Source organism: Lissotriton vulgaris, chromosome 2_1, assembly GCF_964263255.1.
Source record: "Lissotriton vulgaris chromosome 2_1, aLisVul1.2, whole genome shotgun sequence".
NCBI lineage: Eukaryota > Metazoa > Chordata > Amphibia > Caudata > Salamandridae > Lissotriton > Lissotriton vulgaris.
The window spans coordinates 760,818,984-761,107,341 of NC_141687.1; positions in this window are offsets into that span (position 1 = coordinate 760,818,984).

The following is a 288,358-nucleotide window of genomic DNA, read 5'->3' on the forward strand; positions in this document are numbered from 1 at the left end:
TCTCTTCAGAGGCTTTGGCAGTTATGATGGAGCGCTTGAGGCACCACACCCCTACTTGCTTAGATGCACGCCCTAGATGGGGCTTATGGGTCTTGTAGTGCCTCACGTCGCGCTAATGTTCAGTTGGTAACTTTTCAAGCCCACAGATGGGCCTCGCTGTGTGGAATGCGTGCAGAATCTATACGCTGCTGTCCCATGTTCTCGGCCCGTAGTCAAGACCGCATGGCCCCCGGTTCTTTCAGGGTGGTGCTCCTTCCGCGGCATGGGCCGCCGCGTAAATATTCCAGCTCTGAGGTACCCAACATACAAAGGAGCACCCGGACCTCAGCTGCACACAAGGAGCCTTGAATGGTAAGCACGCCTCCAGCACAACAATATCCTTTGACTGTTCAAACTACACTGGATGCCTGATGCGTTTCGAAGTGTCCCCACTTCTCTTCAGAGGCTTTGGCAGTTATGAAGGAGCGCTTGAGGCACCACACACCTTCTCGCTTAGATGCACGCCCTAGATGGGACTTATGGGACTTGTAGTGCCTCACGTCGCGCTAATGTTCAGTTGGTAACTTTTCAAGCCCACAGATGGGCCTCGCTGTGTGAATTGCGTGCAGAATCCATACTCTGCTGTCCCATGTTCTCGGCCCGTAGTCAAGACCGCATGGCCCCCGGTTCTTTCAGGGTGGTGCTCTTTCCACGGCGTGGGCCGCCGCGTAAATATTCCAGCTCCGAGGTACCCAACGTACAAAGGAGCCCCCGGACCTCAGCTGCACACAAGGAGCCTTGAACGGTAAGCACGCCTCCAGCACAACAATATCCTTTGACTGTTCAAACTGCCCTGGATGCCTGACGCGTTTCGAAGTGTCCCCACTTCTCTTCAGAGGCTTTGGCAGTTATGAAGGAGCGCTTGAGGCACCACACCCCTTCTTGCTTAGATGCACGCCCTAGATGGGACTTATGGGACTTGTAGTGCCTCACGTTGCGCTAATGTTCAGTTGGTAACTTTTCAAGCCCACAGATGGGCCTCACTGTGTGGAATGCGTGCAGAATCCATACGCTGCTGTCCCATGTTCTCGGCCCGTAGTCAAGACCGCATGACCCCCGGTTCTTTCAGGGTGGTGCTCCTTCCGCGGCATGGGCCGCCCCGTAAATATTCCAGCTCCGAGGTACCCAACGTACAAAGCAGCCCCCGGACCTCAGCTGCACACAAGGAGCCTTGAATGGTAAGCACGCCTCCAGCACAACAATATCCTTTGACTGTTCAAACTGCCCTGGATGCCTACGCGTTTCGAAGTGTCCCCACTTCTCTTCAGAGGCTTTGGCAGTTATGAAGGAGCGCTTGAGGCACCACACCCCTTCTTGCTTAGATGCACGCCCTAGATGGGACTTATGGGACTTGTAGTGCCTCACGTCGCGCTAATGTTTAGTTGGTAACTTTTCAAGCCCACAGATAACTGCCAAAGCCTCTGAAGAGAAGTGGGGATACTTTGAAACGTGTCAGGCATCCAGGGCAGTTTGAACAGTTAAAGGATATCGTTGTGCTGGAGCCCGATACGTTGTTAGAACTGGGCACACCCTGGCAATTAACACAATTCAAATCAACACATTTCTTGGGTGCACCCCAGGTCACAGCTATATCTGGGATCTATAACACTTTTTTTCATCAGCACCGTGGGCTAAAGCCACACGGGAAAAACCAATGTCATAATGGAGTATTTGTTAGGGAATGAAACAAACTATCAGGGGCCTGTCTCTATTGTCCAAACCCCATTGCACCGAGGCCCATAAGGCACACAAAGTGTTGGGGTTATGTAAAAGTAGATGTTCAGTCATTCCTCATCCAGAGCTCCTGCATGCTTGTTTGTAGTTCTCTATCAGTGTATTCTGTATTATATCCATAATTCTCCGTTACCTTTACTGTTTATGTGCCCTCGTTCTAATACATTGGGTAAAGCCAGAATATGATTTATGTTTCAACTGTTTCGGTTTTACATTTTACGAATGTGCTGAGCACAGCCAGATGAACACTGACTGAGAAGGCTGTAAGCGCCTTGTGCAGAAAGAACCCCCCTGCCGTGAGCGGTAGGGTGTTTAAATATCGATTACAAAAACATAGTTGACAAAAATATAGTTGTATAAATATCGTTTACATAAATATCGACTCCCTATACCTAAACAGGTAAGTACATAAATATCTACTCAAAAATATCGATGTAATAAATATAGATGTTAAAAATATCGACTTTTTACATTATTTAAAATTACATTAAATAATTATAAAATATTAGTACTATTAACAAAATACATTACATTACTTTTATATTTTAACTATTTATAGCAAATTAACTAAACTTTTACATTATAAACTTAATAAATGTGTACATATACATATATTTAACACATAAAATTAAATAACAACAATAATACATACATTTATTTAATATATAAAAAATATTACTACTTAAAACATTTGATAGCGAAGGGGTAAAAATTACTATTCCCTCTCCATAGGGTGCAACAGTAGGGAAAGCGTTAGATAGTGTAGGGGTAAAAAATACTATTCCCACTCCAGAGGGTGCAACAGTAGGGAAAGCGTTGGATAGCGTAGGGGTAAAAATTACTATTCCCACTCCAGAGGGTGCAACAGTAAGGAAAGCGTTGGATAGCGTAGGGGTAAAAATTACTATTCCCACTCCAGAGGGTGCAACAGTAGGGAAAGCGTTGGATAGCGTAGAGGTAAAAATTACTATTCCCACTCCAAAGGGTGCAACAGTAGGGAAAGCGCTGGATAGCGTAGGGGTAAAAATCACTATTTCCACTCCAGAGGGTGCAACAGTAGGGAAAGCGTTGGATAGCGTAGGGGTAAAAATTACTATTCCCACTCCAGAGGGTGCAACAGTAGGGAAAGCTTTGGATAGCGTAAGAGTAAAAATTACTATTCCCACTCCAGAGGGTGCAACAGTAGGGAAAGCGTTGGATAGCGTAAGAGTAAAAATGACTATTCCCACTCCAAAGGGTGCAACAGTAGGGAAAGCCCTGGATAGCGTAGGGATAAAAATTACTATTCCCACTCCAGAGGGTGCAACAGTAGGGAAAGCGTTGGATAGCATAGGGGTAAAAATGACTATTCCCACTCCAGCGGTGCAACAGTGGGGAAAACGTTGGATAGCGTAGGGGTAAAAATTACTATTCCCACTCCAGCGGGTGCAACAGTAGGGAGAGCGCTGGATAGCGTAGAGGTAAAAATTACTATTCCCACTCCAGAGGGTGCAACAGTAGTGAAAGCGTTGGATAGCGTAGTGTTAAAAATTACTATTTCCACTCCAGTGAGTACAACAGTAGGGAAAGCGCAGGAACTCAAAAAAAATAATGAACCATCTGTCAAATTTAGTATTAAATGTAATGTAGATTATAAACTTATTTAATATATACATTAGAATAAATTATTATTAACAAACACCTACACACCTAAAACTAATTACTCAATTACATTTAATATTTACTAATTAATTATTGATTAGTATTGTATTTTCAAAATATTTACATAATTAATTAATTGACAGCTTTCACACCATATACACTTATAAACACCACAACACAAACTAAAATGTATTTACTCGCGTAAAAAATAATTTATTTAATTATAATTAATTAATCATTAATTATTAAATTATACAATTAAAATGTAATTACTTCACTATATTTTCACTTAAAAATTCCAGTACACACACCTAAAATTAATTAAACAATTAACATAATTAATTAACATAATTAATTATCAATTAACTAATTGAAATTAATTAACTAATAATTATTAAACTATTTATATTAAATTAACACATTAATTATTCAATTATTGTATTATATTTAAATTACTTTCCACCCTATTCCCCTATAAACCCACAACCAGCTACGGAACTATTAACACTAAATTCAACATAAAACAAATTATTAACTAATAAAATGCTGCAAAATATACTAATGTCACAAACAATACTCATTAAAAACACTAAATTACTTATAATTATTAAAAAAACGATATTTTTGTAAACTATGTTTTTGTTAACGATATTTATTACAACTATATTACTGTTATCGATATTACTTACCTGTCTGTCGATATTCTGGTCAAACTATATTTTTGACATCGATATTTCTTCTTGTAGATATTTCTGCGGCGATATTAAGGTAAGTCGATATTTTCCCGTCGATATTCCCGCTCTACACCGCCGTGAGCCATCAACAAAGCCAGGTACTAAGTGCACGCGAAGACCTCCTGCAGAGACATTGGGCGCTGTTGTGGCTGGTCTATTTGAACTGTGCCTAGGCTAAAAGCATCCTTTGCCTCAAGACTCTGCCACAGTGCCTTTCAGCAGCTGCTTCCAACCTTTGCATCAGCAGCTCATCTTGACAGGCCTCCTTACACACAGTGCTCTCCCAACACTTCAGATTAGACACTCACCTGGATCGACGATCTGCTCTTTCTCCTTTCGTCGCCCATCACAGGTACCTGTAAAGGAAAAGGAAGACCAATTACTATATACTAAAGTTACTTTTCAAAACAAAGCTTAACAGTGCATAGTTGCTTTCTCTACTTGACATTTGGCTCATTTGATAACTAGACATTGGCACAAAGGAATGAGAGGGCATTTTTGACACTTCACTGGCGCATCTTCTTCTGTGAGAAACAAGGCACCGTGCTTTTCCCTCACCAGAGAAATAAGATCACAAGATTAATACAATGTATTAACTGGTGCAGATTAGAACCGTGTATGTTGAACTAGTGTCCTGGAGTGTGTTGTTCTATATCTTATAATGCCTTTTGCTTCCTGAAACCCTAGATGTGTAACCCCCATGTTACTTGAGCAGTTGTTCCCAGGAGCTTCCGACTTCTACTCATCCTCCGGTGCCTTCCTTTCGAACTCCAGTCCAACTCAGCCTGGTGCATGCATAGACCAGTACTTACGTTCACTTCACTATGGGAAAGGTTGGGGGCAGAAGACAAAACAAACAAAACGCTAAGCCAGAAGGGCAACCAATAAGTCATACACAATCCTTGTGTTTTACGCAGGTCGACAACTCGGCAGGGGATCCACACACCAACCCACAACAACCCTCCTGCATGTAATGATAAAACCACTAGCTTGTGCATTAACCTTAACTTGCAGGTATGGTCAAGAAGTGGGATTGCTTCGATATCATCTCTGCAAAGCCTTGCATCTCTCCAGGTAAGAGACTGCGACCAGTATTGACACAAATAAGTAAAACAACACCGCTGAGCAGTGCAACTAGTAGCAGGATGTTCTCATGCAGCACACTCTCCCGTACTAACATAGCACCGTCACTCCGTGCAAAGGATATCGGCAAGCACATATGAAACAAACTTGCACACACACACACACACTGCATCGTAAAGAGGTGCAAATGATATTGGGTAGGCCAGTTGATAATATGAATGCGGACCCTGTAGCACAATCCTTTCCACACCTCTCAGTTACACACTTCCCCACAAGTTACAGTAAAAAAAGTCCCACTCCTTCCTATACCAGTTTAATGCCGGAGTCACACATAGGGGCCCAAGGGGGAAGGATGTAGTAACTGTCAGAGTAACCAAGCAACAGTCAACACATGCGGGATAGGCCACCACTCAAGAAGTTCACACCCTTTATGATGAGTAGAAACAGGCTAAGGGCTGTCCCAGTTCAATCAAGAGGTCCCTCAATTCGTCTTCTGGCATCAGCCCAGTCCTGCGAAGCACAGGGGGTCACGCAGTCTCTCAACCCACATCCGATCGCTCTCTGAAGTGTTTCCCAGTCACTTACTCTCACCACCCAGGCCCGATCCAGGTGAAACCACCTGGTAACACAAAGTCCGCAGGCAAGGTGAGGAGAGGGCAGTTGATTCGCCAGACTGAAGGCAAGATGTAGCACACAGTGAATGGGAGGTGCAGCTGTCTCCTACCCTATGGAAAGTGATATACAACTTCTGGTGCATGTTGATCAGAGTCACAAGAGACAATCCGGTCAACCATCAGAAATATCCCATATGAAGAAATTGTCCACATGAGACGTAATTGTAGTGAAGAGGACTGCTTCAGCAGTAATATCCAACAAGTCAAAAACAGTTTCTGGCAAGAGGATACAACAAGGGGTCCTAGACTCAACCGAGAGTAGAGTACGGACACTCACCAGAGAGTCGACATTGATAGAGGGCAGAAGGACCAGAAACAGGAGGGAGACTATGGATATCAGATTTGTCACACAATATACCTCGCCCAGTGATGCAATTTTGAAATTACTGAAGTTGGACAAGTCACACCGCTACTAAAGAAACCTACAGCCGACCCCTCTGATCTAAATAATTACCGTCCCATTACCAATATTCCGACTCTTGCCAAATTGCTGGAAAAATGCGCACAAACTCAATTGACTAGACACATTAATCAGTTTGATCTACTCAACCCCCATCAATCAGGCTTCAGAGCGGACCACAGTACAGAAACTGCTATGATTCACATAATTGACGACGCCCTCCAAATCTTGGATCAAAACGATACCTGCCTCCTTATCCTTCTGGATCTCTCTTCTGCATTCGACACCGTCAAACATGAGAACTTACTCGAGCTCTTAAACACAAGAATGGGTATATCTGGAACTGTGTTCAAGTGGTTTATGTCCTTTTTACACAACAGAACGCAGAAATTCAAGATTAACAACTTGATGTCTTCTCCAATACCGGTATCGCTAGAAGTCCCACAAGGATCCTCCCTATCCCCAACTTTGTTTAACCTAGTTATGGAACCTCTCACCACCTTGCTACAGGCATCCAATATTCAATTCCACATGTACGCCGATGACACCCAACTTTATCTCAAAGTACAATCACCCAAAGACATTATGCTCTTGAACTCAACGATCAGAAGCACCCAATCATGGTTCAAGTCAAGTCAAGTCCAAAAGATTTTTATAGCGCGCTACATACCCGGAGGGTCTCAAGGCGCTTCAAGAAGGGTGGGGAGCTATTTGTCGAATATCCAAGTTTTAAGTTGCTTTCTGAATGCTAGATGGTTCTGCGTGAGACGAAGGTGAGTGGGGAGTGAGTTCCAGGTTTTAGCTGCGAGGTAGGAAAAGGATCTACCTCCCATGGTGGTTTTATTGATGCGAGGAACGGTAGCAAGGGCTTGGTTGGAGGATCGTAGCTGACGGGAGGGGGTGTAGAAGGAAAGACGTGTGTTGAGGCATTCGGGTCCAATTTCATAAAGCGCTTTGTGTGCGTGGGTTAGGAGTCGGAAAGTAATCCTCTTATTGACGGGGAGCCAGTGGAGGTTTTTCAGGTGACTAGAGATGTGGTCTTTACGCGGGATGTCTAGTATGAGTCTGGCTGATGCGTTCTGGATGCGTTGGAGTTTATTCTGGAGTTTTGCGGTGATACCGGCGTATAGGGTGTTTCCGTAGTCCAGGCGGCTTGTAACCAGTGCATGGGTGACCGTTTTTCTGGTTTCGGTGGGGATCCAGCGAAATGTTTTTTTGAGCATGCGAAGAATGTTGAAGCAAGATGATGAAACAGCGTTTACTTGTCTGTTCATAGAGAGTGAGGAGTCCAAGATGACGCCCAGGTTCCGTGCGTGGTCCGTCGGGATGGGAGCTTTTCCAAGAGCCTCTGGCCACCAAGAGTCGTCCCAGGCGGAGGGGGAGGTACCTAAGATAAGGACTTCTGTTTTGTCTGAGATCAGTTTCAGACGGCTATGATTCATCCACTCGGCTACTTCTTTCATTCCTTCATGTAGGTTAGTTTTGGCGGTATTAGGGTCTTTGGTGAGTGATAGGATCAATTGAGTGTCATCAGCGTAGGAGATGATGTTGAGGTTGTGTTGGCGAACGATGGCCGCGAGGGGGCTCATGTATACGTTGAAGAGGGTGGGGCTGAGTGAGGACCCTTGGGGTACGCCGCAGATTACTTCAGTGGCCTCTGAGTTGAATGGTGGGAGGCGGACTCTCTGGGTTCTTCCGGTGAGGAACGAGGTGATCCATTCCACTGCTTTTCCTTGGATTCCGATGTTTCTGAGGCGCTGTAGAAGGGTGCTATGGCAGACTGTGTCGAAGGCTGCGGAGAGGTCGAGTAGGATGAGGGCGACTGTGTCTCCATTGTCCAGGAGAGTTCGAATGTCGTCTGTTGCTGCGATGAGGGCGGTCTCCGTGCTGTGTTTGGCTCGGAAGCCGGACTGTGAGGAGTCGAGGGATTTGTTTGTTTCGAGGAAGGCGGCGAGCTGGTTGTTGACAGCTTTCGCGATGACTTTGGCTGGGAATGGAAGGAGCGAGATAGGGCGGTAGTTTTTGAGTTCGGTGGGGTCCGCTGTGGGTTTTTTCAGAAGGGCGCTGAGTTCTGCGTGTTTCCAGCTTTCCGGGAAGGTGGCGGAGTTGAGGGAGCAGTTGATGACATCTCGAAGGTGTGGTGCTATGGTGGAGTCTGCTTTGTTGAAGATGTGGTGGGGGCAGGGGTCTGTGGGGGATCCTGAGTGGATGGAGTTCATCAGGCGGATGGTGTCCTCAGTGGAGATTGGGTTCCATTCGTTAAGGATATTCAAGGGGGGTGAAGGTTCTGCAGCAGGTTGGGTGGGATGGTCTCCGGGTCGGTTGTCGAAGCTGTTGTGGATGTCTGCGATTTTGTTGTGGAAGAACGAGGCTAGGGAGTCGCAAAGGGCTTGAGAGGGGGTGATGTCGTTGGAGTTGGCTGAGGGGTTGGTAAATTCTTTGACGATGTTGAATAATTCCTTGCTGTTGTGGGCGTTGTTGTCTAGTCGGTCTTTGAATGCGGCTTTCTTGGCGGATCGGATTAGTTGGTGGTGTATGCGGGTGGCGTTCTTGAAGGCGTCCCTGGTGTTGGTGTTTGGGTCTTTTTTCCAGGCCTTCTCAAGGGAGCGACAGAGTTTCTTGGATTTCTTAAGATCATCGTTGAACCAGGATGCGTTTTTGCTGCTTGGTTTGATATGACGTTTTTTCAGCGGTGCTAGGATGTCGGCGCTGTTGGATAGCCATTGGGTGAGGTTAATGGCTGCTTGGTCGGGGTTTGAGGAGTGGGCAGGGGGGTTATGGAGAAGCGATGCGGAGATCTGATCGATGGTGATTTTGTTCCAGTATCTTCGCATAGTAGGTTGAGGATGGTTGTGAGTAGTGGTCTTTTTGTAGATAAAGTGTACGCAGCTGTGGTCCGTCCAATGGAGAGTAGTGGTGTGACTGAAGGAGACATGTTTGCTGGAGGTGAAGATAGGGTCGAGTGTGTGACCAGCGATGTGGGTGGGCGTAGTGACAAGTTGTTTGAGTCCGAGGTTGGCGAGATTGTCCAGAAGGGAGGTGGCGTTGCTGTCATTGCTCTTTTCTAGGTGGAAGTTGAGGTCTCCTAGCAGAATGTATTCCTCGGAAGGGAGGGCGTGTGGGGTGATAAAGTCAGTGATAACGTCGCTGAAATGTGTACGGGGTCCTGGAGGTCGGTAGAGGAGTGTACCTCTGAGTGTGGTTTTGGGGCCGCTAATCATCTCAAACTCAATGCTCTTAAAACAGAGTTCCTCTTGATCTCACCCCCTGCGAAGATCACTACCACTCAAATCTGGCTTAAACACCTAACCGCACTCAATGTTCACCCCACTATCGTAGACTCAGCAAAATCTCTAGGCATAACACTTGACACCAACCTCAACATGCAGGAACACATCAACAAAGCAACTAAGGGGACGAACTACCAGATCAATACCCTAAGAAAACTCAAACCCTTCCTTCCAGCCAAAGATTTCCAAACTGCGGTACAAGCTCTAGTCATCCCCCGAATAGATTACGGCAGCATCGCCCTCTGCGATCTCCCCCTAACTACCACGGCACCCATAAGAGCTTCTCTAAACGCCGCAGCGAGACTCATCACCGGATCAAAAAAGCACTCACACATTTCCCCTGACCTGAGAGCCCTGAACTGGCTGCCTTTTGAAGCCAGAATACATCTGAAAATCGCCTGCATCACGCACAAGGCTGTCCACCTGAGATCACCCGGATATCTCGCCCAGAAGCTGACGATTTCCGGAGGCTCTAGAAACACCAGAGGTACAAACAATCTCCTGCTAAAGCCCCAAAGATTCCGCAAGGAAAAAACGTATAAACGCTCCTTCTCAGGAATGGCACCCAGGATCTGGAACTCACTCCCCCCTGAAATCAGGCTCATCGCCTCTACCATACTTTTTAAGAAAGAAGTAAAAGCTATCCTCATGGCTAAATACACTTGAATTATTACTGAGGTTGATATTACAGACGTTGTACCATTCAGTTCTACTGATCTTTTCTGCATTTTTGTATGACTCGTGTTACTGACCTGTCTGAGTGTTTACGCTATCAGTTATTTGTATTTGTTTCATTATTGATGTATTTGGTTGACTATGTTCCCACATGTACCTTCCCCACCCCATTTGTTATTTACTCACACGCTCTTCCTTTGTCTGTAAAGCGCTCTGATATCTGTAAAGATCTTGTTCGCGCTATATAAAACTTTCAAAATAAATAAATAAATCAATAAAATAAAATAAAAACTGGCATCTACTGGAGGAAATCCCCAGCTTCAGGAATGCAATCAGAAAAAAAACCATTGGTTACGTATAGAAGAGGGAACACACTGAGGAATGAACCCTGTCCAAGGTATGTAGCCACTGGAAATGCGACGGCGACGACATGGTTACCATCAACACCAAAGGGTTTCTACATGTGAAGTTCTTGTAATATCTGCAATTTGGGTGTGAATAAGATTAAGAACTTTAACTACAATGGATAAGCTAACTTTGGTATCACCAAATTCATCAATTGTAATACTACCTTTGTGTTATAGTATTACAATTGATGAATTTGCCCATGTGGGTTGTTCTTTGTGAGTAGCACCAAAAGGAGCTTGACACTACGCATCCAGGAACACAGGAGGGCCATTCTAAAGGGGGATTTGAGATACCCTATGACAGAACATTATGCTGAAAAACAACAAGGTGGGGGCACCTTCTGGTTCCATGCCGTCGAGCATGTTGAGATGGGAGCCAGGGGAGGTGACAGAGAACTGCATTTGAGGCAATGCGAATCTAAGTGGATTTGCAAACTCAGAAGTACCAATCATGGTTTCAACACTGATCATGAAATGCACTGCTTTTTAGGGAGTGGTTAACATATGTGTTCGGTTTAAGTATTGTCTCACAGCTGTGTGGAATGGGACCATCTAGGTCATACTTAAGTATTAGTGTTTTTGTTTATGTCGGCATGGCAATATGGCCCTGCCAATATGAGGATCTTTGTTCTGATTGTTGTATGTTTGTTCCACTTATCAAGCGTTTTCGCATTTCTTGTATTATGGGACGATCCAACTGGTACTGATACATGTTTTCTGAACAGGGTTTGCTTATAATCTACTGCTATCCCTTTGTACACTAGTACTATATTAGGTTATGTGGACTTTATTACATTGTGATTGACTTCTAAATGCTGCCCCGCTCATATCAGCACCACACAACACTATATGTGTGTACTTCTGCATCTTTGAGATACATATGAATAAGAGGAGGAGCCTTTAATCCTGTTCCCTCCTCCTCCCCTCCAAACCACCCCCCACTTTTTTCACCATTGATGTGTTTTGATTTATGCACATCTTTTTTGGGATGTAGCTCGGGACTGATGTGTATTTGATCATGCAGGATTCTTAGATCAACCTGATTAAGTTTGGGGTTGCCGTTTAAATCAACTTCATCTGTTGGGCCTTATTGGCGGTAAATGTAAGAGTGATAGGCGTTTCTTACAGTGTTTCAGATTTGGGTTAACTGTCGGAATTGTTGTCATCATCGGAATATTTAGGGCAGAGTGACGTCATGTGTCACGGGTCTCGATCGTATTTTGTAGGCTGCATTAACTCCTGGACTATTTGATGCATACGTTAGCATATGCTGTTACATATTTTCATCCAGTAGAGGGATTTGCCCGCGTCTTATTCCGGATATTATATGTCCTCCCTTGTAACCTGCTATAGCTTTGCTTTTAAAGTACATTACCATTATTGTGTAGCTGGGCCCGGGTATTCTCAATACACTTAATGTTACCATCTGGACTGCCACTATATTTCGCAAAATAGTGACGGAATAACTACAGTACATATGAGCTACCGATGTACTATTGCATCTCGCTTGATCTCATTTGTATCCATCGTATGGCAATGTTACCGATCTCAAGCTTAATTTGTGAGTTGTGTAGGTACCAGGACAATATGGCACCTATTTTAACGTTGACCGTTATATATCTACCACGGAATATGGATATTTGCCCCCTTCTCACTCCAGGTAGTATTTGTCCTCCTGTGTGACCTGTCACAGTTTTCGAATTACTTTATCACCATAGTAAAGTTAGGACCGGTAGTTCACGAGCATTTGTTGTTATGACTGCGACCGCCACTACATTTTGTGAATCAGTCACAGATTTACTATTATTCATATGGGTTATTGTGGTATTACCCGATCCCGCTTTGATTGGGTTCACCACATAGTAGATAACTTTTATATTGCTTGGTTTCCAGGCAGACAAGACCACTAAGAAATGGCGGCCATTCCATTTTTACCTCCCTGATACATTAATGGCAATATGCTCACATCCGGGATTCTTCATTGCCGATTGGGTGACACTAATCAGTTAAGGGGAGGAGCCCCGTGCATTTGTACTGGTGGTGGGACGGCTATGGCTGTACATGGAAAGGGGGAACCACACATACGGTGTCCATGTAAGGGGACTGCGGTTTTGAATAATCATGGTATCTTAGATTATTGTTATGAGTGTTGTGCCTGACAATTGATTAGTGGCTCTAAGGTAACCAGCTTTGGGTGGTCCTTCCACATGCTGATCGCTGTCTGGGAAGGGTAGCCGCCGTCATAAGCATCTATTAATGAAATAGGAATGTTGGCCTGGGAATCGCAAAATGTATGGAACGGGCTTATGATCCTTTGAAAACGAAGTTGATATATTGCTTTATTGTCTTGACTTATGCGAACTGACAGGTCCGAATGGCAAATAAGGGGAACAGGCAGCTGCTTTGAGAATGTTCACTAATATGTATTGTGGAGGGTGTATTTTTAGTATTATGAGCTCGTAGATTATTTGCCAGATTTCATATGAACGTGGGCTTCTTCTTCTGTCTCTTATTTGTAGATTTCGCTGAGCAGGACTTATCACACCTGCTATTTTTGCGATTTGGTGCCAGTGCACTACACGGGATCACTAGAAACAAACACCTTTACAAGGAACCAACGGCTTAAGAGGTACGATATCTTAATGTATTGCATTTTAACATTTGGGACAGTAACAGGAGTACAGGGGGGGCAGGACTTATGCTGCTTAGAAGGACATACCTGCCGATTTCTGACTCTGGGGTATGAACACCTGCCAATATGGCAGTTTAGCAAAAGAATTTCGGTATCTATATTTTTTGAATGTATTCAGACAAGGATACCGCATGGACAGTAAGCACAGGCGTAAAGCAGTAGGAGTTGGTATCTATGAACTACTAACACATCTTGTAATATTTAATTTCCTTATCGCAGTAAGTGAATGTTTTAGCTTGTTATGATTGTGTACTCCTGGCACATCTTGCTGCATCTAATAAGTTACGTGATCGATCCTCCCGACAGTTGCCGCATGATGTCAATTGAGGCTCTCTGTACTATACGTTTTCCTTCTCTTCTTTTTCTTTCTTGCATTTCCGGATGTGAATTAATTCTGCCCTTATAGGCTCCTTGACGAGGTGGGATATGCACCCGCCTTGCCCTGTTTTAAAAAAGTCCTCAAATTCTATTCTTCGGGCATATATATGGACGTACACTGATTTTGGAAGAATCTACCATTTTTACATGTACTACATATTTCAAAAACTGGCCATTGCGAGAGGGTACATTCCTGTTGTCAATTTTTAGGTAATAAATGCTGTGTTGTTTCCCTTACTTCCTTCTGCCTACCACTGTCTGTACCGGTTATTGGGTAACCTAATCAATCCCCCTGCACTTACTGGATATTTAACATACCACACTTTATCTGTGTTGAAGCTAGGGGTTAATTATGCTATTTTGATACTAATATGTGCAGATGATGCGTCTTGCATCATGGATGATATCTTGTCCTGCTATTATGTTATTTTTGAATACTATGGGCCAGATGTAGGTAATCTCGATTTACCTACTCTTAAATACCGAATCATACAGATGAACCTGGTCCTATCCCTTGAGAGTCTTTAATCAATTTTGCAAAAGGTCTGGGACCCTCCTTTTTGGACATCTTTGCTTCAAAGGACAATGTAGTAGTCCTGTTCCAGCAGAAATGAACTGGGGGAACAAACGTTCTGCTGATAGGTTGGACCCCAACTCAACTTCTTTATACTTTTCCTCCCTTTCACCTGACCATGAAGACATTGTCAAAGATCCAGCATGAGAAAGTGAATGTGATCTTAATTGGGCCCTATTTGGCCATGTTTACCATGGTTCCAAAACATGATTAAACTTGCAATCTCTCCCCCAGTTCCTTTTACCCTCATGTCAATCTTCCCTACTCCTCTGAATCTGGTTCTGTCAATCTGGAGGTTGAAATGTTGACCTTAATGATTAAGCGTCTTCCTCCTCAATTCGTTCAGATGTTCCAAAATACCTTGAAAGCCTACTCTAAGCATTGGGTCGCATTTTACAAATTGTGTTCTGTGCATGACCTTTCAGCACCCTCTGACCTTATTCTACGGTTTTACAATTCTTGGTGAAAGGGTTCCAACGTAATCAATCTCTTTCTAACTTAAATTACAGTGGTTAACGATTGAAGCTTTTAGAGATTTCTATGAATCGCTCAGAGAAATTGACTCCCTAGTCAATAGAGTCCCACTGAATAAGGTAGATGGCTTACACCGTTGGGTGTGCTCTTTTATGCATTGGAAACTTTTCTAAATATGAGTTTGTGTTTTCTTTCTTTGTTTTAGAACTATGTGGTCCTGATGAGAACCCTAGAACCTGTTGGGTTTGAAACGTGTCGACCTTTTTGTGTGTGGTTTGGTCAAACAAACCTATGTTTGTTTAAGTTGTCCACTGGTGCACTGTAAATAGTTAGTGTATTTTGCAGACTGTGATATTCTTGATTAAGTTGTGCGCCGTTGTGAGATTGAGGTGTAACGGTATGGTTGTTTGACCCTTTGGTGTTATAATTTTGCCTTCCTGGTGTGTGGCCACTTAAAAAGTGTGGGGTGGCTAAGATTAGTCCCTAATAATAAATTAACAACAAAGGAGTGACTATGAGAAAAAGTGCTATCAAACTTAGATAGTGAGGTGTGATGTTATTTCGCTCTGTACTGCAAATGTGATCAATACTCACATACGTGCATGTACAAAGCGAAATCTCTCTATCTCCCTATGAATGCCCAACAGGTCTTCCTCTAAGGATGAAACCTAATGTGTATCGTGATCACCCAGTGTTAGAAAGGGGAAAAAAACCTTGCTTTTTAGAAGGACCCTCACTCACCACTAGTTGGTGACATGCTTCATCATTGGGTCCCCGCCGGGGTGACCGAATGTCCCCCCAGCGTGCTACAACGCCTGATTACAGCGGAGCAGGATGTGGTGAGTGTAACAGTGCCCAAATTAGGAGGTGACTATAAGTGAATGTGTAAGTGTATTAAAAAATGCAAAAGTTGTGCCTTTACAAAAATCTTTAATAATGGCCAACCTGCATTAGATAAAAACAAAGTGGACGGACTACCCAAGGTTCTGAGTTAAGGAACCGGAGTCCTAGTAAGAATCAAAAGTTGGTCAACATGTTTCTGCTGCTCATGTTGCAATTTACTCAGCATTCGTCAGGACCTACACAAAAGTCCTCCGGTGGTTTGCCGCGCTAAGGCGTACCCTCCCGAGAGGCTCAAAATGTGAAAAATATATATATAATAGAATACCGGATAGTTTCCGTAGTTACCCACTACAATCAGTAGGGATACTCCAAAAACCTGTAGGGAGAAGAGAGACAAACAAAAACACACATGAGGGAACTTTAATAAATAAGTTCTTTGGTCAAATGCGTTAGTTAATATTGGTCTTTGACATTTCAGGTTGTGGCGAAATGCATACTTCACATCCGACCAACTGCAAGGTGCTCGCCCTGATTATAGAGTAGTTTACACCTGTATCAGCCTGATTTACCCGGCCTTCAAGGAGGACCGGCATCACGTAATTGCTCAGCTATTTAATTCATTGTAAGGTTTAGCAAGCAATGTACTAATCGATTCATGGTTGTCTATCGGTAAGTTTATGCAGTATTTATAGATTTTCGTCATGCGTGTGCGGTTAGGATCAAAACCTGGAACAACCAGGAAACTCTCCTCTTAGTACGGGAGAAATGCGATGCAATAGCAACAGTCGTAAATGCTAATAAACTCACTTCACTAGAGGCATGGTCACGCCCCTTCGGTAAAGACAGCGCAGGACTCCTTCACGCGGTGTCTATCTGTCGGCAGAGGAAAGCAAAAGTAGTCAGCACGCGAAAGGTGGTCAAGAACCTGTGCTCAAGGAGGAAGCGAATGAGCAGGAAAGACTTACTTCGGCACCCACGACTCCCCACTGTATACCTGCTCTCTCGGCTCCTGTCTTCCGGGAATACCGGAATGAGGGAGGGATCGGTTTATGTATTGTGGTAGCGTGATTGGCCAGGCATGCTCACATGGGTGGGGTGACGTCACATGGTCTCCGCCGCGCCCACTGCCTTAAAGCTGTATAGGCGAGAAAAATGATTGCAATGTGAGGGTTCGAATCCCGATGCGATATCAACACAAAAAGGGTTGATCGAAGGGATTTATATCAGAATACGTGTAATAACCCCGCTGAAGGAGTAAATAACATTTAATCAAATTTGAACCCTGTTTGGATACGGTCTTTACAAATATAGGGCCACCTGCAATTGCTCACGCATATGACGTGAGACATACATATGAATAGGATATGGACCAGCAATTCGGTCGGAAAAAAGGGGGCAGATGTAACTGGCCCATAGTCCGATGGTGATAAACCTAATATGGCAACAAGTTCTTAAATCAGTGATTGGACAGGCAATCCAAAAGATATGAAAATGAGTATAAAACCCGGGTGGGTACTCAAGTGTAGGGTCAATAGCAACCAATCTTGTAATGGCTATATATCTGTACCCGGGAAAGTACTCAAAAGTAGAGGGCTGGGTGGGGGGCATAGCATCAGGTCAATAGGTGGCAGAAAAAATGCTATGAAACTAGATGTATCTATCTTCTTAACACACTGCCCCATGGTATATCATCATTGAGGCCGGTTTTGTTGGTGCCAAGACGGTACACCCAGCGTTGTTTCTTCTCGAACAGTGAGGACTCTGAACAACTTTCCAGGTGCTCCAAAACTGTCCATTCCAGATCATTAGGTGTGTGATTTAGTTGTAAGAAGTGGGATGCCAATTTTGTTGTTGATTTCTTACAACGTATATTACTACGATGTTCGCATATCCTGATTTTGATGCGTCTAGATGTCATCCCCACGTACTGTAGACTACATCTGCAAGTTATCAGGTACACAACATTGGAGGTATTGCAATTTGTGTGTACTAAATCACAAAGTGAGGGGCCCCCCGGGGGTAGGATGTGAGGCAGATCTGCGGGGGAGAGGACAGTAAGTAGCTTAAAGAAGAAGGTAGATCTGCCCCGTGTTTGATCAGGTATAGGCTCAGTAAGAGTCCAGAATCTTCAAAAGTCACCCATTTTAGCGCTCACCAATTACTCAAGACCGCATACAATTTAAGCAGAAGCACTTTTATAGAAAATATATCATTTTTATTCTTGATTGATTCATATATTTTTATACATAACATAATTGTACAAACTCATTTTTTTGAAAAATTATAAGATAAAAACATCTATAAATATACACAACCCGTCATCCTTCCAACATTCAAACTTCAACAAATTCATACATCGCAACCAATCATACTCATACAAGGCTCATTCAAACATTCTGCTCAGATGGACTTTGAGGTAAATTGCTCTGAGAACATCCTGAATATTCCTCTCAGCCATAGGCCGGGGATAGATCGTACAATGTTCAGGGGAGATGGTTTCAACGCCGACGCGCGTTTCGGTGCCAGGCCCCAAAGATAGGCCGCAATTTGTGTGGCCCTTTATCCGCACTCTTTATGATAATGTCCTTGTTCTTTTTTAAGGATTGGATGGCCTTGAGTTCATCTGCGGTTAAGTTCTTGAAAGGGGTGGGTTCTTGCAACTGTTCCACTTCCTTGAACACAGCCTGTTCAAAGGCCAGAATTTCTGGTGTGACTGTGTGTGTGGGAGGTGTGAAAGTCGATTTAAGTTTGAAATCAGTGTCGCTTTCAATCCCTTCTGCTTGATCTTTCTCTGTGGATTCAAAGAAGTTCTTCAAACGAAGTTTCCTGAAAAATTGGCTCAACTCACAATGGAGTTTGAAGCGATCAAGCCGGGGGGTAGGAATAAAACCTAATCCTTTTTCCAAAACATCTGTTTCTGTTTGCGAAAGGCTGTGGGAGGATAAATTGACAACTAGGGTTTCGCGTTGCTGGGACCCGGTCTTTGGTCCCCTGTTGTCGTATTGGTGAAATCCCCTGTTCCTTCTGGCATGTCCCAGTGTACTTGGTTGGTTCCTCTCTGCCTCCCCCGGTTGCCCCGCCTGCCTCTGTCCTGAAAAGGATGCGGGTATCCTTGGGGGTTGAAATGTGAGTATGGCATAAAGTGTGGGTTCCAGCCCATCATAGGAGGGAATGGTGCCTGAAAAAGGTTAGGATGATATGGACCCATCCCTTGTTGGTGGAATGGTGCTTTCCAACCTGGAGGGTGAAACTCATTTGGAAATTGTTGTTGACCTCGCCCTCTCCCTTTGCCTCTGCCCCTTCCTCTAGACCTTCTCCCGGTGCTCTCAGTGCTAGAGCCACTGGTGTTGGAATCTGCTGAAGTGTCAGAATTATATCCTGCACTCGTAGAAGGGGTGAAATCAGGAGTAGAGTAGGGATAGACTTTGGCGTAAGACCATCTCTTTCGGTCTTTCTGTAGCTTCTGTGATTTGGATTGGGCCAGATTCTCTTTGAACTCATTCTGCTCTTTGTTGAGCTCGTCGAGTCTCTTCTTGTACCCCGTGATGGTGGTTTTAAAATGGGTTTCTGTGGTCTGTATTTCCACCATGAGGGCTTCAGAAAGGCGTAGTGCAGTTTTTATAATTAGGATGCCCCAGTCCTGCGTGCAGTGCCACGCAATCTGCGCCCACTCCTTGCGAAAAACTGCATCCTCAAGAAATATTCTCGGAGCATTCGTTACTAGCAACCCCTTCGGTGCTGCGTTGTTATTCAAGTATTCCTTGATCTTGGTTCCATGTAATATGGCCCTAATCCTGCTACGGTTAAGTTCACCTAACTTTTCCCAGTCCCCAGTCTGCGAGATGGCATGCGCCAGTAGTGGGTCCGAAAAGAGGGAATCATCCCCTAGTATTGCATCTGCTTCCTCCCTAGTGAAGGAAAGACCCTGATCATCCATGTTATGATGAAAAATCTATACCACTGCAGCAAAATAATTTTTGCAAAGAAAGCTAATTAATACTCTCACAGCTGCACGCTGCTCAGTAACAGTAAATACCAACAAGAGAGAGAGGGCATGAGTAGGCACTCCTATACCCCAATCAATTATAAATTAACAACAAAGGAGTGACTATGAGAAAAAGTGCTATCAAACTTAGATAGTGAGGTGTGATGTTATTTCGCTCTGTACTGCAAATGTGATCAATACTCACACACGTGCATGTACAAAGCGAAATCTCTCTATCTCCCTGTGAATGCCCAACAGGTCTTCCTCTAAGGATGAAACCTAATGGGTATCGTGATCACCCAGTGTTAGAAAGGGGAAAAAACCTTGCTTTTTAGAAGGACCCTCACTCACCACTAGTTGGTGACATGCTTCATCATTGGGTCCCCGCTGGGGTGACCGAATGTCCCCCCCAGCGTGCTACAACGCCTGATTACAGCGGAGCAGGATGTTTTTTTTTTTTTTTAAATATATTTATTAAATTTTTCAAGAAATTTTCCACATATTGCAACGTATGTTTACAGCACATTCCAATTTCTCAGGTGGTTATATATACATTTCATTGCTTATACAGTTTTCATATCACAAGCAAATGTAATGAAAAAAACTTGCCCCCCAACCCAAAACAGCCCTCAAAACAGATCACACTTTCTTATACTATTCTAGGTTTATCCTACTGGTTTTCCACCTCGTGATAGGTTGCCATATTATTTTACCTAATGCCTTGGCCCTTCTGCCTTTCCTGTCGTATATTGCCTTTTCTAGATTATAAATAGTGAGAAGGCTGGCAATCCAATCTGAGAATAGTGGGGGAGCCTTATTCAGCCAATTCCTTGCTATGCAGATACGGAACACTGCGATTGAAACAAAAATAAACTCTACTGGCATAGCTTCAATCAATCAATCAGTGACACTTATAAAGCGCGCTACATACCCGTAGGGTCTCAAGGCGCTGGGGGGCTCGAACAGCCAGGTCTTCAGCTTCTTCCTGAAGGAGAGGTGGTCTTGGGTCAGGCGCAGGTCGGTCGGGAGGGAGTTCCAGGTCTTGGCGGCCAGGTAGGAGAAGGACCTTCCTCCTGTAGTCGCTCTTCGGATGCGGGGGACGGCGGCGAGGGCGTGGTTGGCTGATCGGAGGTGGCGTTTGGGAGCGTAGAAGTTGACTCTGCTGTTGAGGTAGCTCGGGCCTTGGTCGTGTAGGGCCTTGTGTGCGTGGGTGAGGAGGCGGAAGGTGATTCTTTTGTTGACGGGGAGCCAGTGAAGGTCTCTCAGATGTCCGGAGATGTGGCTGGTTCGTGGGATGTCGAGGATGAGTCTGGCTGAGGCGTTCTGGATCCGCTGGAGTCTCTTCTGGAGCTTGGCGGTGGTACCGGCGTAGAGGGCGTTGCCGTAGTTCAGTCGGCTGGTGACGAGGGCCTGGGTGACGGTCTTCCTGGTCTCGGTGGGGATCCACCAGAAGATCTTCCGTAGCATGCGTAGGATGTTGAAGCACGCCGAGGAGACGTTGTTGACTTGCCTGGTCATGGAGAGGGAGGAGTCCAGGATGAAGCCCAGGTTTCGTGCATGGTCTGTCGGTTTGGGTGCGGTGCCCAGGGCGGGAGGCCACCAGGAGTCGTCCCAGGCGGAGGGTGAGGAGCCCAGGATGAGGACCTCCGTCTTGTCCGAGTTCAGTTTCAGGCGGCTGGTTGTCATCCACTCGGCTACCTCTTTCATCCCTTCGTGTAGGTTGGCTCTGGCGGCGGTGGGGTCGTTGGTCAGGGAAAGGATCAGCTGGGTGTCGTCGGCGTAGGAGATTATGCTGAGGTTGTGTTTGCGTACGATGGCCGCGAGGGGGCTCATGTAGACGTTGAAGAGGGTGGGGCTCAGAGATGATCCTTGGGGGACGCCGCAGATGACTTCGGAGGCCTCTGACTTGTACGGTGGAAGGCGGACTCTCTGTGTTCTTCCGTCGAGGAAGGAGATGATCCATTCCAGCGCCTTGTCCTGGATGCCGATGTTGCTGAGACGCCGTACTAGGGTGCGGTGGCAGACCGTGTCGAATGCCGCGGAGAGGTCTAGGAGGATGAGGGCCGCTGTTTCTCCCTTGTCCATCAGGGCTCGGATGTCATCGGTGGCGGCGATGAGGGCGGTCTCGGTGCTGTGGTTGGCTCGGAAGCCGGACTGTGAGGGGTCGAGGGATCCGTTTGTCTCGAGGAAGGCGGCCATCTGCTTGTTGACGGTCTTCTCGATGACTTTGGCTGGAAACGGGAGGAGCGAGATGGGGTGGTAGTTCTTGAGTTCGGTGGGGTCCGCTGTGGGTTTCTTGAGTAGAGCGCTGAGTTCGGCGTGCTTCCAGCTCTCAGGGAAGGTGGCGCTGTCGAAGGATGTGTTGATGATGTCTCGCAGGTGGGGTGCGATGACAGCGTCAGCCTTGTTGAAGACGTGGTGAGGGCAGGGGTCGGTCGGTGATCCGGAGTGGATGGAGTTCATCGTGTGGATGGTGTCTTCGGTGCTGATCGGGGTCCAGGCGTGGAGGGTGGTGGTGGGGGGCGGTTGTTCGGTCATGGTGTGCGTTGGTTGGTTGTTGAAGCTGCTGTGTATGTCCGCGATCTTGTTGTGGAAGTATGAAGCGAGGGAGTTGCAGAGGTCTTGCGATGGGGTGATGTCGTTGTTTCCTGCGCTGGGGTTGGAAAGCTCTTTCACGATGTTGAAGAGTTCCTTGCAGTTGTGTGCGTTGTTGTCCAACCGGTCCTTGAATGCTGTTTTCTTGGCGGCGCGGATCAGCTGGTGGTGTTTCCGGGTGGCAAGTTTGAAGGAGGTCCTGTTGTCCGGTGTCGGTTCCCTTCTCCAGACTTTCTCGAGGGCTCGGCAGTTCTTCTTGGAGCTTTTGAGTTCGTCGGTGAACCATGGGGCCTTCTTGCTGCCGGGTCTGCTAGGCGGGGTCCTCAGTGGGGCGAGTTCGTCCGCGCAGTTGCTGATCCACTTCGTGAGGTTGTCGGCGGCCTGACTGGGGTTCGCTGAGCTGGCAGGAGGGTGCTGGCTCAGGGAGGTGGCGAGCTGGTCTGCTGTGATCTTGTTCCAGCTTCTGCGGGCAGCCTGTTGCTGGTGGTGGTGGGTTGTCGTTCTCTTGAAGGTGAAGTGGACGCAGCTGTGGTCCGTCCATTGAAGCTCAGTGGCGTGGCTGAAGTCGATGTCTGTGCTGGAAGAGAAGACTGCGTCGAGTGTGTGTCCGGCGAGGTGGGTGGGGGTGGACACCAGTTGCTTGAGTCCCAGGTTGGCGAGGTTGTCGAGCAGGGTGCTGGTGTTGCGGTCGTTGTTGTTCTCCAGATGGAAGTTGAGGTCTCCCAGGAGGATGTAGTCAGCGGAGGGGAGGGCATGCGGGCTGACGAAGTCGGCGATGTCCTCGCTGAATTGTGTGCGTGGTCCAGGGGGTCGGTAGATCAGGGTGCCTCTGAGGGTGGTGTTCGGGTTGGTGTGGATCTGGAAATGCAGGTGTTCGGCGCTGGTCAGGGTGTTGTCGGTGCTGGTCGTGAGACGGATGGTGCTCCTGTGGACGATGGCGATGCCTCCTCCCATCTGGTTGGCGTTTCGGTCCCTCCGGACGATCTTGTAGCCCTCTGGGATAGCGATGGCGATGTCGGGAGCTGAAGAGGCGTTCATCCAGGTCTCCGTGAGGAAGGCAACGTCAGGGGCTGTGGTGTCGAGGAGGTTCCAGAGTTCGATGGCGTGTCTGTGGACGGAGCGGGTGTTGAGCAGGATGCACTTGAGGTGGGTGCTGCTGGTGTTTGACTTGGCGGGTGTTGGTGCGAGGCAGGTCCGGATGCAGGAGAACTTGCAGGCGTGGCAGCTGAAGGGTCCGTGGGTGCGACGTGGTGTGGCTTGGTGGCACTCTGGGCGTCGGCCGGTGTTGAGAGCGTTGAGGGTGGCGGCAGAGTACGTCCTGCGGGTAGGTCGGGGTCTTCGAGGACCAGGGGTCCTGGCGCTGGTCGCGATCCGGTCGCGGACGGGCGCAGACGGGCTTACCTTTGGCGCGCCTTCGGCGCACAATCGGCGCGCCCGCTGCGCGTGACCGCTGCGCGTTCGCACGGTCGCCATTTAAGGCGAAGTGCGCGGGTGGGCGGAGCAGCTGGGAGGCGGGAGCGGGGAGGGTTACAGAAGAGAAAAAAGGGGCGGGGACAAGCGGCGGTGGCGGGAAGGGAGGGCGGAGGGCGGCGAGGTAGGCGGACAACAAGGAAGGAAGCCAAAAACACGGGCCAAAAGAAAATAAGCAGTACAGGCACAAATAATTAGCAAAACAAGGGAAAAACGAAGTTAGGCAAAAACAGGCACAAATACGTGACAAAACAAGGCAAAAACAATCTCCGCCGCGGAGGCAGCCGGCAACCGGCAAACGAGGCAGCAGCGAGTCAGAGGGCAGGCAAGGGGCACACGCAGCAGCTGGTGGCCGTGCGGCGCGGGGGTGTCTATCGTATTTACCACCCCTAAAATAATTAATTCATCTGCAAGTTTAATCTTGATCCTAAGTGTTTTATCAAAAAATTCTTCAATGGCCATTTTCAAAGTAAATAGTTGTGGGCACTGTGAAAACATATGTACAATGTCTGCCCCACTCGCGTTGCATCGTGGGCATGTTATTCCTGTCGTCCCACCCCACTTGGCGATTCTAGCCGGTGTATGATAAAGTGAGAACACTGTTTTGAAGTGCTGTGATTGGAGGGTTGCCGAACATAGCACTGTTCTACCCAAATCCAATGACTCCTGAAAAGTTTCTGAGCCTGACCCCAATTTTTCCATCCATTTTTGTGAAAATTTTGCCCTTTCATCTGATTTGTTTTCTTTCAATTCTGCATAAAGATGTCTTATCGTACATTTACTAGTTGTTTCTATATAATCCATAATTTTACATTGTCCCAACCCTGCTGGACCACCTTGTTTTTGTGTTAGAAAGCTCCTCACTTGGAGATATTTATAAAAACTATTATGCTCTAATCCAAATTTTGTTTTGAGCTCCCCAAACTGCAGGATATTACCCTGCCTATCCAGTAAGTTCCCTATTTGCACTATGCCTTTATTATACCAATCATACATAGTGGCATCCTTAAAGATCTCCCTCAGCAGTGAGCTGTTTGTATATAATCTTGTATAATTATTAAATCTACCTAGCCCAAGTTTTTTAGCCACTCCTTTCCACACCCTATATGCTGCTTTCAGAGTCTTAAATCTCGTGTGTTTATAATACGTGAAATCAGTTGTATTTAGAAACCCATTCTCAACTTCCTCCCCTAATAATAAGGCATAAACATTGGGTAATCCTGCCTCGGTGTCCGTTAGATGTTCCAAACCTCCCCCACCTATTAACACCCTACTATATTGTAATACAGCAGCCCAATAGTAGAGCCTGAAATCCGGTGCACCCCAACCCCCTTTTTCTCTATCTACCGTTAAGTGTCTATAGGCTCTTCTTGTTTTCCCTTTAACCCAAATGAATTTATTCAAAATTGATTCTAACTTGCTGAACCAAACATTTTCAAAAAATAAGGGTATGGATCTAAATAAATACAAAACTTTGGGAATGTTACCATTTTGATGACATTAATTCGGCCCATTAAGGTCAGGTGTAAATTATTCATTCTTTCTGTGTTTGTTTTAATTTTTTCCAACAGCGGGCTCATATTGATTTCTACTAGTCTATCTAAGTCGGCTGTAATCTTCACCCCTAAATATGTAACTTCAGGTGCTATTCTCATATCGTGATAGTTTACCCAGTTATTTTGTATTATTTGTGTTTTTCCTTTATTTAATGAATATCCTGAAAATGTGCCAAAAAGTGCAGCCTCCTGTTCGATTTCTATAATAGCTGACCCTGGATCTGGTGTAACCACTGCCACGTCATCTGCGTATGCAAGTGTCTTATATGCGTGGCCGTGTAATCCAATCGGGAGAATATTTGGGTTTCCTTCTAATCTTCGCAGAAAGGAATCTAGATATAGGGCGAATAGCAGTGGTGAAGCCGGGCAACCCTGTCTTGTACCACGCTTTATACGTATGTCCTCTGTATACCCTCTGTTAATCCTCACCTTAGCTGTTGGAGCTATATATAGCGCCTTTATGGCCTCTATATAACCTGTTCCTATCCCGAACCACTCCAAGGCTTTCCACAGATAACACCAGGAGACCCTGTCAAAGGCCTTCTCTGCATCCAAGAAGATGGCCGAGGCAGGGTCTCCTGCGGCTCCCGTAACATCCAATATGGTAACCATCCTCCTTGTGTGTTCCGTAGTCCCTTTACCCGGTATGAAGCCATGTTGTGTTGTATATACCAACCCCTCAATTACCCTGCTAAGCCTTTGTGAAAGAGCCTTGGAGTATATTTTTGCATCCGCGTTCATGAGCGTAATTGGCCTATAAGAGCCAGGATCCAAATGGGGTTTATTCTTTTTCAAAATAACTACAATACTTGCACCGGCCCATGATTGTGGTGTATTTTCCCCTGTCTGTGCATGCCTTAAAATTTCTAACATATCAATCCCCAACGTGTCCCAAAAAGTCCTATAAAATTCCGCCGGTATCTGGTCAGGTCCCGCGGCCTTACCCGAGGGAAGTTTTAATACTGCATTATGTATTTCACCCAGTGTTAGTGGTGACTCCAGGGCCTCTTTATCCTCCGGAGTCAATTCCTTGTGAGGGATACCAGCCAAGTAATCCTCTATTTCCTCTTCCTTACTTCTCACATCCTGGTCATAAAGTTCTGAATAAAACTCTCTAAACACCTCCCTCACATCTTCCACCTTAGTTACCACCTTCCCCCCTTTATTCTTGATTTCTTTGATTTCCCCGGCTGCCAGGTCTTGTCTAGTACGCACTGCTAGCATATGTCCAACCCTCTCGTTGAATTCATAACACTTTTCCTTTTTTGCTAAATAATTAGCTGCTGCTTTATTAGCCAATCTTTCCCCAGTCTCTGCCTTTTTCAATTCTATTTCTAATAAAATCTGCTCAAGAGGTTCTTGATTCATAACCAACTGAATAAGCTGTTGTTCTAAGTTCCTTAAATCCTGTAGCCTACTAGTTAATTCCATTTTCTACTTTTTGCTCCTGTGTAGAGTGTAAGCCAGTGTTTCCCCCCTTATCCCTGCTTTGAATGCATCCCAAACCATGCCTGTAGTTGCCGTGCCTCTGTTTACCTCCCAGAACTGTGTAATCCAAGCCTTCATTCTGCTGACGTAGTCTTCTTCTTTGAGCAGCCACCTTTTGAATGTCCAATTATATTCTTTGTGACTAGTACTATGATTCTGGGAGATGGTCAACACCAGTGGATTGTGGTCTGAGGAAACCCGAGGTAGCATTTCTATTTTCACTTCTGGTACTAAGGGACTAGAGACTAAGAAATAGTCCAGTCTGGCTATACTTTTATGGGGGGCAGAATAGAAAGTGCTACCTGTCCCCGTAGGATTATATGCCGACCAAACATCTACTAACGCATTATTATTCATTAAATTAACGATGGCCCTTCTTGTTCTCTTCTTTCGATCTCCCTTCATCCCCCCTCCCCTCATACCCAGCCCTGTTAACCCATTGATATTGAAATCTCCGCACAAGATTATTGGCTCTGACCATAATGACAGTTTGGTATCTAGAAAATCGAATAAATCAGGTTCATCTTCGTTAGAGCCATATTCAGAAACAATTGTGTAACGGCCTCCGGCTATCTCTCCTTCTATCACCACCCATCTACCATCAACGTCTTCCTTCTTTCTCTTTACTACCATCAATCCTTTTTTTGCCAGTATGGCCACTCCTTTTGTTTTAACATCTTGCTGCGTGTGTGCTAGAACTTCGAACCCTAACTGATCCATAAGATACCTATCCTTTCCTCTCACATGTGTTTCCTGAAGACATATAAGATCTAGTTTTAATAATCTGCACATGGCCGCTACTTTCTGCCTTTTCCCACCGTCATTCAAACCACAGATGTTAATCGTAGCAAGTCTTATTGCCATCTGCTTTTATAAAAGAGCCCACAAACAAATTCCTCTAGATTTTTTACTGCCACCTTTTTGTGTCTACATAACTTCTTACTTTGTGCTGAACATACCCTTATCTCTTTACCACCACCTTCCTGCCCCCCCCTCCCACAACCCCCCCTTGATCCCCCTCCCCTTGCTAACCCCCCCCCCTGTTACAGGCAAATAGGTCAATTTTGACTCTCTGCTGTAGTGTCGCTTCCTTCTCCCGCCCGAGTTACCCATATTACCATATTCAATATCCAATATACAGTATACTTAGTATTTTCCATATGCATCTTATGCTGGTTCTGATTCCCTACCCTTCCTGTCTTTCTGAGACTCTGTAATCTCTGCAAGATATTCACCTGCCTTTACTTCCGAGAAGAACATTCTGATGCGTCCCCTTGTAACAACTTTTAGCTTAGATGGGTACATCAAATATGCTTCAGAGCCCTGGCGTTGGAAAGGAGTGATAAGCTGTCTAAGTTTCCACCTCCTTTCCACGGTCGTGTGGCAAAAATCAGGCCTCGTAAAAAATGTAATCCCTTCAACTGACTTTTTTCTGTCTGGTCTCGCGGTCTCCATAATTTCCTGCCTAGCCAAAAAATTCCCAAAAAAGACAAGCATTGCCCTGGGTAGACCATTTTGATTACTGCCTCTTCCTCCTGAATGTGTGAGTGTATTAAAAAATGCAAACGTTGTGCCTTTACAAAAATCTTTAATAATGGCCAACCTGCATTAGATAAAAACAAAGTGGACGGACTACCCAAGGTTCTGGTGTATGGCTGTTGTGAGGGTTGTGTGTAATTGGTGGTGGAGTATGTTCGAAGGAATGAGTGAAAGTATGTATTGAGTGCATGTTGGAGTCTCTTTTTTGTTAATCATTATGAAGTCCGCCTTGTTGTAAATATAAATTTTGTATATATAGATAGAATGTGTTGGATAAGCAATCTAAAAGCTTCTTGCCAAATAAAATGATTAATGGCACTTTCAAGAGTGTGGACCTATATGTTTAGTTTCTTGGGTCTAGATATTAAATAACCTTAGGAGTAGGACTCAGTATTGGCATTTGTTTTGTTCTGTTGTTATAGTGACTCAGCCTTACTGAGTAGAGTCAAGGCCCTTTGGCGTTTCCCAATTTCTAGAAGTTACATTTATAACCTATCATTGGCAAATCCACCTTTACTACAAGGAAAGATTTGTCATTGTGAATCCGATAATAGTAAACAACACAAGGATGCTCCACTGCAAGCCGCCACCGCAGCTTAAAGTAATCTGAGCCATTTCCTCATGTTAACTTATGGGGAAAGAAAACCTCATAGGTAGTGAAAACACACATGGAGGTTCTTTATTACCTGTGCAGGGAACACTCGTGTAACCCTCGCACAAGTTACTTACCCTCGGTAACGATGTATCTGTAAGAAACAGTAGTTAGTATTAGATTCCTTACCTTAGAATATCCCCAGGCGTCAGTCTGGATCCAAAAATTTTTGCGTAGCAGTACCCCTGCGCGTCGGTAGGCGTTGTCTGCGGTTCCGCGTCCATCGTCAGCGTCGCTGGCGCCGGGATGACGTCGCTGGAGTACTTAGACACCGCCCTCGCGCGCTAACGTCAGTTCTTATACACAGATTTTCCGTGCCAGAAACGCAGAGCCATGATAAAAACCAACACAGGTGCCATGAATCTAGGGCCCTGAAAAGGGATGATTTTAACGCTAGACATCGGTTCGCAGAACAGGGAGGATGGGTGGGGCGGTAAGGAATCTAATACTAACTAGTGTTTCTTAAAAATATATAATTACCGAAGGAAAGTAACTTGTTCATCTGAAAGAAACAGGTTAGTATTAGATTCCTTCCCTTAGAATAGATACCCCAGCAATACCAACCCCGGTGGTGGGTCTGCGAACCAATAATCACACCAGAAAGTCCTGGAGAACGGAAAGGCCGAAAAAGCCATCTCTCCGGACTTGGCTGTCCAGGCAGTAGTGTCTTGCAAACGTGTGCAGCGAGGCCCACGTAGCTGCCTGACAGATGTCCTGCAAGGGGACTCCCTGACCCAGGGCAGTAGTAGCCACCGTGGCCCGAGTGGAATGGGCACGCAGCCCGACAGGATGCACGTTTTTAGCGAGTGAATAAAAAGCCTTGATGCACAAAACGACCCATCGAGAAATGGTCCGTTTGTGCACCGCCCGTCCCTTCTTAGAGCCCAGGTAACCAACAAAGAGTTGGTCATCCACCCAGAACTGGCGTGTGCGATCCGGATAGTATGAGAGCAGACGTTTTAGGTCCAGATGGTGGAGCCTCTCTTCCTCTTTTGAGGGATGCGGAGGCGGAAAGAAGATGGGCAAGGTGATGGACTGCCCGATGTGGAAGACTGTGACTACCTTGGGCAGGAAAGAGGGTCGCGACCGCAACACAACTTTGTCCGGATGGACAGAAAGGAAAGGAGGTTGTTAAGAAAGAGCCTGGAGCTCACTCACTCTCCTGGCAGAGGTGATGGCAACCAGGAATGCAGTCTTAAGAGTGAGGAGACGAAGAGGACAGTTATAAATTAGCTCGAAGGGAGCGCACATCAGATAAGTCAGAACAAGATTCAAGTTCCACTGAGGCATCACGAAATGAACAGGGGGGAACATATGAGTGATGCCCTTCAAGAACCTATTTACAACTGGGAATTTGAAAAGAGAGGGCTGATCAGGGAGCCTTAAGAAGACGGAAATGGCAGAGAGGTAGCCCTTAAGAGTGCCCAGAGCAGAGCCCTGCTGGGCAAGAGAAAGAAGAAAGAGGAGAACCTCAGAGAGGGGGGCAGAGAGAGGATCCACAGCCTTTGCTGTGCACCATGCCACAAATTTGTTCCACCTGCAGGCGTATACCAATTTTGTGGAGGGACGCCTGGCTGCCAGAATCACCTTGCAGACTTCAGGAGGCAAATCAAATGGCCTCAACTGTCACCGCTTAATCTCCACGCATGGAGGTGGAGGCTGGACAGGTTCGGGTGGAGGACTGTCCCCTGCTGCTGCCACAGAAGGTCCTCCTGAAGAGGCAGATGAATTGGGAGATAGACTGACATGCTGAGTAGTTCGGGATACCAGTATCTTCGTGCCCAGTCCGGAGCCACAAGGATGACTTTGGCCAGGTCGCGCCTGATCTTCTTCAGCACTCTGGGATGAAGTGGTATAGGCGGAAAGGCGTATAACAGACTGCAGCTCCACTCACACTAAAAAGCGTCTCCGAGAGAGTGCCGCCTTGGAAATTCCAACGTGCAGAACTGATGACATTGCGCGTTCTCTTCAGTGGTGAATAGATCTAACCAAGGCTCTCCCCACTGCTGAAAGAGACCTTGCACCACGTCCGAGTTCAGACGCCATTCGTGATCCATCATGCACCGATGGCTGAGTTTGTCCGCTCTGGCGTTCAGGGAACCTGCCAGGTGTTGAACCACCAGGGTCACACCCTGATGTTCCAGTCATTGCCAGAGGCGCAGAGCCTCCTGGCACAGGGTCTACGACCCCACCCCGCTCTGTTTGTTGGAGTACCACATGGCGGTGGGGTTGTCCGTGAACACCTGCACTACACTCCCCCGGACAGAGGGGAGGAATGCTTTCAGTGCAAGCCGGATCGCCCGCAGCTCCAGAAGGTTGATGTGGAGCTGGGACTCTGCCGGAGACCAGAGGCCTCTGATCTCCGCCTCTCCCATGTGGCCCCCCCGGCCCAGGAGGGACGCGTCCATCACAACTAGGTGCTCCGGTTGGGGTAGGGAGAGGGATCTACCGCTGACCCAATCGCGGTCCATGAGAACTGTCTTGCAGTGCTCTCCGAGATCAAGACATGGCCGGACAAGTTGCCCTGATGCTGGGCCCACTGAAACTTCAGGTCCAACTGCAGAGCCCGCATCCGCCACCTGGCATGATGCACCAGAAGGATGCAGGAGGCCATCAGTTCCAGAAACCGCAGCGTCAACCTGACCGAGACTCGGGATAAAGGCTGAAAGATCGGAATCAGAGCCTGAATATCCCGAACCCGCTGTTCGGGAGGATAAACCCGAAACTGCGCTGAGTCTAGAACTGCTCCGATGAAGAGGAGCTTCTGAGAGGGACACAGGTGTGACTTCGGCACATTGATGGAGAACCCCAGCAGGTGAAGGAGGTCGGCCATAGTCTGGAGGTGGCTGATGACTGTCTGGGGTGAGCCCGCCTTCAACAACCAGTCGTCGAGATAGGGGAAGACTGACACCCCTAATCTGCGCAGATGAGCTGCGACCACCGCCATCACTTTCGTGAACACCCGGGGGATGCTGGTAAGGCCGAAGGGGAGCACGGTAAACTGAAAGTGCTCGTGGCCTACCGTGAACCGCAGGTAGCGCCGGTGGCCTGGCAGGACGAGGATGTAAAAATAAGCGTCCTGCAAGTCCAACGCTGCCATCCAGTCTCCCGGGTCTAGGGCAGCTAAGACCTGAGCCAGAGTCAGCATCTTGAACTTCTCCTTCTAGAGGAAGCCGTTCATGTTCCGCAGGTCCAAAACAGGGCGTAGGCCCCCTTTGCCCTTCTTGGGAAACAGAAAGTAGTGGGAGTAACAACCACATCCTACTTCTGGTCAGGAACGTGCTCGATGGCCCCCTTGGCCAAGAGGGCCGTAACTTCCTCCTGCAGAAGTTGAAAGTGATCCCCAGACACGCGGTGGTATTGCAGTGGCATGGCTGGAGGGGTTGCCTCGAAGGGGAGGGAGTAGCCCCTTTGACGATTTGCCCCTGTGACGATTTGCAGCACCCACCTGTCCGATGTGATGTTGCACCAGTGGAGGAGGTGATGGCAAACCCTACCGCCCACTGGCGTTAAATGGGCCTGAAAGCTCAGACTAGGAAGGCTTTGAGGCGGATGCTGCGGGGGTGGATGTGGACTGGCCTCGCCGTTGTCCCCTGGCACCGCCACAGCTGTTACCACGTCCGCCGCCACGCTGGATGTTAGACTGCAGCCCGTGGCTGTCAGGACGTGTGGGGGTGTCCCTTCCTTGGCCACGAAAGGAGCAAAAGGCAGCAGTTTGCTAGCACGGGCCGACAGGCCCAAGGACTTGGCCGTAGCCCTGCAGTCCTTAAAGCGCTCAAGCGCACTGTGTGCCTTGGGGCCAAAGAGGCGACGGCAATCAAACGGCATGTCAATAAGGGTGTTCTGGACATCAGCCGAAAAATTGGAGGACCTCAGCCATTTGCAATCGCCCTATCTAGCGAGTCCGTGGTATCCAGCCCACATCAAATGGAATACCGTGCCGCATCTCGCCCCTCCGCAAGGGCTTGGGCAAGTTTAACCCGGGCCTCCTCCTGGCATTGTGGGAGCACGTCCGCGACCGTGTCCCACAAAGAGTGGGTATAACGGCCCAAAAGGCAAGCGGTGTTGACTGACCGCAACCCCAAACTAAGTGAGAAGAATATCTTTTTTCCGTACTGTTCATACCTTTTGGATTCCTGATCAGGGGGAGCTGTCGGGAATGCGGTCTGGGATTTAGAGGCCTGGATAACCAGGCTCTCGGGGTGGGGTGGGTGGACAAGAAACTAGGGTCACCCGGGGCGGGCGATGGCGTCTGGCCACGTTCCTATCCACAGGGGGACCTGTAGTGGGCCTGGACCAAGTGCCCAACTGAACGTCAGTTAAGGCCTCATTGAACGGCAGTAGAGGCTCCGAAGAGCTTGCCTGTGGTTTGAGGACCTCAGTGTGGAGGTTAGTCTTCACAGCCACGACAGGGAGCTCAAGAGCCAAGGCCTTGGCTGCCCTCGTCAACACCACACTGTAGGCAGCCCCCTCCTCCGTAGCCACGGTAGGAGGGGAGACAAATCCAGTGTTGGGCGTAGTGTCCAAACCACTGGCCTCCCCTAGTTCATCTGCCCAGTCCTGAAAAGACTGGCACTCCCGTGCCGGAGGGCCCTCAGACCCCTCCCAATCCGCCTCGCCCTCCATCTTCTGATACGCAGGTTCAAATGATGGGGCTGGATCATAGAAGAATTGCTCTTCTCTCGAGGTCGAAAGCGGCGCCATTCCGACGTCGGAACCGGATCGAGGGGGGGTCGGGGACAACGTCGTCCAGGGGCGGCGTCGGGGGCTGCATCGGGGGCGACACCCTAGGGGTCGACGCCAGCGGAGGGGTCGTTAGGTCGACCAGCAGCGAACCAGATCCGACAAATCCAGTGGGGCCCTGCAGCGTCGGGACCGAAGTCGCCGACGTCGCCGGGGCCGAAGCACCCGACGTCGCCAGGGCCGAAGCACCCGTCGCCGAGGCTTAAGCCACCGGCCCTCTAGGGCCCCCAGACGGAACCCGGGGCCCGAAGGCACCTACGAACGGCCCATCGTAGGAGAGCGATTCCTCATGGCCACAAGGAATGCGGAGATCTCCTCCGGCGGGTATGGAGCTGGCCGCGGCACCTGCAGCTCCGGCAGAGCCACATGGGCGGTGTCGCCCGAACAGCCGGCCGCGTCACGCGAGCGTCGGGGGGAGTCAGAAGAGCGGTGTTGCTTCTTCGACTTCTTGTGCCTCTTACCTGAGGACTTGGAGCCCGACGAGTGGTGTCGACTCGCCGAGCTGTGATGACTCCGGCCCAGCGACCAGTCACTCGACCTCCTCCTGGACCAGGACCTCGAGCGGCACGAGGCCGACTGCCGGAGCTCGAGGCGCTTACGGGACCGCTCCCGCCGAGCTTTCTACGTCAAGGTCCTGCAGTCGGGGCACGACTTGTCATCGTAGTCGGCCCCTAAGCAATACAGGCACCGGCGATGGGGGTCGGTAACCGACATCAGTCGGGCGCAGTCGGTGCAGGGCTTGAACCCGGCATCCCAACTGGCACCAATGGAGTCGTTCGACTCGAAAAACAGATCAAAAGGATCGAAAAAGTTTTGTCAAAAAATTACTAAAGGGTACCACTTTTTCTTGATCTGCGCTTGCTCGCGCGAAAAAAAGAAGAACTGACATCAGCGCGCTAGGGCGGCGTCTAAGTACTCCGGCGAGGTCATCCCGGCGCCGACGACGGATGCGGAGCCGCTGAATCTAATACTAACCTGTTTCTTTCAGATCTGCCTTTCACCTACCACTTGCTTCACCCCTCCCCCACCCTCCTCAGGGCTCACCCTAAGGGTGCTCTAGTGCCAGTGAAAGCCACCCTCAGCATTGGCCAATGATTTAGAAAGGCCAACTTGAAAATAAGTGCAAATGCGCACAACAAGGCCTGCAATGTCAGGCTTGAGACATGTTTGAGAACACCATGAAGCTACTTCCTGCTGTAAGCTAAAACTGTAGTTCACAAGTTATTCAGCATTTCCCCCATGCAGACCCATGGGAAGAGCAGGGCTCATAGGTAGGAAAAACCCACATGGGGATTATTCACTACCTGGAAGGGAACAGACATGTGAATCTGCCCTGCTTTTCCCCTACAACTTGCCCTACTCCGCAGGGCTTACCCTATGGTTAGCCTAGTGGTAGTGAACTCTGCATTGACTAATGGTTTAGAAATTCCAACCTCAGCATAAGTGCAACTGCGCACACACAGTTCTGCAAAGGAAAGCTTGAGACATTTTTGAAAGGCTATTCTTGTGGGTGGCACAATCAGTACTGTGGCCCACTAGTAGCCTGTGCAGTATCTACCTTGGTTATGTGGTATACTTCTTTAGAGGGTGCCAGCACCTAAACCATGTGTAGGCAGGGCGCCCACACTTTCACACTGCCTTTCAATGGAAAAGTCCTATGGCCATGAAAAGAGAATCAGCAAAAACCAGGTGGAACAAAAATGAAAGGTTTTAGGGAAATCCCCTAATAAGGGCCATGTCCAACAGGAATTCTGTGGCTTAGACATTAAATCCAGTTTTTACTTCAGAAAAGATTAAAATGGCAATGTAGATTTCTCCTAAAGTCTAGAAGAAGGCTTAAATTGCTGACGGCAAGATGCTGGTTTGAATGATTTCCATTTTGATGATCTTGTGGACATAGCAGTCTCCTTGTTGAATGAAGAGTGCTTCCATTCTTTGAAAAGGAGATGGAATTTCTCCTCTAACTCTCCCCCAAATAACCTGAACAAAATCTTCAACGTCATATATCTCTGAGCAGCCTCAGTATTCCAGTCTTTTAAATATAAGTTACGTGTAGCTGCAATTGAAGGCCCACTGGCTAAAGCAGAAGCTTTAACCACACCAAATGAGATGTGAGGTAAAATTCTATTTGCTGCTCCATTGAATCCAGTTGCTGGAAGCAGACTGATCCCCTTGAATTGCCTGAAAAAGAAAAGTATAATCCGAATTTGAAAGACTGGGTCATAGATGTACCATAAAGCCCAGCTCGTAAGGCAATATGGGAATCCATTTTCTTAACAGTGGAGTCCTTTAGTATGTTCTGCTCTGGATGATCTGCCTACCAGGCTGGCAAACACTGAATCCCCTTGAACATTCCAAGGGATAAAGTTCTCTATATCCTCAAGAGGATATAGCTTTATCTTAAATCTGGGAGATTCAGGCTGGTTCTTTCCACTTATTTTTGATCACCTCCAAAACATGCCACCGATAAACCAGAAGAAATAGGTCTTTTGAACTGCTGTAACACTGTATCTTGTGACAAAGAAGGTCTCTCAGCTGGAGGAAAACCCATATTTTCACAGAGCTGAGACAGCAAGTCCTGCAACTTCTCCTCAGAAATATATATGCTTTTTTGATCTGCAAGGAAGGAGAGAGCCTCGCTGTCAAAGAGACAATCCGAAGCAGACAGTAAATTGCCACCCAGATTAGACGAGCAGGTAAAATATTGACTAGTAGGTGCGCTTCATGAAATCAGCTGAAAACGGAAGCATGCGTGGAACCTTAAGCTCTTCTACACATGCGCGAGAAATGAACACTGTCCTCCCACATCACTGCATCCAAGCACAGGAAGAATCCCAGACAAACTGGGGAGAGGAGAAGGAATCCCGGACTGATGCTGCTGCCCAGTGTGGCAACTTGAATCTGATAATGTTTCAGTCCCTCATTGCAGGAGAGGAAAGCTCTGCGAGCCCAGCAGGGGAGCCATCCTCCAAACTTACCTCTTGGTCATGCATAGGCCTGGGCAAAACTTGTGGAGTTTTTCTTTGTGGATATTCTACGTAGTGTCAAAAAACTCTGCGAGATTACATCGAACTCCGCAAGAGGGTGGAAGTGCTCACCTTACTGTTCATACTAGTTTTTTTGGTGAAGAGAGAGAGTTCTCCCAGTCAATTTAAGGTCCAGAGGGGGGAGACAGAGACACGCAAATCATAAGAAATACCTCTAGAAGGACCTATATTGCTTTTACAAGAAGAAAATCCTAACAATATTCACAAAAATGGGGGATGCCAAAGAGAAAAATTAGGACATCAAAATATTATCAAAACATATTTTTATTTATTTTTTCAGATATTTTGGTTTGAAAAAAATCTTTATACATCTCTACATTTCATTTTGACATGTAACATCCTAAGCAAAAGTTCATCAACATTCATAATTCAATTTGTACAGTAAGGTAAAGTGCAAGTTAAGACAATGGAAAAGAAGAAAGTGCCCCTAACAATCTAATATAATCCTAACATACATGCATACATTCTTACACACCAATCATACCATTACAGTGATTAAAAAAATCTAACAACATAGATACTCAGACTAGGTACAATGAAACAATAAAACCCAAAGGTGTACTTGGTGGTTTACAATAGGAACCTAGAAGTAGAACCATTACTTCTAGGTTCCTATTGTAAACCACCAAGTACACCTTTGGGTTTTATTGTTTCATTGTACCTAGTCTGAGTATCTATGTTGTTAGATTTTTTTTCCATTGTCTTAACTTGCACTTTACCTTACTGTACAAATTGTATTATGAATGAAATGTAGAGATGTATAAAGATTTTTTTCAAACCAAAATATCTGAAAAAATAAATAAAAATATGTTTTGATAATATTTTGATGTCCTAACTTTTCTCTTTGGCATCCCCCATTTTTGTGAATATTGTTAGGATTTACTTCTTGTAAAAGCAATATAGGTCCTTCTAGAGGTATTTCTTATGATTTGCATACTAGTTTTTTTTACATGCCAGTAGTGCGAGGGGCCCTTTCGGCTATAAAATCTGCCTGAATGACACCACTTAGTTTGCATGGACGCAGCCATTTTGTTTCATTTGCGTTGTGTACTCAGCATGACGGTAGGACTGATTTTTTAACCCATTCATCCTCCCCTCAACAACCTTTTTTTAATCATTGTGTATCTGCATATTTTACATTTTTGTATTTTTTTAACCTTTTCAGTGACTATTTGCATTTTTTTTGTTTGCCCTTGACTTCCTTTACTTATTTCTTCCTGCTTCTGTAAGTTCAGTTTCTTATTTTCTTTCCTACCCAGTGCCATGTCGGAGCACCAGGGAGCAAGCGACGGCACCAGAGCTGCTTCAACAAGCCACACACCATGTGGTCGCTGCCAAGGAGTGCAGCACGCCTCATTTTGTCTGAGGTAGTGGTGGCCACACTTGTTTTCTATGTGTAGAACCACCTCCACTCCATGTTGGCAGCAAGCAGCAGGCCTGGCAGGGGGTACTGCTGTGGGGCACAGTGCACTGGTGTGTACGCTGACACAGTGGGGTGCAGCTCACTGCACAGCAGCTGACGCACAGCTGGACAGATATAATTGACCACGAACAGCACCTGTTAGGTGTGGAGGTTGCAGGGCTCAGTGAGTAATAATGTATTGTTTGTTTTCTAAAATGCTTATATTTTTTGTTTCAAATAGCATGCTGCTCACACTCAGAGGTAGGTTAAGTTAACAACGTTATAAATATTATGTGATCCAGCTTGAGCTAGCCAGGTGCTCACAGCTACCTAATAATATTCGTCGGTGCTCGCTTGGGTTGATTATTTAACCCCTTCGATGCTGATGACGAGCTCAGCTCGTCATCAGCCACGGTGGTCGTGTGCTGATGACGAGCTGAGCTCGTCATGTAACATTGGTGCTTACATTTTTCAGCACAGGGAAAAATAACCACAGCAGCCAAGGTGTTAATGAAGTCATGCAGACTCCTCTGTTCTGTCAATAAGATAGTGGTAGTAAGTAATATCAGTGAGTTAGCGTTCTCTGAGTCTTTCCTTCTGTAACCCAAACAGTCCCAATCTTCCAGTGATGAATATGCATCTATGAATTGAAAAGGGAGACTGAGTTGGTCCATCAAAGGGGGTTTAGAAGCAAATATTATTCATTGCAATGCATTAGAAGTTGAGGAAATTAGGGATAGGTCTTAGATTTAGGAGGTTACGAAAAGGTCAACTTAATTCTACTAGTAATATAAGCGATCTGAATTAGAAAAGTAAAATGCCACTGCATTTGCCTGTCAAAATATCTTTGGGGAGATTAACTGTACCACTAATCTATTTTTTACCTTCTTTATTTCTTATATCAGCACCCAAGGGCAAGAGAGCATCTTCCAAGGCGGGTGAAGGAGGGGCTGCCACTAACAGTGCCCCCACCAGTGCCGCTGCAGATCGAACCACTAGAGCCACTGCTGTGGATGATGGTTCTCTTGGCCCCCAGTAAGGCCTGTTATTATTTATTTCCCCAACTCCCACCTCTCCCCACCATTAGAATCATTTTAATTTTGCCTTGTTTACTTTTTTATACTGTCTACTTTTATTTCTAATCCTGTATCTAATGTTTGTTAAATTCTTGTAATCCCTGCATTATCCTATTTTCTATATTTCATGTTTCTGTAGCTGACTTCCTCCTGTCTATACTAGTCTGTAGCTTTATTTCGCTTTGTTAGGAAGCTTTCCCTCTCCCCATATATATCTTGTGGTACTGTAAGACTGAGAGAACACATTTTTGTTCTCTATTGTGAAGATTGCACGCCCAAGTAAGCTAGTATATAATTCAACACCCATGTTTGTTAAGAAGAGTTTCTTTTTCTTGTTCAATATGCTGTTCGCACATGCCGTCACGCAGTAAAAGCTGGATTGTTGGGAGAAGATTTATGTTGTACTGAATTTTTTTAAACATTTGTGGATATTGCAGTGGGTAAGTTAGCTAATAGTGCTCAGTAAGGCTCTCTCGCTCTGGAAGGAGAGCTAATCAAAGTAAAAGTTGGGTTGGCTCATTTATATAAGAGTATCTAGTACAATGTGAAAAATAAAAGCATAGTAACTGTATAGCTACAAGAAGAGCTAAAAAATAGCATATTCACCTTAGATCTCCAATAGATGTAATCTCCCTTTATGAAATGCAGGCAAATAAGATGAAAAAAAGGGAGAGAGGACTATACGTTTTCAAAAGGCTATTTCGTTATAACATACCTGTTGCCCGTTTTACATGAGATAGCTTATAAAGTAGTATTATTAATTATATTAGATGGAATCGGATACATAGAGGAATACAGCGGAAATAGTAGGTGGTATAATCCACTTGTAATACTATATGTTTAGGTGGTTTAAAGAACGAATACATTGTTTTAAATTTGGGATTATTCTGAAACTGTTTTTGGCTTTTTTTTAAAGGTGGCTATTTTGTGATTCTATGTACGTTGTGGAATAGATGTGCCACCTTGTAAGTTTTTATTAACTGAACAATTCTTTTGCTTGTTAATTATCAAACAGTAAAAACCATGATCATGGTGGTCCCCACCCAATGCTGTGCTATAATTAATTTGTACACCAGCAGTTTCCATGGCAGTGCAGCATGGCAGGGATGTATCCCATAGTGCATTTGCCAACCAAGACCATATGTCCTTCATTTACCAATTATTTCACCCCTGTATTGTGCGTCAAGGACTCAGTCATCATAGCTCTGCCCATGCTCTTCTATCAAAAATATCACCTTGGGAAGTTTGTTGCCATTGGTTGACAATGTTGGAAAAGCCAGGCAGTCTTGCCAAAAACATTTTGTAATTGATGGGCAGAGCTATGATGCCTGCCATTCTGCACTGCTATGGAAACTGCAGGAATACAAATGAATTATAGCACAATATTGGGTGGCGGCCACCATGAACATGGCCACTCTCTTGTTTTAACTGTTTGATCACGATCAAGAAAAAGAAGAATTGTATATATATATATATATATATATATATTCCATGACTTGATGAACGTATTTATGATTATGCCTATTCAAATGTTTCCCTTCTGCCATTCATCAACTACAACAAGTAAGCAAAAGCTTAGCACAGATCAGTGACACCCCACTAGCAAAATCAGTACCCACACCAATCCCTCAAATGTACACTGCAGTTGAGTACATTTCCTTACTGCCAAGTGAAGGTATTTGTTAAAAATACTTTGGGGTGGAAAAAAAGGCCAAGGAGTAAAGCAGGACTAAGTGCTTGATTTAGAGTTTGGCCAGTGGGATACTCTGTGAAAAACGTGCAAAATAAAAGCGTTCCTTTTCCTTTCCTTGTACTGCAGTGCATCATTTTTCACACTGTCTACTTGTGACAGACAGGATATCCACATTTTACATCTGAAGTATGATTTATTATTATTATTCATCTGCCTCTTCGGAGTCATGGTAGAATTGAAAGGGAGTCGGAGAAGAGCACGGCCACTGGAATTAAAGTGAGATAATAATATATTATCCATAACAGCTGACAGGACTGTAGAGCGGAGCATGCCTCTATTAATTTAGCACAAGAAGAATACTTGTACTGCAAAGTGCACAATGTTTTACTCATTGAGAGTTCATTTATTTTTCGTTATAGTTTATTTACACACAAAGTGTAAGTTTAGTTTGATTTTTTTTACTAGGAAATCCTTTAAAAGAAAAACAAAATAGTTTTAATCTGGTGGTATAGTATTCTGGTTTAATTCCTTGGAGCCAGTCAGTAAGGCATGTGTGGGGACAACTTGGCCCTGTGACTAATCACATCAAACATTCTAATGACCCTACGGGACCAACATTGTACTACCACTGTGCCATTTGCCACTATATAAACAAGTGTTTGCACATAACATTATTTGCAATTTCTCTTTTTATATAGTTACTCCTGCTGGTCCACCATCTCGGCAGGATATTGCAGCCCGGCTGCGGCATCAGCAGATGGAGGCAATCCAGGCTGAAATTCGCTGACTGGTGGCTCTGGAGGAGGAGGCGTCATCTGCCATCACAGTTCCTCCAGCCAGCCAGCAACTACTCTATCCCGGCCATAAAGCTGGCAACTCCGCCTGCAACTGGGAGCCTCGTACTGATCAACCAATGATATCCCTCAACACCGAGATCGCTTTCAACACAACGTGGTCTGTGAGCTGATCTAGCTTTGCCAGGAGGTGGCAAACCTTACCTCCAAAGCTGATGCCCCATAATGTGGGAGAGACTTTTGTTGTAGGTGGAGAGGGTGAGAATTGGGGAGGAAAATTTGAACTTTTGGACATTATTTCTTTTGGACATTGGTTAGGGCAGGGGGATGTGTGTGGGGAGAGGGGTGGGCCTGTTGTAGGTGAAGAGGGTGTCTTTTATACTTTCATTGTTAAAAAAAAACGACAGGGAAAATATTATTTTACTTTATGCCTCAATTCTTTTACGGGTATTTTACTTTGTACCGCCACCTATTAGCGCAGCCTGTTTTTTAAATCTGCTTTAAAAAGTGTATACAAGTTAGTTATACCCTTGTCTTACTACGCTCTGTACATATACTGACCACTAGGGAGGACTGCCAGTGCCTATATTGCCTGCGGTTTAGAAGCAACCATTATTCATTGCAATGTATTAGAAGTTTAGGAAATTAGGGATAGGTCTTAGATTTAGGAAGTTACGAAAAGGTCAACTTAATTCTACTAGTAATATAGGCGTTATGAATTAGAAAAGTAAAAATGCCATTGCATTTGCCTGTCAAAATATCTTTGGGGAGATTAACTGTACCACTAATCTATTTTTTACCTTCTTTATTTCTTATATCAGCACCCAAGGGCAAGAGGGCATCTTCTAAGGAGGGCGAAGGAGGGGCTGCCACTAACAGTGCCCCCACCAGTGGCGCTGCGGATTGAACCACTAGAGCCACAGCTGTGTGCCACTACATGAATGACCATTCACAATCACTCAAAAATATATATTCACTAATTGGTGCAATAGTTACCGGTTCCAATCCAAGCATGGTGGCACACAACTGTATCTGTCTTTGATGCAAGCAAACACATATTGGACAGTCTTGTAAATTAAATGATCGGCGGCAGTCTTGCTAGGGGATGAAAAACAGGATAGGCGTGGGAGGGAGGCAGGCATTGTCTCCAATGTACTTGAAGGGAATGAGGAGGCTTCTTTACTGCACACTTGGCCAACTCCAATCTGGCCATACATATGTCTAAAATGTTTTAGAAAAGCAGTTTGATGATAAATAATAATTGAGAGGTTCTAAGATGACCTACTCTCAGTCAAAGAAGTGGTGTTTGTCCTAAAACTCAGGTGGTTCACCCAGAAGTTGGTCAGCTATCACACTTCAGTCTCACCAATCATCCTCCTCCTATGGTATTTCAGGAACTGCGAAATTATGTGATATGAAGTGTTCAGTCATTTTGATCAAGGTCAATCCCTCCACATTTTGAGGTGAGAGACTGGTCCTTCTTGCTGTGACAACTGTGCCAACTGCGCTGAACACGCTCGGCAGACACACTGACTACAGGGCAAGCCGGATACTTAATTGCCAGCTGGCTGAGCGCTGGCCATTGATGCTCCATACCAATATACCAATGGGTTATGATCCACGTAGACCTCTTAGGTCATCCAGATAGTCTTAGAACATGTTCTGAATGGTCATTAGTGCTGCCACTTGCTCGACCTCTTTTGCCTTCGCTTCTGCACTGGACTAAACATCTGTCACTAGTCCCTTGAAACCAATTTGATGCAGAGGTTGGGAACGATTCTTTTATTCCCGCTGACCTTTCTGGAAGTTGAAGGCAGCACTCCAGAACATCTTCCTTAGTAGAAGTGGGACTCCAACTGTTCTTCCAGGGATCTTGCTTGCTCAACAATCCACGTCTTGTATTGTGAAACATCCCTTTCTGAAAAAGGAATGAAAGTTGCCAGTATTTTTTGTACATGGATCAAGTATTGTGGCACAGTTGTACTCTTTGGATGACACAATGTCTCTTTGCAGCCTCGGATTACCAGCCAAGCGAAGGATTAAGCCCTAAACCAACTCATGAGCATCTTCTTTTTGTTCACACCTACGAGTGCAAACCTTTCAAGCACCTTTTTTAACTGGCTGTAGCAGATGGAACAATTGGATAGCTTGGCCCATCGTACTGTCCTCTTTGCTGACTTCCCATGTGAAAAACTCAAAAGGAAGTAGCATCTCTGTCAGGTATTTGACTAGGCCCTATTTCTTAGACTTGGCTCTGTTGAGGTTTTTTCCCCGTTTTTAATGCTTATGAATTCCTGTTTTTAACTTGTGTGCTGCATTTCGTTTTTGCTGGTTTTAGTACTCTAGGCACTTTACCAAGTGCTCCCTGTGTAAATTAGGATTGTGGTTGGTTATCCATGATTGGCATATTTAATTTACTGGTAAGACCCTAGTAAAGTGTGGTGCATGTGCCCAGAGCCTGTAAATCAAATGCTACTAGTGGGCGTGCAGTACTGATTGTGCCATCCACGAGTAGGCCAGCAACCATGTCTCATGCCTGCCACTACAGTGTCTGTGTGTGCAGTTTTAAATTCACTGTAGCATTATCCTGATTGAGGGTAACGTCCCCAAACGCACACAATAAAGAAGATTGTAAAACTGTTGTGATTTGATTTGCACGAATAAAGTTTTATTCAAAGTTCTTTTTTGATTATATTTTCATGTTTCCAAACTTTTCTTTGTAATGTTGCAGTCACATCCAAACAATTATATGCACTTTCATTTTCGAATTGCAGTTTTAAATTGCCATGCCAAAATGGCAAGTGCACCCACTTGCCAGGCCCAAACCTTCCCTTTAACTACAATAGGCCAAAGGTAGCCCCAATAGGCAGGTGCATTGTAGTTAAAAGGTAGGACAGATACTGGTGTGTTTTACATATTGTGATAGTGGATACGGCTCCTTTAGTTTTTCACATTTGCAAGAACTATCTCTTTTTTAGGTTATTATTGGAGCTGCCTTGTAACCTCTTACAGGTGTATCTTACACTTTGGAAGAGATAGATATTTGGAGTTTGGGATCCCTGAACTCACAATTTTAAAATATATCTTTTAGTGAAGTTAGGGGCACATGCATCAAGGTAGGATTTTGCGAGTCCTTAATTGCGATTATTAGGACTTGCAATTAAGGACTCGCAAAAGCCTATGCATGTAGGAATCGCTATAAAAATAGCAATTCCTAAACAATCCTTAATTGCGACTCACAATTTTCAAATTTCCAAGATTCAAATATAAAACCAGGGGTGGGAAAACCTTTACCGTGTTGGCAGCAAGGGCATGGGACAATTTACCCGTCAACCTCAGACTAATTGAAAAAGAGAGTCCCTTCAGGAAACTCCTTAAGACATGGGTGTACCAACAACCAGACACCTCTGTACTGGCAGCCATCTAGACCTAGTTTTCACCATGTATCACTTTTCACCTTCCACTACTAGCATGCTCAGCGCCAAGATGCTCCTTCCGGAGCGAAAGTTTGCGCTTTATAAGTACCCATAAATATCAAATATCAAAATTTGCGAGTCGCAATTAAGGAATGGCTCCCCATTGATTGCTATGGGCCTAAAGGTCCATAGGAATGAATGGCCAAAGCCAACCTCCACAGAGGAATGAAGGACGTAGCCGACTGGATGAAGGACAGCAGACTGAAGCTGAATTCAGACAAGACGGAGGTCCTCATTCTTGGACCCACCCTATCAGCCTGGGACGACTCTTGGTGGCCCACATCGCTAGACACAGCCCCGGAACCCACAGACCACGCACGCAACCTGGGGGTCATCCTCGACTCCACCCTCTCCATGACCAGTCAAGTCAACGCCGTCTCTGCATCATGCTTCAACACCCTCTGTATGCTCTGCAGGATCTTCAAGTGGATCCCTCCTGACACGAGAAAAAACGTCACCCAGGCCCTCGTCACCAGCAGACTCGACTACGGGAACGCTCTCTACTCAGGAACAACAACCAAGCTCCTGAGATGACAACAACGACTCCAGAACGCCTCGGCACGCCTGATCCTCGACGTCACCCGACGCAGCCACATAACACCCCACCTGAGAGCCCTGCACTGGCTCCCTGTCAACATGAGGATCACCTTCCAACTTCTCATCCACGCACACAAAGCACTACACAAGGCCAGACCTACATACCCCAACAACCGACTCAGCTTCCACATCCCCACCCGAAGCCTCCGCTCAGCCAACCTCGCCCTCGCCACAGTTCCTTGCATACAAAAAACCACTGCAGGCGGCAGATCCTTCTCCCACCTCGCCGCCAAGACCTGGAACGCTCTCTCTACCAGCCTACGACAGACTCAGGACCTGCTGGCCTTCAGAAGACTTCTCAAGACCTGGCTCTTCGATCAGTAGCGCCCCCCCTCCCCCCAGCGCCTTGAGACCCTCACGGCTATGTAGCGTGCTTTAGAAATGCATTGATTGATTGAAGATTGCATATGCAATTTGCGAGTACCAATAGGTACTCGCAAACTGCGCATGCAATTTCAAGGGTGGAAAAGTGCCAAAGGACACCCAGTTGCACCCCTGAAATGTGTGTGCACAACATGAAACTTTAAAAAATGCACTTTAGTGCATTCTTCAAAGTTTAAGCAAATTACCGACCAGTTTAATTGCTCTGTAATTTGGGGGCCCAAACAGCAAAATCCCTATTTAAAAGTGGTTCTTGCATTGCATTTAAGGAATCGCAAATTGAGATTCCTTACATGCAATTGCGATTTCTTACAATGCGAGTGCCTTACACCTTGTGGCATTGCAAAAGCCCTATTTGCGGGCGCCAATGGCAGATTTTTGCGAATCGCACAGTTTGCGCCCGCAAAAAAGGTTGCTGTATGTGCCTGCAAGTTTTTTAATTGCATGCTTGAAAATGCCACTTTTAGAAAGTTCGGGCTAGATGGCATGAGGCAAGACTGATTTGCATATGGCTGGGTCCAAACTGGGGTGGCATGGTGAGCAAATGAATGATGGATTTAACCCACATCTATTGACTGGGGATAAATGTTTGATTTGCTCCTCATTCTGTCCATCATCTGTGTCCTTTGCTTTCTGGCACTAAGTGCGCCGGGTATGCCTGGACGTGGGACTCGGGCTCACTATGCCACTGGATTCAAGCTAGCCTGGCTGATGAGGAGAGATGCCCCGAAACCGGTCCCAAGATGCTTGTTTCCGGTCCAGGGAGGATCTGGCTTGGCAGTTCGGGCTGGACTGTTCCCACATGTTACAGGGTCAAGACTGATTTGCATATGGCTGAGTCCAAACTGGGGTGGCATGGTGAGCAACAGAACAATGGATTTAACCCAGATCTATTGACTGGGGGTAAAAGTTTGATTTGCTCTGCATTCCGTTCATTATCTGCATGTCTTTTACTTTTAGAAAGTGGACATTTTCTTGCCTTACCATTATGTACCTCTGCCTACCTGTGGAATCCATGTTGGGGTGTTTGTGCATTCACTCTAGACACACACCAAAAGGGAGCTAAGATGTGCCCTGCATATCCTGATGGCATTTCACCAGGCTGTTGGGTCTTCCTGAGTTAGAGTGGTGGGAGGAATTGCCACTTACACCTGAATATGGTTGTGCCGGCCCCCACACAAAGCTATCTCCACCCCATGTTCTGTGTCTGGAGCCAGGCCAGGGAAAGGTAAGATCTTGTGCACTACAAAGATTTTCCTTTTGAAGTTTGCTTACTTCAGAGGCAGAAGCTGGTATAAGTACTGGAGCTGTGACACCATAACTTCAGAACACTTCTGGATCAAGAGGATATTGTGCCAAGCAGAAGAGTTGGAGAAGCTGTAGGAGTGGAACTGCCACACTGTGTGTTGCTGTGTTGGGCTGGCATGCTGCTTCTGTCTTTGAGAGTGAAAGGACTGGACTTTGTTTTCATCATCCTGCTTGTCAAGGTTCTCCAAAGGCTTGTTTGTGCTTGCCTCCTGTTAAGAAGTCTGAAGGCCATCAAAGACTTCAACTGCAGCCCCCAAACTCCTCTGCTGGGAGTTCTGACCTGCCTATTGGTACCAATCCAAGTTCTGGGCCCTGTGAATTCCCTTCTGCTGCATGAAGAGAACATAATCCACGCACCAACCTTCAGCACCTGTTTTCTCCATGCGGTCTTGCGGTTGAACGCCAGGGTGCGGCCGAAGAATCGATGCAGCACCTGCCGTGCGACCAGAATATTGCAGCAGCCAGAGTTCTGAACACCGTCTCCCACGTCCACGGCACCTGCGCTGACTACGAAGCTTGCCCTGCTGTGCGGCTGAAGTTTTGACTAATAACCTCCATTGCAGCGTGGAAATCGGCCCAGGTGACTGGATTTTGCACGCATCGCACCTGTTTGACAAGTCTTCATCGATGCTGCCCAGTCTTAAGGAACCAAGGCCACATGTCTGAAATCCAACGCATCACCTGCCTTCACAGAAGGGAATCAATGCATCACCTTCCCCTGACAGCATAGAATTGACACATCACCTCCCTTGAGAGAAAGAAAGCTGCACATCACGTTGTTTTTGGTGCCTCATGTCCCCTGTGCCTGTTTTTTTGTCTTTCAATTTTGACACATCCCAGATACTTTGCACTAAAATGTGACACATCCAAAGTTTTCAATGAACTGAACTGTTTGAACCTTCTAAAAGTGATATGTTTGCTAGTGTATGTTGGATTTGTTTTAATTTTGGTCAGGTTTTATTCAGATAAAGATTGATTATTATTAGGGCTCCCGGTTTTATGGTATTTATTTTTTTGCCATTTCCGTCTGTATTTATCCATATTTATTTTTTGGGTATTTTTTCTGTATTTATCCACATTTATTTTTGCCACAAGCAAAAGACGACGCTACAGCTAGTATTTTTCCACATTTATTTAAATTGACAAGGCACACCTGCGCCCGTTTGTTATTGGTCAACACAATACATTCATCTGAAAATGTTGCCATTTTTTTTTTTTTAAGTTTCATTTAGCGCGAACTAGACCCGAACTGAATCAGGTATCAGAGCGCTTTACATAGCACCAGTTACGTTACATGAGGACACACATTCATTTTTTTTGTTATGCACGGGGAGATTAAGTGATTTGCCCAGAATCACAGGATGTTTTGTTTATCGTCGTTACTGAGACTCGAACCCAGGTGTCCAGGGTCTAGGCTGTAAACCTTGGAGGGTCCTAGGAGGGTCGCCAACTGGCAACAAGGGACATTCTGGGCAGTGACTGTAAAAACTCAGGACAAAGGGTCAAAATTCAGGACCAAAGTTACATTTTATGTACACATCTGAGGAGTTTGCACAGTTCTAAAATAGTTGGATGGCAGAAGGACTGGTCAAAACAGGCTTCTGTTCTTTGTTATCTATCACATATAGGAGTATTATTAAACCTGCACATTTAGTCGGACTTAGCTAAAGATGAAAAAAAACGAACAACCAGATGCACCCAGGCATCAGGGACCAGAGCCAGAATTCAGCACTCCTACCAGGAATGATGGTAGCTTTAGTATTTCTGGCACACTGAGCTACGTAACCCATGTTTCTGTATACCAAAAAGTGTGTATTGGTATGAAGCAGACTACTCCCCATAATGCATTAGATTGATAAATAAACGCTCAAGACTAGAGTAACAGATTCTTGGTAAAACAGAACAAATGCTACATATAGACTATTTAGGGGGAGTAAGCGCTATATAAATACAAATACAATACAATTACAATATCTGCTGTTTCCTGTCTGCTCGCTGTCCCTGTTTGTTACCGAACTCTCCTCTGGGCTACTAAGTAGAGTATTATTTACTTTCCTCTCGGTCCTTGAAAGCTTCCGAGTCAAGGCCCTGTACAGTTAGAAGAACAATGAACCAGTTATTGAAGTTTTCCAAGACCCGAAAGTGTTCTACTCACTCCTAATATGATTGAGTGCCCAATTCAAGGGCTCGGACTAGCCTATGCAGATTCACCATGGTGACGGGGCATGGTTGCTCGATGCAAAAGACACTTCTGTGCAACCCACTGTCCTCCCCACCACTCATCTCCCGGCCCACAGGGGCCGAGGCCCTTGTCACTCACCCGCGATATGACCATGGAGAGAGGGCCATGCAACGCTCACCGCTCCCATGCAGCAATATGACCACGAGCCGACCCGGGAGTCCAGGTTGAGCTTTCCACGAAGCAAGGTGGAAGAGCTCTGCACCCTCCAACGGGATATTTAACATCTGCGAGAAGCAGAGGTGGGACCAGCCCCCCCCCAAAGAAAAGCAGATACTCGGCAGCCGAGATACTGACGTCCTTTGCAACCTTTTGGTACTTTCAGAGTGAAGTCAGCAACCCATCCGCGCTCTGCATCGAGACGGTAATCTCCCGTGGCAGGCATTTTATCAATACCCATGGCGCATGTGAAAACTGTCGCCTAATGTGCCCAAAGCCCCCGTGGGCGTCCTCATAACCCCCTAAACCGTTGGGCAGGGCACCCACCTTAGTACGGCCAACCCTGCATGCCTCTGCCACAGAGGCATGGCCAACTGTCTGTACCCAGGTCAGGAGGAGGCCACCCCCCATACGGGAAAACACCAGGGTTGCGACCACCTCCGTGACCAGGCTGTTGTCGATCGGAGGGGTGGAGGTGATCAAGTCCCGCACAGGGTTGGGGGGGGGTTGGGACGGGGGGACTGGTGCCAAACTCACTGCCAATTGCTGAAGCGGCTTCAAACCCCATTTAAACAGATAATGAGTGGTTCAACGGTTAAGGCGGCCGACTTTGGAAAACAACGGAAACAGCGAGCGCACCTTTAAGGATTGGCTCAACCCGTCAGGGGGCACCCATTGACCCCAAGACCAGTGAAGACTCGGCCCCTCATCTCATTATGCAAAGGTGTAGGTTGGGAAGAGGAGGGCATCATTTTGTCTTGCTCCACTGTTCAAAAATAACTAACTGGGTGGGGAGAAGGGGGGGGGGGGGGACAAAGAAACATGTATCAAGGCCCCGCTTCCGACCCTCAAAGCGGCTGCACTTTTTTTTTACCTAGTGATACGCTTTAGAATTAGTGAGCGCAGGGAATCGCACCATAATTGTAAGCGATCGCTGAAAGACAGGGCATTATTCCGAGAGAGAGGAGGAGAGCTCACAGGGAGAGGGTGAGAGAAGGGGAAAGTAGAGAGGCAGAGAAAGAAGTAAGTGCACAGATGAGGGAAAGGAGACGAGAGCGAGGAGGTGAGGCGAGGGTAGAGTGAGAAAGATGAAGGCAGGTAGAAGGGAGAGAAGGAAAAGCGGGTGCCAGGAAGACAGGATGTGCGCAGAGAGGACAGTAATAGGTGAGGGCTGATGGACTACAGGGTGCTAAGGCAGGGGTTACGGTGCACAGCCAAGCAGATCACAAGAGAAACGAAAATAAACACGGGGATGCGAACAGCAGGTGCTGCTACTTCATACGTGGGGTGGGGGAGGGAGGGCAGGAGCTCGAGGCTGCAGAGGGACAGAGAGTGGCAGGAGTGGCTTTTTAGGCAGATCAATCTGTGCCCTGAGGCCACATAGAGGACACAGATGCTTCAAAACAACCAGGATTGGCTCAGGGGCACTTCAAGACCCTGAACCACAGTACGTCACTGGAAGGAATTCCCAGCATGCAGCAACATTTACTCGTATTTTGCAGTTTTTACATATAAATACAGACAAAGGAAAAATACTTTTCCGTCTGTATTTATATGTAAAAATCCGTAAAAACGGAAAACCGGGAGCCCTAATTATTATTCTAAACTGATGTGGAATCTGTTTGTAGTGTTTTCACTGTGTTACTGTGTGTTTATGTACAAACGCTTTTAAACATTGCTTCCGAGATAAGACTGACTGCTCGTGCCATGCTGCCAAGGGGGCAAGCAGGGGTTATCTTGGGTGTGTAACTCCCTTACCTTGACTTGAATAAGAGTCCCTACTTGGATAGGGTGTAAGCCACTGCCAGCTAGAGACCCCTATTTCTAACATTGTCCATCTCAATGATGATGCTTTTCCAAGTTGCATCCACTCTTTGCATTACATACTCATTGATCACTTTGTACTGCACCAACAGACGATGGAACATATAATAGGTCGAGTTCCAACATGTTGGCAGCTCCTGTATGAGGGCTTTAACTGGTACTCTATTAGCAGGCTGAATGATCCTCAACTACTACTGGGTTTTAAAAGAATGGCTAAAATGAATGCAGATTATTCTTCAGGTGGTCAATAAGTTGCTGAGTATGTCTTCCTTTTGAGAAAGTCCTGTACAATGATGTTGATTCAATGCTCCAAGCACATGACCCTGAAATATATACTATATGTCATGGCCTTACGTATATTACTGCCATTGTCCCTGGTAACAAATCCAGTTCTGGCATCTTGCAGAAATTCAAACACCTTGCTGCTAAAGTCTTCCAAGATGTTTGTAGGTGTATTGGATTTCTCCATGGTGAACATGTCTACTGTTTCATGCCACCAAACACCCTTAAAAGTCTCGGTTTCTTCAGCACCGAGACCTGACAATAGCTGTTGCCTTACCTTCCCCCCAAAGAGATCCAGTGTGCAGTGATACGGAATCAGTGGCTTGACAACTGGTCCACATGTCTGTTGTCAGGTGGATAGTGTGAACAGCATTCTGCTGCAAAGCTTGTCCAATTCCAGCACATAGCCATGGAGCGCTGGAACAGCAACTCTGGCAAAACAGGTCCAGCTGGGGCTAATCATGAAGAAGTCCCAAATAGGGAAGGTTATCCTTTTTAGTGGGCCCCTGCCAATGGCTGAAAAACTGAAGGTAGGTGGGTGTTGCGATGACTGCCTCGCTACATTGTGTACTTCTACTGAGGTAGTGGCGGATGCAGGTCTCACCGGCAAACATTACAAATATGGTAGCTGGTGCTGGGATGAGTGTCACATTCCTCGAAGTAGGTTGAATAGGAGGGAAAATGTCTGTCTCCTGTTGGCCAGCTTTCATGACAGTGACTGGATTGTCATCTTCATAACTTCCATAATTGGAAGACTTTCAGGTACTTTCCTTTTCCCTTGCCTCTACTGGCAAGTTTCAGGCTCAGCTGGGGTCCAATCCATGTCCAGATCCTCAGAAGGGGGGCTTGGAGATGATGGTAGCGTACCAATCCTTTTAGTTGCTGGAGATGTGGAATCCAATAGTTCTAAAAAAGGAGGTTCTTGCTCAGCAGGAAGCTCAACCTCTTGTTCTGCTCCTACTATAGCCAGATCTATTCCACTTTGCTCAGCTACCTGCATTGAATAGGCACTACATTGCGAAAGAGACACATCCAAATCAATGCCACTGCTTGTCAATGCTGCCATGATTGCAGTTGCTCCCTCATGACAGACATGGGCTTGGGCTGAGATTTGGGTGGTGCTGTTGAATTGGGAGTGCTGTTCCCAGCTTGCTCCCCGGAGGTCAATGCGGCAAGTCTCCAGAAAAGGTTTCTGGACGGCACCCCAATTGTGGAATGCTGCTTCTTCACATGGGCCCCTTTCTTTGCAGCTCCTTTCTCTGGAAGAGATTGGAGAACTCGTCACATGTTATGTGGTCACGTCACTTTGTACAGGCCTAATTTATGGCTGCACTCTGTGTGATATTTTTGTGCACCTGAAGCAAACAAGCAAGAATAACATTTAGTGAAACGAGGCATTGTTGCATTTTGAATTAGTACAAATACAATATAATTCAGTGTGGTTACTTAAGTTAATATCCTAATTAACAATAATAGAGTGTATCCATTCCAAAGTCAAACCACACCACCATAACATAATGTTTAGTTTCCGTACAACGGGACAATCTTGGTAGAGTGTGCGACAGAGCAGGCATACTACTAGCGTGGCTAGACCGGTGTGAGCGTGCCCATTGTCTGGGCAAGGAGCTAACAACTGAAGCAGGATTGACACTTTCAGACACAAAATTGATTGCAGATGAATTTGCTAAATATTACACTCGGATATATAAATCTCACACTGTATGCCCGATAGATGGGTCAAGGGCCCTATTAACAGACATTCGGCTACTGACGCTATCGGAGTCAGACTGTGAATTCCTTGACAGCAAACTCATGAATGATGAAATAGCAAGGCCATCAGGGACCTGCAATCCAGGAAAGCCATGGGTCCCAATGGTCTCTATAAATTAAAGCCTGAAAAAATAGCCCCATACCTCAAAGCTATGTACGATAAAAGCCGAGAGGCTGGCCTGCTCCACCAGGGTTAGTGGGTTGCCACAGTGGTAGTCATACACAAGGAAGGTAAGCCTAGGAACCACTGCTCATCATCAATGGTTCAAATCTGTTCACATGGGCAAAAGAATCCCAAGCTGACTGTCGAGGTACCGGACCCTGCATACCGTAAGGCCTGTTCCAAAAGGATGGGGGTGTGCAGGGATAAAATAGTCCAAAGATCTGGCCTGCATACTGCTGTGGTTTGAATTATGCAGACACGTCAACAAAAATCTTGGAAACCCAGGCGTCCTAACATTTATCACCACACATTCACCCCCAAAGTTCCTCACAGAGGGCTCCACCCATTCCACACTCCAGGCCATAAGAATTTAATCAAATATGGGTCTAGATGGGATGGCATTACTCGTGCACCATTGTGCATTTGGTTAAAAAGACTATTGAAATCCTCCCTAAACCTTTCTGACAGTTTCGGTACTGTTAAAATAATAGTATAAGGGGTACTCTCTGCCGGCAAATGTAAATGATCAGAGGGGATTTTATCTCGATGGGAAGTTAATATGAGCTGTTGCTGGGGATGAGATCTCCTCACACCAGATATATTCTGAACAAGTTGAGAGTTGTAAAGGTGCTGGTAATTGCACTATGGCATCAGTCTCACACCTACATAGTACATTGGGGGGGTCCAGATCTTTTGAAGGAGTCAGAAATAGCAATCTTTGCTGTTGTGAAGAGAGCTGACTAGGGCCTACACTAGCCATTGGAAATGGGTGAATTGGGGTTTTGTCCATATTATCTTCCTGTAGTATACGTGCCCCTGATTACTAGATAAACTAAACCCCTCTTTAAGGGAAGAGATTCATTGCAGCCTGTCTTCACTCTTCCCCAAGTGTGACATAACAAGATTTAAGGCATTTAGTATCAGAAGTTCCAAATGCTGGTGAGCCTAATCCATAGCACAAGAACCCCCCCATCTCCCTCATGAAGGGACTCCACCGCCTGAAAAAATACAATACGTTCTTATAAGCCCTTCTTTTGAGTAGTGCATCGTGTTTAAGGTCTTGCCCCTTTCTCAACCCTTTTACATCCACCCCCATCCCCAGAATCAGTTATTGCTTCTTTGCTGTTGTTCAGAGCTGTGACTGGATCAACAGTGTCCAATGTTTTAGCAGAATTTTCTATTATCTTGATGGATGGAAGGGTAGTTACTAGTGCGTTCTCTTGTCTACGATCCTCCTGCACAGAAGATACTTTCTTATCCACAACCACTAGAGGAGGGGGAAGATAATGACAATCTCCTTTCTGCCAGTTCAAATTCTTTGTTTAAACCCCCACCGCCCGCTGCAGGAAACCATTAAGTGTGATGCCCATTGCGTCTAGGACCGTAGTGGTTTTTCGTCTCCCTATTCCAAAATAATGCCAATGAGTGGGTTGGCAGATCATCCCCTGAGCCAGAATGCATGCACCCACTTGTACATACCATAGTTACAGTCATAGAATGCCAAAAGCACCATAAGATCAAATTAGACCACAGCACCTTCCTGGGGGGTACTCTATACAAAGTAGCCAAGACGGGGGCCTACTCAAGCCTCTTCCGGACGGGCGCAGGCTGGCCCGCTCTTAGCCCGGGCATGCCCCACACTGTGGAACGCCTCTTGTTTTATGGAGCTTTGGTGCCTCACGGGCTAAAGGAAGCGTTGTGGTCCTCCCTCCAAGCAGAGAATGCTGGGTAATGCAGTCCCCTCAGCCGGCAACATGTAGGAAAATCAGAGACTAGAGTGAGACGTTTCCTGTTGTTTTATGGCACTTCGGCACAGTGGCGGCTCCTCCACTAAGGCTGAGGTGGGTTGCACCACTGCTTTTTACAGTGTAAAAAAAGGAAAAATAAAATTATAATAACTCAGTTATTATCATTTTAGTTTTCCCCATTGCGGTGTCTTTGTGGGGCGGGGCTGCTCTCAGAGCAAGGTGAGGAGTAGTTTGCACTCCCTAGGTGGGCATGAGTGGTTGTCCAGCCCTCTTGGGCCGCCCAAAACAGTCATGCGCACATGCCATATTCTCCATGCAGTCTGCATTACAGCCTGCAAGGAGAACATGCCCACTCCTGCAGGCCCTGGCTGAACGCCGTCTAATCACAGAGCTGCATTGCAGCGTTGCGATTGGCTGCATGGAGCCCAGGAGTCCTGGTGCTTCCGGCCTCCCTTAAGAAGCCAGGAAGAGGACGTTGGAGAGGCCGTGCTGTAAGTGGTTATTTTTTTTACCACTCACCGTAACCTCCAAACCTCCCTCGCTCCTCCCCCTACCTTGCCCCTGTGCTGCTTCCAGGTACCAGCCGCCACTGCTTCAGCGCCTCAAGGAAGAGTTGTGACCATCCCTCTGGGCCAAGAATGCAGTCCCATCGGCCAGCAACAGTCACAAAAAACAGAGGCTGGAGAGAGAGCCGTTATGGAGCTAATGCATCAGTATTATATCCAAGAACATCATATGTATTGGGGCAACTATGTCATCATGCCCTGACTGACTCCCACAGGGACAACATCATGCCTTAAAGTAGTTAACTAAATGTTTAGGCAAGTACGTGTGTTTACGAGGGCCCATATTTCATCTCATGTTCAATGAAGCAGTGAAGGTACACATTTACCAGGGCATCTGGCCACCTGCTAATATAGGCCTTGGGGATACCAAACTAAGGGTCCGTTTATAAGGCCGTTCACCAACAAGAAAAGTTAGCCGAAGTACCAGGGCCATAGGTTCTAATATTTTTGCACCGGTAACTTAAGGGCCGACATGAGCTGCCATTTCCCAGATGCAGCTGGGAAATAAATACTCATGCACATCCCCCTTGCTGCTTCTGAAGTCTCCATCCACAGCAGTATAAAGACAGAAGAATATCAGTTACAGAAATGGAAAAGATCGAAGTCAAGCAGGCGACGAAAAACAAGTGGTAGAGGCAAAAAAGGCAAGTAACGAAGGGGACAAAAAAGACTGCCAGTGAGTGAGCGAGACGAGACCTGATACACGAATAGAAGTGCAATAAAACATTAATAGGCGAAATATGGAGAGTAAGAGGACCGTCGACAATATAATGAGGACGGAGGCTAAAACGGTACAGTGGAAACAGTGCAAAGGGGATAGGGATTTATTACATGTGTATGAAAGAGGAAACAAAGAATCTTGAAAAGGAAGGCTGTACGAGTGAAAGGGAACAAGAAGTCAAATGGCTGGGTTAAGAATTTAAATATTTTAAAACTGAAGCTAGTAAATTGAGGAAGATGAAAAATGAACGAAAAGAAGGGCCGAAATTAAGAAACTAACTCAAGTGATTGACTCAAAGCGATTGAAGGAAAACAAAAGGCATCAATGAGTGAAATACTAAATAATTATGAATGATTGAATGGCGAGAAAACAGAACCAATAACAGAAACAATTTAACGAATAACTGAAGATTCAGCCAGCAGACTGCTGTGTTCAAAAGAGTGCAAGAGGCCCCCACTGGGTCTTTGCATGATGCCCGAGAAGTCTGCAGAGTTCCCGAAGATATAAACAAGAAGACCTCAGGGGATAGCACAGTAATTTAGAAATCAAACAGTGTTACATTCACACTTGAACGATCTACAATATTGTTAGATAACAACTAAGCATTTACACTGGACTAAATAAGTCTCGCATTTGCGCGAGCTTGAGGTATTCGATTTGTAAATTATACATTTTATTTATGTCTTTTGAAAACCTGCAAGTGGTGCGTTAATAACGTGCGCAGGTTTTCTAAACACATAAATAAAAGGCATATGCCAATACCTCTAACTCTCGTAAATGCGAGACCTTTGTGGCACTTGCACTTTAGCTGCAAACATCTTAAGCTAAAGCGCAGATGCCACGATTGCTTAACAAGTAAAGAAATAGAATTAAAAATAAATATTTCTTTACTTTTGAAGCAATCGCATATGCTTTAGCTTAACCCCTTCACTACTAGGTCTCCCCCGCCCTCCCCGTGCTAAGCCTTTTCTTGGCTATTTGGCGTAATTGCGCTTAGGCCCCTGTAACTTTTTGACCACATCCATATCCACGCCAAATTTGGGTCCTTTTTTTTCAACATCATGGGGATTCTAAAGGTACACAGGGTTTGTGGAGTCCCCTGGAGGGGACCCATAAATTAGCCAAAATACAGCTAAATTTAGTTGTTTTTTTAAAAAAATGGGAAAAAGGGATACAGGTGAAAGTGTCTGTTTTTTTCCCTGCAAATGGTATCAAAAAAGGGGTTGTGGTGCTGAAATCACCATCTTCCCTGCTTTCAGTGACAAGCAGACTTCTGCCAGAAAACAAAACATTTTTACACAGTTTTTGCATTTTTCTGGGACATATTGGTAGAAATGGGTATGAAAGCAATAATGGATCCTGGAACGCTAAACATTTTAGAAAAAACAGCCATTTGTGTCAACGTTTTCACCTGTAACTTCTTCCAACTATGACCGCTGTTTAAAAGCAGTATATTGTTACATTTGCTGGACCATTCTGGTTGTGGGGATATATAGGACTTGTAGGCTCATCAAGAACTCAACGAACCCAGAGCCAATAACTGAGCAGCGTCTTCCAATGTTGTTTATTATGTACCAGGTATATGGCAAGTATTTTGGAAAAATGTATACATGGACAAATCGGTATGAAAGACACCTATGTATTTCTGAAATTGGAACAAAATATAGAGTTTGGAAACAGTAGATATTTGCACATTTCCGAAATTGGGAGTACCCATACTAGCATGAGAATTATAGGTCATTTTTCAAAATGACTTCTTTTTTACACATTGTCTTTCATTTGGAAGGCAGAAATGCATCGAAAGACAATAGGTAATCACAGTTGCTCTACAATTCTGTATTACCCTAAGTCTCCCAATAAAAATGGTACCTCACTTGTGTGGGTGGGCCTAGTGCCCGCAACAGGAAACGGCCCAAAACGCAACGTGGACACACCACATTTTCACAATGAAAATTGACCATTTTTTGAAAAATGTCTAGCTGTAGTCTTTGAACCCTAGCTCTGCCAACACCTAGGGAAACCTAGCAAACCTATACATTTTTGAAAACTGAACACCCAAGGAAGAGCAGGATGGGGTGACTTGACTGGCTCTCACCAGGTTCTGTTACCCAGAATCCCTTGCAAACCTAAAAATGTGTCCAAAAAAACACATTTTCCTCACATTTCTGTGGCGGAAAGTTCTGGAATCTGTGTAGATCTACAAAATTCCAAGCTCCCGTATTCCCCAAAGTCTCCAGAGAAAAATAGTACCTCACTTGTGTGGGTGGGCCTAGTGCCCGCAACAGGAAACGGCCCAAAACGCAAGGTGGACACACCACATTTTCACAGTGAAAAATTACCCTTTTTTTTGCAAAGTGCCTTGCTGTAGTTTTTTAACCTTAGCTCTGCCCAAACCTAGCAAACCTATACATTTTTTAACACTAAACACCCAGGGAAATCTAGGATGGGGGGACTTGACTGGCTCTCACCAGGTTCTGTTACCCAGAATCCCTTGGGAACCGGAAAAATTGTCCAAAAAACACATTTCCTCACATTTCTGTGATGGAAAGTTCTGGAATCTGTGGGGTCCACTAACTTCTACCCACCCCGCGTTCCCCAAACTCTTCCGAGAAAAATGGTACCTCACTTATGTGGGTAGGCCTAGTGCTCGCGACAGGAAACGGCCCAAAACTCAAGGTGGACACACCACATTTTCACAGTGAAAAATGACCCTTTTTTTGCAAAGTGCCTAGCTGTAGTTTTTGAACCCAAGTTCTGCCGGCACCTAGGGAAACCTAGCAAACCTATACATTGTTGAAAACTAGACACCCGGGGGATGCCAGGGAGGTATGGCTTGCATGGGTCCCCCAACGTTTTCTTACCCAGAATCCCTGCAAACCTCAAATTTAGCTGAAAAAATAACTTTTTCCACACATTTTTGTATGGGAAATTAGTAGCATCAGTGGGCTGACACAAATTACCTACCACTCAGCGTTCCCCCGGGTCTCCTAATAAAATTGTGCCTCACTTGTGTGGGAGGCCGAAGTACCCGCGACAGGCAAGGGCCCAAAACAAATTGAAGCAACATCAAAATTGCCTATCACAAAACAACCTGGTTTTGCAAGAGGGGTCACCTGGGTTTTTTGCCCAGTGCTCAGCAAAAATGTGAGGAAAATGTGGGGTTTTATACAAAGTTTAAGGTGTGCAAGGGATTCTGGGTAACAGAACCTGGTGAGAGGCACACAAGTCACCTCATCCAGGATTCCCCTGTGTGTCTAGTTTTAAAAAATGTACAGGTTTGCTAGGTTTCCCTATGTGCCGGCTGCACTAGGGCCCAAAATCTACAGGTAGGCACATGCTCAAGAAAATTCAGTGCCTAGTGGGCTTTCTGCTGCCCTTGGGAGGGGGGAAATCGAGGGCTATTGCACTGATATGCCCCAAGGGGGCAGAAAGACAGTGGCTATTCTTTTTTTTGGAGGGGGGCATTGGCATGCACATTCTGGAAGCCCCCATCCCTACCAATAGAAAAGCCAGCAGCTACTGCCCCCATCTGCCCCCAAGGGAGGAAGAATGACTGGAATTTTGTGTGGGGAGGAGAGGGAGCATTGGCATGACCATATTGGGCAGCCCCCACCCCTAATTATAATGTATAAAAAAATCCCTGGTATCCAGAAGGCTATCTGCCCCGGGGGGGGGGGGGGGGGGGGATAGAAAGACTGTGTGTTTACGGCCAGGGGGTTGGGGCATTGGCATACCCATATTGGGGATCCCCCACCCCTAAATACAATGTAAAGAAAAATCCCTGTTATTTAGTGGGCTTTCTGACCCCAGGGTCAGATTGGGGGCTACTTTTGCCCAAAATATTATGGGGGGAGCAAAGGCCCTTGCCCGAGGGGTTGCTTCCCCTCCCTGGTGCCTAGTGGGTGGATCCCTGCTTGGGCATCGCCCTCCTGTGGCAATCCCTAAGCAGGTATCCACTGGGGAGGGGTACCATTGGAAAGGGGAGATTCTCCCCTTTCCAACGATACCTCTCCTGACTTTCTACGTGCTCAGGGGGCTGCCATAGCCCCCTGAGCACGTAGATAGTGAAACTGAAATATTGCAATTATGTCCGCATGCTTTGCGCGCGATCGGCATTGCAATGAAAATGTAAATTCGCCCTGGGTGGTTGGGGAAGCTCATCTCCTACCTCCCGAGGCCAATTAAAAAAAAAGGGAACTCCCTCTGCTGTCTGCAGCGGAGGGATTTAGTGCCCCTGTTCTCATGATGTAATGGTTCCGTCATGAGCACTGGAGCACCGGTATCCGTGCCTAATCTTCAAACATCTTAAGTTAAAGCACAAATGCCGCAATTGTTTTAAAATTTAATAGACATTTTTTTTCTGTTTCTTTACTTTTGAAGCAATCTCAGCACCCGTGTTTTAGCTTAAGATGTTCAAAGTCTAAGCGTGGGTTCTGCCATACGAAAAAGTAAATAAATTTTTTAAAAGGTAATCGGCTGCATTTGGTGATCACAAGAACAAATGGAGATGCGCAGCCGCCACTACTAGTGCTGAGCCGTGGCGCGCCACTTAAATAAATAAATTAAAAACTGTTGAGGGAGACCGTTAAGAAAAAAGTGCTTGGAGGATGTAAATAAAGCTACAGTGTAACAACACATGTAACAGGGGGTGCCCTCATGGGAGGTACCAACAGAAGGGAGGGAAGTACTAATGAGGGACTAATAAGCCTGCTAACAAGTCAAAGGCAAAGGTTTGGAAAGGTACAGTGACAGAAGCCAATTAAAAGGATGGCCAGAGCTTTCAATCCATACCTGAGTACAGCATGTTTTGAAGAGACATTGCAAGCGCTGAATAGGTGAGACCTATGAATATGGCATGATCGCAAATTCAGTGCTAAAGAGAAACTGGCCTGGAACATTAAGGTTGCATCGAGGACAAGTGGCGGATCAAAAGTCTGGGAGGAGTTGACCCTACTTGAGGAGAAAGTGGCATCACTGATGAACAGAGTTGGTTGCCGGAGTTGAGGACAGGGACAGTGCTGACCTAGAGAATCTGCAAAATGTATATGGTGAGTTAAAACATATTTAAGGCTTCCAGTTTTCTGTTTTTATTGATTTTACAGATAAACACAGACCGAAAACTATTTATTTCCTGTCTGTATTTATTTTTAAAATCTGAAAAATATAGAAAATTGTGCTTCTCGTGAGTGACTAGCCTTGTAGTCCTTCATGAACTCTAGACCAGCTGCTAAGCAGATAGACACAATGGGGAAAAAGCTAAAGTTAAAGCCAGGTTTTAAGTGCCTTTCTAATAAGCAGCAAGTTGGAGAAAGATAAAGGATTCTGGAAGTGTATTATATAATTGAACCGTTGCAATCATAAAGGCTCAGCCCCCTGTCTTGTTTTTCTTATTTTGGCAACATAGGCCAGACCAGCTGATGAGGAGCATAGGTTGATACAGAGGGCTTTGAACCTAATTGTTTGGCTCAAAGGTAACCTTCTGGTTCTTTTCAGGGCTAATTTAGCTGCCACTGCTTAGACTATGTAGCTGATTAAGTAGGTACTTTGGGGCTCCCAGCAACAAAGCATTACATGCTTAGGATGATACTTCAGACTAGCAGGGCTCTAGATGATGGCTGCAGTAGCTGAAGAATCTTATGTAGTATTCCAATTAAAGAGAAACAAGACACAACAGTTTTATTTGCCTGAGATTTTAGGCTCAATTTTTTGTCAAAGATATGCAACAGATTTCTGACAGCCTCAGACGGAACGGGAGTCTTGTCTGACCAAACTGGCCAGAGATTAGAGGGACTTAGTTGCTGAGCTACAAAGAAATTGAGTCTTGTTGCCATTAATCTTCAAGGAGCTCAATTTGAGACAGCTAATATCATTCATACACTCACGGAAGGCGTCAACTGGCGTCCTATGATTTCCTTATATTGATAGGATAAGTTGAGCGTCATCAGCATAATGCCTAGGTTGATGTTGTGTGACTTAGGTGAAATCAAACAGCTTAAATATATGTTAAAGAGAATTGGGCTAATGTGAAGACCCTTGTGGGACGTCATCTTGAACAATCCTAAACTCAGAGAGAAAAGGTGGTAATGACTCAGCGTAGTATCTATCGGACAAGTAAAAATGAAGCCACTTCGCTACCGTGCCCCTGCCCTCAATCAAGGTTAATCTACATAAGAGCATATAGTTGTTTTACGGTATCGAACGTGGCAGACAGACCTTATAAGATTAGTACCCTTGATTAATAGTTGTCAACTCTAATTCTAAGGTCAACAACAGTGGACTGCAAAGCTGTTTCAGCCCCATGACAAAGCTGTTTCATCCCATGGCTTGGGCGAAAACCGAATAGTTCTTCTTGTAAAATTTGGTTGATTTCTAAAAACTGAGCTAATGTTTTGCTAACAAAATGTTCCAGAATCTTTACAGGATATGTAGAAGAGAAATTGGTCAGTAGTCACTTAAGATTGTAGGGTTCAGCATTGACATTTTTAATAAAGGTGACACAATTACCCTTTCCCAAATTGCTGAAACTTTGCCAGTAAGCAAAGATTGGCAACAAATTTGCAAGAGCAGTGGGTAAAGTTCCCCCGCCTGTTCCTTCCAAGCCCTGTGAGGTAAAGGATCCAGGGGTGAGCCGGAGGAAATAGACAATGCAATATTTCTAAATCATTCTCTGTTGTATGCTTGAAGTGAACTAGTATACTTATATCCTCCTTAGCACTGATTCCAGACAAAACCTTTTCAAAAGAGACGTGTCAATGCCTTGAATAATATTCTTTTTCTCCTCTAAAAACCCGGCCAGATTGTCACATAAACCTGTGTCACGGGTATAGGATGTTTCACACTTTCTTTGCTCTGTTGGGTGCAGCCAATTTAGCGGTAGAAAAAAGTTCTGCTTCTGCTTTAGCAATTTCAATCTTATACCAGAGTTTTTTAAAGATTGTTATGTCCTCTGCATTGTAGGACTTGCGCCATTTTCTATCAGCCTTTTTTGCAGCTCTTTTTTTGAGCCTTAAGCAAAGCGTTATATCAAGAGGCTGAAGGTCTCAATTGGGTTTTCAGTACTTTAATAGGAATAAATTGGTTAAAAGTACTTGTGATACTATTTTCCAACTCCAGATAATTTTCGTACACCGGTCTCTTCAAGTCAATAGAAGGGCAAGTTTAAAACAATGGTCACCCCAAGACTTTTACAAAGTTTGTTCCACGTCCTACCGAGACATCTACTCTCTGGATTGATCTTTTGCGGGACTGATTCTACACCTGGAAGGGAGGAAGTCCGATATACAATCAGCATCATGATTCAAGACGTGTGCATGTGTAAAGTTATAGCGTAACACTTAGACAACAAATGTACCTACAATTTGTGCATTATCATGAATGTTGTAACTAGGCCAACGCACAGGTTTGTACTAACCAGATTAAGAGTTGGCATTGCTCATGTATTAGTGGCCTTCCCTCATCCTAAAAAAAACCCTGTGGGCCCATGCCCATGTGATGGACATTCCAAACAAAGCACAATGCACTTTATGCTTTTTTGTCCCCTATTTCAGAATGTTAGGATCTCCTTTTTAAAACCATTATTTCTTAAGTATGGAGTTTTAAATGTGGAGGGTGCTATGTGTTTGTTATATAACTTGGACCACCCCGACGTATGTTTTTATACTGCCAGTTTTATATGTAAATCGATGGCTTTTAGGAAAGGTATGAGTTTTTAATCATGTTTGTATTTTTAATTCTGTTGCCTGCGTGCTATGCTTTTGTGGTCATTTTTATCATGTACCGAATAAAGCTTCATGAACTGAACTGAACTGTGTATTATCATGTATTATCATGTCCTCATGAAACAAATGATGCACATATATGTAGATGTTAGTCATCTATACACCTTAGCATAATAGGGCAGATGTGTATGTGTCTTTGTGAAATATTACATACCACATGGTCACATGTGAAGAACACATTTCTGTCTACACACAAAAACAGGGTATAGGCACTAAACTGTCACATAATGCAGGCCAGCAAGCTAACATGGTGTTGCATGGATTAAGGATGGTGCACCAAAAAGAAGTCTGAAGCAAATAAGGTAATTTGGAAAAAGTTCCTTTATTATTAGAAATCGTTAAAAGGCCTCAGCCAACGCGTTGCGTCCCTATGGGGACTTCGTCAGGGCTGAAAGGACAAAGATAAAAAAAACACTTAGGCAAACAAATATATATATATACATACAAAATATATACAGAAATATGACCAAATATTAACAAAAAATATATAGAAAAAATACAAACAAAATACACTAAAAAGTGTATAAATAGGCACAGCAAGACTGTACATCTTGAGAAAACCAAGACAACAACAAAGAAAACAAATCACTAAAACATATTGGTGTGTTGACCTGGAGGACGATAATACAACAACAGCAGAGACAATGTAGTCTAAGCAGATTCTTGGGGAATTCGCAACATACCATTGTAAGTATACCAGTAGTAGAAAGTATGTGGTCTAAGCAACATTTTGAGAGGTTTGCACCACACAAATGTGTAAGCATTATGTCAGAAGGGATGAAAAGGAAATAGAAATAGAAAAATATATGATAAGAAGAAAAAGGTAAGGGAAGAGAAGAGAAGAAAAAAGAAAAAAGAAATAACTAAGCGGAAATATTGAAGAAAGATAAGACAGACGGGAGAGTCTCAACCCAAAAAAAAAAAGAAGAAATAACATCAAAAACAAGGGGCGAGTGGCCATCGGTTGGTATGGAGTCCTGATAACATGGTGTGTAGTGTGAAAGAGAGTATGAAATAATGCTTGATATTTACTAATATGGGCTTAATATCGGTTTTTCAGCTAGCTCTGGTGCCCTGGGTGCAACCTACACCCACAGCACCAACCATACACCATAGTGCAAGGGTACCTTCATGATAGGCATGTTTGTGTGTGAGCAGACGTGTCAAACCATTTCAACTGCCTCATGTATCACATACACAGAGGTATATTTTATAATATTTACTATATCAGTCTGCTTAATCTCACTCAAGATACAAAAACAGGAACACCTACATAGGTGTCACACGTTACCAATGGTGCAAGCTTGTCTGTGTTGATATTAACAAACATACAGGTTGGCGGCCCTAGAATTATGATGGTAGGCTATTTTCACATATGAAAATGGAGGAATCCTGGCCTCTCTATCGCAAAACAATCAATCAATCAATCAATCAGAGTACTTGTAGAGCGCGCTACTTGCCCATGACAGTCTCAAGGCGCTGAGGGGAGGGGGGTGCTGCTACTGCTCAAAGAGGCAGGTCTTGAGGAGTCTTCTGAAGGCGAGTAGGTCTTGGGTCTGCCGTATGTGGGTAGGGAGGGTGTTCCAGGTGATGGCGGCGAGGTAGGAGAAGGATCCGGAGGTCGTTAGTTGGAATTGAGGGAGAGCGGCGAGGGCGAGGCGAGCTGGCGGGTGGAGGTGTAGAAGCTGAGTCTGCTGTTCAGGTAGGCTGGTTCGGCATTGCGGAGTGCTATGCGTGCGCGGGTGAGGAGCTTGAAGGTGATCCTCTTGTCGCCGGGCAGCCAGTGTAGGTCTCTCAGGTGGGGGGTGATGTGGCTGCGGCGGGGGACGTTGACGATTAGTCGGGCAGAGGCGTTTTGGATTCGTTGTGGTCGTCGTAGGTGTGCGTTGTCATAGTCCAGTCTGCTGCTGACGAGGGCCTGTGTCACCGTTCTTCTTGTTTCGGTCGGGATTCACTTGTAGCTCCTGCGGAGCATGCAGACGGTGTTGTAGCAGGAGGAGGAGACGGCGTTGACTTGCTTAGACATGGAGAGGTAGGAGTCGAGGATGAATCCTAGGTTGCGTGGAAGTCGGTGGGTGTTGGTGCTGTTCCCAGTGTGTTCGGCCACCAGGAGTCGTCCCAGGCTGAGGGGGTGGGTCCAAGGATGGAGTACCTCTGTCTTGTCCGAGTTCAGCTTCAGACGGCTGTTCCTCATCCAGTCGGTGACGGCCTTCATTCCCTCGTGGAGGTTGATTTTGACGGTGTGTGGGTCCTTGGTGAGGGAGAGGATGAGCTGCGTGTTGTTGGCGTAGGAGATGATGTTAAGGTCTTGATGGCAGGCCACTTGTGCGAGGGGGGCCATGTAGATGTTGAACAGTGTCTGGCTGAGGGATGAGCCCTGGGGGACGCCACAGATGATGTCGGTGGCTTTGGATCGGAAGGGTGGGAGGCGGACGCTCTGGGTTCTGCCGGAGATGAAGGACGGGGTCCAGTCAAGGGCCTTCTCTTGGGTTCCGGCTTCTAGGAGGCGTGTCTTTAGAGTGCGATGGCAGACCTCGTCGAAGGCGGCCGACAGATCCAGGAGGATGAGGGCTGATGTTTCGCCGTTGTCTAGTTGGCGCCTGATGTCATCTGTGGCTGCGATGAGGGCTGTCTCGGTGCTGGATTTTGTCTGATTCCGGACTGGGAAGGGTCCAAGATGTTGTTGTCTTCCAGGTGGCGGGCCACTTGTCTGTTGACGATTTTCTCGATGACCTTGGCCGGGAACGGGAGCAGGGAGATGGGCCGGAAGTTCTTGAGGTCCTTTGGGTCCGCCTTGGGCTTCTTGAGGAGAGCGTTGATTCCGGCGTGCTTCCAGCTTTCCGGGAATGACGCTGTTTCAAAGGAGATGTTGATGACCTTCCGTAATTGGGGTACGATGGCTGCGTCTGCTTTGTTGAATACGTGGTGTGGGCACGGGTCTGACGGAGATCCTGAGTGGATGGAGTTCATGACCTTGCATGTCTCGCCGTCGTTGACGTTGGACATTGACGTTGGACCAGAAGGTCAGGCGGATGGCGCTGGTGGTGTTCACAGGGGAGGTGGAGTCTGGCGTAGTCGGGGCGGTCGTGGTGTTGAAGCTGTCGTGGATGTCAGTGATCTTGCAGTGGAAGAAGAATGTCTAGTGAGTCGCACAGTTCTTGTGAGGGCGGGATGTCGTTGGGGTTGGAGAGTTCCTTTATGATGCTGAAGAGCTGTTTGCTGTCATGTGCGTTGTTATCCAGGCGGTCTTTGAAGGAAATAAAGTCCTTGAAGGTCAATAAGTATGCATCATTATGTACAACTAGTCCATATGTTGTGTTCAATGTCCAATCTGTTCCTATCTTACAACTCATTTAGAACATGAAGGGTATGTGCTGTGCAGCAATGCATGAAACCATGAGGTTCCATATCTTTCTTAATTTAATTTATACATTGCATTGGTCATCACTCATCATAATGGTTTAGTATGTTGTGAAGAATGGCAAAGCTCTGACATTTTGAACATTCTGTAAGGATGTGTTTAATGTGTAGGAATGTGTGTGTCCTGTAATGGTCAAAACGTAGTCCATGATAATTATGTGAAATCTTTGTCCTTGATAGCTGAGTGCTACACAATATAATATAAATACAAAGGCAAATAACACAGAAATACTTAACTAATGTCTTGTTCGTTTCACACCTGTTGAACATGGTCACTGTATGGAGATAGAATCGGAAGGCAATGAATTGCCTTATAGACTGCTGAGATTATACAGGTGTGTGTAGTAATGTCAAGAGGCATGGAACACAACAGTGATGTGATTTAAATGCCTACGAGTTGATATGTAGACATGTGTTACTAAATGCTTAACATGTCTAAAATAGGAACTATGTAGTGATGTATAAACATAACTTACATGTGTTTCTCAACATGGTACGTTGTTGCACTAACACATACATATTGCCACATTAACATATTAGGATTATAAAGAATAGATCCTACAAATAGTGCTGACTTGGGACTATACTACAATCTGCCCATAGTGCTAAGTACCTTGTAACTTTCCAGTATGTATTGTATTGTATTGTATGTGGATTTGTAGAGCGCGATTGCTGCCCGGGGGCGTCCAAGCACTAGGTACCAACAGAGGAGATTGGCGGAAGCAGGAGGTCTAGCAGAGAATTACTGTGGGGAGTTGAAGAGGAATGTTTTAAGCTGTTTCCGGAATGAGGAGAGATTGGGGTTGGCTCTCAGATGAAGGGGTAGGGCATTCCACGTCCTGGAAGCATTATGGGTGAAGGTCCTACCGCCTGATCTGGCTTTTTTTATTCTGGGTGTTGTGGCCATAAAGGCCTGGTTTGAGCGGAGATTTCTGCTTGGTTGGTAGTGGGAGACTAGGTCACGGGTGACCAGAGGACCTGTGTCCCAGAAAGCCTGGTGGGCGATACACATGGCTTTGAAGTGGATTCTTTGGCGTACTGGCAACCAGTGTAGGCTGATCAAGCCAGCTCTTACTGATTGTCGACGAGGGAGCTGAAGCAGTGTGCGAGCTGCACAATTCTGCACTATTTGAAGTGTATAATCTAGAGCAGCAAGGTAGAGGGCGTTGTTAAAGTCCAGGCGGGACTGGATCAGACCCTGGATGGCTACCTGCCTAGCCTCCATGGGTAAAAGATGAAGAACTTTCTTTAACATCCTAAGAAGGCCAAAACAGGTAGCCGAGAGTTTGGTAGATTGGATGCCAAATGAAAGGGATCTGTCCAGCCACACCCCAAGGCTCTTGATGTTATCCTTAGGCGTTGGGGGGGGGGGGGGGTGCCCAGACAGGGTGGCCATAGGGCATTGAAGGAACTAGGATCAGCGGGGGCCCAGAAGCATCAGCTCTGTCTTGTCCCCGTTTAGTTTGAGTGATGAGGAGGACATCCAGTTCTTTACCTCCTCCAGACACTTTCTGAGCCCTCCTCTCATTGGCATGTTGGCCTCCTGCGCCAATGAGACCACCAGCTGGGTGTCGTCCACGTAGGAAATGATCTTAACTCCAAACGGACGAACAACCTCAGCCAGTGGCCTCATGTAAATGTTGAAAAGCGCAGGGCTTAATGAGGAGCCTTGTGGGACCCCGCATCTTAATGGTCTGCTAGTAGACACTGATTCGCCGTCGAATACCCGAAAGGATCTGTCCTTCAAGAAGGACTTGAACCATAGCCATGCCTTGTGTTTGATACCAATACTAGTCAGACGATTCAGCAGAATGTCGTAGCTGTCAAAGGCCACGCTGAGGTCAAGGAGGATCACTGCCACTGATCCTCCTTGGTCCAGGATGTTTCTGGATTCCTCGGTGACCATGAGAAGGGCAGTTTCAGTTCCATGCTTGGGTCTGAAGCCTGTCTGGGTGGGGTCTAGCAGTTGGTTGTTTTCTAGACAAGCGACCAGTTGGCCGTTGATGTATCTCTCCAGAGTAAGAAAACAGATTGTAGGTCACAATTCAACTATGAACAATACCAAATACAAACTCAGTAGAATGCTAATATGATCTACATATTTTGCAGAGGAACAGCCTACCTCTCCTCTACAATAGCCTGTCCATAATGATTAACTTGACTTACCTGCTAATTCATGGATGAAGACACAGTCAACCAACTCCTAGTCATTATGGATTGTTCTTCTTCGATCTTGGCAAGTGAAGAAGACATTGTTGGTTCTCCAAGTTAACCAAAATGCTTCACATACAGCTGCTCAACATAGCCCTTGAGAGGATCCTTAGAATCTGCAAGTCATCTTCCAGTGGAGAGTGGTTGGAGTACAGCAACGTATGATGGAAGAAGTCAAGTTGGGGATAGATACATTATCAGGCACCCTAGAAGGAGTTCTGTGTGATCTCAGCCCCAATAAGAGGTTGGCAGAGGAAGTACACAGCCATTCTTGGGTCTATGGGATTGATGTTTCCTTAGCTGACATAGCTGGAGTTATGATGCAGAAAAGCAATCAACAACTGCCCTCTACATCAGGCACTAGTGATGTTGTCACTAAGCACGGAACCATCAATTACTTCATCCAATCCTTGCATTATGAACTAAAGGTCTTAGGAAACAGTATGGAAGCTAAGAGAAATTATTTTACAGCAACAACAAGTGCCCTCAACAGCAACGTCTGTGCTCTATTGCAAAACCAGTAAACCCTTGCTAGGGAATCCCATGCAGCTTTCATGGCATTTTCTAATGTTCTTGCTAAAATGGGGCATACATCTTCAACCACTGATGCTTGTGCATCTGAGCCACCCAAAATTACTCCACAACCTCCAATTGTAATCCAACCACAACCACAGGAGGCTGCACAATCATCAGAGGATGAAGATGTGGGGCCCGATTCACAAAGGTAAACTGAGACAACAGTCTAACTTTACTACTCATAAATGCCTTTTGTGAATACCAAAAGATGTAAAGATAGACTTCGCCTCAGTTTACCTTTGTGAATCGTGCCTGTAGTTTTCCCTACTTTCAAATCCAAAATTGCAAGATGAACATTAGTGAGCACTTTGTGGCCAGTTAATCACTTAGTCATGGGCTTGTCATCATGCCATCTTCTTTTCATTCACCTGCAGTCCTCCGTTGGTGTGATGTAGTTTATTTTGTTTCTCTGTCTGGTCATGAAGCATCCTTGTTCTCTAATGCTAAAGTTCAGTAGGGCACTATTAAGTTATGTATATTGGATCATTTAAGTTTCCATTAGCTTTTTCTTGTTTGGCTTACCTCGCATTCATGGAGCTTTGTCACAAATAAGACATGTTTCTGAAGGGGCAACTGTGTCATGCCCAACAGCAGAAATCCAAATAAAATATATATAACAGGAAAATAGTTTTAGAATAGATTTTCTGTGTTCAACTGCACAGTTTCATCTTCCACAATGTCATGATTTTAAACCTTTACAGAATGGATCCTTATTAGACTACCATGGTACCAATGATGCAGCCATATAAAACGTCATGTAGACATGTCACATCAACATCTGATAGGATATAAGATCATACAGACTACAACTTAGATGTGTAGTCATCACTTGTTATGCTAGTAAAACAGTTTGTTCTGCCTTTTGAGTCACATTGTACACAATGAGCTTCATTATTGCTACACATTATCTGCTACAATGACGTTGATGCTTGGACTGAGAATAATATTGTACACACACCACTCCGTGTAGCTCTACAAGATATGTTAAACACTGCAAATACCTGTCAACTATAAATCTCAAGGAATTACGTTTTGGTCTGGGAGCGAGAAGAAAATATATAAAAAACAACATTTGTGTCAGAATTGCACAATGATTTTGTTACATATCACAAACCATGATCTACGGGACAACTTTATCTACATATTAATTGCCACAATGTATGAACAGAGCTTGTGTGTCAAATTATAACTAAATGGGGTCCCAGCAGCAAAAACAATATTAAGGATTTGTAAAGAAAGCACAGGTGCAATGATTATCAGAGCTGGCCAGGGGTGAAATTTGGAATCTTTTTCGTTGTTTCCATGCTGGCAGGAGGATGAGTAAATATACATAAACACTTAAAAACAATGTAGGAGAATGCGTCAACACTAATTCCGACTGTATTCTTTCCCTGGATTGGAGGGCACATATATAGCTGAATGTTATGGCTAGCTAAGTGACCTTCATTAGGACAGGCCTAAGGGAAGTCATGTTGGAAATGCACAATGACATGGTTGTCAAGCTGACATATATGTTTCACTGCTTTAGAGAAACATTCCCTTGAAGGTGGGTAATGTCAGGAAGCAAAGCATTATGTGTAGTGTAAATCAGAGAGCCATGGGGGTTAGTATCCATTGAATTTGATGTATGAGTGCTATACCGTGTTTACCTTTAAGTGAGCCTTGTAAAGTACTGCCTTTGCCTTAGTATGGGACTGCACAAGCTTCCACCCATGAAGGTAGGCATTATGTGGTTAGTGAGTGGTAGCTGTTCAGGGTCCTCAGGATACGTAGACAACATCCACAATGTGCTGTGATGTTGCAGAATAATGCGAGTCTTGACTACACATGATCCCTTCAACGGAGTAAGGGCGAATGCAGCACACCTACCAAGGCAAAAATGTATACAATGCATGGTGGTGGGCGGGAGCTGGTCAGTTTGAGCAAATATGTAAAGATAGGACGTACACATAAAACTTTGAAGTATGCTACCATGGTGCCTGTGTTACTGGTAGCCATACTCATCCCTTATTAATGCATGAAAATACATCCTTAGCAACCTGTTGATGTGGTCATGTGAAGTTATTTCCACGACAGAATATACACAAACAAAAACGTTTCGTAATGCACTCCACTTGTTTTGAAATTATACAAGTTTCACATAGACATTAAAATCTGATGCCTATGCCTGTGATGGATCCATCCACAAACTCATGTGCTATGAATTATCCTTAGTGAATTACTGGCATATACCTTCGGCAGTTGAATCTGACAAACTCGCAATTTCTGCCTCATCTGGAAATGGTTGGTGTCCATCTGAAATATATAATAGTAGAAATATGATAGATTTTTCCACACTCCATATTTAATAGAGGTTTGTAGATCAAACAAAACAGAAACAAATCAGATTCACAACATATTAGTATGTTCTACACATTTCAAAACTACATTAGTGATATGACTATTTTACATAAATAGGGAGGCCATTGTAGGACAAGGTGTACTCAATAATCCCCATCTCACATATCATTCATATTTCTGAGTCAATAGGGACGCCCTACTTGAACCCACACCACAGAAAGTCAAAGACGATAGAGAAATCTGCATAACAACTTTCAATACCTGTTCCAATCAAGTAAGCAAAATAATAAACAAACACTGGCGTACACTCAAATGTGGACACCTGAACTTCCCCAAACCTAAGTTCTCACACCGGAAAGGGAAAAGTGTGTGGGACTTAGTGGTACATACAAGACTGTGAACATTGACGGAGAGTGCAGTGTCAAACACTCTTCTTGCGCCACTTAAAGGTCACCACCCCAGTGGTCAATGTAGCGTATGCCATCTAACCAGAATGAGTAAGAACATTACCTTTAACAATGACACCAAGTGGGAACAAAGTAGATTTGCCACGTGCAATAGCAAGAATGTGATCTACATGATAACCTGCCCGTGTCGCCTACACTATATTGGGATGACCACACGCCCTTTAAAAGTACACATCTGCGAACACAGAAGCAATGTGAAATGCAAGAAAGCCACAACTAAAAAATCAACACACTACTTAGAAACCAACCACACCATATTAGACCTACGGTGGACAATAATGGAAGAAATGGACTCAGAAACCACTATGTTCGGAAAAGAACAGCGGCGGGCCTTCCGTCTTGGCACACAAGGGGCCTTAATGACGATATTCCATAGGGGCAAATTAAGTAGTCTATGTATATTTTTCCACCTAGCAATTACTAGCCATACCACCACTAGTATGCCTTATTTATGAACATTAATTGGCTCCCTATGAGACCTATCTTGTGTTACTTACATCAAAGTTTTTGCAAAAGGTTGCCCCTCAATTTTACCCACTTCTTTGATTAATATGCACTGATACATGTGAATATCAACGAACCAGGGAGATCTGCCACATCAGGCTGTTTTTTCCTGTACCAGCACAGGTAAAACTGCACAGCCACGTTTTTTTGCAACATTAGGAAGGTTTTCCTTTCATGATCAAGAAATGGCTCAGCATAGTACTCATTTTAATAGAGTACTGATTACGACCCTTTTCTTTGGTAATTAATGTTGCCTCATAATTTCAATTCTTATTTCAAACCTTTCTGGTCACACCTGACCCGAGTATATGCAACAGCGAACCCCAGTTTGTATCAATTAACCAACCAGGAAGTTGCGCCCTATTAAGGAGGCCATTTTGTGAACCCAGCTTTCTCTTTTCATGGGTGAAGGTTTACCTCGAGCCCGGAACTTAGTCACTCCAAGGTAGGCGCCATCTTGGAGGTTATCATTCTAGTGTTTAGATGCACATCCATGCTGATTGCAGAACAACCCGGTTATAAATACTGACGCTCCGCAAACACTCATTGTTCATCGGAGCCACGGGCAGGCAGTGTCTTGGGAGAGAGAGATGCTTTGACGAAGTAAGTACGGCATAGCCGATAACCCAGGGATCATATCCAGACATACTACTATTCTACTCTGTTTATGTATATATACATATATATATATCTAGCTCCAAGGACCCCTCGGTCAGGACAGCACACAGACAGGCGGTATGCAAAGCATTTATTGGTCAAAATGGGTAGGCAGTCTAAATATCGAGTTGTTAATGTCGAAGTACCATATTATCGAGTCCTAAAAGTCGATGGTTAGAAATATCGACAACCAAAATATCGTTGTAGAAAATATCGATTTATGTGTGTGTCAATATTATCGAAGACATGAATTTCGAAATCAGTAATATCGAAGCTTAAAATATCGATAGTCAAAAATATCGATATGTAAAAGTGATGTTTTAAAGTAAGTTAAGTAATGATATAGTAAAATGTTGTCTATATATAAGGTAATTTATATATATAATTCCAATAATTTTAGTTATAAGTGTAGGAGCGGGATGTAGAGTTTATAGGGGATAAGGGTGGGTAGTGTTTTAAAAAAGTATAGTGTAATTATGGAATATTAAATTTCGAATTTTAAGTAAAATTGTACATTTTCCAAATTTGATTTAAATATTTGTAAAAGGCGAAATTTTATATAAATTTATGGAGTATTGTTAAATTAATTGTAGTTTGATTTTGTGTATGTAGTAGACGTTTTTGAAAATATATATTGATATTTAAATATTTACGAAATAATTGTATAATAATTTTTGGAGCGGGATGTAGAGTTTATAGGGGATAAGGGTGGGTAGTGTTTTAAAAAAGTATAGTGTAATTATACAATTTAAAATTTCGAAATTTCCTTTACATTTCTAAATTTCGAATATTGAAATAAATTTGTGAACTTTTCGAAATTTTTTCGAAATTTTGGGAGTATATAAATAAATATTTAAATGTTCTTTTGTGTATGTACTAAAAAGTTTAGAAAATATTAAATATTTATTTAAATTTTATAAATATTTGTAAAATATTTTTTGGAGCGGGATGTAGAGTTTATAGGGGATAAGGGTGGGTAGTGTTTTAAAAAATATTTTTTAATTATAGAAATTAAAATTTCGCTTTTTAATTAAAATTTCTAAATTTAGAAATTTGAAATAAATATTTGAACAAGTCGAAATTATATCGAAATTTATGGAGTATAGTACAACAATTTTTTGTTTGATTTTGTGTATGTACTAAAAAGAATTGTAAATATAAACTTTTTATATATATTTAACATATATTTGTATAATTATTTTAGGAGTGGGATGTAGAGTTTCAAGGGGATAAGGGTGGGTAGTGTATAAAAAAAGTATACTGTAATCATACAATAATAAATTTCGTATTTTATTAAATTATTTCTACATTTCGAAATTTTAAATACATATTTGTTAAATGCGTAATTTTATACACAATTATGTGATGTTTTTTAATTTTGTGATTTTGTGTATGTAGTAAAAAGTATAATAAATATATATTTTCGTAGATATTTAATAAAGAAATGTATCATAATGTTAGGAGCGGGATGTCGAGTTTATAGTGAATAAGGGTGGGTAGTGTTTTCTAGGGAAATTTTTAGGGTTCAGGGTCAGTTTTTAGTTTGTGGGTAAAGGGGTATTTTAGGTTTCAGGGTCAGTTTTTAGTTTGTGGGTAAAGGGGTATTTTTAGGTTTCAGGGTCAGTTTTTAGTTTGTGGGTAAAGGGGTATTTTTATGTTTCAGGGTCAGTTTTTAGTTTGTGGGTAAAGGGGTTTTGTTAGTGTTCAGGGTTAGTTTTTAGTTTGTGGGTAAAGGGGTATTTTTAGGTTTCAGGGTCAGTTTTTAGTTCGTGGGTAAAGGGTTTTTTTTAGGGTTCAGGGTCAGTTTTTAGTTTGTGGGTAAAGGGGTTTTGTTAGTGTTCAGGGTCAGTTTTTAGTTTGTGGGTAAAGGGGTATTTTTAGGTTTCAGGGTCAGTTTTTAGTTTGTGGGTAAAGGGTTTTTTTTGAGTTCAGGGTCAGTTTTTAGTTTGTGGGTAAAGGGGTATTTTTAGGTTACAGGGTCAGTTTTTAGTTTGTGGGTAAAGGGGTATTTTTAGGTTTCAGGGTCAGTTTTTAGTTTGTGGGTAAAGGGGTATTTTTAGGTTTCAGGGTCAGTTTTTAGTTTGTGGGTAAAGGGGTTTTTTTTGGGTTCAGGGTCAGTTTTTAGTTTGTCGGTAAAGGGGTATTTTTAGGTTTCAGGGTCAGTTTTTAGTTTGTGGGTAAAGGGGTATTTTTAGGTTTCAGGGTCAGTTTTTAGTTTGTGGGTAAAGGGGTATTTTTAGGTTTCAGGGTCAGTTTTTAGTTTGTGGGTAAAGGGTTTTTTTGGGGGTTCAGGGTCAGTTTTTAGTTTGTCGGTAAAGGGGTATTTTTAGGTTTCAGGGTCAGTTTTTAGTTTGTGGGTAAAGGGGTATTTTTAGGTTTCAGGGTCAGTTTTTAGTTTGTGGGTAAAGGGGTATTTTTAGGTTTCAGGGTCAGTTTTTAGTTTGTGGGTAAAGGGGTATTTTCAGGTTTCAGGGTCAGTTGTTAGTTTTTGGGTAAAGGGGTATTATGGTGTTCTGGGTCAGTTTTTAGTTTTTGGGGTACAGGGGTACAGGGAAAAAATAAATTAAGATTAAATTTAAATTATTTAAATGAAATTAAAAAAAATTATATTACATTACTTTTTTTTAATTTATTTAATTTACGATAGTAATTTACATTGAATTAATGTCCAGCACTTACTCAAATTAATTGGTGATTGGAGTTAGAATAGTAAATTAAATAGGTTCTGTGTCCTGCACTTACCCTAATTAAATGGTGATTGCAGTTGTAATAGTAAATTATTACAGATTTTTGACAAGCTATTACCTAAAGTAAATGGTGGATGGAGTCGGAATATTATATTTATTAATTCTGTGTCCTTCAAATATTGATATTATATGTATATGGGTGTATGATTAATAACTGTTATAGGTTCAGTGTATAGTATGTACTCTAATTACATGTGGTATATAGAAATAGATAGAACATTACAGTTATAATACATTTGCAAAAATATATAAAAATGATTTTGTAATAGGTAATAGAAAATAATTACACAATTTTTGTTGACTATAATTTTTTTTATTGAACAATTGAAAAATACGATCACATATACATTTTATCAAGCTATGTTGAAGTAGTGTGGCTCACTGGTTAGAGGCGGCAGACCCGAGAGCAGAGGACGGCCCGGGACCAGGGTTCGATTCCCGGCGCGGCAGGTTTCTGGACCAGGGTCAGCGGACTCGATAATTCTCTCGCCTCGGTGCCCACTCTGATCAGCGATCACACTCGGCAACTCTGGGCATTAGCTTGCCTCATCTTCACTAACGGCCCCACCAGACCGCCGGGGATGCCTGGTCTCACCCTGGAGATACCCATTAAGGGACCATCTCTCAGGGAAGCCAGGAAGGGTTTCGCAGCGGTCGAAGCGCCTTGGGACCCTACGGGTAAGTAGTGCGCTATATAAATGCCAATACAATACATGTTTGGTATAAATATTAAAAAAAAGAAGGACAATGTTCTTTTAATAATCACATTTTTGAGTAGTTTTCATGAAAAGTACTTTTAATTTGTAGAGAAAAAGTGGTTAGTTAACATAATGCAATATATGATATTATACATACATAATATAAATATTATTTCTTAATAAAACATTAAACATCTGTAATGAAAAATATAAATCACAAATTTTCTGAAAATATAGTGATATACAGATGATGATATTAATATATGAACACTTTTAAATGTATAATATAATATAAATATCTTTATTGGAACATTTACATCATCATCAATGGTTTTTTTAACAATACAATATTGTTATGTATAATTATTATTATTAATAAATACGTTTTAATAATAATAATATTCACATATTCGTCATATTGTAAACAAGTAAATCAGGAAAACAAATACAATATTACACATTTAGTTATATAATAATTTTAATAAATATTACATTAAATATTTCTACATTTTTATACTTAATGTAATAAATATTAAAAGTATGTAAAATATAATTAATATACAGCAAAAAATATGTACATTTCACAATGTACTATGCAATATTTTGTACATTACACATAATTTCGAACCATTTTTATAACAATAATGGACATTTATAGTAGTACTTTTCACAGTTACATAAAATTCGGTTCTTTTATTTTGTAACCACTCTTTGTCTTTTTGCGTTATTTTGGGAAAGGGAAAGTCGCGGTTGGAAGCAGGTTCACGTTTGAGTACGTACGATTCTACTTTTATCTTTTTAAAGTATTGTAATTAAAAATTAAAGGTACTCCTTTGTTATTTTGGGGTTGGTAAATAAAGTATGATATAATGGAGTGGATTCAATACGTATTTTCGTTAACGAGTTTTTGGGCCATTTGAAATAGTTGGAGTTAATGAGTATGTGGTATCATTTAATTAAAATTAAAACAAATCGGAATGTTATGTTTATATATTATGGTATACTCGTTAGTGTTATGTCGGTGGGATTGTTTTGATTTTTTTTGTCTCGTATTTTGAAACAGCTATTTCCGTTTCCGATTACTCTTTTTTTTGGGAAAGGAAGTGTGCTTCAGTTGTTAGAACGGAGATGTATAACATTCTTCCTTCATATTTTGAGTTCTCTGAAATATTTATCACAGTTTTAGATAACTGTCGTCATTTTCAATGGCATTTAAATAGTCGTTTTATTTGGATGATGGATAGTTTTAGCACAGTTAATAGAAAAATATTTAATTATTTTTTGGATTAAGTGTTTGAGATTTACACATTGTATTGTCGGTAAAGGATTAATCTTTATGATGTTCTATTTAAAGGTAAGTTATTCATTTTTATTATTTTGTTTGGATGGAAACAGTATTTAAAAAAAGAAAATTTCATATAATGATATATTTATTTAGTCTTTTTATAATAGTGTAAAAAATTAATGTTGACTAAATAAATATAGATTTATTATATTAGAATATGTGTGTTATCATATTCAGGATATTGTTTGATGTTTATCCATTGATTTACTTATTGCAATTAGTTTAATGTTTTGGCTATCATTTTTAAATATTCCAGTCCTCTTGTTGCAGGATATAGTTGGACTTGCTGTTGAAGATATAGATACATTTGAGCAGTTTGTCTAGAGATTTTTGGTTTTAGTTGTATGACAGATTGCTCTATACGTAATTCCTGAAAGCTTTGCTCTTTTTGTATAGCTGTGAGTAGCTTGTGTAATGTGGGTGTTGTACGTCCAGTAGAAGAGAGGAAGGCATTGTGCCAACCTTCAACAGCATTGTTCATTTTTGCCTCTTGGTTCAGCGTTGGTAGATACACATTCCACCAGGGAATTAAAAATGTAGGCTGGCGTCTGTGGCCTGACCTTTGTAGTCTTCCTACCCAGTTGTCCTCAAAGTAATCTAAAAGTGGGGCGAGTCTTTGCTCATTTTGGGTGTAGAAAGGACTTTCAATTAATAGATTGTAATGTTCTGCCACATCAGTTACTGGTACATATGCCAGAGCAATGAGATGTTTGATTTGGTATGCAAAAGTTATATTTGTTGCATACTCAACACTAAGGGCATATTTTTGTAAATGTCTCCAGAGACATTGATTGAAATGAAAATAACATCCTTGAATGGATGTGTGTGGGTAACTTTTCAAAATAGAATTAATCATAGCTTGTTCAAAGTCTATGATGATTTTCATTGGGAAGTAGTCAGAAGTTTGTTCTTTTATTTTTTGCAAAATTTCTGAGTAAGTTGTGGCTTGTTTGTTCGGTAATAAACAGTATATGAAGGGGATACAGGTATTATGATATTGCCCATGAATTGTGTATAATTGGTAGAAAGGTTTTGGGCATATAGAAAAAGTTCCATCCATCATCCAAGTAGCACTTTCTGTTAATTTTTTCATATTGTTATTAGTTGCAAACATTATTATTCTTTTGTCCTTGCTATGATTATCATACAAAATAAATGGCTCGTCATTATGAGTGATTACAAGCTCAGGCGGAATTATGACTTCCTCAAAAGTTTTAGGAGTTGGTATATTGGGTCTACTTGCTTTCTTTGTCCTTGCTATTGTTCTTTTAATGGAAGCAATAGATGGTAGCTGACCTCTTGCTTCTCTGGGAACTTTAGGTAGTAATTCTTTCAGAATTACGTTGGTAGGTAGTTCTGATCTGCTACTTAATTCTTTGATATTCTCGAGAGTGGATCTCACTTCGATTTCCGAGATGTTTGGTGGGTGATTATGTTCAGTGGTATTAAGAACACTAGTTTCCCTTGTTGTAGCACGGCCATAGCATTTATTGGAGTAATATTTCGTACACTTCCAATTTACTTTTAGGTCTTTTTGTTTCTCCTGAGTATAAATGTAGCCCATATAGCATAACAAAAATTTGCCTTTCTGAGATGTAATAAATCTTGCATCATCAGTCATTCTTGAGTTCTGGTATCTAGAAAAGTTAATATATAAATATTAATAAAATGTGAAATGTATAAAAGATTTTAAATAAAGCAAGTACTCTTATAGTAATTTACTTACCAGCAGTAATGTTCTATGTATCGAAAGTAGGTGCTTGTTGAGTCCGATGTTGTTGTTCTATTGCCACGGGCTGTTGAAAAAAAATTACGTTTGTTATAGGAAAAGTTACAATTTGTTTTTTAATTACATTTTTGGTAGTTTATAACGTCTCTAAAAATACTTTAGTTTAATTGGATTTTAAAAGAGACATTTCCAAGATAATATTAACAGAAGCATACAAAGAGTCATTTTTTGTTCGAGTATATTCTATAGAGTTTATAAGGACTAGTTATGTTTTATTTCTGAACTTACCTAGAGAATTAGAGTAGTAGCAGAATGTTTGTTATTTGATGTGAAGTATCTGTTTTCTGTAGCTTTGAGGTCTGTTTAGAGAGAAAGTTTATGAAAATTACCAATGCGTTTATATGTCCCATAAACAATACACACTTGTTATAAAGCATTGTTACTTATTTGCTGAAAAGAACCTGGGATGACACATGTATTATGAGTTAAAGCAAAAGAAACATATTTAAGAACAGGATTAAATATTTTTTCACACAGCATTGTAACGTTTTTTCCCCAAAACATTCTGGTTTCACAATATGTATTAAGAGTTACAGCCGAAGAAACACATTAGAGAGTTAGAAATTAGGACACTAATTGTCAAATAACGTAAAGTAAATACTAAAAATATGTAGATACCTTTTTTAAATGTAAAGTGTCCAGTATCTTGAAGTTGAAGTATAACTTTATTTGTTTGTAGAGTCTGTTTAAAGGCAAAGTACATAAAGAAACAACAATTTAGGTTACAAATCTTGGTCTATAAGTAATAGTAAAAAAGATTAGCATTTATTAACAGAGCTATATTATTACTTACTTGTAGTTTCAGGACGAATTTTCTTGCACAGAAGAATATAGATGGTGCTCCCAAAATTGGCAGTATGTGGTCACGAACAATAATTCCTGCAAGTTGTATGGCTGTTTGTGACTGGTTTATATAGTATATGTGTAATTAAGTTTGTTATCTGATTGGTCAGATATGTAAAGACGAGTTACTATTGGTTAGTTTGAATTTTTTTTAACTTAAATATTTAAGATATATCTTCTTATATTGTTTATCTAGAGGAACTGAAATGATATATTTATGTAATAAAAAACTTTTGTAATTAATATAGAATATGTACAATGAGTACTAAGTCTAAAAAATGTATGTTTACAATGACTTTATATCCAAATATCGTTAGTGTGCAAATTTTTTTTTTTTACAGTTTATCTTACTTAATAATTTGAAAAAAAAAATAGTGAAGTCTTTTAAAATGTGTGTATTACTAAGAGAATAGATTTATTGGTGTTATATATTAAAAATTGAGTATTATTTAGCAATCGATATTTTTATATAGACGAAAATAGTGTTATCGATTTTTTAGTATTCGATATTATTGTAGTGTGCTATATGTAGTATTGAGTGTCGATATTATGGTAGTCGAAAATACTGTTAACGATATTTGTGTCGACGATATTTTTGTACATCGATATAGTTTGCTCGATATTTTTGTCGTTTTCATGTTAAGTATAGGGTGTCGATATTAGTGATATCGATGTTTGAGACTCGATGTTATAGTAGGTCGATTTTTGTGTAATCAAAATTCTGTCAGTGATTCGTCAAAATGCATCCCCAGAAAGAACGCCAACACAGTTCAGTGCCAGTTAAAACAGCCGACGCGTTTCGAAGCCTGTTTGCTTCTTTTTCAAAGGCTTAACTGCTACGTTAGACACACCTTCTTTATAAATACCACGCCCTTCTTCTGGGCTATGAATTATGGTTCTTGTGGTTTTGTCAAGTCTTAGAGACCCTGGATGGGTGCACTCTTCTTAGTTCTGTGCGGCAAGAATTTCAGCCCTCCGATGGGCCTCCATCTCAGGGGTGCATTTAACATCCAGTGCCACTCGTCCCACGAACAGGCAGGGTAGGATCCTGAGCCTTGTGGCACCCAGTGGTTGCGGGTTGGTGCACATCCTCGCGGCAAGGGCGGCCGCGTTTATATATCTAGCTCCAAGGACCCCTCGGTCAGGACAGCACACAGACGGGCGGTATGCAAAGCATTTATTGGTCAAAATGCATTCCCAGAAAGAACGCCAACACAGTTCAGTGCCAGTTAAAACAGCCGACGCGTTTCGAAGCCTGTTTGCTTCTTTTTCAAAGGCTTAACTGCTACGTTTGACACGCCTTCTTTATAAATACCACGCCCTTCTTCTGGGCTATGAATTATGGTTCTTGTGGTTTTGTCAAGTCTTAGAGAGCCTGGATGGGTGCACTCTTCTTAGTTCTGTGCGGCAAGAATTTCAGCCCTCCGATGGGCCTCCATCTCAGGGGTGCATTTAACATCCAGTGCCACTCGTCCCACGAACAGGCAGGGTAGGATCCTGAGCCTTGTGGCACCCAGTGGTTGCGGGTTGGTGCACATCCTCGCAGCAAGGGCGGCCACGTTTATGTATCTAGCTCCAAGGACCCCTCGGTCAGGACAGCACACAGACGGGCGGTATGCAAAGCATTTATTGGTCAAAATGCATCCCCAGAAAGAACGCCAACACAGTTCAGTGCCAGTTAAAACAGCAGACGCGTTTCGAAGCCTGTTTGCTTCTTTTTCAAAGGCTTAACTGCTACGTCAAAACCACAAGAACCATAATTCATAGCCCAGAAGAAGGGCGTGGTATTTATAAAGGTGTGTCAAACGTAGCAGTTAAGCCTTTGAAAAAGAAGCAAGCAGGCTTCGAAACGCGTCGGCTGTTTTAACTGGCACTGAACTGTGTTGGCGTTCTTTCTGGGGATGCATTTTGACCAATAAATGCTTTGCATACCGCCCATCTGTGTGCTGTCCTGACCGAGGGGTCCTTGGAGCTAGATACATAAATGCGGCCGCCCTTGCCGCGAGGATGTGCATCAACCCGCAACCACTGGGTGCCACAAGGCTCAGGATCCTACCCTGCCTGTTCGTGGGACGAGTGGCACTGGATGTTAAATGCACCCCTGAGATGGAGGCCCATCGGAGGGCTGAAATTCTTGCCGCACAGAACTAAGAAGAGTGCACCCATCCAGGGTCTCTAAGACTTGACAAAACCACAAGAACCATAATTCATAGCCCAGAAGAAGGGCGTGGTATTTATAAAGAAGGTGTGTCAAACGTAGCAGTTAAGCCTTTGAAAAAGAAGCAAACAGGCTTCAAAACGCGTCGGCTGTTTTAACTGGCACTGAACTGTGTTGGCGTTCTTTCTGGGGATGCATTTTGACCAATAAATGCTTTGCATACCGCCCGTCTGTGCTGTCCTGACCGAGGGGTCCTTGGAGCTAGATATATATATATATATCTGGAAACCCTCAAACCACTTCCTGAATTCTCCCAGCGGCAGTCAGGCGAGGAAAGAGACGCAGACCTCTGGAGTTTTACAAGTGGGCAGTATTTTATTGCAGTGACCCAAACACAACGCGTTTCAAGCTCGTAAGCCCTTGATCACGTGTCACAAGATTGCATACACCATGATAGCAATTTAAAGTGCAAAAAGCGCCCCTCCTACTATTTGCATCACAGACCACATGTGTATTAACATAGAAAAAATACTATGTATATATAGCTTTCTTCTTTTGTTACAATGTTACTGCTAACACCACGGAACATGATATCACTATTGACATATTAACCCCATTTGGACAGATACTCTATGTCTGGGTTTTCAATTGATAAAATATGTCACAGAACTTTATAAAAAAATAAATATAATTATAGTTCTTATGATTAAAATATTTTCTTACAAAAAGGCAAAACCAACCTTTTCTGTTGCCGTATTAGTAAGCAGTAATTCAGGGAGAAATAAATAACCGGTTAAATCCGTTTTATCAAATTACCCTGTGTCAAAGCCAAACTGTTATACATTGCAATCAATCTCTAAAACAGTTTCTTAAGTCTATACACATGAATAGTCTATAACCTTAGAGAGGGTTCCCAAAAGTGCCTATAAGTGCATCCCTTACCAAATAGTAAAGTGCTAGTGCAAAAAAATGGTGCAAACTTCTCAACATAATCAAATTTGGTTTAACGGGTCTAATATACCATTGGCCCCAAGAATACATGTTAATGAAGAAATGGGAAATGTCGGTATTCATAAAAAATCCCAAGAACCATTTGATTAAAAAACAATTAATTAAATTTCCTTGTTTCAAAGAGAGAAATTCTACATGAGGGAAAAATAGATATATACAAGCTATATACATATATTCTATTTACAAGGACCAATTCATATATTTACAAGACTGAGATACATGAACCAACGCGATAAGACCATGCTGTGATTAGCTTATTATTACAGAAAACTCCGCATGTCTTCCGTCGTGTTCAAACCGTTGGGCCATTTGCAATCTAGGTCCAAGATATACTTGGTCTCCAATTGCCGGAGTTGGCGTTCTCTGTTGCCCCCTCTTCTCTTTTTACTTACAGCGTCGATTACATAATAAGAAAGGCAATTGATGTTGTTAGCATGCACTTTCTTAAAATGTCTGGCAACAGGGTATGTTGCGTCGCTGTGTAAGATGGCCCTAATATGCTGTAAAATCCTGACGTGCACCTGCAGCTTCGTGCTACCCACGTAGCGTAGTCCACAGGTACACGTCAGGACATACACAGCATATTCAGTCTTGCAGGTGTAATTGCCTGTAATTGGGTTGGAAGTGGACTTAAAGGGCGTATGATAAGCAGTCATGTTGCATCCAAAGTTGCACGCTCTACATGTAGAACATTTGGTGAAACCTTTCCTAGTGGGCATCCAGGTAGTGACTTTCTTAATTTCAGGGGACACTCTATCCAATCTGCTGCCCATAGTGCTGCTTCGTCTAAAAGTGATGACAGGTTTGGCAGCTACCCTAGTTCGTAAGATGTTATCTGTCAAAACTACAGGCCAATGTTTATTTATAATAGACCTGATCTGACGCTCCTCTCGGTTGAACGTAGTGATCAACCTGGGAGTATCTGATGTTAGAGCTGGGCTGTCTGCGCTGGCAGTATTAGGGCATGGTTCTTCTGTGAAAAGGCTACTTCTAGGTCTAGTTTTGGCCTTTTCCTCTGCCTCCCTAATTATTTTGGTAGAGTATCCTCTGTCTTTCAATCTGATTAATAAATCAGATTTGCACTTATCAAATTGCTCCTCATTGCTACAAATCCTTTTTATCCTCAGGATTTCTCCATAAGGAATACTAGCAATGAGGTGCCTGGGATGCGAACTAGTGGCGTGCAAGGTGATGTTACCGGAAGTCGCCTTCCTGAACAATGTACTTTCAAGGGTGTTGTTGTGTACAAAGATCTTAACATCAAGAAATTCAATTTCTTTTCTCTCTATGTGGGAAGTAAATCTTAAATTTAAATCATTTTTGTTGATCTCATTCACAAACAATGTAGCTTCCTCTTCTGTACCCTCCCACAGAATGAACACATCATCTATGTACCGCAGATAAGATCTGATGTGGGTGTTGTATGCCTCTGAGAAGGTGGTCATAAGGACCCGCTCCTCCCACCAGCCAACATGCAAGCATGCGTATATATATACTAGCAGCCCATCCCGACGTTGTCCGGGTATGAATTGCTGCCATCCAGTAATATATTGTTTTGTAGGATTTCATTTTGATAGCATTTCTTACCGGTGACAGGCCTGTGAAACGCTCCGATTCACAGTGCACTGCTGATGCACTTAAGAGTGCGCGTTCAGTAGTGTGTAAACTCGAGTTTTCCCACTTTATTTTTCCTTGCAGTATTATATAGCGCAAACTCGACAACATGGCATGAGCACAATTTACATTACAGAAGAACACATTCATTTGTGGTAGGCACGGGGAGACAAAGCGATTTGCCTGGAATCCCAGGATGTTGAGCTGATGCCGAGATTCGAACGTAGCTCCCCAGCTCTAAAGTTCGCAATTCTAGAACTTGTGGCGGGAGGTGTGTCTAAAAGTGTATGTCGGTGCTGCCATCAATGAGAGAGACCTGTGCATTTTTCAAATGGGTGGTGAAAAAATATGAGTATGTTGCTGGAGATGTGGGCCGCCGTGCCACCAATGTACTTACCGGGGAGGGTAAACACCCATTATTCTGCAACTTTCTTTCCGCATACCATCACTCCGCATACTTTCATTACAAAAGTACCATGACTCCGCAATGCCATTATAACGCATGGCATTACATTTTATATGCTTTTACCACGCATACATTTACAACTAAATTGGTTGTAAATGCATGAATGGTAAAAAATTGTTTTTTTTAATGTTTGGATAAGATAAGTATTGGTATAGGGGTATATGTTTTGGGGTACTGAGGTGTATGTTTTGAGGTGTTTGGGTATTTTAAGGGTTCAGATATAGTTTTGGGTTTTGGGGTACAGGGGTATTTTTAGGGTTCAGGGCTAGGTTTGGGTTTTGTGGTAGAGGGGTATTTTTAGGGTTCAGGGGGAGGTTTGGGTTTTGGGGTACAGGGGTATTTTAAGGGTTCAGGGCTAGGTTTGGGTTTTGGGGTACAGGGGTATTTTTAGGGTTCAGGGCTAGGTTTGGGTTTTGGGGTACAGGGGTATTTTAGGGTTCAGGGGTAGGTTTGGGTTTTGGGGTACAGGGTTATTTTTAGGGTTCAGGGCTATGTTTGGGTTTTGGGGTACAGGGGTATTTTTAGAGTTCAGGGGTATGTTTGGGTTTTGGGGTACAGGGGTATTTTAAGGGTTCAGGGCTAGGTTTGGGTTTTGGGGTACAGGGGTATTTTACGGTACAGGGGTAGGTTTGGGTTTTGGGGTACAGTGGTATTTTTAGGGTTCAGGGCTGGGTTTGGGTTTTGGGGTATTTTTAGGGTTCAGGGGTAGGTTTGGGTTTTGAGGTACAGGGGTAATTATAGGGTTCAGGGCTAGGTTTGGGTTTTGGGTTACAGGGGTATTTTTAGGATTTAGGGATAGGTTTGGGTTTTGGGGTACAGGGTATATTTACAGGGTTAAGATGGGTTAGTGTTTAAGGGTGTTGGGGTATTTAAGGAGTAAGGGTAGGTTATGATTATGGGGTGCAGGGGTATTTTTATAGGGAGCCGGTCGGGATTAGCACACGATATGAGACATGGCATGAAGGGTAGAACGTTCCACACGCCCCCAGCGTTTGTCACGCCCCCAGCACACGCCCACAGCACAACACAGACACGCCCACAAGGGACTACTTTGCTGGCACGGTTCTTTTACCTTTTAAATGTATATGGTGGGTGTCTGCATAGCCTATGTCCTTCTGCTGCAACTGCCCTTTCCAACGCTGTATTGGGTGTTGTTATTGGTGCTGTGGTTCCTGAGATTAGCCGCCTCAAAGGTTTGGGTTCTCTCTTTATTATATTACTAGCAGCCCGCCCCAGCGTTGCCCGGGGCAGAAGGGGGCTGGGGGCAGCATTTCAGGCTTGCGTGCACTCCTGGCCCCTGCCAGCCCGACATTGTCTGTGTCCCGGGCAATGTTGTGGCGGGCGGGAGTGCACTTAAGCCTGAAATGCTGCCCCCAGACCCTGAGCCTTACTGCAGTTGTTCCGGGCCAACCTCCCGCACCGGCTCCCTCCCGTCCTGTGTCCCAGAGCCTTACCTGAGCCGCCGCTCTTCCCCCAGCTCCTCACTTCACCGCCGCTCCTCATCGTCATCACGTACGTTGCGCCCATGCTTCGTCGTGGCCGTCAGCATCGTGGCCGGCGCTACTTTCAGGGCACTACCTTTTTTTTTTTGTTATATTTTTAAATGTATGTTTTTTTTAATTTTCTATAGCCTATGTCCATCTGCACACCCTGAGGATTACAACAATGTATTGGGTGTGTTGATTGGCGCTGTGGTTCCCGAGTTTACCTTGCCAAAATGTTTGTGTTCTCTCTTTATAATAGTAGTATAGATAAGTATTAGTATGGATATAATTTTGTTTTAACGTTGACTGAATCCTTCCTCTATCCACAGTGTTTGACTACAAGTGCTCCTCCCCTCCCATGTTAAAGCTCATGGGGTCCTAGTTGGGTGACCTAAGTGTGTGTTCGCTGTCAGTTTTTATCATGTTTTTGTCACCTATATAGAGGACTACTGGCACACAGCACTTATTTATTATAAAAGGGCACAATCTCTGCAAACTGAAAGCGCATTTAGAGTGTGCGTTTCTTGGTATATGTATTGTATTGTCTTGTACATTTTGAACATAACTTCAAAAGGGCAGCACAATATACACGTAAGATTACGCTGAACTATCGTGCATGGTGTGAAAAATATGTCACCTTTTAAACCTTTCACAAGTGTGGTGAAGGGGTGTTTCGAGAATATCAGAGTATATACTACCATTATTAACTTTGTTCCTCTATCCTTCCAGATCGTTTTTAAAGAGAATACCAAGTAGGTATTGGATAAATGTATTTTTGACACAGATGCAAATTAGCCTTTGACTTTGACTAGGCTGACCACACCAGGTAACAGTCACAGTGGTAAAAGGGATCAACATGCTAGGTCCTGAACAGTAGCTTAAGGGTAGGCTTTGAAACATGTAGACCCCTGAGGAAATTGCCCATTATAGCACTTTTTCCTCCTTTTCCCCACTTTTATTGATACCAGCTCACTTTCCTTTGTGCCAGCAGTTTTTTCACCGGAAGTCTGCCTGGAGAGGGAGCGAGGGAGCAAGGAGGACCAGGGAACTACGATTCCCTCCCTGCACAGCAGCATGCTCAATGCCACCGTCACCGCACCATCATCATACGCGCCTGGAGGCGCTTAAGTTGCGGTAGGGGCTCCCACAGTGTGGGACACGCGTAGGCATGCCCGGGCCACGTGTGCGGGCACGTCTGCGCTCGTCTGAGACTGGACGAGGCTGGGCTAGGCCACCCCTCTTGGCCCTGTGATTCGAAGTAACAACGTACCAGTAAGACTTTCTAACACTTTATGAACTTGTATCACGGCATAACGGCAGAATAAGCGAACTGGGAAAAAGGAAATTGGCAGTAACAACCAAGGGGAAGCTTGCGGCTAAAACAGCACAGATTACAAATTATATGAGAAGTGCAATGGGTATCATCAATAATGAGATTGTTCAGGTTGAGGAGCGACTAGCTTCTACCAAAACGGCACTGATTTCGGCCCAAAAAGAGACAAAATCTGTCATGGTGGAGGATGGTGAAAGTAGAACATTAGTTACTTACCTGTAAACTGTGGTTCTCCAGTATTGGTGTCTTTCATAGATTCACATGCTTGAATATTCCCCGTCGTCGAAGTGGGAGTCCCACGGTACATAAAATAGTAGTAAAATATATATATATATATATATATATATATATATATATATATATATATATATATATATATATATATATATATATATATATATATATATATATATATATATATATACAAATAGAAAATTATATAAATATACATATACATAAGAAATGTAATACATATAAAATATATACGTAAAGTTAAAAAGTACCATAGAACTGAAAGTAGGCCCATAGAGGCCTTAAAGGGAGAATTCACTTTAGTAACATATCATAGTCATTATAATAGTCCACATTCCAGCCAATCAGGCAACAGCACCCTCTAGAACCTTCTCCTCAGAAGCTCAAGCCCTCAGATTTTCGTAGCACCAAAGTGACCAAGAGTGCATGAGGGGAAGAGAGCCTCTGAGGGGAGGAAGGGTGGTTCGCATGTGAATCTATGAAAGACACCAATACTGGAGGACCACAGTTTACAGGTAAGTAACTAATGTTCTTCTCCAATATTAGGGGTGTCTTTCATAGATTCACATGCTTGAATAAGAGTAGAAAGCAGTAACATAATATATGTCATAAACCAAATAAGTACAACCATAGCATGATTTAGATAGCATACATTTAGACATATGGTAAAACCTTTTATGACAGGAGGCGGGAAGCAACAGAGGCTCACCTTAGTTAAAAAGATTTCGTAACACAGCTTGGCCCACAGCAGCATCTGCAGCATCCGCTGATTCCAGACAGTAGTGTCTCGTAAACGTGTGTCTGCTCGACCACGTTGCAGCTCTGCAGATCTGGCGCAGAGGCACTCCAGCAAAGAGGGCGGTAGATGATGCCACAGCCCTTGTCGAGTGTGCTCGCACCTGAGCACAGAGAGGCTTTCCTGCCCAGCAATGGCAGAAGGAAATGGCAGAAGAGATCCATCTAGTAAGAGTTTGTTTAGTGACTGCCTGTCCTTTACAAACTCGGCCATAGGCTACAAAGAGCTGGTCTGACTTTTGAGAAGGAGTGGTGCGCTGGATGTAGAATTTCATGCAATGTTTTAAATCCAAGGAATGGAGAGAACGCTCAGCAGGAGACCGAGGTTTGGGGAAGAAAGATCAGAGAATGACGGGCTCATTCAGGTGGAAATCCGAAGGAACTTTGGGAATGAATTTCGGATTTGTCCGTAAAGTAACAATGACTTTAGAGAATTGAAGAAATGGAGGTTGTATTGTAAATGCTTGGATGTCACTTACTCGCCTTGATGACGTAAGCGCGAGTAGAAGAGCCACCTTCCACGTGAGGAATTTTAGGTCAGCTGAATGGATGGGCTCAAAAGAAGGCAGGAGGAGCTGAGATAAAACCAGATTCAGGCGCCAAGAAGGTGGCGGACGACGTATGGGCGGATACATTCGAAAGAGGCCTCTGAAGAACTGTCAAATGTTTCGAGAGGAATACAGAGAGGTGGTGCCATCATGTAGAAAGCGGGAAATCGCTGCCAGAAAGACTTTAAGAGTGGAATGAGAAAGTCCTGACTTGACTAGAGATAAGAAAAAAGGCAGGATTTGCTCCGGCTTGGCGTGCAGTGGATGAAGGGATTCCTTGTGGCACCAGTCACAAAAACACTTCCATTTCAATTGATAAGTTTTGATGGTGGAAGGAGCACATGCATGAGCCAGAACCTTCCTGCACTCCGGAGTGATATTCAGACCTGCGAACTCATTGTGTTCAGGTTCCAAGCATGCAGTTGGAGATAAGCCGGATCCGGATGGCAAATCCGCCCCTTGTGCATGGTGAGCAGTTGAGGCAGAGGGCGTAGAGGTATTGGATCACACTGAGACAACAGGAGGAGGTCCGAGAACCACGGGCGACGTGGCCTCCTGGGCACAATCAGAAGAACGTGGCAAGGTTGGAGCTTCATCCTGTGCAGCAGGCGCGGAACAAAAGGGAGCGGGGGAAAAGCGCAGACGAATTTGCTTGACCATTTGATCGAAAACGCATTCCCGCTCGATTGTCTGTGGGGATGCAGACTTGCAAAGCGCAGGCATTTGCGGTTGGTTAGAGTCGCAAACAGATCTATCTGTGGATGGCCCCACTGGCGAAAGATGTACTTCAGAGCGGGTTGGTGGAGTTCCCACTCGTGATTGTACGCCGGAGATCTGCTGAGACAGTCGGCAAGAGTGTTGGAGACGCCCGGCACGTGAACTGCAGTCAGGTGAACTTGGTGTTGAATCGCCCAATTCCAGATTTCTTGCGCCTGCTTGGAAAGCAGAAGAGACCTCGTACCTCCCTGTTTGTTTAGGTAGTGCATACTGGTGATGTTGTCTGTCCGCACCAGCAGCGAGTGGCCTTGTTATCAGCATCCGGAAAGATTTCACAGCAAGGAAGATGGCTAAGAGTTCTAGACGATTTATATGCCATCGGCATAGAGCTGCCGTCCACTTGCCCTTGACTGACATGTCGTCGAGGTGTGCCCCCAACCTTCCAAGGAAGCATCCGTTGTGAGGATTAGTGTAGGAGCTGTCTCCTGGAAGGGCCGCCCGGTGGTGATATTCGGAAGGTGAGCCCACCATTCCAAGGCTGTTTGAATGCGGGGGGTCAGGCAGAGTTTGCCGTTGAACGACCCTGAAATTTTTCTCCACTGTTTGTCCACCTCCTCCTGTATGACTCTCATGTGAAGTCTGCAGTGTGGGATCAGATGTATGCAAGAGGAGGCCATGCCCAGAAAAGATTTCAAGATCCGGACAGAAATAGACTTTTTTAATTTTAGAAAAGCGACCATCCTGAGTATGCGAAGTTGTCGCTTCTGGGACACAAACACCTGTGCCAGACGAGAATCCATCAAGGCTCCTAGAAAGATTCTCTGTTGTGATGGGCGAAGATGAGACTTTTCCTGATTCACAGAAAGGCCTAAGGTGTGAAAAAGTGAGAGACAGGTTTGAGTATGCTGTTGTGCTTTTTGACGTGTCTGAGCTTTTATTAGACAATCGTCTAGATAAGGGTAAAATTGAACGCCTTGCAGACGAAGGAAAGCTGCGACCGTAGCCATGATTTTCGTGAAGACTCTCGGCGCTGATCGAAGGCCGAAAGGCAACACCTTGAACTGGAAGTGCTTCGATCCGACAGTGAAGCGAAGATATTTCCTGTGTTTGTGATGTATTGGCACATGAAAATATGCATCTTGGAGGTCGATAGTGAAGAGGAACTCTCTGGGATTGAGGTATTGCAAAATTTCCAGTAGGGTCAACATTCTGAATGTTTCTGATTTGATGAATTTGTTGAGGGCTCGTAAGTCCAGAATGTGGCGCCATTCTCCCGATTTCTTCTTGATTAAAAAGAAGCGGGAATAAAAGCCCCTGCCTTGTTGTGCTCGAGGGACCACTTCAAAAGCCCCTTTTTGTATCATGATCTTGACTTGAGCCAACAGATCTTTTAAATGAGGTGGTGGGGGGACCTGAAGGAAATTTTGTAAACTCGAGAACTTGTCCTTTCGAGATGACATCCAGGACCCAACGATCCGAGGTGATATGAGACCAGTTGGAGTAGTGTTGAGAGATTCGACCTCCAATTTTCAGAGTCGGAGAACACTTGTTGGGGAAGTCACTGCTTTTTGGAGGTGTTTCACCCTCTGTAATTATTTTTTCTCCGATAAGGTCTTGAATCGGTCTGGCGATTTTGAGATTGGTAGCTCTACCTTTGCTTGTTGTTGCTATAGGAGCGGCACTGGGAGGAGCCACGAAAATTTGAAGAGCCGCCTCTGCCACGTGCACCTCGAAAAGGCCGTTTCCTGTACTGGAGGCTTCCTAAGGAACGAGCAGTGTCTGTGTCCTTTTTAATGGATTCAAGTGCGTCGTCAACATGCTTGCTAAAAAGTGAATCACCATCATATGGCAAGTCAAGAATTCTCGCTTGTACCTCGGGCTGAAAAGCTGTTGATTTGAGCCAGCCCTGGCGTCGCAAAACAGCTGCTCCAGCAAGTTGTCTGAACCCTGTTGAAGAGATGTCCACGGCGCAATCTATAATCTCTGCCGAGATTTTTTCTCCTTCCTGGACTATCCTCTGGGCCTCGGTTCGGACGGAATCTGGTAGCTGGTTAATCAAGGCTGCTATCTCAGACCACATTTGGCCGTCATATCTCCCAAGGATGGCCAGGAACTCCCTGCTGCTCTAAGCGTTGTGGCAGCCATGGTGGTACACTTCTTACCAATAGAGTCCAACCGGCGTCCCTCTTGGTCTGGAGGGGAGGTTAGAGGAGTGGCCGGATTCCTTGAACATTTATGGGCAGCCTGCATTACAACGGAGTCCGCCTTGGGGTGAGAAACAAGGCATAGTGGAGAGTCTGCAGGCGCCTTGTACTTTTTGTCCAGACGTGGTAACACAGCTGGGATGGAGTTTGGTCATGCCATGAGTTTAAGGCCTTCCTGCCATATAAAATCAATGATTGGGATGGTATGAGTTTGTTTAAGAGGCTGATCTTTGAAATCATAGAGGAAGCAGTCCGTTTGCTGCATCTCTAAGGTTAAATGGAAACGTTTGGCAGCACGCACCATCAAGTTATGAAATTTTCCAATGTCCACCGGCGGGGAAGGCAAAAGCGATGTCGGTGGCGTAGATGGCGTTTGGGCTCTTTAATCATCCCAATCCGCAAGGACGTCATCTACATTTTGATCAGTGTCTTGATTGACATCCGCGTCTTCATCAGTATCTGGCTGCGGATGGACCGGCGACTGCGGCATCTCTGCATGCATGGATGTTGGCGCCGCAGGTTGAGGAGATGGTGAAATAGGCGCAGATGGAGGGAACCTGGATTGTAATCGTCCAACATATTCTGCAGATTGGTCACCAAAGAAGACGGTATTTGAGTCATCCGTTCTTCATGTCGTGCCTGAAAGAGAGCTTCCTGGACAGGAAATAGAGCACATCCTTCCTCTTTATACTCCTCATCTTCTTCCTGGCACTTTATATTGAGTTCAGATGGACTGTTTGCAGGACGAAAAACGTCATTGACATAGGAGCCGTCATCAGAATCGTCTTCTGCAGACTCAAATAATTGCGTTGGCAGAGTTTCAGTCATAGGTCTCAAAGGAACTGGTCGTTTCACCACTGAAGCTGTAACCACCGTGAAAGTTGTGGCTGTAGCGAGTGAATGTTGCGTCGTCGACGGTCCCGTCGACGAGATATCAGTGGAAACCAATGTAGATGGCAATAGAGCGACGGTGATATCAGTGACATAGATTTGCGTGCCGTCGACGAAGATGAAGTCGTCGACACAGGAGGAATCGCCGGCGTAGACGGCACCGTCAACGAGGATCTTGCCATCAACGTAACAGTCGACGAGGGTGCAGCCGTCGACAATGTCTTTGGCGTCGACGATGTCTCTGTCGTCGACGAGGTCTTGGCCGTCGACGAGGTCTTGCCCGTCGATGAGGACTTGGCCGTCAATGAGGTCTTGGCCCTCGACTAGATCTTGGCTGTTGACGAGGTCTTTGCCGTCGACGAGGATGTGGTCGTCGGCGAAGAGGGGGCTGTTGATGAAGGACGCGTCAACGGGGTCTTCAACGATGAATGCTTCACCATAAGCGTCGATGAGGCAGGTTTAACGGCCGTCGGCGATATTTTAAGAATAGAAGAAATAGGCCTCACCTCTGGGAGGGTCGACGACGAGGTAGACGTCGTCGTCGTAGTCTTCGTAGACATTGAACATGTCGTCGTCGACGTTGGCACAGCGTCGACGGATCTCGTAATCGTCGACGGACGCGTCGACGGTCCCGTTGACGAGCTGGCGCTCGACTTGGATGACAAGGGCACAGCTTGGGATTGCGACGCCAGGGAACCAGGTCCCGTAGGCGTGGAAGCTTGCAAATCCCGTGGGGAGACAGATCTAGAAGCGTCGACAAGCTTCTTTCTCTTCAGAAAAGGAGATGGCATCTCAGTCTCTGAGCCACGCTTGTGAGAGGCTTTAGAATGGAAAGAAGACACGCTTTCCATGTCAGAAACAGGATCTTCAGAAGGCCACAGAAGGAGACGGGCCTCTCTATCCTTCAAAGTCTTTGAGGAGAAGGTCCTACAGAACTTGCAGTTCCTAACTTCATGGTCCGTATAAAGACAGTAAATACACTTACTGTGAGGATCTTCATGAAAAAGGCAAAGCTTTCCACAGGATGAACAATGTCTAAATAAAGATTTTTTAGGTGTAGACATTTTAAAAGACAAAATTAGCAAAAGAGTTGAAGAAACTGAGCAGAGCTCAGGGAGACTCCCTTCACACGACGTGCAGTAGAAAATCTGAGGGCTTGAGCTTCTGAGGAGAAGGTTCTAGAGGGTGCTGTTGCCTGATTGGCTGGAATGTGGACTATTATAATGACTATGATATGTTACTAAAGTGAATTCTCCCTTTAAGGCCTCTATGGGCCTTCTTTGAGTTCTATGGTACTTTTTAACTTTACGTATATATTTTATATGTATTACATTTCTTATGTATATGTATAATTATATAATTTTCTATTTGTATATATATATATATTTTACTACTATTTTATGTACCGTGGGACTCCCACTTCGACGACGGGGAATATCCAAGCATGTGAACCTATGAAAGACACCCCTAATACTGGAGAAGTACTAGTTCTGAGCTAGAAGTACAAGATCCATTTACAAGATACATTTCTCTGCCGCATTTTATCAGAGGACCTGCCGTCGCTCCACTTTCTGCCTGCTAACTTGCATCTCGCCGAGGGAGGACAGGTGCTGGTGTTCCGCTCTCCCCTCGCCGCTGCACGCCATCAACAGCCGCCGAGAAGGGGAGAGCGAGAGGTGGAAAAACTACCTTGCCCAGCAGCCCTTGGGAGAAACCGGAAGTCGGAGCCCTCAGCAGCGCGCCAGGCGGCGCATTCAAAACAGGCTCCACATCGGTGGAGCGGGGGATACATTTCTCTGCCGCATTTTATCAGAGGGCCTGCCGTCGCTCCACTTTCTGCCTGCTAACTTGCATCTCGCCGAGGGAGGACAGGTGCTGGTGTTCCGCTCTCCCCTCGCCGCTGCACGCCATCAACAGCCGCCGAGAAGGGGAGAGCGAGAGGTGGAAAAACTACCTTGCCCAGCAGCCCTTGGGAGAAACCGGAAGTCAGAGCCCTCAGCAGCGCGCCAGGCGGCGCATTCAAAACAGGCTCCACATCGGTGGAGCGGGGGATACATTTCTCTGCCGCATTTTATCAGAGGACCTGCCGTCGCTCCACTTTCTGCCTGCTAACTTGCATCTCGCCGAGGGAGGACAGGTGCTGGTGTTCCGCTCTCCCCTCGCCGCTGCACGCCATCAACAGCCGCCGAGAAGGGGAGAGCGAGAGGTGGAAAAACTACCTTGCCCAGCAGCCCTTGGGAGAAACCGGAAGTCGGAGCCCTCAGCAGCGCGCCAGGCGGCGCATTCAAAACAGGCTCCACATCCGCGTCGCGGGAGCGCGCGGGAGCGCCGGGCTAAGCCCGGGCAAAGGGCGGGCCCTCTGTGGCCCTCAGTGACCGAGGTAGGCTGGGCTGGGCCCGGCCCTTTTAATTTTTCTTTTTTTGTGTTCTCTATTTTTATATATCGCCTCATTGAACTTGTGTCCACTTGAATAGGTGTGTGAGTGATTCGAGTACTGCTATAGCTATACTGCACCTCGATCCTACTTGGCCTGTCAGGGGCTGACGTCACTCCAGACTTTTATCCTTTTTATATTTCTACATATCCCGTTTAAGTTCATCATTGTGGAAAATGTCTAAAACCCTACGCTCAGGAAGGGTAGTGGGAGAAAAACCTGGCCGAAAATTAACTTCCACCCGCACAAGAAACAAATCAGTGAATAACCCACCGTTGAAAGGTCAGTGCCAATTATCTGAACTTTGGGATCTATCTGGTCTAAAAAAATCCAAACTTGCTACGCCAGAAAAACCAGATATTAAAGCCCTGGAAGTATATTCACCAGCTCCCACAGACCCCCAACCACCCCAGGTACAGCAGGGGGCACCTCAATTATTGGTAGGGGGGTCTCCCTTACGGGACTCCACAGAGGGGAAGTTGACGACCATAGGCGATCCAGTACATATACCATCGAGCCCTCAGTCACCTATGAATGACAGGCCGGGGGGAGACTTGTCTGCACTATCTATTGACCTGGAACTATGGGGTCGCTACGTAAGCCCAGATAAAGTGGAATCTTTGGAGCAGTTTAAAGCTCCAGGGGGTGCCACCCCTTCTGGGTTACTGCTGTATAGTAGCACCCCTTCGTTAAATGGCCATGAAATATCTGACTTGTTAAACACCTCCAGGAGCCCCGATCTTAATCTCCTGGATAATTGTTGCACTGTGGAAGCACGAGAAAAGCCGATCTCTGAGTCCATGATCGCGCTGGAACAACTCCTAGCCTCAATCTTACTGCTTCTAGGGAAATTTGTAGGCAGCTCGGACTGTATTCTTGAATCAGTCACTCAAATTTTAAAGACATTGCTGCAGAAATCGCCGGATATGAGTAAGGCCTCTCCCCCCAAGTCTGAGCATTACTTGTCTGAGGGGAACACCAGAGCTACTAGAGGGGAACTGGATAGGAAGAATGAATTGCCTATTCTGGATCCTCACAAGGATATGCCCCTTACTGCAGCTCCCAACTGTATCAAAAATATAGTCCTGGAGATAGAGGAGGAGGATAAAGCTTTGTCTGGCCCTAAAACGGTTCAGGAGTTATTTCCTATCTTCGTGCCTGAGTGCGGAAAAGAATCCCTGGACGACAAACTAGAGGTAAAAGAAGAAAGGGGAAAAAATGGTAAACAAAAAATTAACAAAGCCAACAAGAGGAAACCAATTCGAAAATACAGAAAGAAGAAGCAGCGGAGGATTATTTTTCAAAAGATCACAGCGGCAAGGGAGAATGATGAAAGGAATATGGAACCCTCTTCTACTTCCTTAAAGGTGGACATGGACGTGAACGTAACTGCTTTAACCTCTGTAGAGGGGGAAAATGAACAATGTAGTCTGTTTACGCAGGAAGCTACACCGCAAATAGGGGGCTCTCTCCCATGCTCTCCTTCACGGAGCGCACTAGGAGTACCAATCTCTTATCCAGCTGGGGCTCTTAATCCTTTGGCCCCCCCCCTTTGCTGTAACACTTGAATCGGAAAATCATTGTCCCCCAGCTCGTTCTGTAAATATTTCTAAGGCTCCGGTGGACGTGCGTGTATTAGATTTTGTACCCTTATTTGATACTGACCTTTTGTTAAACAGAGCTTGGCTTCTCAAACGTTTTAGTGAGGTTGAAAGTCTCTATCACATTCAATCTAGAGACATAGAATTGGTGTCTCTGCTGGGTGGAAGTAGGGTATTGAGTATACGGGTGAAATTTTATTCGCCTATTATAACAAACTTGATACTTGAACAAGCCGAAAACTTTCAGCGTTTAGGTATTGACATTCTCCCTATCTCCTACCCAGGCAAGCCAAATCTTTTATGTAATCAGGGGTTTGGGGGTGGTGAGCAAAACGGGGTAACCTCTCCCCTGAGAGACCTGAAAATTTGGGTTTCCAGGGGAAAACGTTCTGTTTCGCATGTGAAGCCACTTCCACTAATTGAGAATTCCTCACTTATAGATGATAATAACCGGTGGAATTGGCTCCATAGTGCATTATCAACAAAAACGAAGGATAACCCCAAATTGTTTCACCATCTTTAACACCGCATTAAATATAATTTCCTGGAATGCGGCCGGATTCCACAGCAGCCCAGAGAAACTTGCTTTTTTATCTACTCTGGGGGCTGATATATTGTGCATTCAGGAAACATGGTGCATTGATATGTTAACTCCTTCAAAAGATTTTTACGTTTTGGAAGTTCCAGCTGCGCCCTCTAAGAAAGGGCATGCCAGGGTGGGGATCGCCTGTTTATTGTCAAATAAATTTCAATGGAGATTCTCCCATTACATTGACCCCAGTAGACTTTTCCACACAATAACACTAGAAAATGTGTTCCATGATGGTAAAAAATATTCCATGGTCATTTTTAATGTGTATATACCCCCTGAGGAGTGTTTTAATGATAATTTACAGCAGGTTCTCCAGTATATGGAACAGATAAAAAACTCCCCACCTTTCCCTGTAATTTTGCTTGTAGGTGATCTGAATTGCAAAATCTCAAATGCTAGTCTAAAACTCTTCAGGAATAAAGTTAAGGAAGAGGTACATTTTATCCCCCACGCTTTTTCCAGAGAACCTGTTGACAAATAAAAGAGGGAAGATTCTGTTAAAAGAACTAGCGATTGGGGATGGTATTATCTTAAATGGAAGATTTCCATCTGACGTCCCCGCCAATTATACTCACAAATCCCCCTTTGGGTCGTCAATTTTGGACTATGCTATTGCCGACTACGGCCTGTTTCCCCATATTCTGGACCTAAAGATTATACCTACGCCACTCAGCGATCACAGTATATTGTTTTTAACAGTGTCTTTAAATTCTTTGAATACGGCGTCTTGGTCGCTTAATGGCAATGAGGTTACCTTCCATGCCTCTTCTGGAAGGTGCTTCTGGAACTGTGCCGCCATTAATGGGGTGCAGGACCTATTGGCCGACACCCTTATGGTACTAAACGAGTGGAATGGCAGCGAATTAGTTTATTTTGAAGAATTTATGCGAAAGATTTTATTGTACGCAAAAAAAACTGTTCCCCCTAGGAAACGAGAGGTAGTCCCCATTACACTGCGTACTCTGAATAGGGAATTAAATAAACTAATTCGCGAACAGTATGTTGAAAGGGTCCTGGAACGTGGGAAAGAAATAGCCAGGTTAAAAAGAAAGAGAAGCAGACTCAAGCAAAAAATTAAAAAGGATAGGGAGGATGAAGTATGGATTAAACTGAGAGAATCTGCTGTACATGGAAACATTAAAGACTTTTGGGCAATAATTGGGAAAGGATGTGGTACTCGCCTTTCCCCCATTCCCATTTCTATCCCAGAAGAGGTATGGTCCTCTCATATCCGGGAGCTCTATGCAGGGAACGGGACCACAGGTATTGATAACTTCATGTATGCTGCCCCTGAAGACCTGGTCTTCTATCCCTCAAAGAAAGAAATCGAGACGGCTATAAAAAATATGCGACCCTCTGGGGCCATGGGACCGGATGAGCTTCCGATGATGGTCCTTAAACAAGATCCCTTAAGTTGGAGTAAAATCTTGTACCCCTTGTTTAAGGCGTGCCACCTCTCCAAATCTGTTCCTGCTTCCTGGAGAGGAAGTATTTTGGTACCTATCTTTAAAAAAGGTACAAGGGATAGCCCCAGTAATTACCGCCTGATTGCACTCCTCGACTCCATCGGAAAGGTCTTTGCGAAATGTCTCCTTAGTTCTCTTTCTGATTGGGTCGAGGATGGCAATATTCTGCCGTTTGAACAGACTGGTTTCCGAAGGGAGCATGGCATGCTAGACAACATGACTGCCCTTCAGGTGATCACAGATAAATATGTCCAGGTGAGAGGAGGAGTTGTATACGCCGCCTTCATTGATTTCTCCACAGCGTTCGATAAAGTAGATCGTGGAACGCTGTGGAGAAAACTGGCGACGCTCGGTGTCCCTACTCCCCTGTTGGACCTGGTGCGGGCTCTGCACACCGAGACCTGGTGCAGGGTCTTAATGGGGGGCGAAAGGGGACTTTCGGCCAAAATACCATCTCGGAATGGCCTGAAACAAGGCTGCTTACTAGCACCCCTTTTGTTCTCCTTATATACGGCTGACCTCCCTGCTGCCGTGTCTGCCAGTGAGGGGATTGCACCGATGATAGGAGGGACTCCAATATCCTGCCTGATGTATGCCGACGATGTTCTGATGCTTGACCTGACCCCTACTGGTCTTGCAAACCGGCTACAGGCTCTCCAGGCCTTTGCTGGGGAGCATTACATGAAGATCAATATTAATAAAAGTAAGGTGATGTGTATAGCCGGTAAGAAGAAGTGCCGCTCGACAAACTTCGGTTGGGCTATTGAAGGGCATAGATTGGAGGTCGTAACTTCCTATACCTTTTTGGGAAAAATATTTTCGGCCAATATGAGCGAGAAACTCCATATAGAGCACTGCTCCCGCAAAGCTCTTGCCCATGGCAATGGGTTAAAGTCCCTATACCAGGCAACGGGGAAAAGACATTTTTCTAGTCTTCTAGAAGTGTTCAGAGTAAAAATCCCCGCAACTATCTTGTATGGTATTGAAGTAATAGAGGTGAAAAACTGGGACTTTTGCCACAAGATTGAGGGGAAACTCTTAAGATCCCTCTCGACTCTTAACAATGCTTGCCCACTGGCCGCCTGCAGGCTGGACTTTGGACTCAGGAGTTCCTGGGTTCAGGGTCTATGCGCCCTAATAAGATGGGTGGCCAGTTTGGCTAGAGCGGGAGATGGCACCCTGCGAGTTCTCCTCAAAAACGAACTATTGGGCAATTTTAAGGAGTTCTCTAAACTCGTAAGCAATTTTAGAAGGGCTGTGAAGATACTTAAACTTGATGAAAGTGCTCTCTTCTCCTACTCCCCCACGCAGTTAAAACATGTCCTTAAGGAGGCCTCGTGGGAGTTTTGTTTCCTCTCCGACAAAAAATCAGTTGGGGATAAAAGGAACGTGGAGCCTTTCATCTCCTCCTATAGGTTGAAACAGCCACAACCCTATGCCCTATGGAATCTCCCATATGGGATACGTAGGTTCTGGTTTTTATTACGCTATGATTTAATCCCACTTAACCTATTGTTATCCAAATGGTATGGCACTTCTGCCTTGTGCAATTTATGTAAACTGAACAACCAGGACTGTATGCATGTATTATTGATCTGTCCTATGTTACGTAATTTGCGCAATCGATGGCTAAAAGTAATCTGTCTCCGCCTTAACATTGTCACTTTAAAAGATTTTCTCCATGCACTTTATTGCCCCCCTAACGAAATGTTCTGTTCTTATATTTTTTACTTTTTTAAAGGATTTTTAGCTATTTATTAATATTACTGGAGAAACTGTGTCTGTCCGGCCTTGTTGGATTGATTGTTAGTGGTATAGCTATTGCGGATCGAATCTTGTGCTTTTTAAACTCTTGTATTTCCTGTTTGTGTGGCTATGTCTTGCATATGCTTATGTGGCCCTCTTTGAGAGCCAAAACATAATAAATAAATTTGAATTTGATACAAGATCCTGGCGCAGAAAATGGTAGGATAAACTTCAGCCCGAAGGACAAAAGTTCCAATTCTTCTAACCTACCTAAGTCAGTTTTTGCAAGTAGGCCTGGATCTTGTGTATCAACAATTTTTCCCGAAGTATCTGTAGTATCCAACTCACCACCTGCTAAGAGGTGTAAGCAGCAAACAGCACCAGTGTCGCTAAAGAATAGCCTTGAAAAAAAAAAGGGGAAGACATGAAAACAGGATGAAAGAAAGTCTCTAATAACTCAGGATGATGCAGCACTACATATGCAAGGCATCAAGACACTTTTTAAAAAGCTACACGGGAAGATAGACACTATCGAGAGGCGAGTTATGTCTGAGATAAAAACTGCAAAAAGATATCTCCACAAAAATGGAACTGGTCTCAGCTTTGCGGTCATCAAATGTTAATAATATATGTCAGAGGCCCATGCTTAAGAGGAAGGATGAGGAATTACAATAAAACAAGCAAAGCCCCAGTAGTGAAGTACTAGAGACTAATAGATATCAACCCCCAGTATTGCATAGTAAGGAAATACCAGGATTGTCTAGATTACACCCAGTTACTAATAGTATAAATGGTAATTTACAAAATGGTAATCTAAAAAATTGTAAAAATTACACCCAATTGTTGGCTAGCCACCATCAACCGAAGACGCAAAAAGCGCCCGAGACTTTGTGAAAGTGTTATTGAAACATGGGACACACTGAAGAACGACGTCGCTGCGGGTGTTTCTATCGGGACGGAGGCTGTGGATGGGCGCCGGCCGCTTGATCGAAAACGGCCTACTGGTACACAGTGCCCACACCCTCCTCCCTTGGACTAATAGGACCTTCAGTCCACCACAAGTTCTAGATTTGACTCAGTATACGGTCTGAGTTAGTCACACTATTAAGGTGGGAAGATCTTCTTCATCACCAAGGAACTTTGGGAAACCATTACCCACGTTGGCCTTTAGCATACTTATAGTCTATGCTTACAAATTGTACCTTCGAATGAACCAATAGATAACAGGATTACAGTAGCCGGGAAGGTAATTTCTGGACCCCGGTTCCTCTCACACTTTTCCCCACAAGCGACGTCCCACTAACTAAAAGCCCTGAAGAAGTCCCAGTTTGGGACGAAACGCGTCGGCTGTATGTGTTTTACTGCTTATCGAAAATAAAGATCATAAGAAGAACTTCAACATCTTTGAGATATATCTCCTCATTGTGCTTTAATACCATATGCACTTATTGTTTCATGTTTTGTGGTGCACCTTTGCGGTTGTTTGTTTTGCATTGAAATTCCCTAGGGAAGAGGCACAGTGATGATGGGTGCCATTCAGTGTGTACACAACCCCCTTGTTTAATTTAGGGGTTAAAGAACTTTACGGGGGAATATCCAGTCAGGTGCTGACTCTAGGAAGGGTCCATCATTTATTCTGTCCTTTACACAGGAGCTGAGCCTGTCTGCAGCTGTCGGGAACCACTCCCTTAGCTGTTCCGGGATATTGCCATACCATATACTCTTAAGTGCATTATAATCCTCGCGGTTATATGCTAACTTTGGTTTGGCTTTATCAAAGCATGTCGAGTAAGGTGTCATACGATTTGGAATACTATCCCCTCGACAGTTCTGTCGACGGGGATAGCATTTCACCCTTCTAGAGGGACACGACATGTGTGTAGCCTTAACCACGGTTAAAGTTAACCAGAGCCTCAGCAGCACAAAATGGATGCTGCCACCACAGACACAAGTCTGACCTCCTGCTGCTGGGAGTCCTTCCAGCGAGGAAGGCTTGGACAAAGGGTTTCCTGCCTTGGGAGGTGCGAGCACCACCCCAGACAGGATTTTGTGTATTGGGTAGGACAGGGCTGAATAGATTGAGACATGCCCGGGGCACACAAGGTGTCCCCGTGCATAAGCCAGTCCAAACCGGTCCTGGGACTTTCCAGACCCAGGGCTGGCGAGAAGCTGGACAAAGGAAAGGGGGTGTAACCGCCCCCCTTCCTGGTCCCACCCAGAGGAGGGACCTAGCAGGTGATCCACCCCTCAGATTGGGAATAAGAGTGGGAGCAGTGCCAGAGCACCTCAGATCATCCTGAATCAACTTGACACGAAGAAGACGACTGGACTTCGACATTCTGCTGCTCAGAAGACTGAAGAGTATCTCCCTTGTGGCCTAGGAGTGGCCACCCTGTGAACACAGGTACCAACCAGCAACTCGACGTCTGCTTTGCCGCCGCCTCCCGCCGGAGCCCGAGCCCAGAGCCTGACAAGACTCAGACTCCCAGACTTCTCAAAGCCCGATCCACAGTCCCTGAAAGGGACCCGTGGAGGCACCGAGAGGCGTGGGACCGGACATCTTGGAAGACACCCGAAGAGCTGACTGCGCAGCATCAGAGGCACCTTCGACGTTGTGCTTTGGGGACTGAGAACCCCCACCACCGAGGAGCCCTTGCACCGAAGATCAGCCCCCCAGCATCTCCACGATCTGCGTGGGGCCCTTTTGCATTGTGCCACTCGACGCGCCATCCCGGCCACTAGCCACGTGGTCAGCGGCCATCTTGGCGCCAAAACCGAAGAACTACACTGCGGTTCTGGTTGCTCCAGACTTGCCCTTGCTCCTGTAAAAAGGAGCCCCCGCTCTGACCTTGCTGGTCCGAGTAACAAGCCTTTTTCGACTCCTGCGTGGCTTGCATTAGCCAAGGCCTGTTTGCTTCAATCAAGTCGCCGACACCGCCGACAGCGAGAAGCCTGCGTGGGACAGCTCGTGACCGACTCCTGGACGTCCTCGACCCCCGGTGTCCACGTGGCTGCAGAGAGAAGCTACACCTCAACGCCTGTTTGCACCCGACATCGCCTGGTTCCAGTCTGGTTCCACGGTAGTCACTGCCTAGTGACTTTGAACATTGTCCCCTCTGCTTTCAGCTCTTCACATCTTCAGATCCACCCTTGGATCCACCGGAACTCTTTACATCAAGCCGCCTGCAGCATCTTCAGCTCCAAGCACCATCGACCAGCGTGACGAAACCCGACACTACTTCGACCCTATGCACCCGCTTCCTGTGGGTGAGGTAACACAGCAACGCCGGTGTTCCCACACTGGTACACCCATCTAGGGCCTGTGTCTTTCAGCTTTCTAGGTCACTCGGAAGGTTCCTAACTAACTAACTTTCTAACTTTTACGCACCATAGACTTTGCATTGGTGAGTGCGTGCACTTTAAACACTGCACCCGAGTCCCGCGGGCCTTTCCCGACTTAGTCACTGCTAGTCCCGATCAGCTCCAGCGATTCCCAAGGCCCTAGGCCTGTTTCCCTATCGATTGGTATCTCTTATACCACTTTCTTAGTATATGGTTTAGGTGGTCCCTAGGGCTCATCCATATTGTGCAACTTTTGTGTATTTTAAACTGTGTTTTGTTTAACGCTTGTGCTTCTGTGCTCATAAAGAGTTCAGGGGATATTTGTAGTTAATAAATATATATATATTTTCAATATATATCTGTGTGGTGTCCTTTCATGTGGTATTCAAGGGGGTTGTGTATGGTAATACAGCTGGCTTCACATGCCTTTCAGAGTTTAGCCTAAGACTGCTTTGACCACATTACCACTAGGATAACTGGTCTATAAGGTTGACTTACAACCGATCATCATAAGGGTTGCTTGGCATGGTACAAAGTGATCACTAGAACTAGTGAGCATTATATACCAGGCCAACTTCTCACAGCCAGCGCTACATAAAACTCAATAAATAAATAAATAGTGTTTTTTCTCTCCTGTATAGATGACTACTGGCACACAGCACTTATGCATTATAAAATGGAACCGATCTCTGCAAACTGAAAGCGCATTTAGAGTGTGTGTTCCTTTGTCTATGTATTGTATTGTCTTGTACATCTTGAACCTAACTTCAAAAGGGCAGCACAATATACACGTAAAAATTACGATGAACTATCTTGCTTGGAGTGAAAAATATATCACCTTTTAAACCTTTCCCGAGTGTGGTGATGGGGTGTTTTGAGAATATCAGAGTATATACTACCATTATTATCTTTGTTCCTCTATCCTTCCAGATAGTTTTTAAAGGGAATACCAAGTGGGAATACCAAGTAGGTATTGGATGAATGTATTTGTGACAAAGATGCATATTAGCCTTTGACATTGACTAGGCTGACCAAACTAGGTAACAGTCAGAGTGGTAAAAAGGATCAACATCCTAAGTCCTGAAGAGAAGCTTAGGGTTAGGCTTCGAAACATGTAGACCCCTTAGGAAACTGCCCATTATAGCGCTTTTTCCTGCCTTTCCCCACTTTTATTAATACCAGCAATAGGGAGTATTAAAGTTTTGTTTTCTACGCAGCCGGGTATTTCTTAACTCATTTATCTTCTGACCCTTCCACTCTCACATCAAACACATTATTTCACTTCACCTGAAAGTGCTTTCACATATCCGTAGGTCGTAGCATGCCCGTTCCGCAGCGAGGCGGGAAGAACCCGATGATGTAGCATGCCATCAAGGGACCTTTTGGTGAGTGAGGGTTATATTTCAACACATATTGTTTCTCTCATGCTAGAATCCGAACAGTTCTCTTGAGATAAGTCACTGTTTGTAAGAATAGCACAGTTCTTTGGAATGGAGAGGGGACTCCCTTCATTTCTTCATTTTGTTCGTACACATTATCTGCTACATAGACGGTGACGCTTGAACTTAGATTAATAGTGTACACACACACCACTCTGTGTAGGTATACAAGATTTGTTCAACACTGCAGGTACCTGTCAACTTTAAATTTAAAAAGAGGAATTACGTTTTGGTCTGGGAGCGAGAAGCAAATACATACAAAACTACATTTGTTTCAGAATTGCAAAATGATTTTGTTACACATCACAAACCATGATCGAAGGGAATCCTTTATCTACATACTAATTGCCATCTTGTATGAACAGAGCTTGTATGTCAAATTATAACGAAATGGGGTCCCATCAGCAAAAACAATATACGGATTTGTAAAGTAAACACAGGTGCAATGATTATCAGAGCTGGCCAAGGGACACATTTGGAATCTTTTTCGTGGTCTCCATGCTAGCAGGAGGATGAGTAAATGTACATAAACAATCAAAAACACTGTAGGAGAAGGCGCCAATACTAATTCCGACACTGCATTCTTTCTGTATTCTTTCCCACATATACAGCTGAATGTTATCACTAGCTAAGTGACCTTCATAAGGACAGGCCTAAGGGAAGTCATGTTTGGAAATGGCAAGGACAGTGCTTACATTTGTCATATATGCCTTTTTAATTTTGTGTACAATGATGACATGGCTGTCAAGCTGACATATATGTTTTATTGCTTTAGAGAAACATTCCCTTGTAGGTGGGTAATGTCAGGGAGCAAAGGAGCATGTGTAGTGTAAATCAGAGAGCCATGTGGGTTAGTGACCATTGAACTTGATGTATGAGTGCTATACAGTGTTTACCTTTAAGTGAGCCTTGTATTGGGACTGCACATTCGTCCAACCAAGAAGGTATGCATTATGTGATTAGTGAGTGGTAGCTGTTCAGGGTCCTCACGATACGTCGACAACGTCCACAATGTGCTGTGATGTTGCAAAATAAATGCGAGTCTTGACTACACATGATCCCTTCAATAGAGTAAGGGCGAATGCAGAACACCTACCAAGCTGAAAATGTATACAATGCATGGTGGTGGGCAGGAGTTGGTCAGTTTGAGCAAATATGTGAAGATAGGACGTACACATGCAACTTTAAAGCATGCTACCATGGTGCCTGTGTTACTGGTAGCCAACTCATTCCTTATTATTGCATGAAAATACATCCTTAGCAGCCTGTTGATGTGGCCATGTGAAGTAATTTCCATGACAGAATATACACAAAGAAAAACTTTTTGCAATGCACTACACTTGTTTAAAAATTATACACGTTTCACATAGACATTAAATCTGATGTCTGTGTATGTGATTGATCCATCCACAAATTCATGAGCTATGAATCATCCTTTGTTAATTACTGGCATATACCTCCGGCAGTTGAATCTGACAAACTCGCAATTTTTGCCTCATCATGAAATGGTTGGTGTCCACCTGAAATATATAATAGTAGAAAGTTAATAGATTTTTCCACACCCAATATTTAATAGAGGTTTATAGATCATACAAAACAGGAACAAATATGATTCACAACATATCAGTATGTACTACATATTTCAAAACTACATTAGCAATATGATTATTTTACATAAATAGGGAGACCATTGTAGGATAAGCTGTACTCAATAATCCCCATCTCACTTATCAGTCATATTTCTGATGTGTGATTACTCTTCGTGCTATCCAAGAGAATCCTCACCCCAATACTTTCTGCATCCATGTTAAACATATGTGTCTGATCTTGTGGTAGTGACATGTATTACGTCATCAGTCAACAAGACTTAACCCCAATCTTTATCTATTGATGTCATGATAATACCAGATGGTTTTTGCATGGTGCATCTCATGCCTTCAAAGCCCTTTTGCTCACAGATTTGAAGTGATGCATTTTAATCTATGTTGTTCCCTGAACAGCTGGTGAACAACGCCAATCGAGATGTGATCATTAAAATTAAATATTGTCTATTAGACTGTCAAACTTCTTTTGACATAAAAACACACTCTATCTCAAGAAGCACGGGACCAGCATGGGCAGTACATGTGCTCCTAGTGTAGTAGGGCTATATGTCCACCACTTGGAGGCACACACTATTCTAAACCCAAATAACCCTTTCCAACGACACATCAGGGTATGGAAACGTTACATAGATGATGTTCTCCTCATCTGGAATGGCGAAGAGGAAACGGCCAACAGGTTCATAACTTGGTTAAATCAACAGAATCAATTCCTCAAATTCACTAACACCATCTCCAATAAATAACTTGTTTTTCAGGACCTCAAAATCTTCCCCAAAGATGGTAGCCTGATAACTACCACACATTTCAAAGAACAGCTAAGAACTGCCTCCTCCTTTACGACAGCTCCCATCCCTGACACTTGCGGGATAATCCCTAAGGTCAGTTTTTAAGGTTGAGGAGTTACTGTTCTGATCTAAAGGATTTCAAGACCCAAGCAGAAGAACTGTGGAAGAAATTGGTGAAAAGGAACTATCCAACCAAGGTGGTGGAGAGCGCCTTGAAACGCGCTAGAAATAACAATAGGGACGCCCTACTTGAACCCACACCACAGAAAGTCAAAGAAGATAGACCAATCTGCATAACAACTTTCAATACCTGTTCCAATCAAGTAACCAAAATAATGAACAGACACTGGCGTACATTCAAGTGTGGATGCGTGAACTTTTCCAAACCTATGTACTCACACAGGAAAGGGAAAAGTGTGTGGGACTTAGTGGTACATACAAGACCGCGAAAATTGATGGAGAGTGCAGTGTCAAAACACTCTTCTCCCGCCACTGAAAAGTCACTACCCCTGTGGTCAATGTAGCTCTGCCATCTAACCAGAATGAATAAAAACATTACCTTTAACAATGACATCAAGTGGGAACAAAGTAAAATGTAAATGTAGTATACTTGTAAAGCGCACAGCTGCCCATCACCGGGGTGTCCCGGCGCTGTATAACGCTGTGGAAGCCTTCCTGGCTCTCCCTGTGAGATGCCCCTTCCTGGGCACCCCCAAGGTGAAGCCAGGCATCCCAGTGTTGTCGGGGCTGTTGTGGAGATTAAGCAAGCTTTGGCCCAGAGTTGCAGCATGGGACCCATGATTAGAATAGGCGCTGAGGCGAAAATTATCGAGTCCGCAGACATTGAGCCCAAGACCCTGCCGCGTCGGGAATTGAACCCTGTGCAATAGCAAGAATGTGATCTGCATGATCACCTGACCGTGCGGTCTAGACTATACTGGGATGACCACACGCCCTGTGGAAGTATGCATCTGCGAACACAGGAGCAATGTGAAATGCAAAAAAGCCACAACTAAAATATCAACACACTACTTAGAAACCCACCACACCATATTAGACCTCCGGTGGAAAATAATGGAAGAAATGGACTCAAAAACCACTCTGTTAAAAAAAGAACAGCGGCAAGCCTTCCGTCTTTGCACACACACAAGGGGCCTTAATGACGATATTCCATGGGGGCAAATAAGTAGTCTATGTATATTTTTCCATATAGCAATTTAAGTCATACCACCACTAGTATGCATTATTTATGAACATTAATTGGTTCCCTATGAGACCTATCTTCAGTAATAAAACACTGATCTTGTGTTAATTACATCAGTGTTTTTGCAAACGTTCACCCCTCAATTTTGCCCTCTTATTTGAATAATATGCACTGATACATGTGAATAACAATCAACCAGGGAGATCTGCCACATCGGGCCGTTTTTTCCTGCAACAGCAGAGGTAAAACTGCACAGCCACGGTTTTTATAACATTAGGAAGGTTTTCCTTTCATGATTGATAAATGGCTCATCATAGTACTCATTTTTAATATAGTACTGATCAGGACCCTTTTCTTTGGTAATTAATGTCGCCTCACACCTGACCAGTCTATATGCAACAGCAAACCCTAGTTTTTGTCAACTAACCAGTCAGGAAGTTGTGCCATATTAAGGTGGCCATTTTGTGAACCCAGCAATCTCGTTTCATGGGCGAAGGTTTACCTCAAACTCGGAAGTTAGTCATTCCAAGGTAGGCGGCCATCTTGAAGGTTATCATTCTAGTGTTTAGATGCACAAGCATGATGATTGCAGAACAAACCGGTTATAAATACCGGCGCTCTGCAAACACTCATTGTTCTTCGGAGCCCTGGGCAGGCAGTGTCTTGGGCAAAAGAGATGCTTTGACGAAGTAAGTACGGCATAGCCGATAACCTGGGCATCATATCCAGACATACTACTATTTTACTCTGTGTATGTATATATATTTTTTGTAACGTTGACTGAATCCTTCCTCTATCAACAGTGTTTGACTACAAGCGCTCTTCCCCTCCCGTGTTGAAGCTCATGGGGCCCTAATTGGGCGACCTAAGTGTACGTTCCCTGTCAGTTTTTATAAAATGCTGAGAAACTGTCATATCGTGTTTTTTCTCTCCTGTATAGATGACTATTGGTACACAGCACTTATGCATTATAAAAGGGCACCGATCTCTGCAAACTGAAAGCGCACTTAGAGTGTGTGTTTCTTGTTATATGTATTGTATTTTCTTGTACAACTTGAACATAACTTCAAAAGGGAAGCACAATATACACATAAAAGTTACGATGAACTATCGTGCATGGAGTGAAAAATATATCACCTTTTAAACCTTTCACAAGTGTGGTGAAGGGGTGCGTCGCGTATATCAGAGTATATACTACCATTATTACCTTTGTTCATCTATCCTTCCAGATCTTTTTAAAGAGAATGCCAAGTAGGTATTGGATGAATGTATTTTTGACAAAGATGCATATTAGCCTTTGACATTGACTAGGCTGACCACACCAGGTAAAAGTCAGAGTCCTAGGTCCTGAAGAGAAGCTTAGGGGTAGGCCTCAAAACATGTAGACCTCTGAGGAAACTGCCCATTATAGCACTTTTTCCTCCTTTTCCACACTTTTATTAATACCAGCAATAGGGAGTATTAATGTTTAGTTTTCCACGCAGCCAGGTATTTTTAATCTCACTTATCTTCTGACCCTTTTACTATCACATCAAACACAATATTTCACTTCACTTGAAAGTACTTCCACGTATGCGTAGGTAGTAGCACTCCCCGTTCCACAGCGGGGCGGGAAGAACCCGATGATGAAGCATGCCACCAATGGAACTTTTGGTGGGTGAGGGTTATTTTAGAACATATATTGTTTCTCCCATGGTAGAAACCAAATAGTTCTCTTGAGTTTAGTCACTGTTTGGAATGGAGAGTGGACTCCCTTTGTTTTTTCATTTTTTTCGTACGCATTATCTGCTACATAGACGTTCATGCTTTGACTGAGATTAATATTGTACACCCACCACTCCGTATAGCTCTACAAGATTTGTTTAACACTGCAGGTACCTGTCAGCTATAAATTTCCAAAGAGAAATTACTTTTTGGTCTGAGAGCGAGAAGCAAATATATACAAAACTACATTTGTGTCAGAATTGCACAATGATTTTGTTACACATCACCAAACATGATCTAAGGGACAACTTTATGTACATACTAATTGCCAAATTGTATGAACAGAGTTTGTGTGTCAAATTATACCTAAATGGAGCCCCATCAGCAAAAACAATATAATGATTTGTAAAGTAAACACAGTTGCAATGATTATCAGATCTGGCCAAGGGACCAATTTGGAATCTTTTTCATGGTTTCCATGCTGGCAGGAGGATGAGTAAATATACATAAACAATCAAAAACACTGTAGGAGAAGCCGCCAACACTAATTCCGACTGTATTCTTTCCCTGGATTGTAGGTCACATATAAAATTCTGATTTCTCTCTCTCCCCCCTCTGATTGTTAATTATTGTAGGTCACATATACAGCTTAATGTTATGACTAGCTAAGCGACCTTCATAAGGACAGGCCTAAGGGAAGTCATGTTTGGAAATGGCAAGGACATTGCTTAAATTTGTCATATTTGCCTTTTTAACTTTGCGCACAATGATGACATGGCTGTCAAGCTGACATATATGTTTCATTTCTTTAGAGAAACATTCCCTTGTAGGTGTGTAATGTCAGGAAGCACAGCATTATGTGTAGTGTAAATCAGAGAGCCATGTGGGTTAGTGACCATTGAACTTGGTGTATGAGTCCTAAACAGTGTTTACCTTTAAGTGAGCCTTGTAAAGGCCATTCTTTGACTTAGTATGGGACTGCACATGCTTCCACTCATGAAGGGATGCATTATGATGTTAGTGAGTGGCAGCTGTCCAGGGTCCTCACGATACGTAGACAACATCCACAATGAGCTGTGATGTCTCAGAATAAATAAGTGTCTTGACTACACATGAACCCTTCAACAGATTACGGGTGAATGCAGCATACCTACCAAGGCGAAAATGTATGCAATGCATGGTGGTGGGCCGGATTTGGTCAGTTTTAGCAAATATGTAAAGAAAGGACATACACATAAAACTTTGAACATGCTACCAAGGTGCCTGTGTTAGTGGTAGCCACACTCATGCCTTATTATTGTATGGAAATAAATCCTTAGAAACCTGTTGATGTGGCCATGTGAAGTAATTTCCATGACAGAATATACACACAAAAAACTTTTCGTAATGCACTCCACTTGTTTAAAAATGATACACGTTTCACATAGACATTAAAATCTGAATCCTATGCCTGTGATGGACCAATCCACTAACTCATGTGCTATGAATCATCCTTTGTGAAGTACCGGCATATACCTTTGGCAGTTGAATCTGACAAACTCGCAATTTCTGCCTCATGGTGAAATGGATGGTGTCCGCCTGAAATATATAATAGTAGAAAGATGATAGATTTTTCCACACTCCATATTTAATAGAGGTTTGTAGATCATACAAAACAGGAACAAATCAGATTCACAACATATCAGCATGTACTACACATTTCAAAACTACATTAATGATATGATTATTTTACATAAATACGGAGGCCATTGTAGGACGAGCTGTACTCAATTATCCCTCACCTCACATAGTCATATTTCTAATGTGTGATTACTCTTGGTGCTATCCAAGAAAATCCTCACCCAATAGTTTCTGCATACATATTAAACCTATGTGTCTGATGTTGTGGTAGTGACATGTATTACATCATCAGTCAACAAGACATAAACCCAATTTTTATCCATTTATGTCATGATGATGCCAGATGGTTTTTGCATGGTGCTTCACATGTCTGCAAAACCTTTTTGCTCACAGATTTGAAGTGATATATTTTCATCTATGTTGTTCCCTGAACAGCTGATGAACAACGCCAATAGAGACGTGATAATTAAAATTAAACATTGTCTATTAGACTGTCATCATCGCATATATATCATGTTTTTTTCACATAATCTAGAGCATATAATTATTAGACTTGTTATGATTGTAATCCTAAAATATTGCCCTATGTATGGAGGGAGACATACATTTTGCCATAGTCCACACAGGGAGAAAATAGAAGGATTTATGTAAAGATATCACCTGATTTCTATTTTTGTGGGTGTATGAAGTTTCCACTCGTATTTCCACTCAATGTTCCACATCAAATTTACTTTTTGCATTGTGCAGTATAGGAAATTATCAAGATGGTCCTTTGCTATAGAGTGTCCCCTTCTTTAATGGGGAATGTAGTTGCACTTAAAATTTAGCATTACCAAAGAAAGCAAATATATAAATCAATATAAAATTGCCAAGAAGCACATACATGCCAGCAGGGCCAACAATTTCAAGGTCAAGATAATCTACAATATCAGCCTGCCTTGAGACAACATTAGCCCGCAGGGAATGGAGCTGATGGACTGTCCGCTCCACCAATGTCTCTGGGAGTAAGTGCTTGCGGATGTGCTCCCATCATGCATTTGAGGAACGTTGTGCATATTGAGCCATAATAAGGCACCTACATCACTCACATAGAAATTAGCTACTACCCCCCTACCAAACATACCTTAAGGTACAATACTTTTTTAAATGTTCAGCAATGTTTATTAAACATAAGAATATCAGACAATGAACACAGTACAAAAAAATAACACCGTAATGTAAGACATGAAATAAGATGCAAAGTATAGGGGAAATATGGAACATCAACTTACAACATTATATGGAAATATAACAATAAGTAACAAAACAAAAAAGAAGAAAAATAAAAAGGACAACAATGAAAATATAACAGAGAATAAATATCATATTATACATTTCATATTGAAGTTCATGCAGTAATATATGAATCTAATGCAGACCACATATTGGGTATAAAAATAGAGGAGTCACCACAAGTATGTACAAGTGAGGATTGTCCCCGTCTCAAAAAAATAAGCCATTCCCACCAAACAGTAACCAATAGTAGTTTAGCATCCTTCCAAATCGAAGTAATTAATTTAAGCCCAGTAGAAATAAAGAAAACAAAAGGTTTACAATTCGCAGGAGATAATACAGTTTTAGAAGAAAAACATTTAAAGATTAATAAAGGAAAAGATAAATGTATACTGATTTTAAAGATTTGGGTAATAATATTCAGTCAAAAATTGAAATAGGACAATGATATAGTATCAGTGGTAAATCTCCAGTCACCATATTAATAACATGGCGGCAGCGAGGCAAACGATCGCGGACCACCAGGGAAGGAGGTGCGCGCAATAGGGGTTTTGAGCGTCGTCCCCCTGCCTCTCCCATCGTAAATATGATGTACGGTACAGGCAGTGCTATGATGCAAAAATAAACATTTATTTTTTCGCTCACAGAATCAACTTAATCCGAATGACGCCAACCCAGCCGACCCAGCTGATTTGCGAGGGCGGCTCCAGCCCAAGCAATGCAGTGAGAACGCCAACATGGCTGAAGGCAGCAGGACTGCTGCGGCGTCTTCAAGCAGCGTGGAGGAGTGTGGCTCAATGGTTAGAGCGGCAGACCATGATGCAGATTTCTGGCCAGGGACCAGGGTTCGATTCCCGGACCATGATGCAGATTTCTGGCCAGGGACCAGGGTTCGATTCCCGCCTCGGCGGGGTCTTGGGATCAATTTCCTTGGACCTGTTAATTCTCGCCTCGGTGCCTATTCTAATCATGGGCCCCACGCTACAACTCTGGGCAATAGCTTGCTTAGCCTCCACACCGGCCCCAACAGCGCTAAGGATGCCTGGCTTCACCCTGGGGGTGCCCAGGAGTGGACACTTCACAGGGAAAGCCAGGAGGGGTTCCACAGCGGTATGAGTATCAGCGCCAGGAAGCCAAATAGGTGACTGTCTGGTGACAGTGCGCTCTATAAGTACCATGACATTTACATTTACATTTTACCGAGTGGAAGAGTCAGCACAAGCCGCCTTGAGGTGCATACAGCATACCCGAGCTGCCAGAGTGGGAGTTCTATTCGACTTCACCGCCTTGGGGGGCCACAAGAACTGGAAAGGCTGGATAGGATTTCGAGATATACTCTTCGTACCCAGGCCTTCGGTAATTTGGAGAAATCAAAAGGGGTAAGTTACGATTTTAAACCACTCCCAGCTAAGGCGTCCCCTGGGAACATCACAGTTGGTATAGTTCTCTCAAAGGTTGCAAGAGTAGAAAAAGCCATAAGACATCGGGGGAAGAGCCCACGCGGTAGGGGGAAAAAACCTCCCCCTCGCAAGTCACCCATCCCTTAAATCATATTATAACGTGCTGACACACATAATGGCATCAGAAGACACTGGAGGTAATACAAAAGGGGGGGTCCAGAATCAACTGACAGAGCTGAAGGGAATGGCGGTTAACCCCATTATGCCCATTATTAGCTCAGGAAAGGAGGTATAAAGGATCAAAAAATAGGAAATAATCATGGAGACGATGAGACCTGCTTTCAAGTTACAATGCAGACTAGGTTCAGTGTCCTGACCCTCCAAGACGAAGAAACAATTGAGTAGAGGCAGCAGCAGGCTAATAGTGGAAGGGACCCCAATGTACAATCAAAAAACCTGTCAACCCCTTCAAGTCTGTTGGTACAATCTGAACCTTCAGTGGTGTCCCAGCCTCCCTCTGAAAATCCGGATGTCCCACTGGTCTCTATTCTTCTTGATCTTATGGAAGAGCTTAGAAATCGGTTTAAGACATCAGAGGCGAACCAAGCTGCTATCCATGCCTCCTGCACGCACTTGAGTAAAAACTAGATGTTGCCGCTCAAACAGCGAAGCTTGAGGAGGAAGTGTAAGTTCGATGCGGAAGGACATCTCAAATAACACTGAAGGCGTTAAGACATTGGTTAAAGAAAACTCTAGCCTGAGAGAGGATCTGGAAAGAATAGAAAATCATTTTTGGAGAAACAATCTGCGGATTTTAAATATTCCAGACACAGAGGAGGGGACAAACCTTAAAGCATTAGTGATTAAACTGCTAACAGAGACAGCACTGAAAGACAGACCAGACATCAACCTGGATCATGATATACAGTGGGTACATAGGGATCCATTCAAGAGCAATCCACAGCCGCAGAAAAATTTTGATAAATGTTCTTTCATATTCAGTTAAAGAAATCATTTTGCTGGCTGCACTGAGGAATCGTCCTTACACAATCCAGAACCTCACGCTTACCATTAGATCGGATGTATGTCACGCAACAAACCAGAAACAATGGAAATTGGGCAAAAGAATGGGGGAGCTCAACAATCTTGGGGCTAAGGCCCAACTAAGGGGGGCGCTAGAGGGCGCACAGCAAGATGGCTGCACCCTAGTGAGGCTCTGCCCGGCTGAGCCACAATCTGCCCAAAATCCGCCTGATATTTCATCTGAATCTCTGCAGGGGCTGATCGGAGTCCTGAGTTCCTCTGGCACGATTTGGGAGAGATTGGGGCTCCTGAAATCTTATCCTTGTGTGCCTTTATGGTCCCGTGTGGCTGGGCTACTCGTGTGTGGAAAATGGCGGCAGCCGTGAGGCGCTGAACTACAATCTCACCTGCTGGGATCAGAGCCGCTGCGGGGGTGGTTGGTGTTCCCGGCGCTCACTGTGATGTGATCTCTGGCGCTGTACCTTGCTGAGGATCCGATGCACTTCAGTGGATGACTGCGGGGCCCCACAGACCATCGTGGGGGCGCGTGCTGCCTGGTGTGGGGAGGCCTAGCGGAGGAGAGGAGCTGCGGCCAGCGGCTGCGGACTGGCCTGTGGGGCACTAACCGGGGACAGCCTACAATCACCAATGCTCGCAGGTGCCGGTTGCGGTAAGTGGGGTGTAGCTTGACTCAGGCTGCGGATGCGGAGACGGGCACAGGCCTGGGAGAGGCCCGCGGCCTGCGAGCTGTGGCGGGTGGCTGGCTGGAGTGAGGTGCAGAGGCCGGAGGTTCCGGCTGGGCCACAGAGCGGCGAGATAGGTGCTGCTTGCAGGCTGGAGCTGCTCAATGCTGGTGCCCCGGTGAGCTCTTCTGCTGCAGCTGGATCGCTGGGCACCTGTTCCATTGAATGCCTGGTGTGTTTTGAGATCCCCCCCTTGGCCTGCTATCTATACGTGATCTCTCCTGCAGCTGGTGGGGTGCATCGCTTGGGGCCATCTGGGAGAAAACAGGGGGAAAAACAACATAAAGCGACAATTGTTTCTACCTTCTGGGCAGCCTGAACTGTGACTGAGAGGTGGACATTGGGCGAATGGACAAATCACAGCCTTGCCTTATTTTTGAGGTGCGCAAATTGTCGAAAACATTGCAGAAGGCAGCATCTGACTCAGAGGCAGATGGCCAGTATGACACCCCACCCACCCTTGAATCCACGCTGTTGGCTATGCAACACAGTCTACAGTCGATAGAAGGTACAATGGCAGTCGTGAATCACCGGCTGGACCATATGTCGTCCCAAATAAAAAACAAAATGCTCGGATGGGGGAAGTGGAGCAGCAGGTGTCCCCCGTGGAGGACGGCCTAACTGAGGTAACGGAAACGACCCTCAATATACAGAAAGTATTATCCCTGATACAGGCCAAGAATGAGGACTTAGAAGCACGGTCCCGGCGCAATAATATCAGACTTACGGGGCTGCCTGAATCCACCAACGTGGGGAAGATTGAGACCTTCATAGAAAATCTAATTAAGGACATATTCGGTGCGGAACAACTTTCTGAAATGTTCATTGTTGAGCGGGCCCACCGCTCTCTGGCCGCCAAACCGGTCCCCGGGGGCCCCTCCCTGCCCTATCATAGCTAGACTACTGAATTATAGGGACCAAGAGACTATTCTACGGTTGGCAAGGGACAAGGGCAATATTGTACATCAGGGCAATACACTGTCTTTCTTCCCTGATTTTACTGTGGCTAGCAGGCAGCAGACGAGAATTTGGCACGGTGAAGAAATTCTTGCAAACGGAAGGTGTCCGATTTGCAATGCTCTACCCTGCCCGCCTACGAATTGGCCCGGACGGTGATTGCAAGATCTTTTCCACTCCAAAAGCCGCTCTTGAGCACGCCAAGCAACTAAAGTGCAGAAGACGGGAGGCTAGTGCTGTGCCAGATGAGGAGGAGTAGCGGAGAGCTATTGCAAACTGGTTGGAAAATGTACCTTTTATGCACTCTCTTGGGCTGTCCCTGGCATGGTGGTGCTTGCAGATCTGGGCACCTTGTGAATATGAGAAGAGCTTGAACCACACATGGTTCAGGGTGTAACAGACGCATTGTACCTTTGTGATTGTTGATATGTCGCTAGTTATGTTTTACTTCTTAATTCAGGTCTCCTGCTCCATTCTAGAATGTATTGTGTGCAGGTCCCAAACTTTTCTGTTAGGTTAAGTCTTATTGGAGGTATCTTGCGACTCCGGGTACGGCTGTAATCAGATACAATGTGTGATACGTGACTGGCATGTCTACATCCTGGCAGTCTTAGACTTGCTTGGCCACCTCCTACTAAGTGGGAGGCTAGTAGCACTCTGCGCCCCCACATTGGGTGTACCCCAAATGCATACTGACCTTCTTTTGGTATGTTTGGGGGTGAGGGTGGTATATTGGGAGGGCTTTGGTGAGTTGGGGACTCTGAAGTGGGTGGGGGGTTTAGGGATTGTTATGGGGCAAGGCTGATTTGTTTCCTTTATTTGGGTCAGAATGTTTCATATTGGGATGAACTTGGCATGTTTAGGAAGATGCAGTGGGTGGTGGGTGGGGATATGGGGGATTTGGGAGCGGCATTGCCACTAAAGCTTTTTTCTTTATGACACCGTCTCATGAGATGCATCATGGGTGAATAGAAGCTGGATTACAATGTGTGGTGGTTGGTTGCTTCGTCAGGATGGCATTATGGGACAAATATTATGGGCAGTAGGGTAAAGTGCTTGACATGGAATGTGAGGGGGCTGAACACCCCCCAAAAAATATGGGCAGTGTTGGCAGGGCTGGATCAGTTGGACGTGCAGGTTGCTCTTCTTTAGGAGACCCATCTTACTCCATCATCCTAATGCAAAATTGGGGCTAGGTGGGCTGGGGTGTGCCTTGCGTCTTCTTATTCTACCTACTCGTGGGGGGTACTGATTCTGATTAGGAAAGGAGTCCCATTCAAGGCGCTGCAGACTGAAACGGATGATGAGGGACGGGTGGTGATACACTGTGGCCAAATGGGTAATGTAAATGTTTTATTGGTAGAAGTCTATGGTCCAAATGAGGACGATCCCTCATTTTTCTCGGATGTATGGCACCCGATGTCTGGGTTTCCCGCAGCTGAGATTATTTCGGGGGGGTGACTTTAATGTATGTTTGGATGGAACTTGATTGGCTGGGCAGCGGTACTGCCAGGCCTAAGATGGCATCAGAGACCTTGTTAGGGGTTAGGGAAGCTGGTGATTTGCACAATGTTTGGCGTGTTCAGCATCTGAGCACGCAGGAGCACTTTCATATCCTATGGCCACGGGACGTGGTCCCGCTTGGCATAGTGGATTGTCTCTGCCACAATTTGTACCTAGACACGAAAGTTGGTCACATGGCAAGAACGCTATCTGTTCATTCCCCTGTTCTTCTGGAATTACAGATTCGGACTTGTGAGCGACCGCCCTTCACATGGCATCTGCAGCCATCTTGTCTTACTGACCCGGTGTTCAAAGAAACTATTCGGGAAGCGATCCAAAATTTCTTCAGGGAAAATAGTGGCTCAGTGGAGAGCGCGGGAGTCCTCTGGGAAGCATTTAAAGTAACGATAAGGGGCACATGTATAGGAGCACAGGCTGGAGTGCTACGAGATATTAGGCGTAGAATACATAAGCTTGCTGTGGAAATATCTCAGTTGGAGCGTGAGTAAGATCACACTCCCTCCTCCACTTCGTTGGCAGCGATACGGGATCTTGTCACTGAGCATAACTACACTGTGGATCAAGAGTTGATGCACGGGTCGAGACTTTGCATTGCTCGTTATTATGGGGAGGGTGTCGCCCTGGCAGTTCGCTGGCCCAGAAACTTTCGGCACCGCGCTGTCAGGCCTCAGTTACAGAGATGCTGGATGAAAACAATGTAGCTCATTATGTAACTCCTGAAATCAGTGATATTATTGTTAAATACTATACAACCCTGTATGAGACAGTGCCTCCATTGGAGATTCGCGATTATCATGATGAAGTCGCGCTGGGGTGGTTGTCCAAGGGGCAGAGGGAATATATCCCCCAGCCCTTAGACATTGAAGACGTAAAATTAGCTTTAATGTCCCTCCCCACGTGTAAGGCAGCTGGGCTTGACGGACTCCCAAGTGAGTTCTATAAAACTTACATGGATGAGGTGTCCCCATGGTTGCTGGAGATGTATGCAGAAGCATATGATAATGGACATCTTCCGTCCACTCTCAAAGAGGCTTTGTTAGTTACCCTCATGAAGCCTGATAAACCTGCCAATCGATGCTAATCATGCTGTCCTCTCTCTATAATTAATATAGATGCCAAGATACTGGCAAAGATGATAGCTACTAGGATGCAGCCGCTTATCTCTCTTCTGGTACTGCCAGATCAATCAGGCATTGTCTCAGCCAGATCTACTGCTCACAATCTACGTACGTTTTCTTCCACATTGCATTAATTTGACCCCGACATACAAGCAGTTGCTGTGTTACTGGACTGAGCAAAGGCATTTGATTCCCTTCAATGGGACTATATGTTTACTGTGTTTACTAGGATGGGATTCCCCCAGTTCTTTCTAAAATGGATATGGGTTCTGTACCCGGAGCCGCTGGCACGGGTGCGAGTTAATGAGAGGATCTCCTCCTTTCCCATAGAGAGGGGTACACGTCAGCGTTGCCCCCTATCACCAATGTTATTTGCGCTTGCGCTGGAGCCGTTGGCCTGCAAGCTCCGGCAGGGCAATTCAGCAGCAGCACTGCGTTTTCGACAGAAGCCATTAGTGGTTTCCCTTTATGCAGACGACATGCTGTTATATGTTAGAGAGCCCGCCACCTATCTCCCGGCGTTGCTTTAGTAATACGTTAAATTTGAAAGGTACTCTGGTTTGGGAATAAATTGGACAAAGTCTACTGTTTTTCCGCTCACTGCTGGAACCGTTGAAGTGGACACCGAGTTCCCGCTGGCGTGGACTCAGGACCCGGTAAAGTACTTAGAGATAAGGTTGCACAGGGATCCAGATCGAGTGATCACTGAGAATTATGGTCGGGCGGGTGGACGCAAATGCCCCTCTCATTGGCGGATCGCATCGCAGTTGTTAAAATGGCTATGTTAACCAAGCTGCTCTATCTATTTGTTAATATCCCTATCAGGCTGAATATTGCATTGTTCCGAGCTTTCCAATCTACGTTACAAAACATTTGTATGGGGTGCTAAGAAACTCAGATGCAGCTGGGATGCCTTGGTACAGCCCTTTGATCGGTGTGGCTTTGAGGCTCCGGATTTACGGCATTATTATCTTTGCGCACAAGCACAATTTGAGCATTATTGGCACTTCCCAAAGCAGTTTCAACCTCATACAGCGATAGAGGCAGACGCTGTACTCCCTTTGCCACTCCCTACCGCCACTGTGTCTAGGGGCACGGGTGGCCCAAACAGAAATAAATCCTGCTCTTTGTACATTTTAAGTTCCTGCACCAGCTGTATTATACCCCCCTGCAGTTGTGTAGGTTTGGATTGCGTGAAAGCCCTGCAAGTGTTAGATGTGGGCGGGTGGACGCCGATTTCCTCCATTTGGCGTGGACATGTGCTGGTGTATATGCCTTCTGGACTAAGGTGGTGAAGTTGTTAACAGATGTTCTGGAGCCGGTGCATTGCGCTCCGGAGGTGTGCCTCCTGAGAAATGTTGGGAGCCTTAAGCCCTAAAACCGGCGTTTGGTCGCAGTCTCAACTTTATTGGCAAAAAGAGCTGTGGCATTGAATTGGGGTGCGAAATCTGTTCCCACTGTCAAGAAATGGATGCATGACCTACTCTATTGTAGGGATCAGGTGGAAGCTTATGCTGAGGAAATACTTGAGACTTCCAGACCGAAATATTTTTTGGCTCCACTAACTGTTTATCCGCTAACACATCTCGATCAGGATTGAAGTACATGTATGTTTACCCACAGTATGCTCTGTGCTTCACATTGGATGACATTGAAGCTGCTACTGCCACTGTGATGTTTCTTATTTGCTTATTGTGTGCCATTGAACTCTTGTTATGTAATACATGTCATGTAATACTGACATGTATTACATAACGAGAGTTCAATGGCACACAATGCTATCTCATTGCTGGATGCTATCTCATTGCCATGCCGGGTTGAGGGTGGGTGGAGCTGAGGGGTAGGGGGCGTTAGGGATGCAGTGAAATACAATGGGCCCGATTCACAGAATGAACTTAAGACTCAATCCTAAACTTACTACTGTTTTGGTATTCACAGATTGCACTTACTACTTTAGGTATTCACAGAATGAACTTACTACTTTTGGTATTCACAGAATGAACTTACTACTTTTGGCATTCACAGAATGCCCTTACTACTTTTGGTATTCACAGAATGAACTTACTCATTTCGGTATTCACAGAAGTTAGGACTCCTAACTTTAGGACTCCTAAATGCCTTCTGTGAATACCAAAAGTCTTAAAATTAGGATTTTTCTCAATTTAGTAGTCGTAAAGTTAGGACTCCTAACTTTAGGACTCCTAAATGCCTTCTGTGAATACCGAAAGTCTTAAAATTAGGATTTTTCTCAATTTAGTAGACATAATAGTAATAGAATATTTTTCATCATAGGATAACAGGGCAATAATAGTGCATGTTTCCCAAATGTACTATTAGCCATGGTAAGGAATGCAAGTAGCAGATAGGGCGCTAGTAAATTATTCTTTAAGGAAGCCACTTTGGTGAGTCAGAAGGAAAAATATTGTGAAACCATAATGAACAGTGGGCCACAAGAAACTATACATGATATTTCTTAAAATCAGGAAGGCCAACACCTCCCTCACACTTGGGAATTTGTAATGTTTTAAGACTAAGGTGCCCATTAGGATGTCGGGCGGTGGCACCACCGTGGTGGTGGCGGGGCGGAAAAACAGTTTGTTCCGCCCGCGAGCAGCGGAACTCACGTACGCCACATTAGGGTAGCAAAACATAGGTAATTTCCCGACCGCCGCGGAGCGCCGCGCTCCGCCATCAAAGTGCGCCCGGCACCGTGGCGGTGGATGCCAATCGAGACTTTCCGCCTTGCGGAATGACGTCCGCCCGCTCAACAAATTAGGATGACCCAAACAAGTTGACGCACCGCAGCGGCAACACCGCCCAGCCTGAGCAGGCGGAAACTCGACAGCGGAGCGAGATAGTCGAGACCCGGTCCTAAACACCATGAACCCAGCCCTCCATATGCATCCCGTGATGTTCCTCCTACAACACTATCGTCAGATGGGCCGCCGCGGACGCCGCCGCAGGTACGCAACTACACAAATGCAACACACAACACACAGGCCGACAAAGGGTCCAATCACCACACAGTCACCCTGCTGGGGGTCACAACACATCCACAAGGGCACCCACACATCACTCACCTGACAACAAAGCACCCCTCAGCATCCGGGACACACATCGTCCGCCAACCAGCAGCAACGTCCCGGTCCTGGTCACGTCACCACCGCGGTCAACACATGCGCACTATGCAGAAGGCAGGGCCACTCCAAGGGACGGGCAGGGCACAAACACCACAGGGCCACACCACCCCCAACCACACATCAACACACCCCATCAAGTCACATGCCAGGTGCCCATCCCGTGCACTCCCATGCACACCACCAGGAAAAACTGCAACAACAAGCACAATACACACTCTCTGCACCACACAACACACAACCAAGGAGACAGCCACTGCAGCAGTGGCTGACAAGGAACACACAACACCAGTGCCACACACACTGAAGGCTCACAATCCTTGCCAGCACATACACACACAAACAAGCATACACCCTGGGTGTAGCCACAAACACAACACACACACACAGGGATGCCTCAACAAATGCCTGCACAAAAACAACACATAAACACTACAGGAACACATACTGAACTCCAACAGAAACAGACATACCCTGTACTCCCAACTGGGGAAAAGCAATGGGAGCACAGACACAACAGAAGTACACAACATCAACACTCAGGAACAAAACACACACACCATAACACAAATCACACAAGAAGTGCATCAGGACAAACACACACTGCCACATCAAACCTACCACAGATGCACATCAAACACTAATCAACAAACACCACAAAGCATCAGGGGATGCACATCAGGCAATGCCAAGGCCGCATACACACAGCACTGCATGCTCAACAAGCAGTGTGTGCATAACAAGCACAACAGCCACACACACACATGATTAACACAACCACATCACACACACCACAAATCAGCATTGCACAAATACAACAGCACACCCAGGAACTGAACCAATACCACAGCCAACACCAACACATCCAACACAACAACTACATATGCACCACTCTGGGACACAAGAGCCAAGCCATCCCCACCAGAGCACTGGCAGAACACACAGCTGAAGTGCACATGACCACTACATAATGACTAATAGCACCAGGACAGCACACATACTCCATTGTGGCAATGTCCAGAGTGGAGCAACACTTATGGCCTAAGAACTGCACCACAAAGCACACGCTCACAAATGAAGTGATGGGGAGGCACACACACATGGAAACCAAGAGGACAGCTGACATCAAAGTGAAATACCCTGCATGTCAGTAGCTGACATGTAATGGGTGTACCACACACAAATAGAGGGAGGGAAGGCCCACAATGGCAATGCACAAGTGGCACACATAGAGGATGGCGTAACACCACATACCATGCCATACAGGAGGAGAAAAACCACTATGTGCCTGCAGTGCATGACAAACACAAACACAATGCCAGTGTGGAGCAGCAGGGCCACACAGTCTACACAAACACACCAAAGACACATTGAGGATCAATCAAACACAACACTGATGTGCAACTAACACACTTTGCACACTTCAAACTTACAAAAACAACAAGGAGGAGTCACACACAACTGCATGGACACCCACAACACACAGCACAGTGCACTACAAACAGCTCACACAAGTACATACAATCTTCTACACAGGGCAAGACAAAACAAACAACACACATACAACTCCTGGGTGACACATATGTGTCTCTCACAATACAGCGAAAAACCAAAGGGGATGATGGACGGAGCGTTGACAATACAAACACTCACCCCCAGTCAACTGATCTGGGTTTAATCCATCACCGTTCTTTAGCTCACTCCGCCACCCCAGTTCAGACATGGCCATGTGCAAATCAGTCTGACCCTGTGCCTCATGGGAACAGTCCAGCCCGTACTGCCAAGCCATGTCTTCCCTGGACCGGAATCAAGCTTCCCAGGACCGGTTTCTGGTGTTACAGCCGTCTTCAGCCGGGCTTGCTTGAATCTAGTGGCAAAGTGAGCAAGGGACTCACGTATGAGCATACCCTGGAAACCTAGTGCGAACAAAGAAAAACCAAAGGGGATGATGGACGGAGCGTTGACAATACAAACACTCACCCCCAGTCAACTGATCTGGGTTTAATCCATCACCGTTCTTTAGCTCACTCCGCCACCCCAGTTCAGACATGGCCATATGAAAATCACTCTGAACCTGTGCCTCATGGGAACAGTCCAGCCCGAACTGCCAAGCCATGTCTTCCCTGGACCGGAATCAAGCCTTCCAGGACCGGTTTCTGGCATTACAGCCGTCTTCAGCCGGGCTTGCTTGAATCCAGTGGCAAAGTGAGCAAGGGTTTTTGCATTTGTCACCCCGAGTGAGACGGGTATGCTCAGACGTGAGTTCCGTGCTCTCCATGCCACTGGAATCAAGCTATCCAGGCTGATGAGGGCTGAAAGCCCGAAACCGGTCCTTGGATGCTTGTTTCCAGTCCAGGGAGGACCTGGCTTGGCAGTTGGCGCTGGACTGTTCCCATGGGGCACAGGGTAAAGACTGATTTGCATATGGCTGGGTTTAAACTGGAATGGCATGGGGGACAAAAAACGATGAATTTAGGCCCAGATCTCTGTACTGGGGTGAATGTATGACATTGTTCTGCATTCTGTCCATCACCTGTTGTTTTTGCATTTCTCACAATATAGCGGCACACATACATCCACTACAAACTTACACCCTTCACACTGCACACCTCAGCTACACCCAAGATCACGCATCTCATGTAGCCCATGGTACCAGGACTAAGGCCAACACAAGATGACCATACACATACACCGCTGGACACACCTAAAGGAATCCACACACATACATCATGACATATCCCAACCTGCCTCAAAACCTTTGCACAGCATCACACCCTGTGCTGGCAATGTCCTGCAACCTGACATGTGAACAGTGTATCCAACAATAGCAAATCACTAAGAAGATAACTGCATGGCAGGTAAAATAGCCATCACAGATTACACTATTATCAGGGTCAGAATGGACTGAAGACCCTGTCTAATAATCTGATGCCTGCAAACAGCCTTACAATGTTGAAGTGATACATAGAGCATGGGGCACAACCAATCAAATGCAAACAGAAAAAGAACTTAAATCAGCAAGGACACTGACAAAACACACAACAGAAGTAACTGTATTTATTCACATATTGCACAGATGTAGCAGTAGAACAATAGTAGACAACAGAAAGGCACCAAATGATGTACAAATGCAATATACTATGTACAGGTGAAACACAAACCGGAAGGCCAGTGTCCATAGCACAGTGGAGAGCCCAACACAGCAGAGCAACAGGGCCAGTGTCCATGGCAGGTGAGCCAGCAAGTACATGAGAGGCTGCACAGGGGAGAGTACAGCACAGCAGAGCAACAGGGCCAGTGTCCATGGCAGGTGAGAGTACAGTACACCAGACCCACAGGCCAGTGTCCATGGCAGGTGAGCCAGCAAGTACATGAGAGGCTGCACAGGGGAGAGTACAGCACAGCAGAGCAACAGGGCCAGTGTCCTTGGAAGGTGAGAGTACAGTACAGCGGAGCAACAGGGCCAGTGTCCATGGCAGGTGAGAGTACAGTACAGCAGAGCAACAGGGCCAGTGTCCATGGCAGGTGAGCCAGCAAGTACATGAGAGGCTGCACAGGGGATGGTACAGCACAGCAGAGCAACAGGGCCGGTGTCCATGGCAGGTGAGAGTACAGTACAGCAGAGCAACTGGGCCAGTGTCCATGGCAGGTGAGCCAGCAAGTACATGAGAGGCTGCACAGGGGAGAGTACAGCACAGCAGAGCAACAGGGCCAGTGCCCATGGCAGGTGAGAGTACAGTACAGCAGAGCAACAGGGCCAGTGTCCATGGCAGGTGAGCCAGCAAATACATGAGAGGCTGCACAGGGGAGAGTACAGCACAGCAGAGCAACAGGGCCAGTGTCCATGACAGGTGAGAGTACAGCACAGCAGAGCAACAGGGCCAGTGTCCATGGTGGTGAGCCAGCAAGTACATGAGAGGCTGAACAGGGGAGAGTACAGCACAGCAGAGCAACAGGGCCAGTGTCCATGGCAGGTGAGAGTACAGCACAGCAGAGCAACAGGGCCAGTGTCCATGGCAGGTGAGAGGCCAACACAGCAGAGCAACAGGGCCAGCAACACACCCATATACTAAACAATGTTCAGGACTAGCACACCTGTATGAGGCACAGGCGTATGAGGGGGATGTCAACTCACTCCTGGCTGTCATGCAGACTTGTACCTGGCTGTGTGTTGGGGACGGCAGGCCCACTTGACTGTGTTGACAGAGCCCCAGGTGATGTGGTGCTAACAGCGTCCTTGCAAGCTGGAGGGCTGTGTGGACCAGGTGGCACGTGGAGGTGGAGTCATGCAGACCTCTGACACAGTGTGGGTGGGAGAGGTTGGAGGGGTGCCCTTCCACTTTTTGGGAATATGAAATGGCTTCCCTGTCTTGGAGTTGATGGGAAGTGGTGATGGCACAACTGGCATACACCCCAACTGTCCCACATCAGGTGCAGATACTGGCACCACCTCTGGAGATGTGCTGGATCCAGCGGAATGCTTGGTCTGGCTACGTCTCTGGACCACCTTCACCTCTTTGCCAGGTGTACCCCCTACAGTGCCCTCCTTTGACTTCTTGCCAGGGCTGGTCACTACTGTGCCCTTCTTTGCCTTTTTGCCAGGGCTGGTCACTACAGTGCCCTCCTTTGCCTTCTTGCTAGGTGTATCCCCTACAGTGCCCTCCTTTGCCTTCTTGCCAGGTGTACCCCCTACAGTGCCCCCCTTTGCCTTCTTGCCAGGTGTACCCCCTACAGTGCCCTCCTTTGATTTCTTGCCAGGGGTGGTCTCTACAGTACCCTCCTCCACCTACAGCAATGGTCGTGGAATTGGGGTAGATGTGGTGGGTGGATGTGTCCCTGTGCTCTTCCTAGGTGTACCCCTGATATGCAACACCTCCTCAGTGGGCACAGACACTGCATGGGTAGGTTTGTGTGAAGTTTTAGTGACAGGAGAGTCTATTGCTGGTGATGCCTCTGCGGCATGTGAGCCTGATGTCTGCCTGATTGCTCTTCTGGCCTTGCTCTTCCCTGACTGGCTCTTGTCTGTGCATTCTGGGGTGGACATGCTCTTCAGCGGGGATGGTGTCTGTGGGCGGAAGTGTTTGGCTTGTGTCTGTTGTGTGCTCCTTGTGCTGTACCTTCTCGTTGACGCAGGCGAACCGTGGTCACTGTCATCTGATGTGGCCACTGACTGGGGGCTGGAAAAAGGCACCTGAGCTGCAATGGGAGCATGTGCCTGTTGAAGGGCTGACGTGACTGTGGATGACAACGCCTGGACTGTACGGTGTAGCCCACCCACGTCAGAATGTATACCCTCCATGTATGCAATCACCTGGCCTAATTTCTTGTCATGGTCACTGAAGGCATTGTGCAGGGCAGTCTGGCCCACACAAAGCTGGCGCAGGAGCTCTACACACTCTGCACTGAGTGCAGCAGGGATGACAGGTGCAAGGACAGCGGTGCCTGGTGTGAGTGTGACTCGTCCCCTCTTAGTGACATGGATACGGGCAGAGGAAGTGGATGGGAGGCTGGGCACTGGCCGCTGGGTGGTAGATGATGATGCAGACTCCCCATCCCCTGTGCCTGCCAAAATGGATGCGTCCCCGCTGGCATCAGATGATGTGGTACTCTGTGTCTCAGCCACGGATTCCTCCTGCATACTTCTGTCCCCCTCAGATGCGCCGGTGGGCTCTGTGTCACTTGCCTCCGCTACAGATGTAGTACTACTCTCGCCACCACTGGTTTCTGGCTCATGTTCCTCCGTGGTCTCTAGCGAATCTGCATTAGAGAGAGATACAGGGTTATGTAAGTATCATCATCTGGTCACACAAATTCAAATCAATGCAGTACAGGAGAGGCCCAAATCTACATGGTAACCACCACACCCTGCAATCACTGTGCAGCAACACACTACACAGACCACAACAGAGCCTGTAATGCAGAATAACTGCCAGGAGTGAGGCATGTTGATGCCACACAGCACTACACCTTGCCCGTAGATGGAGTCCCCCCCCAACTTGACCTACCCTAGGGACATGATGTGGGTACAACACTTATTACCACTGACAGACCTTCAGGGAACAGGAGGGGACGACACACACACCTATTATGACATTACATGCCACAATGCCAAGTAGGCCATAGCAAGCACCATGTGGTAATCTGGGTCACATTGTTGTCAGATGTGTGGGCCTCAACCATCATGGTGCATGCAAAGTAGGCATACATGAAGTCACACTCAGAAACTTGACACTGCAGTTCAGCACAATATATGTTAGACTTGGCTGTCTCTAGTTGGCAGAGGTATACACTTCTGACAAATAGGGACTCACCTCCTCTATTCAGGGTAAGGGGATCACACACTTAGATAACCCCTGCTTACCCCCTTGGTAGCTTGGCAAAGCAGACAGGCTTATCTCAGAGGCAGTGCGTTAAGCATTTATGACCATATACAGTAATAAAGTGAATACACTACTAATGGACACGACACAGTAGTATTATAAAAATAAGGATGTTTATATAAGGCTTAGCACAAGACCAAATAACGACAAAAATATACCACAATCTTAATAAATACTAGTTCAAGTGTAGTTTCTTCTTAGCACAACGTCTTTAGTAACAAAAGCAACTCTTCTTCTTTAAATCACAGTTCTTAGCAACAATGTAACCCACACAGGAGTCACACGACGTCGAGGCAAAGTTAATCCAAAGGTTCGGCGTCGACCGCGAGGAGCGCTACGTCGAGCCCGGAGTCGAAACAGACCCCCACAACACAGTACCTTGGAAAACGAAGAAAAGATGATCTACGGCGTCGAGGTGTCCCGGCGTCGAGTCTTCGGCGTCGATCGGGCCTCGTAGTCGGGGCGATCTGCAGCGGCGTCGACAGATGTCAGGCAGGAGCAGCGCTCACGGCGTCGAAGCAGGATACGGCATCGTCGATGTCGATGTTACAAGAGTGAGCAGCGCTCACGGCGTCGAGAGGGCTCGGTGTTGAGGCGTCGGCAGCGGCTTTGCTACTAGCGGCGATCGGGCCCGGCGGCGAAGATGCGGGACACGGGAGCTGCACTCACGATGTCGAGCTGGATTCGGCGGCGGCCGTCGGCGTCGGGATTGCTGGATTTCTTCAGAGGTGCTGGACTTTCAGGTTCCAGCAACAAGCACTTTCAGCAAATGGTGAAGTCCTTTAGCCCTGTGACTTCAACAGGAGGCTGGCACTCTTCCAGCCCTTAGAGATTTCCTTGGCAAAGTTTGAGAGTACACACTCTCTCCTGGTTCCTTGGCAAAAATAAAAAAGTGACTGCAGGATTCCCCCCAGCAAACAGCACTCTGGCAGGTCCTTGGATCAGCAGGCTTCTAACACGTGTCCCCTCTAGCTGAAATGTAGGGAGAACTACCCTTAAACTAGGGAGTCCTCATCACTAAGGCGGAACAATCTGGACAGACCATCAGCATTGGCGTGATCTGTACCAGGGCGGTGTTCCACTGTGAAGTCCATCCCCTGTAGGGAAATGGATCACCTCAACAGCTTTGGATTCTCACCCCTCATCTGCATCAACCATCTGAGGGGCCTGTGGTCTGTCTGACCCTGAAGTGAGTCCCAAACAGGTAGGGTCTTAGCTTCTTCAGCACCCAGACCACAGCAAATGATTCTCGCTCTATCGCACTCCACCTCTGTTCCCTGGGAAGTAACCTCCTACTGATGAAGGCTACAGGTAAGTCTCGGCCCTCTTCATCCACCTGAGCTAGAACAGCCCCCACGCCATGCTCTGAAGCGTCCGTCTGGACAACAAATTCTTTAGAAAAGTCGGGTTCCTGGAGTATGGGTGCTGTGCACATTGCAGTTTTCAGGGTGTCAAAGGCCGTCTGACAGGCGTCAGTCCAGATCACAAGTCTTGGCTACTTCCTGGAAGTCAGCGAAGTCAAGGGGTGCACAATGTTACCATAATCCTTGACAAACCTCCTGTAGTAACCCGTGAGACCTAAGAAGGCTCTCACCTGCGTTTGGGTTTTGGGTGGTGCCCAAGCCAGGATGGTATCAATCTTGGGTTGCAGGGGGGCCACCTTGCCGCTCCCTACTTGGTGCCCCAAGTACACCACTGAACCCTGCCCAATCTGGCACTTACTGGCTTTGATTGTGAGGCCTGCTCTGCGCAGGGCCAACAACACTTCCTGGAGGTGGCGCAAGTGTTCCTCCCAGCTGGCGTTGAACACTGCTATGTCGTCCAGGTAGGCGGCGCTGAAATCCTCTAGTCCAGCCATTACCTGGTTGACCAACCTCTGGAAGGTGGCAGGGGCATTCTTCATCCCAAAGGGCATAACCCGGAACTGGTAGTGCCCATCTGGTGTGGAGAATGCTGGCCTCTCTTTTGCCCCATCAGTCAAGGCGATCTGCCAGTACCCAGACATTAGATCAAACGTACTAAGGTACCGGGCAGCCCCCAACCGATCTATGAGCTCATCAGCTCTGGGGATGGGGTGCGCATCAGTCTTGGTGACTGAATTGAGTCCTCAGTAATCCACACAGAACCGAAGTTCTGGTGAAGCACCAGGCGCTGCAGCCTTCTGGACCAAGACCACTGGGCTGGCCCAACGACTGCTAGAGGACGCAACCACCCCTAAGGCAAACATTTTGGAGATCTCCTCCTTGATGTATGCTCTGACCTTGTCAGTCACTCTGAGAGGACTCAGGCCCATTCACTGGCACCTCCTCTTCCCCTTCCCCTGGCGGTACCACCACCGGATCAGAGGGATCTCTGGCCTCTAACCAGGCCTCCAATGCTTTGCAAAAGTCCTCCTTCCTTGAGTGGCCGGGGATATGAACTTTAAACTGCTTGCAAAAGGATTCCAGCTGACTTGACTTGTAGTCCTTTATCTTTGCTCTATCAAATCCCTCCACAACAACAGGGGTAGTGACTCCGGCATCACTCATGGTCAAAACTGGCAGTGTTCAAAAATCAAGCTCCAGGAAAGCGTAGAACAAAAATAGAATATCCTACCAAAAATAGATTGTGGCTGCGCTATGGTCTGCTTTCACTTTGTAGCGCACGCTAATCACTGCACATGGGTCATAAATGCAAACTTCAAATCCTCACCGCTGACCCACCAATGTTAGACTTGGCTGTCTCTAGTTGGCAAAGGTATACACTTCTAACAAATAGGGACTCACCTCCTCTAGTCAGGGCAAGGGGATCACACACTTATGTAACCCCTGCTCACCCCCATGGTAGCTTGGCAAAGCAGACAGGCTTATCTCTGAGGCAGTGCGTTAAGCATTTATGACCATATACAGTAATAAAGTGAATACACTACAAATGGACACAGTAGTATTATAAAAATAAGGATGCTTATATACGGCTTAGCACAAGACCAAATAAATACAAAAATATACCATAATCTTAATAAATACTCTTGGAAGGAAAAAATAATAGTTCAAGTGTAGTTTCTTCTTAGCACAAAGTCTTTAGTAACAAAAGCAACTCTTCTTCTTTAAATCACAGTTCTTAGCAACAATGTAACCCCCAGAGGAGTCACACGACCTCGAGGCAAAGTTAATCAAAGGTTCGGCGTCGACCGCGAGGAGCGCTACGTCGAGCCCGGAGTCGAAACAGACCCCCACAACACAGTACCTTGGAAAACGAAGAAAAGATGATCTACGGCGTCGAAGTGTCCCAGCGTCGAGTCTTCGGTGTCGATCGGGCCTCGGAGTCGGGGCAATCTGCAGCTGCGTCGACAGATGTCAGGCAGGAGCAGCCTCACGGCGTCGAAGCAGGATACGGCATCGTCGTCGATGTCGATGTTGCAAGAGTGAGCAGCGCTCACGGCGCCGAGAGGGCTCGGTGTCGAGGCGTCGGCAGCAGCTTCGCTACTAGCGTCGATCAGGCCCGGCGGCCGGCGTCGAAGATGCGGGACACAGGAGCTGCACTCACGATGTCGAGCTGGATTCGGCTGCGTCCGTCAGCGTCGGGATTGCTGGATTTCTTCAGAGGTGCTGGACTTTCAGGTTCCAGCAACAAGCACTTTCAGCAAATGGTGAAGTCCTTTAGCCCTGTGACTTCAATAGGAGGCTGGCACTCTTCCAGCCCTTGGAGATTTCCTTGGCAAAGTTTGAGAGTACACACTCAGTTCCTCTCTCCTGGTTCCTTGGCAAAAATAAATAAGTGACTGCAGGGTTCCCCCCAGCAAACAACACTCTGGCAGAAGGGGTAGGCAAGTCCTTGGATCAGCAGGCTTCTTGTCCTTGGTTCAGGGTTCCTTGTCAGAATTGATCTAAATTCTTTGGTTCAGTGGTCCTTCTCTTATACTCCTTTTCTGCTATGATCCCTTTGTCCATGCTGGGGAATTCCCCTCATCCTGGTTTTGTTGTGGGTGTAGCCAGGCCGGGGCACCTGGCCTGTTCACTGTGCAGGGCAGGGTCCTCAGCCGCCCAGCAGGAGGTGGAGCCAGTATTGTCCCTGGCAGGCACAGAGCCATCAGTCGCCCGGCAGGAGGTGGAGCCAGCATTGTGTCAGGCAGGGCAGGCTATCAGGAGCTACTCTTCCCCTACTCTCAATGCAAATGCCTCACACACCCCACACTGACTCATTCAGTACTCTGGAGCCACCCAGCTCCTGTCACACACACACACCAAACCAGCAGAGACCGGTAATAGTCAGACAAGAAAATAGCCACTTTCTAAAAGTGCTATTTTCAAACCCAGAGTCCAAAAACCATCCACCCAAACGGATGCGTTTTTAAACTCTGAGTTTAGGGATACCCAACTCGACATTGTACCATGCTCCCCGAGCCAGCTAGGATTATAGCTCTTAATAACCCTGGCAGCCCATTCTAACTTATGGAGAGCAGGTAACCTTACAATAGTGAAAAACGAATATGGCTGTAAATCACTATTAGGACATGCCACACACATCAGGGCTTGTCCTACCTTATGCTTACAATGCACCCTGCCCTTGGGCCTACCATAGGGGTGACTAACATGAAGTTAAGGGAAGGTTTGGGGACTGGCAAGTAGGTGTACTTGCGCAGTCCGCGTGACAGTACCAGACTGCACGTAGGTCTAGCAATGGCAGACCTTTAGACACATTTTACCAGGCTGCTTCTGTGGGTGGCACAATACGTGCTGCAAGCCCACTAGCAGCATTTGTATTTACAAGCCCTGGCACTCCTGGTGCACTATACTAGGGACTGACAGTAAACCAAATAAGCCAAACATGGAATCCAATCAATATTAATTTAACATAGGGAGCACTTACACTGTGGCACTGATCAGCAGTGGCACCGCGCCCAAAACAATATACCAGCAAAAACATCGTAAACAGAGGAGGCAAACAGACAAAATGGAGGAGAGACTCAGGCCAATGATGTCAGGTCTAACAATATAGATTCCCCACACTGTCCCAATGATGAATGACCATGTGGAGCCCAACACATCTGGCAATGCGAAAGAACAGCAGGGAGGATCAGCTCTGTAAGGCTAGGGTGGCCCAAGGCCTCATACAAGCACACATCACAGTAGCCACTCACATCACACAGCACAGCATAGATACACACGCACATCACATGGATCACCGCTGCCACAGGCCCTGAACACATGCATCCACTCCCAACACATCTGGCAATGCGAAAGAACAGCAGGGAGGATCAGCTCTGTAAGGCTAGGGTGGCCCAATGCCTCATACAAGCACACATCACAGTAGCCACTCACATCACACAGCACAGCATAGCAACACACGCATATCACATGGATCACCGCTGCCACAGGCCCTGTACACATGCATCCACTCCCAGCTAAAGCCACCCTCCCCAGATACTCCCCACCCCTGCCTTGGTGCCGATGCTCCTTCAGACGTGCATCCAGGTCTGGATGAGTCACTGCCAAGATGCGGCCCATCAGTGGAGTCATGCTGCGCCGTGCCAATCGCCCTGTGCGTGGTAGCACCCCCAAGGTCATTTCTGCCACTTGCTTTGCCAGCCGGCTGATGTCGTCCCACCTCTTGTGACAGTGGGTGTGTCGTCTGTTGGAAACCCCCAGGGCTCGCACCTTTTCTGCAATGGCCCTCCACAGGGCCTTATGCTGGTGTACCTTGAGCTGCAGGTATGAGAGAAAAGAAGGGTAAACGAACAGTTACACAATGTCAGGTAATAACATCTATCAGTACAGTAGCAAGACACAGACTCAGGACTCATTGTAACCTCCCTTCCTCCAAAACTGGGGGACCCTTCACAAGGGCACTCTGCATGGCCCAAACATTTGTGATTGCAAGCACACATTGGGGCGTATAAGCTCCATGATAACCTCACAAATGTAGGATGCCTCAACACAATATGCATCGACAGAAGTGTGTAAGTCTGAAATTATACAGGGCACAGATGCAGCATATCTACTATTCAGTGTGAAGGAACAGGAGCATGTAAGTCTGGTGATGTTTTATCGCTTGGGTGGGCAGCCACTGAACCTACTCTGTGGGTCACACTGACTCAGACTACAGGGGCACACTGAAATATTCACACAAGCAATTACTGCCCTGGCACCTACATGGCTAACATCCGTGGCTCTGTATGGCTGACAATGTAACACACCCCACTCACACATACAAGTACAGGCATAGAAAAGAGTGACATTGGGACACACACACTCCCTCGCCCTGGAGACAGCTTGTCTGTCGATGTCTTACACAACCCCACACCCTCAGGCATATACTGCAGCAGCACAACTACACGTCTGACACCACCCTGCCCCACAGCTACCTTCATGGTGACCTACCACTACATTGGGACCACCAAACAGCCATGGGTACTGTGCCAGCACCTCGTCCACAAGGACCTCCAGCTCCTCACTTGTGAATGGACTGGCACGGATCTTCTCTGTCCTTGCCATCCCTGTGGACATGGAACACCTGTGGTGGAAGTGAGAGGTGAGGGGTCCCAGGCAGCAGGCTCTACAGGCAGCAGCAGGAGAGGGTCCCCGGCAGCAGGCTCTTCAAGCAGCAGCAGGAGAGGGTCCCAGGCAGCAGGCGCTACAGGCAGCAGCAGGAGAGGGTCCCAGGCAGCAGGTTCTTCAGGCATCAGCAGGAGAGGGTCTCAGGCAGCAGGCTCTGTGAGCAGTGGAAATGTGAGGCTCACTCCCACAGATTTATAGCCCCCTGGGGTCGTTTGGAAGCTGAAAAGCTGCTACAATTAGTTGTCCAGGTCTGCCTCTTTCAAAAGCATCCAATGACCGCCTCCGCGGTGGAGGTGCACACCTTCCGCGATTTTCAAATCTGCATCATGCCACCACGATCATCGCTGCCATTGGCTGTAGGCAATGCTCCATGGCGGTGACGCACCGCGGGTGCCCGGGGTGCGCTACCGCGATGGTGCATCATTCAAAAGTATCCAATGACCACCTCTGTGGTGGCTGAGCATGCCCACCGCCATCTACACATGTCCATGTGGCAATGGCTACTGCACTTGTGAAGGGGGTGGTGCTGGTGTCACACCGCCGGGGCCAGGCGGTAGGTACCGCGATTCATGCGGCGGAGCATGCCCACCTCCATCTACATATGTCCATATGCCAATGGCTACCACACTTGTGAAGGGGGTGATGCTGGTGTCACACCACCGGGGCCAGGCGGTAGGTACCGCGATTAATGCGGCAGAGCATGCCCACCGCCATCTACACATGTCCATATGCCAATGGCTACTGCACTTGTGAAGGGGGTGGTGCTGGTGTCACACCGCCGGGCCCTGGCGGTAGGTACCGCCATTTTCGTAACATTAAATGGCTTTGTCCATCGTGAACACTGTATCAGTACCCAGCAGCAACATGGTGAAAGGCAAATCCTTGTACACACAATGCCATTCTTCCATGTCATCCACAGGTGGACGCACGTTCTGTGTCACACACTTTGGTCTGTGGTCCCTGCCATGTTAGTTATGCATTTGATGGTGGATGATGCTTAACACTCTTGAGGTGGTGTAAATGATGTTGAAGAAATCAATGTGTTGGGGGTCAGTGCTGACCTTGACATGGCTTGTGTCACTCTATGGTATCGTACCAGACTGGTGCTTTCACATCAGCTTATGCACCCAACTGACAGTTTTCCTGCTACTGTGATGAATATGTGGATGGATGTGTGCAGACTTTACATGATGTATTGAGGTGTGACAGGTACAGCAGATGGGTATGATACAGTCATGGTAATTTCAGACACATTTGCGGATGTTACAGCACCTGGCATGCACATGTGACATGTGTGGTTCAGTATGTGTGCATTTACATTCACCAATGTGTTTGTGGCACTTGTGTATTGTTAGTGGAGAGGTGTGCCCTCTGTGTGTATCAAAAGGTCACCCATGTAACCTGGTGTGCTATGCATCTCTCAGGCAGTCTTTGTTTTTCCATGACAGCGTTGATGGTATGTGCTGTGGTCGTCTCATGATGGTTGTCACTGACATTTTCTAATTTACTTCTCAACTAGGAGGAGGACAAATTTCCTACGTCACCTGACAGTGCTGGAGGACATGGAGAATGTTGCAATAATTCGGAAATTCCGCCTGGACAGACCAACACTGAAGATCCTGTGTGATCTTTTGGAGCCCCACCTGCAGCCTCGCCGTCACTATCCAACTGCATTCACACCCACATACAAGGCGATGGCAGCCCTCCACTTTTTTGCAACTGGTTCCTTCCAGGAGACCGTGGCTAGCGCTGGAGGGATGTCGCAGCCCATGTTTAGCCAGGTGCTGAGGGATGTTCTTGCAGCCATGATGCTCTATAGAAATCACTACATTCATTTTCCTAGGAGAGCAGAATTGGCCGGTGTGAAGAGTGACTTCTATCCCCTTGGGCGCATCCCACATGTTGGTGCCATCGATTGCACCCATGTAGGTCTGGTGCCACCACAGACAACGGAACACATTTATAGAAACCGTAAACATTATCATTCTATCAATGTACAGGCGGTGTGCCTTGCGGACATGATCATTTGCCATGTGTGTGCAAGATTTCCTGGCTCTGCACATGATTCGTACGTCATGAGGAACAGCATGGTGCCCCGGATGATGGAAAATCTGCATCCCGAGCGTGCTTAGATTGTGGGTGAGTATGCCTTCTGATATTACGTGCTGTGTGTTACCTGATGCACTCTGGCTGTGCAACATTGCAATGGGTGTTTGTTATTCACAGGTGACTCTGCATATCCCAGTCGGCCATGGCTGTTGAGCCCGCTAAGGAATCCCAGGACCCCGGCTGTCATCCGGTACAATGAGGCCCATGGCAGGAACCGACGTGTAATTGAGCTGACTTTTGGCGTGCTGAAGTCAAGATTCCGCTGCCTTGACAGGACAGGAGGTGCACTGGCGTACTCGCCTGGGAAGGTCTGCAAGATCGTTGTGGCATGCTGTATGCTGCACAACCTAGCCATCCACAAGGGATCCCCTTGCTCCTGGACGATGGTGAGGAACCAAGGCCACCACCTGCTCAAGGACCTGAGTCCAGTGATGAGGACAGTGGAGAGGAGGAAGGAGTTGACCTGCACCAACAGCTCATCGACCGCTACTTCACTTGAAGGTGGGTGACGATGTACGACGTGTACATTGTCTGGTGTGGTTGCTGTTGTTGTGAATGGCTATGCGCAGATCTAACAGACAGACACACGTACAGTCACCTGTGTGTGGTTAATGTGACATTGACGTTCCATATGGGGACGTATGCTGGCCTCTATTTGTTCACACCTGCAGCCCATTGTCTTGTATGCCAGTAGTGTCTTATGTATGTTTTGTGTAGTGTTCTATCTGTGATGCCACAATGACACCAGTGACTGTGGTTCTGTTGTGTCTCCCTAGGTGCTTCAGAATAATCCTGCCCTACATAAGTACATCATTTGGACACATCATGGACATTGTCAGCACTGAAAATGTTGTACTTAAAAAGATACTGCACAAAATCTGGTGCGTCAGGTATTTTATTAATAAAGTGGACATGTGATTTGGGCGTGAATATTTACATGAAGGTGGGAAATGAGCAGTGAGTTGACAGTCATGGTCGATGAGATGCAAGAGTAGACACCACATGGATGTGGTCACCCAGTCCAACAGACAAGTGCCATTGCCAAGGAAATGTGGGGAAAGACAGTCCACACAGTCAATGCAGTGGGGCTGGCTCCGTGACTGGCGTGTGGTAGGTGCTTTGCCTCCGGAGACTCCCAGGCTCTTCTTTGGACGCCCCCTTGATCTTTTTGGCGGTGGGGGGGGGTCTGCTGACTGGCCAGCAGCATCAGGGGACTCGTCCCTCTCGGTTGGCGCAAGGGAGGATGGTGCACTGTCATCCTGCGGCACAACAGGAGGGGGCTGTGGTGTTGTTTGGGACACAGGCCTGTGCCCCTGCAACGCCACTTGCTGGCCCATGAGGTCCACCATCTGCCCAAGGTGGTTGTTGATGGATCTCATCAGCAGGATGAGCTCCCTTAATAGTTCATCAGACCGGCCACTTTGTCCCTGGACCTCTTGGTATTCCTCCACAACTCTGGTGAAGTGATCCAGGGATGGTGTCCACTCCTCCCGAGGTCTGGTGGTGACCCTAGCCCTCCCACCTGCCCTGCTGCCACGGACCTGTTGCCTCGCCACTCTGGGTCCATGCACACTCTCCCTGCCCTCCACAGTTGCTGGTGTAGCCTGGTCATCCCCTGGGACAGGAGGGGGTGCTGCAGGTGGTACTGGTGGTGGTGGTAGTGGTGGCGGTGGTGGAGTCAGAGGTCGTGACTGCAGGGGTCTGCTGTGCTGTTGTTGTTGCAACAGACGTGGTGGTGGGGAGGATGGGGTCTTGGGACCTCTGGGTCTGTGGCACACCAGATTGGCCGGCCTGGAGCTCATTGTCCAAACTGTCCTGGGAGTCAACATCTGAGAGTCCATGTACCAGGACCAGGTGCTGTTCGTTGTCGTGGTCCTCAGGAGTGAGTTCTTCATCACCTGTGGATTAGATGGGGAATGGTCAGTGTTGTGCACTGTGCAAGTATTGTATCATCTGCGTTTCATTGACTGTCTGTACACTACACAATTATGAAGTCTCCACTAGTAATATTGATTGCAACACTGTGTGTAATTTCACAGTGCACAGGAACATCATTTACTCATACATGTCAGGTGTCGATGCATTGCATGCAATTGTTGCTGTGTGTAGGGATGCAGGTCTCACACACACACACACATCAGGAAGAGTTAAGATGGCTACCTACCTGTAAGTCTGTTTGTTGAACAGTGCAATGGCTGACACATGCTCCTGGGTGGGGGAGGCCTCCATGCTGCTGGAGTGTGGGACAGGGGGCATGCTGGGAGTAGTGATACAGGCCTCCCACCCCCAAACAGTGCTCCAATACAAGATGGCTACCTACCTGTAAGTCGGTTTGTTGAACAGTGCAATGGCTGACACATGCTCCTGGGTAGGGGAGGCCTCCATGCTGCTGGAGTGTGGGACAGGGGGCATGCTGGGACTAGTGATACCGGCCTCCCACGCCCAAACAGTGCTCAATACAAGATGGCTACCTACCTGTAAGTCTGTTTGTTGAACAGTACAATGGCTGACACATGCTTCTGGGTGGTGTTGGGGGGGATACATCTTGGTAGTCTGTGGTAGAGGGGGTATGGTGTGAGTTGTTGTACAGACCTCCCTCTCTCATACAGGCCTCCTAAGCAAGATGGCCAGCTACCTGTTGGGTGAGGGTGGACAGTGCAATGGGGTTTGGGTTGTGCAACAGAGTACTTCTCAGTGTATTGGTTGCCATTTGTTTGTACTTACCAGCCTCCGTTCCCCCGGCTACTCCTGTGAGACTCTCAGGATGCAGTATGGCAAGCATCGCTCCCATAGTGTGAATGTTTTCGGTGGGATGTGAGGGCCACTGCCAGTCACGTTTGCCAGCTGCCAGTTCTTGCTCCTCTTCTCTTTGACCACCCTCTTGAGATCATGCCACCGCTTCATGATCTCCTTCTTGGATCTTGGGGTGGTCCCTACAGCATTGACCCTTAGGACTATCCTTTCCAACATTTGTGTCCTCTTGGCTAATAGTGTCTGTTGGACCAGGCTACCAAACAGTTGTGGCTCTACTCTCATAATCTCATTGACCATGACTGTCAACTCACTCTCTGTGAATTTGGGCATTTTCTGTGATGTCATGGTGTGTGGTGGTTGAAGTGTTTGTGGGTGCAGGTGTGTGGGTGGCGGTTGTGGTGTTGGTGTGTGAGGTGTGTTGTGTGCTGGGGGATTGTTGGTGCTGGTGTGATGGTGGTAGTGATGGTGGTGGTAGATGTGTGTGTGTGCTGTGCTCTTTTGCTTCTCCTGTCAGATGTGGTGTATGGCCTTCTCTTCTGGAGTGTTGCAAAGGATTGTGGTCAGTGAAGGTGGTGGTTTTATACTCAGCTGTGTGGGTGTGTCCAAATGGAATTTGGCTGTCAGGTGTGTAGTGGGAGTAGTCCTGTGCGTTAATATTTATATTAGCATTATTTATGTTTATTTGTATGTGTTTTATTTTTTGGGGGGGTATGGCTACTTTGATTTGTGCAATGTTTGGCATCACTGCAGTGTTTTGGAATCGTCCGCCATGTTTTTCATGTTCAGTCCGCTTCAGTGGCTATGCTGCCGCTCTTCCGCTATCTCTCCCATTCACTACTGTGTGCGAGCGCGGCGTTCGGGAACAGCGGTTCTGACTGAGAGACCCTCGGGGATATCCTAATTTCCCGTGCGGTGTCTCCACTTTCCTTGCGGCGGGTTGTTGCTTTTCCGCTGCTTCCCCGACCGCCGCGGTCAGGATTTTTGCCCTCACCGCCCGCGTCGGGCGGTGTTGGTGGGCCGCTACCGCCGCGGTCGGTCTTTTGTGGCGGTTGATCCTAATTTGGCCACCGGTTTCTCCGCGGTAATGCGGGCGGTTGTGTTCCGCCTCCATGACGGTCGGGGTGATTTTCCGCCCGCTATCCTAATAGACCCCTAAGTCGTGCAGGCTTGCTGTTCCAAATAAACTTAGTAAACCATTTGTAAAGATTTGCAAAGAAAGTAGAAGGAAAAGATAGGGGTAGCTTAGACAACATATAAATTATTTATTGGGGAAAAGTCATTTTAAGTGCCTTGATACGTCCCCAGCAATTTAAATGAAGGGTTGACCATTTATTTGGTGTTACCTAATATTGAAGAACAATTGATTTCAATTGAACTTTAATAGAATCAGCAAATGTTGTGCCCAAATATTTTAGTGTCTTAGGGCACCGTAAGATGTTGTTATTTGCTAACATTGTGGAATTACAGAGAATATTTAGAGGAAAAACTCAGTTTTATTGATATTCAAAGAGAAACCAGAGGCTGCAGCATACTCATGAGTAATATCGAGAATAATGGGCAAAGAAACAAGAGGATAGTTAACATATAACAAAACATCATCAGCATATGCGGAAACCTGTATAATAGTATTTGTAAAAACAACACCTGTATATTTGTCACTAATGTGAAAGGAGCACAAGAGGGGTTCAATGGCAATGAGAAATAACGAAGGGGACAGTGGGCAACCTTGGTGTGCACCTCTATAGAAATAGAACGGAGTAAAAAGGCACAATTAACATAAATAGAAGCGGAAGTTGCTGAATATAGTGCTTTAACCATGTTGAGAAATGTGGGGGCAAAACAAAAAACTTCCATTGTGTTAAATAAAAATTGCCAATTTACTTTATCAAATGCTTTCTGGATGATTAAAATCCTTACAATATGAAAGAGCATGGGATAATAAACACGTATTAGGAGCTGACACTCTAACCTTCATAAAGCCAGTCTTGTCAGTTTGGATAATTAAGGAAAGAAGGGTTGATAACTTATGCGCTAAACTTTTTGCATATGTTTTACACTCATGATTAATGGGAGATATGGGACGATAATTTGAAACCGAAATATGGTCTTTTTTTGTTTTAGAAAGGACAATGATAGTTTCTTCATTAAAAGAGCCAACCATCATAGAAGTGTGCTGAAATTCCGTAAATAAGGAAAGAAGAATATGAGAAAGTTGGTCTTAGAAACATTTTTTAAATTCAGCCAGGATACCATCTGGACCAGGTGATTTATCGGAGTGTAATGCTTTATTAGCTGGGATTATTTCCTGAATGGCAACATGATTTTCTAAAGCACGTCTATCGGTTTAGAAAATGTGAGGTTATTGACAAGTATTAAGGAAGTCAATGATCATCTCATTTTTAAGAACGGGAGGCTTATGATACAAAGAGGTATAAAAGGCTAAAAACTCACTCGATATTTCCTCCGCCCCAGTGAGTAAGGCACCATTACTAGTTTTCATGGCAGGGATTCGAATTTTATCAAGCTTAATACATAAATAATTAGCTAAAAGTCGGCCAGATTTGTTTTGAGTTTTCTTTGGAGATAAGTAACCTGCTCTTTTACTAACAATACAATTATATTCATATCTGTATGCCTGAAGTTGGCATTTATATTGTGGATCTCAAGATGAAATTTAAAGCCCTTCAATAGTTGCTATGCGTTTTTCTAATTTGGAAAGACGAGCGTAAAATGTTTTATTGTCATGAGCCATAATAAAAATTGTGACTCCTCAAATATATGTTTAAAGGTATCCCAATGGATCAGTTTAGAGGTATCATGAGGATGATTATGCAAGAAATACTCATCGATGGCCAAGGCAAGTATTTGTTTCTGTTATTTGGATGTCAGAATTCATTCGCCACCTCTTACTAGAAATGCATAAATCGGAGAGCGATAAGGAAAAGAAGAATAAAGCATGATAAGAGAGTAGAGTGCGCATTAGAATAGAAAGTAAATTCTTTGTCTCCAGGATGTGCTAATCTCCTGAAGTCAATTAACTTAGTAGTAGAAAAAAGTGATTTCAGAAGATAAAAGGGTTTGCTAGGCCGAATTTTAAATGTAGAGGAGCGGTCCAACAAAGGATCCCGAATGCGATTAAAATTGCCACCCATAACAAGTAACGGGATATTTAATTTTATTATTTCGGTAGTAACATGTGCCCAAAAGGAAGGATCATCTAATGTAGGGGAATATATATTAATAAAGTTGAGTCATGATGGTGAGTCAATAGTTGAATTTTAGCGTTGCAGGAGAAAAGTATAGCTACACCATTTTTGCGTTTTGCAGCGGTAAACAAAACTATATCTCTTACCCATCCCCTTGACATGGAATGTAGAGTGTTATCATCTACACACGTTTCTTGTATAAAACAAACATCCGCATTAAACTTTTTAAAATATTCTAAAATGTTATGTTGTTTAACAGGATGCTGTAAAACTTTAACATTTAAAAAGACAACAACCAACTTGTGTGGTTTAGCCATAATGAGTTATGAAAAGATAGAAAATCTAGTAGAAAAGGAAAAGAAAGCAGCCCATATAAAAAAGACAAAACATAACACAACACATACAGAGGTCAACCTCCTAGACCTCATATCAAATAGAACAATAGAGATGGAGGTTCAAAGCAAGAGTAGCCACTCTGGATGCACCTGCTATAAAAACAAGGTAACGTCAACTATAAAGGGGAATAGACATTCGCCAGTAAAGCTGGAAGATTGAGAGTCCATAACAATGGGATCATGTTAGTCCAAAAATCATTGGGTATCAAGGAGAGAGGGAGGAACAACAAGGCTAGTTCACTTCCCCTAAAGTATATATGGTATCAATGGGAACTAGCCTCAAGGTGCATAGGGATAGTGTGTTTGTACAGAGGAAAGAAATATTATTTCTTATGATAGCTCTCACCCTCCAAAAATCATATCAGGTCTGAGGGTAAAGAGAAGGACTTGGAAACATCATTCTTCCAAATACGCATAATAGAAGGGACAAAGAGGCCATACTTACATCCAGCTTCCCACATACAAGACCGCAAATTCAAAAATTTGCATCGTATATGGACTGTCTAAAGATTATTTCCCTCTATCAAGAGAGTTGGAATTTCTCATGCAGCCTTCCTAATTAGAAAGAGATGATTATGTCTCAAAACTTTAAATATGATTTTTCATTGTTTAGCCAGATGAGGTTTCCAATGAGAGTGGATTCTATAAGCTTCATCAATTTCAAACCGCTCTGGAAATTTGATATTTAGAAGCTTTGGCAGCAGATTTTCTAAGAAAAGATGACAGCTCTGTCCCTCAACTACCTCTGGGACATTAAATATGCATAGATTGTACTGTCTATTTCTGTTTTCCTGATCCAGTAGGATCAATTGAAGAGAAGCAACCTGAGGAAGAAGTGGAGTCACATTTGCAATAGCGTTGGTGTTATCACAGATTTGAATCTACTTATCTGCTACCTTCACAGGGAGGCAATGTCTCTGAATATTTTTAAAGTCAGAGCATATGGCATCTGTATTCAGATGAATAGCTTGAATTCCCTCCACAAAGTTGGTCAGTGAGGTGTCTTGTGAGTCTATAATCTTATACTTTATAGATGGCAGCGAAACAGCTTGCTTCCGCCTATTTGAATGATGGAAAATTAGAATGTTAAGAGATGGCAAACAATATTCAAAACCTTGACGCAGGCTATATCTGAATTAGTGATGGTTAAATGAATAATGTTGCAGAGACAGAGCAAAGATAATGGCAATAGAGTCTTACTGACAGTACTACTGCAGCAGACCACAAAAAGAAAGAAAATATCGCCTTTAACGTTCAGGATGTAAAGCTCCAGACATATCAGAAAATCCCTTTGAGAGGGAGGCAAGCAGCTTAGGAAGGAAGGTGCAAATGAAGGAAACGCCCGCCTCCTCAACACTTCACTTTCCTCAGACTCCTGCAGATAGAGAGGAGTGTCACTAAGGAAACAGGAGAGAAGCCTTCTGCGCTCCACATGCTCTGAGAAAGCGACCACAAACCTCACTGCAGCTTCACAGAACATAAGGAAGATTTGCCACTAGAAGCAGGCGAATCAAACTCCCCTGCTGGCAACAAAATATCATCAGAGAGCAGTTGAGTGACGAGCTCTAGGTCACGTCAGACATCTTGCGTTGCGCGTGCTGCAGTCTCCTAACAATACTAAATATATATATATATTTTTTAAATCACACCCCTTAAAATCCCTAAACTACAATAACCCTATTAAATCCCTAGCAGAAAAACAATTTATAAACACTAAACACCACTTTTAAACTCACAAAATACTTTCAGATATTAATTAAAGACAAAAGTTAGCATAAACAGATACATTTTAACAAGGCTGCCAGTCTATAGTATAATCCATAATCTCTCTAAGCTCAAACACCACCAACTTCCATCTAGCACAATGAGAAAGTGCAAGCAATTTCCAAATATGTGCTGTTATACAGCCACGCTTGTTGCGTCATTTCCTGGGTGTTTCCAGCTCATTTGTGTAGGAATGCGCAATTTTGACTAATGAAAGGCCACGCAGAACCTGTTTGCAGGACGCAGTCTCGTCGTCATTTGATGCCTCACGCAATATAATTATCAATATCAAAGAAATACTATGCACATCTACAAGTTAACCCCCTGAGATGACACAAAGGGGTAGGTTTACTAATATTTCATGCAACGCATCACAGCAAGACAACTTGTTGCCCTGCGTTATGTGAAAAATCACTAAATCTAGCCCCTGGAAGACTGTGTTTAGTTGATTTATAATTTTATTTGTTTTGGACAATTTATATAACTTGGACATAGGCCAGAGGCATCAGAGCACAAAACAATAAAGCAAAACATAGCAATTACAATTTGTTAACATACATGTACATTAAAGATGGAGTGAACGCTTCATATATATATATCCGGTCCAGGGAAGACATGGCTTGGCAGTTCGGGCTGGACTGTTCCCATGAGGCACAGGGTCAAGGCTGTTTTGCATATAGCCATGTCTGAACTGGGGTGGAGTGGAGTGCAAAATAAACGATGGATTTAGGCCCAGATCTCTGTACTGGGGTGAATGTATGACATTGTTCTGCCTTCTGTCCATCAACTGTTGTTTTTGCAATTTTCATATATATTGATAGCAAAAAATAAGCAATGAAAAGCATTTGGCACAGTGCCACACCAGGATCACCACGAGTTTGGGTAGGTTGGGGTTGATCTGTGATTGGGGGAGCTTGAGGAGGTAGGAGCAGTTTAGGCCAGGTGTCGGACAAAGAGGATATTCCTGAGTGAATCTTTTGAAGGTGACATAACATGTGGTTAGGTGGAGGCTTGGCAGAAAGGAGCTCTAGAGTTTTTTGGCACCTCCAGAAAAGGGTTGGTTCATTTCATCAATCGGTCATGCTTAAAGGTGGGGGGCTCAAGGGGGAAAATTTAGCATTTCATGAATCTGGGTCAACTCTTGCAATTTTCAGTTTCTTGGAGAGCTCAGAGAATAAAGAGAAGTGAAGAGCTTTATGAGTGGTGCATGCAGTTTTAAATTGTGCCCTCGCCTCTAGGGGCAGCCACTGAAGAGAGCGGAGAACGCCGGAGATACGTTTGGATTTCTTGTGTCCTGTTCTGACGTGGCTCATCTCATCTAGAACAACTCTGAAAGGGCCTAGATGGACTTTGGAAATGCCTGAAGGGAGTGTGATTCCATAGTCAAGTCTGGAGAGTACGAACGCAGCTGGGATAAGTTTTGATTCTCCAAAGCAATTTTTGTTGGAACCAGCCACTCTTAGCCATGAAGGAGATATTACTATGATATCTGTTGAATGTTGAATCTTAGAGATTTCGCATTCTGAACGATAGAGAGACACATGTCAATGTCTGGTAGGTGTTGCATCCAGTCTTGGATCGAAGAGTTAGCTTTCTTTGGAGAGATGAAAAATTTTGTTTTCACGGTGTTTAGTTTGAGCTGATTGTTTGCCATTCAAGCTTGAATTTTATTCTGGTAGCTGGATAGGTAGGTGAGATATTCTGAGCTTGAACCTTTTGGGCAGATTTGGGTGTCATCAGCATACAGGTGAAAGAAGACTTCCGAGTTCCTGAGAACTGTGCAGAAGCGCAGAAGGATTTGAGGTAGAGCTTGAAGTGGGCTGGGGAAGAGAATCAAAACTTGGCAGACCTCCGGTTAGTGCAATTGAAGATACTGCATAGGGCCTACCTAGCCAGGCCATTGCTGGTGCGCATGGGGTATAGCACTGAGGGAGGGTGCCCTAGAAATTGTAGACAGGAGGGTACTTTTATTCACATGCTCTGGGAGTGCATGACTATCCTGGGGTACTGGTCGGCAGTTGCGGGCTGCATTGAGGAAGTGGTGGGACAAAGGATTGATTACATTATTAAGATCGGTTTGTTAAATGTCTGGGGTCCAACTGACCTGAGTGCGAAGGAGCAGATATGGGTGACGCTGGGCCTTATGGTAGCAAAGCGAAATACAGTGCGCAACTGGAAAGCAAATGTCCCACCGCGTATAGCGGATTGTAGTAAAGATATGGACTTCTGCAAGATTACAGAAAAGACTATTTATGAAGCCAGGGGATGCCCAGCCAAGTGGACTCAGGTATGGGAGAGTTGGAATGACTATAGGGGTGGGATCTGTGAGCCCCTGCAGTCAAGAACTGAACTGGGAATTTTGGGTCCGAGATTGGGGGAACTGTGATTACTATGATGTATGGTTATGTGCTGATGTATCGTGTGCCCGCCTTACGTTATCATTTTATCATCACTGCTAATGTGCGTATTCCTTCTGAATGTCAAGTTCTGTTTTATTTTTCAATAAAAAGAACTGTTAAAAAAGAAAAACTTGGCGGACCTCTTGTTATAGGGTGACTGGATCTGAGACGGTGTTTCCCAATGCTTGCTATTTGAGAGTGGTTTGTTAGGTATGAGTTGAATCATTTAAGAACCAGATCAATCGTACCAGTTCAATGGATCAGGGTATCTCACAAAGCCTGGTGATTGACTATTGCAGAGGGCGTCGTCCACAATATGCCGAATTGCAGTCTCAGTTTTGTGGCCCCAATGCAGTGGTTCCCAAACTGTGCGCCGCGGCACCCTGGTGCGCCATTTGAAGTAGCCAGGGGCGCCACGCACAGCTTGGGAAAGGGGAAAGGTAGCAGGTTAAAGTTTGTAGATTGTCTTTGTGATGCCGAATAACCCATTTGGGACAGTCGTGGGGGAGTTAAGAAATCCCCCCTGTCAGCATCTCACTCACCCAGCTCTGGTGCATCCGCCTCCCAGCAGGCACTAATGAGCCATGAATGAGTGTGAAAAGCACAGCACCATGTCCCATTCACACACAAACACTGCAGCTCTACGTTGGCTGCCTCCCAGCAGGCTTACACTGAACCACCCACCCTCCCCAGCCCTCTGATAATATAACATATCTGCCCATGGACAAGAGCTCTAGCACCAGAGAGGCCGAACAGCAGAAGCACACAGAGAGGCGTTCTCACCGTTGGCAGCTTCACACTGAAGTGTGTATTTATCACAAGTGGTGGCAGCCTATAAAATAAGCAAAAGCATTCACACTGAGGTGACACTCTTTTACGCCAATGTTTCATTCATGGTTTTACCCATAAAGTCAGCCACAAAATAGTAAAAAAAAAAAACAACCGCTACGTATACCAAATACATATATTTAGCAATATTTCAGAAAAGTTTTTTATAGTCAGAAAGTGATCATTGTCAGAGAGGTGAACATAAGGGGCTCAAAGTAAACGTGGCCCCGGAATCATGTATAAGAAAATGTAAAATACGGCTCAAGACAATCAGAAATGGAATACAGAGATTGACAAAATTATACAACAGTTAGGATTGCAGAGCTGTGTTTTTCAACAGATCATGCCTATTGGCCATTATTGTCAAAAGCGATTCGACCATGGTTTATTCATGGGTCACCTTCAGGATGTGAAACAATGTTAAGGAAGCAGCAGAGCTTAAATTCTTTCACTGATGTAATGGAGGAAAGTAGTCTAATTAGGATGAAAGGTTACAGGATTTCCCCGAACAGACTATTGCAGTTTAGGTCGGGGCAGACAATTGCTGAGTGTCTAATTGTCCGGCAACCATCCAAAGAACAAGGAACAAAAAAATGGACCAACTAGGAAGGGAATTCATCTAAAGGGAATTGTCGAAAAAGCAGTCCAGTATAGTCTGAATCAGTAGGACCTGACGAGACGGAACCCAGGCTTTGAATTAATTTTAGTTCTGAAAGAATGAGTCTCGCATTGAAAGCTAAAATAATTCAATACCATGGACACTTTTCTCCCTGAGGTCTAGTGGTCTTACCATGTTGTCTTATATAGAATAAGTGCACCTATGGCAGGGAAAGTAAAATGTCATGTGTGCACGACAGAGTGTATTCACACATTCAAATTATTATCAAGGATGCAAGTTATATGCACTACAATATATATATATATATATATATTTATATCTCTTCCCTGTATGACTTTACAACTTGTACATTTGCAATGTTTTTTCCTGTTTGTATCTTTTATGTAACTCATGTAATCCTAAATCCTTATGTATCGGAACTGGTTCTTTTGTAAAGCGCTCTGACACCTTCGGGTAATGTTCGCGCTATTGAAAATCACATTAAATAAATAAATAAATAAATAAATGGGAAGGACCTCACAAATGGCAGGAGCACACAGGGAGAGAGAGTCTCACTGGCCCAGTTTGGGAACCACCGGGGAAAGCACTACAGATTTCCTTATATATAGCATTTGTTGAAAGCTGCTCACGGCTGAAAGAAAACATGTGGAGAGTTGAACTTCCAAATGTCGGCTGAACTCGCAGGGAGTGCAGCATTGTTTCCCTGTGAGGAGTGGCCAGAGAGAAAAACATCACTGACTATCGGCAGTTATCAGTGGTGACCGGCAAGCACGGATGGGCCCGCATTCACTATGGAAGTGCTTTACCATGAGGAGCTCCGACTAGTGCCCCCAGGGACCCGCCTCACAAATTTTCCTGTGCGAGCCACAGTGCTCTTGAATGCCGGATACTTTCTGCCCTAGAGAAGTGCACCACAGTCTGAAACCTCCCCCGCACTTCCAGGCCTGAGGCCCCCTGTGTTCTCCCCAGGCCCCCTATCTGCGGCGGGACAGATTAAAGTGTCAGAGTGTCTACAGCTGAGCCATGTGTTTGGGAGCCACTGCTGTCTGAAACTTCACTTGAGAGGGACCTAGTGAGTTCTCCCCTCTTCTGTGCCATGTCTGCCAACCCCCTATGTTAGCTCCTACGTTAGGGGCATTTGCTTGGCAGTGATAGCAATGCCGGAGAGAGTCCTCGATGGAGGCCCATCGTCCTTGAGGAACAAAGTTGCTAAATTACCAAATTCACTGTGGTAGGTGAGCAGATGTCCCTGTCACCTTTGTGTTGTGCACAACACCATATACCATGTATTTGGAGTGCAGGTTGCTGCTACTTGTACATTTATCTCAAAACAATAATGGGTCCTGGCTCTCACTCAGCAAGGCTGAGCCAATATAGTAAGAGAACAAAACAATTGCCAATACCGAGATTAACTTATTCAACTATTCAAGATCGTTTCATGAGAAAAAACATGAAATTATGCTTTAAAAATTGCAATTTAGTCCAATGTGCATTATTCAATCAACATTTAATTTTTAAATTGTTTTTTTCAAAGAACAGCATTTTTAGTTGTGCATTTCCGAGCAAATAAATAAACACACATTTAGAAGAGAAAAGTAGTGATGGCACGCTCCAACAATTACAACACCATACAATTGGCCAATTCCACATTCATATCACATACATACAAACATTCAACCTAAACACAAAAAGTAATAAAACAAGGTCCCTTTAACACAACCACATGTGTAATTGAACGGTAAACAGACATAATATCGATTCCAAAATATCGTTTGGACAAAATATCGAGTAAAAAATATAGACTAGCCAAAATATCGACCAGACATAATATAGACTACGAAAATATCGAGTAATATCGATATTAATAGCCATAATATCGATTCAAAAATATTGATTAGACATAATATCGACTAGATAGAATATAGACAAAAAAAATCGAAAATAAAGTAGTTATTAATAATGTTTAATAATTGTGTAATATAAATCTGTAGGGGGTTGTGGGTTTATAGGGGAATAGGGTGGGAAGTAATTTAATTATAATTAATTAAGTACATTATTAATAATTGTTAATTAATTATTAATTGGTAACTAATTAAAATATAATTGGTAAAAAATAATAAATAATTAATAATTAATTTTTAGTAAATTATTTTCTGTAGCGGGTTGTGGGTTTATAGGGGAATAGGGTGGGAAGTAATTTTATTATAATTAATTAATTAATTATGTTAATTAATAATAATTGTTAATTCATTATTAATAGGTAATTAATTTAAATATAATTGGTAATTAATTAATTATAAATATTTAATTGATAAATAATTAATATTTAGTAAATTATTTTCTGTAGCCGGTTGTGGGTTTATAGGGGGATAGGGTGGGAAGTTATTTAATAATAATTAATTAATTATGTAAATTAATTAAAATTGTTAATTGTTAATTAATTAATAGTCATTTTAACCCCTACGCTATCCAGCGCTTTCCCTACTGTTGCACCCACTGGAGTGGGAATAGTAATTTTAACCCCTACGCTATCCAACGCTTTCCCTACTGTTGCACCCACTGGAGTGGGAATAGTAATTTTTACCCCTACGCTATCCAACGCTTTCCCTACTGTTGCACCCACTGGAGTGGGAATAGTAATTTTAACCCTTACACTATCCAATGTTTTCCCTACTGTTGCACCCACTGGAGTGGGAATAGTAATTTTAATCCCTACGCTATCCAACGCTTTCCCTACTGTTGCACCCACTGGAGTGGGAATAGTAATTTTTACCCCTACCCTATCCAAAGCTTTCCCTACTGTTGCACCCACTGGAGTGGGGATAGTAATTTTTACCCCTACGCTATCCAACACTTTCCCTACTGTTGCACCCACTGGAGTGGGAATAGTAATTTTTACCCCTACGCTATCCAACGCTTTCCCTACTGTTACACTCACTGGAGTGGGAATAGTAATTTTAACCCCTCCGCTATCCAATGTTTTCCCTACTGTTGCACTCTTTGGAGTGGGAATAGTAATTTTTACCTCTACGCTATCCAGCGCTTTCCCTACTGTTACACTCACTGGAGTGGGAATAGTAATTTTTACCTCTACGTTATCCAGCGCTTTCCCTACTGTTACACTCACTGGAGTGGGAATAGTAATTTTTACCCTTAAGCTATCCAACGCTTTCCCTACTGTTGCACCCACTGGAGTGGGAATAGTAATTTTTACCCCTAAGCTATCCAACGCTTTCCCTACTGTTGCACCCACTGGAGTGGGAATAGTAATTTTTACCCCTACGCTATCCAACGATTTCCCTACTGTTGCACCCACTGGAGTGGGAATAGTAATTTTTACCCCTACGCTATCCAACGTTTCCCTACTGTTGCACCCACTGGAGTGGGAATAGTAATTTTTACCCCTACGCTATCCAGCATTTTTCTACTGTTGAATTCACTATAGTTGTTACAATAAATTTTAACCAATTTGCTATGCTACGGTATATATGTTTAGTTAATAATATGTATTTATTTATATATATATATATATATATATATATATATATATATATATATATATATATATATTTATATTTTTTGTAATTTACATTAATTATTTATTAACATTACATTTATTTAATCATTTTAACTAAGTTTATATTAAATATATTTATTTTTATATTAGTTTTACCTTAATTTAAAGACATATAAAAAAAACGATATTTTGACAGTCTATATTATTTACAGTCGATATTTTAGAGTCGATATTTTTGTACTTACCTGTATAAAGATAGAAACTCGATATTTTGTCCCTCGATATTTTCTCATCGATATTTTTGCAAGTCGATAATAATGGGCTCGATGTTATTTCAGTGATCGGTAATTGAACATCCAAAGTAAACATGTGAATGGTAGGTATTTTGTCCAAATAATCTTGCGCGGTGTGTGGATTGTAGTCCATCAAACGGTTTACTCCATGAGAAACGGTCGTGTTCTCAGACCCACGGTTTGGATGATTGATTGATCAGGATTTCGGGATATTACACTGATCCAATGGCGGGTTTTCTTTACTCCTCCGGGCGGTCACAGGTTCCGTGAGTCAAGCGGTTCTGACTCTGTCTGTCAAGCATCCACAAAGCCTTGTGGATGCTTGACAGACAGAGTCAGAACCGCTTGACTCACGTTTTATGGACTACAATCCACACACCGCGCAAGATTATTTGGACAAAATACCTACCATTCACATGTTGTCTATGTTTGATACTTGGATTTTTTTGCATACACGGACTGTAGTTACAAGCTGGAGAACTGAAGATAGTTATTGGTCCTGAGGAGAACCCATAAACCAGAGGGGGTTCGAAACGCGTCGACCAACCTGGTCCCTACACACATTAAAGAATGTTTTGTGTACTTTGAAAACCTTTTCCCTGAAAATTTTAATTAATGTAAATTTGTATACTGACAATACTTTGGATGTTCAATTACACATGTGGTTGTGTTAAAGGGACCTTGTTTTATTACTTTTTGTGTTTAGGTTGAATGTTTGTATGTATGTGATATGAATGTGGAATTGGCCAATTGTATGGTGTTGTAATTGTTGGAGCGTGCCATCACTACTTTTCTCTTCTAAATGTGTGTTTATTTATTTGCACGGGAATGCACAACTAAAAATGCTGTTCTTTGAAAAAAACAATTTAAAAATTAAATGTTGATTGAATAATGCACATTGGACTAAATTGCAATTCTTAAAGCATAATTTCATGTTTTTTCTCATGAAACGATCTTGAATTGTTGAATAAGTTAATCTCGGTATTGGCAATTGTTTTGTTCTCTTACTTATACATTTATGGCATGGCTTCATGATTTCTGAGATACAGGGGACTTATGGTGATATAGATATGGTTATGCTTTGGGTAATTCTTCTGTGTTATGCATTACCTAACAGCTTCATATGTATGCCCTCATGTGTGTTATATGTTGTTTTCCTCACATTTCCAGTAGCCATTGGAGAGAGGGTCTCACATATGAAAGGAGCATACAGGAAGGGGATATCTCAAATGTAGAAGTAGTGCACAGGGGCGGGGTTTGTCACAGCTGGTAGTGACACAGAGAGGAAGGGTACCTCTGACTACAGGGATAAGGGTTCATTTGAGCACCTTCAGGGACTCAGACTAGGATGTGCATCAAAGCCCCTTCTGGAACAGAGTAGCCATGCATTCAAGCCATTTCAAATCAAAGACAGTGAGTACCTTTGACCATTTTCTTATGGGCCATGGTGGTGCATCTAAGCATCTTTAGGGATAATACGGAGCATCTTAGGCACAAGGGTATGTCCACACTTCAGAGCTCCGTTGTGCTCTAGCTAGGTCTCTGCTCCAAAAATACCAATACATACGTACAAACAGAGAGACGCACCAAAACAGATGGAGGGAAAAGGAGTTAAATAGAAGCACTAACAGTCAAGAATGGAAAGAGGAGACCACTCGGTCACCCCGAACGTATGGATGGGTGCCCCGATCCCTCGGGAAACCTTTGCGGGCGGGGTCGTGTCCCGGCCGGTATGCCCATAGCGGCATGGTCGGAGCATGCCCCCGCCACCTAAAAGGGTTGTCCTAAACACCCGCTCAGAAGTCCGTGTACCTATGGGCGCGCGGCGGCCCCCGCCTTCCCGCTGCTGGATAAAAGGCGCGGGAATCCAGGGAGGCGTCCTCTTGTTCCTGCGCTCTGAAGGCTGCACCACTCGTCGCTCGTGAGCCCTCAAGGGAACAAGCTGCAGTTTTTTGGGAACGTGTAATCGTAGTTTTTCTGTTTCAGTCGTAAAGGCGTAGCTGGAATCCAAGTCACTTCTGGCGGACAGGCTGAGCTAACGTTGAACACAGACATGCCTGGTAAGGAGACTGGAAAGAGCTCCGAGATGGAACGTATGCTGCGCACATTGGTGAACCAAGTGTCGGCGATGGACAAGAAGTTCGGTAAAGTAGACCAGATGGGTCGCGGCTTAGCGGCCCTCAGGAAACAAGTTGAGGCCCAAGCGGGGCCCTCGGGGCGACCTAAGAGGATCATAGGGCCTGCTTTGCCAAACATTACCCCAGGGGGGGATAAGGGGAAAAGGAAGAAGGGGAAAGCGGGTCCTAGCGAGGCCCCAGTCCCGAGTAGCCATGCATTCAAGCCATTTCAAATCAAAGACAGTGAGTACCTTTGACCATTTTCTTATGGGCCATGGTGGTGCATCTAAGCATCTTTAGGGATAATACGGAGCATCTTAGGCACAAGGGTATGTCCACACTTCAGAGCTCCGTTGTGCTCTAGCTAGGTCTCTGCTCCAAAAATACCAATACATACGTACAAACAGAGAGATGCACCAAAACAGATGGAGGGAAAAGGAGTTAAATAGAAGCACTAACAGTCAAGAATGGAAAGAGGAGACCACTCGGTCACCCCGAATGTATGGATGGGTGCCCCGATCCCTCGGGAAACCTTTGCGGGCGGGGTCGTGTCCCGGCCGGTATGCCCATAGCGGCATGGTCGGAGCATGCCCCCGCCACCTAAAAGGGTTGTCCTAAACACCCGCCCAGAAGTCCGTGTACCTATGGGCGCGCGGCGGGCCCCGCCTTCCCGCTGCTGGATAAAAGGCGCGGGAATCCAGGGAGGCGTCCTCTTGTTCCTGCGCTCTGAAGGCTGCACCACTCGTCGCTCGTGAGCCCTCAAGGGAACAAGCTGCAGTTTTTTGGGAACGTGTAATCGTAGTTTTTCTGTTTCAGTCGTCAAGGCGTAGCTGGAATCCAAGTCACTTCTGGCGGACAGGCTGAGCTAACGTTGAACACGGACATGCCTGGTAAGGAGACTGGAAAGAGCTCCGAGATGGAACGTATGCTGCGCACATTGGTGAACCAAGTGTCGGCGATGGACAAGAAGTTCGGTAAAGTAGACCAGATGGGTCGCGGCTTAGCGGCCCTCAGGAAACAAGTTGAGGCCCAAGCGGGGCCCTCGGGGCGACCTAAGAGGATCATAGGGCCTGCTTTGCCAAACATTACCCCAGGGGGGGATAAGGGGAAAAGGAAGAAGGGGAAAGCGGGTCCTAGCGAGGCCCCAGTCCCGATGGAAGTCCCACCGGTCCCAGTAGCACCAGCGTCCAGCCCGGTACCCACACCGGATGGGGAATTGCCAATCCCTGTGGTTATCACACCGCTGGATGACAACCAAATGCCTCCTGAATTAGCGCTTCAGTTGGAGGCTGTGTTACCCTGGTTGAAGAAGGGAGCGGGGGAATCCACGGCTGTAGAAGACCCAACCGAAGAAGCTAGACTGATTATTGAGCAATTAAGGCAGACAAGGGGTGCTGGGGCGGCGAACGTGCCTTCTATTTCTCCACAGGTGCCGAAGGTGGTCGTTCTCAAAAACCAGAATAAGTCAACGGACGCGGCTGGAGGTGCGGCGGAGGCCGGTAAGAGATCACTCCCAATGATGAGTGAGGGCGCGGTACCCTCAAGGCGGGATAGCTTGGCGCAACATATTCCCATGGCTACTAAGGAAATGGTGTGGGCCAATAAATATATTAACATGTTTTCATTGTTAACTGATCAGCGAGAGTTAGAATATGCCAAGACTCAGAAGGATTTGTGGCACCCCAGTGTATGGCGGGCAAAAATGGTAGAATCCAGGGGCGAGGAGTCGATGATGAACTGGATCAGGGCCTTTTCTATTTTTGTAGCGATTATCGCTGAACGTGCATCTGAAGTGTTGAGTGACCTGGCTTGTTACCAGAGCAGGATCACGAGCTTCCATGAGAAGTATGGAGGAGAAGAATGGAAGGGGTATGACATGGCGTTTAGAAAGGCAAAAGAGTTTAATGAAACACTGACTTGGGATTGTTTAGATACGGTATCTTGGCATGCACAGCTCTTGCCGGGATCAGCGGGTGGTTCAGGGTCGAGCACAAACGGCACCAGGGCAATTCCACAGAAACAGTCGCAGCCCTTTCGGCCAAGCTAGGGGGAGGGAGGGGGAGTCTCAGCCTAGATCGGGCGGGAACGGAAGTAAGCGAGGAGTGTGTTGGGGCTTCAATAAGGGGACGTGTAGCAGGCCGCAAGGAACGTGTAAGTTCAGGCATGCATGCTCCAGTTGTGGTAACACCTCACACCCTGAAACTAGCTGCCAATCTAGAACCAATGGTACCAGAGGTAAAGGGGGTACCTTCGCCCATAAATATCCTGGCTTTGACCCCATGGCTGAACAGATACCCTGATCATGTGTCCGCTGGGATCCTGCGAGATGGCTTCTCACATGGCTTCAGGATCCCGGCGGGCGATTTTCGGGGGGCCCCCTCATGTAAGAACCAACTGTCCGTTCAGCACAACCCGGCGGTTGCCGCCAAAAAGATCGCCAAGGAGGTTAGCTTGGGGCGGGTTGCAGGGCCTTTTGGTGACCCACCAACAGCTGATTTTGTATGTTCCCCATTAGGGGTGGTGCCTAAAAAGGACCCGGGGGAGTACAGGCTCATCCATAATTTGTCGGCACCGAAGGGGGCTTCCGTCAATGAGGCGATCGACCCGGACATTTGCAGTGTAAAGTATGCATCTTTCAATGACGCAGTGGTATTGTTGAATCGCTTAGGCCCCGGTGCATCGTTAGCAAAGTCGGATATTGAATCTGCATTTAGGTTGCTTCCGGTGCATCCCCAAGATCAGCGCTTGCTGGGTTTTACGTTTCAGGGGAAATACTACATGGATATGTGCATGCCAATGGGTTGTTCAATTTCGTGTGCCTATTTTGAAATGTTTAGCTCGTTTCTGGAGTGGGTGTTCTCAAAAGCCACAGGGCACCAACATGTGATGCATTATCTAGATGATTTCCTCTTTCTCGGCCCAGCGGGCACTCGGGACTGTGCACGGGCATTGCAGGACTTCTGCTTGCTCATGCGGGGTTTCGGGGTACCATTGGCGCCAGGTAAGACAGTGGGGCCGACTACCTCCCTGGAGTTTTTGGGCATAGAACTAGACTCCGTGGAGGGTTGCTTCGGCTTGCCGGCGGAGAAGATCGCCAAATTCAGGGCTTCCTTATTGCAGGGTCTCCGAAACGAGAAAGTGACATTGCACCAATTACAGCAAACAGTGGGTCAGCTTAACTTTGCATTAAGAGTGATACCGATGGCTCGCCCTTCCTCACGATCCATTGCCCAGTCCATGGTAGGCCTCAAGGAAGGGCACCATCGCACAAGACTGTTGGCAGAGGTTCGCCAGGACATGCTCATCTGGCTGGCATTCCTGGCGGACTTCAACGGCCGAGTGGTCTGGACAAACCCCCGGCCTCGTCGGCGGAACTAGGCTTATGAACCGACTCGGCGGGCAGCGTTGGGTTTGGCGCGATCCTCGGAAACCATTGGTCGGCCCAAAGATGGCCAGCATGGTGGGAAGCAAGCGGTTTGACGAATAACATTGGCTTCCTAGAGCTCTTCCCCATCTGGGTGGCTCTGTCGGCATGGCCGGAGGAATTCAGACACCGGTCGGTGGTATTTTGGTCCGATAACATGACTGTGGTTGAGTGCATTAATCAGCAGGCAGCACGCTGCAAATGAATATTGCGATTGTTGAAAGAAATTGTGTTGAAATGCTTGAGATTAAACGTACAATTCAGGGCAAAACATGTGCCAGGTGTACTGAATAATACAGCTGATGCGCTCTCTCGTTTCAAAATGCAGGCTTTCAGGGATTGTTTACCCTCAGCGGAGCTAGTGGCAGCGCCATTTCTCGAAGCACTATGGCAAATCGGCGCCCCGGACTACAAAACCTCGTGGCAGCCAGTTTAGCGCCCAGGACAAGGAAAGCGTATGAAGGGGCATTCCACTCGTACTGCGCCTTTTTGGGCCCGCCAGGGGAGCATAGATGGGGCCAGGAGGAGTCCTTTGTCCGATTTTTAGTGGCACTTCATGAGGAAGGCCGGTCGGCGGCAACCGCAAGTCGGTATAAGGCCGCCATATCATTTATGGCTCAGCTCCATAGGATCAGGGACCCGACGGACTCCTTTCTAGTCAGGAAGGCTCTGCGCGGCTGACGTCGCCTAGAAGGGTGCAGAAAGGATAACAGGCACCCAATAGGGTTTGACAAGTTGACCTCCTTGCTGGCTAAACTAGAAGAGACATGCTCCTCACCTAGCGAGGTTATACTATTCCGGGCAGCGTTCGCATTGGCATTCTATGGGGCCCTGCGGGTGAGAGAACAAGTGGCTGCCAACAAAAGAGATACGGAAGGAGGTCTGTGCAGGGATCACATCCAAGTGAGGGGGGATTCTTTGCTGATCTCGATAGCCAGGTCAAAGACGGACCAGGAGGCCCAGGGGAATAGCGTTGTGTTGCAGCGCGCTCCAGGTAGTCCCGGTTGTCCAGTAAGGCATGTTGAGGCCTACCTAAAACAAAGGTTGACAACGTGGGGGGGGGGGCCTTGCTACGACATACGGATGGCACCCCGTTGACAAGGTTTCAGTTTCAGAGGGTGCTGGCAATCACGATTGCAGCTGCGGGCTTGAACCCGAGTGATTTTGGGACCCATTCATTCAGGATAGGGGCCGCTACAGAAGCTACGGCTCAAGGTCTGCAGGCAGGCAATGTTAAGCAGTTAGGCCGCTGGTCTTCGAACTGTTTCAAGAGGTACGTGCGACTGCACATGTTGTAAGTTACTGATGAAGTGCACTCACGTTTGTTGTCTTTTGTTTGGATTACAGTTTCACGAGCCTGTGACGCAGGGCGGAAATTGGGACCGGCCCAGCATCAGATAACCACCACTTCAGGAAAAAGGAATGGAAGACGTGTGGTCTGGGTCGTGGGCCACTCATACGTGAGGCGTGCCGGGGACATATTCAAGACAGGTGATGTGATCCACACATCTGAGGAATATGGGTTCAGGGTGTCCTTCTATGGGAAGGGCAGCCAGTGTATTGACCGACTGCAAAGTTTTGTGGAAGAATTACTAGGGCGGCACAGGTCACCGCCATCTGTAGTCATAGTGCACATTGGGGGCAATGACTTGGTAAGACTGGGCAGACGAGCTTTAGTTGAGTACATACTTTCTGCAGTTAGCTGGTTAGCAAAAAGGCTCCCAGGATGTACAATAGCCTGGACTCACATGATTCCGAGGAGGGTATGGCGGGGTGGTTTGTCCACGACAGGGTTGAACCATTCGGTAAAGAGGGTCAACAATAAAATGGAGAAATTGTTTCGCTCTGCTCATCTTCAAAGCATATCGCATGGGTGCATATGGGGGGATCACTGTTATTCTGAGGATGGGGTACACCTGTCCAGGGCGGGGAATGACTTATTGATAGGAGACATGATAGCTTGGCTAGTGGGGTTGAGGAGACATGACCTATAGGAGGTGTGGGGGGGCCAGATAGTTGGTCAACTATCTGGCCTGTGGCAGTAAGGTCATGATCGGTGAGCAGTAATTTCAAGGTCCCTAGGGGGGGCGCCACCCATTATGGATGGGAGCGCCCGGGGGGAGGCGGCCATTGGTCCCTCCCACGGGGGGCGGCACCCATTACGGATGGGTTGCCCAGGGGGAGACGGCCATAGGCCCCTCCCAGGGGGAGACGGCTATATGCCCCTCCCCAGAATTTCCCGGGGCCCGGATATCCGCTCCGGCAGAAAAGAGTGCAGGGAAAGGGAGGGGGAGTCCACGCTGTCCTTCTTACCGATACCCCGCACGGGAACTCAGACGACCTTAAGATGGCGTAGAGTGAAAGGGGGCCCCCACGACAAGGGAAGTTACAGTTGGCTACGAGGGTAAAGTCCTCTGCGCATGCGCCACTCACACGTGAGGGCGGGAATTTGGTGATAGGGATCTGACACCGGTTAAGACCTTGCCGTTGGACCCAAACGTTAGGATGTACAAATTCGTATATAATGCATTTGTCATGATGTTAGGCTCGGTTAGGAAATCTTTGTATTAGAGATTTGTTAAGGTTAGCCTGAATACCTGTGTACATCAAATGTAATGGAAGTTGAATTTGTACATGATACATGAAACGTTTTTAATTTAAAGTTTTAAATTTTGTTTCATATTTTAATAAATACAGCCGGGGGGGTCGTGAGGCCCCCCCCCCCGCCTTCCAAAAGTTCAAACTGTGTCTGTCTCCTCCAATTGGGGATTGGTGGTGGAAGGGGTGGCGGGCATCCCGGCCCATATGGATAGAGACCACTCGGTCACCCCAAACGTATGGATGGGTGCCCCGATCCCCCGCGAAACCTTTGCGGGTGGGGGGCGTGTCCCGGCCGGTATGCCCATAGCAGCGTGGTCGGAGCACGCCCCCGCCGCCTAAAAGGGTTGTCCTAAACACCCGCCCGGAAGTCCGTGTACCTATGGACGGGATGGGGGTAGCGGCCCCTGCCTTCCCGCTGCTGGATAAAAGGCGCGGGAATCCAGGGAGGCGTCCTCTTGTTCCTGCGCTCTGAAGGCTGCACCACTCGTCGCTCGTGAGCCCTCAAGGGAACAAGCTGTAGTTTTTTGACCCACCCACCAGCCCCTGTTGCAAAATATTTGGAGTGAACAAAGTCCTATGTTGATATTTGATTGTAATAAAACATGTTTTGTGGGAATCGTTGCTTTCATCCTAAATTGATGACAAGAGTAGGCATGTAACTGAGTACTTGCTTATAGGCCTTTTTTCCTTTGTAGAAATGTTAAGGAATGTATGCAATAAAGATTGTTCTGTGCTATAGGACCTTTTTTCCTTTGTAGCAATGTTGAAGTCAGTGGATATATCGAGCTGTACTACAAGAGTAAGCATAGGTTTCTTTCCCCTAGTAGGTAACTAATTGTCGTATTTATTTAGTCTTCGGTCGGGCGGTAAGGTCATGATCGGTGAGCAGTGATTTCAAGGTCCCTAGAGGGGGCGCCACCCATTATGGATGGGAGCGCCCGGGGGGAGGCGGCCATTGGCCCCTCCCACGGGGGGGGGCGGCACCCATTACGGATGGGTCGCCCAGGGGGAGACGGCCATAGGCCCCTCCCAGGGGGAGAAGGCTATATGCCCCTCCCCAGAATTTCCCGGGGGCCGGATATCCGCTCCGGCGGAAGAGAGTGCGGGGAAAGGGGGGGAGTCCACGCCGTCCTTCTTACGTATACCCCGCACGGGAACTCAGACGACCTTAAGATGGCGTCGAGTGAAAGGGGGCCCCCACGACAAGGGAAGTTACAGTTGGCTACGAGGGTAAAGTCACGGCACAGGCACAGTGAGATTAACACAGGCACCTGAAGAAACAGGCATGTTTCATTGCACTTACAGTCACTTAACACTTAAAGTTTATTATAAACGACTGTTTTCATTTTTATTTTGTTACAAATATAATTATAATATGTTCATCTGCTTCATCCCAATTATTTTCATGGAAAAAAATGAAAGTACCTCTGAGTCCGGGCTTACATCCCCCCACCCGAAAAAAAAGTGGCATAATGGGGAGCCGCGGCCAATGGCCAATAGGTCAAGGGAGCCGAAGGTCAAAAAAGTTTGGGAACCACTGCCCTAATGGAATCCAGATTCAAGGATATTGCTGGCAGGGGTACAGGATAAGAGCTAAGGGGGCTTCACAAATTTCAATCACATTGCTTTGGAGAGCTAGGGTAAATACTGGTTGGAAGTATTTAAAGTCGTAAGGGTCTAGTTTTTCTTTTTTTTTTTTAGAAGAGACATTTGACCCCTTTGAATGTAGTCTGGGAATGAGCCCTGATCCAGGAATGAGTAAGCCAGGGTTGCCCATATGGGGAGAGGATTATCTAGGGATTTACTAATGGAGCCCACAATGGCATCATATAGATGGTCTGAGTTTCACCTTTGAAAAAGTTTGTAGTAGGTCTGACTCTGAGATTAGGGAGAAAGACAACCATGGCTGCAGTGCCTTGCAAGGCAGTTTCTTCCAACCCACTATGTTGTTGAGTTTGATGGGAAGGGAGATTTTAATATATTTATTTTTTATCGAAGAAATCTGGGGAGTTATTGCATGGGATCTCAGATACTTTAAATGGGGTGTTATAGGGAGAGTTGTTGGCTTGCTTAATTAACTCAAAAAATCTATATTGATCTGTTCCTGACTATGTCCAGGAGAGATCTGATATGTGAACGCTTGGCTTCCAAGATGTGGCCTTTACAGTTTTGTATCATAGCACAAAGCACTGTTAGACTTGCTGGAGAGGGTGATCGTCGCCAGTCTTTCTTCAACTTTCTAATATTTTTCCCCTTGGTCATAGAGTGCTTTGAAACACCCAGGGAAAAATGGTTTGGATCTACAGTATTTGCTGTTGATGGATGTGAATTCCCCAATCAGGGGCTCTATGCAGGAGTTGAAATGTTCCTTTGCCTTGTTGATGAACTATGGAGGAGAGATGTGATAGGGCTAGGTTGGCCATAGCTTCAGTATAAATGTTAATTGTATTTCTGAACCAGACTTTCTTTTTTCGGTTGTCCAAGGGTTTTCTTGTTTAAGAAAGATATTATGAAGGTAATATGCAGGTTATCAGACTAATCAAACGGGATCGGGTTATTGTTTGTTAGCTGAGGGGATTTAGGGATAATGTGGCGTCTTTGCAGCGCATGGGTGTCCAGCAGTTTTGTTGGAGGTCATTGTCTTCAAGAAAGCTTGAAAGCTTTCCAGTGGCTTATTTCCTTCCAAACCACATTGGAGGTTGAATTTGACAAGAAAGACAATGCTATCAGAGTCGACTAATAGTGCTGTGGAAAATTCAATGCACTCTTCGATGACGGTGTTGGTTTGTAATGTATGTGGTCTTGTAAAGCGCAACTGCTGCCCTGAGGCGTCGTGGCGCTGTAGACCGCTGGGGAACCCGTCCTGGCTATCCCTGTGAGATGGTCCCTACTGGGTATCTCCAAGGTGAAACCAGGCATCCCCGGCGAATGTGGGGATGGGGAGGGTGATAGATCATATTCACCCTGAGGTTAAAGGTACTTTGTGAGATGATTTTCAGGTATTAAGTAGTAGCCAAGTGACAGCTGGTGACATTTGAAAGTGGTGAGGCGTAAGCATTTGGTATGACTTATTTAGTGAGCAAACGGGCAAGCTTAAATGGACAAAGGTGTGGCTCAGGCTAAATCCTCCTTCAGAGAAAAAAATGAAAAAAAGGATGGGCAAATGGTGCATTTTAAAACAAATTAATTTAGTGATAAAGCAAGTCTTATAAAGCAGTGGGAACATATAGTTTTGAAATAATAAACACACAAAACTGTTTTATCTTACTGCATTAATATTTTCAACAGTTACTGTAATGTGCAAATTGTCCAATGCAACATCTTTATCCTTTTAAAGTGTGCGCTTGACCAGTGTCTTGCAATGCATGCGTGAATAAGGAAAATGGCGACAAGGGAATTTACTTTGAGAAAATTGCAGCACTTTGAGTTTTTGTTTTGACTTCAAACTTCGAACCAATTGAATTAGTGTCTGATAGCAATTTACAATTATTGTACCTCTGAAATAGAGAGTAATGTTAACACACTAACGTAGGAAAGTCGCAGTTTCCACCTTGTTTGCAAAGAGGGCGGTGGTGCAATGCTGGGGAGCCAGAACGTCACCCACTGTAAAGAAGTGGTTCTGAGACCTGGTATACTGTAAAACTCAGCTACAGACATATGAGGAGGAGCTGCCGGAATCCTCTTGTCCCAAAGATTTCTGGGCCCCCTTGACGAAGTATCTGCTGTCCCATCCTGCCCATTAGTAGATCCCACTGGACACCCGTACATGGGTAGAGACCTCCTGCTAACAATTGCGCGGGCCTGAAGGATGGCCTTTGCCTACCCCCCCCCCCCCCCCCAAAAAAAACTTTCTTTATTATGTGATTATGTGCTACCAAATGCAGTTGTCCAAAGTGTACTGTACTTGTACTACTGTTCCACCGGGTGGGGGGGGGGGAGGGCAAGTGGGTAGGGGCGATGGTTTGGGTTTCATAAGTTTCTTGCTTTCAATGATTCTGTATTATTGATTGTCTGCTTTGTTTTAAAAAATCAATAAATACATTTAAATGATTAAATAGCTAACTCCAAGGGAGGCAGGATTAATTAAAACTTTAAATAAGAGAGGAACTAAATAGCTGACATGCATTGCATTAGCGCTTTCAACACTAACTGTTCCGTAATTCAATCAATGTTTTTGGGATTAATGTTGTTAAGGGCATGTCACTGGCGTGTGAGACTGCGGCCATGGAGGGCCATGGTTTGGACTATGATTGCAAATGTCCACCTTTATCTTGTGAATCAAATAAAAAAAACTACACACACTTCTTTTCTTTTCAGAATATTATTTCATCAAACCTTGGGAACAAAAAACTGTGCCATTAATGTCATGTTAATGTTACTGCAGGGATGTGGTACTTGCTGAGGCATACAGCTGATTTAAAGACACTCTGTCAACAGACCGCATTAGAACCGCAATGCATTTATATCAAATGAGCCAAAATAGCACAGCTGGACTGGAGAGACTTTAAGGTGCAGAGCATGTACTTCTCTGCAGGACTCAGTACTCAAGGCAAGTTGTAATGTCATATAGCAGATAACTCTATTGTAAGCACATTTCTCTCACTTTGTGTTTGACTCAGATATTTGTATCAACTTCACAAGGGAACAAGAACCCTGGCCTGCTCGTCTTTTGGATCCATTTCATGGAGGAACAAATGCAGCAGCTCCACTTCTAATGGGGCCAGCTACATGCAGCCAGGACCTGGGGTGTCACCGTAGGGGAGGTTAGGTGGCAAGGGGTCTCAGAACAATATACATAAGAGAAAATTGGCATTAAAACACTTACAATTACTTAGAACAAGGAACCAAACACAGACATGCATGCATCCACTCTTATGTGTGATGAATGGGAAAGGGAGGGATCTATGCCTATGAATGACGGGCGGCTGCTCTCACGCAGGAACAGAGACTCAAGAACCAAGACCCTGAGAGTGTCACTAGCGGCCTCTAGTGGATAATGCCATTGACTACAATGGCATTGTTTCATTATGAAGGGCTTTAGAACATTAAGCCCTGTGTCTTGCATCACACTTCAGAAAGTTAATTTACTGCCTGGCTTCCGACTCCTGCTTCAAAGCATGGGGGGCAGGCAGCTAGGGAAAGGCATCCCATACTTAAATACAGCAATGTGTTGAATGATAGAATCGCATCTCTAAATAAATCGATGTATTTAATATTTCTACAGCAATGTGAAGGAAATAGTTTCAGGGGGGCACAGCCACAGATCCCTAATGAAGAATCCACCCCTGGAGTAGCCAGCAGCTCTGAGAGTTTCTACATATAACCCTCACCTTGCCTGCCTTCCCCGTCACTTCTGAGAATGGAGTATAGATGGGGCAACAGTTATGGGAGAACACTGATTGTGGTATTGTTCAACCAGGTTTGGTGAGGCCAAGGATGTGCTTGTGTTCGATGATCATGTTTGAGATCTCAAGGCAGCGTTTGACTGCAGAGCATCAGTTGTACAGGATGCAAGTAATGGGATTCACTGACAAAATATCAAAACTCAAAATATCATGGTTAAATATATTGTGTCATGAATATCAAGCAAAAAGATATAGTTTTCCTATACTTGTAATGTAAATGACAAAAATCTCGAAATAAATATCGTTTTAAACTAATATTGAACAATATATACAAAAATGTTGTTTAAGAAATATTTAGTTAAATGTAGTAAGCATTAAATATTTAATATATAACAAATATAATATAAATAAAATCTATTTACACAATATAAAAAATATATAAATATATACTTTTTTTTTAAAACTATATTTTTATTTTTTACAATTGAACAATTGGCACTAAGGAAGTCAGAAGTAGAGCCCGACCCGTGGGACAGAGCAGAGCCGCCATCTTGGGGGGGATTGTAGGTTAGCAGGCAAGTTCCTCGCCCTGCTGACGCGACCGTGCCACCGGTTCGCCAAAGGCAAACCCCTCTGCGTCCGTCCGGGCTAGGATGGCACTGAAGGAAGGTTTTTGCACAGCTTCAAACTCAGCTTGTGAGGCGCTCTCCATTAGCCTCTCTCTTTCTGAACACTATACTTTTAAGGGTATTTTACTATACTGACCCCCTGGGCCCAGAAGCAACTTCCTTGCGTCTATTGTGAATCTGCTGGAAGTAGGTCTGTGTAGTGACTCCTTCACGATCCTCGGTGATTTCAACTATCATCTAGAAGCACTCACGGACTCTGACATATTGGCTCTCTTAAATATGATGAAGAGTGGAGACCTCATTCAACAGGTAACAGGATCGACTCACATAGCAGGGCACACCTTGGATGGTAGCTTCTCAAACCATACACAGCTCACCTGTACAGGTGTGTTACCCCTTATATGGACCGATCATGCAACTGTACTTTTCAAACTGAACTGTCCCGTTCAAGGTGTCAGCAAGAGGGGGACTAAGACAGTCAAATAGAGAGCAGGTAATGGAATAGAATTGAGGGCAATGAAAAGAGGTGGGGCTTACAGCAACTGCTGGTCCGCTACCTACAGGAATAGATGAGGCGATCACCTTTTACACAGACTGGGTGGGAACAACATGTAACAAACTAGCTCCAATAAAATCCTGATTTCCCAAAAGAACTCACCCAACTGAGGAGCTGAGGAAACAGAAACTTACGCGTAAAAGCCTGGAAAGGAATTGGAGGAAAAAATATGAGTCAGACAAAATGACATATAAACAAAGCCTTGCCTCTACAAGCTACTCATATTTAATGCTAAGAAAAGCTTTTTTGCAAATCAAATCAGTTTCAGTTTAGAAAAAAATCAGCAAAAGAAATCTTCAAAACTGTATCAAATCTGGCCTCCCCCCGTCCAGCAAAAATTGAGTCAAACCAGGATCTATGTGAGGATATCGTGAGGTTCTTCCTGAACAAGGTGGAGGTAATTTTTTCAGCATTTAACCTCTCAAGCTCTGCAGAGCCCGAGGTTTCGTCGGAAAGAAAGAGACCAACTAAGGACCCTCCCCTTGTCTTTGACAAATTTGCCGATATATCATTAACGGATGTATGACGTTACATCCGTTGTAATAGTTGCGTTGTAACGGTTGTTTCCCATCATGGATGTATGACGTTACATCGATAACTTTTACAACGCACACCGTTACAACGCATTTTTTACAACGCAGATGCATTTACAACGAATGCCTTTACAACGCATGACATTACATAGCAGATGCTATTACAACGCATGCCATTACAACGTAAGTATAGGTAAGTATATTATTTTATTAAAAAATTTAATTAATTCAAATTTAATTAATTTAATAAATTAAATTATTTGTAAATAATTATTTTGTACATATATATATATATATATATATTGTAAAAAATAGTTCCCCAAAACACTAAAAATACCCCTGTACCCCAAAATCCGAAACCAACCCTGAACCCTAAAAATACCCCTGTACTCCAAAAAAGAAACCAAACCCTAAACCCTAAAAATACCCCTGTACCCCAAAACCCAAACCCAGCCCTGAACCCTAAAAATACCCCTGTACCCAAAACCCAAACCCAACCCTGAAACCTAAAAATACCCCTGTCCCCCAAAACCCAAACCCAGCCCTGAACCCTAAAAATACCCTTGTACCCCAAAACCCAAACCCAAACCTGAAACCTAAAAATACCCCTGTACCCCAAAACCCAAACCCAGCCCTGAACCCTAAAAATACCCCTGTACCCCAAAACCCAAACCCAACCCTGAAACCTAAAAATACCCCTGTACCCCAAAACCCAAACCCAGCCCTGAACCCTAAAAATACCCATGTACCCCAAAACCCAAACCCGACCCTGAAACCTAAAAATACCCATGTACCCCATAACCCAAACCCAGCCCTGAAACCTAAAAATACCCCTGTCCCCCAAAACCCAAACCCAGCCCTGAAACCTAAAAATACCCCTGTCCCCCAAAACCCAAACCCAACCCTGAAACCTAAAAATACCCCTGTACCCCAAAACCCAAACCCAGCCCTGAAACTTAAAAATACCCCTGTACCCCAAAACCCAAACCCAACCCTGAAACCTAATTATACCCCTGTACCCCAAAACCCAAACCCAACCCTGAACCCTAAAAATACCCCTGTACCCCAAAACCCAAACCCAGCCCTGAACCCTAAAAATACCCCTGTCCCCCAAAACCCAAACCCAGCCCTGAACCCTAAAAATACCCCTGTACCCCAAAACCCAAACCCAACCCTGAAACCTAAAAATACCCCTGTACCCCATAACCCAAACCCAACCCTGAAACCTAAAAATACCCCTGTACCCCAAAACCCAAACCCAACCCTGAAACCTAAAAATACCCCTGTACCCCAAAACCCAAACCCAACCCTAAACCCTAAAAATACCCCTGTATCCCAAAACCCAAACCCAGCCCTGAACCCTAAAAATACCCCTGTACCCCAAAACCCAAACCCAGCCCTGAACCCTAAAAATACCCCTGTACCCCAAAACCCAAACCTGAAACCTAAAAATACCCCTGTACCCTATAACCCAAACCCAGCCCAGAAACCTAAAAATACCCCTGTACCCCAAAACCCAAACCCAACCCTGAAACCTAAAAATACCCCTGTACCCCATAACCCAAACCCAGCCCTGAAACCTAAAAATACCCCTGTACCCCAAAACCCAAACCCAGCCCTGAAACCTAAAAATACCCCTGTACCCCAAAACCCAAACCCAACCCTGAACCCTAAAAATACCCCTGTACCCCAAACCCCAAACTATATATATATAAAATTACTTTAATTAATTTATTTTAATTATTTTTAATATTTTTGAAATTAAAAAAAAGGTTAAATAAAATGATATACTTACCTATACTTACGTTGTAATGGCATTCGTTGTAATAGCATCTGCTATAATATCATGCCTTGTAAAGGCATGCGTTGTAAAGGATCCTGCGTTGTAATGGTGTGCGTTGTAACGGTGTGCGTTGTAATAGTTGCGTTGTAACGGTTGTTTCCCATCATTAACGGATACTAAGTAATTCCCCCTGGCAGCGAGATCATGCTCCCCCTTTGATCCCTACCCGGTCTCAGTGATTAAACGCACCCGACTCCTGTAGCCCTTGCACTCTTCTCGCTTTTTAATGCAATTTTTAAAACAGGGCATTTCCCAAACTGTGGAAATTCGCTTCGGTTCTACCCCTGCTACAGAAGCCGAGCCTTGATCCCAAGGATCCAAATAACTTTCGACCGATATCCCGCCTTCCGCTACCTGTGAAAATGATTCAGAAGGCAATGAATAGGCAACTGAGTGCCTTTGTACGTGAAAACCAAGTTTTGGACCCTACACAATACGGTTTTAGAGAAGGTCACAGTACTGAGTCAGCACTAATTAAATCCACAGAAGGAATTAGGGAAGCCCTGGATAAGGGAGGTAAGGGGGCCCTGGTTCTGCTCGACCTGTCAGCAGCCTTTGATAAGGTCCATCATGATCTACTGATGGACTGTTTGTTGGCATGCGGGGTTCAAGGTAAAGCTTGGAAGCTCCTAAAATCATTTTTATCTGGGCGTTAACAAATAGTTGCACTGGATAAATTTCACTCTAAACCTTTTACCCTGCCTTGCGAAGTGCCACAGGGGTCTTCGCTTTGCCCCTACTTTTTGATGTATAGGTCTCATCATTTGCCACCCTGATCAGCTCCTTTGGTTTTAATCTGACGTCATACGCTGATGACAAACAGATTGTCGTGTCGCTGTGGCCTGGTCAGGGATCTGAACTAGATAATCAGTTCCACTACTGTATGGAAGTTTTGGGAAGGTGGATGACACAAAAAAGCCTAGAATTAAATTCAAGCAAGACAGAAGTCATCCTTTTTGGGAATGATGCCAGATTTTTCACCTCTAACCTGTGGCCAATAACATTGGGCACTCTGCTACACCTTCATGGAACGTAAAAAACTTAGGCATCATGATTGATGACAAGTTTAATTTTGGTGATCAGATCAATACAATGTCATCTGCCACCTTCAATGTGCTTAGGATGATCAAAAGAATTCTCCCCTTTCTACAGGCTGACAGCCAGTAGACAGTGGTCACGGCGCTTATTCTGTCTAGGCTCAATTATTATAATGGCCTCTATCTGAGCCTACATGTACGCTTCATGAACAAACTCCAACTGCTGCAAAACGCGGCAGCGAGGTTGCTTTCTGGCACACCTAAATTTGTGTCCATCTCTAAGGAAATTAAAAAAACTTCACTGGCTGCCGGTCAGGAAATGGGCGCGCTTTAAAGTCCTGTGTACAGTTTTTAAGGCTCTTCAAGGCATAGGCCCTGACTATCTGAAACAGCATATACAATGTACTGGCCTATAAGAACCCTTCGCTCCATGGAAGCCAAGCAGCTGAAAGTACATTTATAAAAAAAGCCTCTTGGGGTGGAAGAAGTTTTGCCGTGCGCGCTGCAAAACCTTGGAATGACCTTCCTTTTTACCTGAGAAACAGCACAGATCTCCTGACATTTAGGAAGAGTCTAAAGACTTGGCTTTTTAACCTGTAATTGCTGTTTACCGTTTCTTTATCCAAGCGATAATAACTAGAGCCAGGATACCTCCCCGTAACCGTTGCGCTCTATAAGTTCTGATAACATAACATACCATAGAGCGCAAATCATTGCAAATATAGTCATTATCCTTGGGCCCATTTCTGCCTCCCATACAGTGATTCATTGAAAACCAGTGCATGCCAGAAGCAGCTGTCCTCATTAAGAGGGGACTGTGTCTTGCACCAAGAGATGGCTGTCGGTAAGTTAGTGGGATGGTCTTGTGAAACTTTATAGACTCAGGTCTCTGTCGAAATCTCCTGTGTCGTGAGACCGGCAGACTGCTGCGTGTCGCTCCCTGTGTCCAACCCAAAGTATTGCTCCAGGGCTCCCAGATCTTGTGAAATTTCCTCAGGCACCCTCAGCTATGGAATGTGACTTGCTCGGCCGTCATGCATAGGTCCATCCCCTTAGTCCATTTCTGTATGGACGGTCTGTTGGCCACTCCCCACTTTCTAGCTATGTCCCATTTGGCAACCACCAATCCCAAAGCAGCAAAGATCAACTGAGTCCTAGTTACGTCCACTTCGTTAGGGATCCCCAGAAGCACAAATTTGGGTTCCATTGGCAACGTTACCCCCAAGATCATTCCCAATAAGCCAATCACCTACATCCAGTATGGCCTAAGGGCGGGGCCGGCCCAGATTGTATGATAGAAATCACAGTTAGTGGTCTTGCACACCAGACACAGTGGCGACTCTGCTCTCCCCATCCTATGGAGTCTTTCCCTATCATAATACATTCGGTACAATATTTTGAATTGATTTAATCGAAGTTGAGCCTTTATAGCCAGCTCCCTGGGATGCATCAATGACGCCTCCCAATCGATATCCTCTAGGAGCCCGACGTCCCTCTCCCATCTTGCGCGGAGACCTAGCAATCCGTTGGTATGATTATTATTGATCGTTTTATATGTGAAGGAGAGCGCTTTACCAATAAGTTCCTCCTGTAGAAGCCTACCTTCCAGGGGAGCGCATTCCTGGACTTCATCATGGGGGATGTTCTCTGCCAGTAACGTGTGACACAATTGTGCGTATTTAAGGATTTGAGAGTCCGCCATATTATATTCTTGCTTAAATTTAGTCCATGTTTTAAGTTTGTCTTTTTCAATTATGTCCCCTATCGTGGAGATTCCAAGGAGGTGCCAGGTCCCAAACCCAATGAGTTTACGTATTTCTTTAAGCCAACTCTCCTCCCAGAGCGGTGAGGAACGCGTAATCCGTTTTGTCCAACCCAGGGCCTTGCTAGACCTCTTCCACGCCAACAGGTCACTTGGGTCGTCAATAGCAGGGGTGAACTGCCCTTTCCCCCATATAGATAATGTAGGTGTGTGTGGGGTTGCATTGTTTCCCTTTCAAGACGGTATGTGGGGTGGTCTCTATGTTTGTGCGTCCATTTGTTTATGGAGATCAAGTGGGATGCCCAATAGTAAGCCTCTATATCGGGAAGTGCAATCCCTCCATTGTACAGGTTGCGCTGCAGTGTCTGTAGCGCGATTCTGGGCTGTCCATCCTGCCACACTAGAGATCTAATTTTGCCATTGATCTCAGTGAAAAGAGCCCTAGGAAGAAGGTGGTATGTGTTTTGGAGGGCATATAAGAGTTGTGGCAGAGTGATCATTTTAAAAAGAGCAGCTCAGCCCATCAGGGTGAGAGGAAGGTCCTTCCGTCTCTCTATATCAGCCTTAAAGTTGCCCAGGATGACGTCCAGATTCTCTCATCTGCACACCTCTGTGTGGGGCGTAACGAAAATACCTAGATAATTAAAAGCCCTCAACAGCACTCAAAATTCTCCAGGTAGGGGACAGTCTAGGGGTGCGCATGATGGACAATATATTGTGGATTTATTCCAATAGATTTTGTACCCTAAGTGTTGTCCATATTCCGTAATCAAATCAAAAAGGACCAGTATCGTCTTAGGGTACATGATGTTTAACAGAATATCATCTGCATAAAGGAGGATTTTCTCCTCTTCTGAATCTGCACGTGTGATGTGGAAGCCCCGGATCAAGTGATGTACTCTAACAACAGTTAGAGTACATCTCCTCGATGAGGAAGAGAGTCGAACAACGACCATTGACAAGCACTGTAGCCATCGATTGATTATACAAAATTGTCACCCAGCCGTGGAATTTCGGTCCTAGTCAGAATTTGGCAAAAGTGGCATCCAGGAATTGCCAGTTAACGGCGTACAACGCCTTTTCTGCATCCAGTGACAAAAACACATGTGGGTTCAGACGGTGTGTACCTCCATAAGCCAATTGTGAGTACTTCTGAGGTTTAGTCGGGTAGATCTACACGGCATGAAACCGGATTGGTCTTCGTGGATCAGACTCCCAATCACACCCATGAGGCGATTTGCTAATAAGGTGGCCAGAATCTTGATCTCTGAATTCATTAGAGAGATGGGTCTATAAGACCACGTTAGTAGCCATCCGCAGGTCCGGGGGGAGAATCCCCTCCGTTCGGGCATCTAGGAAGAGCCGGAAGAAGTGGGGACAGAGAGTGGTCGCATATCATCTGTAAAATTCCGCGGGCAGTCCATTGGTACCAGAGGTCTTCCCGGGGCGCAGCTTTGCCACCGCTTCTTGGCCCTTTGCTAGTGTTGGGTCCGCATCTAAACCTCAAGTTTCCACCTACTTTAACGTTGAGGTGGTGATTGTCTTCAGGTATTCCTGCGGCTCAGACAGTGATTTTTGTGGCAGCGCCCTATAAAGATCTCTGTAGTATCCGGCAAAGGTTGTGGCCACTCCTTCATCTGTACATTGAGTGTTCCCTTGGAGGTCCGTCACTGTTGCCACCCATATAAATATATACTTAACCACACACATATATATTTATTTACATATAAAACGTAAAACTATTAAAATATTAATTCTATTTACATTATAATTTACAAATATGTATTTAATAATATAACAAGCAGATATATGTTTGTATATATATTTATACTTATACACAATAAATTAAAAACCATAATGAATTAACTGATTTTATTTTAAAAACATACCAATTTAATTACACATAAAAAGTAAGCAAAATAAAAGATATATATATAATAAACATAACAATAATATAATTTTAAGCAATATAAAAAAAAACTATAGATGTCTAGGAATAATACATATACTATTCCCACTCCAGTCAGTGCAACAGTAGGGAAAGCATTAGATTCAGGAGGGGTAAAATTTACAATTCCCTTTCCAATCGGTGCAACAGTAAGGAAAGTAGTTCACTTCAAACACTTACCTTATTTTCACACACGCATCTATACTACTATTATAAAGAGAGAACTGTGTCCTTTGAGCCAGGTAAACTCGAAAAGTACACCACCAATCACAACACCCAATACAGCGTTGGAAAGGGGAGGTCCAGGAGATGGACATAGGCTATAGAAAACCACACCATATACATTAGGGTGGTGGGGAGGACGTTAGGGGAAAAGTAGTCCGTATGGGCGTATGGATACAGTGATTGGGCGCGGCGCTCGGCGTCGTCACAATGCTTGCGAGAGGCGCAATGGCGTGTGGGCGTGACGTCACGTCAACGCGACGTTCGCTGTCCGGACCGAGGCACAGGAAGGAGCAAGGGAACAAAACACGACATGCGGGGAGGAGCGGTGGCGGGGGACCGACACACAACATTGGAGTGCCCAGCGTGGGGAGGAGCGGCGATGCTGGTGGGAGTGCAGGAAGGAGCAAGGGACACACACCCGACATGCGGGGAGGAGCGGCGGCGCGGGAGCTGGTATGTACGCTCTGCTGCTCCCGCTGATGGCCGCTCTGCTGCACGTCTCCTGCAGCGGTGCTGCCCCCAGCCCCCTTCTGCCCCGGACAACGTTGGGGCGGGCTGCTAGTTATTTTCATAAAATTATAAAACCATTAACTTAAATTCAGATTTATACATTAAGAAAACGGTTAAATTGATTACAGCTTTTGAATGATAAATATAAGACGTTTTTTAATTTAATATTTATTTCATAAAATTTTCACAATATTGCCCCATATATTTAGCAATGCACATTTAACATATATCTAAACGAATATTATTATGATTTCACAATTTATATAATTAACAATCAATTAAAGAATACATACTTTATAATTAATCAATTTTTATTTAACTTCCCACACTATACCCCTACAAACCCAACAACCTGCACCTAAAATATAAATACAACATTGTAGTTATTATACAATTTACATAATTGACAATTAAATAACTAATAATTTATCAATAATTAAAGAATTATTATTGAATTACCTTCCCACCCTATACCCCTACAAACACAACAACCTGCACCTAAAAAATAACTTTAAAAACATTTACACAATTTACATACTTGAATAATTAAATTAATAATTATTATTTTTTTTAAAACATAAATTAATCATACTTAATTAACTTCCCATACTGTACTCCTACATCCTCCGAACCAGCTACAACACTATAAATTATTATTTTACAATGAAATTAAAAAATAAATAACTTAAAATTACAAACTATATCAAAACATTAACAACAATTACACGAACAATATAAAACATACGCAATTAAAATGTCATTTAAACATAAAGAAATAAAAAAATATATTTCTTACCTTTAGAAAAAATAAATATATATATACAGCTACAAGATTGTGAATGCTACAGCCGCATAAGCCCCACCAACATCACAGGCATCAAAGAGAAGTATCCCAACGAACTATATCCATGGAGAGGATCTGGCCTAATATCTAAACATGAATTGGATTTTCTTAAAAATGATTACCCTACAACGCCTCAGCTGTATCTGATACCGAAGGTACACAAAGATGCAGAACAGACCTCTGTCAGACCGATTATCTCTGCCATTGGGGGACTCTTTGAAAATACCAGTAGGTTAATTGACTATTTTCTACAACCATATGTGCGTGAATTACCAGCCTTTATCAGAGACACTGGTGATTTTCTTACGAAAGTGTATGACTACAATTGGAATGTTAACTTTGTTTTCATGACACTGGATGTCCAAATGCTTTATACGAGTATCAGACACACTGATGGACTCAAGGCCCTACAACATTACCTAGGCAAAAGACCCATACATTTACATAAACACACTCTGATGTTACTGCAGATGGCAGAATGGTGCCTGGAAAACAACACTTTTATTTTTGACAGACTGCACTACAAACAGATACAGGGTACAGCCATGGGTCCTTGCTTCGCCCCCAGCTATGCAAATCTGCATATGGGCTTGTGGGAAGAGCAAGTACTCATGGTCACACAAAGGCAGGCAATGATAGAAAATGTGGTGATCTACACGAGGTATATGGACAACATATTTGTACTGTGGCAGGGTACAGAGGAAAGTGCTATTAAGTTTGCCTCTGAAATCAATATCAATAACTTGAACCTAGCATTCACATGTACCACCAGTTCATCATCGATCAAATTCCTAGATCTCGAACTTTATGTGGCAAATTACAAAATACAAACTCGAACATATAGAAAGCCCATAAAAGTTCAGCACAGGAGGGGAAAAGCCATAGCAGCCAAGGTGTTAAGGAAAGCATACCCTATGCAGAATGTCTTAGAATGACATGAAACTGCAGTACGCAAGAGGGACTTAAGCAATCTAAAGACAGCCTTTTCATGAGACTGAGAAATAGGGGCTACAGCAACCAGACACTCGCTAACGCAGAGAACAAATGTGCAAAGACAAACAGGAGATTCACCCAAAAATTACCTAACAACCAACAGCAAAGAACCCTCAGGGAATAACCCTAGACTCATCACAGGGTTCAGCACATATCACTCTAACCTCCGTAAGATACTCAACAGGCACTGGCAACTAGTGCGCAATGACCCTATCCTAGGCCCTACATGTAGCAAAACCCCTCAGGTTACATTTAGGAAAGCCAAATCCATGCGTAATTAATTAGTCTGCAATGGCCCATCCATCATTAAAGGAGCCAAGTGGGTTAAGCCCCTCAGAGGGTTCCATAAGTGTTCCAAGTGTAAGGCCTGTAAACATGGTACTAACACCACTACCGTTCCTCTCCCGTTCAGACACACACCTTATGTAATCAGAGGCAGTTATTCGTGCAAAACTGAGTTTTCAGTCTACGTATTCCAATGCACCTGTGGTAAAAGATACGTAGGCAGCACCATACATCCAGCGCACGTACGGATATTGCAACACCTCCGAGCCATCGTTCACGATGACCCTGCATATCTCGTAGCAGGGCACATAAACACACACCACGTAGGCAAGGCACAAGACCTGGCCTCCTATGTAATTGACAGCGTTCCTAAAAACATTAGAGGAGGCAATAGACAACTAGCATTGAGAAGGCTGGAATCTAGATACATTATCCTTCTAGATTCCAAAATCCCCAATGGGATGAACGAGGATGAGGCTCTAAATGTGCACCTCTAGATCTTAGCCGCTTGTCCTTTTCTCCGAAACCCTCTCCGTAGCGTCAGGTTCTCACTACTGAATAGATTCCTTAAGTTTCAGTTGACATATTCATTTAATTTAATTTCTTTTCACTAAAACAGTGTTCTGCTACACACCACCATGACTTCAAATGCCCATGACCTTGCTATCTTAACATTATCAGTATGTTTTCTACATTAGGCATAGGCGTGCACTATGGTATCCAACCCATTTGGGATTTATTTTAAGTACCTATCCCATTACGGTCACTATCACCCTACGGTCAGATAAAGCCAACCGCCATACATCATACACGCGTACACTTGCAGTAACTGGTTTGCAATACCTATTGCTCTCAAACCCGATGTATATAATGTGGCAGTGACCCATCTGACTAATCGACCATCATTTACCAAACCTAATATTTGTTCATTATTTGGGAGACTGTGTACACACATATGAAACATCTGTTTGCCCTTGCTTTTAACAAATTATTTTTAACGACTAGACAGCGTTCACAGTGTGGCATAAAAATCATTGCTAGGAAAAACAATGGGAGAGCAAGGGTATTGAGGGGGCCCCGTCCTGGTCTCCTGGAGCTTATGATACGTAAACAATGTGGACGAGCCATTTATGTGTATGTGAGTACTTGTTGTCACTGTTTGTGTCATGAGTTGAGACCCATTGGGTGTTTAAAAGACCCCTCACACACCAACCTGGTTGGTGTCATGCTTCATCATCGGGGTCCCAAACAGGTGGCCGAATGCCCCCCGTTGTGCTACGACGCCTGATTACAGCGGAGCGGGTGTGGTGCGAAAATGTGATGTGAAGTTCTACTGTTAGAAAATATCTCTGAGAGTCCTTGCCTAACCTTTATTATTGGCGGCTCAGGATATGAATTACATCTGGTCCCCGCAGTCCCGGCCGGGACCAGATGTAGGTTAAGATATTGTGTTTTTATCTAGGAACTTAAATCAATATTGCTATTTTATGCCCTTGTACGGCTATAATCAATAATATCCCTATAATGGCATAAGAATCAGATCCATATTTAGTAAATAGCCCTTGCAGTCCAAAGCACGGCAAAGCTACTTCCTTAGATTCCTAGAGAGCACAACGAGTTCTTTCGACACACCAAACCTCCAGCAACCTGGGAAATCCCCATTTGCTTTTGTTTTGATTTGTCATTGAACTCCTGCGAACACTAAAGGAACAGTCAGTTCTTAGTGACATCTTTATTGACGTCTTATGTCCAAACCTTACGTCAAACTCGGCACCTTTCAGGTATAAATATACCAACGTTGCCTTAAGCAACCACACGATGGTGGTTTTGGAGCCAAGCAGCTATCTACTTGCCCGAGAGCCCAGCTGATGCGAGAGCCCGCGGACGCTGCCCCTCCCTTTTGACGCACTGAGAGAGACGCTGTCTTTTCTCCTGCCGAGAAATCCAGCTCCGGTGTTCTCAGCCGCTTTCGCGGGCTGCTGGGATATCGAGACCTGAAAGAGAGATGCCAGACCTCCTGCATTCTATTACCCAGGTACGGAGCTGACTAAATCCTTAAAGAGAATTCTTGAGTCAGATTCTTGGCAAAACCAACTTAACTTAAACTGCTACTTACTTACTCCTTCCCACGTATTAGGCTTAGGTCAGGTACACCGGGGTAGGCGTATTTTAGAAGCACCAGTTGAGTATGTTAGTCAATGTATATATGTATGTATATATTTTATCCATTTTAAAGTATCTTATGGCTAAGAAACCATATCAATGCTTTTACAGTATTATTTCATAATACTCTTTTTACTGTACGCACTTTATTTTACATTAAGTATTGCAATTATGGCAATTCATTTCTCTTGCATGAGAAAGAAGACTGCTCAATAAATTACACCTTTTATTGAAAACGCCTGTCTCTCATTTCTCTGCACTCTGGTGAAACTAAGTATTTATTTATTTATTTGATTTATATAGCGCGTTATAACCCAGGGGTCTCTAAGCGCTTTGTCAGGATCCACACACAGAGTACAAAAAGCACCGGTCATAAATTACAGGCCACCCCACGCACAATTGACTGAGTGAAATAGCTGTCTATTGTTTTCACACGACTCTAGAGATACACTCTTATTCTGAGGGAGCAAAGTTGTCATGTTATATGGTTGTCAGAAGCTAATCCTTTCTTGTCTATCCAGGGAGGTTAAACTCCTCCTCGTTTATTCGAGAAAGTTTCTAGTGACCTCTGAGCTAGCTGGCAAACCTTAAGTCTAATATAGTCAGTAGAGACCTAGTCGACCTCAGTCCTACGTCTACACTGCTGAATATATTATTCCAATGCGCAGAGCCTATTGGGAATATAGGAACTACACTACAAAGAGGCAGAGGAGTCCACTCTTCCAAATCGGATGCAGCCGAGCCTCTCCCCCCAAGCCCCGATTCACGTTATAACTCTGACGGCACTGAATTTTTTTGCCTTATTGACGTATCAGTAAGTATACCAACACTCTTTTCACACTTTTTACCACACACCCTAGCGAGTGTGTAGGTACCGCATTGGTTTTATCACGTGGCTCTATTCACTTTCGCCACTCACTAAATCACCTTCCCGGTCCTGAAGAAAGCCCCATTTAACTACGCACAGGGGCTAAAACATGTAGACCATCACACATAGCCAACTGATAGGTAATTGACCCTTAATAGTTGCATCACACAGATTTTAATTCATATCCTGAGCCGCCAATAATAAAGTTTAGGCAAGGACTCTCAGAGATATTTTTTAACAGTAGAACTTCACATCACATTTTCGCACCACATCCGCTTCGCTGTAATCAGGAGTTGTAGCACAACCGAGGGGCATTTGGCCACCCGGTTGGGACCCCGATGATGAAGCATGACACCAACCTGGTTGGTGTGTGAGGGGTCTTTTAAACACCCAATGGGTCTCAACTCATTCCACAAACAGTGACAACAAGTACTCACATACATATAGTGGGCTCGTCCACATTGTTTACGTATAAAAATCATTGCACCAGGTGTGTAAATATGGTCACAGCTCTATGAATATATTTGTACACAGGTATTCACAAACACATTGCACACAGTTCGTATTTTGTAAATCAACAATTGTGCAACATTTAACAATTGGCTGCATTGTTTTTATTTATCTAAATATCTGTTTCTTTCCTTTCATGCATCTTCACAGTTTGTTTGCACCGTCATGCAGATGTGAGAAATTCTTCTATTTCGTTTGTTCCAATTCGGTTGCTGTGACAACCATCCTGTTTTTGCCTGTCAACCCTGAATGTATATTTAGTCTACACTAGTGATGAACAAGATGTAGTGAGCAAGGCGGTTTTACAGCCGAAACGCGTCTGGGTCGCTTATTAGAATAAAGAAATCTTGCTTTGGAAATTATCCACGGCGTCAGCGCCTGCTTTAAATAGAAGTCTGGACTGGTTTTGATTTATATATACATACAATTCCACTCAGCGGGTAGGTGTGGGCAGGCACCGCAAACTCACGACTTGAGCGAGCACAAGACACGCACACAGCCACAATGTCAGCGGACGCGGTCTGCACTCGGGAAGCGGCGGCTGGCGATTTGTTCAGCAATCTGCATAAACTCACAACGCGGGAAAACTTGAACTGAATAACACCAATGTGAAAGTTGATGATACCGCTAAAACTTTATTAAAACGATTAGAGAAATGCATGCGGGTAGAAGTCACCAAATGGTGGGAGAAGAAATCCCTAAGTAAATATGAGGAAGCTGGCAGGGTACCCAGCGGGCTCTGTATCCTCCTGGCCCCAAGGTACGAGGACACAGACCCCAATAGTTGAAAGAGTGTGGTACAAGTAATTTGGATGCCTCAATGAACCTTGTACGTATATTAATTAAATATGCTGAATCTGACAGAATTAAATTACTGGCTGAAATTGAAAGCCTCAATGAAGCTTTAAACATACTGGAACCTAATGGCCTAATCACCAAAACACGCAAGGAAATACAGGACCGATTGGCAAAACAAGAAGAAAAAATCAAACAACATAAGGTCTACAAATTTGCCAGAGACTTAGCAGACTATGGATTTTTTAGTAGAGAACTGGCGCAACACCCTAAGACCCTGGAAAACTACACAGCCTCAAACAAAAGGCGAGAAAGGCGTCAAAAAGTCAAATTCAAAGCCAAAAAGAGGATATAGGCGCAAACAATAGAGAGCACCAAAGATTATAAAACAATCATAAATTTGACCAACATGATACTCAATGAAAAAGAACAACACATTTTTAAACTAGGTCCATCGTACTGCCCGCCAAATAACTTTAACTACGCTCAAACCAGGATTGACATTTTTAACTATATTCGTAAACTCAAATTAATCAAATTCTTCACTGTGAAAAATGGCTTAGCGAATAGACAAACATCAGCTATTACGGACCAAGCCAGGAAAGGCAATCTGTTAGTTACAGACATTCCGCTACTTCTAGCACCACAATCAATAGCCTCTGACAACGAAGAAAATGATATAAAAATGTCAACCCAACAACAACTGCAACAAGCGGCAATAACACTAAGAGAGGCGGGCAGCAGCCCCTTCAAAAGAAAATACACCTTTGTTCCACAAATGCCTAAAGACGCCACTGACATCTACCATGAGAGAATAAAAGACGACATCAAACAACTGTACCACCGTCTCAATCATAAACAAAAAAGGAAAGGTCATAACGAAATGGAATATGTCAAACTCATGGATAGACTCAACAAAAACACCGAAGTGATTATAAAACCATCCAACAAGGGAGGAAACAGTCCTCTGGCCCAAAAGTGACTATCTAAAAGAGTCCCACTGACAACTTTCTGATGAAGTATGCTACAAAAAAACTAACATCAAAGAGTACACCAATGCCATAGAGATACTAAGAAAGCATCTGCAACAATTTCAAAAGTGATGGTATGATTTCTAAGGAAGAATTTGACTTCTTATGGAGTGAAAACCCAATAATCCCCTCTATCTATTTTGTACCAAAGACCCACAAAGATGTCTGTCCCATTCCTCGTCGACCAATTATAGCAGCAATCAACAGAGTTGGAGAACACCTATCACAATTGTTGACTGTTATCTACAGGATTTGCTTAAAGATTTTCCAACCTATGTTAAAGATACGGGTGACTTCTTAAACAAAACTAAAAATATTCAATGGGATGCCAACATGAGACTAATAACTTTAGACATCGAATCATTATACACATGCATAGATTATGATGTGGGGCTCAAGGCGATCAGGCACTTCCTGAACAGCAAACCAGCAGAGTGCTATGAGCACAACAAAATCATAACCAAAAGCATTGAATGGTGTCTTAACAATAACTATTTCATGTTTGGCACACAGATGTATAAACACCAGAGGGCACTAGCAATGGGATACTGCTACTCCCCCAGCTATGCCTGTTTAATGGTAGGCTGGTGGGAGGAGCAGATCCTCAAAGTGGAACACCAAGAATACCACAATACACATCTTAGATATTGGCTCCGCTTCATTGATGATGTTTTTATTGTGTGGCATGGTAATGATGATAGTGCTAAAATGTTCATCAATAATCTCAATGACAACCAGCTTAATTTGAAATTGACCTCACACATAAGCAACAAGGAGGTTGAGTTTCTAGATTTTAAAGTGTATGTAGAAGCAGGGAAAATCAACACCATGCTCTACAGAAAAGCCACAGCAGGAAACTCTACGCTTCACGAGACGAGTGCTCATCCCAAACATTTAATTCAAAGCATACCTTATGGTGAACTACTAAGAATAAAGCGAATATGTAGCACCATTGACCAACAAGAGGCATGCACAAGGGAAGCACTAGAGAGATTTCGCCAGAGAGGTTACAAAACATCTACCCTTAACCAAGTACTGACTAAAGTAAACATGAGAACTAGAGAATCACTACTTGATCCTCCAGTTGCCGCCACAGAGCCCACCAATGATAACAACACACCCAGGCTCATCTTCACGTTCAACAAACAGCATCATGGCTCCAGAAGTACCCAATACTCCCACCATCACAAATCGTAGAAGAATCTCCATGGGATCCCAGATAGTGCGTAGCACCCCAGAAACTTCCAAAAACATCAAAACCATGTGGCTAAAGCCCAGAGAGGGTTTTCTGAAATGTACATCATGCAGGACCTGCACATTTGGAATATCTACCACCAAATACAAAACTCTGTTTAGCCCCTATGAAACCAAAATTCATGGTTCCTACAATTGCAAAACTGAGTACGCCGTATACGTCCTGACATGTACCTGTAGCCTTCAATATGTAGGCAGTACAAAATTACAGGTACATGCCAGAATCATCCAACATCTGAGGGGCATAGTCAACAAAGATGCAGCGTACCCAGTTGCCAGGCACTTCAAAACAGTGCACAGCAATGACCTTAAATGCCTGCAATATTATGTGATTGCAGCCATCCCGGAGCATCCTAGGGGTGGCAACAGAGGAAAGGCGTTAAGGAAATTAGAGTCCAAGTTCATTCTTGAATTGACAGCAAGCATCCCAAAGGGCTGAACAACACGGAGGATCTCCACAACTTTCTTTAAGATCATGTTTTGTTTAAGTGTAACTTAAAAAGAGTACTGTATACACTTAAATTATTTGTTCACTGTAACTTAAACTTCCCCGATGTACCACGAGCCTGTTTTTTAGTATAGAATTGTAATATACATATTAACTCTTTTAATATGAATATCTTTTAATATAACCCCCTTTAAATATACATACACCATTTGCACATTTGCACTATTCCTTTGCACTTTATAAAAGCACTATCAGGGCTAATATCATACGTAACCTTTTGACCAGTGTAAACTTTTTCACATTGCTACTTTTGCACATTCATACTGATATCAAATCCCACTTACATTCTTTCTGGGTTTTATGAGATACAGGAATTTATTCCGATATATAGTTTTATCAAAGGTACTGTAGCAAATTGATCAACAATAATTTTTATATTAACATTATTGTGTATAGAATTGGTATTTATTCAACTATTTATATATTTATATATTTATTTGTGTACTGATTATGATGTTTAATTAGTTAAATGCCTCAATTCGAGTCATGCAAAAATTCAATGATTCATTTACAGTACCAGGTCTCGCATTTAAGCACGAATATGGTTATCAAAAAAAGTGGTGCTCAAACAATGTATTTCGCAATATATGCTTAATTTCATCTCAATGCTGTCACTGTGTACAAAAGTAACGATACAAGGTTGTGCCATCGGTGTTTTCTTTATGTTCATTTATCACGTGATTGGGGTGTAGCTTCACACAAAAAACATGGCATAAAAATAGCAAGCGGACTGCATTTCCGCCAGTGATCAAGTATTCGAAACGCATCTGACCATGGCTGAATAAAATCAAGACCTGCTAAACCACATTATCTGGCGTCCGTTTCCCGTTTCTCTGAGCATTACCGGCTGGAGTGCAAGAGATAGTTGGGAGAATACGAGTATAGAGTATATATATATATATATATATATATATATATATATATATATATATATATATATATATATATATATATATATATATATATATATATATATATATATATATTATTGCTTCCTTGTGCCGCCAGGTCGCGCACTCAAACACGGGTGTCTTTATGCGGGGGGCGCCACCCCGCTAGTATCCAAGCTTTCCTCTCCCTCACCTTCGAAGAAGACACGGCACTCACGGGAGGAGGGTTTAGTTTCTTTATTTTGCCCTCAGAGAACCAGACGCGTTTCGGCTACTGCCTTTGTCGATGGCCCATTGGCGCGCCATTTTTTTGTTTTTTAAATACCCATCACGTGATTGTCTTAGAGGTAAACAAAGGACTGGTACATAGTTGCCATCTTGTAATGGTTTTTTATAACAATGTATCTATCACGCCCTGAATGGGCATTGCTATCCAATCGCATACGATTGTATACACATATGCTTAAGAAACATTTATCTAGAACATATGTTCATCCCATTATAAATCTGTTCTTTCACGCGTTTTTCATATACATGCAATACATTAGAACAACATTATTTCACCCTGGATGGGCTTGTGAACCATTCCATTATCCTCGGGCAACTTTTAATTCTCTCACATTACGCCCTGGATGGGCTTCATACTCTTGTGTACCTCTATTAGACATGGTGTATTCCAAAACCCCACTGTGCAAAATCATAATTATATCCCTAACCAAATAAAATTATAAATTCATTTAAAATACGAGGTTAATTTATCAGTATCGTACTTTGGGATCGCTTCTGTCACAACTTACTCTCATCTTGAAATAGGGAGCCCCCTATCCCAGATGTACTGTCATCTCCTCATGGCTGTTGAGACCCCCAGGCACCTTTGTTCCCACATCTATTATGTGTCTAGATTCCAGTCTTCTTAATTTCTGTAATCTATCCCCCCCTCTTGGACTCGCTTGTACATGATCTAATCCGAAGTAGGATATTAGGTCACTGTTGCTCCTGTGGTGTTGCTTAAAATGCCTGGCTACAGGGTAGGAGGGATCACAATTTGTGATTGCCCTAAGGTGTTCTAAAATGCGCATTTTCATAGGGTTGACAGTACTGCCGATATATCGTAGTCCGCATGGACATACAAGACAGTATACCGTGAAGGGGGTTGAGCAGGTCAAGAATGCCTTGATTTTACGCATTTGTCCTCTGACTTCATACGATAGCACTTTTTTGCTATGCTTACATGCCTTGCATCGGCCACATGGGTAAAATCCTGGTTTATGTTCTCCAAATGGTCGATCTACAGGGCGAGGTAAGTAGCTTTTGGTCAGTGTGTTTCGTAATGCTCTGGCCCTCCTGTATGTTATCATAGATTGATTGGGAATGTCCATCCCTCAACAGCCATGAGGAGATGGCAGTACATCTGGGATAGGGGGCTCCCTATTTCAAGATGAGAGTAAGTTGTGACAGCAGCGATCCTAAAGTACGATACTGATAAATTAACCTCGTATTTTAAATGAATTTATAATTTTATTTGGTTAGGGATATAATTATGATTTTGCACAGTGGGGTTTTGAAATACACCATGTCTAATAGAGGTACACAAGAGTATGAAGCCCATCCAGGGCGTAATGTGAGAGAATTAAAAGTTGCCAGAGGATAATGGAATGGTTCACAAGCCCATCCAGGGCGAAATAATGTTGTTCTAACGTATTGCATGTATATGAAAAACGCGTGAAAGAACAGATTTATAATGGGATGAACATATGTTCTAGATAAATGTTTCTTAAGCATATGTGTATACAATCGTATGCGATTGGATAGCAATGCCCATTCAGGGCGTGATAGATACATTGTTATAAAAAACCATTACAAGATGGCAACTATGTACCAGTCCTTTGTTTACCTCTAAGACAATCACGTGATGGGTATTTAAAAAACAAAAAAATGGCGCGCCAATGTACCATCGACAAAGGCAGTAGCCGAAACGCGTCTGGTTCTCTGAGAGCAAAATAAAGAAACTAAACCCTCCTCCCGTGAGTGCCTTGTCTTCTTCGAAGGTGAGGGAGAGGAAAGCTTGGATATATATATATATATATATATATATATATATCTCTCCAGGTATACTGCTTACAGGCAATCACCGATTTGGAAAGCAGGCGCGGACCACAGTTCAGTGCTTATTTTCTGTTTATTTCTTGTCGGCCACTACGCGTTTCGTTCCTCCTGGACCTTGATCACATATATATATATTTTTTTGTCAACGATATTTTTGCACATGATATTTCTGGGTCATGATATAAAAAATATGATATTTCTGCAACTCAGTACTTCAAACTCGATATTTTGTCCAAATACCAGTAATGGTTTTACTGCTGAGTTTGAAACTGACCGCAATGGGCACATGAGCCCTCCCCCAATTCAGAAAAGCAAAACATAATGATAATGACCAGAAAACTGCCACCAGCCCCTAGAGACCTATGAATTCTAGGAAAGCACAAGCTACAACTGATGCTACCATGGGCTCTTTGGGAAATCAGGGAAAGGATCTGAAGGAACCTATATGCGCCTCCCTTATTACTGCTCTTGATGTTATCCTAACAAAAACTTTTGATCCAATGTTTGCTGCTCTCAGGATTGTTTGTTGAAAACCCCGACTGATCAAGGGAATAGTAGGGATAATGACAAGGGTTGTAGGCGCTATTGAATTTCTACAAGCCCAAAAATCCTTTCATCCCGTGATGTCTTATGCAGGGACAAATGCTGCACCAGAGGGTGAACACCAGGGGTGAAAGGGAATTAATGAGTATCCGACAGTACTAGGCCAAACAGATCCCAAAGGAATGTTTTAACAGCAAGCACCTTTCGGACAGAAGATAGTCATCATGCAGCAGAGCAAGCCCAATGTAGCACTGGTAGAGCAGAACACCAAAACCAGATTGCAGGCCAACCAATACGGTCCTCCAGCTGCAGCCAGAGACCATGCCACTGGTGATAGTCCTAAAGAACTTTCTAGCCTTAGACAAAAACCAGGATGAGGATCATCACCAGCTAAAAAAACTGAGTTGTGCACTGGGTGCCAAAATCGTCAGAGTTATATAGTTGTGAGACCCTATCCAGTAACAATCACTGTGCAAAGGGTTCATTGGAGCAGACCCAGCTTAAAGGATGAGCCAGACAATTGTATGGTTACCAATTTTAGTAATAGGTAAGTTATTAGAACTCTGTTGGAAAGCGGACTATAATTCGTAACTCTCATGGGCACATCATAACGGTACAGTTGGACTACTTCAATAAACAAATTGGGTTAAGCTCATCCAGATTTCCTTCTGTGATATACCTGCTTAGAGCCCTTTTATGATATAACATATAACCAGTTTGCACCCCTTGAACAAGTTGGCTGACTTCTGAATATCGAGCCATCACCATCGAGCACACTGCAAACTGGCTGATCGGGGAGCATAACCTCTAATTATAACACTGACAGGGGGACACCAGCTGAGTATAAATTTCCGGTCACAAATCCTTTTAGCCTCTATCGTGCTACGGTAGAGATGACTGAGCCTTTATTGACTGAGACGTGAAGCCCAGTGTTTTGTGTGGTGAAACAGATGCAGACTGTCACCAACAACACAAATTCTGTCTTGGCCTCTTGCTTAGGCCCCACTTCAGATGCCGCCCCCCAACCGATGGGAACTAGATGCAAATGTAAATGAATGTTTTGGACAGTGGCTGGCCTCTCCAGCAAGGTGGAGGGTCCTTAATGGATTGATAGCATTAAGAAATTCAAAATTGTGTGCCTACAAAAGACTTGGGCTAAAAAAGGGGAGAGGGAATGGTGGATAACTATGTACCTGCCTTTCTAAGGGACGGCATGTTTTAAGCCATGCCCTTGGCTGTTCATCAGAACCAAGGATTTGCTGCCTTGATACCCCTCCTGTAGTGCTGTTGGCACTAATCCCGCTCAAATACTCGTAGGTTGCAGCACGCCTCATTCCGCAGTGGAACGGGATGGGCCCGATGATGAAGTATGCCACCAAGTGGCAACCCTGGTGGGTGAGGGTTATATAAGAATACAAGTGTGTTTTCGTCACCTGGTGGGGGTGTTTTTGCAGCAAATTGAGTGGCTCCCTATATTTTGGTTACCTGTGAAGCAGTGCACATACATTGATTTTTCTCTATTCACACCCCAGCAACAATCTGAAGGAGGGCATCATAAAGGTGGCCGTTTAACTTTTATTTCAACATCCATGGACATGGGGATCTATTAGACACATCTTGATTCTCCCCATGTTAAAATCATTACTTTTTTGTTTAAACCCAGGGAAATGTGTGTCATTGTTAACTTCTAACATCATAATTTTATTTCTAATATAATAGGTATTGCAGCTTCATTTGAGCAGTCTCTTAAGAAGATTATAAGCGACCTTAACATGGATTTTATTGACTTCAATAGTAGATTGTGCCCAATTTCCACTAATTCTGCCTGTGGTGAGATAGGATGTGATATTGTGGATAATTCTCATTTTGAACAGACCCCATGTGGGGATAATATTAATTCTATTATGAAAAAGTATTTCCTTTTTATCACCATTGACCTTTTAGCTCCTCCTGAAACTGTCCCTGTCATTTTTAGGTCGAGTTATTTATAACTCGAAACCTATTGGGGCTAAACTAGGCTCTCAAAAAATGCGGATTTTGAGAAGTGCATGTGTCCCGTGCACGCGCTTCTATCCGCCTGCCTGCCTGCCATCACCACTTCAAAGCCAGCCATCTGTTGTTTCCCCTGAAGCTTCCCCCAGCGTGCGCTCGGCCTCAGGCATTTCTCCTCCCCTAATTATTCACTGCCCACGGCCGGCGGTACTTTCACTTTTACTTCCGCCAGGCCGTGTCTCGCATTTTTATAACATTGCTTTCTTTCGTTATCGCTGTGTTTTCAGTCTTTGTCCCCTTCCATCTTTCACCTTTTGCGTTTTATTTGATCTCTTTTGCTCTGGGTCAAAGTCTAATGAGAAAACAAAAGTACCAGTCCCAAAAAATTTGTACCAGTGCATGCACAGGAGTTGTTGTAGGGAACTACAGTGGCAAATGGTTAATTCGTATTTTTAATTTGGCATTGACGGTTGTTGTATGAGCTTGCACTGCCTGGCGGCCGCCTGAAACCCCAAAACACATTATTAGGCCTTGAGTACTATTATTATTATAATTATTTGCCTTTAGGCCAAACTAGTATAGAATTGAAGTATCACTTTCAAGTGGACTTGGGGTGCCTAAAGGAATTTTTTAATGGTATATGTTATAACCACCGGGTCGGTAATATTTGCCAAAATGAGGTAAAGTTTAATTACATATTTCTTCAAAGCACGGACACAATTAATAAATTGCCTTCGGTGTAGACAGCTGCGTGAAGCTGTAAAGCATGTGGTGCGCGTATGGATGGACGCACACGCCAGCGTGCGTGCGCAGCGGTGACATTGCACCTGCATTTTGGACGGTCAGGTCTGCAAGTTCTTGCTAGAGGGGCGGATGCCTGTGCAATCAAGGCACCCGTTCCACGCGCAGAGGTGCGGGAGCCACGTCATCGTGTGGTGCGCTCTGCGCCACCTCAGACGTAAGTACACTCGGCTTCTATGTGCACGCGAGAGCAGGCCACACGAGGCTGGACACGGCACCAGAGGATAATTCTGACTATGAGAAATGTGCCCCCTGTCACCAGAGGACATGCTAGATGAACATGCCATGTGTGGGGTGGGAGGAACATCCTACCTATCTGGTGGCACAGAAGGGACCCGTCTTAGAAGCTGCGTAATGATGTATGTAGTACAGCTCCCGAGCTCAACTTTCAAACACAAGAACATACACGCCACACTCCTGAATCCCGATGTACACACATTCAGCTATCTCCTAACATATGAAAATAGACACCCCCTTCACAGTGCGGACAGCATATATTCACAGCCGAATCTAAGGGATGCCACGGAACTCTCAGAACTGTTTTATCCCTCAGATTCGTTTGGAAAGTCTTCCCCAGACTACGGAAAGCGCCAAGAGGCCCGCAAGGCACGCCAAAGGCAGAGTGTGCGCTACACAGATGCTAATAACATAACAGGGCAGGTATGACACGACAGTACAGGCCAGGGCAAGCACAATTGCTGTTTGAAGTTTGCCACCAGGGCTATGCTATCAGTGCAGCAGGTACAGTGGCGCCAGGGTCTGGGAGTATATCGGGCTCATGGCTGCCATCCTACTCAAGGGAGGTCAGAAGGGTTCATTTTCCTGGCTTGCATTAGGACCTACGGCACCCATGCTGCGTCAATTTTTGCCACCCACAGAGCTTGCTCACATAGCACCTTTAAGTTTGAACGCCCAGCGCTGTCGGAGGCCAGGCGGACCGCTAGGCCGAGCCCTATTCCGGACGAGCAGCCTGTTATGAGCACAACCGTCTTCTCCATGGTCCCGGCCGAGACAGCCGCGCTGGATCCGAGACTCCTTCAATGCACTGCCAACACCTGACTCTTGTAATTCTCGTTTTTTCCCATTCCCTATGGTTTATGTCACACGACTCTCGAGTTGTGTCTGCCCCCTTATCTCAAGGTTTTCTTGGACTGTTTTGCTCTGGCTGGCTGTTCCTTGGCTGTGAACCCTGTTCCGACTCACTGTTTCCCACCTCACCTCGTAAAAAGTGAAAGGGCACACATATATTTCTAGCTGCCACTGAGTGGGCGCTCAAGGGGAAGCGGCTCTGCGCAACCGAACCCCCGGGGTCGCGTGAGGACAGGACCCCATTTTATGAGGCCTCTTTTGGCCTGGCTCGATTGATGGCCTCGCTCTCTGGGGCAGGCGCTGGCAACATCTGTGCGAACGTAACCCGAGGCCTGCAGAAGCAAGGTCGGCCTAGTAGGCCTCCAGAGCAGATATCTGGTTGACGACATTAAATGCGAGGGTGGGGAGCTTTGTAGAAAGCCGCTTTCAATGCTGCCAAAACATGATTGGTCATATCCTTCTGAAGATAGCCAACTAGGGCATTCAAGGTAGAGCACGAATTCCCCTGGGGCGTCCTGCCATGGTAACTTCTGTGAATTCAACTCTCGCAGCTGACCCATGCGTGAGTGAGAGGTCACAAGATAGAATACCAGCTGGGGGTTCAACTAGACACGAACTTCAAAGTTGGGAAGGGGGGGACTTGTGTTGCTGCTCGCCAGTGGCGTTTTTGACATCTTTATTTCAATTCCAAAGTGTGGCGGTGCGACTTCACACGAGGCACAGACATATCGTATTTACTGCTCCTTTCACAAACAGCGGCGAAGTTGGCGGAGGAAACGGGAGCCTACTCATTCCTCCTCACATCCTGCCCCTTTCTCTCCACCGCTCGTTCCTTGCACCTCCTGTTCCACCTCTCCCGGTTTTAGTTAATTTCAGTTTTCCCAGTTCATGGAAGTGCGGGCTTCGCCCACTTTTCGCGCACTACTACAACTACACGCTCCTCCCTTTCACTCGTGCTATCCGTTGCTGCCTCAACCCCTCACTGGTTCCAATTGTATTTTTTAATTTTCCTTTTTTTAAATGGTTGGCCGGGGAACGGATTTCTAGGACCTCAAGATAAGAATAATAGTGGCGCCAAGCAGCGGTCGCCCATTGTTTCTTTTTTTTGCCACCTTTCTTTGTTTGCCTCCCGCACTTTGCCTCTCTCCCTCTCCTTTAACCTATTTTCCCCTCTCTTTATTTGCTTTTTCTCTTTGTTTGTCTCCCCCATTTCCCTTTCGTTGTCGCTGTTGCTTAGTTTCCCTCCAGCACCTGTCTCCCCCTCTGCGCGGCCCCGCCTGCTGTAAGGTATGCTGGGTGTGTGGATCCGAGATGCCTGCGGTGTTCGGTCTCCCCACACTGCCGTAATCCCCCCATTCTCAGCTCCCCGGTGATGGACTTTTCAAATCTATCCCAGTAGCACAGGCTGCTAGTCTTAGCATCCCAGCACCACAAAAGGCTGTACACAGTCCGCCTAGGCTAGGGGGACCAGGAAGGCGGAGCTACTTCATCACCAAGGACATTAGACCAACATTAGACAGACGTCCTTTAGTACTTGGTAGCATCCAAGTCGCCCTTCCTTCTGTTGCGCCCATGCTGCTCCTCTTTCTTTATTCACCCCTTCACCATCTTTCTCTATCCTTCCCAACTTTCTCTATCCTTTTTACTCTTGCCTTGCCCCCTACTTCCTGCAATGCAATAGGTCTTGCATTTACGCAAGTTTAAGCTATTGGCATTGTAAATGAAAAAGCCTTTTATTTATGTTTTAAAAAGGAAAACAAAATAAAAGACATTGGCATTTGCAATGTCAATAGCTCAAACTTGTTGTGCCTTTCTGCCCTCTGCATCACCACATCATCACTCAGCACTACCACAGCATCACTCAGCGCCACCACATTATCACTCAGCACCACCACAGCACCACTCAGCATCACCACAGCACCCTCAGCACCACAACAGCGCCACTCAGCACCACCACAGCACCACTCAGCATCACCACAGCATCACTCAGCACCACCACAGCACCGCTCAGCACCACCACTCAGCACCACCACAGCACCACTCAGCACCACCACAGCATCACTCAGCAGCACCACAGCATCACTCAGCACCACCACAGCACCACTCAGCACCACCACAGCATCACTCAGCACCACCACAGCATCACTCAGCACCATCACAGCCTCACTCAGCACCATCACAGCATCAATCCGCGCCATCACAGCATCAATCTGTGCAACCATTCAACAACAACTGGTTCAAATATGTTCTATGTACAAATGTCACAAAAAGATGTTACTATTTCACGTCTGTTCTTCGATTTTCGTCACAATAAAATACACTGAACATAATGTTCACAAAAGTTATTTACAAAAGTTTAAGTTATTGCCATTATAAATTACAATCACTTTTATTTCAGTATTAATTATTTAAAAAAAGTAAAAGCCATTGTTATTTGTAATATCAATATATCTAAGTCACGTAAATACAAAACATGTTGCATTACAAATGCTATAGGTGTCACATTTGCGAAAGTTATAACTATTGGCATTGTAAATAACAAAGCTATTAATTTAGCTATTTTCAAAACAAACACATAAATAAAAAAATTTACATTTACAAGACCAATAGCTCTAACTTTCCTAATGCGAGACCTATTGCATTACAAATGCTTGTTATTGGAAGCGGCAGGGGTAGTCTTATTGACTTTGGGCCAGATGCATCAAGCATCCATTTTGCGATTCCTTATTAGCGAAAAATAAGGAATCGCTAATAAGGAATAGCAAAATGGAATGCATCAAGCAATCACTATAAAAATAGCGATTCCTTAGAATTCATTAATTGCGACTCGCAAATTGCGAGTCGCAATTAATGAATACCTCCCCATTAATTCCTATGGGCCTAGAGGCCCATAATAATGAATGGGAAGACAATCTCAATTTGTGAATCGCAATTAGCGATTCGCAAATTGAGATTGCGAGTTCAAAGGTGCAGGGGTGTCCAAAGGACACCCTGTTACACCCCTGAATGTGATCTGTGCACATATGTTGCGCACACACATGCCATGTGTGTGCGCAACATGAAACTTTTAAAAATGCACAAAAGTGCATTTTTCAAAGTTTTTGCAAATTACCATGAAGTTGTACTTCGTGGTAATTTGCGTGCCCTATTAGCGAATTCGCTATTTTTGATACTTTCATGCATTGCATTTAAGGAATCTCAATTTGAGATTCCTTAAATGCGAACAATCGCAATTTAGCGAATTCTCTATTTGCGATTTTTGCATTTGGGATGATGCATCCCAAATGCAAAAATTGCACTCGCAAAGGGCCAGATTCTGAGAATCTGGCCCTTTTGCGAGCGCATTTCGCTTGATGCATCTGGCCCTTTGTGTTTTCCCAACAATAAAGGGCCATTGATTTTTCAATAGTATCTAAATGTTTGAGTGACCATTGCCCCTTGCCATCTCCCTTGATATTGGTAAAGAGAAGCAATGTGATGTTGCAAATGCATCAATAGCCTGCAATAAGAACAAGGGTATTCTACGCACGGTGGATGCAGAGGTCATTTTGGAAGAATTAGTAGGGAGGAGTAAGGATCAGGTCAGGACCTGCCTTAACAGTTAGTTGGACCCCAAGCAGGTGTTGCAAGCTTTTGCTGGAATCTGCCTCTGGGTTTCTGATATCCTGATTGCTGATTGTAAGGCGAGGAAGCCTAAGCCACAGATGTAGTTTGAAGCAAAGTGTTCTAAATCTCACAGAGATCTTATTTTGCCTTAAAGCCAGTGCCAAGGGACGGGGGTTTGGCGGGTTAAGATTCTGTAGGCAGAATTATAAACAAGCAATTGCACAGACGAAGGCTGCTATTGGACTATATGCCTGGGAAAAGTTGCATGAGGTTTGGAAAATGGTTAATGCCTTTTACTTGATGGCACCATTCCACCCACAAATTGGGTCGAGCATTCCTCCAAGGTGTAATGTAGTGATGATGCTGCAGATTGCATTTATGATCACACTTTAACAAAACTTCTAGGGGGGGAGTAGCTTGGAGTAATTACGCTGTACTTTGGAAGAGGTCAGATGTGCGTTAGAACAGAGCACCAGAAATAAGGCATCTGGACCCGACGGCCTACCAGTCGATCTTTTTATGGATAATTTAGATCTCTGGGCACTATTACTCACTAGCGTCTTGGGGTTTGCTGTTGTGGCAGGGCCTCCAAAATCATGGTCAAACTCTACCATAGTCTCCATATTTAAGAAGGGTGACAGGCAGACCCATGTTGCTACAGCCTGATCTCATTTATTGACTAGACAAGTAAAGTGATGGTGAGGATCTTGTTGTACCCATTGGAAACTTGGGTGACGGAGAAGGCCTGTTTTTCTGAAGTCCAATATGGATTCAGAAAAGGTCTTCACACTACTGATCAATGTCCTGAATTTCATCTTGTATTCAGTAAATACACAGTTGTGAAGAAGGGCTGTCTCTACCCAGCCTTTATGGATCGCACCTCAGTCTTGGACAGGGTGAACAGGGGGTAGTTATGGCATAAAATGCTAATCATGGGTGTAGATGAAGCCGTTGTTTTCTTCCTGGCCCAGTTACATGAAAATGTAACTGGTTGTGTAAGACATGGGGAGAATAGAGTATGTACTGTTCTCATCAAGATGAAGCATGTTGTGAGGCAGGGGTGTGTGTTGGCGCCATTTTGTTTTTGTTTTTATGTTAACAATTTAGATACATGGCTAAACAGTTGAAAGGCAGATACACCAAGGGTGGCCCCTAGGAAGTCACGCAGTCTACTCTACGGAGATGACTGCATCTTAATGTCAAGAACTGGCAGGGCTTTATAAAAGCTGCTAAATAAAGTTGTCATTTATGAATGAAGTAGGACAAACTCTGAGAAATCACAAGCGATGCTTATAGAAATATATGTACTGGCCTGAGCCCATATTACATTAATGTGAAAATCTTCCTGAAGTCTCCACCTTCACCTACCTAGGTGTACTATTTGATCACAAAGGCAACTGGTTACACCTAACAAACGTTAGAAAGAATCACTTAGATGAAACCATCGGGCCCTCTTTAGACTTTCATGGAAGTTGGGCTTTAAAACCCAGGATGCCATGATCAACATCTAAGAGGCATGCTGTTGCTCCACTGTAACTTCTGGGGCGGAGTTTGAGGTTACTGCAATATCGCGAACCTGCAAATTTAAGAAAATTTGTTCCTGAGAAGGCTACTGTATGTACCCAATAGCCTGCGCATATACCTCTGTCACAGGGAACTAGGCTTATATACCGTGTAATGTCATATCAAACTAGCCCAGCTAATGCTATGGTATTCAGGAGACTTTGCTCATTCAGAAAATAATAAGTGACTGTCTAAATCTTGATTATGCTTATTGGATCCAGTTGCCAAGACATGTAAAGGAGTAATTGGTAGGAATGTATGATGTTACAACGCATACTTTTGCAACGCATACCTTTACAACACATTTTTTACAACGCAACATCCATTACAAAGCATTCCATTACAACGCATGCCATTACAACAAATTTTTAAAAACTACCTTTACAACGCATTCCATTACAACGCATACCATTACATTGCATGTATGGTAAGTATTGGATAGTGTACGGGTAAAAATTGCTATTCTAACTCCAGGGGGGTGCAATAGTAGGGTGAGTGTTGGATAGTGTAGGGGTAAAAATTACTATTCTAACTCCAGGGGGTGCAACAGTAGGGTATGTGCTGGATAGTGTAGGGGTAAAAATTACTATTTTAACTCCAGGGGGTGTAACAGTAGGGTAAGTGTTGGATAGTGTAAGGGTACTATGCGTTGTGATGGTATGCGTTGTAATGGTATGCGTTGTAATGACTGCGTTGTAATGACATGCGTTGTAGTGGTATGCGTTGTAGTGTCATGCGTTGTAATGGTTGCGTTGTAATGGCATGCGATGTAATGGATGTTGCGTTGTAAAAGTTTTGTTGTAATGGTAGTGCGTTGTAAAAGTTGCGTTGTAAAGGTTGTTTCCCAATTGATAGCAATGGAGAGAGCTGATTGTTTTGACAGACAGCATAATATCTCCATTGTCTCCAAACGGCATTTGAAACGGAATTATTTATCCCTATCTAAAATGCGCAGACATGATTTAGAGAAGGGAAGGAAGAGGGTGACCAGATAGCTGCTACTAGGGACCATGCATTTTATACAGACTTTTGTTGTGTGCTCCCACTCCAACATTCCCAAAGATTGTACTTGGTGAGGTTCAGGTTTAATATAGCTCACTTTATAGTCTCATATCCTAGTAATGTTTATTCAGACTATGCCCTTGAACCGTGCCCATGTGACTCATGCTCAATGTAGTCTATGATGCAAGTTTTTTTTATTTTGTAATTGAGACCAGGAAGAAATTCCTAGTCCCGCTGTTGAGAAGCATGAATATCAGGAGGTGTAGACCTGCCCAGTTTCATCTTCAGCTTTTATAAACTGATTTTGTCTGTCTGATGATTTACAAATGTATCCACGCAGCTGTGAGGCTAAGGAATCTTGTAGGAAAATAGTATTTTATGATACTGTATCTTGATGCCTTGATACTTTGTAGTACTCTATCTGCTCATTTTGGTATAAGTAACCTTTAAGAATCCCAATGATAAAGACAAAATGGTATCTGGAAGCTTCTGGTATATGCGAGCTTTCAGCCTCCATTTTTTAATATTTGCATACTGCACTTTTGTATTTATACTTGAGTATGTTTAAATGAGATTATGTGTCATGTTATTTTTTTTTGATGATTCTCTGTCATGATTTCTTGTTTTTTTAACAGAATAACGATTTTTCTGATACTCCTCATCATGATGGTGACAGTACCCTTTAGTGTGCTTGTTCGTCCAGAGTTTATCTGCCTGGTAAAAACAACTACTTATGCAGAGTAGAGTCTACATCAATTGTGAGCTCTGTAGTGTGTACAGATTTAATAAGTATGTTACACATATCATTAGACAAATATGTTAGGGAATGTGGTTGTTTGCCTGCACATACGGTACAGCTGACCTAAATTGTGGGCCTATTGCAGTATGATGTTTTGGTATGTGCAGACTTCAAGATCTGGAATAATAAGATACTAAGTAGGATAGCAGAGTGTGTTGCTCCTCTTTGAAATAACATTTTAGATCCTGACCCACAGCAATCCTGAATTTCAAACATCAACTCATTTGAAGTTTGTGGGATGTCAATCTGTGAATGGTACTCAAACAATGGACATCCTTCACAGTGCAAGGTAACACAAGGCAGCACTATGAAGTGCCTCATATTGATTTGTATTTACCCAATGACACAAAGCATGGCTTAGTACATAGTAGCATGTAATTACTGTTGGGGATGCAACACTAAAGTAACACCAATGCAAAGTAATACTAAATCTGCCCCTCTAAGTGCATGGCTATGTCAGCATAGCATCACATTTATGTTTTCTTAAAAATATTATTCATAATACTTAACATAAACACACTGTGGGCAACAGGAGGTCTGTAATGAATTGTTAACAGCAAATATACATTACACAAACTCACATCTCCTTTTTCAACATTCAACATAAAACATGAAGTCTATGCCTCAGATGTAATGTTTAATTAAGATCAGGGGAACATTAATCTATATTGAGGCATCTTGGATGACTCTACTCAGCAGCCATTATACTCCACACATCAGACACATATGCTTAATCAGATCTGCAGATTTTTTTAAAACTCTTTTTATTGGTTTTTATCAATCAATCAATCAATCAAAAGCATTTATATAGCGCACTACTCACCCGGAGGGTCTCAAGGCGCTAGGGGAGGGGGTCCGCTACTGCTCGAACAGCCAGGTCTTGAGCTGCTTCCTGAAGGCAAGGTGGTCCTGGGTCAGGCGGAGGTGGGTCGGGAGGGAGTTCCAAGTCTTGGCGGCCAGGTAGGAGAAGGACCTTCCTCCTGTGGTGGCTCTTCGGATGCGAGGGCGTGGCCGGTCGATCGAAGCTGGCGTGTGGGAGCGTAGAAGTTGAGGCGGCTGTTGAGGTATCCTGGGCCTTGGTTGTGTAGGGCTTTGTGTGCGTGGGTGAGGAGACGGAAGGTGATTCTCTTGTTGATCGGGAGCCAGTGCAGATCTCTCAGGTGTCCGGAGATGTGGCTGCGACGGGGGATGTCCAGGATGAGTCGTGCTGAGGCGTTCTGAATCCGCTGGAGTCTCTTCTGGAGTTTGGCGGTGGTTCCGGCGTAGAGGGAGTTGCCGTAGTCCAGACGGCAGGTGACGAGGGCCTGGGTGACCGTCTTCCTGGTCTCGGTGGGGATCCACCGGAAGATCTTACGTAGCATGCGCAGGATGTTGAAGCACGACGAGGAGAAGGTGTTGACTTGTCTGGTCAAGGAGAGGGAGGAGTCCAGGATAAAGCCCAGGTTGCGTGCATGGTCTGTTGGTTTGGGTGCGCTGCCCAGGGCGGGGGGCCACCAGGAGTCGTCCCATGCGGAGGGTGAATATCCCAGGATGAGGACTTCCGTCTTGTCCGAGTTCAGTTTCAAGCGGCTGTTCATCATCCACTTGGCTACGTCTGTCATCCCTTCGTGTAGGTTGGCTCTGGCGGTGGCGGGGTCGTTGGTGAGGGAGAGGATCAGCTGGGTGTCGTCGGCGTAGGAGATGATGTTGAGGTTGTGTTGGCGTGCGATGGCTGCGAGGGGGCTCATGTAGACGTTGAAGAGGGTTGGGCTGAGCGAGGAGCCTTGAGGAACGCCGCAGATGACTTCGGTGGCTTCTGATCTGACCCGGGGGAGGCGGACTCTCTGCGTCCTTCCGGCGAGGAACGAGATGATCAATTCCAGTGCCTTCTCCTGGATCCCGACGTTGCTGAGGCGCTGCACTAGGGTACGGTGACAGACAGTGTCGAAGGCCGCTGAGAGGTCTAGGAGGATGAGGGCCGCTGTTTCTCCGTTGTCGAGCAGGGCTCGGATGTCGTCAGTGGCTGCGATCAGGGCGGTCTTGGTGCTGTGGTTGGCCCGGAAGCCAGACTGCGAGAGGTCGAGGGATCCGTTCGTCTCGAGGAAGGCGGCCAGCTGCCTGTTGACGGTCTTCTCGATGACTTTTGCAGGAAACGGGAGCAGCGAGATGGGGTGGTAGTTCGTGGGGTCGGCTGATGGCTTCTTTAGTAGAGCGCTGAGTTCGGCGTGTTTCCAACTCTCCGGGAAGGTAGCGGTTTCGAAGGAGGTGTTGATGATGTCCCGCAGGTGGGGTGCGATGACAGCGTCGGCCTTGCTGAAGACGTGGTGAGGGCAGGGGTCGGTCGGAGATCCGGAGTGGATGGAGTTCTTCGTGCGGATGGTGTCTTCGGAGCTGATCGGGGTCCAGGCGCGGAGGGTGGTGGTGTGGGGTGGTGGTTCAGTCGTGGCGTGCGTCGGTTGAGTGCTGAAGCTGTTGTGTATGTCCGCGATCTTGTTGTGGAAGTAGGAGGCAAGGGAGTTGCAGAGGTCTTGCGAAGGGGTGATGTTGTTGTTTCCGGCGTTGGGGTTGGAGAGCTCTTTAACGATGTTGAAGAGTTCCTTGCTGTTGTGTGCGTTGTTGTCCAGTCGTTCCTTGAATGCAGTTTTCTTGGTGGCGTGGATCAGTTGGTGGTGTTTTCGGGTGGCGAGTTTGAGGGCAGTCATGTTGTTCGGTGTTGGGTCTCTGCGCCAGGCTTTCTCAAGTGCTCAGCAGTTCTTCTTGGAGCTCTTGAGTTCGTCGGTGAACCATGGGGCTTTCTTGCTGCTGGGTCTGCTAGGCCGTGTCTTCAGAGGGGCGAGGTCGTCTGCGCAGTTGCTGATCCACTTCGTGAGGTTGGTGGCCGCCTGGCTTGGGTTCGTTGCGCTGGTGGGGGGATTCATGCTCAGGGAAGTCGCGAGCTGGTCGGCTGTGATCTTGTTCCAGCTTCTGCGTGCAACCTGTTGCTGGTGGTGGTGGGTCGTGGTCCTTCTGAAGCTGAAGTGGACGCAGCTGTGGTCCGTCCAGTGGAGTCCGGTGGCATGGCTGAAGGTGATGTCCTTGCTGGATGAGAACACGGGGTCGAGTGTGTGTCCGGCGTAGTGGGTGGGGGTGGTCACCAGCTGTTTGAGACCGAGGCTGGCGAGGTTGTCCAGCAGGGTGGTGGTGTTGCGGTCGTTGTTGTTCTCCAGGTGGAAGTTGAGGTCCCAGAGGAGGATGTAGTCAGCGGAGGGGAGGAAGTGCGGGCTGATGAAGTCGGCGATGTCTTCGCTGAATTGTGTGCATGGTCCCGGGGGTCTGTAGATGAGGGTACCTCTGAGGGTGGTCTTGGGGTTGATGTGGATCTGGAAGTGCAGGTGTTCAGCGGTTGCGAGGGTGTTGTCGGTGTTGGTCGTGATGCGGATGGTGTTCCTGTGGATGATGGCGATGCCTCCTCCTGTCTGGTTGGCGCGGTCCCTCCGGATGATCTTGTAGCCGTCCGGGATGGCGATGGCGATGTCGGGCGCTGATGAGGCGTTCATCCAGGTTTCCGTGAGGAAGGCGACGTCTGGGGCTGTGGTGTCGAGCAGGTTCCAAAGCTCGACGGCGTGTCTGTGGATGGAGCGGGTGTTGAGCAGGATGCACTTGAGGTGGTTGGTGCTGGTGCTCGGCTTGGTCGGTGCTGGTGTAGTGCAGGTCCGAATGCAGGTGAACTTGCAGGAGTGGCAGCAGAATTTATTTATTTATTTATTTATTTAAAAATGTATAAAGCGCAGCGTATACCCGTGGGTGTCTTGGCGCTATGACTTGACTAATGATCTCAGCTTGAGCATGTGTTTAAATTAAAAAAGGGTTGGCCTGCGCAGTTTATTGGTTAAATAACCAGGTTTTTACCAATTTTCTGAATTGGAGCAGGGAGGGTGCCAATTTTATTTCCTTTGGAAGCGTGTTCCAAAGTCTGGCTGCAGAGTTAGTGAAACATCTATCGCCCCATGTGACCGTACTGGTGCGTGGCACTACCAATAGATGTTTCTGTTCAGATCGTAAGGATCTTTCCGGTTGGTAGTAGAGGAGTTTCTGTTTGAGAAATGCTGGTCCAAGACCTTTAAGAGCTTTATATGTGAGACAAAGGGTCTTGAATCGAATACGGTTTTTCACCGTTAGCCAGTGATAATTCCTTATCGCCTGTTTGGTGGACTGAAACTTGGGGATGCCAGCGAGTAGCCTTGCTGCGGCATTTTGGATTAGCTGCAGTTTGGCTACTACCCGTGCCTGAGCATTTACAAACAATCCGTTACAGTAGTCCAATGATGAGAGTACTAAGGAGCTCACCACTGTTTTCCTTGTACTCTCCGGAAGATAGGGCAGGATTTTCCTAATAATCTTAAGCTTATAGAAAGCAGACGACGCAACCTGATTGGCGTGGCTGGAGAAATTGAGGTTGTCGTCGAATAAAATTCCTAAATTCCTCACCTTTTGCACAGGTTCTGGGGGGGCTCCGAGTGGTGTCGGCCACCAGGAGGTGGACCACTGTGGTGAAAGTTTTCCAAAGATCATTACCTCAGTTTTGTCTGAGTTGAGGCGTAAGCAATTCTCAGACATCCATTCCTTGATGGCCATCATACCTTCTTGGAACCTGACGGCTACCTCCTCGCCGTCTTTCTTGATTGCGATCACCAATTGGGTGTCGTCGGCGTATGACGTAAGGCTCATCCGGTAGTTCTTGATTACCCTTGCTAAGTCCGACACATAGATGTTAAAAAGTGTCGGACTTAGGGATGAGCCCTGCGGAACGCCACATGGGAGGGCGAGCTCTGAGGATTGAAATGCTCCCAGGGTCACAGCTTGTGTTCTATTGGACAAGAATGATGTCAAAAGCTCTTTTGCCTTTGAGCAGATGCCCATCTCTTCGACACGGTCAATCAGGACAGCATGATTGACCGTGTCGAAGGCCGCCGAGAGATCCAGCAGGACCAGTATCGCTGTTCCTCCCTGGTCCCTGATGGCTCTGATGTCGTCAGCAGCCTTTATGAGAGCAGTCTCAGTTCCGTGAAGTTTGCGGAACCCAAACTGTGATTCGTCCAGAAGGTTATTTTGTTCGATATATTCAGCTAATTGACTATTCATTGCTTTCTCCACTATTTTGGCCAAGAAAGGCAGGCTGGCGATTGGTCTATAGTTTTTTAGGGTTGTTTTATCTAGACCAGCTTTTTTGAGAAGGGGTTTCAGTAGAGTGTTTTTTAGCTTATCTGGGAAAATCCCGGATTGGAACATGGCGTTGCAGATGGGAGTTATGATTTCGCTGACCACATCAATTACTGGAATGAAAATTTTAGGGGGGCAAGGATCTAGTGGAGAGCTTGTTTTTACCTGTCTCATGAGGTCTTTTATCTCCTGATTCGTCACATCCCTGAATCTAGTGAACGAGCAGTTCGGATTGTTTCTTGGTTGTTTAGGTTGTATGTTGGTATTTGATGGTGTGGCCGAAAATTCCGAATATATGTCGTTTACTTTTGTAAAAAAGAAACCTGCTAGATTATTGCAGAATTCCTGCGAGTGGGGAGGGCTCAAGTCTACCACTTTTCCTGCCAGGGTCTTAACTACTTCGAACAATTGTCGACTAGAGTTTTTAGATTTGTTAATTTGCTGCTCAAAGTAGTTCCTTTTTTCCTCCTGAATCATTTTTTTATAGATGTATAGTTCGTCTTTGTACTTAGCTTTGCTTACGTTGTCATATGTCTTACGCCAGGTTCTTTCCTGGTTCCTGCAGATCTGTTTTTGCTTTCTGAGGGTCTCTGAAAACCACGGTGCTGAAGGCATTTTCCTATTTTTCGATATGGTTTTTTGTGGAGCATGTGTTTCCACCGCAGTCCCTACCCAATTATGAAACTGCGCCACTGCTTCAGTAGGGTCTGACTGAATATCCGGGCGAGTATTAGATAAGGACATCCTAAAGGTTTCGTAGTCGATATCCTTCCATACTCTAAATTTATTTTGACATGGCATCTGTTTAGAGGGGTTAGTACGCTTAATCCGTAGATGAAATAAAATGGCATGGTGATCTGTCCATGTGAGAGGAAGTATTTTTGATACCTCCAACTCACTAATGTTGGAGAAGATGGCATCCAAAGTGTGTCCAGCATCATGAGTTGGTACTTTTATGTGCTGGTTTAGACCCAATGTATGACATTCTGCTAGTAGGGTTTGTGTATCGGCCTCATCAGTTTTGTCTAGATGGAAATTTATGTCTCCTAATGCCATAAAAGAGTCCTCAATGGCTAGAGGTTCCATCCAAGAGGTAAAGGAGGAAAGAAATTCTGCGCGAGGTCCTGGGGGTCTGTAGACGAGCACTCCCTTAATGTTATGCGAGGCGTTTAAATTGATAACAAAGTGTAACGCTTCGCATGCAGGGGAGGGTACCGGGGTAGTTCTGACTGGAAAAATATCCCGGATGATAATAGCCAGGCCTCCTCCTCTTTTTCCCCCCTGTCTATCCCGCCTATACACCTTATAGCCATCCGGTACTGCTACTTGAAGGTCGGGCTCTGATGTATCATCCATCCATGTTTCAGTTATAAAGAGGATATCTATTGCATGATCCGTAATTAGGTCAGCGATATCCTGCCTATGTCTCGCCAGGGAACGCGCGTTAATAAGGGATATGGAGATAGTACTGTATTTAGCGAGGCCGTGAGTCTGATATTTGGCTTTGTTGTTAATAAGGGGAATGGTGGATTTACATTTCCTACACCCAATTTCAGTTTGATCTGAAAGATCCCCTGGGTTATGCTGGCTACAGGGCGTCGGTTCACCTAGATTCAACTTACGTATTTCATCCGAGGAGTAAGTAATCCTTTCGATGTCAAATGACACAGGGGGTCTGGCGCTAGGCGCGTGTCCGGCGCGGACGGGCGCAGACGGGCTTGCCTCTGGCGCGCCTCCGGCGCGCCGCCGGCGCGCCCGCTGCGCCCGCCCGCTGCGCGGACGGGATGGGCGTCTGTATTTATCCAGTCCTGAGGAGGGTGGGAGGCGTCCAGCTACTGGACCGCCACCCTTCCTACCTCAAGTATGGCGCCCACGTCAGCACGTATTCTGCTGCGTGTAGCGTGATGAAGCGGCGATTTTTACACAGAGGGGTCTGTGAAGTTAAAAGCATCCAAGTTGGAAATAATGGCAACGGAAATTAATGCACACAATTTAAAATGGTATTAAACACAATACAGATCCCCCGGCTTCCGCCTCAGGGGTGAGATGATTAGCTTTCAATCAGCGCGCGTGCGTTGTCGCGTTGCTTAAGTAGAGCAGGAGGGCGGGAGGCGTCCAGCTACTGGACCGCCACCCTTCCTACCTCAAGTATGGCGCCCACGTCAGCACGTATTCTGCTGCGTGTAGCGTGATGAAGCGGCGATTTTTACACAGAGGGGTCTGTGAAGTTAAAAGCATCCAAGTTGGAAATAATGGCAACGGAAATTAATGCACACAATTTAAAATGGTATTAAACACAATACAGATCCCCCGGCTTCCGCCTCAGGGGTGAGATGATTAGCTTTCAATCAGCGCGCGTGCGTTGTCGCGTTGCTTAAGTAGAGCAGGAGGGCGGGAGGCGTCCAGCTACTGGACCGCCACCCTTCCTACCTCAAGTATGGCGCCCACGTCAGCACGTATTCTGCTGCGTGTAGCGTGATGAAGCGGCGATTTTTACACAGAGGGGTCTGTGAAGTTAAAAGCATCCAAGTTGGAAATAATGGCAACGGAAATTAATGCACACAATTTAAAATGGTATTAAACACAATACAGATCCCCCGGCTTCCGCCTCAGGGGTGAGATGATTAGCTTTCAATCAGCGCGCGTGCGTTGTCGCGTTGCTTAAGTAGAGCAGGAGGGCGGGAGGCGTCCAGCTACTGGACCGCCACCCTTCCTACCTCAAGTATGGCGCCCACGTCAGCACGTATTCTGCTGCGTGTAGCGTGATGAAGCGGCGATTTTTACACAGAGGGGTCTGTGAAGTAAAAGCATCCAAGTTGGAAATAATGGCAACGGAAATTAATGCACACAATTTAAAATGGTATTAAACACAATACAGATCCCCCGGCTTCCGCCTCAGGGGTGAGATGATAGCAGAAGGGTCCGTGGGTGCGTCTCGGGGTGGCTCGATAGCAGCCCGGGATTCGACCGGCGTTGAGTGCGTAGAGTTCGGTGGCGTCGTAGGTCCGGCGGGTGGGCTGGTGTCGGCGGGAGCCAGGGGTCCTGGCACTGGGCGCGGGCCAGGTGCGGACGGGCGCAGACGGGCTTACCTTTGGCGCACCTTCGGCGCTCAATCGGCGCGCCCGCTGCGCGTCAACGATGCGCGTGCGCACAGTCGCCATTTATGGCAAAGTGCAGGGAGGGAGGAGCAGCTGGGAGGCGGGAGCGGGGAGGGCACAGAAGGAAGGGGGCGTGTCCACACTCCCAGCGGCGGGAAGCGTGGAGCGGGGCGGGTGGGCGCAGGGGAAAACAGCACAGGGGGGGCAACAATACTAGCAGAAGGAAAACAAAGTATTTAAAACAAAATACAGTACAACTTATAAACGAAGCAACAGAATGGCAGAGATGCGGGAAAACAGCGAGCGGCGGCGGGGGGCGTGGCTCGAAGGCGGGAAGGCTCAGCGAGGCTGAGAGCTGCGGCAGGCGGGGGCACACGCGACAGCTGGTGGCCGTGCGGCACAGGGGTGTCCTATGAATAGGTCACCGAAATACAACAAAAAGACAATACAACACATAAGACAACCCCCAGCCCCCCAATCCTCTGATCGGGCAGATTGAATGTAGAACAAAAAGAATTTCAAGAACTTATAAATAATAATAGTACATAAAATTGAATATTTAAATTAACAGATGAATCATCAAGATACAGATATACATTAGGATAGATGGGTATACATTACATCTAAACAGTTTTAGCCATATTACTGTTAAATGAGTGTCTAAAGTTCAGACCATTCTATTAAAGGAGACCATATTTTTAAACCTTTTATTCTACGTTTCCTACCTTTAGTTTTATATATTGCCATTTCTAAATTAAAAATTGCTAACAGTCTTGAAAACCACTGTTGATATGAGGGGGCGATAGATCTAGCCAAGCCGATGCTATACAGATTCTTAAAACAGCCATCGAGATAAAAATCAGTTCGTGACCAGTATTCAAATTAGTACAGTTTACTAAGCCTAATAGGATTGTTTGATCAGATAGATTAACCACAGTTTTAAGGATTAATGAGAGGAAATGTTAAATTTTTGATTTGAGAGAGGTTAAAGCGGGACAAGATGAAAAGATATGTATACAATCCGCATCTTGCAAGTTAGAGCGAAAACAACATGTTCCTCTCCCATTACCCCATTTGGCAATTCTATCTGGAGTATAGTACATGAAGAAGCATATTTTATAAAATTGTGTTTGTAATTTGGTTGACATGAGTACAGTTTGTGATAGCTCATTTACATACTCAAATTCATCAGTTGAAATTATAAATTTCTTTTGCCATTTCTGAATAATCTTCTGCCTGTCATCAGGTAAATATGTAAGTAATAATTGGAAAAATCCCCAAATCCGTATTTTTTCCTGATGATGGCTAAGAGATTCAGCTATGATGTTTTTAGACATATTGTCTTCTCTCCTCACTCGTCGTATTAAAAAATCTCTAATTTGGAGATATTTAAAGAAATCTCTTCATTCAAGATGATACTTGTCTTTCAAAAATTCAAAAGAATATATCCCTTCTGCGGAGAAGAAGCAACCTATATTAGTAATTCCAGCTATGATCCATCTATCAATATAGGAATCTTTAAAAATGTCTGGTAAGAGGGGGTTATTTTGTATTGGAGTATAGACAGATAACCGTCCCAGACCTATAATTTTCCTCACAGATTTCCAAACTTTAAACACGGCTATGAGTGTTTTTAGTTTAACTTTTTTATGATAGCTATCAAAGAGATATCTCCAAAGATAGCCGATACTTCAATCATCTAATATTATTTGATGAATAGTCGGTGCGTCTTTATCCCGAGATATCCCTATTCCGTCAAGAAAAAAAAGCTCATGATTATATAGCAAGACTGTTGTCCAATAATATAACCTGAGGTTTGGGAGACTTAACCCTCCTCTTTCTTTGGGAAGTGTGAGAAGTTTATAGGCACAGCGGGGTTGAGTATATGCCCAAATAAAATCCGTAAAGATATGTTCCATTGTTTTAAACCATTGATCTGAGATTTCCAGATTGATCGCTCTAAATAAAAACAAAAGTTTTGGAAAGTAGACCATTTTTAGGGCATTTGTCCGTCCTATCAAAGAAAGATGTAAATTATTGATACGGCGAAGGTCTTTTTGTATTTTTTTTTAAATAGGTTTAAGGTTCAGGTCGACTAAATTCTCTAGTTCAGAAGTTATTGTAACCCCTAGGTAAGTGGCTGAATTTGTTATACGTGAGTCTATCACAGCACATTTGTTGTTAATAATTATTTGGGTTTTCCCTCGATTCAAAGCATATCCTGAAATAGTGCCAAAAATTAGTGCCTCCAGTTCAATAATTGGCATAGCTAAGTTTGGGTTAGCAGTGACAATATGCAGATTTGTAATGTTAATTATTTGCTGACATTATAAATCTTGGGATATGATTTCCCATTCCATTCCTATATTGATTACTCAAATAAATTGTTAAACACCTTTAACAAATTCAATGGTCTACTAGTAATTTATCAAATGTTAGAGTCTATTTTTCAACCATGCATGCTTTATTGTTATTACACATGTTTATCTGCATTAATTGTATTATATAGTTACGTTTCTACCATTAAAAAAACTTTCAAGTAAATATCTTTGATGTGTGCTCCCTTCCAAGGACTGTATTAAATCTTCATTTGCTATATCATTTTCTTCCTCCGTTGTTTTTGGACAAGGAGAGTCCAAATTTAGATTAGATCTCACACATATAGTGTGCAGCAAAGCACATATCATGATTTTGCAAACCATGGGTGGTGTGTACAGCCTTCTTTTCCCCAGAATCAAGCATCTGAATCTTGACTTCCACCCACCAAATGACCATTGAACTACATTTCTTGTTTTGAGCAATGAAGTATTGTACTTTTCTTAGCGGTTCGGTCTGCGGTATGCTGAATGGAGTCATCATTCATGCTTGGACACCCTAGCCTGATCAGAAAGTTAGAAATAGATATTAGGAATAGTTGAAAACTTACATATGCATGCTGCATGTATGACGATTTTAGAATAAACGTATTTTTACTTGTACTTGGTGTTTACTGTAGTACAATAACTGCTGCAAGCATGAAATAATTTAGTTTGGCTTAGATAGATATACATTGAAGTTACTCCTAAATGAGTTTATGCTACAGTGACTGATACCTACGTGGTATTTGGTAACATGCTGCAATTCCTGTTACTCCATAAAATCCTTAGGTATTAGTTGACATTTAAATGTCTGAACACATATTATTTGAAAGATTTACCCATGGACCATTTTCCCATAGAGCATATTGCTTAGGTTAACTGTATTCATATAGGTACACTACAATGTATTTGGATATAGTTATTTGACACATACACTATACAGAACACGAGGATACAAATACAGGGCCCATTTTCTATTTGCATTAGATGGATGATTTAGATGTAGTTATGTACAGACATGTATCCCTTTTATTTTGTATTGTTTGTATGCAGACTTCAGTTCATTCCCTTATAACATGGTTCAACCAGTGACGTAACGAAACTTGAGGGAGGACCCCATGCAAACTACATAGAGGGGGCCCCCCCAATTCTCCGTGCAATTCTAGAGCTCTCTGGCCAGCGACCCGCCATACTGCAGGGGATGCGGGGCTATTGTTATGCCACTGTCACCAATTGTCATGCCCCGAGGTTCCCTACACACTGCCCCTTTAATTGAGAACACTATTTAAGACATCATGACTCTTGGAGCGACGCTTTACATTCTTGCGTCTAGCTCCATTGATTCTGATGTTCCGTCCTGTTTCCAGTTGCCTGTCTTCCTGTTTTGCTGTTCTGCTTCCGTTTCATCGGGAGGAGTGTTTCCGGCCCTCGCGCTCGCATGCGAGCTCCGGCTTTCCTTCTCCCCCCTTTTCCCCCCCTCTGAGTCACGGAGTTGAACGGAAACCTCTCTTCCCTGGCGTCCCCTGGTGTCTCGTTGCGTGTCCCCGGTGACGAGAACCTTTCCCTAGAGTCCCGCCCGGCGGCCGGGTTCTTCCCCGCCATCCGGCTGGACTCAACCTTTGTTTTTGTCTCGTGTGTGTTGCTTCGCCCGGCGGCTGGGCTTAGTCTCCGCCGCCCGGCCGGCCTCAGTACTCATTCTTTCTTCCCCATTCCTGAGTTGCTTCGCACGGCGGCCGGGCTTGGTCTCCGCCGTCCGGCTGGGCACACTGGGGCTCCCTAGTTTAGATAGGTTCCCTCCCTGCTCCGCATCCTTCCTCCTCATTGCAGGTGTTCTCCGCCATCCAGCTGGGCATCAAATTCCTTTTCTGTTATCCTTCACACTATGCTAATTCCCCATTGAGCATATCATCATTTTTGCTTATTCTATGGGCAAACCTCACATGTGTTCTGGGGTTCTTGCGTGGACCAGAATGGGGTGCAGAATCCAACCTTCACGACATAGAATCACGGTAACAGCGCAATGCGCTGCCTACATATATATTGATTATGTTGTGATCATAATAGAAACCTGAGTGTGTGTTTTGTTTTATAGATCTTCATGCAACGTTCATTGGTGTTGGCATCAGCTCAGTGTTATCAGAATAGTGAATGTTGTCCAGTAGTCTTCCACCACATACAGAGTGAGAAGTTAACAAATTAGATACTTCATATTTATTTATTTATTTATTTAACACACTTATAGAGCGCAGCTGTCATCTGGCAGGTATCCTGGCGCTGAAAGCTTACTCCTGAGCTAGAAGCAATGGGAAACTGTTTTAGGGGGATAGACGTGGAGGGGGAAAACTAGGGGAAGAGCCACGTTTTTATTCGTTTCCTGAAAGGCAGGAGCTGTGGAATTTGGCGAATGTCGGCGGGCAGACTGTTCCAAAGCTTAGCAGCAGCCACTCTGAAAGATCTTCCCCCGGTCCTAACCTTATTAAATCTGGGTACCGTCACAAGGCAGGCTGTAGTGGATCGTAGAGTTCTGGTAGGGATATACCAGGAGAACATTTGTTGTAGGGGTCTTGGGCCCGATCCGTGTAATGCCTTGAAGACCAAGCAGAGGGCCTTAAAGGCTATTCGTTGCTTCAAGGGAAGCCAGTGTAGCTTGGCTAAAGCTGCTGTGGCCGAGGATCTCCTGGTCCAACCAAGGGCCAATTTGGCTGCTGCCGACTGGACTCGTTGGAGTCTGTCCAATAGTACAGCTGGAGACTCGAGCAGGAGAGCATTGCAATAGTCAAGGCGACTAAGAATAGTACACCTGACTATCAATGCTCGGGCCTGGGCGGGGAGTAGTGGCAGGATTTTACGCAATGAGCGCATAAGGGCCGAGCAGGTAGCGACTGTTTTGGTTACCTGCGTTTCCATGCTAAGGTTGTTATTTAGCATGACACCCAGATTGCGGACACTGGTAACCGGTTGAGGTTTATCTGAGTTTTCCGGGGGCCGAAATTCCACAGGCAAAGGGCGAGGGATTCGGCTCATGGGACAAAACAGAACCTCGATTTTAGAGGAATTGAATTGGAGGGAATTCCGGTGCAACCAGTCTGCTGTGTCTCTTAGGCAATCGTGAAAAGCTTCCATGGGGATTGAGTCTTCCCCCTCCCATGAAAGAATGAGCTGGGTGTCATCCGCATAGTTTACTGTTTTCATTCTGTGGGTTTTAATTAGAGTAACCAATGGTTTTAAGTAAACATTGAAAAGGATCGGACTGATAGAAGAACCCTGGGGTACACCGTGAGGGACTGGGGAGAAAGCAGATTGAAAAGGGGGGAGGGATACAGCTTGTTTCCTATCTCTGAGGTACGAATGGAACCAGAGCAGGGCAGTGCCATCAACCCCAGCCTCTCTCAACCTCTCCAGCAGAATCACGTGGTTAACAGTATCGAATGCGGCAGACAGGTCCAGTAGGATCAAGGCCACTGCTTGGCCCCTGTCTGCCCGCATACGAAGTTCTTCCATGGCTGTAAGCACTGCTGTTTCGGTGCCATGGGCTGGACGAAATCCGAATTGGAAGTCGTCCAGAACGTGATTCTGCTCAAGATGTGTCGATAGACAGGAGCTGACCCAGCGTTCCACCACTTTCGCTGGAAAGGGTAGAAGCGATATGGGTCGAAAGTTGGAAAGACACTCTCGGTTCAGAGATGGTTTTTTCAGTAACGGGGTGATAAGTGCTTGCTTCCAGGGGGTGGGAACGAGTCCACAACATAGAGATTGATTACAAATCCTCCGGAGGGTGTGGAATAGTACCGTTCCGCATGCTTTCCAGGTTTTAGGGGGCAGTGGTCCAGGGGGGACCCAGAGGTGATGCCAAGTGCCAGTCTCTCGAATTCAACTTCGGGGATAGGGGGAAAGGCCTGTAGACCTTCCCTAGGAGGACAGACTGGACTCGGAGGATCACGGTTGGTAGTATCGACTCCGGGGGAATTTAGAATATTTTGCGATGGGGGAGTTGCCAGATTGTTAATGATGGTCTCGATTTTGTCCGTAAAGAACTGTGCGAGATTGTCACAGAGGGTCTGCGAAGGGGGGATGGTTTTCTTGGCGCAGTCAGGGTGTATGAGGTTATCAAGGATCTGGAATATACTTTTCGAACTGTTAGCTGCGTTAACTATAGTGGAGCAGTAATAGGACGATTTGCTCTCTGTGATGGCAGATTTGTATTCAAGGAGCTTGTTTTTCCAGATGATTTTCTTATTGTCACAATATCCCTGTCTCCACTTCCTCTCAGCCTGTTTGCAGGCTAATTTGAGAGTTTTCAGGGAGTCATTATACCATGGAGCAGGTGCTCTGCCTTTAGGTTTACAATGTTTTAGTGGGGCAATAGAGTCCGTGATGGATGCTATCCTCGTGCTGAAGGCTCTGTAGTTATATTCAACCGAGTTGGTTGGGGAGAAGCTATCTTCCACATCGAAGACATTGGTGGTGTAACTCAGTTTTTCCAGAGCTTTCCAGTCTCTGTACGTAAATTCTGGTAGAACGCTTTTGTTCAGCTTTCTGGTTTTAGTGCTGGTAATATAAAATTTGATAAGAGAATGATCCGTCCAGCTCATGGGCAGAGTGTCATTCATGTGTGTTAAACCAGGACTCGAAAAAATAAGGTCGAGTCGATTGCCTGCTGAATGGGTGGGTTGCTTAACCAATTGGTGAAGTCCCACGCTGTCACAGGACAGCAGGAGGTTGTCCAGACCAGTGTCTAGGCTACCGTTTGGCCAGAGGTTAAAATCCCCTAAAATGATTAGTTTGTTGTGGGAGGTTGCCATATTCGTAAAGGTGGTGAGTAGTGCTTGCTGTTGAGGGGTGGTAAAGGACCCTGGAGGTCGGTAGCAAATAATCGCCGTGAAAATATCTCCTAGGTGGCAGTTTATGGACAGGCCAAAGAGCTCAATCCCGGCCACTGGGTCTATGTCTATAGTGTTTATTTGCCAGGAGGCTCTGTAGATTATGCCTACTCCGCCACCACGGCCTTTGGGTCTAGGGAGGTGCAAAATATTAAAATCTTGAAGGCAGGCCCATGCTAATTCAATATCGCAGTCGGCTTGAGTCCACGTCTCAGTTAGGAAAAGGACATCTAGATGGTGGGATTCTATAAGGAGATTGATTTCGTTAGCATGCTTTGGTAGTGATCTGACGTTCAGAAGGCCTCCCATGAGCAGGCCCTTATGTGTGAAGTCAAGTAGTGGAAACGCTGTGTCTTCAAAGGTGAGCTTACCTTCGTGAGCGAACCCTCGTAGATTAATCAGTGATTCCCGGGTATGCCGTGGGGGCTGCGGGCAAATTTGGGCAGAGTTGTCGGCGCTGGTCGCGTCCTCGTCGCGGACGAGCGCAGACGAGCTTGCCTTAAGTGCGCCTTCGGCGCGCAAATGGCGTGCCCGCTGCGCTCGTCCGCTGCGCTTCCGGTGTAGACTCATTAGTTGTAGTGGCAGCTCAGACGTCGGAGAGGGGGCGTGGCCAGCAGAGATGGGCGTGTCTCTAGGCTCCCTCGGCGTGTTAATGGCGCCAAAGAAACAAGCGTTTTTGTACCAAAACAGCTAATAATCAGCTGCTGAGCGAGGCTGGGGTAGGTGCCAGGATAATTGCAATGTGCAAATAAGCAAGTTTAAAACACAAGAAACAATGATTAAAATTAGGCAATTTCAAGCTCCCGGCTTGTCGCCTCAGGAGTTACTCTCTCAATAGAGCAGCGCTAGTGCTCAGCGCACTCTATTTATCTCTGTGGGGGGGGAGCGTGGCCAGCAGAGATGGGCGTGTCTCTAGGCTCCCTCGGCGTGGTAATGGCGCCAAAAAACGAGCGTTTTTGTACCAAAACAGCTAATAATCAGCTGTACGGCGAGGCTGGGGTAGGTGCCAGGATAATTGCAATGTGCAAATAAGCAAGTTTAAAACACAAGAAACAATGATTAAAATTAGGCAATTTCAAGCTCCCGGCTTTTCGCCTCAGGAGTAACTCTCTCAATAGAGCAGCGCTAGTGCTCAGCGCGCTCTATTTATCTCTGTGGGGGGGGGCGTGGCCAGCAGAGATTGGCGTGTCTCTAGGCTCCCTCGGCGTGGTAATGGTGATGTAAATATATAATTTACCGTCGTAATTTCTATGCAGGTAAGTACTTAATCAATAATAACTCAATCGGAAAGAAAGAAGACAGAGTCCGTGGTGTTAGAGTTCTTAGGGGTTTTATTCCTTAAAAAGGAATGGTCAAGACCAGGATATCATGTTCTTCCCACCACAGGGGTGGAAGAAGGGATAGAGCAATGTTTTATTGACAATACATAGCTTATATACTTAATTTACATCATAAGAAGTAATAGAGTAGGCGTAACAGCTGAGAGTAGACAAGATAACAGCATCCACGTGCTACTAGTGCGTAATCAGAAGGCGTGGACTAGGCGTAACTGGAGGTGTGTGCTAGAAACGTCACAGATAGGTGTCACAAAGGGGTGGCACTAAGCAGAAAGTTGCAATGTCAGCAGAAATCAGAGGCTTGGATGCGCGCGCAGCTGCATGACGTGTGATTGACGTGAAACTGGAGGGTGCAGGGGGCTTGACATTTGCACTGACGGAAAGAGACAGAAGTCTAGCATGTCAGATCAACTTGTGCTTCTATCATATCTGATATCTGATGTTTTAGGAACTGAGCTATCTGGGCGGAAAGGTCTCTGGGGCAGAAGCTATTCTATACTGACTGTGAGTGCGTGTATAAGCGCCTGAGTGTCTGCATGAGAAGCGTGGGGGCATGGGCCTTCCATGGGAGCATGGTAACAGAGGCTATGAATTACTTGCACGGAGACAGGCCGGCCCTTTGGCTCTGCAGCTGAGGGGGATGTTTACTGAAGCTAGTAGGCGGGAATGTATTTTTCGAGGAGCGAAACAGATAACTCGAAGGTTGTAGTCAGTCTTGGCAGGCAGCAGGCTGAGCTAAGCGCGATGGGCCGCGCTGGAAGTAAGTCAGAGTTCACGGGTACGGGGGCAGCCTGGCTGAGGCTTTCAGAGTCAGAAGGAAGGAAAAGGCTTGATGGCAGAAATTCTGGGCCTACTTTGCCAGAGCTGAAAAACATGTAGAGTACACTACAAAAAGACGTTGGCATAGTATACTTAGGAACGCACTATCCAACCCATTCAGGGTGGGTCTGAAAGAGGACATGTTAACGTTGGACGCAAATGTATTTGCGTCTTCATAGCTGGCACAGGAGGGAAGTTACATGCACTTTAACTCGTACATGGAGACGGTGGGGTACACGCTAGGGAACACAACTCAACCAAAATTTATATTTCTTCATTCCCTCCTTGTTCCCTACGGACCCTTCATGATATATCGATCATCATAAATTGATCAGTTTGTTCTTGTAACATAATTTGTTCGTCTCTCTTCCGTTGTCTGTTTGAGAGAAAACTGGAATGCTCAATGCACGATGTGGCACATAGTCCACATATCGCTGGCCCACACTGTAGGCACAGGCAGCAGCTGAATACTATAACAAGGCAGAAGCCTAGGAAGGATAGGATCTTCCATCCCCAAGCAGTTAACGTTGTCCAGAACCAACCGGACCAAGTCCAGGTGCCTGGATTCTGATGTATCTGATTTGCAATTTTATGCAGACGTGTAATAGCTTGATATACGGATGGCGCGTTTTGTGGAATGAAAACACAGCAACTTGACCCGATGACCTTACAGGCTCCACCTCTATCTGCCAAGATGACGTCAATAACAAGACGATTCTGAAGGACAACAACCCGCATGGCAGATTGCTCCTCTGTTAGGTTACCTAAGGCGGAGGCAGTTTCATGTACTACAGCTTCAAGGGTTCTAGTTAATCTATGTATTAATTTACTGTTTTGGACGGGGCCTAAAAAGAAAAAGAATCCTTTATTAAAATCGGTGTATTGTTCCCATGCCGTTTCTGTATAGTCGACAAGCGGGAGATCTCTTCGGAGTCTATTCTTTACTAGATTTGTGTTTCTGTGGTAATCAGGAGGGGCTAGAAAAACAGGTGGCAGAAGGAATGCAATATAACAGGTACCATCCCAATCTGGAGGCAGACGTATGTATGCGGTATGACCACAAACAAAATAAGAATGACGGGTAACTTTAAATGATGATTTACCATGATCACTGAATTCGACCACAGTAGTACATTTACTATGACCTAAGTGTACTGAACCTTTCTTTCTGACACATAATTCACCAGTGACTGGTAATACTGGTATAGCGGGCAGGACTGGTGCAACTTCGGATTCAACAGTAAGAATCATAAGGTTAATTGTGTAATTACTCAATCCATATACTTCATTTTCTAGATCAGTTCCTAATCTAATGGGGAGTCCCTCCTTATCAGGGTAACAGACGTTGAGCAGGACTAAGTTCAGGTTTCCCCAAACCCAGCTCCCGTCGCGGACAGCAATATCAGAATCTAAGGAATTAATTATTTTGAACCATGCACCACAGGAGCCGTTGTGAGTGAACGGGTACGGAAAGAGGGGCAGAGCTCCCTTGTAATTCTGGTAGGGAGGGAGTCGGCCACATATCCAGCAGTTTGTAGCATTATTAGTTTGATGGGAGTGATGTAACATACTAATAAATGTGTTGTTGCGCAGCGCAAGTCTGTAAGAAAGTTCATGTGGAGGTAACTCGCTAAAAGAGTGTTCAGCAGAAACGTTGTAAGCAGATTGTTCACGCTTGAAAATAGGGCAATAGATTGGAAGAAGTACGCTTGCAACAATTATCAGAATACTTAGAAAAAACATGATTAACAATGTCACTAAACAGTGACTACGCAATGATTTGCAGTATGTACGTTTCTTGAATTCTCTCTCTCTCTCTCTATCTCGATCTAGGGGATACATGGCAGAAACTATTTAACCGATTCACCTAGGGGAGGACTAAAACAATTAAACTGTCTGACTTGCTAGATCGAAGCTTGAGTCTATACTCCTCTTGGGGAGTTTTCTCTCGTTCGGAAACTTCAAAGTCACTGGGCTCGATACAGTCTTTGGAAGGGGTGGACGAGCCTGGATCGGATTTCAGTTCATTGCATAATTTAACATGGCTCATGTGAATCCACCCCTTTCGGCCCTCAACTTTCACCGCTGTCCTCGTAGTAAGTAGAACGGTCTTCGGCGATTTCCAGCGGGGCTCCAGCGGACTTTTCCTGTCAAAGTTCCTTATGAGAATCAGGTCGCCTGGACGGACATCATGCGGCTTTACATCAGTGTTGTCAGGGAAGGCTGCGGCAACCTGTGAACGACATGATTGGAGTGCAGACATCAAGAAGGCAAGGTAATCTGTCAACATATTGCAATCAACATCAGTAATTTTCTTAGGAATGGGTGTCCCCCACATGTTCGGTGGTCTACCAAAGACCACTTCGTACGGGGATAGTCCTGATCTCGAATGGGCAACCATTCTCATATAGAACAGTGCCACTGGCAGGGCGACTATAGAGTCGACCCCTTTCTCTTGACATATTTTAGCAAGGCGTGTCTTTAGTGTCTGATTATGCCTTTCTACAAGGCCTGCGGCTTCGGGATGTCGGACACAATGGAATTTCCATTGATATCCTAGCAGCAAGGAAACCTGCTTCATTAATTCGGATGAGAATGGCTGACTGTTATCTGAGTACACGACACGAGGCATGCCGTACCGTGGGAAGAATTCACGAACCAGCTGCTTGGCAGTGGTCGGAGCAGTGTAATCTGGGACTGGGTAGGCTTCGGTCCAACGGGACAGTGCACAAACAACTACGAGGGCATATTTAAATCCTCGACAACGGTCCATCTGGATATAATCCATCTGGAGGACTTCAAAAGGATGATCGGGAGGATGAAATCCACCTTGCTCTACAGGGACGCTTTTTCCTGGATTGAACTGACAACAGATCATGCAAGTACGCACTTTCTGTTTTGCTGCTGCTCGTAAGTGTTTATTGCTCCAGAGATTCTGTAAACTGTCTAACATCGCTTTTCCTCCTAGATGTGCTGGACTATGTGCTATATTAATTATGACTTGAACCATAGAGTCAGGGAGAAACCATGTAGATTTTCCCTTCGTCATCCAACCTTGATCTGTCTGGATCCCTCCTAGTTCAATCCATTTCTTTATTTCATCTGGGGTAGCATGTGTCTGAATATCGATAACATCTAGTGCGGGATCCCTAACTGTCATACAATTTGTCGGTCCTATTGTCTTTGTCATGTCAGTTGTCTGAATGTGAGTCAATGCTGTATGTTTTGCTGTCTGGTCTGCCAGGTCGTTACCCTGGGAAACAGAATCCGTAACTTTAGTATGTGCCTTACACTTCATGACTGATATGCCTGAGGGCAGATGTATTGCTTCTAACAGTGCTTGAATGAGGGGACCGTGTTGTATCTTGGCACCATGAGAGGTCAAGAAACCTCGTTCTTGCCATAACATTCCGAAGTCGTGTACGACTCCGAACGCATAAAGGGAATCAGTGTATATGTTAACATTTCTGTTCTTGGCTAGTATACAGGCTCGGGTCAGAGCAATAAGCTCTGCCGCTTGAGCAGACAGTGTGTCAATACGATGTGTTTCTTTGACTTCAGTTTCAGTGGTCACTGCATACGCGGCCACTAACTCTCCTGTACTTGTTCTCATGCATGAACCATCCACATAAAGTGTCAGGTCTGGATTTGTCAGTGGGACATCTGTTAAGTCTCGTCGTGGCTTTGTTACTGCATTAATGATTTCTATACAATCATGCGGGGCTGGATCTGTCATAATTGTAGGTAACAGTGTTGCGGGGTTCAGAATGCTGCAGCGTCTGATTTCTATGTGTGGCTGGAATAGCGTTAATTCATAACCTGTCAGTCGTGCTATAGTCAAGTGTTGAGTCTGGGTTCTGTTTAAGAGAACCTCTACAGAATGTGGAACTTGAACTGTTAATGGATGTCCTAATACAATTGAATCGCTCTGTCTGATCGCTAATGCTGTTGCTGCTACTGACTTTAAGCACGCAGGGAGTGCCTGGGCTACTGAATCCAATGTACTCGAAAAATAAGCGCAAGGCTTATGTGAACCTGCTTGATCTTGAGTGAGGACAGACAATGCTGTACCCTCACGTTCTGTAACAAAAAGTGTAAACGGTTTGCTGTAACATGGTGTCGCTAAAACTGGTGCTTGACATAATGCTTTCTTTAATTCCTCAAAGGCTTGTGTATGTTCCTGAGTCCAGGGAAGGACAGTCGAAGTCGCTGCCTCCTGCGTCGTTAACTGAATGAGTGGTTTAGCTAGAAATGCATACTGGGGAATCCATTGTCTACAGTACGAGGTGAGGCCTATGAAGGCCCGCACTTCTTTTTGTGTCTGGGGTTGTGGCATATTTGTAATTAACTGAATGCGATCGGGAGTGAGCTGTCTCCCCACTTTGGACAGCAAGTGACCCAAGTACACAACTTGCTGAACACAGAATTGTAGCTTCGAAGGAGACACCTTGTGTCCCTTGTCTGCCAGAAAATGTAAAACTGTCAGTGATGCTTGTTCACATTCGGGCTCACTTCGTGCGGTGATCAGCAGATCATCGACGTATTGCAGTAAAGCGGTGTTAACTGGCATTGTGATACAATCAAGTTGTCGTTTCAGTGCTTGGCTATAGATGCTGGGGCTTTCTGTGAATCCTTGAGGTGCGCGTGAAAATTTGAAACTGCGTCCATTTAAACTGAATCCGAAGAGATATTGGCTCTCTGGATCAATAGGTACGCTGAAGAAGGCGTTCTTGAGGTCAATTACAGTAAAGAACGTTGCTTCTGAATCAATAGCAGTCAATAAGGATGAGATGTCGGGAACCACAGGGTACTGTGGAATAATGCATTTGTTCAGTTCTCTTAGATCAATCACCAGCCGATATACTGGCGGTGCATTGGGATCAGTACGTTTAAGAATCGGAATGATGGGTGAATTACAGATATTGGAGTCGGTCTCTACGACCACTCCCTGGGTAATGAGCTCCTCAATGATTTCCAGTAAAGCCACTACAGCATCGGGCGGTAATTTGTATTGTCTGATTCGGGGTAGAACTACACCTTCTTTGAGTGTAACACGGTATGGGGTAATGTGCATACAACCTACATCAGTTGGGCCTTTTGCCCACAGGTGGTCTGGTACATTTTTCAATCTGACATCAAACTCACGCAACATATAATGACCCTTAAAATCCCGCAGAAAGAGTCTAACTCCCTCCGGAGAACAGCAAATTATGGCTCCTAGAGCCTTCAATGTTTTAATTCCTAACAGATTTTCTGGACATGATTTCGTAAGTAACAAGTCTGTAACACGTGACAATGGACCCACAGCCAGGGGGACTGGTTCAGATACTTCATTTACAATGGGCTGTCCTGAAAAACCAAGGGAAACATTCTGTGAGCCTGAGAGGGGTGCCCCTGGGACTTCATTATGACTGATTGTTGTGCGGCTTGCCCCTGTGTCAATTAAAAACTTTCTGTCTTTTCCCAATACTTGACTGTGTACATAAGGACCCTCTTGATCTACAGGAATCTCAATAAGAGGCAAGCCAAACTCCCTCTCTAGGCTGTTTCATGTATATCGTGGATAATCGGGGTAAGCGGACTGGGCATACTGGTACATCTGTTGTGAAACTTGCTGAGACGCGGCAATGGGCTGCGGCTGTGATACCGCTACTGTCTGTGTTGTAGGTGAAGAAGCATGCGTAGGCTGTGTATTCTGCATGGGCTGCATATTCTGTGAAGACTGATGCTGGTTGTGGTCTTGTCTAGGCGGATGCGGTCTTTCTTTAGTTTTACCTGTCGCTATGTTATGTTTCAGAACGGGGCATTCATGTACGTAGTGACCTGGCTGCTTGCAATAGTTGCATGTCCCTTTAACGGGAGCTGCGGCGTGACCTGTCTGGGTCATACCCTTTCTATTTCCGTCGGTATGGACCGACTGGGCTACTAACATTTTCATTTTCGTGTCTTTCATACGTTTTTGTTCCTGATCCTGTTCTTCTCTAATTCTGTTCTGATGGTATTGTAACATTTGTAACATCTGTGACGGCGTATTTGCTTGCCATGTACTCTCAACCTTGTACACACGATTCTTAACTGCTAACAGGGAATTCTCAACTAACTTCGATACAAAAAGATGCGGGTACGACTCGCTACTTGGTTTAAGACCACTATTAATAATGAAACATTTCTCGAATCTTGAATAGAAGTCACTAGTATCTTCGTCGGGTTTCTGTATACATGCTGAGATTGCATCCCAGTCTTCTTTTCTAGTTGTCAATAATCTTGGCAGAACCTGTACTATCAGACCTGGTAGTGCTTTAGTTTTCTCCCCAAGGCCTACCCCTGGGACCCGTTTGTTCTCTTCATCTTCTATTTCTGCCCATGCAATCTTTTTGTCTCCCACCTCCCATTCTTTTTCCTTTAATTTCTCGTAGATGCCCGTGGGCAGCAATACTTTTAACATTTTCATGATATCTTCGTACGTATAATCTCCCATCAGTAACATGTCTTTAAGCTCTCTGTGAAAACCTGCAGGGTCTTTATCATGGCAGGGTACTAGTTTCTTCATTTCTAGCAGTTCTAACTTAGTCAGTGGCGTGTGTACATACACGCGTTTCAAGGTACGATCTTCACCCATAACTGGATGTACTTCTCGTAAGGGGTTCTGACTTTCAATGCCATGCCGACGTTCCATATGATACATTTTCCTTTCTGGGGGCGGGGCGGGACATATTCGGAGCTTATGAAAGTGTCATATCTATGGCGTTGTTCTAGAATTATTTGAATTAATTTGGTACTTAAACCTCTCCATCTATCCATGAGTAGTGCTTCTAATATTTCGGGTAAGGGACCTGGGTCAGAATGCTGATTTCTGTACTTTGTAAGGAGGTGCTGAATCATGTATACACCTGCTAATTTCTGCTCGTCTGGGGAGAGGTTCAGAAATGTCTGCGCTACGGTATCATCATTATATATGTCTGGATTTTCGGCCCATGATATGGCTGACCGGGCTAGTTCTTGTTCATCCATAGAATTGAGTACATGGTACCCTACTCGATCTCGAAGCCTTTTATCAGTTTCCTGGAACTGATGTTCAGCAGAATTCGGGTTTGTTAAGGCACAGAAAAGAACTCTCTTGCTTTCTGGACGGATGCCTTTCCTAAGGTAAGTTCCTTTACCTACATAAGCTATAGTGTCTGCAGTTTCCTCTGGTACTTCATGTTCTTCTTCCCCCTCGGAGGAAGCCTTTTCTTTCTCTTTTTGGTGTATTTCTATCACTGCTTTTCTTATTTTCTTGTACATACTGGCTATGCAAGTCCCCTTGTCGTGTTTTCCTTCAGATATATTTTGACCCCACTTGTTTAGTGCATCTAATTCACTCTGATCGGTCCCAGGCCTATCTCGTTCTCTTATTAGGCAATTTATGAAAAAACGTAGTATCTGTGCTTGAACGTCAACTTTCTGATGCTCCATGGCATCCTTAATACTGCCCAGTCTGAACAAACTCATATATTCTATCTAGGCGCTCCTTCATTCCTGCATAGCACAGCAGGAAATCAGTAGCAGATCTTAACCGTAGTGATGCCATCACCATTATATCGTCTTTGCCGGGTACTGGATCATATCTGCAAACTGAAAGGTTTTCTTTAAACATGTCAAGACGGGGTGATTTGAACGAAAAAGGATTTCGCAAGTCCCCGAGCGGTAACCTGCGTGTCGGTGGCGGGGTGTGAAGACCCCCGGTCGCACCCCCTGAGGCGGAAGCTTGAGCATTATTTCTTTGTGGAGTCTGTACCTGAACTTGAATTTGTCTTGTAGTAGGATCAGGTAGACGTGGTTTCGGTAGATCAACTTTAGGTGCGGGAAGTGGTGGAGCTGGTGGAACAGGGGAAACCTGTCGTGATACTGGCAGAATATGATTTTGGGGCGGGTTACCACCCCCGTCCCCGTCGGTAGGCAGGGCGCGAACAGGCAGGTTGGTGTAAGCGGGTGCTACATCCTCTAGATAGGAATTCAGGAATATGTCTTTAGTGGTCCTATGAGTTACTTTAGTTGGAACCAATGGTGACGGCAGGTTTTTCGGTATTTCTGAAATGGCCTCAGGTGAACCCTCGGCCGCGAGATACATACCGTTTACGAGATTATTTCGTGCGCGGTCTATTTGTTCTGATTTTACTCGGATCCCCTCGGTAACTAATTCGTTTTCTTGGGCTTTCTCTGATTCTTTAAGTCTGTCTTCTCTACGTAGTGCTCTTTCAGCACGCTTATGTGATTCCTTACGCCAAAACTCTATGGCGTCTTTCTGAGATTGTCTGGCTTTCTTTTTCCATAGTGCTTCCTCTACCTTCATGATGCACTCGGCATCCCATGTTCCGGTAACGGGCCATCTGTGCTTTTCGTCTAGATGTTTAGTATAGTCAGCCCATAAATCTAGATATAATATGGCATCTATGCCATGCTTATGGTACATAAAGTTACCTGGGGTGTCCCTAGGGGGGGATAGGAATTTCTTCCTCTAGTATCTCTTTCCTAGTTCCTATCTGCTTTAACTTGTTAAAAAACGGCATCTTGTTTACTCGGTACTGAACGCTCGATCCTTGCTACTTGATACTGAATACAGCTAGTTATACAAGAACACATTAATGCACGTTAGGAAACAGTCACACTCATACCACGACATTAATTACATGAAAAAGACATTTTGAAACATATATGACTACCCCCTATACTGGATGTACTGCTAAACAGCACAGATACACTGCTAAAGCGGTGCAGAAACTTGAAATAACGGATGTACTGCTAAACAGTACAGATACACTGTCTAAAAAACAGTGCAGACCGGACTTGTGTACCCAAACCCGTCTAGATACGTCCCAGCAATGGTACTCACCGGGAAGCACGGAAACAGAAGGCCTCGGAAAACTCGACTGGACTCGACACTTCGGAAAACTTCGGAAAAACTTCGGAAAACCTCGGAAAACTTCGGAAAACTGGTGGGCCTCTTGACACCTCGGACCTTGCTTCTTTCGGCTAGGCTCTGGTCGGGATCCTCCGCACTCCTCACCGCCTCGTCTGGGTACTGATCGTAATCTTCGTCACCTCCGTGGGCCAGAGGGAGATACAGGAAATCCTGCCGGTACGCGTAGTTTCCTTCTAACTGATGGCAGGGGACAGAGCTTACAACGCACCAACCGGCGCGTGAGGTGGGGGAGGGGTCCCTGTTCGGGCGCCAAAATGATGTAAATATATAATTTACTGTCGTAATTTCTATGCAGGTAAGTACTTAATCAATAATAACTCAATCGGAAAGAAAGAAGACAGAGTCCGTGGTGTTAGAGTTCTTAGGGGTTTTATTCCTTAAAAAGGAATGGTCAAGACCAGGATATCATGTTCTTCCCACCACAGGGGTGGAAGAAGGGATAGAGCAATGTTTTATTGACAATACATAGCTTATATACTTAATTTACATCATAAGAAGTAATAGAGTAGGCGTAACAGCTGAGAGTAGACAAGATAACAGCATCCACGTGCTACTAGTGCGTAATCAGAAGGCGTGGACTAGGCGTAACTGGAGGTGTGTGCTAGAAACGTCACAGATAGGTGTCACAAAGGGGTGGCACTAAGCAGAAAGTTGCAATGTCAGCAGAAATCAGAGGCTTGGATGCGCGCGCAGCTGCATGACGTGTGATTGACGTGAAACTGGAGGGTGCAGGGGGCTTGACATTTGCACTGACGGAAAGAGACAGAAGTCTAGCATGTCAGATCAACTTGTGCTTCTATCATATCTGATATCTGATGTTTTAGGAACTGAGCTATCTGGGAGGAAAGGTCTCTGGGGCAGAAGCTATTCTATACTGACTGTGAGTGCGTGTATAAGCGCCTGAGTGTCTGCATGAGAAGCGTGGGGGCATGGGCCTTCCATGGGAGCATGGTAACAGAGGCTATGAATTACTTGCACGGAGACAGGCCGGCCCTTTGGCTCTGCAGCTGAGGGGGATGTTTACTGAAGCTAGTAGGCGGGAATGTATTTTTCGAGGAGCGAAACAGATAACTCGAAGGTTGTAGTCAGTCTTGGCAGGCAGCAGGCTGAGCTAAGCGCGATGGGCCGCGCTGGAAGTAAGTCAGAGTTCACGGGTACGGGGGCAGCCTGGCTGAGGCTTTCAGAGTCAGAAGGAAGGAAAAGGCTCGATGGCAGAAATTCTGGGCCTACTTTGCCAGAGCTGAAAAACATGTAGAGTACACTACAAAAAGACGTTGGCATAGTATACTTAGGAACAGACTATCCAACCCATTCAGGGTGGGTCTGAAAGAGGACATGTTAACTTTGGACGCAAATGTATTTGCGTCTTCATAGCTGGCACAGGAGGGAAGTTACATGCACTTTAACTCGTACATGGAGACGGTGGGGTACACGCTAGGGAACACAACTCAACCAAAATTTATATTTCTTCAATGGCGCCAAAGAAACAAGCGTTTTTGTACCAAAACAGCTAATAATCAGCTGCTCGGCGAGGCTGGGGTAGGTGCCAGGATAATTGCAATGTGCAAATAAGCAAGTTTAAAACACAAGAAACAATGATTAAAATTAGGCAATTTCAAGCTCCCGGCTTTTCGCCTCAGGAGTTACTCTCTCAATAGAGCAGCGCTAGTGCTCAGCGCGCTCTATTTATCTCTGTGGGGGGGGAGCGTGGCCAGCAGAGATGGGCGTGTCTCTAGGCTCCCTCGGCGTGGTAATGGCGCCAAAAAACGAGCGTTTTTGTACCAAAACAGCTAATAATCAGCTGTACGGCGAGGCTGGGGTAGGTGCCAGGATAATTGCAATGTGCAAATAAGCAAGTTTAAAACACAAGAAACAATGATTAAAATTAGGCAATTTCATGCTCCCGGCTTTTCGCCTCAGGAGTAACTCTCTCAATAGAGCAGCGCTAGTGCTCAGCGCGCTCTATTTATCGCTGTGGGGAGGGGCATGGCCAGCAGAGATGGGCGTGTCTCTAGGCTCCCTCGGCGTGGTAATGGCGCCACAAAAACGAGCGTTTTTGTACCAAAACAGCTAATAATCAGCTGCTCGGCGAGGCTGGGGTAGGTGCCAGGATAATTGCAATGTGCAAATAAGCAAAACAAATGTGGTATGTAGTAGTCATATACATAATTAGACAGGGTAAATTTGTGTATTGTGTTTGATCTAGATAGATTGTATGCTTTCTTTTTCTTACAGCCCACCTATTGCCAAGTGTCCATTCTGAGTTGTCACGCATCCACTCTGAAGACCTCCATCAAGATCTTGTTTTTTCCCCCCACCTTTCCTTGTTTTGTCTCCCTGTTTTCCCCTGGCGAGCCATTCGTTACTCTAGTGTTTGATAGAGTCGGAAGGTCGCAGGGGAAGGCTGTGGAATAGTCTTCGGATTCCTGACGCTCCTGCGGAACCTGCTTGGAAATCATTACACCAATGCAGCCGTTATAAGTAACACTGGATGGTGGAGTTAAAGGTTGGGCTTAGTCTGCCAGCTAGGCAGACTAAGCCCAACCTTTAACTCACTGGGCCAGGGACAGACTGATTTGCATATAGCCAGGTTCTGAGCTGGGATGGTGCAGTGAGCTAAATAACGTTGATGAATCAAGCCCTGATCTTTGGACTGGGTAAGAGTGGTCTGCTTAATTCAGACACTCTGTTCATCACCACCCCCTTTTCTGAATCGTTTTTGGCCACTATAGGTGTGGCAGGGTATACTCAGACATGAGTCCCTTGCTCACTGCACCATCAGGATTCAAGCAAGCCGGGCCGACGACGGCTGAAATGCCAGAAACCGGTCCCCGGAAGCTTGTCTCCTTTCTGGTGAAGAATTGGCTTGGTAGTTTAGTCTGCCCTGTTCCCATGATGCACTGGGCCAGGGACAGACTGATTTGCATATAGCCAGGTTCTGAGCTGGGATGGTGAAGTGAGCTAAATAACGGTGATGGATCAATTCCTGATCTTTGGAATGGGTAAGAGTGGTCTGCTTAATTCAGACACTCTGTTCATCACCACCCCCTTTTCTGAATCGTTTTTGGCCACTATAGGTGTGGCAGGGTATACTCAGACATGAGTCCCTGGCTCACTGCACCATCAGGATTTAAGGAAGCGGGGCCGGCGACGGCTGAAATGCCAGAAACCGGTCCCCAGAAGCTTGTCTCCTTTCTGGTGAAGAATTGGCTTGGTAGTTTAGTCTGCCCTGTTCCCATGATGCACTGGGCCAGGGACAGACTGATTTGCATATAGCCAGGTTCTGAGCTGGGATGGTGCAGTGAGCTAATAACGGTGATGGATCAAGCCCTGATCTTTGGACTGGGTAAGAGTGGTCTGCTTAATTCAGACACTCTGTTCATCACCACCCCCTTTTCTGAATCGTTTTTGGCCACTATAGGTGTGGCAGGGTATACTCAGACATGAGTCCCTTGCTCACTGCACCATCAGGATTCAAGCAAGCCGGGCCGACGACGGCTGAAATGCCAGAAACCGGTCCCTGGAAGCTTGTCTCCTTTCTGGTGAAGAATTGGCTTGGTAGATTAGTCTGCCCTGTTCCCATGATGCACTGGGCCAGGGACAGACTGATTTGCATATAGCCAGGTTCTGAGCTGGGATGGTGCAGTGAGCTAAATAACGGTGATGGATCAAGCCCTGATCTTTGGACTGGGTAAGAGTGGTCTGCTTAATTCAGACACTCTGTTCATCACCACCCCCTTTTCTGAATCGTTTTTGGCCACTATAGGTGTGGCAGGGTATACTCAGACATGAGTCCCTTGCTCACTGCACCATCAGGATTCAAGCAAGCCGGGCCGACGACGGCTGAAATGCCAGAAACCGGTCCCCGGAAGCTTGTCTCCTTTCTGGTGAAGAATTGGCTTGGTAGTTTAGTCTGCCCTGTTCCCATGATGCACTGGGCCAGGGACAGACTGATTTGCATATAGCCAGGTTCTGAGCTGGGATGGTGCAGTGAGCTAAATAACGGTGATGGATCAAGCCCTGATCTTTGGACTGGGTAAGAGTGGTCTGCTTAATTCAGACACTCTGTTCATCACCACCCCCTTTTCTGAATCGTTTTTGGCCACTATAGGTGTGGCAGGGTATACTCAGACATGAGTCCCTTGCTCACTGCACCATCAGGATTCAAGTAAGCCGGGCCGACGACGGCTGAAATGCCAGAAACCGGTCCCCGGAAGCTTGTCTCCTTTCTGGTGAAGAATTGGCTTGGTAGTTTAGTCTGCCCTGTTCCCATGATGCACTGGGCCAGGGACAGACTGATTTGCATATAGCCAGGTTCTGAGCTGGGATGGTGCAGTGAGCTAAATAACGGTGATGGATCAAGCCCTGATCTTTGGACTGGGTAAGAGTGGTCTGCTTAATTCAGACACTCTGTTCATCACCACCCCCTTTTCTGAATCGTTTTTGGCCACTATAGGTGTGGCAGGGTATACTCAGACATGAGTCCCTTGCTCACTGCACCATCAGGATTCAAGCAAGCCGGGCCGACGATGGCTGAAATGCCAGAAACCGGTCCCCGGAAGCTTGTCTCCTTTCTGGTGAAGAATTGGCTTGGTAGTTTAGTCTGCCCTGTTCCCATGATGCACTGGGTCAGGGACAGACTGATTTGCATACAGCCAGGTTCTGAGCTGGGATGGTGCAGTGAGCTAAATAACGGTGATGGATCAATTCCTGATCTTTGGACTGGGTAAGAGTGGTCTGCTTAATTCAGACACTCTGTTCATCACCACCCCCTTTTCTGAATCGTTTTGGCCACTATAGGTGTGGCAGGGTATACTCAGTCATGAGTCCCTTGCTCACTGCACCATCAGGATTCAAGAAAGCCGGGCCGACGACGGCTGAAATGCCAGAAACCGGTCCCCGGAAGCTTGTCTCCTTTCTGGTGAAGAATTGGCTTGGTAGTTTAGTCTGCCCTGTTCCCATGATGCACTGGGCCAGGGACAGACTGATTTGCATATAGCCAGGTTCTGAGCTGGGATGGTGCAGTGAGCTAAATAACGGTGATGGATCAAGCCCTGATCTTTGAACTGGGTAAGAGTGGTCTGCTTAATTCAGACACTCTGTTCATCACCACCCCCTTTTCTGAATCGTTTTTGGCCACTATAGGTGTGGCAGGGTATACTCAGACATGAGTCCCTTGCTCACTGCACCATCAGGATTCAAGCAAGCCGGGCCGACGACGGCTGAAATGCCAGAAACCGGTCCCCGGAAGCTTGTCTCCTTTCTGGTGAAGAATTGGATTGGTAGTTTAGTCTGCCCTGTTCCCATGATGCACTGGGCCAGGGACAGACTGATTTGCATATAGCCAGGTTCTGAGCTGGGATGGTGCAGTGAGCTAAATAACGGTGATGGATCAAGCCCTGATCTTTGGACTGGGTAAGAGTGGTCTGCTTAATTCAGACACTCTGTTCATCACCACCCCCTTTTCTGAATCGTTTTTGGCCACTATAGGTGTGGCAGGGTATACTCAGACATGAGTCCCTTGCTCACTGCACCATCAGGATTCAAGCAAGCCGGGCCGACGACAGCTGAAATGCCAGAAACTGGTCCCCGGAAGCTTGTCTCCTTTCTGGTGAAGAATTGGCTTGGTAGTTTAGTCTGCCCTGTTCCTATGATGCACTGGGCCAGGGACAGACTGATTTGCATATAGCCAGGTTCTGAGCTGGGATGGTGCAGTGAGCTAAATAACGGTGATGGATCAAGCCCTGATCTTTGGACTGGGTAAGAGTGGTCTGCTTAATTCAGACACTCTGTTCATCACCACCCCCTTTTCTGAATCGTTTTTGGCCACTATAGGTGTGGCAGGGTATACTCAGACATGAGTCCCTTGCTCACTGCACCATCAGGATTCAAGCAAGCCGGGCCGACGACGGCTGAAATGCCAGAAACCGGTCCCCAGAAGCTTGTCTCCTTTCTGGTGAAGAATTGGCTTGGTAGTTTAGTCTGCCCTGTTCCCATGATGCACTGGGCCAGGGACAGACTGATTTGCATATAGCCAGGTTCTGAGCTGGGGTGGTGCAGTGAGCTAAATAACGGTGATGGATCAAGCCCTGATCTTTGGACTGGGTAAGAGTGGTCTGCTTAATTCAGACACTCTGTTCATCACCACCCCCTTTTCTGAATCGTTTTTGGCCACTATAGGTGTGGCAGGGTATACTCAGACATGAGTCCCTTGCTCACTGCACCATCAGGATTCAAGCAAGCCGGGCCGACGACGGCTGAAATGCCAGAAACCGGTCCCTGGAAGCTTGTCTCCTTTCTGGTGAAGAATTGGCTTGGTAGATTAGTCTGCCCTGTTCCCATGATGCACTGGGCCAGGGACAGACTGATTTGCATATAGCCAGGTTCTGAGCTGGGATGGTGCAGTGAGCTAAATAACGGTGATGGATCAAGCCCTGATCTTTGGACTGGGTAAGAGTGGTCTGCTTAATTCAGACACTCTGTTCATCACCACCCCCTTTTCTGAATCGTTTTTGGCCACTATAGGTGTGGCAGGGTATACTCAGACATGAGTCCCTTGCTCACTGCACCATCAGGATTCAAGCAAGCCGGGCCGACGACGGCTGAAATGCCAGAAACCGGTCCCCGGAAGCTTGTCTCGTTTCTGGTGAAGAATTGGCTTGGTAGTTTAGTCTGCCCTGTTCCCATGATGCACTGGGCCAGGGACAGACTGATTTGCATATAGCCAGGTTCTGAGCTGGGATGGTGCAGAGAGCTAAATAACGGTGATGGATCAAGCCCTGATCTTTGGACTGGGTAAGAGTGGTCTGCTTAATTCAGACACTCTGTTCATCACCACCCCCTTTTCTGAATCATTTTTGGCCACTATAGGTGTGGCAGGGTATACTCAGACATGAGTCCCTTGCTCACTGCACCATCAGGATTCAAGTAAGCCGGGCCGACGACGGCTGAAATGCCAGAAACCGGTCCCCGGAAGCTTGTCTCCTTTCTGGTGAAGAATTGGCTTGGTAGTTTAGTCTGCCCTGTTCCCATGATGCACTGGGCCAGGGACAGACTGATTTGCATATAGCCAGGTTCTGAGCTGGGATGGTGCAGTGAGCTAAATAACGGTGATGGATCAAGCCCTGATCTTTGGACTGGGTAAGAGTGGTCTGCTTAATTCAGACACTCTGTTCATCACCACCCCCTTTTCTGAATCGTTTTTGGCCACTATAGGTGTGGCAGGGTATACTCAGACATGAGTCCCTTGCTCACTGCACCATCAGGATTCAAGCAAGCCGGGCCGACGATGGCTGAAATGCCAGAAACCGGTCCCCAGAAGCTTGTCTCCTTTCTGGTGAAGAATTGGCTTGGTAGTTTAGTCTGCCCTGTTCCCATGATGCACTGGGTCAGGGACAGACTGATTTGCATACAGCCAGGTTCTGAGCTGGGATGGTGCAGTGAGCTAAATAACGGTGATGGATCAATTCCTGATCTTTGGACTGGGTAAGAGTGGTCTGCTTAATTCAGACACTCTGTTCATCACCACCCCCTTTTCTGAATCGTTTTGGCCACTATAGGTGTGGCAGGGTATACTCAGTCATGAGTCCCTTGCTCACTGCACCATCAGGATTCAAGAAAGCCGGGCCGACGACGGCTGAAATGCCAGAAACCGGTCCCCGGAAGCTTGTCTCCTTTCTGGTGAAGAATTGGCTTGGTAGTTTAGTCTGCCCTGTTCCCATGATGCACTGGGCCAGGGACAGACTGATTTGCATATAGCCATGTTCTGAGCTGGGATGGTGCAGTGAGCTAAATAACGGTGATGGATAAATTCCTGATCTTTGGAATGGGTAAGAGTGGTCTGCTTAATTCAGACACTCTGTTCATCACCACCCCCTTTTCTGAATCGTTGTTGGCCACTATAGGTGTGGCAGGGTATACTCAGACACGAGTCCCTTGCTCACTGCACCATCAGGATTCAAGCAAGCTGGGCCGACGACGGCTGAAATGCCAGAAACCGGTCCCCGAAAGCTTGTCTCATTTCTGGTGAAGAATTGGCTTGGTAGTTTAGTCTGCCCTGTTCCCATGATGCACTGGGCCAGGGACAGACTGATTTGCATATAGCCAGGTTCTGAGCTGGGATGGTGCAGTGAGCTAAATAACAGTGATGGATCAAGCCCTGATCTTTGGACTGGGTAAGAGTGGTCTGCTTAATTCAGACACTCTGTTCATCACCACCTCCTTTTCTGAATCGTTTTTGGCCACTATAGGTGTGGCAGGGAAAACTCAGACATGAGTCCCTTGCTCACTGCACCATCAGGATTCAAGCAAGCCGGGCCGACGACGGCTGAAATGCCAGAAACCGGTCCCCGGAAGCATGTCTCCTTTCTGGTGAAGAATTGGCTTGGTAGTTTAGTCTGCCCTGTCCCCATGATGCACTGGGCCAGGGACAGACTGATTTGCATATAGCCAGGTTCTGAGCTGGGATGGTGCAGTGAGCTAAATAACGGTGATGGATCAAGCCCTGATCTTTGAACTGGGTAAGAGTGGTCTGCTTAATTCAGACACTCTGTTCATCACCACCCCCTTTTCTGAATCGTTTTTGGCCACTATAGGTGTGGCAGGGTATACTCAGACATGAGTCCCTTGCTCACTGCACCATCAGGATTCAAGCAAGCCGGGCCGACGACGGCTGAAATGCCAGAAACCGGTCCCCGGAAGCTTGTCTCCTTTCTGGTGAAGAATTGGATTGGTAGTTTAGTCTGCCCTGTTCCCATGATGCACTGGGCCAGGGACAGACTGATTTGCATATAGCCAGGTTCTGAGCTGGGATGGTGCAGTGAGCTAAATAACGGTGATGGATCAAGCCCTGATCTTTGGACTGGGTAAGAGTGGTCTGCTTAATTCAGACACTCTGTTCATCACCACCCCCTTTTCTGAATCGTTTTTGGCCACTATAGGTGTGGCAGGGTATACTCAGACATGAGTCCCTTGCTCACTGCACCATCAGGATTCAAGCAAGCCGGGCCGACGACAGCTGAAATGCCAGAAACTGGTCCCCGGAAGCTTGTCTCCTTTCTGGTGAAGAATTGGCTTGGTAGTTTAGTCTGCCCTGTTCCTATGATGCACTGGGCCAGGGACAGACTGATTTGCATATAGCCAGGTTCTGAGCTGGGATGGTGCAGTGAGCTAAATAACGGTGATGGATCAAGCCCTGATCTTTGGACTGGGTAAGAGTGGTCTGCTTAATTCAGACACTCTGTTCATCACCACCCCCTTTTCTGAATCGTTTTTGGCCACTATAGGTGTGGCAGGGTATACTCAGACATGAGTCCCTTGCTCACTGCACCATCAGGATTCAAGCAAGCCGGGCCGACGACGGCTGAAATGCCAGAAACCGGTCCCCAGAAGCTTGTCTCCTTTCTGGTGAAGAATTGGCTTGGTAGTTTAGTCTGCCCTGTTCCCATGATGCACTGGGCCAGGGACAGACTGATTTGCATATAGCCAGGTTCTGAGCTGGGATGGTGCAGTGAGCTAAATAACGGTGATGGATCAAGCCCTGATCTTTGGACTGGGTAAGAGTGGTCTGCTTAATTCAGACACTCTGTTCATCACCACCCCCTTTTCTGAATCGTTTTTGGCCACTATAGGTGTGGCAGGGTATACTCAGACATGAGTCCCTTGCTCACTGCACCATCAGGATTCAAGCAAGCCGGGCCGACGACGGCTGAAATGCCAGAAACCGGTCCCTGGAAGCTTGTCTCCTTTCTGGTGAAGAATTGGCTTGGTAGATTAGTCTGCCCTGTTCCCATGATGCACTGGGCCAGGGACAGACTGATTTGCATATAGCCAGGTTCTGAGCTGGGATGGTGCAGTGAGCTAAATAACGGTGATGGATCAAGCCCTGATCTTTGGACTGGGTAAGAGTGGTCTGCTTAATTCAGACACTCTGTTCATCACCACCCCCTTTTCTGAATCGTTTTTGGCCACTATAGGTGTGGCAGGGTATACTCAGACATGAGTCCCTTGCTCACTGCACCATCAGGATTCAAGCAAGCCGGGCCGACGACGGCTGAAATGCCAGAAACCGGTCCCCGGAAGCTTGTCTCCTTTCTGGTGAAGAATTGGCTTGGTAGTTTAGTCTGCCCTGTTCCCATGATGCACTGGGCCAGGGACAGACTGATTTGCATATAGCCAGGTTCTGAGCTGGGATGGTGCAGTGAGCTAAATAACGGTGATGGATCAAGCCCTGATCTTTGGACTGGGTAAGAGTGGTCTGCTTAATTCAGACACTCTGTTCATCACCACCCCCTTTTCTGAATCGTTTTTGGCCACTATAGGTGTGGCAGGGTATACTCAGACATGAGTCCCTTGCTCACTGCACCATCAGGATTCAAGTAAGCCGGGCCGACGACGGCTGAAATGCCAGAAACCGGTCCCCGGAAGCTTGTCTCCTTTCTGGTGAAGAATTGGCTTGGTAGTTTAGTCTGCCCTGTTCCCATGATGCACTGGGCCAGGGACAGACTGATTTGCATATAGCCAGGTTCTGAGCTGGGATGGTGCAGTGAGCTAAATAACGGTGATGGATCAAGCCCTGATCTTTGGACTGGGTAAGAGTGGTCTGCTTAATTCAGACACTCTGTTCATCACCACCCCCTTTTCTGAATCGTTTTTGGCCACTATAGGTGTGGCAGGGTATACTCAGACATGAGTCCCTTGCTCACTGCACCATCAGGATTCAAGCAAGCCGGGCCGACGATGGCTGAAATGCCAGAAACCGGTCCCCGGAAGCTTGTCTCCTTTCTGGTGAAGAATTGGCTTGGTAGTTTAGTCTGCCCTGTTCCCATGATGCACTGGGTCAGGGACAGACTGATTTGCATACAGCCAGGTTCTGAGCTGGGATGGTGCAGTGAGCTAATAACGGTGATGGATCAAGCCCTGATCTTTGGACTGGGTAAGAGTGGTCTGCTTAATTCAGACACTCTGTTCATCACCACCCCCTTTTCTGAATCGTTGTTGGCCACTATAGGTGTGGCAGGGTATACTCAGACACGAGTCCCTTGCTCACTGCACCATCAGGATTCAAGCAAGCTGGGCCGACGACGGCTGAAATGCCAGAAACCGGTCCCCGAAAGCTTGTCTCATTTCTGGTGAAGAATTGGCTTGGTAGTTTAGTCTGCCCTGTTCCCATGATGCACTGGGCCAGGGACAGACTGATTTGCATATAGCCATGTTCTGAGCTGGGATGGTGCAGTGAGCTAAATAACGGTGATGGATAAATTCCTGATCTTTGGAATGGGTAAGAGTGGTCTGCTTAATTCAGACACTCTGTTCATCACCACCCCCTTTTCTGAATCGTTGTTGGCCACTATAGGTGTGGCAGGGTATACTCAGACACGAGTCCCTTGCTCACTGCACCATCAGGATTCAAGCAAGCTGGGCCGACGACGGCTGAAATGCCAGAAACCGGTCCCCGAAAGCTTGTCTCATTTCTGGTGAAGAATTGGCTTGGTAGTTTAGTCTGCCCTGTTCCCATGATGCACTGGGCCAGGGACAGACTGATTTGCATATAGCCAGGTTCTGAGCTGGGATGGTGCAGTGAGCTAAATAACAGTGATGGATCAAGCCCTGATCTTTGGACTGGGTAAGAGTGGTCTGCTTAATTCAGACACTCTGTTCATCACCACCTCCTTTTCTGAATCGTTTTTGGCCACTATAGGTGTGGCAGGGTATACTCAGACATGAGTCCCTTGCTCACTGCACCATCAGGATTCAAGCAAGCCGGGCCGACGACGGCTGAAATGCCAGAAACCGGTCCCCGGAAGCATGTCTCCTTTCTGGTGAAGAATTGGCTTGGTAGTTTAGTCTGCCCTGTTCCCATGATGCACTGGGCCAGGGACAGACTGATTTGCATATAGCCAGGTTCTGAGCTGGGATGGTGCAGTGAGCTAAATAACGGTGATGGATAAATTCCTGATCTTTGGAATGGGTAAGAGTGGTCTGCTTAATTCAGACACTCTGTTCATCACCACCCCCTTTTCTGAATCGTTGTTGGCCACTATAGGTGTGGCAGGGTATACTCAGACACGAGTCCCTTGCTCACTGCACCATCAGGATTCAAGCAAGCTGGGCCGACGACGGCTGAAATGCCAGAAACCGGTCCCCGAAAGCTTGTCTCATTTCTGGTGAAGAATTGGCTTGGTAGTTTAGTCTGCCCTGTTCCCATGATGCACTGGGCCAGGGACAGACTGATTTGCATATAGCCAGGTTCTGAGCTGGGATGGTGCAGTGAGCTAAATAACAGTGATGGATCAAGCCCTGATCTTTGGACTGGGTAAGAGTGGTCTGCTTAATTCAGACACTCTGTTCATCACCACCTCCTTTTCTGAATCGTTTTTGGCCACTATAGGTGTGGCAGGGTATACTCAGACATGAGTCCCTTGCTCACTGCACCATCAGGATTCAAGCAAGCCGGGCCGACGACGGCTGAAATGCCAGAAACCGGTCCCCGGAAGCATGTCTCCTTTCTGGTGAAGAATTGGCTTGGTAGTTTAGTCTGCCCTGTTCCCATGATGCACTGGGCCAGGGACAGACTGATTTGCATATAGCCAGGTTCTGAGCTGGGATGGTGCAGTGAGCTAAATAACGGTGATGGATCAAGCCCTGATCTTTGAACTGGGTAAGAGTGGTCTGCTTAATTCAGACACTCTGTTCATCACCACCCCCTTTTCTGAATCGTTTTTGGCCACTATAGGTGTGGCAGGGTATACTCAGACATGAGTCCCTTGCTCACTGCACCATCAGGATTCAAGCAAGCCGGGCCGACGACGGCTGAAATGCCAGAAACCGGTCCCCGGAAGCTTGTCTCCTTTCTGGTGAAGAATTGGATTGGTAGTTTAGTCTGCCCTGTTCCCATGATGCACTGGGCCAGGGACAGACTGATTTGCATATAGCCAGGTTCTGAGCTGGGATGGTGCAGTGAGCTAAATAACGGTGATGGATCAAGCCCTGATCTTTGGACTGGGTAAGAGTGGTCTGCTTAATTCAGACACTCTGTTCATCACCACCCCCTTTTCTGAATCGTTTTTGGCCACTATAGGTGTGGCAGGGTATACTCAGACATGAGTCCCTTGCTCACTGCACCATCAGGATTCAAGCAAGCCGGGCCGACGACAGCTGAAATGCCAGAAACTGGTCCCCGGAAGCTTGTCTCCTTTCTGGTGAAGAATTGGCTTGGTAGTTTAGTCTGCCCTGTTCCTATGATGCACTGGGCCAGGGACAGACTGATTTGCATATAGCCAGGTTCTGAGCTGGGATGGTGCAGTGAACTAAATAACGGTGATGGATCAAGCCCTGATCTTTGGACTGGGTAAGAGTGGTCTGCTTAATTCAGACACTCTGTTCATCACCACCCCCTTTTCTGAATCGTTTTTGGCCACTATAGGTGTGGCAGGGTATACTCAGACATGAGTCCCTTGCTCACTGCACCATCAGGATTCAAGCAAGCCGGGCCGACGACGGCTGAAATGCCAGAAACCGGTCCCCAGAAGCTTGTCTCCTTTCTGGTAAAGAATTGGCTTGGTAGTTTAGTCTGCCCTGTTCCCATGATGCACTGGGCCAGGGACAGACTGATTTGCATATAGCCAGGTTCTGAGCTGGGATGGTGCAGTGAGCTAAATAACGGTGATGGATCAAGCCCTGGTCTTTGGACTGGGTAAGAGTGGTCTGCTTAATTCAGACATCACCACCCCCTTTTTCTGAGCAGGTTATCATAGGTGGTGGTCCATTCATTACAGGGTCCCTGCCATCAGTAGGCCGGGGAAGTTTGCCCAATTTTATGAGGCTTTCCTGATGCAGACTCCTGTCAAGATATACAACATCGGGCCCACTCATCTTTCAGTTTTGACAAAAGTGCATCCACTGCTCCTTCTCGTTTCCGTTTTAAAACATTAGACAATGCAACAATGCAGAATTTCAAAAGAAGATGTAACTACAAGGAGCACATTTTGATAATACATTTGAATTAGTAGACAATAGAAATCTTAAGAGGCGGGGGGCGCTAGAGGGCACACGAGCTGTATGGCCGCACTCCAGTGAGGCTCCGGCAGCCTGGCACTATAATCCTTCTTTTATCCTCTTTACCCTGCTCCCACCCGTCCGAAATCCCCCACGCAGGGACAATGAGTGTCGCTGGACACTCGGTGCAAGTTTGGCGGCTCTACCTCCATGGGTGACGGAGTTAGAGCCATTTCAATATCCAGCCCAGGAAGCACCCTGCCGCAGTGGAACCCTTAGGCGGTTCGGGGAACTACGAGACACCGAGGCTCACCACGAGGCGTGCGGGCCTAAAGAGCAGAGGCGGGCGGCGTTCCTCGTCTCGCTTGCGGAGGCTCCTCTCATCGCCCCCCCCCCTGGCCTCGCCTGACAACGGGAAGCGAACTGGTCAAAAACTGGTTGCTGCGACTGTGTGTGATATCGGGCGCCGATAGCAGCGCTTCCGCTTCTAAAGAGCTCTGCATTCATCACCGCGGCTGGCGCATTGCCATAGCACCGTAGCGGCCAAATTGCTGCCTCCACGCAGTGTGTGCCTTACCCTAGACTGTGGGATAAATATCGAAGTGCGCTACAGCCAGGAGCTCCCCTACGGGCACGGCAACAAAGCAGTTTTGTGCACGTGAGGGCTTTCCTATCCCCCGAGCTTCTACAGTGGGCCTGGAGGCGCTGCCAGCTGCCATGCGCTGTGACACTGACCACAGCGACGCTGACTCCAGCACTCGGAGCCCTGTTGCCTACGCCAACTCATGCGCCAAGCTTTGCTTCCTTACGAGTTTCCCCTATAGACGCCACCAAGACTTTCCTTGTCGGCCAGTGGCGCAGAAGGGGCAGCGCATCTGCTGAACAGCGCCACATTGACAGAGGGGTGCCATTTTAACTTCATACTGCACCAGGTGGGATCAGCATTCACCTGGGGCAGAGCACTTTTATGCCCTTGGCGCTATGGGGAAACCAGACAACAAACAGCCCAGGCTGCAATTTGAGCCCGCAGTGCAAAAGAAAGTGACAAGGAATACTGTGGACAGCGGACAACCTCGGAGTCCGTCTACGGAAGTATCCACATCAGCCCCCACGGTGCCGGACATTGCCACGATGCTGCATGAGATGCGCCAGGGCTTTGCCACTGTTGTCGATAAAGTTGATAGACTCTCAGCCAGAATGGTCGGCATAGTCCAGAAGATGGATATCCACGAGGAGCACATTACAGAAGTGGAGCGCCGAATATCCGAGAATGACGACACCACGGCGGCGCATACCTCGAGGCTCTCGAGGATGGACAATGTGTTGCGAGTGATTGCCGCCAAAAATGAGGAGTTGGAAGCGAGAAGTCGAAGGAATAACATCCGCGTCACGGGCATACCAGAGACGACCAACACGGGGAAGATGGAGCTCCAGATTGAGAAGATACTTATAGCGGCAGTGGGGGCGGAGGCCTTCTCGAACCAATTTATTGTGGAGCGTGCTCATCGCTCCCTTGGACCTCAGCCCAAGCCTGGAACCCCACCGAGACTCATCATTGCGCGCCTGCTCAACTATAGAGATCGTGATGCGGCACTACGAGCAGCCCGGGCGAACCAGAACCTCACGCATGGCGGAAATTCCTTGCTGTTAAGAGGAAACTTAGGGGCCTGAACATTGACTATGCCCTTTTATACCCAGCCAAATTGCGAGTGACTCATCAGGGCACACAACATTTCTTTATCAACCCGCAACAAGTCGAGGATTATATTAAAACTTTGCCTAAACAGGGAAGACGACCTGCGGAAGCTGAGGGCCAGCATGACTCGAGTTCTGAATAGGTAACCGACGGCCCTGTGTTGCTGGGATTCCGCATACTACTGGAACATGCTACCTGTCTCACTGCATGGTTCGGTGTTACTACTGCGCCTGGAGACTGCGACGGGTTCCTGGGGTACCAAGGACGGGTACCGGACTGCAGGCGTTAACATATGCCAGGCACCCACCCCCTACTCCCTTCCCCCTCCGGATAGAGACATCGGGGGCGAACTTGTACGGAGCGGGAGTTATGGGGGTGGACGGACGTGCACCTCTAATGACCCCAAATGGGAATACCCCAAGGAACTTGACTCCATTTCTGTTGATGTTAGGTTGTTTTGGTTGCTATTTGGGTGGGGGGTGGGCTTGGGATGCTGGCAAGTTGGGGATGCTTCAGTGGGTGGGGGGAGGTGGGCGAGATGCTTTGTATGGGAGGAATGCAGACAGCAGAGCATGGCTCATTCTGGAAGAGCCGTATAGATTGCACGAGAGGGGATGGAAGTCGATTGCTGCTGCTCTTTCTGCGCGCCTTATGTGCTGGCTGGGAATTCCTGGGGGTGGGCGGGATGGGGACACAGTTGGGAGGACTGTTTGGTTTGTGTTCATAACATGTGCAACAGGTATCGAAGAATTGCTTCTATGTCTAGAAATGGGGATCTTTGATTGCGTCGGGGGGGGGGGTGAGTGGGCCTATTGTGAGATGTGTAGACTATATGTTGCAACGAAACATCACTGGGGACGGAAACACTGCCCGTGGGCTAGGTCCTCCACTCTCCCTGGGGAGTGCTGGGCGCGCACGACTTGAGCGAGACCTGCTGCTTGCTGGTGATGGATACGCCATGCCGGATGCCTCTATTTCTGGTTCATATATACACTTGTGCGCATGGGTGACACAAACTTGAATATAATCACATGGAATGTGAGAGGGCTGGGTGATCCTAGAAAAAGAAGGCACATACTGGGCTATCTTGATCGACATAAAATTCATATTGCTTTCCTTCAGGAAACACATTTCAAGCCTCATGGACCGCACTCATTTGGAAAAAGGTAGGCCTCGTATACAGTATTCTCCTCATATTCATCATATGCACGGGGTACAGCTATTTTGATAAAAAAGAAATACACCTTTCCATCTAGCTGGCTCCACGACAGACCCACAGGGGAGATTTTGCTTAATGTGGGCCAGATTGGGTCGTATGGCTGTGACACTGGCTTGCTGCTACGGGCCTAACGTGGACGATCCACAGTACTTTACCGACTTGTGGGCGGCAATAGTGGGAACTGGACCACAACACCTCATCTGGGGGGGTGATTTCAACACGACCCTGAAGCACAAGTTACTACTTGTGTAACGATATATCTGTAAGAGACATTAGTTAGTGATAGATTCCTTACCTTAGAATATCCCCAGGCGTCAGACTGGATCCGGAAACTTTTGCGTAGCAATACCCCTGCGCGCTGGTAGGCGTCGTCTGCGGCTCCGCGTCCGTCGTCGGCGTCGTGAGCGCCGGGATGACGCCATGGGAGTACTTAGACGGCGCCCATGCGCGCTGACGTCAGTTCTGATAACACAGCTTTTCCGCGCCAGATACGCAGAGCCATGATAGAACTAACACTGGTGCCATGAAACTAGGGCCCTGAAAGGGGATGACCTTAACCCTAGATATCGGTTCGCAGAACGGGGAGGATGGGTGGGCGGTAAGGAATCTATCACTAACTAATGTCTCTTACAGATATATCGTTACACAAGTAGTAACTTGTGCATCTGAAAGAGACACGTTAGTGATAGATTCCTTACCTTAGAATAGATACCCCAGCAATACCAACCCCGGTGGTGGGTCTGCGAACCAATATCACACCAGAAAGTCCTGGAGGACGGAACGGCCAAAGAAGCCATCCCTCCGGACTTGACTGTCCAGGCAGTAGTGTCTTGCGAACGTGTGCAGCGAGGCCCACGTGGCTGCCTGACAGATGTCCTGCAGGGGGACACCGCGGCCCAGGGCAGTTGTCGTTGCCGTGGCCCGAGTGGAGTGAGCCGCAATCCAGCCGGGGGCTCCTTCCTCGCCATGGAGTAGCATGCTTGAATACACAAGATGATCCATCTTGAGATGGTCCTCTTGTGCACAGCCTTTCCCTTCTTCGCGCCCACGTAACCAACGAAGAGTTGGTCATCCACCCGGAATTGGCGTGTGCGATCTAGGTAGTAGGAGAGCGCACGTTTTGGATCCAGACGGTGGAGCCTCTCCTCCTCTTTCGAGGGATGCGGAGGCGGAAAGAAGGTGGGCAAAGTGATGGACTGCCCGATGTGGAAGGCCGTGACGACCTTGGGCAGAAAGGAAGGCCGTGTACGTAACACCACCTTATCAGGATGAACAGACAGGAAAGGTGGAGAAGAAGAAAGAGCCTGGAGCTCACTCACCCTCCTGGCAGAGGTGATGGCAACCAGGAATGCCGTCTTTAGAGTAAGGAGACGAAGGGGGCAGTTATGAAGTGGCTCAAAGGGAGCACACATCAGATAGGTGAGAACCAGATTCAAGTCCCACTGGGGCATCACGAAGGGAACAGGAGGGAACATGTGCGTGATGCCCTTTAGAAATCTACTTACAATAGGGGACTTGAATAAAGAAGGCTGATCTGGTAGCCTTAAGAAGGCTGATAGAGCAGAAAGGTACCCTTTAAGAGTGCCCAGAGCAGAGCCCTGCTGGGCAAGGGAAAGAAGAAAGAGCAGCACCTCCGAAAGGGGTGCAGAGAGAGGATCCACAGCCTTTGCTGTGCACCATGCCACAAATCTGTTCCACCGGCAGGCGTATACCGACTTTGTGGAGGGACGCCTGGCTGCCAGAATGATATCGCAGACTTCGGGAGGCAAGTCAAATGGCCTCAACTGCCGCCGCTCAATCTCCAAGCTTGTAGGTGGAGACTGGACAGGTTCGGGTGCAGGACCGTCCCCTGCTGCTGCGACAGAAGGTCCTCCCGAAGAGGCAGACGAATCGGGGGATCGACTGACATGCTGAGTAGCTCGGGATACCAGTATCTTCGTGCCCAGTCCGGAGCCACAAGGACGACCTGGGCCCGGTCGCGCCTGATCTTCTTCAGCACTCTGGGCAGAAGTGGTATAGGCGGAAAGGCGTACAACAGACCGCAGCTCCACTCGCGACGAAAAGCGTCTCCAAGCGAGTGCCGCCTTGGAAACTCCAACGCGCAGAACTGCTGACATTGCGCGTTCTCTTCTGTGGCGAATAGATCTAACCAAGGCTCTCCCCACTGTCGAAAGAGACCTTGCGCCACGTCCGAGTTCAGACGCCATTCGTGATCCATCATGCACCGGCGGCTGAGTTTGTCCGCCCTGGCATTCAGAGAGCCTGCCAGGTGTTGAACCACCAGGGTCACGCCCTGATGTTCCAGCCACTGCCAGAGGCGCAGAGCCTCCTGGCAGAGGGTCCACGACCCCACACCGCCCTGTTTGTTGCAGTACCACATGGCGGTGGTGTTGTCGGTGAACACTTGCACTACGCTCCCCTTGACAGAGGGGAGGAATGCCTTCAGTGCAAGACGAATCGCCCGCAGCTCCAGAAGGTTGATGTGGAGCCGGGACTCCGCCGGAGACCAGAGGCCTCTGATCTCCGCCTCTCCCATGTGGCCACCCCAGCCCTGGAGGGACGCGTCCGTCACAACTACGTGCTCCGGCTGGGGCAGGAAGAGGGGTCTGCCACTGACCCAGTCGCGGTCCGTGAGCCACCACTGCAGTTGCTTCGCAGTGCCCTCCGAGATCAGGACATGATCGGACAGGTTGCCCTGATGCTGGGCCCACTGAAACTTCAGGTCCCACTGCAGAGCCCGCATCCGCCACCTGGCGTGACGCACCAGAAGGATGCAGGAGGCCAACAGCCCCAGAAGCCGCAGCGTCAACCTGACCGAGACCCGGGATAACGGCCTGAATACCGGAATCAGAGCCTGAATATCCCGAACCCGCTGTTCGGGTGGGTAAACCCGAAACTGCGCCGAGTCGAGAACCGCTCCGATGAAGAGGAGCTTCTGAGAGGGACACAGGTGTGACTTCGGCACATTGATGGAGAACCCCAGCAAGTGCAGGAGGTCGGCCGTAGTCTGGAGGTGGCTGACGACTGACTGGGGCGAGCCCGCCTTCAACAACCAGTCGTCGAGGTAGGGGAAGACTGATATCCCCTGCCTGCGCAGATGGGCTGCGACCACCGCCATCACCTTCGTGAACACCCGTGGGGCGCTGGCAAGGCCGAAGGGGAGCACGGTAAACTGAAAGTGCTCTTGGCCTACCATGAACCGCAGGTAACGCCGGTGGGCCGGCAGGACGGGGATGTGAAAATAGGCGTCCTGCAAGTCCAACGCTACCATCCAGTCTCCCGGGTCCAGGGCAGCCAGGACCTGAGCCAAAGTGAGCATCTTGAACTTCTCCGTCCGGAGGAAGCCGTTGACGTTCCGCAGATCCAAGATAGGGCGTAGGCCCCCTTTGCCCTTCTTGGGTACCAGAAAGTAGTGGGAGTAACAACCACGTCCTACTTCTGGCCCAGGAACGCGCTCGATGGCCCTCTTGGCCAAGAGGGCCGAAACCTCCTCTTGCAGAAGTTGCAAGTGATCCCCCGACACACGGTGGTATTGAGGTGGCATGGATGGAGGGGAAGACTCGAAGGGGAGGGAGAAACCCCTTCGGACAATTTGCAGCACCCACCTGTCCTAAGTGACTGTATGCCAGTGGGAGAGGTGATGGCGAACCCTGCCTCCCACAGGCGTCACATGGGCCTGAAAACTCGGACTAGGAAGGTTTTGAGGCGGGGGCTGCTGAGGGAGGTGTGGACTGGCCTCGCCGTTGGCCCCGACCACCGCCACGGCGGTTCCCACGGCCGCCACCGCGTTGCTGAACATTCTGCGGCGCGTGGCTGACGGTCCGTGGTGGGGCGCCCCTTCCGTGGCCACGAAAGGAGCGAAAGGCACCCGATTGCTGGCGTGGGGCCGTAAGGCCCAAGGACTTGGCCGTGGCCCTGGAGTCCTTGAAACGTTCCAGCGCATGGTCTGCCTTGTCGCCGAAGAGGCGACGGCCATCAAACGGCATGTCCAGGAGGGTGGCCTGGACATCGGCCGAGAAGTTGGCGGACCTCAACCAGGCGTGGCGTCGAACCGCCACCGTCGTTGCCATCGCCCTGCCCAGTGAGTCCGTGGTATCCAGCCCACACCGGATAGAAAAACGTGCCGCATCTCGGCCGTCCGCAAGGGTTTGGCTGAGTTTAGCCCTGACCTCCTCAGGGCATTGTGGCAGCACCTCCGCAACCGTGTCCCACAGGGTGTGGGTGTAGCGGCCCCAGAGACAGTTGGTGTTCACAGACCGTAGCCCTAGGCTCACAGACGAGAAGACCTTCTTCCCGAACTGCTCATATCTCTTGGATTCCCTGTCGGGCGGGGCCGACGGGAATGCGGATTGGGAGTTAGAGGCCTGGATGACCAGGCTCTCGGGGGTGGGATGGGTGGACAAAAAGCATGGGTCGCCCGGTGCCGGGCGGTAGCGTCTGGCCACGTTCCTGTCCACAGGGGGGCCTGTGGCGGGCTTGGACCAAGTGCCCAGCAGAACGTCACCCAATTCTGTCCCATGATCCGCCCAAGCGTACCATGAATGCCAGCGTGGATGCCCAGGCATTACACTACTGGATTAGCAGCATGGTAGAGACGGTAGCACCAGCAAAAAGGGTGACAGCGCAGAGAACTTCTCCCACGGCCCCATGGTTCTCTGATGATTTAAGAGCGGAAAAAAGAGCTTGTAAGAAGCTCGAAAGACAATGGAGATTAAACTACTGCCCTCTAGCAAAAATACATTTTAAAGAGGCCACCAAGCTGTTTCACAAGCATATCAGGAAAGGAAAAAAGAGTTACTATGCCTCCGTTATTCAACAGGCAGAGAACCCCAGCAAAGAAGTGTTTAAACTGGTTGAATCCTTTCTGAAGCCCCACTGTATCGAAAGGGATATCCCCCAATCCATAGCACTCTGTGATAAGATCTCTGTCTATTTTGACAATAAAATACAGATGGTCTATGACTCCTTTGGCCCGCATAAACCTACGGCCAAGGAGGATAGAGAGAATGAGGGCCGGCCCCCAGCCTCCTTGAGGAAATTTCAACCTATCCCGCTAGTTGAGGCAAGCCAAGAGATAACCCGGTGTAAGTCTGGCTCCCCAGAGGACCCTTGTCCGCCTAAATTGTGGGCACCTCTAGCGGACGCTATTGCACCTATGCTTCACCATATCTGGAATATTTCCATAGACACTGGGGAATTTCCGGAGAGTTGGAAGCATGCGACGCTTCTTCCACTGAAAAAGAAGCCAAACGGGGATGCGGAGGATTTAACTAACCTCCGTCCTATCTCTCTGCTGGCAGCTCCCGGGAAAATGCTGGAAAAACTAATTCATCGCCAGCTGAATGCTCATGTTGAATCTAATAACATCCTGCATGAGACTCAGTCCGGGTTTAGACCCGGCTTCAGCACGGAGACGGCGTTGATTGAGGTGGCTGATTCTCTGAGGTGGTCGTTAGATTCAGGGGACTCAGCTCTGCTGATGCTCCTGGATCTCTCGGCCGCGTTTGATACGGTGGACCATGCTAGGATGATCCAACGTTTGGCAGACATTGGCCTACAAGATCAGGCACTCGGTTGGATGCAGTCCTACCTGTCAAACCGAACGCAGAGGGTCACTCTAGGCACTTGTGACTCAAAGCGTAAGCCACTGCGATGCGGGGTCCCGCAAGGATCTGCCCTGAGCCCCCTTTTGTTTAACGTTTATCTTGCCCCTCTTTTCTCCCTCATTGCCAACTGGGGAGTCACCGCAATATCTTATGCGGATGACACCCAGTTGGTTTTTCCCTACTCTGAGGTGACAGAGGCGGCATTTGCAAACTTTAAGGGGTGCCTTCAGGATGTGGCCTCCTGGATGAATACTAATAAGCTGAAATTGAATCCGGGAAAAACGGAAGTGATCTTCTTTGGTAAAGGCAGTCACCCTCCAGCTGAGCTCTGGTGGCCAACTGAGATGGGTACTCCACCTTCCCCTTCCCAATGGGCTAAAAATCTGGGAGTTAAGTGGGATGAAAATCTCTCCTTTGCGTCCCAGATCCATCAGGTCACAGGCTGCTGCCTGAGCAAAATGAGGAATCTCCGCCCAGTCCTGAAGCTTTTGCCCGAGTCTTGCCGGAAAACCGTGATCCATGCGACCATCACCTCGAGATTGGACTATGCTAATGGCCTGTATAGCCGCCTACCGAAATACTTGGTTCAAAGGCTGCAGACGGTGCAAAACGCGGCAGCCAGGTTGCTTAAACATGTTCCTTTTAAAGAGCACATTTCTCCCCATCTTCGGGCCTTACACTGGCTCCCGATTGCCAGTAGAATAAAATTTAAAACTCTTAATCTGGCATATAGGTCCCTCTACGGCACCTGTCCTAATTATTTGAGAGCCCGTCTGCCTAGATATACACAGTCCCGCTCCCTTCGTTCAAATGATCAGGTGCTACTGAGTGTGCCGCGAGTCAAAAGGGCCAGACTGGGTGGTCGGACCTTTTCAGCCAACGTGACCCGTCTCTGGAATTCCCTACCTCCTGAGCTGCGAAAGGCCCAATCAGAAACAAGTTTCAGGAGACAGCTTAAGTCGTGGCTGTTCTCGGAGCATCTATAAGTTGCAGACTCCCAGCTAGCTTTCTTGTCGAGCCCTCACAGCGCCGGGACGCCTCCTAGTTGAGGCAGCTGTTCGCGCTTTATAAATACTAGTATTATTATTATTATTAAGGCCTCATTGAACGGCAGAAGGGGCTCCGTGGAGCCGGACTGCTGTTTGAGGACCTCAGTGAGGAGATTAGTCCTCACGGCCGCGACGGGGAGCTGAAGGTTTAAGGCCTTAGCTGCCTTCGTCAACACTACGCTGTAAGCAGAACCCGCCTCCGAAGCCACAGTCGGGGGCGACGTAAATCCAGTGTCTGGCGAGGTGTCAATACCACTGGCCTCCCCAAGCTCATATGTCCAGTCCTGATGCGACTGGCAATCACGTGCCAGAGGGTCCTCGGACCCCTCCCATTGCTCCTCGTCACCTGGCTCCTGGAGACCAGGATTAACAGCCAGGGCCTCCTCGTGGAGATAGAAGTCTCCAAAGGCCGACGGAATCGGCGCCCAGCGGCGCCCCTCCGACACCTGAGTAGGACCGTAGGGAACATTGGGGTCGGCAACCACATCGGCTGCCGGGGACGACACCTGAAGGGACGGCGCCGGCGAGGTCGTAAGGTCGACCGGCGAGGTCCCGGATCCGGAGCCGGATCCAGCGAGGTCGCGCGGCGCCGGGACCGAAGTCGCCAGCGGCGCCGGGCCCGAAGTACCCGACGTCGTCGGGGCCGAAGCGCCTGACCCGGAAGGACCTCCAGACGGAGCCGATCGGCCCGAAGGCGCCACGGGAACCGACTGAGGAGGGAGGGCCCTCATGGCCATGAGGTACCTCTCGACCTCCTCCTGCGACGCGCCGTGCCCAGGGACCCGAAGGTGTGGGGCAGGCGGCGAAGCTTGCGACTCCCGCGGAGCCGCGTGGGCGGTGTCGCCCGAGTCCCCGGCCACATCGAGCGAGCGTCGGGGCGGGTCGGAGGACCGATGGTGTCGCTCCGACCTCTCATGCCTCTTACCTGAGGACTTGGAACCAGACGATCGGTGTCCACTCCCGGAACGTCGATGACTCCGACCTCGCGACCTGTCCCTCGACCTCCTGTGGGACCGGGACCGGGACCTGGAGCGGCGCGGGGCCGAGTGCCTCAGCTCGAGACGCTTGCGGGACCGCTCCCGCCTAGCCTTCGACGTCAGAGCCCGGCAGTCGACGCAAGTTCGATCGTCGTGGTCGAGGCCTAAGCACTTCAGGCACCGGCGATGGGGGTCCGTGACCGACATGAGTCGGCCGCACTTCGAGCAAGGCTTGAACCCGGGCATCCCTGGCACCGATAGTCGAGACAGTCGACTAAGGGAAGATCAAAAAGGATCAAAAAGTAGTCAGTCAAAAAGTGACTGGGGGTAGAGCTTCTTCCGGATCTGCGCTAGCTGGCGCGGAAAAAAGAAGAACTGACGTCAGCGCGCATGGGCGCCGTCTAAGTACTCCGATGACGTCATCCCGGCGCTCACGACGCCGACGACGGACGCGGAGCCGCAGACGACGCCTACCAGCGCGCAGGGGTATTGCTACGCAAAAGTTTCCGGATCCAGTCTGACGCCTGGGGATATTCTAAGGTAAGGAATCTATCACTAACGTGTCTCTTTCAGATTCCTGTCTTGGACAGGTCGCACCCCGCTCCCCATCACTATACCAATGGGAGGGAGGTCCTCCGTGCGACTATTGATGGTAATAATCTCATAGATGCATGGAGATCTATGCATGGGGGGAGGGGGGAAGGTACACATTTCACTGCACAGGCAAGGTCATGGGCCAGACTGGATTATATACTCTTGACGCCACAACTCTACACATCACTAGAGCGCTCAGCACATCTCCCCAGAACATATTCTGATCACTCGCCTGTCATCATCACGTTGAGAGGAACGGAATTGGGCCCCCCTGTTACGGCATGGCGTATGCAACCCACGATGCTACTAGACACAGAATTCCAAGAAGAGCTTCGAGATGAATGCCTAGAATTTTTCAAACGTAATAAAGACTCAGTCCAGGATGTCGAAACTATATGGGATGCTTTTAAAGTCACGCTCAGGGGTCTCTGCATTTCGAAGGGCTCAGGGGTACTCAAGAGTATACTGAATAGATTGAAGACTCTGGAATCAGACCTTAGAAACGCGGAAGATGCCCTCCGAGTTAACCCTGGGAGTGATACACTAGCTGTAATACGAGAAAAACTGTCGGAATATACTGATGAAGCTACACGGGAGGTGAAGTTCAGGAACAAACACTGGGTGGCAAGAAGATATGGGGAGGGTGAGAGGCCTGGGAAGGCCTTAGCTGCAACGATTAAACTTATGCGTTCACCTACTGTCATACTCGAGTTGGAAACTGCTGAAGGGATGCTACTCAGGGACACCACACACATATTGAATGAATTTGTAGAACACTATAGTACGCTATATTCCTCAAACAGAACAGGGGAACTGACACTAGATGACTGTAAATGTAAATGTATAGGCATTTATATAGCGCACTACTTACCCGTAGGGTCCCAAGGCGCTTCGACCGCTGCGAAACCCTTCCTGGTTTCCCTGAGAGATGGTCCCTTAATGGATATCTCCAGGGTGAGACCAGGCATCCCCGGCGGTCTGGTGGGGCCGTTAGTGAAGATGAGGCAAGCTAATGCCCAGAGTTGCCGAGTGTGATCGCTGATCAGAGTGGGCACTGAGGCGAGAGAATTATCGAGTCCGCTGACCCTGGTCCAGAAACCTGCCGCGCCGGGAATCGAACCCTGGTCCCGGGCCGTCCTCTGCTCTCGGGTCTGCCGCCTCTAACCAGTGAGCCACACTTGACTACCTGGCAGATGTGTCATTGGGGTGGCTGAGCGATTCACAGAGAGCCTTTCTGAGTGCCCCGTTCGAACTAGATGAAGTAAGGGAGGCTATCATGCACATGAAATCGGGTAAGGCCACTGGGTTGGACGGCATTCCTATTGAATTTTACAAGACATTCATAGACTTCATGGCACCGGTACTGCGCGAGGTATATGAAGATGCTTTGGAGGTTGGCCACCTCCCTGCCTCCATGAGAATCGCTCTCATCAGGTCCCTACTCAAGCCAGGGAAGCCTGCTACACATTGCGATTCCTATAGTCCCCTGTCATTGCTGAACTGCGATGTGAAGATTCTCGCCAAGTTAATAGCAGCGCGCATTAGCCTTCTATTACCTGACCTGATACTCCCTGATCAGGCTGGATTTGTCCCGGGCAGGGCGACATCGCATAACCTCCGCACCTTTTTTTCTGTCTATGATTCTGTTCACGAGGACTTGCCAATGGTGGCCATTTTTTTAGACGCCACCAAGGCTTTTGATTCGCTGGAGTGGGATTATGTATTCCGGGTACTCGAACGCATGGGCTTTCCACTTATCTTCATTTCCTGGATTAGATTATTGTATACCCGCCCGGTGGCCAGGGTACTCATTAACGGCAGATTATCTTCGGAATTTCCGGTGTCCAGAGGAACTAGGCAGGGTTGCCCCCTTTCCCCACTCCTGTTTGTCATAGCCACAGAACCCCTCGCAGCTAAACTGCGTCAACATCATCGAGATAGTGCATTGCGACGTTTTCAAAGGCAGATACTAATCTCGATGTATGCCGACGATATTACACTCTATGTTCGCCACCCGGGTGAGAACTTGCACCCCCTCCTTAGGGAATTCATACGGTTTGGAGTTCTCTCCGGCGTCCAGATAAACTGGACCAAGTCGTGTATTTTCCCACTTACCGCCTCGACGAATAAGTTTCCATTGGAGTACCCACTTGCCTGGTGTGAGGGAGATTTTAAATACCTGGGAATACACATAGAAAAAGACAGGGAGGCATTGATTCGGGCTAATTATGGCACGGTAATGGATAAAATCAGTGACAATATCTTCCCCTGTCCATGGCTGGGAGAGCTTCATTAATTAAGATGGTGATACTCCCTCAGCTCCTATATCTCTTCCTGAACATACCATTTCATCCCGGAGCCTATTTTTTTCGGCTGCTGCGCTCAGAACTGCTTAAACTAGTATGGGGCGGGAAATCACCGAGAATCAAATGGGAGGTCCTTATCAGGCCTTACTCGCAGGGTGGCTTTGGGATTCCAGATTTTGAACTTTATTACCGCGCGGCCCAGGCCCACTTTGCTTACTTCTGGATACGACAACCTAGGTACATGCCCCAGTTGGCAGCTGAACACTGGCTGGCACACCCAACTCCGATTGAAGGTGCGTTATACTCCCCGGTAGAAGGTAGAGATAAAACCCCCAACACAGTACTGAGCACCGTGACTGCGTGGCAACATATCAGCTCGAAACTCGATCTACAACTGTTATACGCCCCATTGTTGCCTTTGGCTTATCACCCACAGTTGCCGCTTTTACAAGAAGCAGGCTTTCAGAAGCTATTGGCGAAAGTACATGTTCGAACATGGGGGGACCTGTACTATGATGGCACGTTCCGTACCAAGGAACAGCTCTACGAAGGGATACAGCCGACACAGCTAGAGGTATTTTACTATATCCGGCTCCGGCACGGTTTACAGGCGGTTACACCTGCCTTCCCACACGCGCCTCCTGTACTTGTCCCACTACAGAACCTGCTTTTGCATGATAACCCCAACAAACTGGTATCTACGCTATATAAATCGGTCCGTGCCAATATAGAATATAGAGATTTACCTGCCAGGAAGAAGTGGGACCAGGAGCTGGCCATGACACTTACTGATAGACAGTGGGATTTCTGTCTGCAACAGACGGAGCGCATATCGTCTAGCAGTAGATATAGGATTATTCATTACAAATTCCTACACAGATTATATCACACACCGACATGTCTGCACAGATTCCAGTTAAGAACCACTGACAATTGTGACAGGTGTGGGGACCCGGGGGCAGATTTCTTACACCTTGCATGAGGCTGTGATCAGGTACACCGCTATTGGGATCAAGTTTTTCAGGCCATATCCAAAATGATACACATGGTGGTGGACCCATCCCCGATCGTAGCGCTACTGGGCTATGTGGAACCGCTTCAAGCAACCCACCGCAAATATGTGGCACTGGCTATGCTATTGGCCAAGAGAAGAGTGGCATGCAGGTGGGGGAGGGGAAGAATCCCCAAATTCAAGGATTGGATGCAGGACATGGTGTACTGTCAAGAACAATTGCATACCTACTCTGAACTGTTACCGGTCACCTCCAGACCTACTGACATATGGGCTCCGCTGCAATGCTATTTGCTAGAGGTGTCTTCAGAGGATAACAGTGATTGAAGGTTTGTGAGTTATGTTGATGGTATGCTGATGTGGACTCACATGGTCACGGGGAAGTGTAGAGACGTGGTGTGCTGATGTGATCTCACCTGCTGATATTACTATTCCCCCCCTTCCTTGCCCTGTGGACCACTCATGCCACCAGTGTTGGGCCTTAAATCATTGAATGGCGCTGTAGAGTTGACTGCCCTGTGCCTTAGTTATGGTGGACCATATCGTCGCCTTACATGGAACGATGGACTGTTCCGGCTCTATTATGGTTCTCTTGAGATGTACTGTGTGTGTTGTACCACGCCTTGATGTAGGCTCACCACTATACTGACGCACAAACTTCTCCCACTTATAGATTGGATACCGCACATGTTGAGGTTTAACAAAAAATGTAAAAAGCGAGACGAATTGATTTGTTCATATTGAATATGCACTCTGTCATTATGTTCATATAACAACTGTGCAACAGTATGTGTGCAGTTTTTACTATATATTTTACCATCCTGATGATTTGTACAAATAGCGGCCGGCCTCAGGGTTGTAGGCGTGACGATGTGTACACTTGACAGTACTTAATAAACGTCTTGCACCAAAAAAAAAAAAAAAAAAAAAAAAGAAATCTTAAGAGGCATTGCATAGCTTCATACACACTTTGACCCCAATTCCATCACAGTCTCTCTCTCTCTCTCTTCAGTCAGTCAGTCTCTTTCTCTCTCAGTCAGTCAGTCTATCTCTCTCTTTCATTCAGTCTCTCTCAGTCAGTCAGTCTCTCTCAGTCAGTCAGTCAGGCAGTCAGTCAGTCTCTCCCTCTCTGTCAGTCAGTTGGTCTCTCTCTCTCTGTCAGTCTCTCTATCTCTTTCTGTCAGTCTGTCAGTCAGTCGGTCCCTCTCTCTCTTAGTCAGTCAGTCTCCCTCTCTCTCAGTCAGTCAGTCTATCTCTCTCTGTCATTCAGTCTCTCTCAGTCAGTCTCTCCCAGTCAGTCAGTCTGTCAGTCAGTCTCTCTCTCTCTCTGTCAGTCAGTCGGTCTCTCTCTATCTGTCAGTCTCTCTCAGTCAGTCCCTCTCTCTGTCAGTCTCTCTCTCTCAGTCAGTCTCTCTCCCTGTCAGTCCCTCTGTCTGTCAGTCTCTCTCTCTCTGTCAGTCTCTTAATCTCTCTCTTTCTGTCGGTCTCTCTGAGTCAGTCAGTTTCTCTCAGACAGTCAGTCTCTCTCAGTCAGCCAGTCTCTCTCTCTCAGTCAGTTTCTCTCTCTCGGTCAGGCAGTCTCTCTCTGTCAGTCTCTCTCTCTCTCTTATTCTCTCTCTCTCAGTCAGTCTCTCTCTCAATCAGTCTCTCTCTCAATCAGTCAGTCTCTCTCTCTCTCTCTTAGTCAGTCTCTCTCTTAGGCACTCTCTCTCTCTCTGTCAGTCACTCCCTCTGTCAGTCCCTCTCTCTGTCAGTCTCTCTCTCTTAGCCTCTCTCTCTCAGTCTCTCTCGCTCAGTCAGTCTTCCAGACAGTCTCTCTCTCCCTCTGTCAGTCTCTCTCAGTCAGTCATTCTCTCTCTCTCTCGCAGTCAGCCAGTCTCTCTCAGTCAGTCCCTCTCTCACTCTCAGTCAGTGACTCTATCTGTCAGTCTCTCTCTCTGCCAGTCAGTCTCTCTCTGTCAGTCAGTCTCTCTTTCTCTGTAAGTCTCTCTCTTTGTCAGTCTCTGTCAGTCTCTGTCAGTAAGTCTCTCTCAGTCAGTCTCTCTCTCTCTCTCTGTCAGTCTCTCTCTCTCTTTGTCAGTCTCTCTCTCAGCCAGTCAGTCTCTCAGTCTCTCTCTTAGTCTCTCTCTCTGTCAGTCAGTCTCTCTCTCTCTCCCAGTCAGTCTCTCTCAGTCAGTCATTCTCTCTCTACCTCAGTCAGTCTCTCTCCCCCTCTCTCTCTCTCAATGAGTCTCTCTCAGTCAGTCTCTCTCTCAGCCAATCTCTCTCTTAGTCAGTCTCTCTTAGTCAGTCAGTCTCTCTTGCAGTCAATCAGTCTATCTCTCTCAGTCAGTCAGTCTCTGCCTCTCTCTCAGTCTCTCTCTCTGTCAGTCAGTCTCTCTGTTGGTCAGTCTCTCTCTCTGTCAGTCAGTCAGACTCTCTCAGTCAGCCAGTCTCTCTCTCTCTCTCTCTCTCTCTCTCTCTGTCAGTCAGTATTCAGTCTCTGAGTCAGTGAGTCAGGCTCTACTCTCTCTCCACTCTCTCTCTCTCTCTCTCTCTCTCTCACTCTCTCCATTCTCACTCTCAACTCTGTCCACTCTATCTAAACTATCTTTCTCTCCCCTCTCTCTCCATGCTCTCTCCACTGTCTCTCTCTCCACTTTCTCTCTCACCACTTTCTCTCTTTCTACTCTACCTCTCTCTCTCTCTCTCTCTCTCGGTCCGTCTCTCTCTCTCTCAGTCAGTCTCTCTCTCAGTCAGTCTCTCTCTCAATCAGTCTCTCTCTCAATCAGTCAGTCTCTCTCTCTCTTAGTCAGTCTCTCTCTTAGGCAGTCTCTCTCTCTGTCAGTCCCTCTCTCTGTCAGTCTCTCTCTCTCAGTCAGTATCTCCCCCTGTCAGTCCCTCTCTCTGTCAGTCCCTCTCTCTGTCAGTCCCTCTCTCTGTCAGTCCCTCTCTCTGTCAGTCTCTCTCTTAACATCTCTCTCTCAGTCTCTCTTGCTCAGTCAGTCTTCCAGACAGTCTCTCTCTCCCTCTGTCAGTCTCTCTCAGTCAGTCATTCTCTCTCTCTCTCGCAGTCAGCCAATCTCTCTCAGTCAGTCCCTCTCTCTCTCAGTCAGTGACTCTATCTGTCAGTCTCTCTCTCTCTGTCAGTCAGTCTCTCTCTGTCAGTCAGTCTCTCTCTGTCAGCCAGTCTCTCTCTGTCAGTCTCTCAGTCTCTCTCTTTGTCAGTCTCTGTCAGCCAGTCTCTCTCAGTCAGTCTCTCTCTCTGTCAGTCTCTCTCCCTCTCTCTCTGTCAGTCTCTCTCTCAGTAAGTCAGTCTCTCTCTCAGCCAGTCAGTCTCTCAGTCTCTCTCTTAGTCTCTCTCTCTGTCAGTCAGTCTCTCTCTCTCTCCCAGTCAGTCTCTCTCAGTCAGTCATTCTCTCTCTACCTCAGTCAGCCTCTCTCCCCCCGCTCTCTCTCAATGAGTCTCTCTCAGTCAGTCTCTCTCTCAGTCAGTCTCTCTCTCAGCCAATCTCTCTCAGTCAGTCTCTCTCAGTCAGCCAGTCTCTCTCGCAGTCAATCAGTCTATCTCTCTCAATCAGTCAGTCTCTGCCTCTGTCTCAGTCTCTCTCTCTCTCTGTCAGTCAGTCTCTCTGTCTGTCAGTCAGTCAGACACTCTCTCAGTCAGCCAGTCTCTCTCTCTCTCTCTCTGTCAGTCAGTATTCAGTCTGTGAGTCAGTCAGTCAGTGTCTACTCGCTCTCCACTCTCTCTCTCTCTCTCTCTCTCTTCATTCTCACTCTCATTTCTGTCCATTCTATCTCAACTGTCTCTCTCTCCACTCTCTCTCCATGCTCTCTCCACTGTCTCTCTCTCCACTTTCTCTCTCTCCACTTTCTCTCTTTCTACTCTCTCTCTCCACTCTCCCCCTCCACTGTCTCCCTCCACTGTCTCCCTCCACTCTCTCTCTACTCTCTCTCCACTCTCTCTCTCTCTATCTTCACCCTTTCTCCCTTCTCTCTCTCTCTACTCTCTCTCCACTCTCTCTCTCTCTACTCTCTCCACTCTCTCTCTCTCCCCACTCTCTCTCTCCCCACTCTCTCTCCACTCTCTCACTCTCTCCCCACCCTCTCTCCACTCTCTCTCTCTCTCCACTGTCTCCCTCCACTCTCTCTCTACTCTCTCTCCACTCTCTCTCTCCCCACTGTCTCTCTCTCTACTCTCTCTCCACTCTTTCTCCACTGTCTCCCCCCACTCTCTCTCTCCACTCTCTCTCTCCACTCTCCACCGTCTCTCTCTCTACACGCTCTCTCCTCTCTCTCTCTCTCTCTCTCTCTCTCCACTCTCTCTCTCTACTCTCTCTCTCTCTCTACTCTCTCTCTCTCTCTCTCCCTCTCTCTCTCTCCACTCTCTCTGTCCACTCCCTCTCTCCACTCTCTCTCTCCACTCTCTCTCTCTCCACTCTCTCTCTCTCCACTCTCTCCCTCTCCACTCTCTCACAAAGTAGAGTGTGTTCCATGGGCGTCCACAGAAATGTTTCTAGGGGGGGGGCACATTTTTTAACTTCATCACCATCCCCCTTGCACCCTTCTCCCCTCTGCCTTGCACCCTTCTTGCTCTCTCCCTTGCACCCTTCTCCCCCTTCTCCCACTCCCCTTCTCCTTGTACCCTACTCCGCCTCCGCCTTGCAACCCTTTCTACCTTGCGCCATTCTCCCCTCTGCCTTGCACCATTCTCCCCTCTGCCTTGCACCCTTCTCCCCTCTGCCTTGCACCCGTCTCCTCTCTGCCTTGCACCCTTCTCCTCTCTGCCTTGCACCCTTCTCCCCTCTGCCTTGCACCCTTATCCCCTCTGCCTTGCACCCTTCTCCCCTCTACCTTGCACCCTTCTCTACCTTGCACCCTTCTCCCCTCTGCCTTGCACCCTTCTCTACCTTGCACCCTTCTCCCCTCTGCCTTGCAACCTTCTCCCCTCTGCCTTGCACCTTTCTACCTCCTCCTTGCACCCTTCTCCTCTCTGCCTTGCACCCTTCTCCCCTCTGCCTTGCACCCTTCTCCCCTCTGCCTTACACCCTTCTCGGCCACCCCGTTGCACCCTTCCCATCCAATGGAGGGGGCATGATGGACTAGGGCTGGCCCTGACTGGGCCCACACCAGACGCACTGGCGATCCAGGGGGGGGGCAATTGCGCCCCCCCCCCTGCGGACGCCTATGGTGCGTTCTAACAAGAGTGCTTACCTGAGGACACCATTTTGCTGCCTCATCCCTTCTCATATGAGCATTTCCCTGGAGAATGCTGTCTCTGGGGCCCGCACCCCATTATTGTCCTTGCCTCTTCTCAGAGGAACAGAACCCTGTGGGGAATGCTGTCTCTGGGCCCCCACCCCCATCCTTTTTCCGGGCGGGCGCTGACTGAAGAGAAACAATATAAGTTGTTACATTGTTTCTCTTCAGTCAGTGGGAGGGGTTCAGAGCAGGCTGCAGACAGCCTGCATCTGCTTCAGAGGGAGAGAGACGTACTTTAGCGCAAGCCTCTCTCACAGCTCCCACCGAAGAGCTGAGGGGGGCCCCCTTCATTTACTGAAGAGAGTGGGGCCCCCCGCACCGCAGGGGCTGAGGGGGCGTTTGTTACGCCCCTGGGTTCAACATTCAACACTGATTATTGTATAGTGGTACTAAGGTGAGTGTGTTAGTGAATTACACCCAGAACTGTACAGACATGAAATGTGTCTAAGTTGTATGCATGTTTTGAAGTAGTTTCTGCCAAGATCACCTCTGTCACAATCACACACATGACACGTGGTTGATGCATTCCACTGCGTTTTGTTTACCCCATTCAATTTTTCGATTTTGTTTTCTTTACATACACTTTGTACAGAATGGTATCTTCATATTTTTCATATTTATATAGAACCACCCATTGTAGGGAAATGTAATTAACTATTATTCATCAAAATACCTACTTAAAATTATATTTCACATCCATATACAATTGTTGACATTAGACTTACCAATCAGAACTCCATTTCTATATATACAATTCTTGAAATGCACAATTAAGTTGTCAAAATATGTAGACATCATGTATGCTTCCAGAGTGCTTTAGTACTGCACTGGAGGAGATGCCTTTATAGTCCACAATTGTGTGCCAATTGATTAAATAGTAATGCTTCCTATTTCTATATAATTTGTGCAGTTGCTGCAGGAGGCACGAATTGCAAATCCATGAAATCAATTGCTCCCAACACATGAGGGAAACCAGCAATTTCATAGAACCTTTGCTTTGTATTTAGTTGTTCATGACTGTTTTTTGGAAAATGTAGGTACTCGAGTAATTTTGATGATTGCATCCATGACAGCCAACATGGCAGATGTTTTCTGAAAGGATTCGGAAGCCAACATATGGAGCACTGCCATATTTTCAACATTTGATGGTATGCAATTAGAACGTCCTGTTGCTGGTTGTAGACCTGAGCCACTCTACTCCAATAACACAAAAATATTTTCCTTTTTCAGTCTAATAACTGAATTGCCTCCTCTTCCCTGATAGGAATGAGGGTGATCCTTTGCCTAAATACCTGCTCCTTCCTTCTTCACTGCAGATGTCTTTGATGCCGACCACCACCAAGTTGCAGTATGACTAGAACTAGCCTAGCCCGAGGACACAAGATAACTCCGTTAACAGGTTTGCAGGATTCAGCCACCAAGCCAACTCTGGTTTCATTTTTTGGACATTGGGATCACAAGAGACAGGTTATAGGAGACTGACGCCCAATGAGACAGTGTGAATCCATTGGTTTGTTCAAATGGTACTTTGTCCAATGAACAAGAAATAGCGTTGTTGCCAAGTCACCCTGGAGTCTCATTCAAGCTGATACCCTGGGAGCATCTGTTGCCATTAGATCTACAATAGTAGACTAAATAAGGACCACTCTCTTCTTTGGTTAGGTCATTATGCCCTGATCCAAGCAGAATCTGGCACCAATGAAAACTCGCTCTTGATGTGAGACCAACTGGAATTTCTTGTAATTGATCAGAAAATCATGAGCTGTCAACATATGCAACACCTCTTTCACCTGAATAGTCGTTTGATGTAGGGAAAGAGAACACTAGGCGACTGCCTAGTGTTCTCTTTCGCTACATCAAACGACTAAGATAAGATAAGGCTGAAAAACAATTCTCTGTTGGTGGAGTAACGCAATCAAGGTTTCCAGCACCTTCGTAAAAAGACTCAAGCAGCTGATTTCACCCAAATGGAAGAACTCTGAATTGGAAATGCAAGTTTTCCACAATGAAACATAGGTATTGTTGATCTTGGCGGATAGGCTCAAATAAGCGTCCAGTAAATCTATTGTTGGCAGGAAATCCTTTTCCAAGACCAGAGGGGGGGATTTGTTGCAATGTGACCATCTGAAAATCAGTGTTTTTCACCCATCCATTAAATAAAACACTGGATAACCCGCCCCCCCCACCCCCAAACCCCCAAGATTCTCTGTACGAGAAAAAGGATTGCCATCTCTCCTGAGGAACTGAAACAATAGCATTCTTAGCAATCAGAGCCATAACCCTATCCCACAAAGCTAGTTTTTCAACTGGATCCCTGGGGACGGGAGTAGGTATGCACCATAAATCGGGAGGCTCTATATAGTATCCTTCTTGAACACTATTCAGAAATAAACAATCTGTTATGACTGTTTTTCCAAACCTCGAAGAAATACAGGATTTGACCTCCCACTGGCAGCGCCATAGAAAGGGGGGCATAGTCAACAACGCTGATTAGACAAGCCCGCCTTGCCTGCCATGTCTTGGGACTGGCTAGCGATCTTTGGCTGGAATGTTTGTCAGCAAGTCAAAGGGAAGTCCCTGGGGTGCACTCGTTAACTTCTCATACCAATGTAAATATACATTTACAAATACACGGGGGAGAACCTATAGTCCACTGTGTTCTGGGGAATATATAATAATTTCCACAAAGAAATAAAATCGTTCACAATCTAATTTTATTAAAAACCATATATCTGAACAATTAAAATACAATTAAAATCAAAAAAATATTATTTAAAAAATAAGAAACACTAGAAACCGATACATCTCAAACACAATTAAAAAATACACAAAGCTTTTTTACGACAAATAAAGACATGTGTATAGCATTTCAGCAATTCATGGAACAATAAACAAGGAACAAGAAATACACAATAAAGAACCCCTAGTGTAGCTGTGGCTTCTGGATGTCTCTGCCACTATATATCAGTAGATCCACAGGCCTATATTGTTTTAGCTTATGTAAATATCAGTAACAATATTGCATGTACATCCAGTGTTTACTGGGCCCTGGTTGGATTCTCTATATCTGAAAAAATGTGTCGACGCGTTTCGGTGCAGTACATTTGATTCTGTGGCACCTTCTTCAGGACTTCTTTGGTTGGGGTTTTACTCGTTTCAAAGGGTGGTTAATTGCACCTTCTCCCCACTGTCTGTGGAAGAGGATCCAGAATGGGGTCTGCGTAGCGTTGCACTTGGATTCTGCAATCTTTTGTAACTACGTCCTCTCTCCTTGAAAAGGAGCTCCTTGTATTGGGATGTCTTTTTTCTTTCGTCTTTTCGATCTTTTGGGCAATTTTAGGTTGTGTATCTTATGGCACTCTAAAACTTTCCTTGAACAGGCATAGGGTAACTCGATTCCTCCCCAGAACTGGATATGTTCTTGGTCTCACCGGAGCCGCGTCTCTGCCTTGTTCACACACTCTTTCCTGGCAGTATACGGATTGGAATCTTTCCTGGTGAACTTACGAGAATCCCTGTTCCAAGTCCAAAATCCTTTGCCGGAAGAAGTTTTATATGACCAAGCATGTTTCTTATTTTTAAAGGAATTCTTGATCATCTCATCTAGACCTTCATCAAAAAGCTTTTTCCTTTCGGACAGCAGCTTAAGAAACAAGCCCTTTTCAGCAAAGGCAAACTTCTATTCTCTGAGTCATAAATTTCTCTTTGTCATAATAGTCGCACTTGGGTCAACTGATGCAGCCTTAATAATATAAGACGCTAAACTGGGAGACACTAGGACCTTCTGGGGTATTGTCGCATGAGGCAGCTGCTCTAAATCCACCTCAGTGGCCATCCATGCCAAACCACATAGGTGGGTCAAGCATTTTGAGAGGCTGTACTGAAGCAGTGGAGGTATGGGGCCAGCTGGCCAGAACCAAATTAACAATTCCAGATGAACAGAGCCACTTGAAATTTCTATCTCAGACTCATAAGCCTCTTAAATCAATTGCTTTCAAGAAGGCTCCTGGCCAAAACTGTATACCAGCTGATATGTATGTATCCAGGCCCCCTATCTTAATACTCTTAAATGGGCTTCAGAAGATTTTTTGCTGGTAACACTTGGGGAAATTGACAGACTGGGTCCCGATGAACCTTATTCTTTTGGACTGCCAGGCTGGCTTTAGGCCAAAAACCAGCACACTAGATCAAATACTGAGAACCAGCAAAATATACTGGGAAACAATAGTGCTTGAGAAAGGCCATCTCCACTTTGCATTTGTAGACTTAAAGTAAACTGTGGGAGGTCTTAGATAACATGGGGGTCCCGGAGAATATTCTAGATATCCCCATAGAATCCATGCGGACAATCATGCATGTGTAAGGTATGGAAAGGATGGGGAACAGACCGACCTCTTCAAGTTTCCGAGGGGAGTCCCCAGCAGTTTTCTCCTTGTGTATTAATGTTTTGGTTGAGTTTCTTGATATCCTAATAATGATGCCCCAAAAATAGGCTCCACCAAAATCCCCACTTTATTATTTGCTTGATACTCTCCTGGTGTCCAAAATCCCTGCAAGTATTCGGGCCATCATAAACCGCTTCCTCCTGTTTTGGGTAGACAGCGGCCTAGAGTCTAATATAAGCAAAACTAAATTGATGGTGCTAAACCCATATAGAACAGTATAAGCAAGAATTTAAGTGCAAAATTCCCCACCTTGAGAAGGTCCAAGACTTTGTCTATCTAAGGGGGAACCTAACCCACACCTTTAGCTTGAGGGTACAGATAAATATGACTGCACTAAAGCTACAAAAGGAGACATGGGCTATCTCAAGATGGCTAAGAAATTAAATCTAAAAATCGTTACCTAGCCATAGCAATCTACAAAGTGAAAGCAAAAAACTCCACTCCATATGGCGACGAACTCTGGGGCCACGTAGGTGTTAACGAACTCACACTGTTGTATTTGCAATTTTGTACAAAAGAACACAGATCCAATTATTGCTTTCATAACAGTTTTATAGCCTGTTATTGTGAACAAGTTACTTTGGAGCTTTTGATTCAAATTCTGTGTTTTATCCTATGTGTGATTTATGGATCTTGAATCGGAAATAAACAGATTTTGACTGATTGAAAATTAGAAGATACATCTCACAAAAATAGAGCAGATCCTGTGCACACGGTGATTAAATCGGTGGTCCTGCAGTCAGGACGCAAATTTACATGATAATGGAAAATACATGAAAGGTTCAAAAGATCAAACACAAAGGTTCAAGGGGGTGAAAATGTTTTTTATAAGTCAATTGTTGGTCAGTACAGAAAATAATAGCCATCTCTCAGAAATGTTGATTGTTGCTACATTTTGATCAAAATGTCCAACATATCTGCGCTCTCTTGCATTGCCTTTGCCAATACCATAAAGTCCTTCACCAAAGACTAAGAAGCCAATGCCATATAGGATGTTGCCCTTAAAGGCAAATTAGACACTCCAAAACATCTGTTAACCCCACTGTCTATTTTACGATCTACAGGATCTGAAAGGGAACCATCTTGTGAAGTCAGAGACGACCTCCAGATTAATCAGTCCAATATAAAGGCAACCTTAGTCTGAGGAAGCAGCATATCCCCTTCCTCTTTGGCATATGATTTTTGGAGAAGTCTCAGATTTTGTGCTTGATATGGTGCCTTCCAATTCTGAACATCAATGATTTTATCTTGGAAAATAATGGCAGGGCAGCAGCTGGCTGCTTAGCATAATATGAAATAATCTATCAGGAACCTCCTCCTCCTCAGATTGAAGCCTAAATTGTCTCGGATATGAAGGATAATAATAGTAGAGAACTCCTCCCTAGAAAAGCAATTGCCTCTTGAAGTACAGGGCTTGTTTGAAGCTGACTCGGTCATGTCTACTATTTTCTCCTTATGCTTTACAGACGTATTGCCCTTTTTACCCTTGGTGACTAAAGCTTTTGCCACTGTTTCATTAATCAATGCTTGAATCTGTCCTGCCATCAGCCTGTGCCCAACAGGCAACAGAGACCTTGATTGCCTTTTCTTGCACTCCAAAGAAACCACTTCACCCTCCTCTAAAGAAGGAGAGTGAGAATGCTTTCTCATCTCTAATCTTTTCCCCTCCATTAGCAAACACAGGGGTCTATTACGATGGCGGGCCACCGGGAGATGGGACTACCCGCTATGTGTACGGCCGTCCCGCATGTACAATTAGGATGCGCCCGCCTCGGCGGGCGCATCCCGCATTTTTTGCATTGCGGGCCGGGGTGCTGTCAGCAGCACCCGCCGCAATGCAAAAAAGGCATCTGTTCATTTGCATGCACAACGTGGCAGGCACCGGTTTACCATTGGATGGATGTGCGATTTCATATACGGAAGAAAGCATAAGACAGCAAACGCTAGTGTTGTGTAGTTCCTACTAATCCATAGGATCAGGGCATTGTTTGGACAACATAAACTAGGGGTTTGGTGCAGAGATTGATTCTGTGCTATCGTAAGACCCCTGAACCTATCAGGGTGCGAATGGTTTTTGGCAACCATGTCCCTCAGGGATCGTAGAAACAGTACAGAACCGTTCGCTTAGTCACTCATGCTTACTTATTCTCAGAGAAATATACAAAGACTACACAGTGGGAGGTTTTCAACAAATGTATTGAACCAACATTATTCTTGCATAAAATATGTGTGATGCAATGATGAATATACAGAAGCAGATAAACGTGATTACAAGCACCAAAAGAGTAAATAGTAGATAGTTCTGCCTTGGTGCTAAAGCAATGTATATTTGCAGGCATATAAAACAAGGCGGTAATTGAGCATACACCATGATGCAAACCCTACTCTAAGTGTACCTAGATGGTTTGTAGGTGTAAAGCCAAGAATCCCCCCAAGAGACGATCCAACCCCATTACCTGATGGGGTAGACTGAAGGACCCCAATTTGGTCACGAACAGGACACCCCTCACGAGATGTCAGGCCACTGCATAGGGATTTCTCATCATGAAAGGAACTCGTCTGTGGAAGTACCTCTTCTGCTAATCTATCAGGATCCTCAGCTTTTATAATAGAAAACAGCCTTGCGATGTACATATAGACTAGTGATATTATGGTAGCCCTGTCGCCCCGTGGATGAAGATAGTGATGACATTTGTACATTCTGCAAAATAAGACCTTGTGCATGATGTTGAGGGCTTTTTGATAATGTTGTGTGAAGCTAGATGTGTAAACAAGTTTAGTTTCAAGGAAACGAATCCAACATTGCCGTGTACGCAAATATGTGAAAAAGGTCACAGCTGAAAATTTTATTTGTGAAGACAATGTGAGAAATAAGCTGCTTCGCCACATGGCCTAACTCGGGAATAGAACAATAGAAAGTATACGTGCTTTTCTTGTGATTAATGATGAATTAGATGAAAGGAAAACAAGAGATGATCAACATTGTGAACAAGAAAGAAATGGAAAATTCAAACGGCAAAACAAAAATTGTAGTGACATTACAAATAAGCCAGACACTCCGAATATCCTGGAGACTAAATGGAGAGATATTGATCTACATAATATACATAACCCTGTCAATATAGCGGTTGTTATTAATGCGTAAACGTGGAGATAGTAACATCCGGCAAGGGATAGACCGAGTCCCTTATCTATGAGTTTATTTGGCCTGGAGTGTAGGCAAACCAGGTCCTCTCGCTAAAGAGGGAGAATGTGGGAAAAGTGAGGGAGGTGAGAGGGGATAGAGGATACAGCTACAAAGGGCATAGATGGGGTATGGCCAGGGCTAGACCCTTGAGCAGGAAGTCACCTAACTGTGATTCAACATATAAGGCATATTATGATGGTTTATGTTTCTGTAAGTATTCGGCAAAGACATCCCATGAAATTTAGAATATAGGATCTTATCAGCGCCTCTAACTGAGCATAATAAGATCAACCATTTGTCAAAGGTTTTTTTTTAATGTATTTATTTGTTATCCTCATCAGCCTCAGACCACAGTCAACTAGAAGTAGAATGTCGCTACCGTATCTAGATTCTACGAGACGTAGGCAATAGAATTGGGACCTTGGGGCAACGCCCGCCTACCGGTATATGACAATCCCACAGAAAGTCACTTACCCCTTCCAAGACAAGGGGTGGTCTCACTATCTTCTGATAGGAAATGACCGACGACTGTTGGTACAGGCCCATGTTATGTAGGAAACTGGGCGCAAAAGACAGGGCCCTGCTCAGTCAGAGAGATTCCAATGAGGCATAATCATAGGATCAAACAATGATTTTAAGGTATGCAATGTTTACAACGCGCCCGTTACCACGACGTACCATTACCACGCGGTTGTAACAACGAAAGTTGTTACAACGAATTGCGCTGGGGGGCACTCGAAGGAAAGTAAATCATTTAATTTACTATCCCAACACCTTCCCTACTATCCACGGGGACTGGTGTTGGAATAGTAAATTAAATGTTTTAAATTTGCGCCCCCCCCAACGCAAGTCGTTGTAACGACTTGCGTTGTTACAACCGCGTTGTAATGGTACGTCGTTGTAACGTGCGCGTGGTAACGTCATATATCCTGATTTTAAGCTTAAACTTAATCAATTTAAACCCCCAAAGCTTCTCCCATACGCCAGAGTGCACATACAAAGAAACTAAACTAATGCTGAGACCAATTATACAAACAATCCCATATGACTTTCCTTTTGCTGCTCTGCAGTCTACCCAAATCTATCTTCGAAATTTTGTATAGAGAGGACAGCCATTCTGAGTGTGTAGGGGGTGTGGCCTCTACCCATCCCCTACAAATCTCTCTCCTAGCCAGCAGAATTGCATAAAAGAGGAAACCCCTTACAGAGCCCATAGCTTCACTGGCTATTCCAAAGATGATCAAGGCAAGAGAAATTTGGAGTGGGGGCCTGTGCGTCGGCTAGAGTTGCCGCTACGTTCTCCCAGAATTCTATTACCCCTGGACAATCTTTAAACATGTGTATGTCTGTGGTATTTACCAAGTTGCATTTCTTACACCTGACTGGGGGACCTTTTACCATTTTTGAAAGTCTTGCTGGAGATAGATAGGCCCTATGAGCAGTAAAATAATGGTTTCTCCTAAGCCAGGCTGGTCTTACAATAGAGAATAATGTATGAAAAGAGGTCTGCCACAGGTCTTCCCAATTCTCGACTGGCATAGAAGCTCCCCACAATTCTTCTGCCAATTCAAAGTCTCCATCAATAGTTTCCTCTATGGACCAGTAGTAGAAAGAAACATCTTTCCCCCGCAGGCCTTGATACTAGTTGGTCCTCCAAGGAGTTCCCTATACCTATAGGGATTTTGAGGTTCTGTGACCAGCTCAGCAACTGTATGTACTTAAACTTGGACATGCCCTCCTCCAGCCTGTTGTAAAAAGACTCACATGGTGGAAGTGATCCTTCGGAAGCAAGATCCCTCCATGTCACTAACCCTGCTGATCTAAGCGGTACAGCCAACCTATCCTTCAGACAATCTGGGACCCCTGGAGAGTCACACAGACGAGCCAGGCTGGGGTAATAGTTCAGACCAGTACGCTGTTTAATTCTAGCCCATACTCGGACTGCTGCCTGAAGAATTTTCAGCCTGATCTTTTTGAAGTACTTTTGGTCGCCATACTTAAAGAGGAACTCCTCTAGCGGCAACTCCACCCCCTTCAACATAGCCGAAATCATAATACCTCTCTCTGAATTATCTGGGTATTTTAACTGCATCCTCGAGTGTGATAATTGACAAGCCCAGGTGTAGTACTAAAGTTCAGGGAGTGTGAAGCACCCTTTCTCCCTCCAGGCCTTAACTTCTTCCACGCTATCTTCGTAGCTCTGTATGCCCATCCGAATGAATCGATGGTTTGCTTTAATTTATCGATAGCCTGTTTTTCAAAATGAAGGGGGAAAGTGTTAAAAAGGAAAGAAATTTTCGGAAGTATAATCATTTTAATCAAATTGATTCTACCAAAAATAGTCAGTGGAATATGTGCCCAGGACTTCATGAGCTTCTGACATTCCCTAGAAATGTTTGCAATATTAGTCCCAGCTCTCTTCTCTACGTCCTGTACGATCTTAACTCCCAAATATCTCATTTCACCCTTGGTCTAGTACCCGCAGCCTGGAAGATTCCATGCCATGACCTCCGTTTTCTCTGCGTTCACCTCATAACCAGAGACCTGCCCAAAACCTTCTGCGAACCTAATGACCTGAGGAAAAGATGCCTAAAACATCATCTGCATACTGGACTACCTTCCTCTCCCACGCTCTGTACTTAAATGATATAACATATTTGGTTAATCTCTCAGACGTTGAGCGAAGTGTTCGATATACAAGTCAAAAGGAGTGGGGAGAGTGGGCAGCCCTGTCTGGTACCCCTAGTGATCTTAAAAGGGGCAGTCAGTTTACCATTAACTAGGAGTCTTGCTGTAGGATCTTGATATATAAGCTGTACAGCTCGGCAGAATTTCTCTCCCAAATTAAGCCATTCCATTACTGCAGACAGATATGACCAATTGATCCTGTTGAAGGCCTTGCTGACATCTAGTATCATAGCTGCCAGAGGTAGAGAGAAGGTGGAAGCCAGATCGATTGCTCCAATAAATTGATGGGTTAGGTCAGCTAGTTTCTGCCTCATACAAAACCCTTCTGGTCCGGATGTAACAGACTACCTGCTACTGCCCCCAACCTATCTGCTAGGATCCTTGTGAACACTTTATAGTCTGTGTTCAAGAGGGAGATGGGCCTGTAGGACCCACTTCTTTCCGGATTCTTTCCTGCTTTCAAAATTAATGAGATAGTAGCTTGACCCCATGATGCGGGAGGTTTGGTGCCTTCAGATAATATTTTGTTAAAGAGTATCATCATGCTCTGTATTATTGCCTCTCCCAGGGGTCTGTACAGTTCCCTTGGGAACCCATCCAGCCTGTAGCCTTGCCCCTCTTACAAGCGGCAATGACCTTCCTAACTTCCTGCTGAGATATACCCTGTTCCAGAATCTCTCTCTAGGAGGAGTCCAGGGAGGCTAGCGTACATTTTCTTAACCATTCCTTTGCATAGTTTTTGTCTACTTCATTATCTTCTTCGTATAGCACCTGAAAAAAGGCAAAAAAGGCCTCTCCGATTTCTGCATCAGTGGATGCTGAAGAGGAATTATCCTCGCTGTCAATTAGTTTTATCAAGTTGCGTGACCTATCTGACTTAGCTTTCCATGCGAGGAGTTTACTGGCTCTCTCTCCATATTCAAAGTGGGCCATCTTACTGGCTTCCCATGTTCTTGTGATCCTAAGCTGAATGATGGTATCTAGCTGATCTTTTAGAGTTTTTAATTACAACATGTGCACATGGCGCATCTCAGGGACGATCTCCCTATTCAACTTAAACTCTACTACCTTCATCACAGACTTCGTTTGTACCATCTTTTCTCTATAATGCCTGAAGCTCTTGGTATACGTCACCTACCACCTGCCAATAGTTAACGAGGGCGGAGATGTATAAAATAGCCATTTTAATTGGGTGATTCAGTTAGCATCTGACCGGGACATGCATTCTTTGGCAAGCCAGGAAATGAAAAAATGACGTGATGGAACTTGGTTCTCTGTCTGTCTTTTTAAAGAATGAGTTGGAACCTTTGGAAACTTCATTCTAACAACAGGATGAACTGAATGTCATGGTAAGCGTAAGCGCTCTTAGAATAGCAGCTGGGTTAATGAATAGGTGATATTAAACTTGAAGTTTAAGGGGTTGGATTCAATCTGTGTAACTGCGCTTTATTTAACACTTAGGAAACAACACGGGCGTTATAGAAGGGACTATAGGCAGTATGTTGATGTTAAGGAAGGGATGCAGTATGTTGATGCAAACTCTTGGAGAACAGGCCAGATTGTCGCGTAGCGTCACAGTTCATTGATAACATTACTTTTAGTATAACAAATGGATTTTTTTGGTGTAATAATTATGTTGATAAAGATGGGTAAAACATATGTGTTTGTATTTTCTAGATTCCCCTGACGAAGGGAATCTTTTCCGAAATGCATTGGGCTTTTGTAATGAAATCATGACGTGGAACCTATTATTGCTCCTGAGCCTTTGTGAATCTCAACGCTAATCAGGGATATGAATATAATGAATTGAATACAGAGTTTAAGCATAAAGGTTGAAAATGATTTGGTTTAAAATAAGGAAAACAAGTGGACAAACATTAATGGAATTTAATACATTGGATTCATATACGCCCTGCATGGCTGTGCAGCTTGGAGGAACCGAGCTGGTTCCCCCCGTGGTTTTGTTTTATTCTTAGAGCATGCCTTGCTTGTGACCATGCCCCTCAGGAAGGCCTTCCAGGCGTCCAACACCACTGAGATCTCGGCTGAGCCAATTTTCAACTTGAAAAAGCATCAACAGGGACTTATGTACACGGTACTGATGGTCCCAGACCAAGCATAACTAAAATAGATAAAACTAAAAGGCAAATGAGGAAAACCTTTTTCAGTTTTATACCCATGCTCCCCACCCAGTGCTCCCATTTCATCCCCCCCTTACCCCACCCCTGGAGAACCCTTCCCTCATTTACCTGGACTAATAGTCCAGCTTCTGCCAGCCAGGACAGCCAGCCCTATCCCTTCCTTACTTCTTTACAAAGCTAAAAGCTGAGTATACCAGTTCCAATTTCCTAAGAAACCATACATTGAAAGATGATGTCTCTAATATCTTGAATTCAGCTAATTTATGGTTAGCAGAGCGTTGTGTTATGCGTATTTCTCAGAAAACATGTAACGTAAAAGACCTATAGCAGGTTGAACCCTAGTGAATCAAAGTGAATCAAAAAATGCAAGAATAGAGAGCCTAATAACAAAAGGCCTATATGAGGAGCTATGACTAGGCTACTTTGTGATGTAGCTTTGACAAGGCTTTCGAGCAGCTCGTCCGCCTCCTGTACTGTTTTAATGTTATGCATCTTGTTATTGTGCATGACTTTCAGGAGTGCCGGAAATTTTAACTGGACAACCGTACCTAACTTTTTAAAGTCATCCATTTTCCTGCACAACTCCCATTGTCTGTCCAAAGTTGTTCGAGCCTAGTCTCAATTAATCTCATAGGCGAAGTCTCTAGGTCTCAAGGACTTTTGTTTTAATGCACAATTTAGTATGTTTTCCTTCAAACGTTAAAAAGTTAATAAGGATTTTTCTCGGCTTCGACCGATTGGGATTTTTCCGAAAAGGGTCCCTATAGATCCTCTGAATGTCTTTATTCAGTTCTTCCACTGATTCTTCAATCTGAACCGATTCCTTTATGAGAGTGACAATAAAGGACTTGATGTCTTCCCTGTCACTCCCTTCCGGGACATTCAGGAGACCCAAGATTTTCCTGCGTGCATTATTTTTTAACGTCTCAAGCCTGTCGTGAAGTATTGTCTCCTCTTTCTTGAGCGTGGCAATATCTGATCTGGCCACCATCAGCTCATCTCTAACTTCACCAACAGAGTTTTCCAAGACCTCCGTCCTAGAGTTTAGGAAATACATTTTCTTGTCAGAGACTCACAGAAAAGTTGAATCTCCCCTTGATTTGCCTCAGAAACGGAGAAAACTCTCTTTATATCCACTGACAAGGAGGAGAAAATAGCCTCTAAAGAAGCCACTGAAGACCTCCTCTGACCTTCTATGGTTTCATTATCTGACGTAGTCGAGCAGCCAGAGTTGGCCAATTGTGGAGGAGTCTTATCTATGGCCGAAGCTGTATTTAAGGCTGTCAGAACTATTGGGGCTGTTGCTACTGCCATTTCAGAGGGAGTCTGCCCATCCACCGGAGGTCTACCTGTCATATCCATTTTTTCAAAGCTTGGTGAGGGCTTCAACTGTTCTTTTTGATGCCTCCTTAGAACTTCTCCTTGCTCAGCAACGTCTAGCACTAGTGGTTGTACCTTAAAGTATGATCGCAGGGACAGTGAGATCTTAAGTCTTGTCTCTGTAAAGTGACTTTTCGCCCTTCCTGCTTTAATACTCCTGCCCTTTATTTCACCGTATTGAAAAATTGAAACATTGCCAGCCCTCTTTAAGTCAGGGGGTATATTCAAGAGTGAATTCCCACCCTCTTCGTTTACCTGAGGAGAGCTGCAGCTTCCGCTTAAATTCCCATTAACACCAGCTTTTCCGACCTGAGGGTTTTTAAGCGCTTTAAATTTACTCTTGGAGTCATTCTTAGCCTTTGTAACCCCCTGGGCCTCACCACCACGCCTTCTTCCCCTCCTATTTTTGAATTTTGTAAGTGTAGGTGTAGTGATAGGGGTCTCCCTCTCCCCCTGGACCTCCTGAGTCTGAGTGAACGATCTCGGCTGCAACAGCTGCAGTGGAGCAAGCACTAGCTTACCACCCTCTATAGTCAATTGCAGTGCCTGAAGCAGTAAAGCAAAGCCCTCAACCCCGTCCCCCTGCACCTGATCCTGTAGCAGTAAATGCTGCAGCAGCTGTGGCTGGGACTCAAAATCTTCATCCTGGGAAAACAGGGGCGCTCTGGCCTGATTGCATGGGGGAAGTTGTCCTGTGCTGCCACTGCCTGAATCAACTCGAAGGAGCCCACGAGCCGCTGCTCTTCGGCCCCTCATTAGCTCCAGGGCGGCTGCAGACCAGCGATCGCCGAACACGCCCACGCACACCCAGGAGGGAGAGTGGCGCCCGCGGCACGGACCTTCGCCTGAAGGCACCGACAAATTGGAGAAAGAAAGCTAAGAACAATCGGGAAAAGGCTCCCATGTAAGGTCAAGAAGACGCAAGCAAGCAGGGTTGTGGTATCTCATCCTCGCATCACGTTAGAGTATAGGAAGGGGATAGCTGTCTCCAGCGGCTTAACTAGCGGCCGCCATGTATTCCTGTATTTTTTGTCAAAGGTTGTCGGTGTATCAGGAAAGACTGTTTTGGTGCCGAGGGATAGGAGGAGATCTGTCAGTAAGGATGTGGAAGAGTCCAATTCCTTTGCACATGGGTTGGCCTGGAGACCTATGGTCATAGTCAGGAAGTCTATTTCTATTGGGATATTAGTGAACCGGTATAGTAGTCCTTGAATTTTGGTCCATAATAATGATGCCATCTTACATGTAAAAAACATGTCTTGAAGGTCCCCAGTGGCCTCCACACACCACCAGCATGTGTCTTAGTCCCTTAGTCCCAGTTTGTGAGGTTTGGAAGGGGTCCAGTAGGTTTTGTGAATAGATCAGAAGCTGGACTGTTCAAGGGCGGGAGTGATTTTGGCTTTAATGGGGAAGGTCCAGATCTTGCACCATGTTGTTTCATCAAATAGGTGAGTACCCATTGCCTGAGAGTGGTGTTCCCAATTTCTGCTAAATAATTTCCATGGATATGTGTCCTGTAGTTTATATAGTTGGGAGGCGATGTGCCCTCTTCTAATTGATACTAAAGAGCAGGCAGGTCTGGTGTGTGAGGCGGCTTTATTTTTTTAGAGCGGTTTTGATTCGTGGTAATTTATAGAAGTCATTATTAAGTAGGTCTAATTTCTTTTGCAGGGTAGAGAAGGGCACCAGGTTATTGGGTGGTCCTAAGTTAAGGATGGTGTTTATACCTTTATGGGCCCACGTCTCCCAGAACAGTGTTTTCCAGCCCAGTTTAATAGCAAAATTATACAACAGTGATGTAAGAGTTGAGCCCTGTGTATGGTGGTCTAAGTGTTTGTCTCACAAGAAGAGTGATATCATAGCATCCTTTATAATATGGTGTGTGTGAGCATGAGGGAGTTTCAAGATGTGAATTAGATGGGAGTGGTGTAATGAGGCTGGCCTCAATACTAAGCCATGGGGCCTGGGGAATTAGGCTACTGTGGGTTGAGCCACCAGCCACTGTGTGCAGTCACGTAGGCTCTTTGGTAACAAGGGAAGTTTGGGATTTTTAGGACTTTCATGGAAATCCTTGTTTTTTTCCTTTCCAAATAAATTCAGAAATGGCGCTGTCTACCGGCAGCATGCTGGATATGAAGTTGATCAGTGGGGCTCTCATCTACATCACTCCAACACTCCCCCAACCAGGTGATATTTCTGGATGACCACGTGGCAAGAAGATTTTTTATTTTATTCTGTGTTTTTTGCTTGTTCAGTGCAATGGAATGTTTAAAAGAACAAAATGGCCAAGTATTTGAATGCTGATGGTTGCCACTTCAAGCCAAAACTCACCAATTACATTAGCTGTGCAATGTACATTTAGGGGGAATACTTCTGTTTTATTTGTATTTAAGGAATAGCCTGCAACCTGTGAGTACCTACTTAATTCTTTCATATAATTGGCATGGCTAGTGGGACATCTTCAGTAGACAGTAGTACATCGCCCGCATATGTGGCAACTACTTGTCTGCCAGAGGCTAATTGATACCTGGGATTCTTAGGTTGTTCTCAAAGCCAGCAATGAGAGGTTTAATAACCAGTTGGAAAAGCAGAGAATAGTGGAGTGGGAACCCCTGACGGGTGCCCTGTGAGAGGTTAAAGGAATGGGAGAGGTTGCTGTTCATGCTCACCTTCGCCATTGGACCTGAGTAGAGGGCCATAGTCATGCATATAAAATACTCTCCAAGATCATATTTATGTAAGAGTGTATGCTAGAAGGGCCACAAGACCTTATCAAAGGCCTTTTCTGCGTCAATGGCTAGTGCTACAGTTGGGAAAGGCAAAGTTTTGCCCTTTCTAGGGAATGGCAGAAGGTCCTAATGTTGTCTGCTGCAAGTCTGCCCTTAAGGAAGCCTGTTGGAGAGTTAGGGATATGTTTTTGGATGACCATTTCCAATTAGCGGGCTGCAGTCTTTGCATATTCTCTTCCAGGGAATCCTCATCAATAGTCATAAGAAATATGAATATTCCCGCCCATGCGCGGGGACCCCGAAAACAATATATACACATATATGTGAAAAACATAAATTAAGCTCTCTCTATATATATATATGTATGTATATATGTATATATGTGTGTGTGTGTATATGTGTATATATATGTGTATGTATGTATGTATATAGATGTATATGTATGTATGTATATATAATCACAAATGCAGCCCTCCATACAGAAAACAAGAGCTGAGCAATGCTAAAAGAATTCCCTTTGTACACATATGCACTTTCAACATGAAGCAGTGAAGAAAACAAAGAGCATTTGAACTGCTTTCATGTGCAGCAGAAAAAACATAATCCTGCAAAGAAGAATGCTCGCATTGCCAGCTCACAGGCTGCATTGCAGAAACACTCATTGTAAAAAAGCTGAAAATCTAACCTCATAGAAATACATAGGAATACAATTGGCACCGTTAAGGCAGCCATGAACCCTAACTTCCCATCATGCCTCAGGGGTAACAGTTAGGTCAGTTGTTATTTCCGGCTCCTTCTGTCAGGACCCTGGTTACTTCAGCTCTTTTCTGATTTTGTCAGAAAATATCTATTTTTTGTCAAAACCTACTTACTTCGGCATCTTTTGGCTTTTAAAGTAGATTCCTCCTTTTTTTGAGAGAATTAGGCATATTTTTTCTCTCAGAAATGCCATCTCTCTTTGACTCTTGCCCTTCCTGTGGCAAAAAGAAAGCTAGATCAGACTCACAGTTTGTCTGTATCCTTTGCCTTCCTGAGGATTATGATCCTAAGACTTGCAGACATTGTCAGTCCCTGTCCAGGCGTACTTTGATAGACAGAGAAAGGATTCATCTTTATGGGCTGACTGAGAAGCTCCTTCGAGAGGCACGTCTCTGGTGAAGAGGAGAAAGGAGAGAGAAAGATCGTCATCTAGAAGTAAAGTTCCAGGTTGCTCCCCCTCAGCGTCGTGATCGGCGCTAAAAAATACCTTCACCAGCAGCGAAAACATCGACAAGATGACCATCGACAGCTGGCTCGCCGTCGAGAGAACACCGGTCGTCGACAAAGACTCCAGGTACGTCACACCGTCCGCCGTTGTCAACCCGGCGACGATCAGCGTCAAGGAGTCGATCTCCATTGGTGCGGGCTCGCAAAAGGGCGAGAGTTGGATCTCCGTCGTCGCCGTCAGTACGTATTCAACGTCGAGACATGCTCCGCCGTCGCCAGTAGAGAGGCAATCGGCGTTGAATAGGGCGTCTCCGTTGCTGTCAACCAGGCAGCGGTCAAAGTTGAGACATGCCTTGTCGTCACCAGTGGAACGACGATCGGCTTCGAAACAAACTTCTCCGTTGCCGTCAACCAGGCGACGGTCGACATCGAGACAGGCCTCGTCGTCACCAGGTGCGAGACATTCGACGTCAAAGCGGTCTCCTCCGTCTTTGCCGACCAGGCGGCGTGCAACGTTGAGGACCAGTGGTGGCTGGTGACATTTGAAAGTGGTGCGGCATAAAATGATTGCCATACTGCACCACAGCAATCGTGCGTAGCGAGTGAGCCCGGACAACTTAAGGGTCCGATATAATAGGTGCAACCTTGCGCAGGCCTCTTATACATGTGGTACAATACCATAACATATGCAGTGCAGCGCAATAACCCACAAGATGCTTGTACAGTGCAGCACAAATCATCTATAATATAATCCAGCATATACAATGCAGCTACAAATAGTTGTCAGCAGCGAGAACAGAAAAGGCATTAGCCAATCACATGGCTGTATGTGTGACAAGAAGATGTGGCAAAAGTATTTCAAATTATTAAATGCTTCTATTTAAAAACTAATGAAAACTATTCCTCGTGAATGTATATCAATATTGGCATGCATGATGCTAATGAACATGCACATAACGGAGGATAAGCGCAGACTGGGTGTGGTCCTTCAAAATACCGGATGGGGTCGGGGTTAAAACGGCACTTACTCCCAGTGAGTCACCATTGCACCACGGACCAGTCCCCTGCGGCTGCGGTAGCTGCTGTGAGCGCACATGGTACTCAGCGCCATTGTTCTGCTGCTGGAGCTCGCGTTCTGAAAGCAGCGGCCGGGCGTATTCAAAAGGTGACTGAGGGTGCACGCGTGCGTCCCAGCTCTCTGTTCTGCCTGGCCTACAAGGCCTCGCAGCTGGAGCAGAAGTAATTCTCACAGCATGTGACGCACGTGCACTGTCAAAGCTGTTTGTCTGTGTTGGGCTGATCACACCTTCGTTAGTGACAGGACGTTACCGGTGCAAGGCTGCAATGGTCAATCGGAGGCAGCACAGTCAACTCTTTAGGAAACATGTTTTGTATACTTGTAACTTCTAATAATAACAATGAACACAAGATCAATATTACTTATAATTTCAACTATAAACCTGCCGAATTATGAAAGTACCTCATACAGTCTTGTGTCTGCAGTGGCAGCCCTCAACAGTTTGAATAGGTGCAGCAATTAAACTGGGATTCCTGCAGAACTGTGCACGTCATCAGGAAGGCGTCAGGCAGTCTCCCTCCCCTCCACCGCCGCCTTGTTGATTGGTGCGGCCGCTGCCCCACCTGCGTCATTTTCTCTCTGTATGCTGCAGCATACAGAGAGAACAGGGAGAGTGGGCGGAGTTACTCGAGGGCATAGGGGAGCGGCTTTCCCACTGTTGTTAATACTGTCTGTTTGGGCGGCCTCATGCTGCCCAAACAGTCATTATGAACAACAGTGGGAAAGCCACTCACTACTGCCCTCGAGCAACTCCACCCACCCTCAACCAGGAACTTCTGCTTTCTCACCGTACGAGAAGGCAGAAACAAATGGTAGTTATTGCAGCAATAACTACCATTTCTTTCTGCCTTCTCGCACGTCGAGAAAGCAGGGGAGAGGCGCCACTGTCGAGGACCAAATCTTTTTCATCGAAGAAAGATTTGTCGTCGGGACACACTTCTTTAGCTTCTCCCAGACACTTCGCGTCAAGGACAAGGTCAGTGAGGTTGATGGCTTCAGCGTCAGGACATTTGGCATCGAAGCGCATAGAGTGGTTGACGTCGAGGAGAAGGTCCCTCTAGAAAGACTCACCGGTGTTGGTCACATATAGTCGTTCGACGTCAAGGCACTCCCCATCGACGTTGCATCACTCCTCCAGACACCGCTCAGCCTCCAGAGATCGCATGGAGTCATCGCCTTCAGTTGCGAGACCTGCTCAAGTGATTTCAACGAGAAGTTCTTCTTTTCCGTCTCCAGAGGCACGACAGTCACCAAGACCAACGTCTCCGCGAAGGCAGAAGTCTCCTTCAATCAATCTGTCGCCAAGATGGCTCCTCATCAGCCATTGGCAAAAAGATACTTCTGGCCAAGCTCAACGGCCTTTGGACTATTCCAGTCCACTACACAGATAGTAGAAATGCCCTACTAGGCAAGCCTGCCGCCCTCCTAGCAATCTGCACTTGTTGGCGATCGAGCTGCAGTAATCAGCGGCCGGGAACCGGAGTATTGGTCCTGATGATCCGCATCGCGATGAAGCTGGGGCATCGCCAGTAGAGACGTGCGGCGCTCGCTGACTTGGGGGCATTGTTCTGTTGTGCTAGCCGGTGCAGCACTGAAACTGACCTCGACGGTCCCAAGGAGGGGCTGTTAAACCCCGGTGGACCCAGTACTGCCAGCAGCTGATCGGTGCAGTGTTTGTGGCGGCCAGGGAGCGCTGAGTAGCTAACAGAGGAACCTCCCGGGTTATCGAGGTCCGGGGTCCACCGCGCTGTCTACTAATTCTGGGAATATCATCTGTGTGGGGGTGAGTAGGGGGGCTGAACTGTATCCCTTCCTCTCCCCCATGGTGCATCTTTACAAAAGGGACAGAAGATGCTTTGATACGACTGCCATTTTGTTCTTTTTATCCCGGTCACAAGTGAAGATCGGCCTTTTTGTCTATCTTTCCCTGTGGTCCAGAGCATCAAATTTCACAGGCATACCGGGGCCCCTGAGGTGCAGGCTCTGCTTGCTGGCATACAGCGCTCGACGTTGACTTTCCTGCTGACGTCCCCTTTCTCCCCCCCCCCCTCCTTTGTTTTTTCGGGAGCGACGGAGACAGCGTGTTCGGGACACCAGCAACGGTCTCTTAGATAGAATTCTTGCCCATAAAGTCTCTGTTGTTGCAGTGGGGACGAGTACTGAGGCCCCACGAGACGGTGTGCTGCCTAAGGAACCCAATTAGAGGGTCTTGTCATACCTGCTGGCATCCTTGCCCCCTGCATGTGGTGGCGCCACGTGTCCTTGCACCCCACAACAAGCCAAACTGAGGTAGGAATGGCAACTGCGAAAGGTCCCAAGCTGCCTCTGGCAGCGCATCTTGCTAAATTTGCACACACTAGATCGGATGGTGCGGGGGCGGGTGGTTCACCTGAGACCAAGCAACGAGTGGATGACGTGACTCCGACCTTGGTGGACGTAATGGCTGCGATTCAGGGGGTTCGGGCAGCATTGGAGGGGACGATTGACACTTTGTCCACTGATTGCGCAATATGGGGGACAGGGTTAAAACGAATGAGGGTTTTATATCCACCCTTCAGCTGTCCACGAAAGTGATGGAAACTACGATTAAGAGATTACAAACACAGACCGCTGATCTCCTGGCTAAGCTGGAAGATTATGAGGGGAGAGCACGCCAGAATAACGTGTAAATTCGGGTTCCGAAGAAGGCAGAAGGACAGGCGGCGGACCTCTTTGTGGAGGATTTTATCCAAAACCACCAGCAACCCCATTGGCTGTTGAAGTTCTTCACTGTTGAATGCATGCCCAGGATCCCTGGGGGGCCCCCAGACCTGTCGCCCCACTGCGTCCTCACCTGGCCCGTATTTTTAATTTTTGAGACGGGGCGCCATCCTGCAGACGGCAAGGACTGCTCCACCATTTAAATTTGAGAACTCAGTGATAACTTTCTTTCCAGACTTCACCTTTAAGGTACAAATGCACAGGCTGTCCTTTTTGGAGGTGAAACGGGCCCTTAGGTGTCACAATCTAAAGTACGCGATGCTTTTTCCAGCAAAACTCTGTGTGCAGGACGCAGGGAAGACATGGTTCTTCCGCTCTCCCCGGAGGACACCTGGGACTGCCTGGAGGGCTGGAGATCGGGGAACTTCCTCCCTCAATGGAGACCCCGGCACTGGAGATGGGTAACGCCTTATGGAATCCACCTATGTGAACAATACTTGACTGGTTTGGGGGTCTAGTTAGCACTTTGAGACTATCTTTTGGGGGGCTAGTTGTGCATTTTCCTCTTTCTGGTATTTGCACTTAAAGGGGTTCTTGGGAGGGGATACGGCCTTGATGTTGATTGCTTAGTGTCTGGCAACTGAGCTGAGGCACTGATTGTAACTTTGCAGGGGTGTGGAATTACTATAGCCCGACGCCCAGGACATATTGTGTATTTTGTCCTTGGGACAAGTAGGCCCAACCCCCAGCAGCACAAACCCTTTGGCTGCCAGAACCACATTATGGATCAGGGAAGGGCATTGTCTACAGTTAAGGTAATATGTGTGTCCATGCTGTTCAAACTTGTATTTATGGTTTATTAATGTAAAGCCTTTATTATTAGGGTGAGCACTAAAAGTAACTGGTGTAAGCTCGGTCTGCACTACTGACAGTGGTTCCAGTATAAATGTGTACACACGTTTTCAAAGTTTATTAATATGAGGCTATGTATAATGTTCCCAGAATGCTCTCTGATTACATGAAAATATTCTCAGAAGCTTGAAAGCAAGATTGACGATTCTTTGCTTTCAAAATAAAATGTTCACCAAAAAATGCAAGTAGGAAAAAAAACATTTTGCTAAACTACTGTAAGATTTTGGGCACCATGTCTTTGCAGCATCATTTAGTAACATGTTGATGTATGTTTGTATTTCCCCAAAAATTTCATAATGGAAAATCAGTGTCCCATAATAGTTGAAATACTATAATGGGAAACAAAAATAAACAAGCAAAGGTAGTAGGTGTGACATTGTTGGTCAGCCTTTTGGTTTTGTCAATGTGGGACTTGTTTAGGTATGGTTTTTGTAAAACATTATCTGTGTGGGAGCTGCTGGGCCCTCACCATTCTAACAAGCATTGGCAAAAGCAAAAATAGTTTTTGGTCTCAAAAAGCACACATTGCCACAGCAGTTCCGGGCACTGAACAAAACTACTTTGTGTGCCAATATACTCCTTGTAAAAGAGCAGAATACTGTCACTCACTATGAAGCCAGCTGATAGACTGAGAGAAAGAGAAACAGAGAGAGACTGAATTTTATTAAACACAAAAGGTCATGGTTACCGCCAGGCCTAAACAGAGACCCAATTATTAAAGAATGTATCAAAAGTGTATCAATGGTATATCTCCTTGCATTAAGTGCATATATACAGTTTCCCTGAATTCTCAAGAATTTACAAAAGTAGGCCTAGAAATAGTACCCTAGTAAATATTTGTGGACTGCGTTTTAGCATGAGCAAATGTGCATGTGTAGATTTGCTCATGTGAAAAGCAGAATGTTTCAAGTTAACTTTTCCTCCAACCACTTTTTCCCCGACCCTGGAAGAAGTTTTACGTCTGCCACTGTTAGGAGTACATTTCCAACCTTTTTTAGTATGGGAAAAGATTAGACAAGAGTTGGTAAACACCCTTAATACATCCAAGTTAGTAGGTTTGCACAGACTCAAAAGGGCATTCCAACCCTTGAACTTTTGCTAACCACTACCTTCAGCCCCAGTATGTAGACCTGCAGAAACGTAGCAACATAAGGGGTCTTTCTAGTATTCAAACCCCACTATGTACGAGCCCTGGCATAATTACAGATGCTATATCAGAACTCTTATATAATGAGATTGCTGCCTTAATTTGTCACCGCATTACATGGCACAAAAGGGACAAGTAGATTTTGTTACAGGATAAGTAGATTTATGAAGCAACCTGCCCCATGGAAAAGTAGATATTTTATTAATTTCCACACCCCTGCTTTGGTATTGGGCTAGTCTATGGTTTTGAAGAGGGGCAATAAACTTTGTTAATTGGGCGGCGCTCTTGGGATGTCTGGTCTGAGTAGCGTTGCCCTATATATAGTCTTTGCATGTTTGGGGTTACAGGTGCTCTGCAAGTTGGGAGGGTGGGCAGTTTTAAGTCCACGTTGCAGGGAGGCAGGGTGGGAGGGTGTCTGATTAGTTTTCTGAGGTGTTTATTGTGTGTTTTAAAAAAATTGTGTACTTTATTTCAAGTGGTCGATTTTTAAGTGTGGAAATTTGTCTTTTTGTGTGGCACTCCGAAGTCGGGGTAAACAAACACTTTTCCTTTGAATGCAGGTGACCTTGGGGGGTGGTAACCTATGGGCGTGTCTGGGTTATTTTTGGAATAATGTTCCTCTGCTGTGGTGATGAGAGGGCCACTTTTCTTGCTGAATCGAATGTGTGGTTGTTGCAGTTTTGTCTTAGTGGCCTATTTTCGTGTATACAATGGAGAGGATGTTTCTTGGGCATGAGGTTCAGTGGTGGTGGAAACTTTAGTTCCTCTTATCTCAAAATTGGTTAATAACTATTTTGAGTTCTCCGCAGGGGGGTACTTTTATGGGATTTGTTCTGTCATCCGAGCCGATGGGGGTTGGTTGGTGTAAGAAAGTGGCTCTATATATACTGGAGCAAAGTAAGGTACAGTGTGTATAGAGTTCACGGTCCCCAGAGGTTTGGCAGAGGCTAAAGTTGGATATACCTTACTCTCTAAA